The sequence below is a fragment of the Leptodactylus fuscus genome, chromosome 4 (assembly GCF_031893055.1).
Source record: "Leptodactylus fuscus isolate aLepFus1 chromosome 4, aLepFus1.hap2, whole genome shotgun sequence".
Taxonomy (NCBI): Eukaryota; Metazoa; Chordata; class Amphibia; order Anura; family Leptodactylidae; genus Leptodactylus; species Leptodactylus fuscus.
The window spans coordinates 175,417,313-175,705,670 of NC_134268.1; the positions used below are offsets into that span (position 1 = coordinate 175,417,313).

The 288,358-nt window shown below is 41.6% G+C and overlaps 8 protein-coding genes, 6 non-coding genes and 2 pseudogenes across 15 annotated transcripts in view; 11 read left to right on the top strand and 5 right to left on the bottom strand.

Annotated features, from left to right (window-relative positions):
* Positions 1–16,755: 16,755 nt before the first annotated feature.
* BTD (biotinidase) lies at positions 16,756–32,026 on the bottom strand. The gene is made up of 3 exons (XM_075269819.1): positions 31,808–32,026; positions 25,733–25,882; positions 16,756–17,951 (listed from the first exon to the last, which is right to left on the bottom strand). The coding sequence occupies exons 1-3, from the start codon at positions 32,024–32,026 to the stop codon at positions 16,779–16,781; spliced, it is 1,542 nt and encodes a 513-aa protein (XP_075125920.1). The 3' UTR covers positions 16,756–16,778.
* A 9,579-nt stretch (positions 32,027–41,605) lies between these two features.
* Positions 41,606–66,342, top strand: HACL1 (2-hydroxyacyl-CoA lyase 1). Its single transcript, XM_075271390.1, has 17 exons — positions 41,606–41,738; positions 42,951–43,055; positions 43,668–43,708; positions 43,956–44,036; positions 46,831–46,903; positions 47,419–47,496; positions 48,868–48,962; positions 50,120–50,232; positions 51,056–51,191; positions 51,487–51,592; positions 52,618–52,701; positions 55,507–55,608; positions 56,233–56,387; positions 57,870–58,028; positions 59,122–59,229; positions 60,620–60,806; positions 64,780–66,342. Exons 1-17 carry the CDS (start codon positions 41,679–41,681, stop codon positions 64,810–64,812), a joined length of 1,716 nt encoding a protein of 571 aa, XP_075127491.1. The 5' UTR covers positions 41,606–41,678; the 3' UTR covers positions 64,813–66,342.
* Positions 66,343–83,506: 17,164 nt separating this feature from the next.
* On the top strand, positions 83,507–173,089 carry COLQ (collagen like tail subunit of asymmetric acetylcholinesterase). Of its 2 annotated transcripts, XM_075271455.1 has the most exons (17): positions 83,507–83,782; positions 107,480–107,595; positions 114,453–114,554; positions 115,879–115,923; positions 118,973–118,999; positions 121,075–121,146; positions 121,702–121,764; positions 127,811–127,837; positions 133,801–133,845; positions 134,198–134,233; positions 136,825–136,905; positions 146,836–146,923; positions 147,570–147,688; positions 147,990–148,109; positions 148,694–148,799; positions 169,210–169,312; positions 171,304–173,089. In XM_075271455.1, exons 1-17 carry the CDS (start codon positions 83,677–83,679, stop codon positions 171,371–171,373), a joined length of 1,326 nt encoding a protein of 441 aa, XP_075127556.1. In that variant the 5' UTR covers positions 83,507–83,676; the 3' UTR covers positions 171,374–173,089. The 2 variants fall into 2 exon arrangements, with proteins under 2 accessions (XP_075127556.1, XP_075127557.1); XM_075271456.1 differs by lacking the exon at positions 127,811–127,837.
* On the top strand, positions 149,977–150,194 carry LOC142201671 (small nucleolar RNA U3). The gene has a single exon (XR_012715582.1). It is a non-coding gene; the product is annotated as a small nucleolar RNA U3 (small nucleolar RNA).
* On the top strand, positions 152,173–152,390 carry LOC142201673 (small nucleolar RNA U3). The gene has a single exon (XR_012715584.1). It is a non-coding gene; the product is annotated as a small nucleolar RNA U3 (small nucleolar RNA).
* On the top strand, positions 154,601–154,818 carry LOC142201670 (small nucleolar RNA U3). Its single transcript, XR_012715581.1, has one exon. It is a non-coding gene; the product is annotated as a small nucleolar RNA U3 (small nucleolar RNA).
* LOC142201675 (small nucleolar RNA U3) lies at positions 156,795–156,999 on the top strand (annotated as a pseudogene).
* LOC142201672 (small nucleolar RNA U3) lies at positions 163,083–163,300 on the top strand. Its single transcript, XR_012715583.1, has one exon. It is a non-coding gene; the product is annotated as a small nucleolar RNA U3 (small nucleolar RNA).
* On the top strand, positions 163,334–163,437 carry LOC142201663 (U2 spliceosomal RNA; annotated as a pseudogene).
* On the top strand, positions 164,302–164,522 carry LOC142201676 (small nucleolar RNA U3). Its single transcript, XR_012715586.1, has one exon. It is a non-coding gene; the product is annotated as a small nucleolar RNA U3 (small nucleolar RNA).
* On the bottom strand, positions 166,114–166,331 carry LOC142201674 (small nucleolar RNA U3). Its single transcript, XR_012715585.1, has one exon. It is a non-coding gene; the product is annotated as a small nucleolar RNA U3 (small nucleolar RNA).
* Positions 173,090–192,596: 19,507 nt separating the features above from the next.
* PLEKHA8 (pleckstrin homology domain containing A8) lies at positions 192,597–231,866 on the bottom strand. Its single transcript, XM_075271439.1, has 14 exons — positions 231,577–231,866; positions 226,114–226,230; positions 223,717–223,872; positions 213,290–213,414; positions 212,196–212,354; positions 210,184–210,224; positions 202,013–202,173; positions 200,317–200,521; positions 199,060–199,145; positions 198,002–198,060; positions 197,116–197,246; positions 196,507–196,577; positions 195,270–195,331; positions 192,597–193,543 (listed from the first exon to the last, which is right to left on the bottom strand). Exons 1-14 carry the CDS (start codon positions 231,722–231,724, stop codon positions 193,346–193,348), a joined length of 1,719 nt encoding a protein of 572 aa, XP_075127540.1. The 5' UTR covers positions 231,725–231,866; the 3' UTR covers positions 192,597–193,345.
* A 157-nt stretch (positions 231,867–232,023) lies between these two features.
* FKBP14 (FKBP prolyl isomerase 14) lies at positions 232,024–240,943 on the top strand. The gene is made up of 4 exons (XM_075271472.1): positions 232,024–232,315; positions 234,752–234,903; positions 237,939–238,066; positions 239,821–240,943. The coding sequence occupies exons 1-4, from the start codon at positions 232,128–232,130 to the stop codon at positions 239,977–239,979; spliced, it is 627 nt and encodes a 208-aa protein (XP_075127573.1). The 5' UTR covers positions 232,024–232,127; the 3' UTR covers positions 239,980–240,943.
* Positions 240,944–249,228: 8,285 nt separating this feature from the next.
* LOC142201172 (nondiscriminating glutamyl-tRNA synthetase EARS2, mitochondrial-like) lies at positions 249,229–252,119 on the bottom strand. Its single transcript, XM_075271999.1, has 5 exons — positions 252,109–252,119; positions 250,761–250,899; positions 250,267–250,397; positions 249,788–249,923; positions 249,229–249,303 (listed from the first exon to the last, which is right to left on the bottom strand). Exons 1-5 carry the CDS (start codon positions 252,117–252,119, stop codon positions 249,229–249,231), a joined length of 492 nt encoding a protein of 163 aa, XP_075128100.1.
* Positions 252,120–252,932: 813 nt separating this feature from the next.
* On the top strand, positions 252,933–276,829 carry SCRN1 (secernin 1). The gene is made up of 9 exons (XM_075271458.1): positions 252,933–253,033; positions 258,094–258,253; positions 262,645–262,826; positions 264,279–264,475; positions 266,050–266,241; positions 269,454–269,619; positions 271,952–272,114; positions 274,494–274,653; positions 275,888–276,829. The coding sequence occupies exons 2-8, from the start codon at positions 258,095–258,097 to the stop codon at positions 274,650–274,652; spliced, it is 1,218 nt and encodes a 405-aa protein (XP_075127559.1). The 5' UTR covers positions 252,933–253,033; position 258,094; the 3' UTR covers position 274,653; positions 275,888–276,829.
* A 2,029-nt stretch (positions 276,830–278,858) lies between these two features.
* WIPF3 (WAS/WASL interacting protein family member 3) overlaps positions 278,859–288,358 on the bottom strand; it is a 45,763-nt gene continuing 36,263 nt past the window's right edge. Inside the window, exons 5-8 of the mRNA XM_075271457.1 lie at positions 284,888–285,586; positions 283,469–283,588; positions 282,793–282,894; positions 278,859–282,125 (exon numbers count right to left, since the gene is read on the bottom strand). Of these exons, the coding sequence (XP_075127558.1) occupies positions 282,085–282,125; positions 282,793–282,894; positions 283,469–283,588; positions 284,888–285,586 (962 nt within the window). The 3' untranslated portion in view covers positions 278,859–282,084. The remainder of the gene's footprint in view (positions 282,126–282,792; positions 282,895–283,468; positions 283,589–284,887; positions 285,587–288,358) is intronic.

The following is a 288,358-nucleotide window of genomic DNA, read 5'->3' on the forward strand; positions in this document are numbered from 1 at the left end:
TGTCCATTGACCAAAGACTGTGATGTCATTTCCTGAGAAGTGGAAGTAGAGCTCATTATAATAGTCCTGGATAACCCCTTTAAGAACATGCTGCACCATTGGCTTATTTCGCTAAGGGAGAGACCTTTTGAAATTATCCATAGCGTGAAATAAATGTGGGGGAGCAGCCTTGTGCAAAATGAGTTACGTGTGTTCAATTTCACCATACCCTATACTTTTTGTTTTGTTTTTTTCCCCTCCTTCCCCCTTAAGGATTATCTACTTTTTTCCCCTTGAACATGTATGAGTATAGGGAGATTGAGAGGAAAAGCTGTCAGCCAAATGTTTGGCCATTTGCTATTGAAAGTGTACAGCAACCAGTGTGTGGCCACCTTTTAGCTTGCGCCAATGAAAAGGCAGTGTCAATTGCTTATTTGCCCCATCAGACTTCTATGTGTAAGCCAGCATTGATCACCAGTTCAGATTGTTTAGGGATACATTTTTTTTCAATATATAGTTGGATCTGGAATTTCAGTCAATTTTTTATTTTTTCCTTTTTTAATTGTCTTTAGCAATTCAGCAGGTTGTGATGTTTCTCGTGTCCTATGGAACTGGATGCATAATTGTGGGGTGGGGGGCTCTTACACTTCAACTACATGATTAGTACTTTATTTATTGTGTATTTATTTGTATTTCTACATGAAAATAAAATTAAAAAAATATTGAATTAAATTGTACAGATGCAAAGCAATTAGTTTTGCTGTTTAATTAAAAATTTAAAATTTAAATAATTTGAATTTGAAACCACATTATGGAAGATGTATTTACTGCCTTTATGAATAGCATTTAAGTTTTTCAGTTTGTTGCCCTTAAAATTTTTCCAGACCCAGTATATTAAAAAAAAGTCTGTTTTCGTGTTTTGTTTTACTTTTTTTTCTGTAATGTGAAACTGGAAAACTTTTAAACTGTAAATGAACTGCTGGTTTTATGAACAGAATGTGACAGTATTTTGAACTATCTGAAAATTTTGTGAAGGGTTTTTCTTTCTCTTCCTCCCCCCCCCCCCTTTTTTTTTTTTTTTTTTATCCCCTTAAGACAATATCGGCATGTACATAGAAATAGTGACTGCTTGGATACTGTATTTACCTGCACTCTTTAAGTACATTGAAATTCCTGTATATTTTATGGAGTATAATAAAATGTGAGTTATGTTTAATTAATGATTGATTTTCATGGTGATATATTTTAGATCGTTGTGATATCCTTCACCCCTGTAAACAATAATTATATTGCCTTACAAAGCTGCTAGGCACACCTGGCTTTCAACCTTCTTTCTTTCACTCCATGAGTGCCTGGGTTTATGGGATAATACGGAACAAGCTTTATAAATTTTAGATATTTATTAACCCCAGATGGTCGGTACTAGCCATAAACTTATACAGAAATACATATCAGTGGAAGACAAGCAAATACAGGCAAAAGCACAATGCAATATGTTAAATAAAAAGAATATAAAAGATGAAAACGAAACCATACCAAACCAGGTTTCTGAAGCCTGGCTAGGCTTCAGGGCGGCGCATGCTTAAGTCAGTCAAAAGAGCCTCAATTTCTTCACATGGCTTCTAGGGACAGAACACCCCCGTCTCTTCAGGTGGAATGATTTAACTCCCCCAGTCTCCTCCCTGAGTGATGTCATAATTGCTCACCAGATGATCGTAGCATCAGGCAAGTGGTATGATGGGGTTTGTGGTGAGATCCCAATCCCCTTTGGGTAATGAGTTCAGTGTCTGGACCTTTCCCCTGCTCACCACACTACTGAGTTTGGACTGGAACTGTACGTTTCCGGGTTTCACACTCGAGGACTTTTAATGATGCAATGGTGGTATTAGTTGCAAGTGGGGGGGGGGGGGGAGTATATAATGTCACAGTGACTGTAGGAGCTTTATTCTGTGTGGAGGCACATGGAAAAATGGATGAGAAGTCGTAGTCAATGTAAAAGTGGATGGAGCTAAACTTGCCACACATACTGTCTTTCTTTCTATCCTTTGAAACTTGGGAGGTATGCTAAAAGAGTTGTTCAGGACTTAGAAAACATGGCTTCTGTCTGGTCACATGGCAATGCCACATCTCCATCTCATTAAAATGAATGTGAACAATGAACATGTCAATTCCTGAGAAGGAGGAAGCAGCCATGTTTTGCGAAGTCCTGCACAACCCCTTAAAGAGATCCAATCATTGGAATCCCATTTTTTTTTCTCCCTAACATGTAGGAATAGCCTTAAGAAAAGCTATTCTTCGCCTACCTTTAGATGTCTTCTCCACGCTGCTGTTTGGTAGAAATCTGGTTTTGCTTCTGTATTCAAATGAGTTCTCTGGGGGCAGTCCCAAATGCTCAAACAGCACTGGGGGTGTCTCCAATGCTGCAAAAGACATTTCCAGCGACGCCTCTATCTTTGCCCGGAAGGCACCTCTCCGCGTCCTCTACCACCCTGAGTTTCAAACGTCTAGGCATGCATAGTCAGCTCTTCCATCGGGCCTCGAGCAGAGCCAACTGCACATGCCTGCGGCCATTTGCTTGTGGCCGCTTACACAAGAAATGTGTAAGCGGCCATGACGGAGGTGCATGTGTGCCCACCTCTTAGAAAGTGTTTTGTTTTTTTTGTTTTTTTTTTTTGTAGGTGTTCCTTATACTCTTTCCCCCCCCCCCCCCACCTTGGACACAAGAATAGGCGCACTGTATCGCAATAGATAATAAAAACCAACACTACCGCCATGTTTATTCCTGCTCTCTGTATGTACTTCATAGGCTAAATAGACTACTGAAGCTCGAACACCGAAGCAGCACAATAAACTGTCCTCAATAGCATCAAACACCACAGTATGGCACAAAATGCCTCCTCAGAAGAACAAAGCACAGTGCAACACAAAGTACCCCTCCAGAAGTGGCAAATACCACAGTGTACCACAAAGTACTATAGGTCCCCTGAAGCGGAAAAGGGCAGCTAAAATACCTCCTCAGCAGCACCAGACATACTACAAAGCCGCATAAAATGCCTCCCGCCAAGCTAATACTTCCTTCTAGTGCTCGTGGATTAATCTCCCCCTCCCCTTGACTGGTAGCGACATTTATCTCCTTCCCCCACTGGCAATGGATTACGTGTGTGCTGTTTTCTCTGTATGGTGGACACGCACTACAGGACTTGGCAGTCGTGTTCATGTGGAGGTGTTCGTCTGAAGGCTGACTTTCATGTTCTCAGATAGACACAGGCCAGATCATCTCTTTGCCAGCTACTATTTCAATAATCATGATATGTATGTGTCAATCCCACATTATTTTGATATATGCATCAGCTGTTAGTCAAATATCACAAGTTACACATTTATTTATTTAGTGCTATTGGCAGAAGACTTGACTTTGGAAAGATTTCCCTCCCTATGGCGTCTTGTTAACTCCATAATGAGTTTATCTATCATCTATTGGACAACTTTTATTTTATATTTTATTTTTTTAAGTATCTTTAGTTCTAGTTTAAGTGTCCTTTTTGGTACATATATTAGTTTCTTTTAAGCTGCTTCATTTAGGTGCATTTGTCCATGATATACAGCGGTCAGTATTTCCCAGACCAAACAATGAGCAGGGACTGCAAAGATCATAGCCATCTATGAAGACAGTATAAGACCACATGGGCCCGCTAGTTTCTGTATGTTTCCATTTTAACACTGGCAAACAAGTAAACTCTTTGTCAGCTCTAGAAATAGTAAACAGAATAGGAGCGAGGACAGGCCCCTGAGGTGCGCCATTGTTTTATAGTTTGGAACTTCAATGTAATATTTATCACACAATTAAAACTTTTTTAGCCCTTTATTTTAGGCTGTATATGGGGAAATCCTACAGAAGGCCGTGATATCCGCCACTGTACAGCTGTCCTTACACACTGGAGAATTGTTGGCACAATGTTCCTTCTGTATCCCTATCTGTATGTCATTTCTACTAAGGGAGGAAAATGGCCATCTGAGGCTGCTTGAGAAAACAATAAGACCTCTTGTACATGTCCAATCTTTTTGCAGGCCATTGGAGGGAAATTAGGTTGTCTGCAAAGACTGTTGTCCCCCCAAATTCCACTTATCCCTTATATAAACACACAAATCATTTTCTGATCACTGGAGGTCCCACATCCCCCTTTGAATTGAGTGGCGGTCATGCATGTCTGTGGTTGTGCCATTTTATTCTAAAACGGTCAACCATAGAGTACAGTATTTAGCTATCTTTAGCAGATATGCCTGATCGCTTATTTCCAATGGGACCTCTGTTCTCATGATGACTGGAGGTTCCAATGGTGGGATTTGATAGATGCTTATGTAGTTCACATAAAGTCCTACATAAGGAAACAAGTTCTGGACTGAGGACAACGTGACTCGGGTACCTATAATCAAAGGGTTTCAATATTATGGCTGCCACGAACCTGGGATGAAACAAATTGGGCCACGTTACCATCTATGCTGAAGACTCCTGTTGTTCAGCCCCTGACTATAAGGATGGCCACCCGGTTTCTATCAGAGTCTGGAATTTAACACAAACTGGTACAGCATGCTGCTCTATTCTCTCTGGACAGAACCTGCAACAAAGGCTCTTAGAAGACGTATTCATGGCATTCTGGTTTTCATGATAATTTATTTGGGGGGGAAAAACAGGATACCATAAAACATTTTAATATACTGTATTAAAATAAAGATATATGAGCAAAATTTGAATAGTGCAGTAGAGGCTAAAGACAAGTAGTCTGCTTTTAGCTTTGTGAAACTCATCCATAGGAGATCGAGATGGCACTAAACATAGGAAGTGGTCCTCGCACATGTCATGTGACCCCCTGGCATACTTACAGGAGGACGTCTTCCCACATTTCCAGTCTCATCCCTTTGGACCGCCATGACCACTTCTTCCAACTGTGGCTTGACTCTGTAAAGTTTCCAACACAGACATCTTGACTCCTCACTTCTCCACAGCAGCCCATGCAGCCTATATTATGCCCCACATTGGAATAATAGACTGTGGAGGATAATAGAGGGGGGAGGGGGGGTCACTGTGGGGCATAATATAGGTTGCAAGGGCCACAATTATTATTATACTCGGGGATCTGCTCACTGCTGTCCTCTGTGTCCTATAGTAGAAGGGGAAGTGAAGGGTGGCCATGAGCAGGCCCGGGGAGGTAGGTAAGTAGGCCACTACCTGCTGGAGTATCCTATTATAAAACAAAAAAAAGTATTTAACTTACCGACCTTGGCGCTGCTGCCGCCTCCTCACTTCCCTGGCAATAAGATGTCTGCATATATACGTCTACGTATATATGCAGTGTGTGTGTATATATATATATATATATATATAAATTTAACAAATGTTTTAACAGAAGAACGGGAAGAATGTGCAAATCTGTCTCCCAAGATGTAAACAGGGAGACAGTGCCTCTGTTATGTTGCCCTTCCAAAGAGACAGAAACGGTGCCGTCCGTAGCTGATAAATTGATTTGGTTATAACCTCGCATCATGCAGCAAAGGCTTCTGGGAAGTCGGGCATGTTGTTCAGGGTGCTTGCTATAGAGGGCAGCATAACAGAGGCACTGTCTCCCTGTTTACATCTTGGGAGACAGATTTGCATATTCTTCCCATGTTCCTTTGCAGTGGAGCAACTATGGCTGTATAAGTCTCCACACACCTGAGAAGGTGGTCTCTCCCTACAGATACACGTTATCCCCACAATCTTAACAGAAGAAAACACCTAGATGCCTACATAGCCATGTAGGGGATAAAGTATATAACAATCCCTGTCATGCGCACATTCTGTGTGTAGGGGGCTGGCAGAACGCCACAGACGCTGTCGACACGACCACCAAGACGCTCCCTTGGGGATCTTAGCTGAAGGTCGGTGAAGCGCTCGAAGGTCTCTGGTGTCGTGCCCTGGGGGTTGAGTGGCCCCCAGGGTGCCTTAAGTCACTGGGCGTGGGAAACCCACTGATTTAGGCACTATTGCGTGGCACTAGATTACACCATTTGAGCACCCCACTCCTTAATGCCTGGTTTACCAGCATTGGAGTAATTTTTATAGATCCGGCGGTAAACCGGGCTCTGATGGGCACTTTACCACTTGTTTAGTGTTTTTCTCACGTTTTTTATTTTCACTCTGTCACCTTTTTGTGTGTCGACGAAGGGATGCTGTACCCTTTTGGGACGCTTCCTGACGGTGTCTGGGGATGAGGCCTGTAATGGGTCTCTCCCCTCTGTCAGTTGACCTGTCCTGGGGAACCGGGGCAGGCGCAGACCTCTTTGCCTGAGCCAAGGAGTATCTCTGGTGGTGGCAGCCCGGAGAGAAACTTGGCGACTGGTAATCCTGAGTACCCCTGGTGGTGGCAGCCCGGGGGGAAAACGGATGTTGGTAGGGCCATCCTGCTCCGGCAGATGGCCCTTTCGGATACTCGACCCCACTCGGTCACCTTTTGGTCCTGGTGGGGAAGAGTTTGAGTCAGGAACCTCTCTCCCCTTTAGGGGAAGGGTGCGTTTTTTGGCGAGCATCCTGGGCACGTTTTTTTTAGTGTGGCACCCACACTTTTTTCGTGCACTTGGTGTTTTGATTGGCACAGACGGAGACCTTCGATTCTGTGTTTATTTCTTAATGCCTATACAACTTATGTTCAGCTGCATATGTTGTTTGTCTATCCTTGAAATTTTTTTTCTAATAATCAGCTTAAAACTCATGATTTTAGCAGAAAATATAGAAAACGCAGTCATTGTCTTTGCCTGTAAATTCCTATATAAAAACCACCAAGTACGCACATCTTATAGTGCTTCTAGAAGATGTCTCACTGTCCAGATGTTATATATTCTCTACAAATTAATAGCTATATACTTGACATGCTCTTACTTCTGCATGAAACACTTCACTCTGTATCACTGTTTTTCAGGGCAGAAATCCGGCCTTGCCAATGTCATTTCTTTATCGGTAATTACTGCATCCTGCATAAAATGACTAACAAAGCGGAGCGGATGGAGGAACGGAGAGTACAAGCCACTCAGGACCTTATCTTATTAAATTAATGACATTTTAAAGGCACTGCCATATTGTATACCCAGCAACAGCCTCAGAGCGTGCAGGTTTATACACAAGGTTTAACATTGTATTCACACTGGCCTGTAGTGGGGCAGTTTTACCTTTTTAAAGTAACAAGCCATTCTTAGAAATAAAAGGAATGTAAATTATGGTAAAGTATTGCAATATCTGGACCTGCCACAAGATAATGTTCATACTGCATCTATGGAATTTTTATAAAATCAGTTTCAACTACTTGTCAGTATTGTAAGTGGCCATTTTCATATGGCCAGCGGGCATGCACAGTCGGCTTTGCCCTAGGCCTAGAAGTTTGAAGCCAACCCCTGGAAGAAGATGCGTCAAGACTCCATTCCTGAAGAAGATGGACGCGGCGCTGGAGAGTTCTCTCAAAGCATTGGGGACGCCCCCAGTGCTGTTTGAGTGCTGGGGCCCGCCCCCCAGTGCTGCAAGAGAACTCATCTGCATACCAGTGAAAAACGGGATTTTAACCGAACGGCAGCCTGGAGAAGACATCTAAAGGTAGGAGATGAATAGCCTTAAGGCTATTCCTACGTGTCAACCAGAAAAAAATGTGTTTAAATGACAGGATCCCTTTAAAGGGAGTAACCAGAAATGTGGGCGATTAGAAAATGGCTTAGCTGGAAATGTGAGCGATTAGTCAGGGACGTCTCCGGTAAGAGAGAGGGGAGGGGGGGGGGCCTTTCTGTCGTCCGCCTCGGGCGGCAAAAAGGCTAGATTCACCACTGAGTATGCTTCTTGAACTTAAATGGGAAGATAAAATGGAGGAGGGGGCAGGGTCATCCTTCAGACCGATGCCTGTAATTGTGACAGACATCCAACCAAAAGGGGTGTTAGATTGTACATCCCCCACCAGACGTGCACCATCATGCCCCAGTCAATGTGACATCTCCAGCATTGGTCTGGGGTGGAGGGTTAGATCTCATGAAGGACAGAGGGGACTCTGTACCATCAAGAGAGGATTGTATACTTTGTTTCTTGTGCTTTGCAGGATATAGAGAATTTGTGGCTCGCCTGGAAGGCCAAAGACCATACGTCTGGCAGGAACGGGACACACAATTCCCTCTCCCAACTATCCATGTACACTGGTAGACAGTTAGCAGAATCCTCCATAAGCTTGCCATAGATGAGTGAGATGGTATGAGCTGGAGCACTGGGTGAGAGCCACAGGTGTTCATATATATATATATATATATATATATATATATATAAGCTGCATTTCTGATTTTTAAAATAAAAAAAAAGAATAATTTTTAAGAATAGTAAAAAAAAAAAAGGGCACACAGTAGAATCCTGAAGCTACAATGACATTAAAGGGTTATCCAGGTTGAACTGAAAATCTACTGGTGGCTGGAGGAGGTCTAAAATAGTTTTACTTTGTTCGGCTGTTCCCCATTACCTGACCTTCGTAGAGGTCAGTTGTTGACCACAGTGGTCACAGGCACCGCAGCATTTCCAGTCCCAGTCAGCGATCAGTGTGATGCACCATCAAAATGGAGGACCTGGATTAAGTCAGCAAACTTTATACTACTTCTTTTTAACATCTACTCCAAACAGCGGGTTTTCAATTGGTTGGTTTGGTCACATAGATACAATACAGATACAGAGTCCATTGGGGTCATTCTTGGTATCTGTCATTCATCCAGAAAAGAAAATATATAGTCACCAACACAAATGTGAACTAAAAATAAAAGTAATCACAGAACAGCCAATATAAGATAATATGAATTGCAATGCTCTTAACAAAAGAGGGTTTGCTGTAGATACAAATATTTCACAAATCTCTATTGTGAGAAAGCTCATCGCTGATGATTCATCCTGTACAAGTGGCCGTATATAATAGTATTAGTGTCACCATTATATATCTCAGGTGCTATTTCCTAAATGGAGGACATAAGAAGAGGATCATTAATGTAATCTCCTAGGTGCCATTGTGGACAGCGCAGGGATGTGCAGAGGTAAACAGGTTATATTTAGATCTCAGAGAACATCACTCTTGTATAATAATTGGTTTGTTTTCGGAGGCAAAAGAAAAAGTTGCAAATTCACCAACTATTAAAGCTTTAGCTTGGATCCCTTTTAATTTTATACTGAGGGATTGCATCAGAAACATGTTAGGATCACATCCTCCATCTTGTATTTTGTCAGCCATCTTGTAACCTTTTTCTTATATAAACTTTATAAGAATGTCTGTTTAGAGTCTAAGAGACCCCTTTAGGGGATAAGGTGTGTGGAATGTTAATGGATGGGTTATAAATCCTTATCTGTTTGTGGTAAGGGTCTCATCTTTGAAGGTGTGTGTAGAAACAGGTTCTATAACCTGTTGATCGTCAGCCCAAGACCGGAGTGGTCAGACCAGCATGTAATCATTATCTCTCTTGCTGTGATATATACATCTAGAATTAGTGTAAGATGTTGGTTTACACATAAATATTTTAGATTCTTCTTTATTTCATGAGAAAGGTTATCCCAGTTTGGAAAGTAATAATGAGATGCAGATTTCATTAGGCCTTATCCAATAGTCATGTGCCACACCTTATGTTATAGCTCTTCAACTAATCATGTCATTAGAATAGTCCAACCTGCTTTTGTCTGTATTGTATTTAAACTACCTTTTTGCACCATTAAAATCAGAACTCACTTGATACACTATCAGGTGTGTGTGTGTGTGTGTGTGTGTGTGTGTGTGTGTGTGTGTGTCTGTCTGTCTGTGTGTGTCTGTGTGTGTCTGTGTGTGTCTGTGTGTGTGTGTGTGTGTGTCTGTGTGTGTGTCTGTGTGTGTGTCTGTGTGTGTGTCTGTGTGTGTGTCTGTGTGTCTGTGTCTTCTCCAGGCCCAAAGGATGGGTGTAGCTCATCCAGGCCTGTTATTTAATTTGGAACTCTGCAATATACTCTTATTATGAGGACCCCTTGATGTCCCTAACAAACATTTCTCCAATATCATTTTATTAGTGGCAAAGATCCCTTTACATTGTGGTTACTCCAAACTTACAGGATGTGTGTCAGACCATCTATTACAGGGGCTTGTGTTTTGTGTTTTCACACTACCATCTTCCTGTGTCCAGAATACAATTTCCCATAATAAATATATACCTCATTCACTTTATCTGTTAGGCTGGTCTTACACGGCCGTAATGTAAGTCCCCAAATGGTCTGCAATTGAGGGTTTTCAATTGCGGACCATTTACAGACACATTATATTCAATGTGGCCTCTTACACCACCGGATATTTTATCTGTGGTGTGGCCGGGCCGCAACCGTGGTCTGCACTTTATAGCACAGGTCCGCAAAGGCCGTCAATTCACGCCAATGCACGGACTCGCCCATACAACTCTATGGGCGAGTGCGGCAGCTCACGGGCATCTGTGGTGTCTATGTTGATGATCAGCAACTTGCGAACCATAAAATCATTACGGTCGTCCAAGACCAGCCTCAGTGTTAGAGGAGTTAAAAAGTCCATATATTATATTAGTATACTATATTCTATTTTTCCATTATTGACTATATTACAATAATGTATACAATATACTGCAGCTCACGGGCTGCTCAGATGTAGGACCCTGCCAGTCAGTGGCGTAACTAGGAATGGCGGGGCCCCGTGGCGAACTTTTGACATGGGGCCCCCCCATCCCAACTGACGCCGAAGACCTCGACCGACCCCCTCCTCCGCACTCTATTACAGTCCTATGAAAAAGTTTGGGCACCCCTATTAATCTTAATCATTTTTAGTTCTAAATATTTTGGTATTTGCAACAGCCATTTCAGTTTGATATATCTAATAACTGATGGACACAGTAATATTTCAGGATTGAAATGAGGTTTATTGTACTAACAGAAAATGTGCAATATGCATTAAACCAAAATTTGACCGGTGCAAAAGTATGGGCACCTCAACAGAAAAGTGACATTAATATTTAGTAGATCCTCCTTTTGCAAAGATAACAGCCTCTAGTCGCTTCCTGTAGCTTTTAATCAGTTCCTGGATCCTGGATAAAGGTATTTTGGACAAACAATTCAAGTTCAGTTAAGTTAGATGGTCGCCGAGCATGGACAGCCCGCTTCAAATCATCCCACAGATGTTCAATGATATTTTGGTCTGGGGACTGGGATGGCCATTCCAGAACATTGTAATTGTTCCTCTGCATGAATGCCTGAGTTGATTTGGAGCAGTGTTTTGGATCATTGTCTTGCTGAAATATCCATCCCCGGCGTAACTTCAACTTCGTCACTGATTCTTGAACATTATTCTCAAGAATCTGCTGATACTGAGTGGAATCCATGCGACCCTCAACTTTAACAAGATTCCCGGTGCCGGCATTGGCTACATAGCCCCAAAGCATGATGGAACCTCCACCAAATTTTACAGTGGGTAGCAAGTGTTTTTCTTGGAATGCGGTTTCTTTTTGGACGCCATGCATAATGCCTTTTTTTATAACCAAACAACTCAATCTTTGTTTCCAAAATGAAGTTGGCTTCTCCAAATGTGCTTTTTCATACCTCAGGCAACTCTATTTGTGGCGTACGTGCAGAAACGGCTTCTTTCTCATCACTCTCCCTGACAGCTTCTCCTTGTGCAAAGTGCACTGTATAGTTGACCGATGCACAGTGACACCATCTGCAGCAAGATGATGCTGCAGCTCTTTGGAGGTGGTCTGTGGATTGTCCTTGACTGTTCTCACCATTCTTCTTCTCTGCCTTTCTGATATTTTTCTTGGCCTGCCACTTCTGGGCTTAACAAGAACTGTCCCTGTGCTCTTCCATTTCCTTACTATGTTCCTCACAGTGGAAACTGACAGGTTAAATCTCTGAGACGTTTTGTATCCTTCCCCTGAACAACTATGTTGAACAATCTTTGTTTTCAGATCATTTGAGAGCGGGCTGTCCATGTTCGGTGACCATCAAACTTAACTGAACTTGAATTGTTTTGTAGAAAGAAATGTTCCAAAATACCTTCATCCAGGATCCAGGAACTGATTAAAAGCTACAGGAAGCAACTAGAGGCTGTTATCTTTGCAAAAGGAGGATGTACTAAATATTAATGTCACTTTTCTGTTGAGGTGCCCATATTTTTGCACCGGTCAAATTTTGGTTTAATGCATATTGCGCATTTTCTGTTAGTACAATAAACCTCATTTCAATCCTGAAATATTACTGTGTCCATCAGTTATTAGATATATCAAACTGAAATGGCTGTTGCAAACACCAAAATATTTAGAACTAAAAATGATTAAGATTAATAGGGGTGCCCAAACTTTTTCATAGGACTGTATGTCCCTTACTTGCGCCTGCACACACTATTAACCCCAATAGTGTCCCCTGCACACACTATTAACCCCAATAGTGTCCCCTGCACACACTATTAACCCCAATAGTGTCCCCTGCACACACTATTAACCCCAACAGTGTCCCCTGCACACACTATTAACCCCAACAGTGTCCCCTGCACACACTATTAACCCCAACAGTGTCCCCTGCACACAGTATTAACCCCAACAGTGTCCCCTGCATACAGTATTAACCCCAATAGTGGCCCTTGCACACAGTATTAACCCCAATAGTGGCCCTTGCACACAGTATTAACCCCAATAGTGTCCCTTGCACACAGTATTAACCCCAATAGTGGCCCCTGCACACAGTATTAACCCCAATAGTGGCCCCTGCACACACTATTAACCCCAATAGTGGCCCCTGCACACACTATTAACCCCAATAGTGGCCCCTGCACACAGTATTATGTCCCTCTGTGGACACCCATAAACAATTATTATACTCTGGGGTCTTTTCAGACCCCAGAGTATAATAATCGGAGACCCGGGGAATAAAAACATTAAAAAAAACAAACCACTGTTGCTTCTTACCTGTTCCCCGGCTCCTGTGCTGTGCTGTCTTCCTGTGCTCGCGTCCTTCGTTAATGACATCGGACGTCACATGACCCGGGAAGCATGCTGGGTTCATGTGACGTCAGAGACGTCAGACAACAGTAGGACGGAGGCCTGGCAGGATCGCGGAGAGGTAAGTAACAGTGTTTGTTATGTTCCCTTACCTCTCCCGATCCGCCGATCATTATACTCAGGGGTCTGCAAAGACCCCCGAGTATAATGATAGCCTTTGTGGGGCCCGCGGTGTCACTTACCGATCCCGGCCCAGCCAGGATCGGAAGTGAATAGGGCCTGTAACTGCCTATTGAAAAAAAACGCAGCGGTAGCGGCTGTCACCGGGCCCCCTAATGGCCCGGGCCCTGTGGCAGCTGCTACTGCTGCTACCACGGTAGTTACGCCACTGCTGCCAGTGTCCGCTTTGGCACAAAGTACTTTAAAGCAGAAACTGCACTGTCAATGCCAGTCTTGTGTTACCAGTGCAGTCTCCATGACTAGAAGGACTTGTGATGACACTAGCCCTATATCAGTCCGAGTCTGCAGGCTGAATACTCAAATCTGGAGACAGAGGAGGCTGGATTCCAGAGAGTGGAAGTTCCTGTCCAATCTCCAATTGTGGGGGTGCTCCTGACATAACAGGAGGTGTGGCATTGGGGAATGATTTTCTGCAAGTTGAGAAGGTTTTATTTCCAGAGAATGTTACTGCCAATAGACTAGGGCAGACCTGGGCAAAGTAAGGCCCGCGGGCCATATCCGGCCCTCTGACTGATTCAGACCGGCCTGCATAGCTTGACTAGGGAGGCGTGTCTAAGGAGGCGTATGTTAGTGCCGGCAGGACAGTGCAAGAAGATGGAGACATGTGGTGTGTGTCATAAGGTACTGAGAGGGGAATGTGAGATGCAGGGGGGAGTGTGTGTGTGTGTGTGTGTGTGTGTGTGTGTGTGTGTGTGTGTGTGTGTGTGTGTGTGTGCGCGCGCACCTCAGTGGGCCCCTTTTTGGAGCAACCCATGCGCACTGTAGCAAAATGAATAACCGAAATTGGGTGTTTTGTTTTTGTTTGTTTTTTGCTGAGGAGGTCCTACTTGAGTGGTCTGTAATACAGACCATTCCATACAAGTAGATAGAACCTGTGCAGACATCAAAAAGTAAAGAGGGGGGGCCACATGCTGGCTCAGTGGTTAGCACTGCAGCCTTGCAGCGCTGGAGTCCTGCTGTTCAACTCCCGCCAAGGGCATAAAACCATCTGCAAGGAGTTTGTATGTTCTCCCCGTGTTTGCATGGATTTCCATCCCATATCCCAAAGACATACTGATAGGGAAAAATGTACATTGTGAGCTCTATGTGGGGCTCACAATCTACATAAAAAAATAAATAAAAAAAAAGTAAAAAAAATTGCGTGGGCTGCCACCCACCCCACCTCCCATGCGCTGCCTGAGGTGGGCGTCTCACCTCGCCTCATTAGAGGTGCGGCGCTGATTAGAATAAAAGTGTAAGAGTGAGCACCCAGCAGCCGAGTGGGCCCTTTCCGGAGCCTGGGGCCCCGGCACTTGCCGGGTATGCTGGGTGCTGACGCCAGCCCTGTGTGTGTGTTTGTCTCAGTAACCTAGGGGCAGAGATGGAAGGGGAATGTTATACTAGGGCAGAGATGGCGGATGGAGGGGGGGGATATGAAACTGGGGGCAAATGGAGAGGGAAGGACATGAAACGGGGAGAGATAGAGGGAAGACATAAAATAGGGCAGATGAAGGGGGATATGAAACTGAGGCAGAAATGGAGGGGGGACACGAAACTGGGGGTAGATGAAGGGGGCACTTAAACTGGGGGGACATTAAACCTTGGAGGTAGGTGGAGGGGGACCTGTCTGCCTCTAATTGATCCCAGTTTAATGTCACCCTCCAGCTACCCCTATGGTTTAATGTCTGCTTCCAGCTGCCCAATTTTAATGTCCCCCTCTAGTTGCCCCCAGTTTCAGAATGGTTGGATTCTGGTATTTAGCACTGCAGGGGAAGTATTTTGTGTTGCAATGTGGTATTTGTTCTTGTTACAGGTATTCTTACATGTTCTGTACTGTGGTACTTGGTTGCCATTGGTGTGTACAGCGTAGAGGTAATTTTTTGGGACTTGTGATATTTTGGGCCTAAGGCAACAAAGTTTGAGAAGCCCTGATATACAGTATATAGTGGTGGCCAAAAAAACCGCACCATTTCACAAAATGTAATGCTTGTAGTGAAAATTATTTCTTGACTTTTTTTCCATTTCTATCCTCTTCTCTCCTGGATGACGAGTATTTGGAATTTTGTACATGGCACGTGACTTTTTTCAGTCGATTTCGTACTAGGAGGTATACATAGCATCTGCAGGGACTCAATTTATACACATCACATACATTTGACGAAATCCACTGGTGGTGCTTTTTTTTGGGCCGTCACTGTACATCTATGGACAGTGTGTACGTAAGAAGAATGAAAACTATATTCCTGGGAAATTATGACCATAATTGTAATACTTCAGTTTTACAATATGTTTTACAATGCTTTTGCCCATTTACAGTATTTTGTATAGGTAGATATGTATCACAGTATACACCGTATATCTTTTTTCCATATTTCAGTTTTATCCTCTGAAATTACCTTAAAATGTTGTCTATCTACTGCATAGTGCTGGTCACTAACATTTCAACAAACGTTGCATAACTTAGTAGTGCAAATTATTAGACACTTTGTAATACACCCCATCATAGAAAAATACTTCTTTCTCCATCTATCAAGTTTTTTTTTTCTCTTCTCCCCACTCCTCCTGCCTAATTTTTCATTCACTCTAAAATCTATGCAGAAACCTTCTTGGTCTTCCAAGGCTGACTGGAGCTCACTAAGACATCATCATTACATGTGCTCATAGAAGTCTATAGAGAAGGGAGGAAAGGTCAGTTGAGAGAAAATGTAGAAACAAAGGCTTTAGGAGTAAATAGTAAGCTTTATAATTTACCCAAATGTTTTATTGAGACAAATACTGATAAATGAGAGAGGTTTAGGGAGAAGAATGTCCCATTTTCTCCTTGCGCTAAGATGCAACTGAGAATTCAGTGTTGTGAAAGAAGACCTTCCATGTCCTCTCAGCTTGATGGTTGAATTCAGCGCGCTTTCATCTTTGCCAGTATGCATGCCATTCATTTTGGCAATGTTATTCCTCCACTGTCAGAAAGGCTGGCCGTCATTGCCGGGCTGGGAGGAATCCCCCTCCCCTCTTTAATTCATAACTTTACTGCGAATTCTAATTGATTAAAAAGCTAGTGACAGATTTCCTATAAAAGTAAATAGGTAACAATCTATGCCATCAATTATACAATAACAATAATTATATAATATAATTAACCATGATTTATCAGGTTATTCTGACTTCACAGCCCTCAACCATACACCAGATTGATAAAGCAGCAATAGACACATTAATAGATCTGGCAACTCATGAGACCTGAGGTTTTATCAAAAGTTGAAATATGTGCAGGTTCTTGCTCAGTAGTCTGTTCTATGGCTGTATAAGCCTTCATACATGGTGTCCTATTAGTTTTTCTGCTGTTCATAGGCCCATTATGGCTGCAGCATTTCTCTCTGAGCAGGGGGCATGTACAATACTGAGCAGTCTACCTCCCTCCATACATTAACCCCTTATTTGTGCAGTTGAAGAAGATTACACTGCCTCTTTTCCATGGCTGACTCTAAAGCCTACCTGGACAAGTATTTGCAGCACTTTATGGATACGTATAGTAGTACATAAACCAAATTCAATTTCAGTTTTGTCATTTGAAGTTATGTTAAAATACTGTCCCTTTCATAGTATCTTCCATATAGTGCTGCGGTCACTAACCCCAGTTCCAGTCCAGTTTTATTCATATAACAATTCTGGTCCTTCCAGCCCCAATTATCAGGTAACTGTAAGGTGACTCCTGATGTTACGATCATAGGAAATATATATTTGGTACTAAAGCTCCCCCACAACTGGAAGGTCATGGTGCTGACTGCATCGGTCACCTCCTGACCACAGGTTTGTACATCCAGACCACCACATTTCACTAATGCACAAATCTGAAGAGAATATGTGCCATGTACTGTGTGAAGGCCATCAAATACCCCAAGGGCATAAAGCTCATCGGACACGTTGTGTTTCCTGTAAGTGAGGTAACAGCACATTGCACCAACACATACGTGGACTTTCCCATCATTGTCTTTTAGAGGAATGAACGTGAACTTGTCATACATCATTTTGGCATGAAATGAAGTTTCTTCTCTTGATTCCATGTAATGATTTGTCTTGTCCATCTTATCACAGATCTGTGCACTAGTGAAGTAGTGACCGTCTCCAAGACAGTCGCCGTACTCAAGTGAAGTCTTTTCATCATGTACTGGGCCCATTTCTTCTGATGGATTGACTGGAACCTTGGCTACGATGAGGTGACCTTCTTCAGTGTCCATATCATAATGGTAGGAGGAGTTTGAGGGACTGAATATCCCACTTCCAGTCATTCCCAGTTTTGTGTGGTGGATGTTTGCGGCCAAGATGTTTACATTGAACCTGGTAGCAAAAGCTCTCTGAATCTGAATAGAAGAAAGAAGGGGCAACTGATTCATCCAGGCCGTGGGATATAGGAGATGCTTGACCTGGTGCTTTTCTACGAGACTCACCACTGGTTCATGGAACAAAATATCAAAGCAAGTAAATAGCCCAAATCTGCCAAAGTTTGTATCAAAAACTCCATACTGGACATCCGGAGGGGTGTCAAAACCAAACTCAAAATACAGGTTTTGTTTTGCATAACTGGCAACCAGCGCACCCTTGTCACTGAATACAATGTCTGTATTAAACTGGTATGTTCCATCTGGTGGGCACTTGGGGTCCAGGGAGGCGCAAGGCCTCTTAGTTCCTAGATTTGCAACCACAAACATACCACTTTTTAATGCCATACAACTCAGCCTCTGGAGGACCTGTGGATGACAGGGAAGAGCTTTAAAGTTATCAAATATATGCTTCCAAAAGGTAACTATCATGACCGGAGGGTTACAGAGATGAAGTTATAGGTGTATGAAATTTGGGTATACTTTAGAACAAGTCCCATATATTTATTATATACATAAATATACAGACGTAGCAGCATTAATCCAAATGTCTGCAATTGATTAAACTGTTGTATCATGAGATCTTATCGCTGAAGACAACATAAACAATGAAAAGGCATTGAAAAATGTTTTACAATAACTCTTTATAGATTTGGTTTTTCATTTTCTGTGATAAGATATTGCACTGCAACAGTTTGGCCAGTTGCAGATCTTCAGTTATATGTAATGCTTTGGTCCAGTTTCCAGTTCCATGACACGCAGCACCCCAGGAACAGGAAGCAGACAGCGCCATTCTCTGGGTAGTGGCCATACCAAGCAAAACTGCAGGGACTCAGTTCAGCCACTACACATTACTTACTGAAATTAGAGGTCTCATGAGGGTGTCAATCTGATATAATATTGATGACCACAATCATTTTTTCCCAGAATACCCCTTTATGTTATGTCATCCTTCCTTGTAACTAGTCTCCTCTTGTTATCTGCCTGCTTATTCAAAGAACCCTGCCATCCTTCAAGTATAAAATAACTTTCCCTGTCATATCCCCTCTTGCCCTACATGTTTCGCCATTAAATATAGCTCTTCGGGGCTCCAGATATACGGGTTCCTTAAGGACAAATAGATGGAGCAGACAGCAGACGGCCACCGTCTAGAGTCATCCACCTGCTGTCTGTATTGGTGCCTGTGTGACCACAGCTATATTTAATGGCGAAACATGTAGGGCAAGAGGGGATATGACAGGGAAAGTTATTTTATACTTGAAGGATGGCAGGGTTCTTTGAATAAGCAGGCAGATAACAAGAGGAGACTGGTTACAATTGACTGGTGATATTTGACTCAAGTTCCTGCAGTGCAACTGTTAGTGAGGGAATATACTAACCCATGAATCAGATGGAGTGTGGTTACCTTATATCCTCGTCTGGGCATATTCAAAAGGGTTATTGATCCCCAGATCAGTTAGCACGATCCTAACCACCAGATTAGGTGCATAAATTAATTTGTGCCTTGAATATAGCAGGACACTTTTTAGATTAGCGCACAAGCAGAGGGATTAGATGGGTGTGAACAGATACTGAGTGTTTGCGCCCAAGTTTAGCTCACTAATCCCTGCAGGGGAGCAAGGTGTTAAAGACAAACAATGTGGGTTTGAAGGAGGAAATGTGGAAAGGATAAAATGAATGGACACATGATATGAACTCCTAAACCCATTAGCATTGGCCACCAAGCTGTTAACCCATTGAAAATTGTTAGAAGCAGGCGCTGCAATAGCGTATTTTTTAATATACTTAGTCTTTTAATCACAATAGGTTACGTACCTTTAATAAAATACGAGCACTTATTGTTCTTTATTTATTTATTTTGGCATGTCAGAAACCAGCCATGATTTCCATTTTGTGGACAGGTTATGAGGCAGGGACACTGCATGCATGAGAAGATAACCTGGCTACAATAAGGAAATCATGGCTGGGTTTCTGACAAGTGCCAGACTATTCCTGCATTCATGGACATATCCATTGGCAACCTATCAAGACAAAAGATTGTCATCACTAAGTAAAGTTAAAGAACTCTTGAGAACTCTGCAAAATGTTTATTTATATTTGCAGAATTGTTTGTATCTCTAGACAATTATATGTTAAAGTGAATGAACAAAAAGGAATCTAAGTCGAATCAATATTTGGTATGACCCCCCTTTAACATCAAAACATTAATTCTTCTAGTTAAAGGGGTTGTCCCATCACAAGGATCCTATCTATACTGCTTGTTAGGGGGAGTTCACACGGAGTTACGTGCCGCGTGATGTGGCACGTAGACGCCGCAGGACCCTTTGCGGGCCGTACACGCTCCCATTGATTTCAATGGGAGCGGGATCGTATGCGCCGCGCTAGTTTGCGGCCTTGAATAAATGCAATGGGAGCGTGTACGGCCCGTAAAGGGTCCCGCGGCGTCTACGTGCCACATCACATGGCACGTAACTCCGTGTGAACTCCCCCTTAATGTGGATGTAAGACTTTTCCTAAATACATTGCTTCAGCAAAACTGCTTTGTTTGTCCACTATCTTACTTTATTCAATTCATTGTTGACACAGCCCTTGACTTATCTGCTCAAAAGTCAAGTGATGTAGCTGCCTGCTGCCAGGGGAGAGGGAGCCTGTGTCTGTAGCTATTCCTGTGTAGGGGGGTAGTTTACACTTTGGGGGGGAAGGGGCCGCCAATACAGACCCCGCATCCTCTATTACAGACCGCCTCTCTATTACAGCGTATGCCAGGTCTGTATTGGCATTGTGAAGGCTGGGGAACTGACTGGTCTCACCATCTATTCGCTGTACGTCCGATGCCTAGCTGCATCGGGAGCGCGTACATTGGGCCAGCGGCATAGAAGCGACGTCATTTTGCCGCTGGCTTTACATATGTAACCCCGCCCACCAATGACGCAACAAAGCCGGAAGACAGAAGATTTTACAGCAGCGAAGACTGATAAGTATGCGACGTGGGAATACCCTTTTAAGGGATGTTCACAGTTTATTTATTATGCTTACTTATATAGTGCCATCATATTCTGCAGCGCTTTACAGACACAGGGGTTGCCGCGGTCCGCCCTTTGTGAGTCCGACGAAAATCCAAGCAAAACTGCTTAGGGACGGCTTGCTGGCGGACAGTTTAAAAACCCATTCATTTTGATGGATTTTTAAAGCAAAACGCTGATGTCTGTATGCAGCCTCTCCGCCGTGAAACTGTTTTTGTTTTGTTTTTTTGCATGGACACAAAGTCCTGCAAGTCCAACTTTGTGCCCCTGCAAGATAAAAAAAAATGGTTTCACAGCGGACATATGGACACTGGTGTTTGCTTTAAAAAGCAACTGAAATGAATTTATCTATTTTTAATCTCATTTTATTGAAAAGTTGATCATTAAAATTCTATACAAAGTACAATCATCTGCGGCAAAAAAAAAAAAAGTGTACTAAATTGGGATAAATTGCATAGGTTATCCTTGTACAGCAATGTCAAAAAGTTTTGCTAGGTTCCCACTAGCTTTCGGGATTCTGTCCTTTGGGGAGCTTAAAAAAGCTGTAACACGCAGAAATGCCATAGACCATAATGGGGTCAGCAGGGTTTCATCTGATTTTATACTGAAACTGGCGGAAAGAAAAAAATAAAGTCTTACTTGTAGGACTTTTCTTTCTGCCAATTTTAAGCAGAATGTATGGGGAAGTCTTATACTCAGATGTGAACCTAGCTTTAAACAGTGGAACGTCCCACTTACGGAGGGAGGGGAGTATGATTGAAACTCAGAATTGAATACACCAAGCAGTGATGCACAGAGAGTAAAGGGGAGGGGGGTTAGTGCCATCAGTTGTACTACAACGTGTCCAATAATTTAGGATAACCTCGGTTCATAAGAAACAACAATATTGTCATGTTTTGCCATTGGGTTATAGAAAGGGGTCGCCTGTCCATCCATTTCCCATCAATGACCTTACGTACAAGGATCATTGTAGAAGGATATAAGTATGGTACTGCCAACGCTCCTTGTCCAAGAGGCCCAATAAACAAGCTTTAGGGGTCTGTACTGTCACCACCAAGGAAGGAGAGCCATAATCTCCAACCAAAGAGTCTGGACAAAGCCACAAGACCACACTAAATATACAAAATCAACATCCGGAACTTGGCATTGATGACATTGAAGGAGGAATCCTTCCCATTTTAAATAGCCTGACTGGGGTGAGATAACATTGGTGCACAAGCTGGTTATTTGATGCTGGGGACACACATGTGACTCCAGGGGTCCATCCTACTTTCCTTAGTAAGGTAGGGGAGAAGACTTTTCCACTTATCCTCCAGCTGCAGGTGTGGATTTGCTAGGTTAGATTGGATAATGTGGGTGTATAAAAGTGACATCAGCCCCTTAGGACTCTGCATATGTAATATTTCAATTAAATGGTAGGAAGGGGTAACTCGGTGGCTCAGTGGTTAGCACTGCAGCCTTGCAACGCTGGAGTTCAGGGTTCAAACCTTGCCAGAGACAACATCTGCAAGGAGTGTGTATATACTCCCTGTGTTTGCATGGATTTCTTCCCATACTCAAAAGACACACTGATAGGATAAAATGTACATTGTGAGCTCACAAGCTACATAAAAAAATAAATAAATAAATAAATTAAAGGGTAGGATGAGATGGAGGGACTTGACCAGGCATTAATAGCATGAGGTAACTGCAGAGAACTGTATAAGCCTGTGTGGGGTATAAGGTGCGACTCCAGGATTTAGTCCAACTTCACAACATAAGATGTGCCATAGAGATCATTCCATGGTCCACCCAATATTGTGAGTCTGGTAATAATCTATATATTTACTAACATCTTTGTAATGTTCTGACATTGCCGCAATTCTCAGAACAAATGTGTATTACATTTATTAAAGGGGATTTCTCAGTAAATAGAAGTCTGCATTCTGTTCTTGGTAGTAATATGATACAGCATAAAACATAACACAATCTCAAGAATTATTAATTATGTAACACTGTAAGAATAAAGTTACAAATATGAATCACTTTGATATTTAGTGAAGCTCTTGATGCATGTAATAGTCTGCGACATGTTACTTACTTTTATCTGCATGTAGACAAATAAAACTTAAGAACGTAAGCGCAGCATCCAATTTAATACACTGTGCTCTAAAGTGTTCATTTGCTTTGAAGTCAGTAATGATATTAGACAAGCATGTCCTCACGAAAGCTTCAGAATTTTGTTTACAGCCTATACAATTTCAGCCTTTTATCTTGAGTGTTACATACCTGGAAAGAGAGGGCCATCTAATACTCATCATCGGATATGTGAACAATCAATGGCCCTGGAGTAGGGTCTGAGAACACTGATCAAGTATATTATGGAAGTGTATCTACCCTGATGTGAATACTAAATGTGCTGCATTTAAAGGGAATCTGTCAACAGGAAAAGCAGTAATGACAGTACCTTGTAGAGCGGCTTCTACACTTTCCAAAGATGCCTTTTTTATTCTGCATTGCAGCTCCATTTTCTTGAATAATTTGGTATTTTATTCTTATACAATTTAGCTGAAAAAAGACTTTAGAAGAAGGAAGGTGGGTGGTCGTATGTGGTAGATATGGAGAGCAGAAAAAGAAGCCTCAGCAGGAAAAGAAACACCCCTAAAGCCCTTTTCAGCTCAATTGCATAATAAAATGCTAAATTTCAGGAAAATGGAATTGCAAAGCAGAAGAAGACAGACGTTATTGGAAAGTGTAGAAGCCGTTTCCCACCTTCATATGCAGATTGTTTCTCTATTTTATACGTTTTTCTTCCCGGGTCCTATCCAGAAGTTTTCTGTTTGGGAGCCTTCACACGGAGTAAACCTGTGTGTATTTTTGCAAAATACACATGTAAAATTACACGTGTAAAAATAAGACTCCCATTGACTTCAATGACATTTTGCAGGCGTATTTTTACACGTGTAAAAAATATCATTGAAGTCAATGGGAGTCTTATATTTACACGTGTTTTTTGCAAAAATACACGCGCGTTTTCTCCTTGTGAAGGTTCCCTTTGTGTGGTTTGTTGCGTTTATATTTTGGTTATAAACAAATAAACAATTTATATTAAAAAATAAAGTGGAGAAGCCGCTTTAGAAGGAACTGTTATAGTCTGATACTAATTTTCCTGATGACAGACTCCCTTGATAATGGTGCTAAAAATATCAATCTGGCACAGTCCAACATTTTTTTTTATTTTTTTTTATGTGGTTTCTTGATCTGTTTTGGCTAACTATAAAGATGGCCACACACACCAAAGTATTCAAAGGTCAATGGGGTTCACAGCTGACAGACACTAAATTAGATATGTAATGTGATATTAACATAAAAATCCCCTTTAAGCAGTCACTAACTTTCATGTCAATCAATCATATAAGGGAAGGTAAGACATTGTAATATATCTTACATAATAACAATTTCTCCAGAGACGTCCATACAAAAAAAATAACAGACACCTAATGGACCCTGTTATAGTCAACTGAGTCCAAATCTGCTGTTGTCCCTCAAAAACAATCAGACCCGAAGAATGAATCCCCTGACGCAGATGTGAATTTCAGCCTTACTCTTAAATCTCTGCTGAACGGTCTTACTAGAGCTAGAGGAGCAGAATGTCACAGAGTGTCAGAATACAGCTCACAATAGAGGTCTACAGGGAATGGAGAGACACAGACAGAGGCTACTGAAGCTCAACCAAATCCTTTGCTCACATCTTTCTGCTTATTCTGAATGAGAGAGAAAGATGAGAAAAATCTCTTCAATGTCACATGTACTGTATATAGTAGAAATCAACGTCCCCCATGGGCACAGTAGACAAAATTGCAACTAAAGGGCGAGTTCACACTGAGTATACGCCAGCTTATTCTGAACGTAAAACACGTTCAGAATCAGCGGCGTATAAAGCAGTTCCCATTCATTTCTATGGGAGCCGGCATACGAGCGCTCCTCATAGAAATGAATGGGCTGCTTTTTTCACTACGAGTGCTCCCATTGAAGTGAATGGGAAGTGCTTGCGTGTACAGCTCAGCATGAGCAGAGCTAGCCGTACACGCGAGCACTTTCCATTCACTTCAATGGGAGTGCTCGTAGTGAAAAAAGCAGCCCATTCATTTCTATGGGGAGCGCTCGTATGCCGGCTCCCATAGAAATGAATGGGAACTGCTTTATACGCCGCTGATTCTGAATGTGTTTTACGTTCAGAATAAGCTGGCGTATACTCAGTGTGAACTCACCCAAACACCGATAAGTTCTGAATAGCCTTCGAGTCCCAGGTAGCAACAGCTGGAAACACAAAAAAGGATACTGCATCTCAAGTCTCGAAACAGTAAGTTGAAGGAAATCAATGGCGGCATTTCACTCTCTAAGGATATTTTGGTTAAACATTTCTGTGATAGATTTTCATTAAAAATGTTTAACCATATGCTTTTGACCTGTGCGACTGGCATGTATATACACTGCATAGCAAGCAGAATAAAACTGAATGTGTCCATAACCTTTAAGACAAAATTAGTACTGGCGCAACAGACTGGCTCAGTGGTTAGCACTGCAGCCTTGCAGCACTGGAGTCCTGGGTTCAAATCCTGACAAGAACAACATCTGCAAGGAGTTTGTATGTTCTCCCCATGTTTGCAAGAATTTCCTCCCATATTCCAAATACATACTGATAGGAAAAAAGAAATGTACCTTGTGAGCCCTATATGGGGATCACAATCTACATAAAAAAAGACAAAATTAGGACTGTTACTGTATATTCTTATTAGCCACGTAGGTCTGTTAGAATTATATGTGTATGGGCATCTTAAGGCAAGTCTTGCAATTTACAAGGATCCAGGGATTGACTTTATGAGAAATGATATATTACTGCTGGCACAATCCACCTAGTGGATACTTCAGGCAATTACACTGAAATATACCCCCCCCCCAAAAAAAAAAAAAAAAAAAAAAAATTAATAATAATAATAATAATAATAATAATAATAATAATAATAATATCTCACACTCTGTATGTTTGACAGATGATAAAAATAAGGTGGCCACCACTATAATAAAGTTATTGTGCCTGAACCATCACCAATACTGTATATTGTAAAATCACCAATGGATGCTCACCTCAGTATCCTGGAATCTATCCTGCTCTAAGCAAGGGTTCCATGGGAGCAAATCTGGGGGAGGAAGATAATCCAAGTATGGGTAAATGGAGGCTCTGCTGTAGTTAAAGCCATAGATTCCATCTTCAGGGAAGACAATCATTTCCACACCCTGAAATAGAAGACATCTTTATCAAATGCACCTCACTCTACAGATGTGCTAAAGAAAATTATAAGACTCCACCACAAAATCTTGAGGAAAGAATTGCAAATGTAGACAGTGCTCAGCCATTTGTTTAAGATGGGATTATCCTTCTCAGTCACCTGAAGGTGAATATAAGAAATTTTGGAATAGATCTTATTTAAGAAATAGGTTTTCTTATCCATTTACCAAGCAGAGTTGCTCTTTATATTTTAGTCTATGGAGAGGAGATGAGAATCTGAACTAAGGCAATGGTCCTAGAATTGGGAACCACAACTACTGGGCATTAAAGGAATATTCTGTGGATATGTGAGAAATGCTTAAAAGGGGTTGTCTGGCTCAATGTTGATTTTTCATACTGAGGACCTATCCATAAGACTGGTTATCAGTATGTGATCTGTGAGGGTTCAATAAATGGAACACACGCAGATCAGCTGCTCCAGCAGCAAGAAATAGAAGCGGTACATCAGCCCCATCCACAGAATAGCGGTGGTTCCAACTGATTATGAAGATAATCTTGTTTCCCTTAGTCCTAAAAGCGGCACAATATGGGGTATTTTCTGCCCCTGTGTGCTGGTAGGACAGGCGGAAAGTTTTAATTAGCCAATAAAGTACATGGCTTGCCCTATAAGAGGGCACAAGAACCTCCCCCTTGCGTGTTTATACAAAAGTAATACATAAAACATCAACAAATATGAAGCTGCATACAATTAAGTCTTGTGCCGCTGTTAGGACTAAGGGAAACAAGATTATCTTCATAATCACTTGTTCCCTGTCGTCCGTACCAGCGGCACAATATGGGGAGATAGCAAGTAATCCCCTTTAGGGCGGCATCACACTACAACCGAGTTCAACACAGTACGAGCAAAGGCCGTAGATTCTGAGACACGGTTCTTTAAACGATAGTGGGATATGAAGGTAGACTCAGAGAACCATGAAGCAGCGCGCAGATCTGGGTCCAAAGATAGCACCTTGCTTTCTGCACAGGAGGTGGAAACCGCCCTGGGCTTGAAGAGGGGCTGGAGGATATAGCCCTTGGGAGGCATAGGAGACCTTAATCGTCTCCCTGACCCATCGCGATATTGAAGACTGAGAGGCTTTGAGCCCCCTGTGCTTTCCCAGATAATTAATGAGGAGGTTCTCTGACCTCCTGAAAGAGCGGGTGCGACGCAGGTAAATCTGTAAGCACCTCACCAAGTCCAGTGTGTGGAATTTCTCCTCCTCAGGTGAGGAAGGAGAGGGGAAAAAAAAGCTGGAAGGGAAATCAACTGATTGATGTTCGCTGTAGATGGGACTTTGGGTCTAAACCCTGGTAGAAATCGGAGCTGCATGCTCACTGACCCTTTTGGCAGAAGTTATTTCCAAGAAAAAAAACGCTTTTTAAGTTAAACTGAAGCGGGATTTCCTCCAGAGGCTCAAATGGGTGTGCAAATAACGCAATAAGGACTGTACTTAGGTCCCATTGGTGGACAGGGGTAGTAACTACCGGTCTCAGCCTAGTTGCTCCTTTGATAAAAGTGCTCACTAAAGGATCCTGAGACAAACGCCTCCCCAGATAGGCAAAACAAAAAAAGAGAAGACACCAAGCAGACTTCTAGTGTAGATATTTGTGGAAACCAAAATGAAGGATATCCAAAATATATGGTAATAATAGTGACCCAAATGGCCTCTCACCTGATGTGGTTGTGGCCCGTTAACAACCACGTAAAGAAATTCTTTATTTGTATATAGATAGAGGGAGCAGCATGTCCAAAGAGCACCGATCAGGGAACAACCAGGAAAGAGAACGATACGAAGAAGGCAATAGACCGCGCTCGAGGTCACAGTAGAATTTATTGGTTAAAAAGTGCACCTTTTAACCAATAAATTCTACTGTGACCTCGAGCGCGGTCTATTGCCTTCTTCGTATCATTCCCCAGATAGGCGGACAGAGCGGCTACATGTACCTTCAATGTGGCTGCAGCCAGACCCCTGACTAGGCCGTCTTGAAGAAAATCCACGATCTCCCTAGTTGGGGGATCGGCACAGTCCACTTCGTGTTGAAGACACCAGGCGTTAAAGATGTTACCAATCCTTCGATAGCTGTTATTAGTAGACTCTGCTCTGGCACTTGCAAGGGTCTTCAAGATGGCTTGAGACAGTCCTCTATTCCTTAATAGTGACTGGTCAACCTCCAGGCTGAGGTTCCCAGATCCTGGCATCTCAGCTCTCCTTGGGTTACCACGTCTGGGAGAGTGGAAGCCTCCAATATATGCCTTGAATCATTTGTATGAGTTGGGCAAACCAAACCCTTTTTTGCCAGAACCGGATTATGGCAATTCCTGAGGCTTGGTCCTGTCTTATTTTTATCAATACCTTCAGTATGATAGGAATTGGAGGGAAGATGTAGAATAGCCTGAACCTCCATGGGATGGACAGGGCATCCACTGCCAAGGGATAGACCTCCTGATACAGAGAGCAGATGGTCCCTACCTTGGCGTTGAGTCAGGTTGCCATAAGATCGACCTCCGGGAGACCCCATCTCTGGACGATCTGTTGAAATACGTCTGGACTGAGAGACCATTCTCCTGATACGGTGATACCCCAAATCAACTGATCCGCTACTATGTTCAGGGAGCCCTTGATGTGAACAGCAGATAACTGGGTCAGATTTTTTTTCTGCCCAGAAGAATATAAGATTTGCCTCTCTGAGCAGGGCTGGAGATCTGGTGCCGTCTTGTTTGTTCAGATAGATTACAGTGGTCATGTTGTCTGAATGAACCTTCACTGCTTTGCCTCTGAGATCCTGAGAAAAGTGAAGAAGCGCCAGGTAGACTGCTCTGAGCTCTTTGATATTGGACGTTCCCAACTTCGGTCTCCTCCAACAACCTTGCACAGTCTTGTCTTTCAGATGGGCTCCCCATCCCAGATGGGATGCATCTGTTGTCAACAGGGTCCACACTGTCGAGACCGAGGACCTTCCGTCTTTTAGGTGTATCCACCATCTGAGGGAAAGACGGGTACTGGGAGAAAGGCAGATCTTCTTGTGCAATTCCAGTGGAGAGCCATTCCAGGTTCTCAACACTTCTGTCTGAAGGGGATGCAAATGCCCTAAAGCCCAAGGGACCTCCCTAGCCGAGGATGACTTCAGGCCGAAGACTCTCATGGCGGTGCAGATGGTAACTCACCGAGTTCGGGCAGCAGCCTCTATTCTCAACCTCCTTCGGCTGGAAAGGGAGATCTGCATCGATTCTGAATCCACAATGAAACCCAGGAATTTCTTCCGGGTAGCTGGCACGATCTCCGATTTCTCCCAATTGACTATCTAACCTAACTTCAGTAGGAAGTTGATAGCTATCTGGAGATGGTGTTGGAGTATTGCAGCAGACTGAGCTTTTATGATCCAGTCGTTCAAGTAGGGAACGATGAATAGGGCTTGGAGTCTGAGGGCGGCGGCAACCGGAGCGACCACCTTGATGAACACGCATGGGGCTGAAGAAATGCCGAACGGCAGTGCGGTGAATTGCTAATGCAAGTAGGCCGAAGCCTGCCCGGAGCCTGGAGAGTTAAGTCCGAAAAGACCCCCGAGTATAATGGTGCTTGTGGGGCCCGCGCCGACACTTACCGATCCCAGTCCCTGCCAGGATCGGTAAGTGTATAGGACCCGTTACCGGCTGGCATAACTCCAGCCAGTAACGGCCTATTAAAAAAAAAAAAAAAAAAAACGCAGCGGTAGCGGCTGTCGCCGGGCCCCTAATGTCCCGGGCCCTGTGGCAGCTGCCTCTGCTGCTATGGCGGTAGTTACACCACTGCCTGTGCATATTATTTGATCTGTATTCAGATTAGATATCTAGTAATGATAGTAAATAATGTCTCATTATAAATGCAATGTCTATATCTATTGAAATACTTATATGTCCTGTTCTTGAAAAAGTCAAAGCCCGCCAAGCGGCTTACTGAAGAATACATGAAGTGAGAAGAGGAGACAACAGGCAGTTCAAACTGATGAGGTCTCTTGGCGAGGCTTATCTTGTATTGACGTCCATCAGAGAATGATGGATAGGTTCTAATGGAAATACATATCAGCATCCCAACTGCTATACAGATAGCAGATCTTTCTAGACATAATGCAGATTAGCAAGATGTAAGCCTTATGGGCGTTGGAGACAGCTTCATTGAACTAAACTGGGAAAAATATATATATATACATACAACAGTGTACAGTAAAAATATAATATTAATCTTCTGTAGAATCCCTGTCCGCTTCAGAGCCCTGCCTGCCTTTACCCTTTTGTCTTCCATTGGACAACCCCTTTAAGAGTCAAGAATGGAAGGCATCTTATATTTCACACTGTTGGTTAGCCTGTACCAACCTAAATGGTTTTCTCACTCGAGGTCAAGATGATTCCAACACTCTTTGGGTCTCACCTCTGACTTTGCTACTCCAGTATCCTGTCTGTAAAGATTCGCCATCCATATACCTGCTGTCAACATCCAGGAGAGTACTTCAATTGATATCTGTAGGAAGTGTGGCACTATATGGTGTCTATGATGCATTAACTTTTTCATTTCAAATTTAGGTTATGATAATGGGAGGAATTTACTAACATGGTCACCGTAATATCCTGGGGCAAAATTGTCGAACGTTTGGCATAGCACAGTTTGTGCTTAAACAAAAAAAAACCCACACACTTTCCACTTTAGACCTGCTCACTAATATTTTTTTTAGAAAAGTGGGCAGAGCAAGGTTGGAAATCAAGGCCCAGGATGCCTTTCCCCACATATTTAATATCAGAAAAATATGCCTGTCCCTTACTGATAGACTTTAATTTTGGTGCACAGGACCTCCCATAGTACATCAGATTTATTAAGAAGGTAATACTTCAGGCATGTCCACTGCCAAACACTAACAATATTAATCCACAATGTACCAGTTGTAATAAATTCCCCCCCAATGTTTTTCCATTTCTGTACTTTGGCTAAAACATGTTGTATACTACTTGTGGCTGCGAGAAACTAAAATGTTAAAAATATTTCTTATCTAGATCAGATTGGCCTCCATTTCACGGCTTTTGATCATGACAAACATTTAACATTTTCCTTGGACTCGTAGCACGGCTTACAATATGCTTGCAAAAAGGAGCCAAGAAAATATTGTTGTAAATATTAAATTGTAGCCAACTATAAGCCAAGAGGGGAGAAGGTTTAGAAATCACTACATCAGACAGTGAAGTCATTAAAAGCGCAAGTGTCAACTGTTTTTTTTCTTTTATGTGTAGGGAAAGGGGTTTGAAAACTTGAGACTTTTTTCCAACAAAAAGTTGACAAAATTCCATAATAAAGAATATTATTAAATAGAAAAGAAATTAAGAGAATCAAACTATTTACTCTACACTTAAAGAAAACCTTTCATCCCCCATTCCAGTTCTTAGTATCATTTATTAGGTACCACTCCATTGATTCTCAAACAGCTGGAATTTTTTCTCTAGCCCCCACCATTCCTGAACAATCAATGGTGTTAGTTTTGGTACCTGATATGCTATTTAGTCTCTATACTGTCAGTAGGGTGGTGTCAGGCCGGAGCAGGTAAGGGGGTGATTCTGAGCTCTGATACTGGCTGCTTCTGGATGGAGCCCTGAGCTATGCTCACTTTGCTGCTCCTGCCTGAATCCACAGGGCCTAAACACCACATCAGGTATCAATACTACAAAAACAGATAGAAGAAGTGGCGTTTGGGGGAATGAGTAAAAGGTTCTCTTTAATAAAAAAAACAAAAAAAACATAAGTGACAGTTACACTCTTAAACCAAAAAGTTAACGTGCAAATAAAGTAAAGCCAGTGAACGGCAAGAGGACCTAGACAGCTCATAGGGCAACAGGTAGTATCATAGTACGTCTATTCCAACAAGTTACTCACCCTTTCAGCAGCAGCAATGATCTGCTCCTCATAAATATCTAGATTTTTGGACATAAAAGCCAAGGCAAACGTTCGATTGGACAGAGCTGTAGAGTTGGGGTTCAGTATAGCATGGTGCTCATATACAGCGGCAGTGTAGTAGTGTACTGCATGGGCAACCTGTCCTATGCAACAGCAGCAGAAAACATGAATTAGCAGTCCGATGCCCATCTTCGTCATACGCTGTAACAAGCAATAGCTAGAAAAATACAAATAACTAAAGTTAGTACAGAAATACGTAGTACAATTCCATTGTTTGTTTTTTAATCTATTGGTGGAGTATGGATGCCACGCTAGTCATGAACCTAATATGAAGAGATGCTAGTTTACCACCTCTATGAAGCACCAGATAGGGCATAGTACTTTTTTGGGGAACTGGGTGCAAATAGGTTCTTGCTATACAATTCCATAAACATACAGAAAACTAAATTGTAGCACTGCATCTAGAATAAAACGAACTGTACAATGGTGCCAAGTGTAATGTAGGTGCGCAGGGAATCTGTGTATCTCCATACAGCCTCCTGCACAACTCTTGTACTAGAGACATCGGGCTGTATTCACACCAATTGTAAATCTATTATTTTTCTTTCGCTAATATAAAAGCTCACTTGAAAATTGCTGGTAACTCAGGAGTGGGTTTAAATCTGTATGACGTCAAGAAACTTTCAGTCCGCTGGACAAGCTAGCACTTTCATGTAATTGCCCTTATAGAAATTTTGACTTGTTTTTGTAGTTTTCATTAACCACATAACCTGTAAAATGTCAGCCTGGTCTGAAGAAGTACAGCACTATTCTCAGTCCATAATTCACTTGTCTAGTGAACGTAGCCCAATTCAGTACAATTTGTTAGTCATTATGGATAACGTCTTCTTACTTCTTTTGCAGTACTACAAGAGGCAGCCGGTTTCCTTTTTCATCTTGCCTGGTAACTGGAAACTTTTTAGTCATTACTAGAGATGAGCGAACACTATTCGAAACAGCCATTTCGAATAGCACGCTCCCATAGAAATGAATGGATGTAGACGGCACGCGGGGGGGGGTTAAGCGGCCGGCCACCGGCAAAGTCTGTGTGCCGGCCGCTTCCATTCATTTCTATGGGAGCGTGCTATTCGAAACGGCTGTTTCGAATAGTGTTTGCTCATCTCTAGTTCATTACATGAGTTCATTGCCATGTGTGACACCATAATTTAGGAAGGTCAGTAACAAAAGAAGCAAAAACTGGAACCAGCAAACAAGGAGGAATCCAATAAAAATTAAAACTGACTAGCATTAGTTCCTATCAAATTTATATAAATCTCATGTATGTACAGAGAGATTCCCAGTGCGTACGACAGACACTGCAAAACAAAGTGTGAAAAAAAAATAAAAAAATTCACCTTTGCTTGAGGCTTCTGAATAGAAGATAGAGGTTAGAACATGAAGAAAGGTGAGAAATAGCCTCAGGCCTGGTTCACATCTGCGTTCGGCAAATCCGTTCGAAATAAGTGTTTGAAATCTTCAAAAAACTTATTTCGAACAGTCCAGATTAAAAGCCAGTGATTTCAATAGGTTTTAAAAATAATCCGCATGTTTTCCACTTTTTTGTTCGAAGAGAAAAGTAAAACTTGCAGGACTTTGTACAAAAAAAATAAGAATTCCAGACGGATAGCAACCAAGCCATTTTTTTTATTTATTTTTTTTTAAATTGAGGTCTATGGAAAACGGATTACAAATGGATAGCCATCAGTTTTCCCCCATTATGCAATCTGTTTTTCCCTCTGCGCATGCTCAGAATGGAGAAGGGGAAAAGAAAAAAAACAAAAGATTGGTCAAAAACAGAGAGTCAGCTTTTTTGAACGGACACGCATTGACTAATCCATCTAAAACAAAAAAAAACGATTCAGATATCCATGGTGTAACCATTTGGAAACCTTTTTGTATCAATACGTTTTTCTCTTAAAACGGTTTGCAAGCGGATGGATACCAGATGCAGATGAGAACCCGGTCATAGGGCAGCCATGTATTGTGGCTTCCAAAAAGCAGCTATTTGGATGGATGGGAGGGAGGTAACTAAGGGCGGGTTCACACATGCGCCTGTCTCCGCTTTAGGCAATCCTGCCGGTTTCCATCTTCTGTCCAGAGAAACTTGACAGGAGGACAGAAACCTAGCAGTCAGTTCTCAAACCCATTTACTTGAATGGGTTTGCAAAGTGACCGCCCGTGAGCGTTTTGTGCCTGTCCATGACAAAACTGGTTTGTTTTTTTTTAACTGGACACAACGTCGGAAGTGCAGGACTTTGTGTCCGATTAAAAAAAACCAAAACGGTTTAGCCGCGAATAGGTACAAAACGATCACAGGCAGTCACTTTGCAAACAAATTCAAGTGAATGGGTTTGAAAACGGTCTTCTGGGTTTCCATTCGCTGTCCAGTTTCTCGGGCAGGAGACAGAAACCCAGCAGGATTGCCTAAGTGGACATGGGCGCAGGTGTGAACCTGCCCTTAGCAATGTCCAATGTCATATCCCAATAACATTCCAGTTTTAGCTCTATTAGATTTGATATACCGTTGGGAACACATTGCTGTAATTCCTTCTACCATTGTCGGATTGCACAGCAACAATCTCCCTATGGTTAGACATCAGCAGCAGCAGGGTAAGGGTTAAAGTTATACATACACGTTTCCCCTAAATGAAAATGACTGAAATTATTCAATTATAATAGTACTTGTATGTTTTTTTAAAGACACATCTCTGAAGACCGCATCTGTGACGCAAGAATGAAGCACCTCTCCAAACGCAAGTGGCCTCTTAGAGTTTTGTCAAATGAGACATTTCAAAAAAGATCCCTGAGTTTTTTCTTTTTTTTTCCACCCCTTGTTACTCATTAAAAATAACCTGAAAGGGCTGTAATTGGCGCTCCATTAGTGGGTGAGCAGAGCAGGTCAACTGATCCCCGCACACAACCTCAGTGTGGGAAGCGGACTGTCATAAAGACATATAAATTGAGTCAGTGGAGCTGGCTGTCACTCTGCTGAGCGGATGACAAGGAGGCAGTGGTGGACACACAGGCACAGCTACTGCTGCTCCCACAAGGTAAGAGGGGCTCTGCACAAGGGATCTCTTTCTCCACATTCACATCATATACTGAATTTACATCTCTGAACATTTTCCATATTTTATCAGGATGAAAGAAACCCATGTTGTAGCAGCCTATATAATATCTCTACTTATTGCAAGCATAGCTGCTCAGTCCTCACAAGAAAGAGAATGGAAATCTTTGGGAAATCCATACAACAGGGATTTGGTAATAATGATCTTTTTACCTTTTGATTGGCTGTGATATATGCATGCTATTGTATACATGTATTGTAGAAATAATGACTTGTACAGAATGGAAAGACAGCAGCAATGTATTAGAGATCACTAGGCAGACAGCAAGATGTAGATCTGACAGTGTGAAGGCGATGGAAGAGTTAATACAATAATGGTTGGTGGAGTTTTATGCTATATATGGATTATTATATACGGTATAGTGTCCACAGCAGACTGTACTAGAAACTGGACCACAAGCATTGGTGTAGAGGAGGCAAAGGGAGGATATGTAATGTGTATATAATATAATGTAACACAAGATGTATTCTGCAGATAGAAGTCCCCCGGAATTAGATCAAAGGGATACCTACCCCCTATACTATTAGCAATAGCCCTATATATAACCTCACTGCTAATGGGACTTTGGGATTTACTTAAAGTTCTACAACTTTCTCATACAAGGTCTTTTAGACATTGTAGTTCACATCCATTTAAAACTTATATAAACTTGAAAAAGTAAAACCTCTCCAAGAAGATCATCCCCTTATTTAGACAAAATATCCATGACATTTTTTTTTTTAATTTTGTCATACATTATAAATCTTCTATATGCAATTATGGGTGGTCATCTCAAAGAGGTACTTCTCACAGCAAAGACATTATAATTAGAGCCTGTCCTCATACATCAGCAGCAATACCGGAAAAAAATAAAATATATACATATATATATATATATATATATATATATATAAAAATATTTTATTATAATTATTATTATTATTATTATTATTATTTTTAAATATATATTAAGTTATTATTCCATATGTAATTATTTATATAACTAGAGTAAAATATAGTTTTAGCAAGTTGCTTAAATGGTCTCCCAACTTTTCCACAAGCTTTGCACATCACAGCAAAATGCTTTTTTCCTCCTCACCCTCTCTTTTAAGCTAAAATTAATTCCTAAATCTCTGCTGAAAAAGATTAAATGCACTCAGAGGTACCAGATAAGAAGTCTATGGAGAGGGGAGGAGTGAGCTGGAACTGAGTGAGAAGCACAGACAGGTTCCTGCAGCTAAATAGTAAATTTCTATCTCACCCCAAGTACTTTATTCCCATCAAGGCTAATCAGTACTTCTATATGAATGTGCCATAGGACCCTGCTGATACTTTTGTATGCAGTGCATGAAAGACATTGTAGCAGTTGGTTTCCACCTACAAGCACAGTGAGAATTGAACATCACAATGACCTTGCAGAGGGGAACATTGCAAAAAAATGCAGGGTACAAGTCACATAATGGTCAGAATAGAGCAGGCAAGCTATGTGATTCAGAACTATGACACTGTCCACCTGTGATTGGAGCTCTGCATCATGCTCCCTTGCCTGTTCCTGCCTCACAATTGCCCACCTGACAGTAGAGTATCTACAGTGACTATACCACTATATTAAGCAATGCAAATTCTTACTTGTTTAAACAATACTTACCTTTTATAGTTTTTCAAGTTCTTGAAGTCTTATATCACTGGGAGAGGAGCGCACATGCTGCACCCTGGGAACAAGGACAAGATTGCAAGTGACTTAAACAATGGAGAGTCCAAGTACAGTAACCTGCTGCAATATATGGACAACAATGAAATTGTAGACCTCTAAGGCCACAGGCAAAATGTGCAGGGTGTCAAACACTTGCATCTGTCGGCAACTTGACATACAGGATCAGGCACCAGTTCTTTGTGCTTTGCTTTACTTTTTTGTCCAGAGTTCAGATCTAGAACTTTCTGTAAATATGGTTCTGTCATATTTTATGTTAATAGAAATCAGATTATTTTCATCTGCTGGAATAAAGCTTTGCTGTGGTTTCTAATCTTTTTGCACTGTATTTAATTGTAATATAGGCTATATGGAATACATTTGTGCTTGCCTCAAGGGGGTAGACACGAATTTTGGGACTCAGGGAGGAGGCTAGGGAAGATGAAACAAGACAAAATTCACCTATTCTTGTAGTTCTGATTTCTGGTACCCTTCCTGACAACCCCTTTAATACTAATTCAGTGATGATGTGTAAAAGATACAAATGCTACCATTATTATATGTCTAGTATACTTCTGTAATGATAAATAGTCCATAGTAACTTGGATATCAAAAGGATTCAGAGAGCATGCATTTAAAGCCCATCTCTGCGTAAAAGATAACTGGATTTAAAAGACACCAACCTGGAGAAATCTACAAAAAAACCTTTAGGCTAAGGCCCCACGGGCTGTATCCGCAGCACTGCGGTTCTTTCCGCAGCACTTTTAAGAGAAAGTTCACAGAGTTTTCTTCTGCGGACTTTCTCTTACCATTATATCTACAGAAAAGCCGCTAGCGTTTCCGTACATATAATTGACATGCTGCGATTTGCAAAGCGGCAACAGCTTTGCAAATCGCAGTGTGTCCGCGCTGCGATCTTTTCCGAAAAGTGGGGATGGGATTCGCATGAATCCCATCTACTTTGTCTGCACTGTACAACACAGCGTTTTTTCCCACAGCATCTCCACTGCGGGCAAATCGCAGCGTTTACATCCCGTGGGGCCCCGGCCTTAGGACCCACTGGGCGGAAACTCAGCATAAAAAAACCACAGAGAAAATGCTGAATTTTCTGTGGCGGAAATAAAACGAGCATGTACATGCATTTTTCATGGCATTTTTCAGTTTTGTGCTGCGGAAATTCATATGATCTTTCTGTTGAGTTTTTCATTGCGTTTTTGCTCGAGTTCCTCATGTGTAATAAAGGTAATTGAAAGGCTATGTTGAAAAGCCTAAGAAATCATGGTCCTCTACTATTTAGGCCGGGGCCCCACGGAAACGCCACGGGAAAAATCGCAGCGTTTTACAGTACTTGCAAAGTGAATAGAATTCATGCGAATCCCACGCCCACTTTGCAGAAAAAAACTGCAGCGCGGACACACTGCGATTTCCAAAACCATCATGGTTTCGAAAATCGCAGCATGTCAATTATATCTATGGAAACGCCGGCGGCTTTCCCATAGATATAATTGTAATGGAAAGTACGTGTAGGAAAACTCAGTGAACTTTCTGTTCAAAGTGCTGTGGGAAGAAACAGTGAGTTTTCGTCTGCAGATTTTGATGCTTTTCTGTGGCGTTTCTGCAGAGTTTCCGCAACACATTTATCATGCTGTGTTTTTGCTGTGGTTTTCACACTCTCCATAGAAATCTATGGAGGGAAAAACTCAGCATTTCTGCAACTATAATTGACATGCTGCGTTTTTCAAAAACGCAAACATTTTTGAAAAATACAGATTTTCGGCAGCGTTTTTTTCCCCACAGTGTGGGGCTAGGATTAGACAAAATTGCATTCACTATGCTAGTATTGTAAAACGCAGCTTTTTTCCCACTGTGTTTCCGCAATGCCCAAAAATGTTGCGTTTCCACCCAGAGGGCCTTAGCCTTAGAGTGCATGAAGTATGCATTAAAGGGGTACTCCAGGGTGTTACTACATTATTTTGTGGATAGGGGTTAACCAGTCATTGCTCAAATTCTCATTGATCATAAGAATGGTGGTCCTGCATGAATGGAGTGGTATGTTGAACATGTATACTATGGCTTTACAATCATCACTATGGCACTGCTGAAGGGAGCCCAATTTCCAGTCCTATCCTATAGGATTGAATGGTGCAGCAGTGTGCATGACCTGCTACTACATTCATACAGAGCACACAGGACTACTGTTAAAGTATTACCCTAAAACTCTGGACAGGTGATATCTGGGGTCTGACCACCGGGATCAGCCATATCTTTATTAAACGTACTTGTATAACATAGTCTGCAGTGCTTTACAGATACTGTCAACACTGTCCCAAGTAGTTAACCACTGTATTTGTAGAGATAGACCTGAATTTAAGACCATAAATCCTCTACAGAAGAACACTAGGAGAATATATTAAGACTGGCTTTTCGTAAGCCTCTATCTCCTAAAGTCCACGACTGACACAAGGTGCTCCTGAGTTATTAAGAGGCTCATATCAGAAACTCTGACATGAGTTATAAAAATCTTTTGAAGTTGAGGCATTAATAAAATTGCCTAGTGAGGCATGCAACGAGACATGTAGTACATCTCTGGAACAAGGAAAGGCCATGTGTCACAGATGATCCTCATTATCAGCCACAATACTGGTGTAGATGGGTTAATAACTTCCTACCGCAGATACTCTACAAAATGCAGGTTCTGAAGTGACTGAATGCCTGTGACATGTATTATCTATGGTGTCGATGAGTGGTGTAAATGGTGATCTTGGTTTCATAGGCTTGTGATCAGGGGGCAACTACCAAAAACTGGGCCCATAGGAAACTTTTGCCTTGAGATCCTCCCACTTCCACAGCATAGCTCCCTGTTTCCCATACAGTAAATCTCTCCCTTTGCTGTATAATGCTCCATTTACATACAGTATATTGTCCATCAGTGGTCTTTTCACCAAGTATAATGTTCCAGTGGCCCGTCCACACAGTATAATGTCCCATAGTAGCCTACTTACAATATAGTTTCCCACTGTGACTTTTTTGTTTTAAAATCAATTCTTTAACCCACAGTGACTTCTGATGAGACCCCAGGGTATACATGAGTCCCCCTTTGACAACAATAACAAAGGATTATGTCCCGCCCTTCCTATTTCCGGTCGAAGATCTCTTTCCGGTTTTCAGAGTTTGCCATGTCTAGCAGGGGTATAGGCATACTGTTTCATGGTTACGACGTGCCTGCTGCAGAACCTCATTTGCTGAATGCTATACAGTATATATATTCATTTGCCGAATGCTATATATATGTATAGCATTCGGCAAATGAACACTGATTCTGCAGCAGGCACGTCCTTGCTACGGGCAGGCAAGAGCTTTTCTCATTGGAATGAATAGTCCGAAGTTAGACTCCGCCTCCTCAGACGAGCCTCTGGCAGAACCAGCGTTGATTGGCCAAATCACTGGCCAATCAACGCTGGTCTATTCATTTCAATGAGAAAAAGTCAACTGGTAACAGCATACTTACCTGCTCGTAGCAAGGACGAGCCTGCTACACAATCAGCCTTCATTTGCCGAATGCTATACGCTGTATAGCATTCAGAAAATGAGGTTCTGCAGCAGGCTCGTCGTAACCCGAGGACCATACCCTGAAGTACATACCCAGCCCTGGTTAATTCACTAAGGAACCGGAAGTTTTCTTGCCGCCCTTCCATTGCGCATGCGTCAACCGGAAGTTCGCAGGGGGACTCATGTATACTAAAAGTTTTGTTTCAGACGTCTAGTGAAGACGTCTAGTGAGGTTCTCCCAACAAAACTCTTGCCGCGGCCCTACTTACTGATCCCCACTCTTGCTTCCCTTCAGCCCTCCAGGGGGCCACGTGCATCCTGTTGCTGTCAGTGAAATCCGGACACTGATCTCCTGGAGGGCTGAAGGGGAAATGTAGGCAGCCGTGGGCAGGAGCAGGGATTGGTAAGAAAATTCCAGTTACCTGCTGGAGTAATGTGTTAAAAAATAAAGAAAAGCAGCAGGACCCATGAGGTGTTACGGTGGTAGTTCCACCAGTGCTTGTGGTATGTTAGAACCATAGGCCCCCCTTATTTTGTAGGTGGCCTTTACCTATAGGATTAATCCAGCAGGTAACAGCTGATATTCACTTACCTATTCTCACCTCTGTCCGCTGCCCCCTTTCTTTCCGCCTCCAGGGGGCATTACACATTACATTCCTCCCCATGCTGAACAATGTCCAGATGGCATATCATGATGTTGTTCAGCAGCAAGTTGGAGCCTAAGTGGGGAGCAGTAATATGACCATATAACCAGGGGGCCACAGTAAAGAGGAGCGTATACTATAGTGGGTCTGGTAAAGGGCACCACATACCGCATGATGTGTGGGGGAGGGCACGTGGGGCTCAGGCATTTCTAGTTACACCCCTGCACTACAGGCACTTACATCTAGTACCATTCTGGTCTGCACCACTGAGGTCCCCTTTATGACCAGCCATTGGCTGCAGGTACATGCAGAATCCTAGGAAAGTTCTGGCATGGCATGGGAAGGGTTACCACTTATTATTTTATACCAGTGGGAAATGGGGCTTGTTAAACCCCATTTACCACTGAACACCAGGACTAAGGTAAAGCACTGGAGAAGATACATGTGACACACTTAACAGCTGCTGCAAAATCACAAGAACAGTCACCAAATCCGAACGATAGGGTATTAGAATCGCTTTACGATTCTGATCATGCCGATGACTGCTATACGTACCGCTCACCCCTGGCATCGATTCGCCCTGGACCTTGTACCGTCTACGCCCCCTGCTGGTCACTTGTGGGTAATTGGTTCTGATATAGACGGGGACAGTACGTTGCCTCTGATTGGTACAATAAGACATTGGCCCCGCCCTCAGTACTTTCGGTCCCGCTTTCCTACGATAGCCTCGCTAGGGGGCGTGGTGTGGGCGGAGCTGATGTGATGTGTGAGGAATTACTAGGAAGTGAGGCGGGCAGAGCAGGGTTCACCGAGCAGGAGACATGGCTACAGGGGAGCCCCTTACCGGGGCACAGATCATTGCAGAGGCTCTGGTGGCACAAGTAAGCTCCATTATATAGATATGTAGCAACACAAGATCACAGACTGAGGTGCAGCAGAATCTCAAGGAATCTATAACAATGCTAGAGGAAGTACTGTATAGTTATATGAGACAAATGTACACTGTGCATGCTGAGACTTGTAGTTCTTAAGCTACTTCAGTGCACTGGTTGCTCTGTTATGTCCTAGAAAACTAAAATTAGTACCCGCATCCATATGGTGACAGTCTGACCTGTCAGCTGGGCAGAATACATTCACCTTCCGCTGGATCAACCCTGTAAGGATTGTAGGGTTATAGGTTGAACTTGATGGACTAATGTTTTTATCCAACCTTATCAACTATGTAACTTGGCAGTAGATCCATTTTTTGGTCAGTTCTATAAGCGTCAGCAATCCCAGCTATGTGACAGATCACAGCAGATCCTCTCCGAACCGATTGGCTTCTAATGAGGTGTGTAAGGATCTCTTAGTGATCCGCAACTTCTCACAGCAGTAATAACCCAATGAATTACCGTCCCCGTAAGGCTCATTCACACTTGTATATTACGAATCCCTATTTCTTTATTTTTTTCAGTATGCGGAATGTTTAGGCAGTAAAAGTCAAAGGGTTGATTTTTTAACGTGCATTTCTATGTTTTTTTTTTTTTTATTGTTTCACGGTTTCTATTTCTGTAAACTTTGCAAAACTAAAAAACAAACAAAAAAAACCTGGAACAAACATGGATGAAACTAGACAACTCCTAAAAATACAGAACTGAATTAATAGAGTACAGAAATGGAACAAATTGAAAAAAAAATAAAAATCTGGCGTTCGTATTTGATCTGTATTGTCAAACACGTGTGTGAATAGGTCCTAACACTCGAGATGCGCTTGTCAATGTGTATCTGGTCATACCGTGAATGCTCTGGATTATGATTTATGGCAACGTGTCTTTTAAAGGTGAATCGCATATATTCCACGTTTGATGTGGTTTTCTCAGTGTGGCATAGGAGTCTAATATAAATGTACCCAATGCCTGGGGGACTGACACATTGTATTTTTTTATTCAGATAAGTTTCTGTTCGAGGGGTCCCCAAGCGTACTCTCCAAACGGAAACCCGAACGCAGAAGTGAACCAGGCCTTATTGTCATACAAGTCATTCCTCTTATTGTAAATTGCCTTGCTCTGTTTATGACCATCTTATTAATAGTTAATATTGTGCTTGTTTTTCAGAATGTAAAGTATATGTTCGGTATAGTTGGAATTCCTGTCATTGAAATTGCAGTTGCTGCTCAAGTCGCAGGGATCAAGTATGTGGGCATGAGAAATGAGCAAGCAGTAAGTACCGCCATGTAACACGAGCTTATGTTCTTCATGACATGATTTTCTCACTTTCTAATAGTATTTCATTTAATTAGTCCCCCCCACGCAGAGCTGTCCTGTACGCCCCTGCATAGTATGTAGGAAAGAGTGCTGCTCTGCAGGCAAAAAGGTGCAAGGGCTTCTACCCTATTGTGCAGATAATGATTGGGTATCCCAGAGATTAGACTCCCATGATCAAGAAGTGATCTCATATCCTAGCGATATGCTATAATGTCTTATGATGGGAATGTCCTTGTCATTACGAAGTCACCATTGTAAATTCAAATCTATGGTCCCTTCTAGTCCTTTTCTGTATCTTTATGTTTTAAATCTTATTGGAAAGTACCATGTAGATACATTGAGTATACCTTGTAGATGCATTGAGTATACCTTGTAGATGCATTGAATATACAGTACCTTGTAAATACATTGTATATACCTTGTAGATGCATTGAATATACCTTGTAGATACATTGAATATACCTTGTAGATGCATTGAGTATACCTTGTAGATACATTGACTATACCTTGTAGATACGTTCCTCTCTGCTTTGTAAATGCATTTACTGTATTTTTTCTATATTTTAGGCTTGCTATGCTGCCTCAGCTGTAGGATACCTCACAGGCAGGTTAGCACAACATTGGGAGAGGGGGTGAAACAGACAGCAGTATAATTCATTTACACTATACTAAGGCTATTTTATATTTACCTTGTATGTCTATCCATAACAACTTTCCATAGTACCTAAAAATAAAATAAAATTATAGTAACACTTTACAACTATCACACATTGTTATTTGGTTATTCTGCACATCCTTGTACTGGATACATACAGTATGTGCTTGTGTTAATACAAATGTATTTTACCCTTTCAGACCGGCTGTGTGCCTCGTAGTATCCGGGCCAGGACTTATTAATGCACTTAGTGGCATGGCAAATTCTAATATGAACTGCTGGTAAGAAATATATTGGGCACATTTACTATTGCGATTAGAGTTGGACCCTGGAGTAAATTGCCCCTAAATGTGTTACATTTTGGTGTATCTAGCTTGACATAAAAAATTCAGACTTACCAGACAAGAGCGCGTGACAGGAAAGGGGGCATGACATTAATGTGCCAAAATGTTTGCTTAAAATTTGGTCCAAAGTAAGCGAATGAATAGATTTCTCATCCACCATGAACCACTGTGATAAATCTGGAGCTGTTCATGCTGCCTGTCCAATTTTACACTAAGGCCACTTTTACACAACTGAATCCCGGCTAGAAAAAATGGTTTGTGTGTGGGCTAGACTCGGCCTGGCCTAAACTTGGTTGTGTGAATTGAAGTCAATGCATCATAGTCCGTTCTAATGCAGAGAGCTCCTGAATAACTGAAGGGCTACTGTACTGAGCTGAGAGCTTAATGTCAGTTCGGTACAGCGTTGTTTCGGTCATTAGGGAGCTCACTGTATCATAACTCGCTATAATGTAGTGAATTAAATTCACAGAACCAAGATCAGTTTTGGAAATCCAGCCCCACATGTACATCAATTACAGACCAGTTGGGGTTGACACCCAGGATCCCTGCTGATCAGCTGTTTGAAAGGGCCTCTGCGCTCGTGTGAGCATCAAGACCCCTCCACTGTTAACGTAGCTCATTGCTTGTTTCATAGTGGCTGTGCAATGTTAAGTACAACCACTATGAAAGTCCCATAGAAGTGAATAGGACGAGGCAGCAATTGCATTGCATGGCTGCTACAAATTAGACAGTGCACAATGTAAACAATGAAGAGTGCAGCATCCCCTACAAACAGCTGATCTGCGGGGATCCCTGGTGTAGACCCACTGATCTCTAAATGAGGTCCATGTGTGGGCTGTGTTTCCATTAATTAGAGATCAGTGGGGTTCGACACCAGAAATGCGCTGACCCTTCAAGCAGCTAACTTGTGGAGGTCCCTGGGGTTGGTCATAATTAAAAAAAAAAAAAAAAAAAGACCTGTACAATCCATTTTAATATTCTTCAGCTTTTTATTAGAACTCCTAGAACTGTAGCCCTGGTCTCAAGGTCTCCTGAGCCTACAGGCCTGCTTGTATTACACTGTACCCTGAACTTTTCCCCTTTCCCCTCTTCCTTTATTCTTTCTTTGTATCCATACAGCCTATTTTACCAGTACTGTGAAATTGATAAAAGACACACCAGGCCGAGCTTCACATTCTCTTTAAAGTTTATCTGCCTACAATTTTGCAAAAACCTGGCAGCATAAATTAAAGGGAATGTGTCACCAGGAATTGACCTATTTTTGGAAAATAGGAATGTTTGCTGATTTTTTTTGTTTTGTATTTTATTTTTATTTATTTTTTTACACTTTCCATTCTAGTAATTTTCACTCAAAGCCCACTAAGATTAAAAAAAGAATGACATTTACCAGTTCTGTATGGTTTTTCTATGTAGCAATTACTTCATTTACATTACAGACAGATTACAATTTGAGATGAGCGAGTAGTATTCAATCGAGTAGGTATTCGATCAAATTCTACGGTATTCGAAATACTCGTACCCAGTCGAATACGACAAGATAAACGCAGTAAAAATTCAATTCCCCTCCCACCTTCCTGGCGCTTTTTTTACACCAATAAATATGCAGGGGAAGTGGGACAGGAAGTAGGGCAACGTAGGCATTGGAAAAAAACGTATACAGTCATTGGCTGGCTAAATCAGGTGACCTCCTCACTATAAGAATAGTGGGTGTCAGTTTCGGTTCAGATGTGACTGGTCGAATTTTGGTTTCCCTGAAATGAGCATGTTTTTCCCATAGACTATAATGGGAGTCGATATTCGATCAAATAGTCGAATATTGAGGTCTACTTGAATCAAATTTCGAATATTCAAATATTTCACTACTTGCTCATCTCTAATTACAATAGAAGATAATACCTTTCTATATAACACCATTGACCCATTACTGACAATAGATGATGTCACAGCTTATCTACTCCTCCTCTCTTGCACAAAACTTGTAAGAAAACTGTCCCATAGAAGCTTGTCAAAGTGCTGAGCTCTAGCAAGATGGCAGCTCCCATAGTCATGCACAGAAGACAGATTTGACTATCTTGTTTTAATAAATAAAAGTTGCATTTTGTTGTTCTTGCCATCCAAAGTACAAAAACCCAGGAGAAAACCATTTGAAAACTCTGATGTCACTGGGTTCACACAAGCGCCCGGACTCCGTTTTCAGGTTTCCGTCTTCTGCATGCAAAACAAGGAAACCTGTAATGCCGAGTCCGGCTGTGAGTGCCGGTGAGCGTTTTATGCTCTCTGCCGCAAAACTAGTTTTTTTTAAACCGGACACAGAGTACTGCATGTCCGACTCTGTGTCTGGTTTAATAAAACCGGTTTCACGGCGGAGAGCATAAAATGCTCACCGGCGCTCACGGCTGGACATCTTTCAAACCCATTCATTTGAATGGGTATGAAAGAATCCTACAGGTTTCTGTCTTCTGCCTCTGTTTTGTGCAGTAAACGGAAACCTGCAGAACGGAGACCGCTGCAGATGTGAACGAGCCCTTACTCTGAGCAAAGTTTCCATTTCCTGTCGTGTAGAATGCTCAGCCTTGCTTTGGTTACATTATTTCAAGCATCTGCACAATTTGTTAAACCTATCCAGCAGCGCCCCCTACTGTCACTTTAGTGGAATTAAACCATGTCTATAAGAGTGCACTATGTAGACTCCAGAACGTAATTTGGAATTCTGATACTGTGTTTTTTTTAGGCCAGTCATTGTCTTGGGAGGTTCTTCTGATGCTAACCAGGAAACAATGGGTGCTTTCCAAGAATTCCCTCAGGTATTTGATATTCCTGCTTATTTTTTGGGTATTATAAGATTGACTAAGGGGTGCTTTATTCACGAGCCAGACAATTGCACGTTTCCAATTATTGCTCCTTATAAACAGGGCATTGATCAGCTGACAAGTGATCAAACCCTCATAAGCTAACATTTGACTGAGCGATGTCATTGACTGCTTGTTTACAACAGTCTATGTAAAGGTCTTTGTTAAGGAAAATCAGCATATATGACAGGTCCGTAAGGCTGAAGCAATGTACACATTTCAGAAAAAAACTGCTGCAGAAAAACTGTGTTTTCTTGTCAATTATACCTGCAGACGCACTGGCATATTCCCTATCCATTTAATAAGGGAAGAAAATCCAAAGAGAAAAACACATCAAAAAATAAAAAAACGGTTTTTCTGCAGTGTTTTTTTAGCTGTATTTCACAACGCGGGCCCTTAGCTTGAGATTGTGGTCTCACAACCAATGCGGTTTAGATAGTCATGTGAACTTCTTTATTACTTTTTTTTAGGTTGAAACCTGTAGACTGTATAGTAAATTTTCTGCTAGACCTAGCAGCTTGGAAGCCATTCCATCTGTGGTTGAAAAGGTACGTTTTTTTTTTTATTTGTTTTTTTTTTTAAGTGATGGTCTAGTCTAAGGGTTAAAAATGATACTTAAAGGGGTTGGCCACTTTCAGACCAATATTGACAAACAAATGGACAATAAAAAGATATACAATTTTCCAATATACTTTCTGTATCAATTCCTCACGGTTTTCTAGATTTCGGCTTGCTGTCATTCATTCTGTTACTTCTAGAGGATAAAACTCTGACCATGGTCATGTGATTTACGGTCCATGGTCATGTGATGAGCACTACACAAGTAGTATCTTGTCCCATGATAGTCTTGCAGTTATGACACTGCAGCCATAGCACAAAGGGCCCGTGCGCAGAAGCACATAGGAGTTCTTTCTATTATATTTCTGAGCTTAGGAGTCATGGGTATGTATTATCACACCAGAGCCATTGGAAGGGGAATGCAAGCAGATACTGAGCTAAAGAAATCCATGTTTGAAACTGCATCTTTTCACCTTTCCAAGTCTTTTTGCTAAGAGAAATAAGATACAGCCTTATGGCTATGAAAGCTATAAAGGGTTATGCCAGAAAGCATATTTAACCTCTATCTACAAGACAAAGGATAAATTGCTGACCAGTGGGCATCTGACTGCTGAGACCACCTGCGAAAAGGCAGTATTTTACCCCATTGTGAATGTAGCCGGGCTGAATACAGCTGTGATCCTACTGGACAGGACACATCCATGCTCCCATTTACTTCAGTGGGAGCTTTAGAGATGAGTGCTGTACTTCAGCTATCTCTGCTGTGCTCCCATTGAAGTGAATGGGAGTGGTGATATGCCCCATCCAGCAGAGTCGCATCTACATTCAGCCCCACTGCATTCACAATGGGAGAACACCCCTTGTTCTTAGGATCAGTAGGGGTCTCAAGGGTCAGATCCCCACCAATCAGTTATGTTATCTATCAAAGCCATTGCAACACATGGATGCCACCATCCTGGTTATGATTGCCAGACCCTGCAGTGTCAAAGGAAGGTGATCAAAATCTCCTAAGCCTGTTGTCCTAGACTATTTATTACACCCTGCCGCAAACCTGGTGTAATAGACCTGCGGCATATAAACAATATTTTTTTCTAATTACAACCCATTTAGATTTTATATTTCTGACTTCTCAGCACATTGTATGTAATATTACATGGTACCAATAGGAAGTACAATTTGTCCCACAGAAAATAAGCCCTCATTGAGCTAATAAATGGAAAAATATAAAGTTATGGCTTTTGGAAGACAGGGAGGGGTTAATATTTTCTTTATTTGCAGGTTGTTAGCTGAAAGGTTCTCCTGAGGAATAGTCCTTAGTATATCAGATGATCAGACAGTCATTCTGTATTGTTTTTCCCCAGGCTGTGAGAACTAGCATGTACGGCCGGCCTGGTGCTTGCTATATCGATATTCCCGGGGACTTTGTAAACAAAGTTACTTCTAGAAGTGCCGTGAGGTATGTCCGTAACTATATAAAAGGCTCAGTTTATTCTACATGGCCTTCATAAAGTCATTTCACAGACATATGTATTACTATAGATCGTACTGAAGAGCTCACTGGCATTAAAGGATGGATCATCTTCGGTGGCTCCCATTCCATCAAGACACCAGTGGAGCTGCCCCTTTACCCCCAAATGCTATTGTTCTGATTATGGAAACTACATTACCAAGTATTGACTGCAGCCATTTATACTGAGCTACTAACAGTCTTTGTAAGCAAAAGCAAAATAAGAATCTCTTGTAGAGACTATCATGGATTTTTTTCCTATGCCCTGTCTTATCTGGTTGGGGACTCACATGGACACAGCTATATGGAGAGAATGGGACGGGGATACCGCATAGTCATTATGCCACATTTTTGGCACAATATAGTCATGATGTTAGACGTCTTTCATAGTTTTACTCCATATGTGGAGGTTTTTAATAGATGTTATTAAAAGTTATGTTTTATCATATACTATTGATTTACAATACTGAGTTCTGTTGTTCCTGTAAGTACGGACTGTATTAGACCCCGGCTGATATAAGACTACAGTGCTGTACATTACTTCTGCCATCTGGCTAACACATCTTCTGTGCACTACTGATTCTTAGATAATTCTGTGATTCACTTACTTACGATTACCCTCTATCCACAAAATAGAGGTGTCAGGTTGTTGGGGGTCTTGACAGTTGGATCACCAGTAATCAGGATCATGGGTACACAAAAGTCACCCGGCATCTTCTATGTGACTGAAGCACTAGTGTGCTTGCCCAACTTGCACTCTATTCACTTCTGGGGAGCTTTCCGAACCACGATCTTTGATGCCCCATAGAAGTGAATGAAGCACCAGCTGGGTAAGAACACTGGCACCTCACTCACTTGGAGGATAAAGGAGACTTTCATACTGACAAAGCCCATTGAAGGCTAAGACCCCACATAGCAAAATGCAGCTAACATAAAACACACCGGAAAAAAAAATTGTGAAAATGTATTGCACTTTTTTGCATTGTTCTTCATTGTATTTTTCTCCCCTTATTAAATCTTCCCTATTGCTGCTAAATTCTAATAAAATAATTATATGGAAAATTACAGTAGCGGTCTAAACTTTTTTTTTTTTTTTTTTTTTCAAGGTTTCCAGAATGTTGTCTGCCACGTCCTATCAGCTTGGCTGCTTCATCCGAAGTACAGAAAGCTGTTGCCGTGTTGAAAAGTGCTCAGAACCCTTTGATAATAGTTGGGAAAGGTATGTGGCCAGTTGTGTCTTTTTGTCAGTTTTTCATAATCTGTTTCAGTGATCTTTCAATAATATGGTTCAATAAATAAATAGTAGTGTTGTAGAATTTGGTTATAATCCATAAGCTAGGGATCTAACCTTATTGTCTGTGAGCTTCCAATTCATAAATATCTCTTGGGGTTCTATGACATGTGAAGTCTTCTGAATCTGTCATTTTTTTATAGCAATCTATTATTTTATAATAACAGTCTCTACTATTTAACTGTAGCTTCAATCTAATGGGAATGGTGCCTTTAGGATGTCCTTCCAATCAAAAATACCATACCATATGATGCATTATGTCAGCCGATGGCTGGTCAGGTAATCGAGGGGGCGTACATCTCACCCAGACTGCTAAGGTGGGTGAGATAAGAAAACTCCATTATACATTCAATGTGTAGTGCCATGGGGAGAATACCCTGACTAGATAAAGAATTTTGGTTCCAATAACTTCAACATAACTTCCACATGCTGAGATGGTCAGCAAACAATGTGACTTTGGTGATGGTGGGGGTTAAGTGTGCACAAGGACATCTAGAGTCAAATACAGTGATCAGCATAGTAAAATTATGTTATAACCCTATATACTCTTTGTTATTCGATACTCTAATTATACTGCAAGGCTCAGTTCACATCTGTACTGGACTTTTCTTTATCCACCGGTTTCAGTTTTAAAACAATGGACACAAGATCTATCAATAAAAATATTTGTTCGTACTTGCTGATGTAAGATGACTAGTAATCCCTTAGATCCCTTGTGTATTTTTTTCTGATTTTAGTTCATATATTTTAGGTGCTGCATACTCGGGTGCAGAGATCAGCATTCGAAGATTGGTGGATGAATGTGGACTTCCTTTCTTGCCCACGCCAATGGGCAAAGGGGTTGTACCTGACAATCATCCACTTTGTGTTTCTGCGGCCAGGTCCAGGTATTTTTCTAGAATTTTATTTAATGTCTCCTTATCCCATACTACTTATTCATAAACCAGTGGTTTAATCCTTGTATACAGCCTTCACTCAGAGTAGAACTCAGTCCAGACCTGTTTTAAAACAATCTTTTCTTTTTGTTTCCACCAAAATTTAGAATGAATTTCAATACTGAAAGCAATGAATTGCTGGTGCAGGAGACACTGCATTACACTATATGCTATATACTGATATCCAACACTCCAGTTCTTTGGCCTTGCTCTTTTTATTACTGACATTTGTTTGTTCTTTCGCCAGTGCGTTGCTGAATGCTGATGTTATTCTGCTTTTGGGCGCCAGACTGAACTGGATTTTGCACTTTGGTCTTCCACCACGATTTCGACCAGATGTAAAGATTATTCAGGTCAAGAATAAAGTTGTTTTGGCTACAGAAATACATTTGAAACTGGAAGAGAGAATTTGAGCTGCAAAAAAATTGTGGACTGAGAGGTTGATCACCCATATAGATATGGCATTAGAACATATGAGATACAGCAATAAGGATAGTAGCAGTATTGTCAATTTACATTTTATCGTACTATGTTGTGCATTATCACCTTCAGCCCCAGCAGACTATGGACTTTGTGTCTGAGATATCACAAGACTGCTCAACTTAGATTTTTTTTTTATTGTTGTTTAAATAAATGGAACGCTTAAGAAGAAGGTGTATGAGGGGTCCGGCTGCTTAGACATACACTGACTACTAAAATTAAAGGGTTGCAGCACTCATCAGGGCATTGTGACTCTTTGGCTTCCATCAGTTTCTACTGGCTTCATGTGAGAGAGCTACAGATAGGTCATAGGCTGTACATTTATTTTGTCTGTCACTCTTGACCATAAATCTGCTAGAACAGTGGTTCTCAACTGTTATCCCCAGGGGCTTGTACTGCAGAGAGACGTCTCCCCTCACAATGGTAGTTCATTTCATGTTCTCAGAGAATTGGCAGTATTATATACCTCTAGAAAGCTGACAGTGCCATGAAATCAGCTTTGCCGGTATAAGCCCTGATGCCAGAGATATTAGTTTTGTCACCGATATCTATCCACTGTCAGAATGGCGGACCTTACAGCCTAGCGTCATCGCTATAAGGAAGGCCATCCCTGATGACCCTGAGCTGCATCTTGCTCTGTCACTGCCAGTGGTTTCGACTGATTTACTACAAGCCAATCTTAATACGTTGATGCAATTATCTTTTACATTATTTTGATTTATTTTACCATATTATTTTTCATTCAATTTTCTACATTTCACCAAAGTTGCACACTCCAAATATATTCAGGACCTCACAGAGTTAACCTACAGTCATTAACTTTTTATTTTAGAAAAGATTTCTGTAACTTATGTGCTTCTAGCTGAATTAAAAGCGTTATTGTTTCTATCTCTGACAGGTTGACATTTGTGCAGAAGAGCTTGGAAATAATGTTAAACCTGTAGCAAGTCTCCTGGGGGACGTTAATGCAGTGACTCAGCAGGTAATTGAGAAGACAGTGCAATGATGTCTCTCTAAATTGTCACTTATCGCAGCACCCTCTCTGCATACTGCAAACTTTTCCAGAGTGGAAACTTTGGAGTTTAATATAAAACATTTTTACAACTAATGTCCAAACACATTCTATATTCTGTTATGACTTGGATCTATATAGATATGTGTGCTGTAAAGAAGAAAGGAAAAAAAATTGTGGCAGGATCTTAATAACCTATTTACACTACTTTTCCGGCGTAGATTGGTATAAATGTGGCACATCTTTGGTGCACAACCCTTTCTTGCGCCCCACTCTTTAAGAAAGGCGGGCCAGGGTGAGGATTTACTGTAACTCACTTCAGGAATCTACATCAGTTCCTGATTAGTGTAGATTTCAATTTTGACACCTAGGAGGCAGGGACCTATAATAAGACTCTCAGAGGCTACTTTTGGGTAGTATACCGCTTGGTGAGAGATGATGGTGAGAGACAGTTTGATCAGTTGACAGACTTTGTAGGGAAAGCTAATGTGTCTCATGACACCATATGGAACCTGTACGCCCAACTGTGTATCTTCTTGTATCTGGATTGAGGCGGCCTTTCCTAGTACATTATTTATTTGTCAATGAGTATATACACTCACCGGCCACTTTATTAGGTACACCTGTCCAACTGCTCGTTAACACTTAATTTCTAATCAGCCAATCACATGGCGGCAACTCAGTGCATTTAGGCATGTAGACATGGTCAAGACAATCTCCTGCAGTTCAAACCGAGCATCAGTATGGGGAAGAAAGGTGATTTGAGTGCCTTTGAACGTGGCATGGTTGTTGGTGCCAGAAGGGCTGGTCTGAGTATTTCAGAAACTGCTGATCTACTGGGATTTTCACGCACAACCATTTCTAGGGTTTACAGAGAATGGTCCGAAAAAGAAAAAACATCCAGTGAGCGGCAGTTCTGTGGGCGGAAATGCGTTGTTGATGCCAGAGGTCAGAGGAGAATGGCCAGACTGGTTCGAGCTGATAGAAAGGCAACAGTGACTCAAATAGCCACCCGTTACAACCAAGGTAGCCAGAAGAGCATCTCTGAACGCACAGTACGTCGAACTTTGAGGCAGATGGGCTACAGCAGCAGAAGACCACACCAGGTGCCACTCCTTTCAGCTAAGAACAGGAAACTGAGGCTACAATTTGCACAAGCTCATCGAAATTGGACAATTGAAGATTGGAAAAACGTTGCCTGGTCTGATGAGTCTCGATTTCTGCTGCGACATTCGGATGGTAGGGTCAGAATTTGGCGTCAACAACATGAAAGCATGGATCCATCCTGCCTTGTATCAACGGTTCAGGCTGGTGGTGGTGGTGTCATGGTGTGGGGAATATTTTCTTGGCACTCTTTGGGCCCCTTGGTACCAATTGAGCATCGTTGCAATGCCAAAGCCTACCTGAGTATTGTTGCTGACCATGTCCATCCCTTTATGACCACAATGTACCCAACATCGGATGGCTACTTTCAGCAGGATAATGCGCCATGTCATAAAGCTGGAATCATCTCAGACTGGTTTCTTGAACATGACAATGAGTTCACTGTACTCCAATGGCCTCCACAGTCACCAGATCTCAATCCAATAGAGCATCTTTGGGATGTGGTGGAACGGGAGATTCGCATCATGGATGTGCAGCCGACAAATCTGCGGCAACTGTGTGATGCCATCATGTCAATATGGACCAAAATCTCTGAGGAATGCTTCCAGCACCTTGTTGAATCTATGCCACAAAGAATTGAGGCAGTTCTGAAGGCAAAAGGGGGTCCAACCCGTTACTAGCATGGTGTACCTAATAAAGTGGCCGGTGAGTGTAAGTTTATTGCATATGGTATTAAAAAGCCCAAGGAGAGACAAAAAGAGGCCTGCTTTTTCTTGCCCACACAGTGATTGACAGCCTTCTCCATACACCACCTGATACAGGAAAAGCTGTCGAACAGCCTGTGTGGGTGAAGTAAGTAAGACAGTCACTGTTTCTTGTTAGGATTTACACTACTTTTTGCTCAAAATCCTCTATCCGTGTTCCATATCCTGTTTTTCAAATATGTGCAAAATTATTATTTAAGGGATTCTATCATTGTGAAAATTTATTTTTAACTAGGCATATATTTGCATATCCTTTAGAAAGGCTATTCCAGACATACCTTCCAGCTGTTTTTTGAATTAGCCCACTTTTATTGATATGCTAATTAGCCAGCAAGGTGCATTCTGGAAGTTCACTGAGCACTGTCTGCTATGTGTACACAGGGTGAGGTGAGAGCAGGGTGGTTGAAGAGTCATCATCAGCAGCAGACTCCCTGCTCTCACCTCACCCTGTGTACACACAGCAGACAGTGCTCATTGAACTTTGAGAGTGCACCTTACTGGCTAATTAGCATATCAATAAAAAGGGTTAATTCAAAAGTGGCTGAGAGGATTAACAAATTAAAGAGATGTCTGGAATAGCCTTTCTAAAGACTATGCAAATATATGCTTTGTTAAAAATGAGTTTTCACAATGATAGAATCCCTTCAAAGCAATTAACCATGTAACCAATTGGTATGGAAAAGGCTGCTACATGGGAGTAATGTGACTATGGCAAGAAATTGGCTTGCTGTAACAGAAACCTCCTATAATGCTTTGTCTGCACTGGAGAGTAAGTAAGGTTAAGACCCTAGATAGTGCCCTTTTTGATGCTAAAAACATCAGGGTGATGTTTTTTAAGGTGATGTTATTTTTATTGTGCAAAATACCATATTTATCTTAAGTTAACATCTTTGCATTGTTCCTTAAGATTCTAGAGCAGCTTAACAAGAGTTCCTGGAAGTATCCAAAAAATACTGAATGGTGGAATAGTCTCAATAAGAAGATCAAGGCAAATGAAGAAAAATCAAAGGTGACCATCAATAACAAAAGTAATATGTATGGGTTGCTCCTCCCTATTCTTAGAATAGAAATGGCTGTGCGTAAGCTATAGTGGGGTTTCTAGGATTTTAAGATAATTGGCCATGAGTAAGAAATGGTATAAATTGATTCACACCCATTACCAACCCGTTAAATCCTCAGGCACTCCACTGCTGGTGCTCTGGTGTAACGTAACGTACGCCATTCACACGATTGTTGCAATTTCCAGCCTCAGCAGTCTTGTGCTGTATATACAGGAATCACAGCTTAACCCACTGATTGACTGCAATGGTCATATGAATGATGTATGTATGTCAGCCCTGTTGGGACCACTGGAGAGGCTGTGATGGAACAGCGGGGGATTTAATGGGTATAATTTTGTATTTTATAGTATTTCCTACTCATGAGCAATTTTATGAAAAACCCGGACAACCCCTTCAAGGGAGTCTACCACCTTGCTATCTGCATATTGGCTAAATAAAGCACCTAGTAGGCAACTGTGAGAGTTTTAGAAAACTACCTTCATGTTGCAGCTGTAAAGTATATTGCTTTGCCGAAAAAAATGTAAGTTTGTATAAAAAGATTTACATCAAACTAATGGTACAAATTTGCATAGGAAATGGCATCAGGGACATCGGTCCCAATGAACTATTATACCGTGTTTCGCCATGTGAAGGAGGCTTTGCCTGATGACTGTATCATTGTGAGTGAGGGGGCTAATACAATGGACATTGGCCGCACGGTGCTTCAGAACCTTCATCCACGTCACAGGTAAGTGTGTCCACCTTTTGACAACATGTTGTTTAACTCTTGATACTTTGTTGCTTTTGGGTCCATAACTTTATGTAGTTTCATTTCTTAAAGGTGATTTCTGGGCTAAAAGTATTGATGTCCTGTCCTAAGGATATGTCAACAATTCCAGATGGGTGGTGGTCCAACACCCCAAACCTGGTACTGCAGATCAGCTCTCATCCATTTGAATATGTCCAAAGCTGCTGTGACTGCATTCTCCCACTACATAGAGAAAAAAGCTACCTCTATATACCAACTGCTGAGAACAGTGAATTCTTGGGGTACTGAGTGTCAGAACCCCAAAGATATAACATTAGTGAGCTATATTTTAGCTAGGCCATCAGTATTTTTGACCCTGAAAAAACCCTTAATAAACTGAAGTGAAAAGTTCAGATTTTCTGCAAAGACTGCATAATATTCTGGCAGCCTGCATTGCCAGGAAGGGCAGGGAAGCACTGACAGACATAATATTCTGCAATACAGAAGTATTGCATTGTATTACTTATGCAATGAAAGGATCACATGATAAAAAAACCTTTTACATATTTAACACTGGATTCACACTTGCATTGGAATCTCCGTAAGAGACTCCATCGCTTAAAATCAGAAGAGAGAAATGTCCTGTAAGGGGGACTCTTATCTCCGCTGGTTTCAGAATCAGAAACTGGCAGATAGATATGAGCGAACACTGTTCGGATCAGCCGTTCCGAACAGCACACTCCCATAGAAATGAATGGAAGCACCTGGCACGTACACTTTGCCGGCGGCCGGTCGCCGTGCCAGGTGCTTCCATTCATTTCTATGGGAGCGTGCTGTTCGGAACGGCTGATCCGAACAGTGTTCGCTCATCTCTACTGGCAGACCCCTTTATAGTCTATAGGCTCTGCAGGTTTCCACGTGTAACCACTTTTTAAGCTAACCGAGTCTCTGTGTTTTGGGTCCCCATGCAGACCCAAAAGACGAAAAAAACCCTAGTGTGAATTAGCATAAAGAAAAAATACACATAATTAGTAAATAAAGGTGGCGTTTGTCCCACATGGTGAATACTGTAAAATAAAACTTAAAAAATGCCATAGTAGTTGTCCTGTCCTTAGAGGAGCACAAAAACTGGTATAACAAGTATTAAAAAGGTAAAAACAATAAAACCTTCAAATCAACGGAATTCCTGTTTTGTTTTTTATGCACTTTGCTTCCCCTCAAAATAATAAGTTCTCCAATACATTTATACATACCACAAAATGATGTCATCAAATAGATAGGCAATCCCTTAAAAACAATCGAGGGCATATTAATAGAGAAATGAAAAAGTTACGGCTTTGAGAGTGCAGAGATGAAAAAAATAACAGAAATTGTCCTTAAGGCCAAACTTAAGTCATGTCCTTAATGGGTTAATCAGCTCAGATTTTATTGTGCATTACTTTTATCGGTATAGCAAGTCTGTAAAGCTCTTTTATCCAACAGGTTAGATGCTGGCACTTTTGGCACAATGGGTGTCGGTCTGGGATTTGCCATAGCGGCTGCCATGGTTGTAAAATATGAGGCCCCAGAAAAGCGTGTTGTTTGTGTGGAGGGGGATAGTGCATTTGGCTTTTCGGGTATGGAGGTTGAAACGATCTGCAGGTAAGTTACATGCTATCACTATACTATGCAATATGTTACAAATATATACATTAGTTCTTGCTAATATGGAAAAAGAGTTTGTATGAAATATAAAACAATATGTATTAAATATATTAACTTAATAAGCAGTCATGAGGCCCCATAACATACAGAGTGGTGGGTATGGGGGTTGGGTTGGGATGTACTTCCTAACAGAAATCATTCATGCGGTGCACATTCTTAGTTATTTAGCCCTGACCTAATTAGCAGCTACAGGGGAGTCGAAGACAAACTGAGCATGTACGTCCTGAATGAAGATGGACTACAGGTCGTATACATTGGCAAACGTGCTCTAACAGTGGTAGGGAAAAGGGATTTCATTGGTGTTTTTCTAATGACATATACACTTCTGGTAATTGCTTTCAAAGGGTGACAGTGATATTTTGCAAAGCACTTTAATATGAAATATTATTATTGTTCTGGGAATACCCCTTAATGAACAACAAAAACAGCATAGCTTGCTGCGCTGTTTCCATATCTCCTATTTGCTGCTTTATATCAGTTACCGAAACAACGTAGAACAACCGCGTAACTCCTGACCAACTCAGGAAGCCAGAGACAGGGCTATTCACATCTCATCCACAATAGGCTGAAATGGCAATAACCCTTTAATAACTATCATTTAGTCCAACATATTGTAAATAATAGTGATACAAGGAATACTAGCAAAGTTTTTATTTTTCTGTCAGTAATCCTATGAAGGTGACAGAGTAGCAGACTATTCGTTTCTGTTAGGACTTTTAGAGAGAGAAGGGTCTTAGCCCAGGTTCATCCAATTGCCTTTGTTATTCATTGGTAAGAGGCAGTGCAGGACTTTGTTTTACTAAAGTCTAGTCACAGACACATGGGTGGGGTATGGGCCCAGGGGTCAAGGAAAAGTTATAGATGGATACAAGCCATGACAAAATCCTATAATTGTAACGTTCAGGTTTTTGCTGTGGCAACCCTCTATTTTGTATACAGTACTGCAAGAGAAAAATAGGTAAAGTTTCCTCATTTAAAATATGATGAATATACAGTATGATTTGTTGTTTTTTGTTTTGTTTTTTTTTAGATACAACCTTCCTATTGTAATAATTGTGGTTAATAACAATGGCATTTATAATGGGTTTAATGAAGAAGCTTGGGACAGCATGCTACAGGCCGGGGATCCCGCCTCTATGTGAGTAAGATTATCGGCATATATATTACAAACTATTAGCTGTGCACATGTTTCTGGCCTGTTATATATCAGCTTTATTGCAGTTTTTGATAGTCCAAGTAACATATGTAATATATATATATATATATATATATATATATATATATATATATACTGATTGTATAGTATATAAAAATGCATTTTTTTTTGCACAATCATGTATCTGTTTTTTTATTTATATTTGTCCATATAAGTAAGGGGTTGTCAAGGATATACAATTTTTGGCAAGGAGACTGGGGAAGGTGAAGAGAAAAACAAAATAAACATACCTGTTCCCTGTGCTCCAGCATCTCCCACCTTGTTCTTGTCCAGTGGCACCCCGGTGTTTCTTCTGGTGGAAGTTCTCACCTCACATGACCACTGAGGCCAATCAGAGGCCTAAAGAAAAGAACACCTGTGATGTATCGTGTCCTTTCCTTGGGCTGCTGGGGTCACTAATTGGCTTCAGCTGTCACGAACAGTGAGGACTTTTACCAGAACAGGACCCCAGGAGAAGGACCAGACCGTGGTGGCAGACACTGGATCATTGGGGACAGGTGAGTATGGTGTTTTGCTTTTTTTTGTTTTTTTACACATTCCCAGGCCTTCTCTGCCAAAAACTTTATTTACTGGACAACCCCTTTAAGATACAATTTCATCATCTAATTTTATTATTGTGGGGGTTTCGTGAACTCTATTGTAATGCACTTTACACTGCGTTCACACACGCAAAAATTACTTGAATAACTCAAAGGAAAAAAATGTTATCGCCCTCAAAACCGAATGTATGGAAAAAAAAGCAAAAAAAAATGTGTTTATTCTTAAACCTGGGAAAATAGCCCAGTACTAAAGTGGTTAAAGGAGTTTCCAGGATTAGGAAAACATGCCTGCTTTCTTCAATGAAAGTGACTTCAAACAAATGGGACTGAGTGGCGGCACGGTCATACGACCAACAGATGTGTAGCGGAAGTTGAACTCTTTCTGTAAGAAAGCAGCCATATTTTTGAATTCTGGATAACTCCTCTAATGTATATACAGAGTAAAATGTAAAGCATCTGTTGTCATTTGCTGATTTTTCCATTTCAGTCCATTATCTCTGATGTGAACAGAGCTGTACTAACAGAGGTGTAGCTATACTGCAAAGATAGCAGTTGCACTCCACATTGGCATCTGACGTGGTCCAATTCCTCCATTGCCTTTGAAGAGAAGGCTTCATCACAGATTTTGTATGGCTGCCCATGAGCTCCACATATCACCTCTGCTTACTGATAACGTATTTATATGTATTTAGTGTCACAAAACTGGATATATACTCTCCCAGTGCAACAACAGTGGTAAAAGTCTAACTTGTTCACATTTCAATGCTTTTTAGAGCACCTCCTGTTTCTTTGAAGCCAAATTCTCACTATGAACAAGTAATGATGGCCTTTGGTGGGAAAGGATACTTTGTGCGTACCCCTGAAGAACTGCAGCAAGCTCTGAATTCTAGTTTATCCAATAAAAACTTGCCATCTCTCATCAATGTCATGATAGATCCGCAGTCCGACCGGAAGACGCAGGTAACTTCTTGGAATTTTTCTTATAACTGGTCTGTTTGAGTCATTCGCTTCTGGTTGAATAGACATATGCCATAATGGCTGCAACCGTTTAGACTATTAAAGGGGTTTTCCTGTTTCAATAAATATTTTTCGGACTATAAGACACACTGGACTATAAGACGCACCTAGGTTTTAGAGGAGGAAAATAGGGGGAAAAAAATTTGAAGCAAAAAATGGTAAAATATTTAATATATGGGAGTTGTAGTTTTGCAACAGCTGCAAGGCCACATTGACAGGTGACCCTGCAGCTGTACGGGGACGCATAGAGTGTTTTTTTTTGCGGGGCCAGAAGTACTTTTTAGTTATACCATTTTGGGGAATATCTATTGCTTAGATCACCTTGTATTGAAAAAAAACCCGGTGGTTTATGACATATGATTTTCTACTTTTATATATATTCTAGGGACAGGAGGTGATTTAGAACTTTTATTTATTTCATATTTTTATTATATATTTTTAAAGCTTTTTTTTTTTTTTTTTTTTTTACTATTTTATTCCCCCCCGGGGGCTTGAACCTGCGGTCACAACTGTATTGCCGTCTATGGGACATTCTGTATATTAGTATTACGGCTGGTCATATAGCAGTGACAGGCCTGGGCTCCTGGCTGTCACCCGAACAGGTCGGCTCTTGCGATATCGCCGCGCAGGAGCCGGCCTGCAACTTCACAGGTATGGGGCCGGTGGGGACCGGCCCCAGGGGAGAAGGGGCCACCGATACTGACCCGGCATCCGCTGTACTAGAGAGGCGGATGCCGGCGAGGGATAGACGCTGGCACAGGTGCCGGGCCTGAGACATCGCTGCCCTGCCCTGCATGAAGCCAGCGGCGGGGGGACGGAGGAGCGGAATAGCATCACTCCTCCCGCTGCTGGCTTCATGCAGGGCAGAGGAGTGCAGCGATGTCTCAGGCCCCGGCGTCTATCCCTTGCCGGCATCCGCCTCTCTATTATGGCAGGTGCCAGGCGCCACATTCGGACTATAAGACGCACCCTTCTTTTCCCCCCCAAATTTTGGGGGAAAAAAGTGCGTCTTATAGTCCCGAAAAATACGGTACATTTTATTGTTTGTATAATGATAAGTTGTATAATCTTACTATATTCTTTCTGCATTAATCCCTCACAATTTTTTTTTAGATCTAAGCTTGTTATCATTCTTTACCTCCAGTGGATAAAAATCAGCCCATGGTCATGTGATGGACACAGGTACACGGGACATTACAAGACAGAGATCTGATTATTGTGCTGTGACTGTACCGAACTGCGCACCTGTGTATCAATCACATGATGATGGACCGTATAGCACATGACCATGGACTGATTTTTATTTTTTATTTTGTATGTAGATTGTGAGCCCCACATAGAGCTCACAATGTACATTTTTTCCCTATCAGTATGTCTTTGGAATATGGGATGGAAATTCATGCAAACACGGGGAGAACATACAAACTCCTTGCAGATGGTTTTATGCCTTTGGCAGGATTTGAACACCAGGACTCCAGCGCTGCAAGGCTGCAGTGCTAACCACTGAGCCACCGTGTGGCCCCAAGGACTGATTTTTGTACAATGGAAGCACAGAAAGCAGAGGTCTAGAAAACTGTTAGGTTTGGGAACTGAATGAGTACAGCAATAATGTACTTCAGGACTGGCAGGAACCAGTGGAGCACTGGTGCTAGGCACTGGAGACCTAATGATAGGAAAAGAAAAAGAAATAGCCTATCCTTTTTGTTATGACATATCTTGCTAGTACCCAATGTTCTTATAATCCAAGACCAACCCTTTAACTATTTTTGTCTGGACAGCCAATTTTTTCCAATTCTGACCTGAAGATATGTTACTTTTTTATTTTAAAGTAGCTTTACAGGATTTATTTTAAAAAAAAGTCAAAATAAAAAAATGCTAATTTGCGAAAACTATACTTATATTATGGTTAAATGCATCACATACTGTTATCCCCCTGTAAGCAATGATGTGACTTCCATAATGATGATGGTGTCTATATCAGGGGTCAGCAACCCCAGGCACACCTTATTTTCCTGGCATCGCAGCCTGAGTCCTCGCTGAACTGTAATGAGTGCAGGGGCCACTATGGGACAATACCGTGTGCAGGGGCCGCTATGGGAAATAATACTGTGTTTAGAGGCTGCTATAGCTGTGGGACATAATACCATGTGCAGGGGCTGCTATTGGATAGAATACCATGTGCAGAGGCCGCTATGAGACTTTATTCTGTATAACGTTGTGTTTTTGCACAGAAAACAGAATTTTTTTTTTCTGTGCAAAAATGCATCATGTGAAGGCAGCTTTACATCAAAGTAAAAGTTCCAGTGGAGGGGGGTGGAATGACAGGTCCCACTACCAATCCTACCTGTCATTCCAAAAAATCCAGCCCAGTACTGAGCATTTACCAAAATGCTCAGCAGACAAAAGTTGTCTGCTGAGAACAAACATTCCTGGAGTTTTCTCCTCTCACCCACCTGAGTAGTCTGGGTGAGATGTGCACCCCCTCCATTACCTAACCAGCCACCGGCTTACAGCGTATATAGCCTGACTGAATTGCTGTGTATCCCACTTAGCTTTGGGGGGTACAGCATTAAAAACTGGATTGAGCGTATCCCACTTAGCTTTGGGGGTACAGCATTAAAAACTGGTTTGAGTATACATGGACTGACTGAATTCCTCTATATCCCTGTTAGGTGTTTGGGGGGACACCCAGTGGAAAGCTGGGTTGAGCGTATATAGCCGGAATGAATTGCTCTATATCCCTGTTAGCTGTTTGGGCGGACACCCTGTGGAAAGCTGGGTTGAGCGTATATAGCTGGACCTAGTTGCTTTGTATCCCTGTTAGTTTTCGGGGGGGGGGACACCCCGTGTAAAGCTTGACTCCTCTCCCTGCAGTATATAGCTCTGAAAATAGCTGTTGTTGTTCTTCAGTTTTTCCCTGCCTACTAGAAGCTAATCCTCTCTAGCCCTCAGCAGCACATCTGTCCCTACGTCTACAAGCCGCAAAATGACACGAAGATGGCGGACGGTTTTCTTATAAATCTGAGGTCACATGTTTTCGGCAGCCAATGGGTTTTTCAATTTTTTTCAATGCCTCCGTTGTCGTAGTTCCTGTCCCACCTCCTCTGCAGTTATTGGTGCAAAAAGCGCGCCAGGGAAGGTGGGAGAGGATACGAATTTTTACTGCGTTTGCTGCGTGGTATTCGATTGGAATCAAATACCTCGATGGCCTGATATTCGATCAAATACCTATTCGATCGAACGGCGTTCACTCATGTCTATTTAGGGGTCGTCAGACGTATTTTTTTTTATTAAAATCAGATCGCTGAACAAAAGCCCCTGGTCTACAGTGATGTTTACCTCCATTCACACAACCATATGTTTTTTTTAAAACCACCATCACATGGCCACATTAAATTTACTACTTGTGTATGGGGGCTATTCAAATGTCTGATTTTTTTGATTATCAGTTTTCATGTACATCAAAAAAATAGGACAGGTCCTATTTATGTTTGTGTATTATGTCGGCGCACACAAATGAATGATGGATTGGTGAAAAGGAGCACCGCTTGGGTGCAAAGTGACTGTAAAAAAATGAACATTTTCTTGGTGATTTGCATAACGTTTGTGTGAATGTAGCATTATCTTGCAGCCACTCAATGGTTGCTGTGGTCCCCTGATATGTCATGACTGTGGATATCTTGTCAGTTTTAAGTCCAGATTTATAAATGTTTAAACTCAGGAAAATGTGTGAAGTTATAGTTGAATGTTATCCATAAGTATACAGAGGGTGATGACCGTTTATACGAAATATGTGGTGCTGGAACAGCAGCGGGCATTCCCATGCATAGGATTATAGTATATTTGTGTAAGCAGTTTGTGGTGATTTTATATACTTGACTATTGACCCTTTCCAATTTTTTTTTTTTCTCTGCAGGAATTTCCATGGCTGACCCGTTCCAATCTGTGATTGGACGCATATTCTGAAACTCATCATGTGACCATCGGTCTGAATCAGATTGGAGAGCAATGGCAATAATTCAAACTGAATATGTGAATACTGTATTACATTTCTGTAATGTTGTGTAGATTAAGGTTTAAGATTTTGTTTGATTTTGAAAGGGAGTACTTACTCTAAGATTTCCTTAAAGGGAGTCTGCTAACCTCCGCATCACCCCATAATACAGTACTTGGTGCATTTGCACTGTCATGATCCCCTACTTTCAAACCTTGTATACACATTGTGCGATCTAAGTGCTATGTCGGACGTCACGGTGAGAAGAGACACAGTGCTGTGAATGTACTGGACTTGGATTGGTTCTTACTTTGGTGGTGATTTGTAATAAGTGTTTTAATAATAGTTTAATTTCTAAACTAAAATGCATAATGTATAGTATATAATTTTAAAGCATGTATTAACTCAATACTTCAATTTGATATATTTACTTTATATAGACCAGACAGACACTATTAAAATTTTAGTCTAAAGTGAAATACAAGATGTTTCTTACACAGGTACAAAAAGTATAGCAATGAAACAGGTGAGCAACATGTATACTAAGTCTCTGCACTGCAGGCATAACTAAAAACATTAATAAACGTTGTAATACACTTTAATGTACAGCATCAAATGTATAGCACATGAACTTCATGGTGCTCTTTAAATCATAATAATAATAGTTATTAACACATTTTGGCTTCCTTCTTGCTGTCTCCTCTGCTTCTCTGTGTACAGGCTTGTGTGCAATGAGGAGAAACTACCTCGAGTATTAAAATAAAGAAGGATGCAGGATTTCACAGAAAGGAGACAGATTTTGTTAATAAAGTACATTACAAAATTTATTTATGACACGAATACTGCCAAAAAAATCAGAAGTTTAGTACTTTTTCAGTACAGGGTGTGGTACTGTTGTCCACTTCTTAGATGATGTCTTACAGGAGGTGGTCCTCAGGATCAGGCTACAGTTAGATTAACAAGAGAAAAGACTGATGTAAAAATAAGCAAAGGTTAAAAAAGTAGAAAAAAATAAACAAATTGTTAAACATGATAATAAAAATAAAAGGTATTTTCATTATTTCACACCCACATTAGGCAGCTGCAATCCTTGCAAGCTGATTTATACAGTTACTAGCTTCTGCCCACGACTTTGTCTGTGTGTTGTTGGCGTCGATGATCCGCCTATAGTCAGCAAACTTCTGCTGTCGATGGTTTACATGCTCTGGCATTTCGGCAGCTGTCAATCTGGCCTGCCGCGGAGATCATTCTTCGTGCTGTGCCTGTGATTGTTCCAGCATCTCAGCAGCTCCCTGGGATGTCATATGAGTGTGTATTTGGCGCCGATGATACCCTTCAGCTCCGCTTGAGAAGAACTCTGTGACTTCCGGATACTTTCATAGCTGTCGTTGTTTTAGAATTTTGCAACAAATCAGATTTTCTTTTTTCCAGGCATGTTTAAAAGTAACAAACTGACAATTTGGATTAAAGGTGTTTTCCAACCCAGTGTGTTAGCATGTTGCCTGTATCAGATCAGATAATATGCAAATACGTGTACAAAATGGACTGATGGTTAGCTGAGTGTTTACATAGAGAGATAACAGACCTGGCTTTATCAGAACCTGAGATAAGCTGTTGCCAAGAATAGTTTAGTATAGTATGTGAACATAAATTCATAACAGTCGTGAAGCCATGTCATTTACCGGGATAAAAAGTAGCCTATGTTTTAATTGAGGTTACAAACTATCTATGTGCCGAATTTCATTAAAATCCATTCAGCCTTTTTGCATGAAGAACAAACACACACACTTTCACATTTATAATATTAGTAGGATCAGAGTTCAAAGAGAGCTGTCTATCCAGTGAACTCCCCCTAGTGGTGGCTGCAAGAAGTCAGAATGTTGTCAGTTGAGTCTCTGTGGTTGTGATGGAAACAGGAAGTTTATAAGTCTCTACCAAAAATCAGACAGCACACAAACTCCATGCAGGACTCTGTGCTGACAATTTAGTTTCTGTAGTTTCTATATTAATTGTACACAATAGCTTTTAACTGACATAATCCAAACCAGATAATACTATTTTATATATCAGTAGGTGAAGTTGCAGGTGATAAAGGTCAAAGATCAATTCTACCCCCTCACACCGCTGTCATTAACAACATGGTATACACACTGTACAACAGAAAATTCCATATAACGTCTATGTAACCACGATGGAACTGATCCTCAAATTAAAGTAAAATGTTATTCATATTGCACAGTGCACAGACAAAAATGTATAACAGAAACAAACTAAGTTGCTGTTGCAGAAAGAGTTCATAAAATTGAATCAATAACTTATGTTACTCAAAATTGTGGCATTGGAAAAATACCACACCTCACACAAAAAAGAAAATGGACACGTCCTTAAAGTGGTTAACCTATTACAGACATTTACCCCCTACGCACAGTGATCCCCCTGCATCCTCCCTGTCAGTGAAGCGCCATTGCAATTGTGAGATCGATGCTTTGTTCACTTCTATGGGACTGTTGGAGATTGTAATATTGGGAGCCTCACAGCAGATAGGACCCAATAAGTTTTCCCACTGACAAAGACATGAACAGTATGATTTTAAGGGTAGATTAATTTTAACAGTGAAAGTTTTCTATGGGATTAAGGTCTGAAGACTGGCTAGGCCACTCCATGACCTTAATGTGCTTCTCTCCACCGGTTTCAGTATAAATAAGGCAGAAACCCAACAGAAATGGCAGACCCCATTATAGTCTATGGGGTCTGAGGTAACCACTGTTTTAGTGAACAGGCTCTCAATACGGCAGACCCAATTGACTGAGAGCTCAGCACAAGTATGAACCTAGCCTTAGTGTTTGAGCGACAACTATGATATGAATACGGTGAGCATATTTCCATTTTCTTTTCCTAAAGTATGTCATTAATACTGGTGTCCACTAGAGGGCAGAATAACCAAACTGTCTTTTAATTGATAGACTTTTCCTATTCATTTTATTTTAAAAACTATAGAAGGCAAATTTAGGTAAGACTTTGCTGCTGATTTTGAGATGGAATTTGCCTCAAAATCGGCACCAAATTCTGGTATGTGAGAATACTCTAACGCTTATGATACATGTTTCTTTAAACTAAAGAATTTTCTTAAAGTATACCTCTATTCAAGAGCCCAAAAGGATATATCAGTCTTTGTACTCATTGCACAAAATAAAGAATAAGATGCAAATTTAGCAAAGCAATAAATCGGCTCTAGAAAAAGGATATTGCTATGAAGAATGACACAAATGTACATAAGTAATTCTAGTGAATGAAGTAAAATGCTAAATAATGGTTGACCTATCTCTTTTCACATCAATAGTCCACCTCTAACTTAGGTCTATTTTGATTAAAGGAGTTGCACTAAATTTTGAAGTAGGGGATGATCCATGATCGGTGGGGGTCGAAAGCTAAGTCCCCAAACAATGCTGAGAATAGAGGTCTAGTATTCCCATCCAGATTGAGCAATAGGTCACTTATACTCCCTGTCACTCCATGTATTCTCTGGTAGCTCTGGAGATAGACGAATACAGAACTTATCTATTTCCAGTGCTCCCATCACTTCAAGATATCACTTTGAGATGGCATATCACTTTGTGATATCATATTGTGAAAGGCTGTTCCTCTCAAGAAACCTTATGATCTGCATGAAACCATGACCTACTCCAATTGCTCTCTGTGCAAAAATAGATGCTGAAGTTGATCACTTAGTTGAACAAGGTTCATTGTTTGCACGTCCTACAAATATCGTTCCTGATGATCAAATTGTGAAGTCCGAAACTGTGCTGGTTATAAATGTTCAAATCCTTACAGTATCTTTCATACCAGATGCCTGTTGTCAAATACTTAAAGGGATTCTACCATTAAAAAACTATTTTTTCTAGGTAACACGTCGGAATAGCCTTTAGAAAGGCTATTCGTCTCCTACCTTTGGAAGTGCTCTCCGCCGCGCCATTCGTTCGAAATACCGATTTGTACCAGTATGCTAATTAGTACTCTCGCAGCGATGGGGGCATCCCCCAGCGCAGGAGATGCGATGGGGTTGTCCCTATTGCTGCTTGAAAACCGACTGCAGCGCCGCCACTATGTTCTTCTGTATCCTCCCCTTCCTTCTTCAGCTTGATGTCGGACTCCTGCGCAGTACGCTCTGTTCGGCGAAGACTTTGAGGAACTTTACTGCACATGCGCGAAATTGCGGTGTCGGCACTATGGCCGCGGGCATGCGCAGTACGTTCGACAAAGTTCGCCGAACAGAGCGTACTGGGCAGGCGTCCGACATCAAGCTGAAGAAGGAAGGGGAGGATACAGAAGAACATAGAGGCGGCGCTGCAGTCGGTTCTCGAGCAGCAATGGGGACGCCCCCATCGCTGCGAGAGAACTAATTAGCATACCGGTACAAACCAGTATTTCGAACGAACGGCGCGGAGAGCACTTCCAAAGGTGGGAGACGAATAGCCTTTCTAAAGGCTATTCCGACGTGTTATCTAGAAAAAATTGTTTTTTAATGGTAGAATCCCTTTAATACCTAAGCCAAAGGAAAAAATGTTTGAGCAACACCAATGGCACCTGAGAAGTTTACACAGTCATTCAAATCAATGGGTGTTCAAATGGATCTGTTCTTGGCTAAGGCCCAACATATTGAAACCAAAAACATGGATGGATGTTTTTGAAAATGTAGCTTTTCCACTGCAGATTTTTTTCTGCAATGTGTGGATGGGATAAGCCAGAATCCTACTCACTTTGCAGGTACTGTAAAACGCAGAGTATTCAGAACGGGAGGCTTCAGCCTTACAAGAGTTTTATTGTTCAGATGTAAACACATTCTATTCTATTCTATTCTATTCTATTCTATTCTATTCACACCTATTCTACATTGGTCTTAAAGGGGCTCTATCATTGGCATTTTTATCTAAACATATCTTTTCATAGCCTTTGGAAAGGCTATTCCAGGCATAACTTTTATTTATTGATCGGCGCCGGCATTTTTGAAATATACCACTTTTATTGATATGCAAATTAAACAGCACGGCCTCCGCCTCAGTTTCCGGACCAAAAATCCCTGTGTGAACCCAGCCTTAGAGTGATCATTTTAAGCGATGGTCAAACACAGGTACCTAAAGTCATACAATGAAAGAGGGTCCGATCCTGGAGATGGTAAAGGATCTTGCTAGTTATGTATGTTAGCCTAAAACTGGTTAACTTACTTAAGAATAGGTGAGAAAATGTGCTTTTTATCAAATCACAAGTGATCCTATATCAAAAACTTTGTAGTGTGCTTGTCAATCATTGTGTAACTGGATTGACAGATGAAAATGAGCGCATAAGCAGATATAGCCATCCCCTGGTCCACTGAGAAGCTCATCTGTATAAGAATAAAATGCTAATTTCTCTAAAATGACAAATTGTTGGAAAATAATACAGGTATGTCTGGAAAGATTATACAGCGCCCTACACACTGCTGTTTTTACTTGTGAAGTGACTTGGGATCTGATTCTGTTAAATCATAAATGATGGATTTTTATGAAGGCAAAAATGCCATGGTCTAAATAATTCACTGACTTAGCACTTTAGAAACACTAACCTCAGGTCTTGCCAAAGAAACATCTCAAGGGTTCCATCTCTGGGCAAGAAAGGACAGTAATTCTTACAAGATGTTTCTCTTTCTGACTGTCCCAAGTCCCCCATGTATTGCATACATTTCTCTGTGGCAAAATTAGCTGTTTGCTAGGAGTAATGGAAGTCAGGCCCAGTTACGTGAATGGGATTTAACCTCTTAAGGACACAGCAATTTTTTTTTAAGTTTTTTTTTTTTCTCTCTATCTTTATATAGCTCTAACGTTTTTTATGTTTCATTCAACATAGCCACAGGAGAGCTTTAGGCAGGGCAAATTGTACTTCTTAATGACAGCCTCTAATATTCCATACTTGACATTTAGAAAAAATAGACTGGAATTGGGAAAAACCACAATTGCTGGATTTTTTTTTTTTTTTTTAATGGATTTTTGTTTTTTTGTGTGGTAGAAATGACAAATTGGGGTAGATTTATTAAGACTACGGTATAGTGCATCAGTCTTACTAAAGGCACAGGGAATGAGAGATTTATGAATAGGTACCAGCCTCTTCGTAAATCAGCCATATATCCTATATATTCCAGAATGGGAATTTGTGCTAGATTTCCATTATAAGTCACAGCAGAAATCTCACATCACACTGTGGAGAGTAAGATGTGTAATGAGCGTTGTAGCGCACATTTGGCACAAAAGGCAAAATGGACACCATGATGTTCCTCTACGACAGAAGGAAAGCATAAAATTCCCACACTATGTTTATGTTACAATCACAGAATACCGGATTTATATAGTCTTTGTTCTAATACCTTTCAAAAAAAAAATTTAAACCTAGAAGAAAATTTGGCATATTCTGAATAACTTTTTATATTTTCATCTACTCAACTATGTAAGAGAGGCAAGTAAAAACTGGTGATATGTAGTTTGGGATATCACTTCAGTATATTGTATCTTTACTGAGATTTAAATGTAATAAGCATATAGAAAATAAGCAACACAAACCGTATGTAACAAATATAGACACTGGGGGGTGAGGGCAGAACCCGGCTGATTGTATGTTGTGATTTATCATGATCACTGTACAGAGTAAATCCTACTAATTTTATAAATGTGAAAGTTTAGATGTTTGGATATTTGTGTTTGCTAGTCAATCACGCAAAAACGGCTGAACGGATTTGAATGACGTTTGGCACACAGATAGATTGTAACCTCGATTAACACAAAGGCTACTTTTTATCCCGGTAAATGACACGGCTTCATGACTGTTATGAATTTATGGTGTTATACTATATTACACTGCTCATGCAACAACCCGCAGACGAAGTCACGGGCAGAGGTTAGTACTTTTATATTTCAATACTTTGGGCATTTTCAGACATATCAATACCTAATGTTTCTTATTTTATTTCCAAAGACATACTGACAGGAAATTTAGATGGTGAGTCCAGTTTGGGACAGTGTTGATGATTTCTCTGTAAGGTGCTGTGGAATGTGATGGCGCTATACAAGTAAGCAAAATAATAATAATAAAAAATCTGAGGAAGAGAAGGCTTTTAAAAATTTTATATCTTAGCTTTAATTTATTTTTTGAAGTTTTTTTACTTTTCAAAATATTTATTTATCTATCTATCTACCTCTGGAGTTTTGAGTTTGTGATCCATTGATAACTCATACAATGTACTGCTATATGTCTGTTGCTATTATATGTTGCCTGTGGCACAAAAAAAAAACCCTCTGTCTGCGATTGGTAAGAGGCATTGCGTGCAAAACAGTTCTCTGCCAAGTCCACACAACTGTCTTATCATCAATCACCTGCCTGTAATTGACTGCAGTAATCTTGTTAGACATCTTCTTCTATATGTGCTAAGTATAATCCATGCAGTAAGGCTGTATTGTATCCAGCATATATCAGAATAAACTAGTATACAAGTGATGGCACATTAGATGTGCAAGTCATCAATGTATGATCACTGGGGGTCTGATTTCTGTGAACCCCACAAACCCAAAAAGCTAAGGGGCTACAGCAGGGGTAGGGAACGTACGGCTCTCCAGCTGTTGCAAAACTACAACTCCCAGCATGCATACTGGCTCTGCTGTTCTGGGAACTCCCATGGAAGTGAATGGAGCATGCTGGGAGTTGTAGTTTCACAGCAGCTGGAAAGCCAAAGGTTCCCTACCCCTGGGCTACAGTAATGATTAAGCTCTGTATCCCCTTAACAACCTCCTGCGGTACAATGCTGCTTCATGCAAGTAAATGGGCCTAGAATTATAGAGCTACCAGACAATAGTGCTAACCACTGATATTCCAAGTTCATAAAGGGAAGTCACCACTCCGCTCTATATAAGACAAGAGTCCATTATTGCCGAATAGATACATTCAAGAGAAAATCAACATGTCGCTGTGTTAGATCAAAAGGGTTCTATCTCCACACAACCTATTTTTTGGAAAATCGATCTTGAAGTTTTGAAAGTTATAATTGTTAAAGGGATCCTATCATTGGATACCCTTTTTTTCTCGATAACATGTCGGAATAGCCTTAAGAAAGGTTATTGGTCTCCTACCTTTAGATGTCTTCTCTGCGCCGCCATTCGATAGAAATCTGGGTTTTCTTCGGTACGCAAATGAGTTCTCTCGCAGCACTGGGGGCAGGCCCCAGCGCTCAAACAGCACTGGGGGCATCCCCAATGCTGCAAGAGATCTCTCCAGTGACGCCTCCATCTTCTTCAGGAGCCCGCCTCTCTGCGCATCTTCTTCCGTCCTGGGTTTTCAATTTTCTAGGCTACAGGCAGAGCCGACTGCGCATGCCCAGGCCACAATAAAATGGCTGCTTACATTGTAAGCTGTGTAAGCGGTAATTTTCTTGTGGCCCGGGCATGTGCAGTCGGCTCTGATCATGTCAAGCATTTATATGATGTTACAGAAATAATGAATCTCCCTACCAATCACATTGTACAAGTTCCATAAGACTGTATGTAGCTCAAAGTTTGTGTGAAGTTATATTGTCAATTTAATGACGAATAAATTGTGTATTGCTGACTATGCAATTCATAGTGTAATATTTCTCAATGCAGGTGACTTTGAAGTACCAGGAGCCTCAGTATGTTGTTAAGGCAAATATCCAAGAATTACAAATCTAAGGTGAATCAGGGTAACCTCATAAAGTCATGCACATATCGTTGTTTGGTTTGGACGCCTGCCAGATCATCTCTCAGCTAATACCATCAATTGTTTTTCAATGTCACAGGCTTGTTAAAAAGAAGAAGGGAATGTCGGCAACTCATATAGTAAAGGAATTCAAAGATACAAAAGCAATTTAGCTGTCAGGTGTCACCCTCAAAGGACTATCCTAAATCACACAGCACTGCTTAACCCTCTAAGGACTGGGCCTATTTTGACCTTTATTTTGGAGAAAGACTTAATTTTCTTCTTTTTCATTGTCACAATTTAAAAAGCTTTTTGGCGAGGATTTTGAAGAGGAAAAAAACCGCTTCAGGAATTAAGAAACTGCTAGCTGTTTTTCCGCTTCCCTTTTACTCCCGTTGGTTTTTTCAGGTGGAATCCTGAAGAAAGGTCATGTCGCTTCTTTTTTTCCGCTAGCAGAATACATAGGACTCTATTGTGAGGCAGTTTTTGGAGGTGGAATTTGATACGGATCCCATGTCAAAATCCTGACCAAAAAGTGTGATTTGACCCTTAATCTTTTTGTTGAGGGCTAAATTTTTAGGGGATTACTTGTATTTTTCACTTACACCATTTTAAAAGTACAGATAACAATGATTTTTAAAACATTTTCTGAGGCAGAGTAGAAATATACAGCAATTCTGCTATTTTTTTCCTCTATTAATTGTGCACCACTTATTTAATGGTAAAAACAATATATAAAAACTTATTTTGTGTGATAACATGAAGGCAATGCCAAATATGTTAAGGATGTTTTACTACATTTACAAAAAACACCCTTTTTTAAGAAAATTGTTTCAAAATCATTTGTTTTTGGATTGACATATTCTGAAAACCATAACATTATTTCATTTTTCCAACAATAGAGCTGTTTGAGGGCTCTTTATGTGGTATTATCTACAGTTTTAATTGGTTTTATCTTTAGATTCATAAGACTTTTTGTTCACTTTTTATTCCAGTTTCTATGGCATTTACTGTTTTTTTTTTTTTTTTTGTTTTTTTTTTTTGCTTTTTACAGATGTTTTCATTATTTTTTTCAAGCCCGTCTAGAGTATCATAACATTACAAAGTTGAATCACTAGCATAATATGCAACAATACATATGTACTGCAATGTATTATGTCTTCTGTGATCTCCAAAAGTGGTTTCTATTTTCTAACCTGATTCAGGTGACTTAGCGAGTCCTGACTACATTGTCACTGTACAAAGTCACCTGCAATACAAAGGTTGAAAACAGAGAGAGACTTATGGGATCCCAGGAGTTGTATCACCACTAAAAAAAACAAAAAAAACAAAAACAAAACAGACCATGTTCTTCTTTCAGAAAAAAAACACTGCAGAATTTCCACGTTTGCCCACTGAGAACCCAATATCAACACTTTCACCTTTATCTACTACTTAGTCACGTAAACAGAGGGTGTAAAAAATAAGTTAAATATTACATAAATTGAGCAATATGTTATAGTTTAGTATTTTAACAGTGACTAGAGCAACAATCTATAATACCCAATTTCTAATAACTAAACACCTTAATCCATCTATACTATCATGTAGTAGCATTTATGAAGTCTCCTGGTCTCCACCCATTGTTTGAGATATTCCAAGTTGAACTTCCTCCAGTTGACTAATCTCACTGGTATGTCAAGTTCCTCTTCTAAGTAGAGGATAACAGCTGAAGCTAATCCAGCTTCATTTTGGCATTTTCCAGGGCTGTACAGAAAGGGATGCATATTATGTTGTTATTTATAATGCTATACATTAATAGTGTTCTAACAACCCCAGGTGGAAAATCAATAGCTATCTATTTAACCCCACAAATATTAGTTGAGTAGGTTGTTACTCAATGTCATTTCTAATACTTGGTCAGAGTTTGATGAGAAATCACACTATGATGGATTTCATGCGCAGATTGTGGTTCTGTCACTTTAAATGTAAATATATTACATATATTGTAGTGTGGGAAGTGTATATTTTAATAGACTGATAGCTTTTTCAATTCAATTCCTTTATATACATGATATCTTTTCCTAATTGACATTTTATACTTTTTGAAAAGTCACAACTGAAACATTAGAGAGAAGAAAATTATCATCACTCATTAAACTAATGTCTCGAAAACAAAATATCTGCTTGTTTTTACGTTATCATTTAATCATTTTAACCCGAAAAGTCAATAACAAAGTAGTTAGGCCTTATACTATACAGAACATTAAAGGAGTTGTCATCAAGATTAGTCAGCACCTCTCATCGATCAGCTGCTTTAGCCACCAAATCTGCTGTATGTAGAGGTGGAAGCATTTGGCATGGCATTTGAGGGTTTACATACAGTACACAAAATATACAAAACAAATACTAACAGTGACCAACAGGCTCAGTGAGATGGAGGGCCCTGCCGCAAAGGCTTACAATCTATTAGGGAAGAGGGATAGAAACAGTAGGTGAGGGTATAGAGGAATGCAGTAAGAGATTCTTGTTGTGTAAACGTAGGGTCTAGGTGAAATCTAGGGAAATTGGTGAGATGAATATGAGGCCTACAACCTCCAACACTACTGTCACCAAAACACCAGCCGACCAGTCTCTACCCTCACCTACTTTGGAGAAAGAACGTCACACTTGGAGTGCTGGAAAATTTCAGATATTTTTATTCAAGCAGTGATGATTTCTCAATAACAAAAAATGAAATTTTTTCGGAATGCAGACACTCAACTTTTAACATGACTTCCGCAGTGCGAAATTTTATCCTTCCCTCAGTCAGGGGAGTAAAATCTGCACCAGAAACTGAAAAGGGGGCACACAAGGGGGACAAGTGAGGAGCCAAAGATGTCTGTGTTTCAAACTTTTCAGAGTCAAGTCACAGCTGCAAAAAGTGGGCATGGCGGTCCAAAGGGAAGAGATGGGAAATGTGGGAAGACGTCTCCTGTGAGTATTACTGCACAAAATATTACTACAATGTATTTATTGTAATGTTACCGCTAGCATCCCCAACCCCCCGCTGTATGAGGCAGATGATCAAAAGATTAACAACACACACACCCCCCCGCCCCAGACTCAATACCGGGAGGGGGCGTCTTTTGATAATCCGCCTAAGGCAGCAGAGAGACTAGGTTCACCACTGCATGGGGCTGTAACACACGCCCTTCTAAAAAGTGGAGGGGTAACGGCCCCAATATCTCTGGCATCGGTAGAGCTGACAGTGCATTAAATTCAGCGCACTGCCAGCTTTCTAGCAGTATATAATACTGCAGATCTGCAAGGATATGATATACCCTCTTTATCTTTGTTTGAGTTAAGATTGTAACTTTTCCACTTTATTGTAAAATTTTATAAAATGTATAAAAAATAAAACTGACACAATGATAGAAAACAGTTAATAACTGACAATTTTACCCATTTTTATTGTTAATTCTTTTCCCTGTCATGTGCATGTATCCCATTACTTTTGTCTATACGAGCGCTATTCTTGTACAGGGCTCTCTGTTGTTGCTGTCTGTCCTGCCATCAGTATTTCCTGACACTTTGCACCCATAAGGTTATTCATATGATTCTATATGAAGATGCATATTACTTACTGTAATAGGATCATCATCTACAAATGCTGAACAATGGAACCACAAGTCACCGTTTATACATGCACTTAAAAGCCCTTTGTTCTAAATGTGTCCACTTAATGAAGACTCATAAATAGTATTCCCAGTTGCTGGGTTTTGGTTTTGGAAACTCAACAGGCAAGCAGTGTACTTTTGTGTTTTACAATAATGTAGTGCAGTGTCATCTAGTTTATATTTAACTTCCCAGTCCTTAATTCTCAGGCAGTGGTATTTACAATTACACAAAAATAGATCATACTGACTCATATCTATTTCACTATAGACAACAAAACAACAGTGTGTCTATGATAAAAGACCCATTTTAGACACCCTGATGGATAAGAGAGCAATTCATGTAGGACAGTCTGGTATTGTATAGTCATAGACAGAAAGACAGACAGAAATTAGGGGATTACGGCATTAAGCTCCCCTCCACTTGAACTATTGACTGTACTAGTGACTGTACATGAGATCCAAGGTTTTTTGTTGCAAGCCATTAGAGAACTTGGGTAATAAATGGCTTCTCTGGCAACAGTGACCTCAACAGCGCTGACTTGCCTCCTTCTGAGTCCTGCACGTGCGCGCCTCACGTCATCCTACACATGGATACAATAGGCCGGCTTCATGCTGAAGAGACAAGACAGACAATGAAGATAAAACAAAACTGTATAATTCTGGCCTCCTCTGCTTCTGGGTGTAGGATGACATGAGACACGCATGCACCAGTCACGCATGCACAAGAGATGCATGCTCAGTACAGCTTAAAGGGAGTCTGTCACCAGGATGGAGCATTATAAAGCAGCAACAGTTAGATAGGTCAGACTCTGAATAAAATGGATATTTCTCCAATAAAATGTGTGCCTCTGTTGTCAACATATTCTTTTATTTCACAATATGCAGTTGAGCAATCTGGATCACAGAGGGTAGATCCATTGCTCCAAACTACTACACCCTACACTGTCTCACATACAGTCCAATCAGTGGCACAACTAGGAATGGCTGGGGCCCAAGACGAACATTTGACTTTTCAGACTCCAGAGTATAATGATCGGAGACCTGGGGAGGATACAAACATAACAAACAATGTTACTTACCTCTCCTGGGCTCTGGCATACTCCCACTGATTTCGGCCATCTTCAATGTTGGTACAGATGTCACGTGAGCCAGGCCTGCATCGCGATGCATAAAGACCCCAGAGTATAATGATAGCAGTGTTTGTGAGGTTGGTGGGCCTTGTGGCAGCCGCTACCACTGCTACCCCGGTAGTTACTCCACCGAGTCCAATGAAAGTGCTCACATAAATTGTCCTGATAAGGCCATTGTCGCGTTTATGACTAATTGACCAATAATCTCGGGTAACTGTCGTCATCCTAATTAATAAGGCTGAGGGCCGGCGGTCAAGAAATCACTCCACTCTGTGTTGGTATTCATTCTTTCCTCAGCTTAAAATGTATACTGACGCACTTTTTATTGAGAACACAGAGTTAAATAGTATCAGAGAAAGGAAGTGATACAACAACGTAAGTTTTCATATTCATTCCTGATTGGTATGGTACATCTCAATCAAATAGAAAAAGTTTATGCAGTGCCATATATAGCCAGCTGGTCCCGTTTCTGCATGTTGACCTTGGGGTGCTGTCTTGTGGCAGCAAGCCAAGTATTTGTTTTTCTTGCATCCATCTTGGATACAGGCGCCATCTTATGATGTAACATTATAGCAGTTTCAAGTATAAGCAACTATATCTAGCATTCAGCTTGTAAGGATAACAATGTTTTTTTCATACATTACATGATTATAACCTTCACAGTCCTAGCAGAATGACTCCTTTCACACAGCTATAGCATGAGATGTCACAATTCTAGCTGCCTGAGGGAGCTCACTGCACACATATTTATCCAGTACCCAAAGGAGCTAGAGACTGGTTTAGTAGCACATATACTACCCACTGCACATACAAGAAAATTTCTTACCCAGAAATCTAAAAGCAATTTTAGCAAAAATACATAATATGCTATATGACCTTTGTGGGGTAATATACCCTTTCTACTGCATGCATCTGGGTAAGGAGTGGACTTCTGATAAATCACAAGGAACGCCTGTTTGTCGCTGGACTTTCAGCAGTACTCCCACAGTTGTAAACTATTTTTCAGGCTCATGTCCTAGTTCTGTACACATGATCATGTGATGTACTGTGCAAAAATGTTAGGCAGGTGTGGAAAAAATTCTGCAAAGTAAGAATGCTTTTAAAAATAAAAGTGTTAGTTGTTTATTTCTGTCAAATAATAATAATAATAATAATAATAACTAATTAACAAAATGCATAGCAAATAAACAAGACAAATCTAAATCAAATCAAATAATTCAAGTATCATATATTTGGTGTGACCGCCGTTGGGCGGATGAGTCCTGGAAATGATGATTTGTCACCCACAGAGACGATAATTTATTCATCTAGCCATGCTCCTGTCCAAGCCAGATTCTGCTGCCGCCTCTAGGATGCACATTGCATCACAATGTTGAAGAACGACAGGATGTTACGTTACATCTTGGCATTTTCAGAGTCTTATACAGCACGTCCTGGTTGTGGCAGTGGAGGCCGACCTGGACAAGAGTAAGGATAGGTGAGTAAATCATCAGTCGCTAGTCATATACTTTGTGTGGGCAAAAACGAAGGTTATATAATGTGCGGGGTCAAAAAAGGGGTTCATATACTCTGTGGGAGTGAAGAAAAATAAAACAGGGCCATATACTGTGTGTGGGCAAAAAAGTGGGTCTCAAGCTGCGCGGGGTTAAAAGGGGGCCATATTATGTGTTGGGAGCTAGTAAGCCACATTACGTGACATCACTTTGTTCTGTCTTCGACCTGAAAGTCTCCAGTACTATATAGCAGGGGAGTGCTGTGAACCTTACAGCCAACAACAGCTAAAGTGGTCACTGCAGTCGCCCTGTGGGGGTCACCAATATCTATTTGGGGGACAAATAGGACAATATCTCCTATGAGGGTACAGTTACTTGTGGGAGGGGGGATATAATTAGGACACTGTTACCTATGTGTATTAACAATGTTAGCATCAGCCTTATTGTTGCCTTCAACGGACTATAAATGAATTAACCCCTGACTGGCAGAGCTACATTTATATAGTCACAGAATTACTAACATCTCTTTGAAGACAATGTGATGTGACAGGCTGATGTGAACCTTGGCGAGTTAGACATCTGATCTAGAAGGAAAAATATATCTTTGTACCGTATTAGCCAGTGGATATGAAATATAAAGATTGGGAGTCCACAGTAGTTGATACCTTTTTAATGACTAATAAAAATGATGACAGATTGCAAGCTTTCAAGACTATTAGGTCTCTTCATCAGGTATGGTATGAAACAATTTCTTAAAGAATACATATTTACACACAAAAAGGGGCACAGGAATCAAGTGTTTGGTGTGACAGGTGATAGAAAGCAGTATACACACTAATAAATAGATAAGTTAAAAAACAAATTATAAGTTTAAAGGATGGTTACTTAAGGTGCCACTTGAACTTTATTAAGATTAAGGCCCCACGTTACGGGCTGCAGCAAAAAAACGCTGCAGGAAAAACCACGGCAGAAACGAATCGTGGTTTTTCTTGAAGCGCTTTTCAATATTTCCTCTGCAGACTTTCTGCTTCCATTATACCTATAGGGAAACCGCCAGCATTTCCGTAGGTATAATTGACTGCTGTGATTTCCAAAACTGCAATGGTTTGGGAAATCACAGCATGTCCACTCCGCGTAGTTTTCCGCAATGCGTGGATGGAATTCGCTAAAATCCCATCCATTTTGCAGGAACTGTAAAACACAGCAGTTTTTCTGCAGTGTTTATACCACACCAAAACATTTACGTCATGTGAGGCCCAGCCTTAGGCTAAAGTATTGCGTTGCAGAAATGCAGCTGTTTTTGTTGCAGATTTTGTAGTGGATTTTTGAGCCAAAGCTAAGAATGGCTACAAAAAGAATCGAAAATATAAAGGAAGCTCTTATACTTCTATCTTATGTTCAATCTAGTTCTGGCTTTGGCTAAAAAAACTGTAAGAAAATCTGCAACAAAAAAAAAAGCTGTGTTTCCACAGCCAAACATGTCTATGTTGCAAACTTTTCAGAGATTGAAAGAAGTGGTCATGGAGATCCAGATGGAAAAGAAATGGAATGAAAATGTGAATGATTAGTCAGAGATATCACTGGTAAGTCACAAAATGCTACTGTCCTGAATTCACCTAAGGGTCCATTCACAGGGAGGAAAATGGTGAGGAATTTGGTGTGAAATTTCAGCGCTGAAAAAAAGCAGAAAAAGGAACCCATCGAAGTCAATGGGAGGCTTTTTTTTCAGCGCTGAAATTCCACACCAAATTCCTCACCATTTTCCTGTATGTAAATGGACCTTTAGGCCGGGGCCCCACGGGCCAAAAATGCCGCAATTTGCCTGCAGTGGAGACGCTGCGGGAAAAATCGCGGCGTTGTACAGTGCTGGCAAAGTAGATGGGATTCATGCGAATCCCATCCCCACTTTGCGGAAAAGATTGCAGCGCAGACACGCTGCGATTTGCAAAGCCGTTGCGGCTTTGCAAACCGCAGCATGTCAATTATATCTACGGAAACACCGGCGGCTTTCCCGTAGTTATAATGTTAAGAGAAAGTCCACAGAGGAAAACTCTGTGAACTTTCTCTTCAAAGCGCTGCGGAAAGAACCGCAATGCGATCACGCAGCGGTTCTTCCCGCAGCGCTTTATCACTGCGTTTACGGACCGTGGGGCCTAAGACTTAGGGTGCATTCACACGGAGTTTTGTGGCGCTGTTTTGTGCCACAATAACTCGTGTAAAGAATTAGCGCTACAAAAACAGAATCCCATTGAGTTCAATGGGTTCCGGTTTACGCGCGGTACACAATGAAATCAATGGGTAAAAAAGCCTCCAATTGATTTCAATGTGTACCGTGGGTAAAACGGAACCCATTGAACAATGGGATTCTGTTTTGCAGCGCTGATTCTTTACACGAGCTATTGTGGCAAAAACAGCGCCTCAAAACTCCATGTGAATGCACCCTTAATCGTCTGCAGAGACCTGTGTAAAGACGATATATACCACTCTACGGTCACCGTATACTGATAATATTGGTATACCTAAGTTGGGGACCCACTTGGATATGTTTGCCCCCCCGTGCTCAACCCCTAGCTACACCTCTGGAGGTAGGGAAAGGTCCTCTGTGCAGCACTTTTCTCTCCCAATTTCCAGCAGTTTCTGCAGTGAAGAACTTAGTCTTACAGCACTTGGCGATTCCTGACAGATCTTTGCCATACGGATATTGAGCAAAGATGTGAACATAGCCTAAGGGCTCGTTCACATCTGCGCCCGGGGTCTACGTTATGCAGGTTTCCGTTTCCTGCCCGAAACTGGGCAGGAGACGGAAACTTGCAGTCATTTTTCAAACCCATTCATTTGAATGGGTTTGAAAAGTGTCCGGCTGTGAGCGCCGATGAGCGTTTTGTGCTCTCTGCGGCGAAACCATTTTTTTTAACCAGACACAAAGTCGGACATTCAGTACTGTGTCCGGTTAAAAAAAAAACGGTTTCGCTGTTGGCAGAAGACGGAAACCGGGCGACGGTGTGAACCCAGGGTCACTCTGTCAACAATAAGATATATACGGTTGGACATGTTGGCATAAAGCATTAAAAAAAAAAATCTAAATTCTTTGGTCCATAAGCAAATGATTAAGGTTCCCAAAAGGTTATTTTGGAGTATTACATCAATCTCCTGTAGGTATCAGCTCTCTTATGTTACAGGTGGAGGAGAAGTAGATATACTAATATAATAAGACTAATAATATAATGGTGGTTCTCTCCCTATTTTAGTGACGATATCCGCTCAACCCCAGATCTACTTGAGCCCCTAGGGTGACACTGAGAACATGAGGGTCACCTTCCTGTCAGGCCCGTTTTTGGGGCAGGTAATAGTTATTCCTGTCAGGGTTTTGGCGGTGACGCAGACTCCGCAGTGATTCATGGCCGCTTCCTAGTTTGTATTACCTAGACGTGATACTCTGAGGTAAAAATACGTCTTGTGCATTTGCTGGTCGGAGGGGTCCCCTTTCTGAGCCATAATTCAATAGACAGCCGAGCTGTGTGAGTTAAATATATCCCTGCTGTGGGGTTGCCATTGAGAAATGTCCTCAGTGCGGACGGACAGACAGACAGACGGGAGGGTCACACTGACATACATGTACTTCACTGACAGCAGGGACTGAGCACTGCAGCAGACACTCACAGCAAGTGTCACTCACACACTCAAGGTGGCAGCCACAGGCGGCAGCACTCACACACACACCCACCCACTGGGTGGAGGCAGCAGGGCGCACACAGACACACTGGCACACACACTCACTCCTGCACACACATCCCCCTCAGCCTGGGCTCACCGGCTCTTCTTGCCAACATGCTTGTGCTCAGACTCATGGCAATGGGATTTTACCTCCAGCTCTTTTTCTGTTTCATCCTCTCGCAGACTTCCTTCAGTGACAGTGTCTTCCCAATTCCTGCAGGTAAGGAGCAGTTTTCTGTAATTCCTCTGCATGTGCCATCCTGGCTGCAGACCCCTCTGCATACCCATCATAGGGGCTGCATTAGCACTGGGACCCCCCATGGGCTGCAGGGCTCTCTGCATGCTTACACTACTTCTATTTTGGTCTGGGGTAGCCAGAGATTAGATATAGGAAAGACAATGATCTCTATTAATAACCTTATTACAAGACTCAATGCAAAGTGGCACAATAGACAGGGAAATATCACATCAGGCTTATTATAAGGAGACCCCAAACCCATTCATCCTAATAAACTATGCATGGGAATGTCTATCACAGGAGCCATACTTGTAATGCAGTATATAGTATATTCTATGGACTGGGATCTGCTATACAGCTGGTCATTTGTACTGGTTTACTCTCTGCAGAGATTATCATACTGGGATGGTTATGTAAGGATGAGAAAGCCTTATAGGCAAATGATCCTGTATTGTCTTTTATTGATCTGTAACTAATTTCATAGAAATGGTATTGATTGCAAAAAAATCATAAAAAAATAACCTAATATGTTGTATAATCATTTATATGTAAATACGAGAAAACAATGAAGTTCATCAGGCAGAATGGATTATATATTATGTTACAAACGGATTCTCCACTGCAGTGCAAGTCCATATGGGGTCGTATTCACACTGGGCAGGTTCATTACAGAAATTTCTGCAACTGAAATATTCTTCCCATTCACCTGAATGTGATTGCTTCTGCCGCATGCGCATTCATTTCTGCAAACCCACATTAACTTGAATGGAAAGTCACAGAAATGTATGTAAATCTGTCACGTATGAATGTACACTTCTGATTTAGCTGTTTTTTCTTAGGGTGCGTTATACATGGTGACTTTTCGGGAATGAGGATTGATCTGACCTGTTGAAGATTGGTTTTAACTCTCTTCATTATTATATGATTGGAGCATTAAGCTATAAAGACACCATAGGTGGAGATAGTAGCATTGCATTGAGAATAGAGTGCTATTGGAATGATGTTTTAGCTTTGACAGATTTGCAGTATTGACAGAAAGGGGGTTTCTTTACTTGAGCTGGTAAATGTGCCAAATTTAATAGATGTGTGCTGTTATATGCCATACTAATGTGCAAGAACATCTGCCATAAAGTGGTGTAAGGCAAGGAATTGTGTTTAAAATGACTTGGGAATTGTACATGTGTCATGCCATGGGTGCCATTTTTTCTAACTTTTAAACTTGTGAGTATATGACAGTATTCAAAAATTTGTCCCCCCTTGACACGATGGTGCTGGGAGGGTATATGATTGTCATTGTGATGGATATAGTTTATTTACAGTTGTATTACTTCTTTGTATTAAATTACATATCTGATATATATATATATATATATATATATATATATTTATTTATATTTTACTATATATTGATATATATATATTTATTTATTTATAATATAATTATTTTTTTAAGTCCACTGCATCAGCTTTTGACAGAATTTGAGAGCTCCACATGTAGATCATAGGAAACATTCTCCCCCTAATCTTACTATTGATGCAGCTACTGATGCAGTGTCTTGTCATTTTCATTATAGTGAGTGTAGACAGTAGCATAGGGGGTACTACTCCTTCGGATGTTATACTATTTCTAATTTTCTATTCTGTTCTCTTGGAATCCTAAATGGATAATGAGATTGTGAGTGAAGACACCAAGACTTGGATACAGCCTTGTGCTGGAGTCATATTCCTAGAAAGCAAAGATATTTTTGTGTTATATTCCATAATGAGACAATGCTATTTGTTTATGGTTTTATTAGGCTTTCTAGTCAGAGAAAGTATTGACTTTTTGTTATACTATGTATGGATTTGGTAATATTTCATTATTTTCATGTAACATCGTAGTTGCAGTGATGGTGTTGATGGTTATGATATCATTGAGCCTTTTGTGCAATGGATATTTTTCATTACCTGTGATTTATTCAGTACTGATTGAGAAAGTGCTACCAAGATTAAAATATATTACTGGTACTGCATTGGTATCCAGTGCCAAACAGCAGGGGCATTGGCTTTCAGCTTCCAGAACTAGGAAGAGGCTTCCTGAACCAAAGCTGGTTGTGAGTTGAATGTGCTGTTCCTTATTTTAGGTTGGATCTTTCCAACATTTTCTGTTGTGTGATCAGTAACAAGGAATTTAAGCAAAATGTGTCTATATTTAAACAAGGCTATACATATGCATACAGTATGGATGTCCATTCCCTAGTTTTCTATAGTAGAAATGCTGGAGTGAGGGCTTTATGGAGTGGGTGGAATTCCAGATGTCTGTTTTACTCTTCCTCCTAATGAGACAGAGTACCCCTTCTGTCCTGCGTCTAGACCCCTCACACAGCCAGCCAGTACCCTTCACTGGCAATGACTTCGAAGCAGCTGACTGCAGATGGATCCCTCTTCCTTTTGGAGGGGTTATTCTAACTTGGTTATTATACCCAGATTTTTTGAAAACCATGCATTGATCCAGCAGGAGCTGTCTTTCAAAAGTTGGTGCTTAAACTTGTTCCTCTTTGCCACCTAGGTACTGGTTCCCTACAGAATTTTGGCACATAGCGTCATAACTTTGACCTCTTGGATCTCAACCAGGCCCTTTTTTTCATACAAGATGTAAAAGTGTTTAAAACACTTGATAAATATGGCACACTTTTTGTGCAAATTCTCCATCTTTGTACAAACTGGCTTTCAATTATTTTCTCTAGTTTCTATGTCACCAAGCTCATCTTTCATCCTATGCTGTTGTCAGATTGGGCTGCACCTTATACAGTCACTTAATATACAGAGTCTTGCATCAATTCTGTAGAGAAATACTGACATTTTGAACTAGCTCCAAACATATATTTCCAAAAAGGGCCTAGGAGAATGATGACATAAAGTACAGAAATCCATTTCTGCACCAAGGGGAGGATATTTTGCAGAGTCTTATTGTAATTCTAATAGGAGATGACCCTGTTCTTTTTGCCCTGGCTCAACCCCTCTCTTGCAGCAGTGAAGAGTAGCAATGACCCCTCCTTATTGCACGTATGTCCTTGGCAACAACATTAAATAATCTGATCTTCAATATTGCAGGCTATTCACATTATGTCCTTGGTTTAATAGTGTAAGACTATTTGCAGATGTATTTTATTGGTAGTATTGAGTAAATGAGTATTCATAAATGTGCACCTATGAAAGGGTGACTGACACACATAGCATCGATGCACATATATGGAATTACAAAATAATATGGGGAAATTCAAGGAGATCAGCAAAGAAGTGAACCCAAACTACTAGTGGTCAGCTATGTGGTGCAGTGATACAACAGTAGAGAAATGGAAGGTGAGGGTGAAGGGAGGGAGGAGAAGCAAGGTGTGACGGGTATTCTAACACGAAAGCTGATAGGAGTAGTATACTTCAGTGATACAGCATACAGATTTACGAGGCCGTCGGTACGTTAAGCCAAGGAGTTCAGGTTTTTAGAAAAATGTCTTGTAAGAGCAACTCAGTAGCTCTTCAAACCTTGCAATGTGGTTTAACATCGTGATCAATTGTGCATATGATGGAATGCAGACATGTATTGTGCAGTTATAGGCACGATTATATGTTAGGTGATAACCAGGATATATTAGCAGAGCGTACAGTAGAGTGCTGCAGGGCATGAGTATACTTGTCCTGATGAGTAAAGTTTTCTCTAATGTTCAGCTCCGCTCTGTGCTGATAAAACTATTAAATCCAGAAGTGAATTATCTATAATCATAGTTCTATGGGTTGTTCACAAGCAGCTATCAGTGGCTTATCCTAAGAATACGTCATTAGTATCAGATCAGTAGAGGTCCAACACCGATCCACTGATATCTGCTCAGTGTAGGGAGCCAAAAGCCGGCAATTCAGTTGTGTTGTGGTCATGCCACATTTCCGCAACTCCGCTTCTATTCAGTTTAATAGGAGCTTTGCTGCATTGGCACAACACTATACAGTGTACAGAGTTGTCCGCTTCTAGTTTCATACATTGTACAGATATCAGCGGCGTGGGGCATTCTGGGTGTTGGACCCCTACTGATCTGATCTTGTTGAACTGTCCAAAGGATTGCTCATCAATATCTACTCATGGACAGCCCTTTTAAATGAAATATAAATAAATACTTACAATGCCACTGCTACAGTTTTGGCAGCTAAGGAGATTTTTCAGAGCTCGTACACTGCAGATCCTAATTTGTGGCAGCTGCAGAAGAAGGAGATAATTGGCATCTGCATGAGCGCTCATAGTCAAGATATTCTGTGTGTTGCTAAACAAGTATTTTATAATAATGATTAAAATCACTACAGAGTGGAAACAAACATGAGTAATAACATAAAGACATTGATAAATCTATGTTCACATCATGTTAGGAACCTACCTTTAGCACATATGCCAGGAAAATCTCCCACTGTATGCACCATATGTACAGTAGGGCTCCATACACACAACAGAGGTTAAAGGGGTTGTCCAACTCACTTGGGGGTCCAGCACTAGGACCCCACCGACCAGTTGTTTAAAGGGACCACAGTGCTCATATGAGTGCTGTGATTTTTTCACTGTTTACATTGCCCATTGTCTGTTTCATAGCACAACGGCCACTATAAAACACATGGTGTTTTTGAAGAGATAACTGCACTCCTGCAACCACTGTGGCTCTTTTAATCAGCTGATCAGCAGGGGTCCAAAAGTGAGGAAACCATCAGCACCAGGCTGAGTCACAGTTTCAGGGAGCTGCATTTGGCTCTCAGGTTTTCCAAGACGCCTCCTGCAGCAACTACTCTCTATGGTTTTCCCGCCACCAGAGCTGCCTTTGCACCAGTTTTCCCTATTCGCCTATGTCCGCCTGTTCTGTGCAGTGAGGATGTCATCTATGCTGTGCTAGGGCAAACTTTCATTGATCTCTTATTGATGACCTACTTTTTAGATCATCACTAAAAGTGAATTGGACAACCTTGTTGGTCTCCATTAAGTGGGTATCTGTCAGTATGCCTGTAAAATATACAGTAAAAAATAATAATGATATCATGAGTTACAATGGGAGCCTATCAGAAACATAGGCCTGTACATTGGGGTACACAGCACCCTTCTTTTGCAGATATATACGTTGACAGACCCTGTAGAGACATACCTACAACACAGGGCTCTTAGAGTGATGTAAACATAGCTTTTTTCAGATGTTTCTATAGGCAGCTCTATTTGGGATCTTAGAATATAATTCTATGTCAGTCTTCTCTGCGCCGGGCTGAAGAGATCCAATCAGATCGAAACAGCTGTCCTCGGCTGAGAGACTGTACTTGGTAAAATCCCACATCATTTCATTGCAGCAAAGGCCTCTGGGAAGGTCGAGCATGATGTTAAAGTGAGCGCCCTCTATTGGGCTGCATGACTGAGGCACCGTCTTCCTAATTACATCATGGAAGACAGATTTGCATATTCTTCCCATATTCATTATTTAGTCAATGTTTTTAGTTATCATCTGTGATAAGATATCATGCTGCAGCAGGGTAACCAATTGCAGAAATTTAGGTTAACTCTGTTACATCTGTAAATGTTTGGGCCTAAGCATCATCGAGGGAACACCCCGACTATTCCAATCTCCAGGTATGCTGTGAGGTGCCAAATTAAAGGTAAATGTGGTGAAGTATTGAGCGCTCGGGAGATATACAAAGACACAGGCACATGCAGTTCTGTTTCCAAAGTAGATCTCAGATTATTGCAAGCAAGGATAAAGATTATAAAGGAAAATAATGGCTTTATGCCAGCTTAAGCTTCACAATATACATCACAGAAGAATATGTATTATAATTGGTCAGAGAATAAAATGGGCGTTTACCTATGACGAGGACGTGTGCCCATGAGTTATCACATGAATATCCGTGTCAGCCATCTTGAACACTTGAAAACATGAGATCATTCTACTCATTATAGGCAGTAGACCCTGAGGATGTTTTGATATAACATTTCTAATGAGGCCTAGCTCTTCTCACCATGTCCTCCCAGAAATGGGGAGTGTAGAAACATTCTCAAGGACTCATAACAAGAGGTTCTGATGATAAACTGCACTCATCAACATTGTCAGAAAATCCTATCTCTACGTGAGAAGAAAGTTTATACAAGGGTTAAACATGGAGTATACGAAGCAAGATGGCTGAATGAACTGATGTCTGTTTTAGGGTCCATTCACACGGAGGAAAATGGTGAGGAATTTGGTGTGGAATTTTCCACGTGGAAAAAAAGCCTCCCATTGATTTCAATGAGTTCTGATAGCTTTTTTTTCCACTAGTGGAATGTTCCACTAGCGGAAAATTCTACTAGTGGAGAAAAAAGCTAGCAGAACCCATTGAATTCAATGGAAGGCTTTTTTCAGCATGGAAAGTTCCTCACCATTTTCCTCCGTGTGAGGAGGAACAGGTAGTTTTGGTGCCTGATATGCTAATTTGGGTTTCTACTGTAAGGTGGGTGGTCCCAGAATATTTGCTTCAGACCAAAACCGGCCACCTGACAGTACAGAGCCTAATTATCATATCAGGTAATAAAACTGCATTGATTGTTCAGGAACAGTAGGGGCTAGAGAGAATATTCCAGTTGCACCAGAACCAGTGGAGTGGAGCTTATTAAAAACCTTATCAAGCTTTGAACCTTTTTTTCCAACACTTTTGAAGTATAAGAAAAAAAAAAGGAAAAAATGGAGTCTCCTATGCACTTGTAAAAGCTATAGTAAGCTGCTACAGATAATATTTTGTTCCACATCATCTATGCTGTATTTAACACAATCGTATGTTACATACTTAAAACAAATTGTTTGACAGGGCATCTCCATTATTATCACCTACACACATCAGGTCTGACTGTTGGTTCGGCTGCATTCTGTGTGAATCGAAGCAGTGCAACATTCACTTCTATGGTACTGAGAGAGATATCCGAGTATATTGTCCCATAGAAGTAAATGGAGCCGTCTCTGCAACCAGCTGATCTGTGTGGGTTCTGGGTGCCAGACCCCCATTGACCACATATTGATGACCATTCCTAAGCATAGCTCATCAGTATAAAAGTCCTGGAAAACACCTTTATGACTGAGGCAACAAATTGTGGAAAATCTGTGTTTTTTTCGGTTGTAGTTTTTGACACAGTTTTTTTTTTAGCCAAACCACGGAGTGACTTTAAAAGAAACAGGAAATATAATCCAAGCACTTAATTTATCACTTCTTCTCAATCTACTACAGTCTAGGGATCAAAAAAACATAGCAACACCTGTGACAAAAAAGCAGCACATTGGTAATTACCTTTTGAATTTGCTGCCATTCAGTCTATTCTGCTCCGGGTCAGTGTTTGGTGCAGTGATTACACCGAAAGCACATGACCATTTCAGCTCATCACTGGCCTCAGCAATGAGGCCAAATATTGGCTCTAGCGATCACATGCCATCAACATGATGTAATAATGTCTTATTAAGGGTTCCTTCACTCATGGAAAATTTTGTTGCGGAAATTCTGTGAATGAAAATCAGTTCCATTTATCTGAATACTCAAGCTTTATGATGTCGGCGTGCCCCACATGACCATTGAGGCCCTATCACAGGCTTCAGCAGTCCCTTTGGGGCTTCTGATACCATTCAGTAAAAGGACAAGGACCCGACCCGAATTGTATCGAGGTTTAATATAGAGAACGCCAAAGATGGTGGCTTTTTCTTCAAAGTGGTCACAGTGGCTTTCACACAAACCTCTCACATACCTTAGGATTGCCCAATGATAAAGGGGGCACACTGATCAAGAGCATGGTGATAGTAGTTCCTTAGGGCACACCTCTTTGTGGATCTTCTGGCTGATGCTGGTTGGGGTGCCCTGAATGTGACTTGCTGTTAAAGATGCAGGAGACCTGTGGTGATTTAACAGACATTTCTCACTGCTCACTTTACATAAAGAAGTATTCCTATCTTCAGCATCATATTTAAACTTGTAGCTTAAAGGGGTTGTCCGGGATAATGATAAAACCCTACACTATCCCTTCGCCTACTTTCTAAATTACATAATTAATCAAAAATGTTTATTTACCCATATCCCTGGGGCAGTCGTGTAACCACCCCTGGGACATTTTCAGATTGGGATAATCCATTTCCAAAAACGTATTGTTACTACTATTCCCCCCCAATCCACTCCATCATACTTACCCACCTTCTTCCTGTCTAGGCTTCCTTCGCCTTCATTGACGTTGGCATGTGTATGCACAATAGAGCCAGAGTTTTGGCTTAGTTCTGAAACCAAATCTACGTCTCTATTGCTCAAGCTGGGTGCCTGCGCAATAGAGATGTATTAAAGACTATGAAAGACAAACAAACTGTGAGGACAGCTGAAGAAGATACATTAAACTGTGGAGTTAGCAGGAGGGGTTTATTAAACTGTGGGGGCAGCTGGAAAGGGACATTAATCTGTGGGAGCAATTTGAGGAAGGCATTAAATTGTGAGTGCAACTGGAGGGGGACACTAAACTGTGGGTGATCCGGGACAGCGACTTCATACTGTGGGGGCAATTGGTGGGGACACTATAATGTGGGGCATATCATGTTAGATAAACTGTGGGGGTGTTATAATGTGTTGGGGGCACAAATAGAAATGGATGGGCAGAGTCAAAATGGAAGTAGGTGGGGATACATTTGTCACAGCACACACAGTGTGTCGTACATTCTGTCTCTCCTTCTGTGCTTTGATATTTTTTCGAGGTATACACACTCTTTACCTCAGAGTATGCTACTCGCATGAGCTAAAATCCAAGTCAAGCACGAGATAAACTGAGATGGAAAGACCCCTTTAAGCAATCTTCTAGTCACTCAACATAGAGACACAGTTACTTAGAAATTCAGCATCCACTTAGGACTCTACAATACAGAGTGGCATCTGCTCCTCACTTCCTCCTCTAGTCCTTTATTCCTCTCCACCATGGCAAAATTAGGACAACTTTGGCTCCAAGTCCCCTTTCCTGGGTGTTAACTTGGTCCTTTCTTGTAGCCACTATTGTGGAAATAAAGTTGTTTTTTTAGCCTTTGAATAGCAATGGAAATATTCTCTTTAGAAGTAAGATTACTTTCTGCAAGCTTCTGGGGCCCAATGGTGTGGTACAGCATAGCTCAATGTCCCTGGTATTAACTGCCACTACCACTCCCATTTACAGTGATGATGCAACAGAAATCAAATGCTATTCTAATCCTCAAAAATCACAAAGTAGAAATTCACTTCGTATATTCAGTCCAAATATTTAGTAACATCTTACTACGTGAAGTGTTCATGTGGGACACTACACATATGAGGTGTTGAGGAATTGCCTGTTAAGCAATGGCCCAGTGGCTGCTGCTGAATCCAGGAAGGAAGAGAATGACAGAAAAAGTGAGTTCTAAACTTGACCCAGCCCCTGTCCCTACCTACTTGCCTCAATTACCCTAGGCGGTAGAGGTCAACTGGGTGACAGTCCCTTCTCTGGATAAGTGTTTACACAGAAGAGGACAAGACAAAACAACACAGAAGCAGAGTCAGCAAGCCGAGGTCATACCAGAGAGACAAACAATACCAAATTGCAATCCAAAAGAGTAGTAACAAGGAAAGCCAAAGGTCAGAACCCACCCTAGACTCGATTGGTAGATCGGCTGTCAATCACAAAGGTAAGGCTAACTATCAGAGGAGCAGAGGGAAAGCAAGGTGAAGGAGATGGTTGTGGTGGAAAATCAATTACAGAGGTGAGGGAATAGGACAGTGTTCAGACAATACAAGAACAACTTAGAGCAAGGAATCGTAGCCAGACAAGCCTCTTGCGATGTACAATGCAGCCAGAGGATGGTTCACAAGTTCGAACGGGTGCGGACGTAACATGAGGAAAGCGGGCATTTGCCTCCATCGTCCCCTCAACCCACTTCTGCAAAGCATTGCGGATGTATTTGCATAATGTTAAGTGTTTAACTTTCCTAGATATAACCAGCCTGCTAGTGAGTGTTTGCTCTTAAACTTGAACCCGCTTGTCAATGCATTTCATTTCCACCAGCTGTCCCTCTATAAAACAAGTAACACATTTGTGAAAGGAAAATACAGCAATCTTGTAAAGCATTAAGTTAATCACATCTAATAGTGAGTCCATTCTTGAGTGATGACTTGTTTTTCCATGAGTTACAAAAATACATTTGGATTATTTCCAATTATGCTTGAAAATGAGTGGCCTTAGAACACCTTTTATTTATGTCATCACATGTCTTTCCATGGCAACAGATGCAAACAAATACTGTATAGGTGTTACAGGGTCACAAGACAGTAACTAGGAAGGGCGGATAAACATCTCGCGGAGAAATACTCTCATGTATTCCAAATATTTCACTGCATGTGACCGAAGAGAAAGACGGCCAAGAGTTTGGGAAAGCTTCCGGTTGTATTGTGCAACATATTTTTAATTCACAAATATCCAAAAATATTCAGAAATCATTTGGACGATAATAGTATATAATAATATTACAATAATAATAATAATAATAATATATAATGTGTGATAAAGGAAGAATATTGTCAGTTATTGCAAGGAAAAAAACATTTTTACTGTTGTAACAGTTAAGAGAAGGGCAAAAGATAAATAAAGTAAAAAGTGTTGTCAAAATGGTGAAACTATTTTTCATAAAATATTGCTGGTTAGAAGGGATCTTTAATATGCAAGCTTCATTAAATCAGGAAAAAATAATCCAAAAATCTGAAAATAACAACCATGGAAACACAATTATTTTACATTAAATTTCTTATTTTGAGTGAAAGCAACACTGAAGAAGAAAATCTTTGTTCAAAGTAGTAGTAGGTAAATTTTACATCATTTATATAACTAATAAAAATGCATGCAAATATATACTGTACAATACTAATATCAAAAGTTTGAAAATAGAATATTATTTTAGCCTACGCCTGGCATGATTCTGTATGTATCTTGCTTTTTTAACTGTTATGTTGTCATCTATACTATGCTATTCTATGTTATCTAAAGAATAGTATACAAGAGTATAGAGAGTATACATTTTTATGGTAAGTCAGTGGCAGATGGCTATAGGGGTATGTAAGGGCAGATGCTTTTATATGTTTGCCAAAAATGTCACTTTCCAAACTATGACAAACAGACTCTTCATAATAGTGTGAGCTTAGCTATAGCTACAATAAGAAAGGTATGTATTTGATGAGTAGTTGTTTTTAAATATAAAGTTATTATTAACCCTTAAGTACTCTCATGGTGTCTATCATACACCACTATTATACACATAGCATTATAATAGACACCATAATAGTACTTAAGGGTTAATCATAGCAGAAACTACGATGATAGGTGAAGGGTAGACTAATGTGTGAGACATATGGTAATATAACTTGATGGCAATTTGCATTAAAAAAAATAATATATATATATATATATATATATGTATGTATAAGATTTTCTTAGTTTTTCTTTAATTGTAATTTTTTTGGAAGTTTTTATATTGTACAAAAGCAAGGTAATTGGAATGGAGGAACAGTAACAGAAAAATGAAAACAATACAGTGTAAATGCTACATCTAGCAGCAAGAAAGCTGAAAACCAGCTATTCCAACATGGACATACAGTACATGAATGACTAACAACACAAACTCAACACATAAAAAGTGGGGAAAGAGGAAGACGGGAAGGTGAAGATTGGGGTTAGAGACCTTGCATGATCCAGTAAGTGTACATTCACATGGAGGAAAATGGTGCTGAATTTGGTGTGGAATCCACGTCAGATTCAGTGCTGATAAAAAGCCTCCCATTGACTTCAATGGGTTCCTTTTTCTGCTAGCATATATTAGATGACATGTAGTATGTAAAGTACTCTCTGTACACGTATATTATACATACATACACACGTATAAAAACAAATTATTGGATTTAAAACGTACTTTATGCAAAACGTGCTAATGGTATGTGTATATTATACATATATATAGTCAAATAAATAGAAGGTATTGGATATTATGTAGTACATACAGTAAGTATATATAATATATAGAAATACTCATATAAGTCTATAAAGAACATGATCTGTAGAGTTCCTTAGTAAGATATTAAGTATAAATACCACTAAATTAAATATATAAACTGATTGTCCCATCAAGGTATTTGTTACGAAGGAGAAATTGTCCAAATATAGTGTGTGCTGGAATTATAATATACTTTCTTCATACAGAATATTCTGATCTGGTAATTTCTTTAATGGGTTTTTTACCCGAGGAAGTCTTCATAGAGCGGTTTCCTGACCTGCTGAAGGAAATACGATATTTGTCATAGCTTGTAGATCTTCACCTCAAAAAATAAAGAATTTTAGCTTTTTCAGTGTAAACAACCATTTAAGTCAAAGGCCCCACATTATAGAACAGTTACTTTTTTGTTGAAGAGTTTGAGGCGGTTTTTTTTTTTGAGACATAGCCAGGAGTGGAGCGAGGGGTACAAGCGGCTTTCTTTATATTTTACCTTTCTTTTGTAGCCAAAACAGTATCGCAAAATATATATATATAAAAAAGGAGGTTCTCCATAATGTGGGGCCTCAGCCTATCGGTAGTAATAATGAAGAGTTTTCCTACAAAAAAAACAATGTATTTCCTCATATTTTTTGGTGAAAAAAAACACAAGTCAGATATTTGGGGGAAGATAGTAGAAACGTGATAAACTTGTTAGAAACATTGGAATTTTGTAGTGTTTCTACTTATTCATGTTTTGGTTTTTTTTCCCAGAAGCTCAAAAAGTATGACAAGAATACCTGTGTGTGTGTGTGTAAAGCCTAATGGAAGTTTGATAGTTGTATATTTATTGTCCTATTTCTATCCATCTTTATGTGATGGGTCATAGGTGACAAGCTCATTTTGCCTGCCTAGTTCCATTCAGATTCTACCTATAGAACCAAGAAGGAAAATGCAGAGCTACATTTATATAAAATGTATGCAAAAATTACACTTCAGACTAGAACACTATAAATATATCATTCAATCCATTTAATCTGTACTAGTATTGTACATTTAAGCTTGTCAAGATTCCTGATTGAAGATGAGTCCGCAGCATTACTATGACCTACTTTTATCTTTTATCCACAAAACTTGTAGGAACTATTGGCTGTAATACTTGATGCTACATTATGTTATTAATTCCTATTCCATACATGGGATATACTAGTTATTTGCAAATAAAAATGATACAATTTATAGATTGTTTTTCAAGTTATTTTTTTTGTTGTAGTGAAGTTTTTCTAATTTATAAGAAACATTCAGCAAACACTGAATTGTACAGTAACACAATGAAAACACATAATAAGTAATTATATAGATATGTTACCTCCAGTCTGATGATATTATTCTATAATATTTACCACGAAGTGACCTCTTGGTTGAAAAATACGAGAATTGATGGTTTCCTTAAATAAAGCATCTTTTCACCGTCTTATTAGGATATGTATCCAGCCAGTGGAAAATCAGAAAATGCAGCCTTGTCGAATTAAGCTGTAGTTGAAATCTGTAACTTTATACACTCTCATGAAACACACTTACTGGTAAGCCAGCTAATATACTGCATGAAGTGACTTGTAATAATTCAGTTTTCAGTGTATAACATCATACCATACACCACTTAACGGGGGCATTTTGTGTCCCATGTAATTCTCTATGCCGGATAATTGAGAGAATGTGCTATTTTGCACTTTTTGCACATAGCAGCTGCTAACAAATGCTACTTAGTATTCAGAATATATTAAGAAGACATTCCATTTGTCATAGGGCATTTTGTAATATCGCCTAAATTATTATTTCCCATTAAGTCAAATGGTGTGAATTTCAAATAATGTGACATTTTGACACTTCACGCTAAAAATTTACATTTTCGTTTCTAAATGGTCCATTATTTATTAAGGAGGATCTCTGTCCTGGCATGTTTGATTTTGTATATACTTGCAATCCCCACAGGACACCAATTTTGGAAAATATTTTTATACTTAGAATTCTGCAGCGTACTGTTCCTCAGTTATTCCTCCTGGAAATGTTTGACTACATTGACAAACGGTGTGGCCATTTCCCTTTTTAATATGTTTTGTTCCTGCACAACTTAGTACTTTTAGCTGAAAATATACAGTACATAGTGTATGGTAATTGGATTGGAACGAGCTTGTCCTTAAGGTTGTGACCCCAAGTTGCAGATTTTTCTGCATTTTTTGAGACAAAGGCAAGAATGGCTACAAAGGGAATGAGAAGTATATAGGAAGCTCTTATACTTCTACTTTCTGCACAATCCACTCTTGGGCTAAAAAAAAAAAAAAACCTGCAAAATTTTCAACCACAAAAGCTGCATTTCTGTAACATGGGGCTTCAGTTTAAAGAAAAAATTCCCATAAACAACATTTATCATCTAACCTCAGGATAGGCAATAAATGTGTGATTAAACCTCACACGGCCAATGATAAACCTAAAGACACTCCATAATATAGCATTTATCGACAAAAATTTGCTGTTTTAACTGTTATAAGAATATACATGTTTATTTCTATCCTTAAAAATTCTTACACTTTTAAGTAAAAATTGACCCCACAAAATAGAAGAAAATAACCTCATACTGTTCCCCTTCACTTACTACTCTTTTATATGCCGGATTCATATAATACTACAGGTGCTGCCACCCATTATAATGACCCATATTCGGCAGCAGTTTTAGAATATGGAATTCTTATGACTTTGATATACATTGTTGTCACAGTTCACAGCACAATAGTGGGATAATGTTTGTGAATATAGTTTAAGCCCCTCATTCACACGACCGGTTCACACCATGAACTGCTAGGAGTCCCTGCCTCCCAACGACAATCTATGTGGGACTTCTGTAGACATGTGTAGTCTTATGCATGTCTGTGTTAAGTCAGTTAGAACAGAGATTTCAGAGTGAAAATCAGTTTAATAGGAAAGATTTTGGGGAGTATAACAGACTCATAAGAGTTAAAGTAATCATTTTTCTCTCATAAAATATATGTAAAAGTTTCTTATATTCACATGTACTAATAGCCCGGAGGGTAACTTGAGAGGGTGCAGAGAGTGCAATAGTATCCAGGCCCAGGATCCTTAGGGGGCCCATATGTACTGGCATAACCTGAACGGTTCACATTGGTCTCACCTGACACTGGGGGTCCATAAGTGCATTGTAAGTTTACTTCCACTGGCAAAAGGAGAAAAAAAAATTATCTTTTCATGCCAAAGGGAGCAAATGGCCAAAACAGAGTCAAGGATGGATTCTGTGAGGGGAGCACAGTACAAATGGGGAAATAATTGCTATAGGTGACTCAAGCAGGACTGTTGCACAAGAGCCCTTGAGCCTTTAGTTACGCCATTGCTAATAGCTTATGCAAGGTTTGTTGAAACCACCGTGAATATTTAACCTCTTCACGACCATTAAACATACATTTGGGGTGCACAAGTGGAATGCTCTGGAGTGTAGTCAGTATAATATTGTTTGGATGCCGGCTGTGTTATGCAGCTGACATCTTCCAGTAACAGTCAAAATTGGTTATCATCTCAATCACAGTTATTAACCCCTTAGATGCCACAGCCAATTGAAACTGCAGCACTTAGAGGATTGTATTTTGGCCATCTGGCCTTTCTCTTACTGATTGGTGACCCCGTCAAGTTTACGTGGGGAGCTGTTTGGTTGTCATAACAGATAGGAACCTATTGAAGGCTCGCAGGCCTGTTATTGCATTAGGCAACCTGTAACAGAACACCAGTAAAACCACAACATATTTCAATACAGAAGTACTGCAATATATTGCACAAGGAACCAATGATTACATGTTAAGCCCTCTAAGGCAATGCTTCTTACCTTTTTAAGCAAAGTATCCCCCTAGTTAGAAAATGTTCTAACTAAGTACCCCCAGAGTAGCAGTCTCTTATAAAAGTTAACCAAAAAAAGCTTTGTTTGGAGCCTTCATTAACAGTTATGTTATGGCCCCCTCAGTGCCCCACATGTAGTATAATGGTCCCTCAGTGCACCCACATGTAGTATAATGGTCCCTCAGTGCACCCACATGTAGTATAATGGTTCCTCAGTGCACCCACATGTAGTATAATTGTCCCTCAGTACACCCACATGTAGCATAATGGTCCAATCAGTGCACCCACACTGAGTGCTATGCCCCATCAGTATTCCCATACGTAGTTTAATATCCCGCACACTCAGTAGAATGGCGCCACAGCCATGCCCCCACATGTAAGATAATAGCCTTCTACAGCGCCCGCACATGTAGCATTCATTGCTTACCATGCTGATTCATGCCTCCTCTCTTTCTCTCTTTTTTTTTTTTTTTTTTTTTAATCCTGAAATCATGCCATCTTTTATCCATGTGCAAAAAAGTGAGGACATGCCACACTAAAAAAGTGCATAGCGGCGTGTTCCATTGCAAGCCCTCTCTTAAAAGAGAGGAAGGGGGATCAGAGAAGTGAAAAATAAACACAGTTTACCATAGCTCGCCTGTAACTACTATGAGGGCCTCCATCAGTGCTGCACTTTTAAAATAAAGATGGCTCATCCTTGCAGACTAATAAAAAATATCTAGGAGCCAGAAGATCTACAAAAGAATGCAATAGCTACAAAATAGATGAATTTTGAACAAATCTACACAATACAGATTTTTTTTTGCACAGAAATTGACCTGCCATGTAGATTTTAAAAGCCTCAGCATGTCAAGTTATGGATTGATTATGGATTTACTACAGAATTCCCCATTTTCCATTTGGAAAATCAAATCTGTACCCACAAATCTGTTCAGTCCACAAAGTCCAGATAAATTATCAATAATAATCACCTCTGCTTTTTTTTTTTTTTTTTAATGTAATTTTACGTCAAAAATTTTTTCTAATAGGAAAGTGACAAAAAAAAAACTAAATTAAAATTTGCAAGATTTGATGTGGATTTTTGGTTACACATTTTCCTGTGTTCTTCAGTATTTGTGGATATATTCTTGACGTGAAGTTACAGTTCATTCCACATTCTTCAAATACTGTGTCAGTTAGGGAGCCTTCACACGGTGTTTATGCTCCGCTCATTCTGAACGTAAACTCGTTCAGAGTGAGCGGCGTAAAAAACAGATCCTATTGACTTCAATGGATGCCGGCATATGCACGCTACCCATTGAAATCAATGGGAGGCTTTTTTACCTATTCCTTTCAATGTGATACGCGTGTAACAATGGGATCAGGTTTTTTCGCCATTCACTCTGAACGAGTTTACGTTCAGAATGAGCGGAGCGTAAACTCCGTGTGAAGGCTCCCTTAGGGTCAGTGCACACAGAGTTTTTTGGTGCTGATTTTGACGCTGAATCCGCCTCAAAATCAGCCTCCAAAATAAGAATCCCAATAGAACTCTATGCCTCAAAATCAGCGGCAAAAAAACTCTGTGTGCACTGACCCTAAGGTTATATTAGTGTTGTTAGTGCCTAGAAGCAGAAGACTTTCTAGTTGCAATAGAGATGGCCTAGATATGTGATATTATTCTTTGTGGGTTCTCAGAATTTTGGAGCATAAATACAAACAATTATTCCAATAGGATTTTATGTAGTATTACAGATCTTTTTGTGGATCTGTAGTATTGCACCTGTGGAATTCTATGGCCACAGTATCCATTTTTGTATGCCTCCACTTCATAAATGTACGGATTTTTTTGTGATGGGTTTTTATTGCTATATTTAGGAAGTACTTCCCCCTATAAACATTGCTACTACGGGGTAGTATAATACCATGTGGTATCTAAAATTTTTCTATATGGAAACCATAGGGACACCACGTGCTGACTGCAGGCTCTTTGCGCACTGCTTTTCTTTGTACATAGGAAGTGATACTATTTTTTTTTAAAAAACAGCTTTTTTAAGTTCTGTACTTCTGCTGAACTGTTTTATACCAAGAATACTTTCTGAATTCACTCACTCCAGTAAGGACATAGGGAAATTAATACAAACAGGATGTCCAAGGGAGTGTGGGAAAATAATGAATGGAAGCACTGAAGTAGTGTTGGTATTAAGTACGTAATGTGTATCACCCAGCTTGTTTATTATTAGTTTTGATCTGCTCCCAAGTAGGAAAGACACCTGTGATGTTATGTCAGCAGCCGCTCCTCAGAATGGTTCAGCCAGTCAATCAGTGTTCATATAAGCCAATGAGTCACTTGAATTGAAGACAAGCCTTCAGGACAGCTGGTGCAGGGTACATGAATGCGCCAGTGTTTAATGAGAAAGTCAGTGAAAGTATCAGGTCCTTACTGTAAACAAACAAAGACGAGAACAATTAATCCAGCATTGTAACTAAAAATGATTGAAAATAACGCAATTCTGAGATTCATTGACCAAATCCTGAAAACCCATTCACTAGAAATTCTAAATAATCTTAAAGGGGTTGTCCAGGATAAACGGAGAATTAACCCCTAAACTAAACTCCCTCCCCTACCTAAATTCTAATTTACTTCAATTTAAAAAAATCTAGAATTACCCATATCACTGGAGTGGTCAGAGGAGCCAAGAGTGAGGCTTGCAGAGTATAGTTGTGAGCATAGGTCAGGTAGAGGTCTAGAAAGTCAGTAGACAAGATATTGAGGACAGGAAAACAAGTCTAGTCAAAACCACAAGACTGGGTTCACAGGGTGCTTTTCTGTTGGGTTTTTATTGAAGGTTTGATGGTTTCTGCATGCTTTTTTAGTTACAGTAGTGACTAGCGTATTATAATATGAATTTCATTTTTAAATTGAAAACTTCTTTGTATTAAGTGGATACGTAACATAATGAAGTTAACATTAATAGGATAAGCATTGTACATAGCATTATGCTAGATGGATGTATTGACAGTTGGATAAAAAAAACATACTGGTTATTGATTTTCAGTCACAAAAGCCATTGCAATTGACTTCACATCAGATAGGAGGCATGTCCACCTTTTGACCCTTTGTTTGCATCTATTAATTTTGCAATGGAGGAAGTTTTCCAGACCTTTTAGTCTCTATCACCACTACCAGGAGAACATCTTCAATATATGTTGTACTCACTGGGGGGAATTTATCAAGACTAGTGATTGTTATGCCAGTCTTAATTGATGCCACAACAGATATACAACATGCCATAAAGAGTCTCAGGCCTCTTAGTAATTCTAATGCATGCAGGTTTATGATATAACTCATGCCAGTTTTCTCACTGTCAAAAAAAATAGATTATATCCTATTTATACCCATTTTCAAGGATCCCTCAATAGACTCAGATCTATGAGGGATCAAGGAACGGTGCAAGGAAAAAGTTCAGCGGCAGGCCAGCTTGAGAACTGATGAAACACCGATGCAGGCGGATGATCGACGCCAACAACATGCAGACGAAGTCACGGGCAGAAGCTAGTGTGTGAATAAACTCTACCATACATATAAGAGTTTGCCATCATTTACACTACAAAAGTGGATTAGAGGATGATGAATGTGGTGTAAGTGATAACTCGCCATGCCCACTTACTGAAAGTGACGATAGGTAGCGCAAAAACACAAATTGTGATTATTTTGGGCGCAAGCAGTGTTAAATTGTTGCAAATCTTTGACTGGCATAAACAATATAGGGAATTGCCCCAATGTCTTTTTACCTTTTGTCTTTTGTATACTATAAAACTCTTATTTATGTAGCCAATGCAATAATGACTAAGAAAAAATAAAGATACATGCCATAGAAAAGCAGCTTAAATTGGGGTCAGTTGCCATAGGAGACCCCAGCACTTTTTCCACTAGCTTTCTTACATTACCTAATGGCTCTTAAAGGGGTTGTCCCATCACAAGGATCTTATCTATATTGCTTGTTAATGTGGATATAAGACTTTTCCTAGATAAGTGGACAGCAAAACTGCTTTGTTTGTCCACTATCTTGCTTTATTCAATTCATTGTTGACACAGCCCTTGACTTATCTGCTCAAAAGTCAAGTGATGTATGTGCCTGCTGTCAGGGGGGAGGGAGGAGGGGCTAAGTGCAGGGAGTGAGCCTGTGTATCTAGCTATTCCTGTGTCTACACCACGTGACCTAGGTCCTGCACTCAGATAGGGGAGAGGAGCTGCTTTAATTTCTGAACGTCTTCTGTTCTCCCAGTTATCAGGTTAGCTAATTCAATTGTGTTCATTATGACAGAGACAGGCAGTCTCTGTATGTAACACAGAATGGAGTTGTGTACTTCATGGTCCAATATTGTGCATATAGTGTTGTTTAAGGACCTGTGATGACATCACAGGCCCTTCAGCCGCTCTATAGGATCACGCTATGCGGTGGGCGGAGCTACATGCTAATTTGGGGGCAGAGCTAAACGGCAGCTTGCATGTGAAACCCCGCCCACCAAATGATGCAAGAAACCAGGAAGAAAGAAGATTTTACAGCAGTGAAGACTGGTGAGTATGCGACGTGGGAATACCCCTTCAAGTGTCTAGACGCTAGAACAGACTGTAAGCTGAAGCAACCAGGGAAACTATGTTGGAGAAATTCCTTGCATACCAACTAAAATTTGATGCATAAAAATATAATACGGACTTGTGACACGAGTTCAGGTATTGATGACTGAAAGACATTTGAACTTCTCTGACTATACATGGCTGCATTCTGCTTCCAAGATAAGCACTAAACAGTGTCTAGTTCTGGCACTGCAGTAGGTAACCATCATGAAACATATCTAGGCATATGGGGGTTTCTTCGTGGGGTGTCTCATAACTGTTTGAATGGAAACAGTTCCCACTACATCCCCTGCACCAATCGAAATCACCAGGGCTGTCCCTTTCCCCGGCCGTGTTTGCTCTGGCAATGGAACCATTAGCTGAAGCACTTCAGTTTCATGAGGATATTAAGGATTTTGAGGCAGGGTCTCACTCATATAAACGTAGCTTATTAACGGATAATATCCTCTTAATGACCATTAATCCACAGGTTAGCATGCCTAATTAGTTTAATTTACTTGGCTCCTTTAAACGAATCTCAGATTTTAATGTAAACACTGATAAGTCCGAGGCATTGTTTATTAACACCCCAGTAGCTGACCAGGATCAGATTGTACTGGATTGCGGCTTTCAGAAATGTGATCATTATCTGACATATTTTGGAGTTAATTTGACCCATCATAGATCCTCCCTATTCTGATGGAACTATGCCCCTCTGCTCCAGAGACTATCACTATAACCATTCCCTTTAGATATTTCATTTTCTTAGGGGCCTCCCTCTACATTCCTCTTGCTTTAGCTCCACTGTTCAAAGGAAACTGCATGGATGATCCATTTGGTAGGGGTACTATTTTTCTTTTATATGCTATCTTTTAACACTCCCCATCCCTGATGTTAAATTTAGGGCTTTACAGAATTGGGAAACTGATTTAGGGTATACTCTGTCCTTGGCTAGATGGGATCATTGTTGTAACACTGTATCATGGGGACAGCCATCACGTTTTACTAAATGAGGCATCTCTAAAATTGCTCCACAGAGTCTACCCACATGTGTCAGAGGCTTTTGAGGCTGCAATGACTTAGATAATATGTAGCATATATGGAGGACTTACCCTCTAGTGCATGCCTTTTGGCATAGATATTCTTCTATTAGTGAATAGGCCCAATGGAGACAAGAACAAGGTTTTTTGCCTAGTACAATATATTTCCATCGCTACCCTCATTCATATTGCATCGCAATGGCGAACTCCCAGCGTATCACGCTCAGCAGTGGTACATAGGATTCATCTTATTCTGTTACAGTGGGTACGGAAAGTATTCAGACCCCTATAAATTTTTCACTTTTTGTTTCATTGCAGCCATTTGCTAAAATCAGAAAAGTTCATTTTATTTCTCATTAATATACACTCCGCTCCATCTTGACAGATAAAACCCAGAAATGTAGATATTTTTGCAAACTTATTAAAAAAGAAAAACTGAAATATCACATACAGTAAGTATTCAGACCCTTTGCTCAGTATTAAGTATTCTCACCCTTTTGAGCTAGTACAGCCATGAGTATTCTTGTAAATGATGCAACATGTTTTTCACATCTGGATTTGGGAATCCTCTGCCATTCTTCCTTGCAGATCCTCTCCAGTTGGATGTTGAACATTGGTAGACAGCCATTTTCAGGTCTCTCCAGAGATGCTCAATTGGGTTTAGGTCAGGGCTTTGGCTGGCCAGTCAAGAATGGTCACAGTGTTGTTCCGAAGCTACTCCTTTGTTATTTTAGCTGTGCTTATGGTCAACGTCTTGTTGGAAGGTGAACCTTTGGCCCAGTCTGAGGTCAAGAGCACTCAGGAAGAGGTTTTCTTCCAGGATATCTCTGTAGTTGGCCGCATTCATCTTTCCTTCAATTGTAACCGGTTGTCCTGTCCCTGCAGCTGAAAAACATCCCCATACCATGATGCAGCCACCACCATATTTTTCTGTTGGGATTGTATTGGGCAGGTGATCAGCAGTGCCTGGTTTTCTCCACACATACCACTTAGAATTAGAACCCCAAAAAGTTCAATCTACGTCTCAATAGACCACAGAATCTTATTTCTCAAAGTCTGAAAGTCCTTCATGTGCTTTTTGGCAAACTCTATGTGGGCTCACATATGTCTTGCACTGAGGAGAGGCTTCCTTCTGGCCACTCTGCCACTGGTGAAGAACTGTAGTGATATTTGACTTTGTGGAACTTTCTCCCATCTTCCTATTGCATCGTTGGAGTTCAGCCACAGTGATCTTTGGATTCTTCTTTACCTCCCTCACTAAGGCTCTTCTCTCACAGTTGCTCAGTTTGGCTGGATGGTCAGGTCTAGGAAGAGCTGTGGTCATCCCAAACTTCTTCCATTTAAGGATTATGGAGGCCACTGTGCTCTTAGGAACCTTGAGTGCTGCAGAAATTCTTTTGTAACCTTGGCCAGATCTGTGCCTTGCCACAGTTGTGTCCCTGAGATCCTTGGGCAGTTCTTTTGACCTCATGATTCTCATTTGCTGTGACATGCACTGTGAGCTGTGAGGTCTTACTGTATATAGAAAGGTGTGTGGACACCATGCCGAAAACACAAAGACCCCATTATAGTCTATGGGGTCTGTGTGCTGTCATCGCTCACCGCTTGTCAATGCGTTCGGTATTCCATTCAGGGGGTCCTCAAGCAGACTTTCCGAACGGAATACTGATGCAAATGTGAACCACCCCTAAGCCACACTAGTGACGCACAACACGTTCATGAGTGTGGTATCTGACATGTGTACTACAATTGTGCCTCAGTTTCAGCTGGTGCATTTTAATTAGTAAATCTGCCCTAAAGTGCTTAGCTTTAGTTTTTCTGTTACTTTTCTATTAGATTTGTGCTACTAGAAGATTTGTATTGTTTGGAAGTAAATCTGTGTTCTTTCATTTAAAATTAGAAAGTCACCTTTAAATGTATACGCCATATATACTTTAATTGGTAGAATTTATTGCTTAAATTATCTTTGCATCATGTTTATGTCCTACATTTCTGAAAGCTCTGCTCAAAACATAGAGAATAATTGCATAAGGAGGTAGAATAAATTCTATGTCCCAAAGTATTGGAAAAGTTTATTTGCATATTTAATTTAGCGAAATGCAAAAACAATTTTTGTGACTCATTTTCAAATTTCTTTTGACAGCTTTTACTTCTTTAGACCAGAAGAAGCGAACTAGCAATGGAGCATGTTGTCTCTTAACGCCTCCACCTCCACCAATTTTCCCTCCACCGCCTTTCTTCAGAGAACGCAGAAGCACAGTAAGTACCTAGACTAGTAGGGATTAGAGATGAGCGAACACTAAAATGTTCGAGGTTCGAAATTCGATTCGAACAGCCGCTCACTGTTTGAGTGTTCGAATGGGTTTCGAACCCCATTATAGTCTATGGGGAACATAAACTCGTTAAGGGGGAAACCCAAATTCGTGTCTGGAGGGTCACCAAGTCCACTATGACACCCCAGGAAATGATACCAACACCCTGGAATGACACTGGGACAGCAGGGGAAGCATGTCTGGGGGCATAAAAGTCACTTTATTTCATGGAAATCCCTGTCAGTTTGCGATTTTCGCAAGCTAACTTTTCCCCATAGAAATGCATTGGCCAGTGCTGATTGGCCAGAGTACGGAACTCGACCAATCAGCGCTGGCTCTGCTGGAGGAGGCGGAGTCTAAGATAGCTCCACACCAGTCTCCATTCAGGTCCGACCTTAGACTCCGCCTCCTCCGGCAGAGCCAGCGCTGATTGGCCGAAGGCTGGCCAATGCATTCCTATGCGAATGCAGACTTAGCAGTGCTGAGTCAGTTTTGCTCAACTACACATCTGATGCACACTCGGCACTGCTACATCAGATGTAGCAATCTGATGTAGCAGAGCCGAGGGTGCACTAGAACCCCTGTGCAAACTCAGTTCACGCTAATAGAATGCATTGGCCAGCGCTGATTGGCCAATGCATTCTATTAGCCCGATGAAGTAGAGCTGAATGTGTGTGCTAAGCACACACATTCAGCACTGCTTCATCAAGCCAATACAATGCATTAGCCAGTGCTGATTGGCCAGAGTACGGAATTCGGCCAATCAGCGCTGGCTCTGCTGGAGGAGGCGGAGTCTAAGATCGCTCCACACCAGTCTCCATTCAGGTCCGACCTTAGACTCCGCCTCCTCCGGCAGAGCCAGCGCTGATTGGCCGAAGGCTGGCCAATGCATTCCTATGCGAATGCAGACTTAGCAGTGCTGAGTCAGTTTTGCTCAACTACACATCTGATGCACACTCGGCACTGCTACATCAGATGTAGCAATCTGATGTAGCAGAGCCGAGGGTGCACTAGAACCCCTGTGCAAACTCAGTTCACGCTAATAGAATGCATTGGCCAGCGCTGATTGGCCAATGCATTCTATTAGCCCGATGAAGTAGAGCTGAATGTGTGTGCTAAGCACACACATTCAGCACTGCTTCATCAAGCCAATACAATGCATTAGCCAGTGCTGATTGGCCAGAGTACGGAATTCGGCCAATCAGCGCTGGCCAATGCATTCTATTAGCCCGATGAAGTAGAGCTGAATGTGTGTGCTAAGCACACACATTCAGCACTGCTTCATCAAGCCAATACAATGCATTAGCCAGTGCTGATTGGCCAGAGTACGGAATTCGGCCAATCAGCGCTGGCTCTGCCGGAGGAGGCGGAGTCTAAGGTCGGACCTGAATGGAGACTGGTGTGGAGCGATCTTAGACTCCGCCTCCTCCAGCAGAGCCAGCGCTGATTGGTCGAGTTCCGTACTCTGGCCAATCAGCGCTGGCCAATGCATTCTATTAGCCCGATGAAGTAGAGCTGAATGTGTGTGCTTAGCACACACATTCAGCTCTACTTCATCAGGCTAATAGAATACATTGGCCAATCAGCGCTGGCCAATGCATTCTATTAGCTTGATGAAGCAGAGTGTGCACAAGGGTTCAAGCGCACCCTCGGCTCTGATGTAGCAGAGCTGAGGGTGCACAAGGGTTCAAGTGCACCCTCGGCTCTCCTACATCAGAGCCGAGGGTGCGCTTGAACCCTTGTGCAGCCTCGGCTCTGCTACATCAGAGCCGAGGGTGCGCTTGAACCCTTGTGCACACTCTGCTTCATCAAGCTAATAGAATGCATTGGCCAGCACTGATTGGCCAGAGTACGGAATTCGGCCAATCAGCGCTGGCCAATGCATCCCTATGGGAAAAAGTTTATCTCACAAAAATCACAATTACACACCCGATAGAGCCCCAAAAAGTTATTTTTAATAACATTCCCCCCTAAATAAAGGTTATCCCTAGCTATCCCTGCCTGTACAGCTATCCCTGTCTCATAGTCACAAAGTTCACATTCTCATATGACCCGGATTTGAAATCCACTATTCGTCTAAAATGGAGGTCACCTGATTTCGGCAGCCAATGACTTTTTCCAATTTTTTTCAATGCCCCCAGTGTCGTAGTTCCTGTCCCACCTCCCCTGCGCTGTTATTGGTGCAAAAAAGGCGCCAGGGAAGGTGGGAGGGGAATCGAATTTTGGCGCACTTTACCACGTGGTGTTCGATTCGATTCGAACATGGCGAACACCCTGATATCCGATCGAACATGTGTTCGATAGAACACTGTTCGCTCATCTCTAGTAGGGATCAATCCAGGACGTTATAGTGGGCCTCAAATTAGACGAACTACGATTTCAGGATTTTTTATTTTTTTTTAATGTCTAGGGGGATTTTGTTTACTTCTATTAAAAAGCTGTCACTAAAGTCTTTCCTTAGCAGTGCTTTATGTGAGCATAGCATGTGTAGAGTGTACTATACATAATAATTATGGCTTTAGTTACATATGGAGGCATACTTTGTACTACTCAGCAAGTGCTAAGAACAGAAAAATAAATATTAAATTACTTGTAAAAATCATATTATAATAAAGCTGCCAAGATGCAATCTCAATTTAGGGATATTTTAGCAGATTTTATGGAATATTTCATTCACACCACATCTGATTCACCTGAATGGTGTGAGCTTTTGACAAGAAGCTGGTTTACATAGCCTGAAGGATATATAACAGCAAGACACCCTTCTCACTTTTAAAGAGGCATAAGTTCACTCTAACTTGAACAGACTTGTTCAGATATTCACAGCACCGCCATGCTGTTGGTGCCAAATTCTCAGCTCCTAGACCCTCTCCTTATATCCCTTAATAGTAGTATTCAAAACAGGTCCTTCGGGGCATAGTCTTAGCTGTATACATTTAGTGCAGTAGCGTAACTACCACGGTAGCAGTGGTAGCAGCTGCCACAGGGACTGACACCTTAGGGGGCCCGGGCCCCCTCACTAGTTAATATGCCAAAAAATAAATAAAGAATAAATCTTACTTTTTGAGGCCCGAGGCCACCTGAGATGTCGGGTTCCGGGCGGTGGAGGGTCTCAATGTGTGTCCTGACAGTGGGGGAGGGGCGGAGACATCATCAAGGAAGAAGATAGAGGGGGGGGGGATGGAGTGAGCAGAGCTGAGTGAGTGCAGACTGGTGAGGTTAACCCATGTGTGCAGGACAGGCTGTCAGCACAAAGTACTGTGCTGGCAGTTTCCTGCTGCCTGGGGATGAAGGGGTTATTACAGTACATAATACTGTGTTACTGTGTAACCTACAATTAACCTACAATTGACAGTGGTGCACTACAGATATGTTATACGTTTCAGAACTGTTTTAGCCATGTTGTCTATGTAACACTGTTAATGTGAGGTATGTCTTCGTGATTCCCCAATAAAAAGAGGTAAAACAAATAATTTGATATATAGTACACATGAAAGACTCTAATTACAGATTCTCCTTAGCAATGCTCTATTAGAGTTTTCCTAAGGAGAAACTTTGCAGTCATTATTCAATAAAATACCCCAAGTTCTTCAATTAAATACATAAAAAAATGTTTAAAAGTAATATATACTGTGTATATGTGTTTATTTACCATATATTTTCTTTTTACACATTATGTTTGGACCCAGCAGTCATTGAAAAAATAAAACTTTTTTTTCTGATATTGAGGAAACATATGGTGAAATATGCATATGTTAAAAACTTAGATGTATATTATGTATATACAGTGCTCACACTTCATATCTTTTTAGAAAGGATGCCACAATGTGCAGAGACAGGGGACCGCTCTTGATTTGACTGCTCTTATTGATATTGGATTTAGGCAGTGACTGTATGCACAACACTTCATCCATTTCTTGCCAACATAGAAATACAAACCTTGTTCTGAAAATCTTAGTTTTGATAATGTCTTGGGCTAGGGTGACATCTGCACTGGTGGCAATTTGGAGACTCCATTGCAGGTACCTTTGAACAAATGCTGCGAGGCCGACTTTTTGGTCTGGTGGTTTCAGTGTAAAATAATGGACACCAAGTGGATCCAATTATAGTCAATAGGGTCCGCTGGGCTCCATTGGTAACCACTGTTTTAGCAGTCCATGGGTCTGTTGTGGTGGGCCATCACAGATGTGACTATCACTACGACAATTCCTATATAATTTTTTTCTTTTTCTTTCTTCTTCTCTTTAGTAGCCATGCTACAGTAACTATGCAGATATGCTTTATTATGCTGCATTGTTATTGTTCTCCTTTGGGAGAGATGGTTTTGGGGGGGTTTTGTTATCTTTCTTGGCCCTTGCTGTTTGGGGCTCACTTTTGTGTTCCTGTATTGTGTGCTTAATTATTTTGATTGTTATAAATAATGAGTTTAGAAAAAAAAAAAAAAAAAGAATCCATAGCACATACCGGTATACAGTATATATTAATTATGTTGAATAATACCAAGTAATACAACAACTGAGGAAAGGGTTACAATGTATCAGTGAAGAAAAGAATCAATTACCATACACCGATTAGTGATTTCTGGAATCTGCAATTCTTCTTCTTGTAGGTTTTCTATTCTGCCCTTGAAAACCATTACTCATGCAAAACCTGCCACTGAAAGCTAAGTCCAATCTAGCTAATAGAACCTGGTGAATTTCATTAGCTGTATGTTCAGCCTTTACTGTTCATTATACAGGCTACACTTCCAGAAGGACGTTCCAGAAAAATGAAACCTCTCTCCAGGATTTACTGGGTTGTACTTTTAGCTTCACTGCTCACCAGCACAGTATATTATTCTTAGCAATTATTAACATGACAAAACATATATCATCCATATGTCAGATCACATGTCAGTGTCAATCACAAGATGCTGTACAAAGTATGTTCAGGTTTGAAACATCACGATGTGGAACTAAAAATAAATCACATTTTTGGTCATTGGAATATTAAAGCCTAGTTTTTGACATCTACATAGACAGCGATTTGTTATATTAAAGCTACCAAATCAGAAATAATATACTGTAAACTGTATGCCATATATACATTAGGAACACATTTAAGGACTTCAGAGCTTATTGGGGGATTTGATTAAGACTGACATATCTTACACCAGTCTTAATAAATTCCCCTGCCAGTGTGAGATGTGCCTCAATTATTAAGAGGCTCCGGGCTACTAGTAATTCTGAGTTATTCCTGTGTACCAGAATTGAAATCAAGTCAAGGACTGGTATAGATTTCCCATATAACTCACTGCTCATGGTTCCCTCTTTCTTTTATTATGGCTTGGCTATATTCCCAGATTATGATGTCAGCATATATCTATAGGGTTAAAAGGTGGCACTGTAGCAAATTCTCTTTCTCTACCAAGGAGGACTGATTTACATATTCCTTTCCTGGTATTACTGCATTTTTCTGACTTTGGTCTCTTCGATTTTGAGTAAAGAAGTGAGCGGGGCACAGACACCAACAATGTGACACACATTTGGCACAAAAAGCGCCAAAGATACACCACCTTTGCGCCGCCCGTCTATGTCAGAAAACTGAAGTTGATGGGTTAATAAATTCCCCCCCCCCCCATTGTCTTACAAAACTTTATTTTTAAAAGGTTATTCTCATCTCAATAAATCACTAAATATCTGCTCCCCGTTGTGATCCCTATGGGTGGAACTTGCAGGAACAGCACAGCAGTGCTGCTTTGCGCTATTCCATTCGAGAGAGTGGGAGTTATGGAAACAGAGTAGTACAGCTGAGCTACCCTTTTTCCATAGCTTCACAGTTGGAAACAATGTAGATAGATGTTCTATACTTCTTCCATAGCTTGCATTCTCCTCTATGGGAGTTACGGATATAGGGTGCAGCAGTAGTGCTACTCAGCCATTTCTGTACGTCTAGCCCTAGGGACTGGGACTTGGAAGCAGATAGTTCCATCCCAACAGCGATATGCTGAGATGAGAATAACCATTTCATTCAGACCGAAGAAGAAAACAAAGCCGAAAACTTTGGGGACGATACTAAGCAAAGGCTATGCTCACATCACAGATGTGTGAAAACTCGTGGACAAAAAAGCATGCAATACTGCGCTATGTTGTCTGGTAAAATTTTGGACACCATCATGGGCACCCGTCACATCCCATTAAACAAATAGAAAAAAACAATGGCGATGTGAATGTAGAACACCAGAATTCTGGTCCATTTTGTAGAAGAAACAGACAGACATGCCTTGCGCCATATTTATGCTTTAGACACTTTTTTCATTTCGCTAGACAGGAGACATTGCTTGAAGAAAAGGAGTTGTGACTTACTGGCAAAGGCATAGTTTAAAATAAAAACAACATTTATCAACATTTTGGTGCAAAGTAAGTCAATAAACTTATACAAAAATGCCTAATATGTCGATCAAGATGCACCAAAGTCATCATCCAGCGTGAGCCACTGTGATAAATTTGGCTATTTCTTACACTGTGTGGTCTATACTAAATTTACATTGTCTATATATTACACAGGTTTAGTAAACCTGTCCAATCGTCTTTGGTAGATACAAAGGCATTTAGTTATCAGCCCATTTCACGATACAATATGCACCTACAACTATCAAACAAATCTCTTAACGTTTAATTCCATTTACACAAAACTGTTTCAGTCATTTTAAGTCATTAACCAGGAATATGTGACATGTTCACTTCTTCAAAAAGGATTTGTGATTTTTATGATAATCATATTTTTTTAATCCTTTTATTTTGTTTCCTTGTTTTTTTTTTGTAGATATATGACCTGGATTATCCAAACTCACCTCAGGAATTAAATCCAACAATACCTATATGTATACCAGGCCCACCTGGGGCAGAAGGACCTCCAGGACCTCAGGTTCGTGTAAAGCAACTCAGTGTCTCTTAAAGGGTCCTTGTCATCTCAGCCAGTAGTTTCATTTTTTCTTACCTTAGGGTTTTCTTATCTCAAGATTTTCTCATCTCTGAGATGAAAATATCTCTTTAAGATTAGTAACAACTAATACACAAAATCATTATTAGAGATATTGGAAGTAGAGGCTCTTGGGCCCCATTGCATAATAGTTACCATCAGTAATACCAATGTCTTCTTATGTTGTAGAAAGGCCATTGGGTCCCCTAAGACTCCAGGGAACTGTATTGATTGCTAGATTTGCCCCCCTGGCTCTACACTCCTAATTGTAAGGTTTTATTTTTGTACACAATAATACATTTTTTTAGATATAAAACTTTAGATCAACATTTCTAAAAATACCATGTGTGCAAATTTAATGCAGAGATAAAATCACTGCAACCAGGAGTCTCAGATGCTTCATAGCATTATAAAAATGACAGTATTCCTTTATGTCATTAAGCCTGCCATATGTTTTTGATAGCTGTAAGCAAACTCTTGTTTAGCCAACAGTCATTGAGAACAAATCCCCTGTAAATATGCAGACTTGGTTTGGCTGAGCATACATGTGTTTGTAGTGAGGAAAGGCAAATAAGCCCTTGTCAGACATCACTGTGTCTCATCTCATTTGAACTCAATTCTACCTCTTCCCAACTGAAAAAAAGATTTTCCGATTCTGAAATTTTCCTTTAAAGTCTGGCCACTTTTAGTCTTGGTATATTTCATATTCCATTTATATTATATCCTGATCATTTGTTGAGCTTTCAATTGTTCTCATAAAGTTTACCTGTCCATGGTGCTGAATTTCTTAATATCTCCTGGCTGCATACTTTTAAAGACAAAACACTTCAGACGTTTTAAACCAAGTTATTATAGTAAAGTTTTCTGGGACTTATATATCGATGGCCTATCTGTAGGAGAAGTCAGCAATATGTGATCGGCGGGAGTATGTCCCATACAAACCTATTTTTTAAGAATTTTAAGGATTATTTTTTTTTACATTTTCAATGTCACTATATACTGACCACTAAGCCTAATTATAGATTGACACTCGCCACTTCTATTGTGTTTTTAAAGTGTAACAAAAAAGGAAGTTAGGCAAGATGACATCCCCAATAACCATGTTCAGAAAATAAAAAAAAATCTACACTAAAATCAGGTTAAAAAAAGGTGATACATATCTAGCTTTAACAAGAAAAAAAAAAAGGCAATAGTTACTTTTATAGATTCCACTACATATACTGTACTATAAGACAATACATATGACAATTATTTCTTGTTTCATCACCAGGGGCCTCCAGGTTTTCCAGGGACAGCTGGACCAAAAGGAGAAAAAGTAGGTTTCTGCATGCCTTCATTTTGGCAGCTCTTTACAGCTCGATTGAATTATTTAGCGGTTTTATTTATTGATGCATTGTGACCTCTTTAATCCAAGTGCCAGACTGCAGTCCGATAAGCATGGTTAAATTCAATTCACTGCGGTCATATACTGCAGACAATTTTATTTTTTTTTTCCAAAATCTCAATTAAAACTTCCTTTATGTAGTTAAAGGTGTTTCCAGGCTTTGGTAAGCTTTTGATACTGGTGATGATCTATCTATAGGAGCAGAGCTGCAGAACTCTGCCACTGTGGAGCTATTTACTATTAGATATTACGGACACTTAACAAGGGTCAAATCCATATAACTAGCAATGTACACTAGAGTAAGACTTGTATGTGACTTGGTCATATCCTTAGTAGATGATTTCTCTTCAGCGTGGCTCAGCACCATCTGTCGTATTTGAGAGTGCATGCTAGAAATGTTTGGGGACCTGTGTTATGTACTGTGTGTAATGCAGATATTTTACAAGGTTGCAGCCTCCTTGAACTTACAGCAGGGGTGTAAACAGCCCCAGAAGTGCTGCTAAGTTGCAAAATAGCTATGTTATATGTGCTACCTAAAATGACGTCTTTGCTTCATGAGGAACCACATTTTTTATTATGATAGTTAGAACAGGATGCTAAGAGTCAAGATTATTTCATGCTTACTTAAGAGAACCTTTCACTACCTTCACCATTTCCAACACTTTGCATAAGTGTTACTCCATTGAGAAGGGCAGTTGAATTATTTTCTCTAGCCCCTACTTTTCCTCAGCAATCAATGTTTTTAATTTTAGCACCCAATATGCTAATGATGCTATCTATTGCCAGGTGGGTGGTCCCAGACTACAGGAGACAGACAAGGACCTCCCACCTGAAAGTAAGAGCTTAATTAGCATTTTGGGCACTGAAACTAATAGCAGTGATTGCTTAGGAAAAAATAGATAGCCGGTGATTAAAGGGATTCTACCATTAAACTACTTTTTTTTTCTAATTACCACGTCGGAATAGCCTTAAGAAAGGCTATTTGTCTCCTACCTTTAGACGTGGTCTCCGCTGCGCCGTTCCATAGAAATACCAGTTTTAACCGGTATGCAAATGAGCTCTCCACAGCAATGAGGGCGGGCCCCAGCGCTGAAAGGCCGATGAGCGCATCCCCATTGCTGCCCGAGAGCTCTTTCCTTCTTCTGCATCAACTCCGCCTCTTCTGGCTTCTCTTTGCTCTTGTAGTTCTATACAGGAGAATAGAGAGGCCACCCCAAAATGGCCGCCGGACGGCTCCTGTATTGAACTGCAAGAGCGGCTACCCAAAAATGGCCGCCAGCTACCCAAAAATAGCCGCTCTTGCAGTTCAATACAGGAGCTGGCCGGCGGCCATTTTGGGGTGGCCTCTCTATGCTCCTGTATAGAACTACAAGAGCAAGAGAAGCCAGAAGAGGCGGAGTTGCTGCAGAACAAGGAGGCGGCTCAGGAAAGAGCTCTGGACAGCAATGGGGACGCGTTCATCGGTGTTTCAGCGCTGGGGCCCGCCCTCATTGCTGCGGAGAGCTCATTTGCATACCGGTTAAAACCGGTATTTCTACGGAACGGTGCGGCGGACGTGCGGTGCACGTCTAAAGGTAGGAGACAAATAGCCTTTCTTAAGGCTATTCCGATGTGTTCATTAGAAAAAAAAAGGTAGTTTAATGGTAGAATCCCTTTAAAGGTTGCAAAGATGATGGATGTGGTGAAGGGTCCCCTTTAAACACCTGCACAAGGTATGGACCAAAACGTCTCATCTCCCATTAAAGGTGGTGCGCACACAGTTTCTGAGCATTTTGCTAGTAACACCTTGTACCAGTTTATACCTTGGGTAGCTTTCTCATCATATACTTTTGATGGGAGACTTCAACACATTTCTCTGCCATAAAGTGGCATATTGTACTTCACCCATTGAATCCAATTGCAATAAAAGATATATTTTGCCGTACACATTTTCTATGGTGACCTTCGGTAAGAAAGCTTCCTCTTTAGACTGTTATAATAAATAAAGCCGTACCGATACGTTTCATGAACACATCTTGAGCTTTTCCTGGTCTGCACAAACCCTCATATGTAATCATAGCCAGAAGCTAAATTGTTGCTTAATTTATAGAGAATTTACCCTCCATACTGAATTATCGGTGTATTTGTTAAAAGAAAATGAGTCCTACGTTTTTATAACAATGCATTCTAAGACCTACAAGTATATCTTCTATATTTGTCCATTGAGAAACTTCAAAGTATTATTTTTTTGGTTTCTTTCTTTTGCATGATGCTTTGTAATTTTTATTGGCAGCTTTTTAGTGCGCATAACATTTAGGCCCCACAGTGCGGAAACGCAGCTTTTTTTTGTTGCAGATTTTGCTGCAGTTTTTTGAGCCAAAGCCAGGAGTGGATTGAGCAGAAGGGAGAAGTACCGGTATGAGACTTTCCTATATATTTCCCATTCTTTTTGGATCCATACTTGGCTTTGGTTTAAAAAAACACGCAACAAAATCTGCAACCAAACAACCGCAATGTGGGGCCTCAGCCTTATTGTTTGACTTTGAAGGGATAAACTTATCTAAGGGTGCGTTCACACTACGTAACGCCAGCGTGTATCACAGCTGACAGAAAACGGAAACCTGACAGACCGTGTCCGGCCGTGAGCACTGGGGAGCGTTTTGTGCTCTCCGCGGCAAAACCGTTTTTTTTTACCCGGACACTAAGTCCTGCATGTCTGACTTTGTGTCTGGTTAAAACGGCTCACGGCCAGACACTTTCCAAACCCATTCAGATGAATGGGTTTGAAAAATGACTGCAGGTTTCCGTCTCCTGCCCAGTTTCGGGCAGGAAACGGAAACCTGCATAACGGAGGCCGGGGAGCAGGTGTGAACCCGCTCTAAGACTAACAACTTTCCGTTAGTGAGTACAGAAATACATTTAAGTATTTATTTCCCACTGATGGTATTTTTAAATACATTTTATCTATTTTCATTCATATTAATGTTTCTCTGTTTTACAGGGTGAAATTGGAAGACCGGGAAGAAAGGTAAACTTTAACTTTCTGTTCTGTTTTGGTTCTCATTTACATAAAGTGCAATTGTTTATGGAGTTTAGATTAGAAGCAGAGATGCAGCTTGGAACTCCTGGGCCGCAGTCCAAAATCTGTAATCGGGGTCCAGGGCCAGGTAGCGACTGCTACTACTGTACTCCCTGAATCTACACCAGAGATCAGAGGCCTAAGTTATAGAGAAGGTTAAGGGCCATTCACACGGAGGAAATTGGTGAGAAATTTGGTGTGGAATTTCAGCGCTAAGAAAAAAAAAGCCTCCTATTGACTTCAATGGGTTCCTTTTTCTACTAGTGGAAAAATGAACTCACTGAAGTCAATGGGAGGCTTTTTTTTCAGCGCTGAAATTCCACACCAAATTCCTCACCATTTTCCTCCGTGTGAATGGATCCTTACTTATATCATGCCTTTTTTTCACTATCATAACAGGGGAGATTTATCATGACAGAGAATTTCTAAAGTCAGTTTTTCTGGAATCTGAATTGTATGATGTTGCTTTACATTTAGTAGACTTTGCACAATGTTTGATACATTTACTGCAAAAGTAGAAAGAGTGGTGTAAAAATACAAAGAAGCCCTTAACATTACAAAACGCTGTTTTGCATCTTTTACAATGCAAGAATTCTAGAGTGCATGGATCGGTAAAATTCCCCCATTGTGTCATGAGATTCCCCCATCCCCCGGCTATGCTGCAGGTACAGGTAGCCTATTTATTGTGCATTGAGGCTGTAGACTCTTATGGAGGTTGGGAAGGGCAGCAAGTAACAGGAATGACAGGTGAAGATAGGAATGTGTAAAAATGATATTGTAGATAACAGATCTTACCAATGCAGGTGATATATTGTCTCCTGGGACTCATCCATTGTTTTTAAAGAACATTAAAATGTGCTATTTGTTTATCAATAAGCCATCTTGTTTGTGCTGTTATGTCTTTATCAATAACTCCATTTCTACTTAGTACACTTAGTAGTCTGGGATGTGCTGGCAGTCAGATGAGAGTATCATAAAAATACTTTGTACAGGCTCGGCAAGTCTGGAGTTTGGATGCTCACATAGTAGATACCATACTGGCAAGCTACAAATATCTTAGGTCCTCACATGGTCTGCAACATCATATACATCCTCTCTCTGTCGGAAGTGCTCCGATTTAGAAGCAGAAGAAGAAAGTGTTATTTATAAACCGGACTGTAACTACTTTAACAGAATAGGATAACGCTATGTGATCTCTCCTGACCCTCCTCTAGGAAAAATCTAAAGACATGACAGCGTTAACTCAGATATCATTGGTATACAGTGAAAACTTTCCGTGTCATGTGTTGCTTGGCTTTAATGTGTTTATTAAAACAGACATGATAATCTTTAGTTTATTATAGTGATAGTGTACAATGTTAATTAAAAAAAAACAGCATACACGACATGAAGCCTACAGAGTTTTCTTTCATTTATTCTTTGTATATGAAACAGTCGAAGTGTAACCATTGGGGGGGGGGGGGGGTTGCAGCTCCTTGCATTTGCTTTCTTTTACAGTATATTTATACAATCAATACTATGTACAATGAGCACAGCACAGCATCAGCACATTGTACAATTAATACAGTTAATGCAATCAATACTGTGTACAATTAATGCAATCAATACAGTGTAAAATGAATACAATAAATACAGTGTACTTTTGCATCTACCTTCACATCAATAATCACTTGCTGGCAGTGTGGGGAACCTATTATCTGACCACTCAAGAGCGACATAAAGTCACAAACAGAAACTTTCTGCATTACTCCAACTTCAAAGAAACCTCAATGTTTCCTTATGACAAACATTGCAAAAAATCTGAGTAGGGCTTTTTTGACCGTAAAGCCACGATTTTTCATAAAACCTGCCCTATAGTCCTAGCCTTATTTTCCTAAGGAGAGGTGGCATCAAAAAGTTTTGAGATAACTTAAAGTAGAAATACCTATACACTTATGTAGATGTTATAAAATAAATAGATAATATACTTTACTTGGTTGAACACTGTACATTTATATGTGTATGGGGTTTTTTTTAATTTTCAGGGTAAGACTGGTTCTCCTGGTGTACCTGGTATGCCAGGCCCTATAGGACCATCAGGACCAATGGGACAAAAGGTTTGTGTTCTACAGATACAAAATGCATTGAATACAATAAGCGAAGTTATGTGTTGCTAAAATGCAATTTTATGATTTTTTTATGCCCTCCAAGGCGCCATGCATTGTTGTGTTAGCAGACTTTATTATGTCATCACATTATAGTTGTTATTTAAAGTGAATAAAGTTATAGAAGACAAAATTATAGACTGTGAATTGGAGGTTTTATTTTGTTTTGTTGTCCTATTATGTCTGTTTTATAAAACTTCAGCATTTGTTGATACGGGATATCTTATGAATAGGTAATAAATGTATGATTGCTGTATGTCCATCTGCTGGGCCCCCCTCTGATCATGACAATGTGATCGGTGACCACCACTCCATTCACTTCTATAAGAGCTGTACTCAGCTAGTTCTGTCAATCCAATAAAAGTGAATGGACCGGGACCAATACTCTTAAAGCTTCCAAATTGAATAGAGATCATATGTAGATCAAGGACATAAGATTAGGTGCCATTAATAAAATCATTGGATCAAACATAGTACTTCAATAATTTATAATCATTTGGTCTCCAGGGTGAAAAGGGGGACTCTGCATCACTGGCAGTACCAGGATCAAGAGGACCAATGGGCCCCAAGGTTTGTAAAATTAGCAATGTCTAAAATGATGTGTTCTTTCATTTTTAACTGTTTTCAACCTGTTTCTGGAATAAAGAAGCAATCTTATATATTATCACAAGATACCAAAGATAGCAAACACTGTAAGGCCAGAGCCCCATGCGGCATAAATGCCACACGTTGCAGAAAAATAAGCGTTGCAGAAATGCTGCAAATTACAAAATTATTACAGTTTTGGAAATTGTAGCATGTCAATTGTATCTACGGAAAGGCCAGCGGTTTCCCTATAGGTATAACTGAAGCAGAAAGTCCATAGAGGAAACCTCTGCGGGCTGTCTGTGAAAAGGGCAGCGGGAAAAACCACAGCAAAGGTGGTGTGATACACGCGTATCACATTGAAACCAATAGGCAAAAAAGCAGCCCATTCATTTCAATGGGGAGAGCATGTATGCTGGCTCCCATTGAAATGAATGGGATCTGCTTTGTACGCGCTGATTCTGAACGTGTTTTAACGTTCAGAATCAGTCAGCGTATACTCAGCGTGAATGCACCCTAACAAGGCATAAGGGTTTTCCCCACAGCACTTTGAACAGAAAGTTCGTGGAGGTTTCCTTTATGGACTTTCTGCTTCAGTTATACCTATAGGGAAACCGCCGGCCTTTCCGTGGGTATAATTGACATGCTGCACGTATTTTAGCGCACTGTGGGGTTGGAATTTACTAGAATCCCATCCACTACTCAGTGACTGTATAACTAGCAATACATATCTCTTATCCACAGGATAAGTTTCTGATTACTTGGGGTCCAGCCATTGGCACCACAGTGATCAAAAGAACAGAATGTCCCCAAGTTCCCTGTGTGAATGGAGCTGTAGTTCTTATGCCTGGCCACTGACTCCATTCACTTCTGTAGGACTGACAGAGAAAGCAGAGCATAAGACTCTGTCAGTCCTATACAAGTAAATGGAGCAGTGACCACAAGTGCACACCACTGCTCCATTTACACTGGGGACTTGGTCTTGCCTTGTGGATAGAGTATAAGTGTTGCTAATGGGTAAACCGCTTTAACAGCTTTATCTTGGTATACATATGTGTGAATGAGAATATTAACAGTTTTTGTAAGCTGCACTTTATGTCCATAAGGGTTACTTAATGAGCTAATAATGGAAGGTTGTCCTGCTTGGACCCAATCCACACCACCCACTATCAGCTGTTACTGAGGAGAAACAGCCAGCTGTTCAGAAATGAAACCTTACATGAACGGACCCTCCCTTACTACATTCATATATCCTAAAGTAGAGAACCTCTGTAAATGTTAACTAGGTTGGTCTGTCTCTGTAATAGTAGATTACGGAAAATGAAAAATTGCTGTGATTTTATTGAAGGCATTGGGTGTTTTTTTTATCATCTGCCCCTGCTTTGGCCATACTTTTCACAGGTGCGCTTTTTAGACTATTTTTACTGTGGAGATTATTTTTGATGTCGGCATACCTCCTTGTTATTTTATTTTAAATTTGGTTTTTATTGAATTTTTTGAGAGCATAAAAAGGAAGCAGAACTGTACAACATACAAAAATAAAACATAAAATAAAACAAGAAGGCATATGTAAAATACAGAAAAATTACAGATAATCTGGGTCGGGAACGCACAGTCCGGTCATAAAAGTCGGCAAAAATGCTCCAGATAAACAAGAGCTATAGCCATCAGCAGAAGAGTCCAATCCGCAAGGTTTAACCCTAGGGGATAGACGCTTGAGAGAAAAAACAAAGAAATCAGCAGTAGGATACAAGGGATGGGGGAAACAGCGACAATAATAGGGGGTAGATAACATAGAACAAAAAACAAACTACCTTGGTAATGCAAAGTACAACAATACATAGCTCACTTCAATGTTACATCGTGCCCGAAACTGAGATAGATATAAGGCTAGGGGAATATGTCAAGCCCTTCACCTACCAGGAGCTAGTGTCTATCAGGAAGAGCAGAGTAGGGGGAGCAGAAGCTGTGGGAACTTCTCCCCTTCTCCATTAGGGGGAGCCAGAGAGCCCATTTAGAGCGAAATTTGGAAAAGGGGTGATTTTTGGTGGCTAGCATCCTTTCCAGGGTATATGCTAAACTAACATGGTGGACCAGCTCATTCATTGTCAAACAAGGAGCAGCCCGCCATTGACGGGCAATCATGGATCTAGCTGCCAAGATAATCTGACCCAGGACAGTATGTGAACCAGTTGGGAATGTACCAGAATCCAGGAAACAAAGCGCAAGGCTTGGTGATGGCGAAATATTGAGGCCAACCACAGAGGACATGAATTGAAAAACAGCCACCCAGAAGGCCTGGACTGGGGGGCATTCTCACCACATATGGAACACACCTCCTTGTTAAATGTTGTGTACATGTTAGTTTAGAGGCGCCTTTTTTAGGCATGTGAACTTTGCCCCTTTTTAGGCAAAAAGGTTAAAAAAAAGCACAATTGCCCCTTTCTAATGCATTCTAACCTGATGGGCTATTTTACGTTGACCATTTACTGGAGTGCATTTGTGCATTTTTTTACCTTTTTAAAAGTCATAAATACAGTGTGAAAAGGATCTTCATTTAGACCACGCCCCCTTTCCCCTCTAAAACACAAAAGTGCCAAGAGCAGCATTACAGCGTGAAAAAAAGGCAGAAATGCTTCATAAATGAAGCATAGCACAGAAATAGACCTCAAAAGGTGCATTGTATGCCAAAAAGGCGCAAGTAGCTTTATAAATGAGCCTCACTGATTCTAAATTTTTTCCCCTGAGGCCTGGGCCCCATGGGTCGGAAACGCTACGATTTGCCTGCGACGTAAACGCCGTAGGAAAAATTGCGGCGTTTTACAGTAATTGCAGAGTGGATGGGATTCATGCAAATACCATGCCCACTGTGCAGTAAAAACTGCAGCACAAACGGTGCGGTTTTGGAAATCGCACCACGTCAATTATATCTATGGAAACGCTGGCGGCTTCCCTGTAGTTATAATTGTAACAGAAAGTCCGTGGAGGAAAACTCTGTGAACTTTCTGTTTAAAGTGCTGCGTGAAGAACCACGATGCGTTCCTGCCGCATTTTTTCCTGCAGATTGTCCCGTGGGGCATTGCTTAAAGGGGTAGTCTCACAAACATATTCAGATTTGGAGATAATTTTAATTTTAATTATTTTTGCAGATATAAATCATTGAAAAATTTGCTGAGTTTTAAAGATTTTCTTCAATCATCTTAGTGGTGGCATCTGTTGTCTTGAGCAGTTGCCAATGGATATGATTATGAATGTAGGAACTTTCTATGGTCTGGCACTTGTCAGAAATCCAGCCATGATTTTCTTATAGTCGCAAGGTTATTAGGCATGGACAGTGTATGCAAGAGAAGATAACCCTGATACAACAAGGATATCATCCTGGCTTTCAGTGCATTCATGGTTGTATTCATTGGCAACCAATTGGGACCTAAAAAATCTTCAAAAGTCTGCCAAACTTGTAATTATTTAAAAATGTTATTAAAATATTATTAAAAAATGTTTAACTTTTAATTACCTACAATTTTAAACATGGTTAAGTTTGTGGGAAACCCCTTTAGGCCTGGGCCCCACATAGTGTATACACTACGATTTGGCAAAAACCGCAACGTTTCACAGTACCTGCAATGTGGATTATTCTGGCTAATCCCATCCACACATTGCAGAAAAATATCTGCAGCGGACATGCTTCAATTTCAAAAACCGTTGTGTTATTGTAAATCGTAGCATGTCTATTACAAATTATACCGTCGTGTAGGTATAATAGAAATAGCAAGGTTTCCTCTGTGGACTTTCTGTAAAAAAACACGATGCATTTCCACGATGGTCTTTTCCGCAGCGCTTTATGCCTTTTATTTGGGGCCTTAGACTCATGCCTGAGGCCCCAAGTTCATTTTTTGTTGAAGATTTTGCTGTGTGTTTTTTGAGCCAAAGCCAGGAGTGGTTTGAGCAGAAGGGAGAAGGGCTTCCTATATATTTCCCATTCCTTCTGTAGCCACTACAAGGTTTAGTACAAAAAACACAGCAAAATCTGCAACAAAAAAAGCAGCATTTCCGCCTGAAGTAGAATTAATGTAATAGTATTAGTTGACAACAAAAAGATGTTCTAGGATCTGAAAACCTTTGGTAAATTTTAGGATGGAGTACACGTACAGACACTGATTCTCTAGTTATAAATTACAGGCTGCTGGTCTATGTATTTAATTATTCATGGGTTTAGTTTTACTCTAAGATCATTTCCAAACGTTGCCGTATAATGTGTAATACAGTAACAATAAAATGTCTCCCTCTGTGTTTGGACTAACTAAGGTGACATCTTATTTTCTGCTTTATTAATAACATTTTTCCCTGTATTTAGAAACATTAAGTTATGTAACTTGTGTTGCTGATTTATTAGGACAGATATGATCACATAAACCTGTCTGCAGAATATTCAACTCTTCATTCATACCCCAACTACAAAGCATTTGCCATTAAGTCTTTGCATTCCAGCCATAAATCATTTGTATCATTAATGCAAAACATGGCATAAATGTAAGGTAATACATGCAGTCACCAATTACAATATAGGCTTTTTTTCCATGTTTATAATATCCTTGCGATTGAATTCTCTTTATATTCTTTGGAACAGAAGGTAATAGGATTTAAACAATTGGAGTAGTCAGATATATTTATAATTTAGTTTAGTTTAGTTTTTTTTAGTTTTTTTTTGTCACCACCACAATAAAGCCAATACTAATCACTTTTTCTAGTATTTCTGCATGGCAAAAAAAAAACAACAAAAACATGCCAAACCTTTACCTTGCATCAAAGAAGTTATATTTGATCATGTGTAGCCAGCTTGAAGTGGACCTGTAATTTATGGTGTTCTAAAAGCATGAGTGATGACTAGAAGCTGAACATGGTGATGTATTAGTTTATATGTTTTGAGGCATGAATTTTGAGTAAAAAATCATGTACTGTATATTGATGGGACTCCTAGAATAGACAATGAGAGTCCTAATGACTCCACCCACACACAGTGAATGACAGCTTTATCTGCACAAACACAATGACACAGGGAAAGCTTGGCAGGTTAAGGCTGAGTTCACACAGGGTATTTTGGTCAGGATTTTGAGGCTCCCGGAAAAAAGAATCGACAAACTCATTCTTCAGGCGGATTCACCTTGCAACATCCGCCCGAAGACACTGCCTCCTCCCGACTAGGCCTATTCATATGGGTGTAATCCGGAGCGGAGTGCCGCGACTTGATGCATGCAGTCGCGGCTACTCGTTTTTTGTACCGTAATCTGGAGGCAGCCTCTGGTCAAATTCTGGTCCTAAGGCCCGGCTCACATATGTGTTCAGGTCTTTCCATTCCTCTCTCCATATGAAAAATGAAGAGAGAAAAGTCCTGCAAGCAGCACTTTTCTCTCCACATTTTTTGTGTGCAAATCCGAACGGAAACTATATGAACCCCATTACAGTCTATAGAGTCTGCGGGTTTCCTAAGGTAACCACTTTTTTATGCGGATTAGGTTTCCAAACCCCAAGCGGACTCCCGGATGGAAACCCATGAGCAGATGTGAACCAGGCCTAAGCAAGACTCACTGTCTGTTCTAGGACTCTTGTCAGTATTTACTGCTTGTTACTCAAAAATTTCAGTTCCCTACCTATATAACACAGAGATCAGCTTCTCCCCCCTCCCCTATTATACAGTGCCCTTAAATATTAATGTAATAAGAAATGTATTTACTTTAGCTGTAACTTTACTGTACCGGGTAACTTATAGTTGCAAAATTACTTCTAACAAAGTTTGTCTTCCGTAAATTCTAAACACCTTTCCAGTTACTATGGGAAATATTTAAAAAAAATCACCATAAAATCAACAAAAATGCAAGCTTTGTTTTCTATGTGCTAAACTATTGTGTGATAGAGTGCCAGCTGTAGTCTATAACTGAGTCGGTAATACTACTTTACCCATTGTTTAGCTACAGCATGTTTGATATTTTGTTTCTGTTGCACATTTAGATAATATGTCTGCCATTTCTTTAAGGGTTTTCCTGGCATGAAAGGAGAAAAGGTCAGTGGTTGTGCCCAAATACTAACCAGAGACTGTGCTTATGATCAGAGAAAGGAATTCTCTACGTTGCAGTTGTCCAGGATTCTTTCTCAAATATCTCCTGTTATTCCACCTTCCATTGCTATTTGATCTTCTATTGGTTGTGTATCCTGACAAACTGTGACTAAGAGAGTAACTACACTGCTTTTCTAAAGCAAATACAATGTAGAGGTAGAGGACAAATTGATAATGGGGTAACATCTGTTATGAATAGGGTTGAGCGATTGTGGGGATCGGGGGGATCGAGGTCGGAGGTTAAGTTCCCACAATGCTTGGCTACTGGCCAATCATTGTGGGAACAGCTAACATGACGCCTGAAACTCAGGCACCATGTTAGCTGTGGGCAGAAAGCTCATTGGTTGTCGGCAGCATCATCACACCCCTCTATATAAGGGTGGTGATGATGCAGACGCCACCATTTTGCTGCACATACTAGCTAGGGAGAGGAGCTCAGTGGTAGCTAGGGTCAGTGTAGGCAGGTGTTTAGCTGTGCTAGTGAGGGTGTTATAGTGCTCAGACTGTATATACCTTTCACAAAAGGCATCCGTTTATTCCTGACAACCAGTGGCTGTCTATAATCCAATAGGCAGTCCTGTCCTCAGATATATATATATATATATATATATATATATATATATATATATATATATATATATACAGTCCTATGAAAAAGTTTGGGCACCCCTATTAATCTTAATCATTTTTCGTTCTAAATATTTTGGTGTTTGCAGCAGCCATTTCCGTTTGATATATCTAATAACTGATGGACACAGTAATATTTCAGGATTGAAATGAGGTTTATTGTACTAACAGAAAATGTGCAATATGCATTAAACCAAAATTTGACTGGTGCAAAAGTATGGGCACCCTTATCATTTTATTGATTTGAATACTCCTAACTACTTTTTACTGACTTACTGAAGCACAAAATTGGTTTTGTAACCTCACTGAGCTTTGAATTTCATAGCCAGGTGTATCCAATCATGAGAAAAGGTATTTAAGGTGGCCAATTGCAAGTTGTTCTCCTATTTGAATCTCCTCTGAAGAGTGGCATCATGGGCTACTCAAAACAACTCTCAAATGATCTGAAAACAAAGATTGTCCAACATAGTTGTTCAGGGGAAGGATACAAAAAGTTGTCTCAGAGATGTAACCTGTCAGTTTCCACTGTGAGGAACATAGTAAGGAAATGGAAGACCACAGGGACAGTTCTTGTTAAGTCCAGAAGTGGCAGGCCAAGAAAAATATCAGAAAGGCAGAGAAGAAGAATGGTGAGAACAGTCAAGGACAATCCACAGACCACCTCCAAAGAGCTGCAGCATCATCTTGCTGCAGATGGTGTCACTGTGCATCGGTCAAAAATACAGCGCACTTTGCACAAGGAGAAGCTGTATGGGAGAGTGATGAGAAAGAAGCCGTTTCTGCAAGCACACCACAAACAGAGTCGCCTGAGGTATGCAGAAGCACATTTGGACAAGCCAGCTTCATTTTGGAAGAAGTTCCTGTGGACTGATGAAACAAAGATTGAGTTGTTTGGTCATACAAAAAGGCATTATGCATGGCGTCCAAAAAAAACAGCATTACAAGAAAAACACATGCTACCCACTGTAAAATTTGGTGGAGGTTCCATCATGCTTTGGGGCTGTGTGGCCAATGCCGGCACCGGGAATCTTGTTAAAGTTGAGGGTCGCATGGATTCCACTCAGTATCAGCAGATTCTTCAGAATAATGTTCAAGAATCAGTGACGAAGTTGAAGTTACCCCGGGGATGGATATTTCAGCAAGACAATGATCCAAAACACCGCTCCAAATCGACTCAGGAATTCATGCAGAGGAACAATTACAATGTTCTGGAATGGCCATCCCAGTCCCCAGACCTGAATATCATTGAACATCTGTGGGATGATTTGAAGCGGGCTGTCCATGCTCGGCGACCATCTAACTTAACTGAACTTGAATTGTTTTGTAAAGAGGAATGGTCCAAAATCCCTTCATCCAGGATCCAGGAACTGATTAAAAGCTACAGGAGGCGACTAGAGGCTGTTATCTTTGCAAAAGGAGGATCTACTAAATATTAATGTCACTTTTCTGTTGAGGTGCCCATACTTTTGCACCGGTCAAATTTTGGTTTAATGCATATTGCACATTTTCTGTTAGTACAATAAACCTCATTTCAATCCTGAAATATTACTGTGTCCATCAGTTATTAGATATATCAAACTGAAATGGCTGTTGCAAACACCAAAATATTTAGAACTAAAAATGATTAAGATTAATAGGGGTGCCCAAACTTTTTCATAGGACTGTATATATATATATATACACCTTATCCAACTAGGTATATGTTCACTCCTGACAACCAGTGGCTGTCTATAATCCAATCGGTAGTCCTGTCCTCAGAGAGACATATACTGTACATACCTTAGCCAACAAGGTATACATCCATTCCTGACAACCAGTGCCTGTTATAATCCAATCGGCAGTCCTGTCCTCTGAGATATACATACCTGTGCCAAAAAAGTACACCATTTTTTAAAAAAAAAAACATGCCACCAAAAACTAAAAAAGTAAAAGGACCCAACAGTCGTGCTCTGGCCAGTTCTCAACCACCTGCCATGAAAGGAAAAAAACAGATGTCAGCATTGCGTGTGTGTGGCGAATCCGGTATTCTGAATGCTGATAAGCCAGTCCACAGACAACTAATTACTTCATATATTGAAGCATCTCCTTCTGAAAGGACTTCCTTCTCATATTCCACTGAATGAAGCTTTGGGTCATCTGCTGTGCCAAATGTTCAATGGGGATCCAGTTCACCTCCTTCTAAATTAACCTGTCCAACAAATTTGGAAGAAGCTGAGGAATCTGCTGCATTATTTGATCATTCAATGTCCAAGTTCACAGACATACTGCTGTCATCTGACGATGATGAAACACAAATTCCAGATGCGGCTGCCTTCACCATCATCCAGGCCAGTCCATGCCATAGTGTGGAAGATTGTTCAGAAGAGCCAGTGGATGATGACTATGTTGACAAAACTTGGTCTCCCCGTGAAGAGGATCAGGGAACTACTTCTGATGATGAGGTTCAAGTTCGTTTGCCAGTGCCACCAAAATGTCCTCCAATTAATGCACAAATCCCAGTTATAACACGCACACCAGTAAACGCTACTCTCGCCGATATTGTGCGACCTAAAGCGCCTAAACGTGCTATCCTGAAAAAGAAAGGCTCCAAACAAACTGTGTGGTTATATTTCACCAAAGATGAAAATGACCCAACGAGGGTGATATGCAAGACTTGCAAGCAGTCACTTAGCCGAGGAAAGGACACTAGGCACCTCAATATAAATGCTATGCCTAGGCATTTGAAATCTGTACACCCATCACTTTTTAAAATATTTAATCAACAAGAAAGTGAAGAGAGGGATGTGCCTGTGAACGTTGGCCCACCACGAGCTTTGGCTACTTCTTCAACCTACTTGTCCAATGCCAATGCCACGTACACACCAACTTCATGTGCGCCAGGCTGGACAACAGTCAAGCAATTTGTATAAAAGAATTACAGGAACCATTGGCCAAAGAGCCACGTCTGAAGTTCACATGCCAATTGCTCCAACATGTTCCTTTCTTTCTGGCTCTAATATTCAGCCCACCCTCCAACAAGTATGGGAAGGGAAAAAACCTATCCAGCCACACATGAGCGTGCTAAGCTGCTTACCTCCAGTATTTCAAAACTACTGGCCTTGGAAATGGTCCCTTTCTGTTTTGTGGAATCAAAGGCTTTTCGACCCTGGACGCCCCTGTCACCTCGGCACATGGCGGGAAACAGTGAGGCCGGGCTGGGATACGCTACGCCGGGCTCGCATGTTGGGCTAGAGGGGGGGTGGGAAAGGGGGCCAAGGGTAGGGTGGGGGGGGTTTGGAAGGGGGCCTCGAGGTAGGGGGCCACAAGGTGTGGGCCCCGAGGCTACATGGGCGCACTGGTGTGGGAAAAGGCCCACAGCGGCCACACGGCAAGCAAGAAAGGGGCCCGGGCCCACCATGCAAATAGGTCGCGCAATAACTCGTGGGTACTGCTAATTAGATATAAATGGAATTTGCTGCTTAGTACCCTATTATTTAGGAATTCACATATCCTGTTAGGAATCACAAAACCTAGAATTTATGTATTATTGGATCAAGTATTTTTTTTTCATTGCAGTCAAACTATGTAGTTTAGCAGTAGTGTGCAATGGCCGATCAGTGGCTATAGTTAAGCAGTGTGCCATCCCTCACAGTTGTTGCAGAGTAGCCTGAAATCCATGTGCATGCAGTATACACGGCTTTGGCTGCAGATTTTTCCCTTTGCATAGCAACTGATGAAATGAGTATCAAATATAGAAATAATAGAAGACTGTAATCTGCTGTATATGGCCTAAGGCATAAAAATGACTGGGCGCGTAAGATTTAGAAATATGAAATCTCCAATTCTTACAGGTGTTTTCCAGAATCACAATATCACTATTTTGTCCTCTACTTCTACATTGTAGGCATGAGATGAATTCTTTCTTGACAATCTTGTGACATAATTTTACCTGGTTTTACAGTGGTGAATAAATACGTAAAATATTGTGAATTATGACATGGAATTATGTTTGCTGTACTTTAAATTAGCCAAGTATTAAACAAAGACATTAAAGTGGTTTTTACATGGGAAACAAAATATATTCTTTAAACATAAGTGCCATGACATAAATTGTTAGTCACCTTCCAAGAGCCCTACCCCAGTTCCACCACTGCATGTCTCTACTACCCTTCACTTCCTGAAATGCCCAATGGCTGGCAAAGTGACCCACCTCGCCCAGTGATTGCCTGAATCGGCAACATCAAGCATTTCCTAGGTGTTGAACAGCAGTGGAGAGCAGTGGAGCCACAGACAGTGTGGGAACTGGAATGGAGGGGGATCAGACATAAGCAAGTTATGTTTGAGTCCCCCTGCTACAATCTGTTAAGTATATTGTCCCCTTAATACGCCTTTAAAGACTATAATGGGGTCCATTTACTTGCCGCAAGATCTCCGCAGGGAACATACAGATAGGAAAGTACTTCACAATCTACTTTCCTGTCCGTATGACTCGTGCAGAGATCTCACAGCAAGTACACGGACCCCATTTTAGTCTATGGGGTCCGTGTGCTTTCACTGCACACCGCTTGCAAATGCGTTTGGTAGTCTATTGGGGGGATCTCCATGCGGACTCCCCGAACGGATTACCAAACGCAGATGTGAACCACACTTGTCCACATGCAATAAAATATTTTCTCTCCAGTGGATCATGTTATCAACGATGAACATTTTTAGGGAGAGGAGGCAGAAGGGGTACCAAAAAGTAATTGTGTATTGTCCAGAGTATACAGATACAGACATTGGGCAGCAAACAGAATAATTATAGGAAAGGCTATTTATTCCTCTAATATCATCATTGTGTATAATATTCTATTTACTTACATACAACTAAATAAACTCATGGTTTTATGCAAGCGAAAGTCTCATTCCAATATTGTCAGGTTGTTTTGTAAGTAAAATGCACTCTGTCTATCTTCCTCAGCAGTCTAATTGGCAAAATTAGTTATATCTATATTATAATTCCAATGTTCAGTATAAAGAATTAACCCACTTTTTTATGAACATACCATGACATCATTACACATTTTTCATGTCTATAAACATAAATTTTCCATGTCCATATATTTTTACATGTTTACATTACATTACAGTCATAGAATATTCTGCTGCTATAGGTTTGATATATAGCACATGTTACATACAACACTGTTAATGTAATAATTGATTTGGCATGACTATCATTTGCCCTATGTTTGTAGGCAGATTAAATTATAGTGTATGTCTTCTATAATATGTAATATCTTTTCTAATATCTTTCCATCCAGGGTGTAAAAGGAGACACTGGAGAAATAGGTCCCAAAGGTGATCAGGTAGGACACTTTATTGTATCAGTACGATAAGAAGTACTCAATGAACTGGATGTAAAATGCCATCACTATCTTTGTTCACCTTCTCCTGGCACATATCAGGTGATGACTGTAAAAATATATGTCCATTGGGGTTGATACCGGGCTGTTCCCATACCATGTGATTATCCGCGCTGAAACCTGAGCCATATTATCTAGCGATGTGGAAAATAATATAGTGGGAAATTACATCCTGTGTCAGAGTTCAGCAGTGGGGCAACACTAAACTAAGCCAGGGAGAACGGAAATAGAAGAGGCATTTGGAGCATGCTTCACCAAAGAGGTTGTCCTTATAGTTTGTGTTTATCCTTTCCAGGGCTTTATGGGTCTTCCAGGAATGCTTGGCCAAAAAGTAAGTGCTTCCATTCTTAACTATTAATAAGTACTTTACAAGTCATGAAAAATAATCGGTATATTTTCAGTGTGCCATTTTGTACTACATGGCAACTTTGGCCACAAAAAAACATTGTGGGACCCAGAAATGCAATGTTGCTTTGGCTTCATTCAATGTTTTGAAAGTGTGCACTTTGCAAGTCACAAGTTGGCATGACTGCAACATAATGGTATCAAGAAATCCAAGCCAAACGGATTTTTTGCAGTTGCAATGCTATGGTATTTGGCTATGTCATGTGTGTTGTAGCCCAGTCCTGAATCTGCCTCAGCAATAGTTATTTTGTTATCTGATGTGATCAGTTCTGCAGTCAGAGCAATACACTGCTATAAGGCTAAGGCCCCACGTTGCAGAAACACAGCTTTTTTGTGTTGCAGATTTTGCTGCATTTTTTTTTTTCCAAAGTCAGGAGTGGATTGAACAGAAGGTAGAAGTATAAGATTGTTATTGTGAAGCAAGAAACTGGACGGCACAGCTATATATAATGTAACAACCTTATAATTCGGGTCATTCCTCTTTTCCTCTGTTAATTCCCTTCACTGGCTAAGTCCGCCAGTTGCATACAACCCCTATTATTTAGCATACGGTTTATCAAAGAAAAAATAGAAAAAAGTTGGGGTGGGCACTCACCATTCGAAAGTCGGTAGATGACACTTCTCGTTGGTAAAAACAAAGTCCTTTATTAAGTGCGGATAAAAATAAGTATCCCTGTATAATTATTTTTATCCGCACTTAATAAAGGACTTTGTTTTTACCAACGAGAAGTGTCATCTACCGACTTTCGAATGGTGAGTGCCCACCCCAACTTTTTTCTATTTTTTCTTTGTAGAAGTATAAGAGCTTCCTTTGTATTTTCCAGTCCTATTGTGGCCATTCTTGGCTTTGACTCAAAAACCGCAGCAAATTCTGTAACAAAAAAAGCTGCGTTTCTGCAACATGGGGCCTCGGACTTAAAGAGTAACTTAACTTTCAAACAACCTTTGATCTTCTGGCAGCATTTGTGACTTTAATATATGTTGATATTTTGACTCCTTTTTGTGAAATTCTGCACTGAAATTGACTTGGTTTCCCTGTTTATTGCAGCTACAAATTGTACACATCTTGTAAGGGGCGGCCCAGGTCACATATAGTGAAGGAAAATTGAGGCTGAGGAGCAGTGCAAACAGTTATATCTTGGATATTTTATAACATAGAATAGTGACAATGAGATTTTCATCTTTCATATGGGTTTGCATCTCAACTTTTACTATTTCCAGAGATATCAGCAGTTGAGACTGAGAGCAGCTGCATATAAACATGCCAGTCCTCACTGTGTTTTTAACTGGTGATGTCTCTGGAATACAGATAGAACTACAGTCTTGGTTCATATGAAATCTTAGAATTGTTTATATGACAACAGAATTACTGTTCCACAACATAAGTTGCTCTAAAGTTGCTGTTATCTTTGGTGCCTGATATACTATTTAGGGCAGTGTCAAACAGGATCAGACAAGGGATGTGATTCTGAGCTCTGACACTGGCTGCCAATGAATCACACCCCCTGCTTGACACCGCCCTTCTGACAGTACAGAGCTTATATAGCACATTAGGCACCAAAACTAACTGTGCTTGTTGCTTGGGAATGGTGGGGCTAGAGAAAAAGTGCAAACATTGGGGGAATCAGTGGATCAGCCCCTATTAACAAATGCCAAAAACTTGAATTGGTGGAGGTGGTGAAAGGTCCTCTTTAAGTCAACAATGATCTCCTGTTGTGGTTTATCCTGAATACATTATAACCACAGGAAGAGATGTAAATAATAATATGCTTGGTAGCTCTTCAGGGATTCCATACCTCATTTACTGTCTCATGTTACCTTCACTTACCCTTTGCTTTATGAACTTATGTCACCTCACAGCCTGTGCTCCATGCACTTTTGACAGTGAGGAAGCTGCAATGCATTTGCATTATCCGCATTACAGTTCTTAATAACCAGCTAAATATAGCTTTACTTACTGGCAGCGGCTATGTTATCTGTGATAATCATATAATTTCTAAATAAGGATCCCACTAACGAAATATGTTTTGTTTCTCTAACTTGAGAATGAACCCACCAAGGGAAAATGAAGTAATGACCATAATTGAGTCTAGAAGTAGAAATTAAATTGCATTCACGTTGGCTTTGGAAAACAGAATTGGAAAGATAATTTATTTTTAAGGTGTATTCACTTCAACTTGCCCGGGCAGCAAATGAACAGAAATAGATGCATGTGCTGAAATCTGACATATTCACTGAACGTCATTTCTTACATTCTAAGATAAAACATACTGTAGTTATCTTCTGTTTCATTCTGGCTCAAGCTACTGTAAAATAAAACTCCAAAATCCATTGGTAACATTCATTTTGCATAGTTTATATAGTGTTCTGCCATGTTTCAGACTATAGGTTTGTATACAAAGAATGTGACATTCTGTGCAGCATTACCCAGTAAAAATAATGTATACTCTGTAATACACATTTTTCTTTTCTTGGTGCCTATGGCTAATCACTGATTCTTTTTCTATAACAATAAAGGGAGAAATGGGCCCAAAAGGAGAACCAGGAGTCCCAGGAAATAGAGGACCTACTGGTAGACCTGGAAAGCGGGGCAAACAGGTATTGACTAACTATAATTATTGGGATTATTGTAATACATTGTAAAATGTTCTCTTATGTACTTTTTAACTCCAAGAACTCAAGACTGAGGCGACAACTACAAATATCTTTTTTCATCTATGAGCCACACCAGTGATTTTTTTTCTAGTCATTACATTGATAGAAAGACCATCCCCTCAATGGTAATAGTGGTCTCTTCACAGTGTCTTTCTTTATTGTGCTTTTCACCTTCTTCAATAAGTCACATGATCGCAGTGTGTCCTGTTTTGTGTCTAGAATTGGTTTATAGTCCCCTTTGTCTCTCCTGCCTGTAGACACTATTGAGAACTACCATGTGACCTATTGCCCTACCTCTTCTGTTAAAATACCCCCTGTGCCTCTCACATAATCTGCTCCCTATAGTCTCCCTCTGTCACTGTCACCATGACCACATTACCTTCCCCAGTGTTATCAGAAGCAGTTGGTGCAGGATAGTCGATTTCAACATTAGCATTGCAGTGTCTTGAAGAAACAGGTACTAGACATGGTGACAGGGGCAAGACATGGGTAACAGCATTAGCAATTAGCATATTGGTATAAGCTGAACATGTGTTGTATAGCAGCAATTCCTTTTGACCCCAGCCTCAGTATATATGCACGCTTTAGTTTGCTTTTGTGTGCACGCTTCTCATTGCAGAGAAGAGTATAAGCTTCTGTCAGACATCTGTAGCCATAGCTTGTTTTTCCAGAGAACAAAAGGATTGGGCATGTTGAATTTTAACTGCCCAATCCGTCTCCTGCCTATCATCTGCCATTGGGTGAAAGTTGGGCGGCCATTATATGGTCTGCTATTTGGTTACATTTGTTTAACATTAAATTAATGTTTACAATCAACTTAGGGTCTATTCTGAATGTCAAGCAAGGAGGGGTGGAGGACTGAAGTGCGGAGACCAAGTTATAGAATACTCAGTGTTCTAAATCCATCATGAGACATGTTAGGATCAAAGAAGAGGAACATATTGAATGGGCAATTAGAAATGCTATTTTTCTGCATTTTCTACATTTATCGTCCTTTGAAATGCTTGTGTATTTCCATTACTTAGTGGCTGGAGTATCAAAGCTTCTAGTCCTAGTCTAGTAGTAAATAATAGTACTAGATAATCAGTATGCCTGGAAAAATAATGATAAATTTAGAGATTATTGTAAAATTATTTTTTCAAAACATATACTCACCTGATAAATCCCTTGGCGAACTCCACTCCAGTGGTCTCTGTTGATCTTACGGACTTGCCATACATACACATGTGACTGTTGCAGCCAATTGTTGCCCTCGGCAGTCTCTTTCATCACCGCAGTGCAAGTCAACAAGACCAGCAAGGACCACTGAAATAGTGGCATAGGACTGGTGGGGGATTGAGTATGAATTTTACAAAATTCCCTGACTTTGGTTGACTGGACAACCATTTTAAGGAAGCATGAGTAAAAATCAAAAAATTTCGAAACGATATATAATGGGTGGCACACTCACTTTACATGAATGACTTGGTACATGTTTTTTAATACTGCTTTGGAACAACATACTGGAAGGGCTGACCTACTGTATTATGTTACTAAGTCAATGTTTACCGGTGGTTAACTCCCTGGAGTGTAATATGATTTATTGGATCCATTAAAAAAATAAGCATGAACTCTGAAACCTTCTGTTCCGATGATCCTCCCTAGTAAGAAGATATTATAACGGTTCTGATGTCAAGTGATTTACACGCACATTTATGGCTTGTGCTGGTTCAGCACAAGGAACACGATGACATCATGCAGTTCTTAGTTATATGGAGTAAAGGTTACCTTTTCTATTTTAATTTTACTAAAGAGACGTTAAATAAACAGGAATTAATAGGAGAAGTGATGTTACATTAATCTACTTGTTGGAAGAAAAATTATTCTATAAATTATCCCGGCAGAGAACTGCAGATTGCTTGTGCTTTCTATTTTGCTTTATGGCAGGATGTCAAGTGAAGGACTTTGACCACTACATTGATCCTCCAATATTAATTGTTCTGGGAAGACTATTGTCATTTTCAACAAACTTTGCATAAATGAATAGCACAGATGATTTTAAGAATATACAATACATCTTATCACAATGAAATGCCACTTCCTTCTCCTATCAGGCTGTTTCCTTGCTTCCCATCCCTCTGACTTCCACTGTGCAAATTTATGCTGTATCTGCCTTGAGATGGCAGTAATCCACATGACTGTGATAACTCCTGTCTATAGAAGTATATGGAGAGGAGACAGAGGAGGAGGAGTGAGCAAGAATCGAAGGTCTCCGAATGCTAACAGAAGAAAGACACCAGATAGGTGCTTTCTATCACAACCAAAGGACTGTACGTATGAGTGAGAGAAACAGATTCTCTTCTACTTACTGTGTGCAGTGCATGTCAGTCCGTCGCCACCCCTGGCTCCAAGAGGAATACAAACTGTAGATACAGCACGCAGAGGAGAAAACCGATAAATAATGTGGAATAATGTTACTCCTCATGTAGATACACTCTGCAGCTTATTCTGAAAAGTGAAATGAAACAAAAGGTATGCTTTAAAAACATTGTAACATGAGAACCTAACTCTGGAGATTTAGTGATTGGTTCCAAAGTCTCAAAATGTCAGCTCAAAATAAAAAAAAAAATAAAGATTAAAGAAAAATTATCCAATAAATAATAAAGATGATGCAACTGAGCTGCAAAAGGCCACATAGGGCAGCTGGTCTGTGGAGTTCCTGGGTGTCAGACTGATCAGACATTGAGGTCATTAATGTTCAACTTCTGGAAAACACCTTTAATAATAATCATAGGCTTGCATATCAGAACTAAGGCATAAAGGTCAACCCAGACTAACCGCCTATGTTTGTGTGTTTGTTTAAGCCACCTACAAGTCTGGTTCTGTGGCTATACTTGTTGTCATGCCCAAGAAAGGTACGAAAAGAAAAAAATACCACAGGCCACCACATATGGAAGCATTAATTGTGACTAAAATTTATCTTCATCACTACCTTACACTACCATGGCAATTTAGGATAACTCCTTCACTACCTTGGTCATCCACCACCATGGTTGACAACTATAAGCCACTATAAACAAACCAATCTACACTGGTAGCCCAGGAAACCTGAAAGATTTGCTGTAGAATGTTATGGCCACTTGCTTCTCCTCTACCCATTGCACTGTCTCCCAATAAGTATTTGGACACCTGTGGTAGAATAGAAAAACAACATTTATTTCTATTCAATAGTTGATAGACCCCAGCAGATGCTTCCTTATTGATGGTATTGATCGACACAATACTCCCGGATACCTGGTGAAACTCCTGGTGTATGTGCGCCATCGGTTGGGTGCGGTTTCTTTGGCCAGCACTCGTCGGTCTCTATCTCCCAGTTTCGGGGGTCTGCCGACTCAGGGCACATTCCGACAATCACCATTCACCTTCCACTTCGTAATCACATAGGCCACTGTCGATTTCTGTGGTACCCCACAATTACTCCTTTCTCAAAACTGGACAATTCTGCACTTTGTGGCATCTTACATGTGACTAATGCCAATGCTGTTTCCTATTTACTGTTACGGTTCTGTGTGTTTGTATAAAAAATAATGTTTTTATTCACTACTACAGAACCGCTGGACTGCAGGGCACTGCAGGGAGGTCCACAGACCCAGATGGGCGGCCGTGTGCCAGTACCAGGCAGCAGTGTGTCTGAACAGGGAGTAATGGAAATTCACCAGTTCACTTCACTGGATGAATGCGTCAGGGCTGCAGCAGTGTGAACGGGCTGCGGCAAGGTTGTACCAGTTAATTTCACTGGGCAACCATGTTACACCATGGAGATTTACTCCAGTTATCCTCACTGGGTAAAAAGCTTTTTACAGCTTCAGTATTTAACAGACTGCAGTCAAGTTTCACACCAGTTCACTGCACTGGGGAAATAGTTTTGTGCAGCTTCAGGTGGACCGGCTGCAACAAGACTGCCAGGGGTTAACGTCACCCCTGTCAGCAACACAAAAAGCTCCGCACAGCTTGGAGCTATACCACACACCGACAGTGACAGAAAGCCTAGCTAAAGAGACCAAGCCTGCCGCCAGTCCACCGGCTGGTACAGAGTCCACTGCACCGAGCCGTAGTGTGGAGCTGCCAGTACCTTCAGGACTTATAGGTCTTGCTAACAGTACTAGCTGACAGCTAAGATAACCCCACACAGCGGCCTAGCCTAGCTACTGGAAGCAGCCTGGAGCTCCTGTCATACCCTCCTGTTTTACGTGGTTTTTTAGATAAAGTGTGAGCACCGGGCGGGCGTCGCCTCACACCTTATAAAGGAAAGTCCCCGCCCATCAGGGCGGTGGCCATGACCTCTTCGGTCATGCTCAGTAGGGCCACGATGGGACTTAGTTTCTGAGCGACTTTGAAATGCCTGAGCATGCTCAGTAGGGCAAGATCTGGACTTATACTCCAGTCGTCTCACCGTTCGACGTCGAGGGCGAGAGTTGGGTTGGCCCGCAGGTGGCGCTGTGCGCCTGAAGGCAAACCTGCGGGAACCCATCCTAACATTTAGCAGTGGAAGGCGTGACATACATCATGACCGCAGATATCTTCATTTGCATGGCTGTCCAAATACTTATTGGTAGACAGTGTATAACACTTGGTCTTTCTGGCCAGATCAAATTTTCGAACTCTCTTCTGACTGCTGAAGTTGAAGGGAATCATTTATATGGGTGTCCCTGCACAATGGGACGGAAATGGTATAATGCATGTCACATGCAGCTCACCTTTTCTTGTTTGGATGTTACAGATTTTAATACTTCCACTGTCTTACACTTTTGTATAAATGTATTGTTAGGCTTTTTTTTTTTTTTAAGTAGAAATGTATGTTTAAATGTCCTAAATGTAATAGTGCGTGCAGTGTACATTACTGCTGAAGATTAATGAACATGTTGATGGGACATCTGTTATGCTTGTCCTCTTCTAGTGTACACATTAGTTTTCAGTGTGCATGTCCTGCATACATCTCTATATAAATATCCCTCCTGAAACAACATCTAAATTAAGAAGGTGTTACTTCCCCATCCTTTTACAGAGCCTCTTCAGAAACCCCCACCCCCATACTTTCTTCTGCTAAATGATGAGTGACATCCTACTTGATGGATAATTCAGTCTTTTTTGCATTAAACTATTAAAGATTCTTATGCATCAAGATCCTTATTTACTCCGCTGTGTTTTCTTGCAGTCAGTAATGTAGAGATAGTTTTTACTTAAGAGTAATATCAGCATAACCTAGATGACACATGGCTGGACGTGGATGGAATACTAACAAGACATGAACCCTCTTGCAAGACAATCAGTGGACAGAGAGAAGGACACTCCTTGGTTCATTCCCATTACATTCATTCCATGGACAGCTATAGAACTATCTTTGCATTATTTTCCAAGATGATATATTTCACCATATAGTTTGATAACTTTTCTGAAGTTTTCTCTACTCTTGGCATTTCTTGTAGAAATGCTGTAGCAACTTCTCTCTCTGGTTAGGGTTGTTGTAGATTTGACAGAGACAAGGAATACTGAACTGATCTCAAGCTATACGAAGATTTCCATTGCAATTGCTACAGCTAGAATCGGTAAAACCAGTTATTAAGGGGGCAGATACTTTTTTACATGAGTAACAGAGTTGCATTACTTTTCCCACCATTTTTGAAAGATGCGGTAACTTTACATATGTATTTTCAAAGCATTCACTGTCTGTAATGGAAAACCTGCATTATCTAAGCCGTGGCTGAAACTCTACCCGGCTCATTCCTTAGAGTTCAGAATCTTGTTGATGACAAACTTTAATTACCCCATAAGTGAAGGACGGAGTGGAGCAAAATGTTATCCTATCAGCAGAGATTAGTGACGTACAATTTTCTAATGACCACTTAATATCCCCTCTTTATTTCACTATTATGAGACGTAAAGACCTCCTTCAGTGGCACCGTTACTAACATTACAATTTCTAGTTAAAATGTGGACACTATATTTAACCATTCAGTAATAATTTGGAGATTTCACTGTCCGATGCTCTGTTTTATTGAATATTTGATATACTGTATATTATAATGGAATCTAATCTAGCATATGACATAGTTATTGATGTACCACTGCTTTATTCAAGGAATTAAGTTACAGTATTGCTGTAGGTGATAAAACCTGATTGTATATCTTATTGCATCAACAATCAATTGGTTACCACTGTCTAAAAAGTACAGATTATTTCTGTAGTTTGTTTGTTGAACTATTGACATCTCGGCACATTTTGACACTTTTGTGTTCTACATACACTTTATCTCTGGTCTCTGACTTTTTGTTAATTTTAGTTTACTCAGTTTAGTTCTGTATCTTCTCAGGCATAAGGATGTCTTTTGTGTTTTATATCATGGAGTGATAACTAGATGTAATTGCTAATCATTTTCTAATATATGAGCCATTGTTCCTTTAAATTATGGCAAATTGTACTCGGCCTGCACCCATCCAGAACAGACAGGCAAGCAGGGAAGTTTTGCTTGTGGTGGTTGTGCTTAGTCATACAGAAGTATAAAGTCAGAACTTACACAGCAAGAGAAATAATGAGCATTGCACCTACCATATATAGTCCATATCTTTTATTCTCAATGTGTCTGTATCCAAACTTGAGTTATAGGAAGGTAACTCCTCCTACATTCCTAGATCACAATGGCCATTTCACATTATATGTATTGTTTCATCATTACGTAGATGAAACCTCATGTGAAATGGCTGCTGTGCTGCATCTTGGAGAAAGAACTGTGCTACAACCCCACAGCTACTCATATTTGGGTATAGACATCACCATGTTTGACCATAGGGATCTTACTGCGGAATGATTTGTAAAGTGGTATGGAATATATAGAAATAAAATAATATTAATAATAGTAATAATAATAATGATAAATAATAGAGATGAGCGAACAGTGAAATATTCGAGATTCGATATTCTTTTTGAATAGCCCCTCAATATTTGACTATTTGAACAAATATCGAACCCCATTATAGTCTATGGGGAAAAATGCTTAGTTTCAGGGGAAGGCACTATTCGACTCAGGAGAGTCACCAAGTCCACTATGACACCCCAGGAAATGATGCCAACACCCTGGAATGCAACTGGGACAGCAGAGGAAGCATGTCTGGGGGCATCTAACATGACAAAAGTAGAAAAATGTAGTGGTTAATTTTGGCTTACCACGTTTTGCTCAGAAGTAGTTTGGGGTGCGGGACCAAACTTTTGGACTTGAAAAGCACAAATACATCATCAAAAATGAAGGCGAAAGGTCGCTACTCCACGAATCTTCTACGTATTTAACTTTATTGAATCTTAATTAAAATAATAGTAGATATACAAGTGATGAAAAAGTAGGAAAAAACATACAAAAAGTGCTATTTAAAAAGATAGCTGACGCGTTTCTGGGCCATCCTGCCCCTTAGTCATAGCTCTGAATAAAGGTCAGGATGGCCCAGAAACGCGTCAGCTATCTTTTTAACTAGCACTTTTTGTATGTTTTTTCCTACTTTTTCATCAGTTGTATGGCATCTAACATGCCCAAGTACCTGTATTACGCCACTATCTCGTCGGGTTCCCTGTCAGCTTGCGATATGCAGGAGCTGACTGAGTGTGCACTGAACTCTGCTACACCCGAGATGTAGCAGTGCTGAGTATGCGCTGAGCTCTGCTACGCCAGAAACTTTTTTTCTTATATTACATTCAGCTAAAAGACCAGAAATCATTGCAGTTGTTGTCCAGTTCCTGCAAATAATTGCTATTGTTTAATTGATGAAAGTAATAGAATTTTCCAAAGGACTTTCTAGATCTCTGCTTGTTGTCATTCATTGTTTGTTTTTAGTAAATAAAAATCAGTCCTTGGTTATATGATGGACACCCAGGAGCACGCAGAGCTGTGGAGTCAGTAGCCCAAGCCTCCAACTCCAGCGCCTCTATTGTTCCATGGCTGACTCTGACTCCTGCTCTGCGAGTGGAAAAAGGAACCCATTGAAGTCAATGGGAGGCTTTTTTTCCGCACGGATTCGACGTCAAAATCCGCGCCTAAAATCTGTGTGCATTGACCCTAACAGTCATGGTCAGTCAGAAGCAGTAAAGATCCTCTTATTCAGCTAAAAGCCAGTAGTTGAATTCCTATGAATGTATACTGTGCATTTAACAAACTATACATCTAGTTATTTGTATAATATAATTAAAAATAATTCTTCTATTTTTAAGCTGAATTCAGAATTGGTAACTTTTTCTGACTCCACATCCTGGGTGTATATCTCCTTAGAAGACAGACATCTGATTATTGTGCTGTGACTGTAACGAATATCTTAGGGTGCATGCACACTACGTAACGCCGGGCGTGTATGAGAGCCGTACACACCGGCATTACAGCAGGGCTGCCGAACACTTCCCATTCACTTCAATGGGAGCGCTCGTAAACACCGCTGTTACGAGCGCTCCCATTGAAGTGAATGGGAAGTGTTCGGCAGTCTGCCGTAATGCCGGCGTGTACGGCTCTCATACACGCCCGGCGTTACGTAGTGTGCATGCACCCTTAGATAGGAAAATGCATATTAGCACAGACTGTAATGTTATCCTGTATTCTTGCCTTTATTTACACCCATGTGTTGTGTACGATTAAAGACATTATGGCTATTTTTAGGAGTATCTGAACCTTTTAGCTAATAGTGTCCGTAACAATCCATACTGAGTATTTAACACTAATAACATGGTGATGTTCAATACAAGGATGTGCCATGTAGACTTTTCAGCCTGACCTACAGCTCAGTGGTTCACCATTCATCATAAATGTGCTCCAATGTACTTACAGGCAATGCTTATTTTCTCTCCTTTCTCCTTTATATGAGAACAGAATGCAAATGACAACCTGCTGCTACACAGATCAGTAGTGTCAAAGGAAATGGGTAAAAGGCTAAGGCCCCAGAGTTTTCCTCCGTGGACTTTCTGTTTCAATTATATCTACGGGAAAGCCGCCGGTGTTTCCGTAGATATAATTGACATGCTGCAAATTTCAAAATTGTGACTGTTGATGCGCTGCGATTTTTTTTCGCAAAGTGCAAGTACTGTAAAAGTGCAAGTACTGTAAAACGCCACGATTTTTCCTGCGGCGTTTCCGGCACGGGCAAATTGCAGCGTTTCTGGCCCGTGGAGCCCCAGCCTTACACAGTCAATGCAGCTTTTCTAGTTGCGGTATACTGCAGCCCCAGCAAACAATTGACTGACAGTGCTGCCAGGAATCAGACCCCTGCTAATCTGCTATTGATGAGCTATCCTGAGGGTAGATCTCCTATAGTATACTGCTGGACAACCCCTTTAATATTATATTCTTTATTACTGTTCAGTGATACAAGAAATAGAAACAGGGATATAGGATTAGGATAATTTAATACAAGTTTCAGAAGTGGTTTATCTTTAAGGCTAAGACCCTACGTAGTGAGCTGCAGCAAAAAAGAGCTGCAAGAAAAAATGTTGCAGCAATGCAACATGTTTTTTCCCGCAACACTTTTCACAAAAATTCCACAAAAGTTTCCTCTACGGACTTCTTGCTTCCATTGTCCCTAAGGAGAAACTGACAGTGTTTCCATAGATATAATTGACATTCTGCGACGGTTTTGTAAATCACAGCGTTTCCACTGCGTGTATTTTTCTGCAATGTGTGGATTGGATTCGCTAGAATCCCATTCACTTTGCAGTGACTGAAAAACTCTGCGGCCCAGGCCTTAAAACCTTATACTATATATACACTCTGTATTATGATATTTTTTTTATGTTTCAAATATAGTGTTTAATGAATAGCTTTGATAATTATATATATAATAATAATTGTCTTTTTTTTTTGTTTTAAGGGAGATAAGGGAATGACGGGTGCCATGGGAGTTATGGGCCCACCTGGAAGACCAGGATCTACTGGTCCACCCGGGCCACCAGGACCAGGTTAAACTGATTTATATAATACCACATAAATTGCGCTACCACATTAAATAATATATTACAATTAATATCATCATTGCTATTTTTTTATTTTTTATTTTAAATGTAGATTGTGAGCCCCACATAGGGCTCACAATGTACATTTTTCCCTATCAGTATGTCTTTGGAATATGGGATGGAGATCCATGCAAACACGGGGAGAACATACAAGCTCCTTGCAGATGGTTTTCTGCCCTTGGCGGGATTTGAACACCAGGACTCCAGCGTTGCAAGGCTGCAGTGCTAATCACTGAGCCACCGTGTGGCCCCCTGCTATTTTCATTCTATACATCAGAGATGAATCACAAGACAATCAGTAATGACAAACAAAACCAAAATAAAATATAGAATATTTTTACAATATAATGTAAAGGAAAACCATGTAATTCATAATTCTTCCCACATAGTAGATAAGAAAAAAAAGAAAAATGGCAGCCTTACAAACATACCATATCATAATTATTTCTACTCATAACAAATATAGTGCAGTGAAATACACACAGATCGGATGTGTTGTCTGTGATTTATATAATGTTCACGTTTTTTAGATGATAAATTAATGATAACTTAATATTTTGCAAATCATTCTAAATATTTTTCTCTTTACTAGGGCAACTTGTTCTTGGACCAAAAGGAGAGCGAGGAGTTCCTGGACCCCCAGGGAGATGCCATTGTAAACATCCTCAGTCTGTTATTGAAGAATCCTTCAATGGCTATAACTATGCCAAGGTAATACGACATTGAGTTGTGCAGTAAGGATCATGCATGCTGTAAATGTACAAAGACATGTCATACTGTACATGCCAATGACAATGTGCAGGAATTGTGTTCGTACAACAGAGAAAAGCACCCTGCATTGCAGAATAACACTATGTCCATATTCAGTCCATTCAGATAACTACAGTGCTGTATATAGATATCACTATGGCTTGTCCATTGCTTCCCTTACTTCTGCCTCTTTCCCCAAATTAGATAATATCAACAGCAAAATTATTTTGGTGTTTTTTAATTGTTTCTCTGTGTTCCCCAGATTTTTCTGGTTAACAGTCAGGAGGAGCTAGACAGGTTGGATATTGAGAATGCATTAGCATTTCGTAAGGACCGAAGATCCCTTTATTTTAGAGATACAAATGGTTGGTTCCCTATACAGGTAAGAGACTAATATTTCGGGCTATTGTAATCCTATACCTATGATATTTTCACTGCTGAAGTTATCACCACTGTTATAAGACCCTCAGAGGTGAGAAGTAGTGAGGGGTAACTGTAAAAGATGGAGAAGGAAAGAAAAGCTAAACGCATAGAAAAATGAGAGGCGGAGCAGGAATGCAGAATGGCAAGAGGCCAGGGGACCCGGGCAAAGACATGGAGGCAGAGCAATGATTGTGATAACCATAACCTTTTCACCACACTGCTAAAGGGGGGTTATTGGGTGGGGTAGCGGAATTTTTGTCCCATTCTGAGTTATGTTATATAGTCCTATGTTTGTTTCTCACACCCCTGAAATACTAGTGGGAGTGGGAATCATATAAAAAAAAATTTTAGTATTGCTTTGCAAAAAATGCACAATACAATGCACATACAAAAAATGCACTTTATTCCTAAATTAAGGATTTTTTTAGATGATGATTTAATGTTTGTTATGTTGTGTTACACAGAAGTACACAGTATAAAAATCATAGTAGATGGCAAAGTGAAATTATGCAGTCTTTGTGATGTACCTGCAATGTATTTCAGTCAACATCCACCCTATCTGATGCCAGTGGCACTTGTGGTGATGGTATAGTCCAACCAGGAGAGGAATGTGATGATGGCAATAGAATTGTCACTGACACCTGTATAGGTAAGTGCATTCAGTATATTGGGGTTGGATATATTTGGACTCTCCTATAGAAATGCGTCGGGTTCTTTTTTTATCTAGGTGTAGCAGTGCTGTTGATCCATCTGTCTGGTTTGCTCTCCTGGATGCTCAGCCCATCGTATTGGCATTAGGCCAATAAGCTTTGGGCTGTTTCCCTCTGCAGTTTTTGAGCCAGCCAGCTGAAAGGAATTTTTTGAGGCAAAAGAATTTTCAAAAAATCTCTGTTACTGCTATTAATAAGCTAATAAGAGCACTTAAATACCTTAACGGTGTTTTGAGTGATTTCTGGATTTCTCTGCAAGCTCCTGGCATCTTCTACGTTTGTTTACATTGTTATTTTCCTTCACTGTTTTCCTACAACTCCCATGATGCCTTAGGCCAATCGGAGCTAACTCACACCTTCTCCCTCTCTCACTCCCTCCCCCTCTTTCTCACTCACATGAGCGCCCCAACGATCTAAGTAAATATAGATTTTTACACTAATTACACTAATTACAAGTAATTTAGAAAAAATAATTATTTAGATATATTACAAGGTTTCTTACATTCATCTGTGTTATTCATTTATGAAAAGTTGTTTCATAACTGGGAATCTCCTTACTATAACCCCATTATCCTCAGTAAAGTGTATTTGGTTCATTAAAAATATTAGTGTTTGAACTTAGATCTGAACTAGTACAGACACTTATCATTCAGATACAAACTGCAAAATAAAGAGAATAGAAAAGTGTACAATACAAGAAAAAATTATTCAAAAGAAAAGCTATGGAAGGTGTGATTCATGGTGAAGGCGGTGAATTGAAGGTAATTAACCCTTCACAACAACAAAGGAGAGGGTGTAGCATATTCCACCTCCAGGGCTCAGATCTCACTGAGCATGTGCAAGAAGGCGGAGCTACAGAGCTAAGCCAGTTCTCCACTAGCTGCTTGACTCTGCATATGCTAATTAGGATAAGAAAACAGCCGAATTCTGGGTAACAACTTTTTTCAATTCTTGTCCAAGTATTAAAGCTTGTATTTCCAGTGCTTGCAGAGCTGTAAGCAGTCACAATGTATCCATACTCACAGGATTCTCTATGTATCATACTGTGGGAATGTCTCCCTAATGTTACACACAGGCTCCTATGACCGGGGCAGGCAGTGCAGCATGTAGAGGGTTAAGACTATACTTTCAGGGATCATTTCTATAGTTCTTAACTGCGGAAATGTGCTCGAAAGTGACCAAACTCTCCAACCACGAGGAGGAGCTGTAGTGATCTCTTCTGAGCGGGAAGTGAGCTCTCAGTTCTGCTTCACTGCAGGTGCTGATTGCTATTGATGATCGTTCTCCTTCTCTATTGTAGAGAGGGTGGAGGGAGAGATCACAGACTGAGTGGTTGGATCTAGTTCTCTGGTGAAAAAACAAATAAGAACTGGTTTTGATCACTTTTTATCAGTGTGGTTCAGCCTATTTCACCTTTCTGTGTGTTTTTGCTTATTTGTATACACACGTTTACATACACGTCATATTTGTTGGTGTATATGTTCACTACATCTACATTTATTCATGCACTTTTTCACCATTTTATATTTTTCACACACACACATTTCTTATTTTGGTATAATTGTTTGGCTAAGCATTACTTTCTGGTCACCCCCTGGGGCAACAGGGCAGCAGCACTGGAGCAGCTGGGGATTTAACAGCAAAGTAATTGTTTGGATTTTTTGGGGGGAGAGGGGGTTAATAGTATTTTTTATTCATAAGCTAATTTCTTAAAATCCAAGACACCCACGTTAATGTTAATAGACTGATAAAGTCTGTTGAGCAAAGTGATTATTGCCAAAATAAAGCTCTTAAAACAACTTTGTTATTATATCAACCTCGCCCGACCCATGAATAACCATCTGTATGATATCAGTGTCACCAAGGATATTATATACATATGACTTTTGCGAAAGGCACTATCCCTACATTTGTTTACATTGGTATTTTCCTTCATTGTTTTCCTACAACTACTATGATGCCTTAGACCACTCAAAGCTAACTCACACCTTCTCCCTCCCTCCCTCCCCCCCCTTTATCACTCACATGAGTGCCCCAACGACCTAAGTAAATATAGATTTTAACACTAATTACAAGTAATTTAGAAGCTTAGATTAAAAAGATCAGTTTATCCCAGACAACCCCTTTAATGCTTTATCTGGGATGGAGGGGCTGCACTGCTCCCTATTGTAAATCTGGATAGGGAGGCTTTGTTTTCTGACCCTAACTAGTGGGGGAGTAAGCTTTCTATTAGCTACTCCATTTTTAACCATTTATATAGGGCAGGACATTGTACAGAGTTGTTGTCTCTTTTTTATAATTTGGTTTAATTAAACGTTAGGTTTTAGATATATTTTTTGGCTTCTTTAATTCTCTCAGTGAACTCTGCTTAATAAGTAGCCATCCTATTCTTGAATAGTGAACTACTTTTCACGTAGAAATCAATGTTGGGGGTGAAGAGGCTGCTTGAAGAAAAAAAAAACAACTGCATCTGCTAAGCTCTGTTACACTATTTTAAGGCTCTGCCACTGCAGAGAATGAGGGAATAAATCAGTGAACAAGCTGGCAGCAGCCTCCTCCTCACCCTCCCCTCTCCATAGACTTCTGAGGTATGAGTATGACTAAGTATGGAGGTGGATTCTATAATGTAGGGAAGGGAAGGAGGAAGAGAGCAGCCTAATAAGTGGAGAAAGAAAAAAGAATTCTCTATTAAGATATATTACAAGGTTTCTTACATTCATCTGTGTTATTCATTTATGAAAAGTTGTTTCATAACTGGGAATCTCCTTACTATAACCCCATTATCCTCAGTAAAGTGTATTTGGTTCATTAAAAATATTAGTGTTTGAACTTAGATCTGAACTAGTACAGACACTTATCATTCAGATACAAACTGCAAAAGTAAAGAGAATAGAAAAGATTCATTTAAAAGAAAAGCTATGGAAAGTGTGATTCATGGTCAGGGTGGTAAATTGAAGGTAATTAATCCTTCACAACAACAAAGGGGAGGGTGTAGCATATTCCACCTCCAGGGCTCAGATCACACTGAGCATGTGTAAGGGGGCGGAGCTACAGAGCTAAGTCAGTTCTCCACTAGCTGCTTGACTTTGCATATGCTAATTAGGATAAGAAAACAGCTGAATTCTGGGTAACAACTTTTTTCAATTCTTGTCCAAGTATTAAAGCTTGTATTTCCAGTGCTTGCAGAGCTGTAAGCAGTCACAATGTATCCATACTCACAGGATTCTCTATGTATCATACTGTGGGAATGTCTCCCTAATGTTACACACAGGCGCCTATGACCGGGGCAGTCAGTGCAGCATGTAGAGGGTTAAGACTATACTTTCAGGGATCATTTCTATAGTTCTTAACTGCGGAAATGTGCTCGAAAGTGACCAAACTCTCCAACCACGAGGAGGAGCTGTAGTGATCTCTCCTGAGCGGGAAGTGAGCTCTCAGTTCTGCTTCATTGCAGGTGCTGATTGCTATTGATGATTGTTCTCCTTCTCTATTGTAGAGAGGGTGGAGGGAGAGATCACAGACTGAGTGGTTGGATCTAGTTCTCTGGTGAAAAAACAGATAAGAACTGGTTTTAATCACTTTTTATCAGTGTGGTTTAGTCTATTTCACCTTTCTGTGTATTTTTGTATACACATGTTTATATACACGTCATTTTTTGGTCACATATATATTTACTACTTTATAGTGTGTATTTATTTAATTTAATAACATTTATTCATGCACTTTTTCACTGTTTTATATTTTTCACACACATTTCTCATTTTGGTATAATTGTTTGGCTAAGCATTACTTTCTGGTCACCCCCAGGGGCAACAGGGCAGCAGCACTGGGGCAGCTGGGGATTTAACAGCAAAGTAATTGTTTGGGTTTTTTTGGGGGGGAGAGGGGGTTAATGCTATTTTTTGTTCATAAGCTATTTTCTTAAAATCCAAGACACCCACGTTAATGTTAATAGACTGATAAAGCCTGTTGAGCAAAGTGATTATTGCCAAAATAAAGCTCTTAAAACAACTTTGTGATTATATCAACCTCAAACGACCCATGAATAACCAGTTGTATATCAGTGTCACCAAGGATATTATATACCGTATTTTTCGGACTATAAGACGCACTTTTTTTCCCTAAATCTGGGGGGAAAATGAGGGTGCGTCTTATAGTCCAAATGTGGTGGAGATCGCCATGTTCCTGCCGCTGCTGGCTTCCTTCAGCGACAGGAGCGTGGCAATGCTGCAGGCCCCGAAACCTGTGCCGGCGTCTAAATCCCCCTTCCCGGCATCTGCCGTTCGATTGCCAGGATGCTGGGTCTGTAAGAATAATAGCTGATTTCTGACACATTGCGTAGCACTAGATTTACACCTTTGTAGCACCCCACTCCTTATGGTTTACCAGCGCAGGAGAATTTTTATAGATCTGGCGGTAAATCGGGCCTTGAATGACACTTTACCACTTAAATAGATGTTTTCTCACTTTTTGTTTCACTCTGTCACCTTTTTGTGTGTCGACGAAGGAATGTTTTACCCTTTTGGGACGCTCCCGACGGTTGTTTGAAGGTGAGGCCTGTAATGGGCTTCCCTCCTGTCTTTTTGGTGACCTGCCCTGGGTCGACTGGGGCGGGTGCTGGTCTGTGATCTGAGTCCAGGAGTATCCCAGGTGGTGGCAGCCCAGGGAGAAACTGGACGACTGATCAGTCCCTAGTACCCTAGGTGGTGGCAGCCCAAGGGGAAAAGGATGTGTTGGACTTTTTGCTTCGGCAGTTTGTCCGTTGGTGCTCAACTCCACTCGGTACCTTTTGGTCCTTGTGGTGGCGAGTTAGTCGGGAACCCCCTTCCCTTTTGGGATAGGGTACGTTTTTGGCAAGCATCCTGGGCATGTTTTTTTTTTAGTGGCACTCCCAATTTTTTCGTGCACTGGGTGTGAAGTTGGCACAGTTTAGAGGCCTAAAAAAAAACAAACTTGCGCTGCTGTTCTTGGAACTCCCATGGAAGTGAATGGAGCTTGTTGAGAGTTGTAATTTCACAGCAGCTGGAGAGCCGAAGGTTCCCTACCCCTGCTATAAAGGGAAGGGAAGAAGGAAGAGAGCAGCCTAATAAGTGGAGAAAGAAAAAAGAATTCTCTATTAAGATATATTACAAGGTTTCTTACATTCATCTGCGTTATTCATTTATGAAAAGTTGTTTCATAACTGGGAATCTCCTTACTATAACCCCATTATCCTCAGTAAAGTGTATTTGGTTCATTAAAAATATTAGTGTTTGAACTTAGATCTAAACTAGTACAGACACTTATCATTCAGATACAAACTGCAAAAGTAAAGAGAATAGAAAAGATTCATTCAAAAGAAAAGCTATGGAAAGTGTGATTCATGGTCAGGGTGGTAAATTGAAGGTAATTAATCCTTCACAACAACAAAGGGGAGGGTGTAGCATATTCCACCTCCAGGGCTCAGATCACACTGAGCATGTGTAAGGGGGCGGAGCTACAGAGCTAAGTCAGTTCTCCACTAGCTGCTTGACTTTGCATATGCTAATTAGGATAAGAAAACAGCTGAATTCTGGGTAACAACTTTTTTCAATTCTTGTCCAAGTATTAAAGCTTGTATTTCCAGTGCTTGCAGAGCTGTAAGCAGTCACAATGTATCCATACTCACAGGATTCTCTATGTATCATACTGTGGGAATGTCTCCCTAATGTTACACACAGGCGCCTATGACCGGGGCAGTCAGTGCAGCATGTAGAGGGTTAAGACTATACTTTCAGGGATCATTTCTATAGTTCTTAACTGCGGAAATGTGCTCGAAAGTGACCAAACTCTCCAACCACGAGGAGGAGCTGTAGTGATCTCTCCTGAGCGGGAAGTGAGCTCTCAGTTCTGCTTCATTGCAGGTGCTGGTTGCTATTGATGATCGTTCCCCTTCTCTATTGTAGAGAGGGTGGAGGGAGAGATCACAGACTGAGTGGTTGGATCTAGTTCTCTGGTGAAAAAACAAATAAGAACTGGTTTTGATCACTTTTTATCAGTGTGGTTCAGCCTATTTCACCTTTCTGTGTGTTTTTGCTTATTTGTATACACACGTTTACATACACGTCATATTTTTTGGTGTATATGTTCACTACATCTACATTTATTCATGCACTTTTTCACCATTTTATATTTTTCACACACACACATTTCTTATTTTGGTATAATTGTTTGGCTAAGCATTATTTTCCGGTCACCCCCTGGGGCAACAGGGCAGCAGCACTGGAGCAGCTGGGGATTTAACAGCAAAGTAATTGTTTGTTTGTTTTTTGAGGGAGAGGGGGTTAATAGTATTTTTATTCATAAGCTAATTTCTTAAAATCCAAGACACCCACGTTAATGTTAATAGACTGATAAAGTCTGTTGAGCAAAGTGATTATTGCCAAAATAAAGCTCTTAAAACAACTTTGTTATTATATCAACCTCGCCCGACCCATGAATAACCATCTGTATGATATCAGTGTCACCAAGGATATTATATACATATGACTTTTGCGAAAGGCACTATCCCTACATTTGTTTACATTGGTATTTTCCTTCATTGTTTTCCTTCAACTACTATGATGCCTTAGACCACTCAAAGCTAACTCACACCTTCTCCCTCCCTCCCCCCCCTTTATCACTCACATTAGTGCCCCAACGACCTAAGTAAATATAGATTTTAACACTAATTACAAGTAATTTAGAAGCTTAGATTAAAAAGATCAGTTTATCCCGGACAACCCCTTTAATGCTTTATCTGGGATGGAGGGGCTGCACTGCTCCCTATTGTAAATCTGGATAGGGAGGCTTTGTTTTCTGACCCCTAACTAGTGGGGGAGTAAGCTTTCTATTAGCTACTCCATTTTTAACCATTTATATAGGGCAGGACATTGTACAGAGTTGTTGTCTCTTTTTTATAATTTGGTTTAATTAAACGTTAGGTTTTAGATATATTTTTTGGCTTCTTTAATTCTCTCAGTGAACTCTGCTTAATAAGTAGCCATCCTATTCTTGAATAGTGAACTACTTTTCACGTAGAAATCAATGTTGGGGGTGAAGAGGCTGCTTGAAGAAAAAAAAAAACAACTGCATCTGCTAAGCTCTGTTACACTATTTTAAGGCTCTGCCACTGCAGAGAATGAGGGAATAAATCAGTGAACAAGCTGGCAGCAGCCTCCTCCTCACCCTCCCCTCTCCATAGACTTCTGAGGTATGAGTATGACTAAGTATGGAGGTGGATTCTATAATGTAGGGAAGGGAAGGAGGAAGAGAGCAGCCTAATAAGTGGAGAAAGAAAAAAGAATTCTCTATTAAGATATATTACAAGGTTTCTTACATTCATCTGTGTTATTCATTTATGAAAAGTTGTTTCATAACTGGGAATCTCCTTACTATAACCCCATTATCCTCAGTAAAGTGTATTTGGTTAATTAAAAATATTAGTGTTTGAACTTAGATCTGAACTAGTACAGACACTTATCATTCAGATACAAACTGCAAAAGTAAAGAGAATAGAAAAGATTCATTTAAAAGAAAAGCTATGGAAAGTGTGATTCATGGTCAGGGTGGTAAATTGAAGGTAATTAATCCTTCACAACAACAAAGGGGAGGGTGTAGCATATTCCACCTCCAGGGCTCAGATCACACTGAGCATGTGTAAGGGGGCGGAGCTACAGAGCTAAGTCAGTTCTCCACTAGCTGCTTGACTTTGCATATGCTAATTAGGATAAGAAAACAGCTGAATTCTGGGTAACAACTTTTTTCAATTCTTGTCCAAGTATTAAAGCTTGTATTTCCAGTGCTTGCACAGCTGTAGGCAGTCACAATGTATCCATACTCACAGGATTCTCTATGTATCATACTGTGGGAATGCCTCCCTAATGTTACACACAGGCGCCTATGACCGGGGCAGTCAGTGCAGCATGTAGAGGGTTAAGACTATACTTTCAGGGATCATTACTATAGTTCTTAACTGTGGAAATGTGCTCGAAAGTGACCAAACTCTCCAACCACGAGGAGGAGCTGTAGTGATCTCCCCTGAGCGGGAAGTGAGCTCTCAGTTCTGCTTCATTGCTATTGATGATCGTTCTCCTTCTCTATTGTAGAGAGGGTGGAGGGAGAGATCACAGACTGAGTGGTTGGATCTAGTTCTCCAGTGAAAAAACAGATAAGAACTTTTGTTGATCACTTTTTATAAACGCAGTGTTGGACTAGGGTGTCTAGGGCCCACCATTAGGACCCCTGCAGACCAGCGTTACCGAGACAGGCCGACTAAAGTTAAAAATATGTCGGGAGTCATGCTGCTCACCCACCACACGATGTGCACCACTATAGTACCTGAACCCACTGCCACACACTGTATGGAATGTGAGCAGTATGGCTCCTAGAAATGTTAGGGCCCGTTCTCAGGGGCACAGAAGGGGCAGATTATGGCGCGTAATCCACGTCATAATCCACTCCCTCACAATGGTGGTCTATGTGGACCGCCAGGCTTCTTTTTTCCGTGAGCGGGTGTGTGTGTGTGTGCCAAAACCCGCTATACCGCCCCCCGCTATCCCTTACCATTACCTGTAGCCACGCTGTCCTGGAAGAGCTGATCTGCAGACGTCCTGGCTGTTATATCATCGGAGGCCACCTCAGGTTCCAATCCAAAAACCGGGGAGTCACAACTGAAAGCCGGTGCACTGCATCGGTATCCAGCCACGCTCTCTGCTCCGGATTAGGGCCAAATGAATGGTCCTAGTCCGGAGGAAGGAGTGTCTTCAGGCCGAATCGCGAGGCACAAGCCAGCTCCCAGAAAAAGCTCCTGAGTGGCTCCCATTGATTTCAATGGGAGCCGTCTTTTTGGTCAGGATTTTGAGGCAAATATGACCTCAAAATCCTGATCAAAAAACTCTGTGTGAACTTACTCTTAGGGTAAGTTCACACAGGGTTTTTTGGACCGGAACCAAAATATGGGTAGCTGCAACTGGATGCTGGTGCTCCAGATTAGGCCCAAATGAATGGGCCTAGTCGGGAGGCAGTGTCTTCAGGCGGATGTCGCGAGGTGAATCTGCCTGAAAGAATGAGCATTTGGCTTCTTTTTTCAGCTCCCGGAAAAAAAGAACTCACCGGCTCCCATTGATTTTAATGGGAGCCGTCTATTTGGTCAGGATTTTGAGGAGGATGCGGCCTCAAAATCCTGACCAAAAAAACCCGTGTGAACTTACCCTTAAAGATTTGTCCAGGAGCAAACCATGTGCTGGGCGGGAGGTGGAAAATAAAAAAATAAAATAAAATGCACATTCACCTGTCCCCGTTGCTCCTTTGCCTGCCGCCAGTATCCATTCAGTCTCGTGCTGGTGCCTTCTTCCTGAGAGTCCTGCACCTCATGTGATTGCTGAGACCAATTAGGTACAGGATTTCCAGAAATAAGGCCATGAGACTGAACAGACACAGGTGGGGACAATGGGGTGCTGGAACAAAAGCTCAATGAAAAACACTGTGGAAAAAATACATTGTGATTCAACGCAATTTTTTTCCACGGTGTTTTTTAGCTGCGTCTCGCTGTTGGATAAGGCCTAACACAGCGGCCCGCAGCAAAAAAACGCTGCAGGAAAATCCCCGGCGGCAACGCATCAGTTTTTCCCCCAGCGCTTTTTGCAGAAATTCCGCAGAGCTTTCCTCTGAGGACTTTCTGTTTCCTTTATATCTACAGGGATACTATAGGTGATTCTGTAGGTATAAGTGACATGATGCGATTTCCAAAATCGCAACAGTTTTGGAAATTGCAGTGTGTCCACTGTGTGTATTTTTCTGCAATGTGTGGATGGGACTGCACACACTATATACCTACACACTGAGAGATATACTCACACATATATATAATAACATATATACATTTATATAAATTCATATACCTTATATAAGTTAAATATATACTTATATGAATGTATGAATACTATATATACTCACATATACATACATACACTCACACATACAGGTATTGTATACATACCTGTATACAATCATACAGTACTCACACAGTATACAAGTCACATACTTTAACCCTTAAGTACTATTATGGTGTCTATCATAATTATATGTGTATGGTAGTGGTGTATGATAGACACCATGATAGTACTTAAGGGTTAAACAAATATAAACATATACATATTAATTATTACATTTACAAAAAAAAAAAAAAAAAAAAAGAATATACCGTATATACTCGAGTATAATGAAGGCTCCCAGGCCTGTCATCACTATATTACTATTGCGGCTGGTCTATGACCAGCCGTAATAGTAATGTAGAGAATCTCCCATAGACGGCAGTACACTTGTATTGCCGTCTATGAGACTTGCAATCAAATGATTGCAGGTTCAAGTCCCCCGGGGAGCTAAAAGAATAGTAAAAAAAAATAAATGTTTTTTTAAAATATAATAAAAAATAAAATGAATAAAAGTTCTAAACCACTCCTTTCCCTAGAATACATATAAGGGCAGGTTCACAACACCCGATCTCAGTTATGCAGGTTTCCATTTTCTGTCCGCAGAAGACGGAAACCAACATTCAGTGTCTGTCGGTGAGCGTCTTCTGCTATCCATGGCGAAACTTTTTTTTTTTTTTTTTACTGGACACAAAGTCCTGCATGTCTGACTAAAAAAAAAAAAAGGTTTCGCTGCAGAGAGCTAAGGATGCTCACCAGCGGACACTTTTCAAACCCATGGATGGGTTTGAAAACTGCCTGCCGGTTTCAGTCTCCTGCCCAGGGAGATCGGGCACTGATGTGAACCTGCCCTCAAAGTAGAAAATAACTGTGAAACACATACACATTAGGTATCCCTGTGTCTACTGAATATAGGGTATCTGTAGTGCTTCTATTCCGTCGGGAGGGGGTTAATAGGAGCACTGCAGATCCCCTATATTCAGCCAGGCTGAATTCCAAGTGGGGGAAGAAAAAACCCCAGTCCTCAAGCTCAGGGAAGGGGCAGACAGACAACCAAAACACCCCCTCCCCTTCCGCAGCACTTACTGCACCCAAGATCTCCGGCCATTTTAATTTTTGAAATTTTCCAGTAACTGCTGCATTTCCCCTCTAGGCTTATACTAGTCAATAAGTTTTCCCAGTTTTTTGTGGTAAAATTAGGGGGGTCGGCTTATACTCGGGTCGGCTTATACTCGAGTATATACGGTACTCACATTTGTGAAGAAGGAAGTGGAGCATGGCTGTAGACTGCTCCTGTCCCCACACTGTACCATGTAAGGGATAAGCGATGACTCACTGCTGGGGGGGGAGGGGGCGGAGGGGAAGTCCGGGCTGCACAGAGAGTTGGATTATAGCGATAGGGGAAGCTGCAGCTGCTGCACAGGGTGTCCTCAGTCCTCCCGATGTATACTTTCCCTGTATTAATAGGGAAAGTATAACACTGGCAGGAGGCCTCTGTGTAAGTGTCAGGGCCCTGGGAAACTGCTGGCAGCCAGCCATCTTTAATCATTCAAGTGCTGCCAGCAGCCTGGGGCCCCAAGGTTACAGATCCGGCTCCGGACCACTATCAGTCCTCAGTTTGTCAATGCAAATGCATTGGCCAGGGGCCCGAACCAGTGCCTGACATCCCGATCGGGCCCCTGGTCAATGCATCTGCATTGAGAAAACGAGGACTGATAGTCAAGGCTCGGGGCACACCGGGGGATTCACCGGTTCCCAGCGGGCCAGTCCAACCCTGTATCAGCGTGGTTCAGCCTATTTCACCTTTCTGTGTATTTTTGTTTATTTGTATACACGTTTATATACACGTCATTTTTTGGTCACATATATGTTTACTACTTTATAGTGTGTATTTATTTAATAACATCTACATTTATTCATGCACTTTTTCACCATTTTATATTTTTCACACACACACATTTCTTATTTTGGTATAATTGTTTGGCTAAGCATTACTTTCCGGACACCCCCAGGGGCAACAGGGCAGCAGCACTGGGGCAGCTGGGGATTTAACAGCAAAGTAATTGTTTGGATTTTTTTGGGGGAGAGGGGGTTAATAGTATTTTTTATTCATAAGCTAATTTCTTAAAATCCAAGACACCCACGTTAATGTTAATAGACTGATAAAGTCTGTTGAGCAAAGTGATTATTGCCAAAATAAAGCTCTTAAAACAACTTTGTTATTATATCAACCTCGCCCGACCCATGAATAACCATCTGTATGATATCAGTGTCACCAAGGATATTATATACATATGACTTTTGCGAAAGGCACTATCCCTACATTTGTTTACATTGGTATTTTCCTTCATTGTTTTCCTACAACTACTATGATGCCTTAGACCACTCAAAGCTAACTCACACCTTCTCCCTCCCTCCCTCCCCCCCCCCTTTATCACTCACATGAGTGCCCCAACGACCTAAGTAAATATAGATTTTAACACTAATTACAAGTAATTTAGAAGCTTAGATTAAAAAGATCAGTTTATCCCGGAAAACCCCTTTAATGCTTTATCTGGGATGGAGGGGCTGCACTGCTGCCTATTGTAAATCTGGATAGCGAGGCTTTGTTTTCTGACCCCTAACTAGTGGGGGAGTAAGCCTTCTATTAGCTACTCCATTTTTAACCATTTATATAGGGCAGGGGTGCTCACACTTTTTCAGCATGTGAGCTACTTTATAAACTGACCAAGGCAAATGATCTACTACCCACTTATTGTGGCCGTGCGGCGTCATGTCTGTGGCGGGGCTGGGCATGTGGGTAGGGTCTGGCGGAGCGTGAGAGCAGGAGACAGTGGCGTTCTGTGGCCGCCCAGGGATCCGCGGTGTCTGCTTGTTCACAGCGCAGGCTGAGAGTTATCTCTGGACACTGGCAGGCTGGGGCTGCGGCAGCCCCGCCTGCCAGTGTCCGGAGATGACTCTCAGCCTGCACTGTGAACAAGCAGCACCCCGGCTCCCTCCATCCCTAAGAGCGGGAAGCGCGTCATCCCCCGGAGCTGCTGCTGCCCGGCCTTCAAGTGTCCGGAGTGCTTGTTCACAGAGCATGCTGAGAATCGACTCTCAGCCTGTACTGTGAACAAGCAGACATCGGGGATCCCTGGCTGCATCCTGCAATCGACCCATACGTCCTTTGCGATCGACCGGTAGATCGCGAACGACGTATTGGGCACCCCTGATATAGGGCAAGACATTGTATAGAGTTGTTGTCGCTTTATTATAATTTGGTTTAATTAAACGTTAGGTTTTAGATATATTTTTGGCTTCTTAAATTCTGTCAGTGAACTCTGCTTAATAAGTAGCCATCCTATTGATGAATCGTGAACTACTTTTCATGTGAAATCTATGGAGGGGGTGAAGAGGCTGCTTGAAGAAAAACACAAACAACTGCATCTGCTAAGCTCTGTTACATTATTTTATGGCTCCGCAACTGCAGAGAATGAGGGAATAAATCAATGAACAAGCTGGCAGCAGCCTCCTCCTCACCCTCCCCTCTCCATAGACTTCTGAGTATGAGTATGACTGAGTATGGAGGTGGATTCTATAATGTAGGGAAGGGAAGGAGGAAGAGAGCAGCCTAATAAGTGGAGAAAGAAAAAATAATTCTTTATTAAGATATATTACAAGGTTTCTTACATTCATCTGTGTTATTCATTTATGAAAAGTTGTTTCATAACTGGGAATCTCCTTACTATAACCCCATTATCCTCAGTAACGTGTATTTGGTTCATTAAAAATATTAGTGTTTGAACTTAGATCTGAACTAGTACAGACACTTATCATTCAGATACAAACTGCAAAAGTAAAGAGAATAGAAAAGTGTACAATACAAGAAAAGATTCATTCAAAAGAAAAGCTATGGAAGGTGTGATTCATGGTGAAGGCGGTGAATTGAAGGTAATTAACCCTTCACAACAACAAAGGGGAGGGTTTAGCATATTCCACCTCCAGGGCTCAGATCTCACTGAGCATGTGTAAGGGGGCGGAGCTGCAGAGCTAAGTCAGTTCTCCACTAGCTGCTTGACTTTGCATATGCTAATTAGGATAAGAAAACAATTGAATTCTGGGTAACAACTTTTTTCAATTCTTGTCTAAGTACTGTATTAAAGCTTGTATTTCCAGTGCTTGTACAGCTGTAAGCAGTCACAATGTATCCATACTCACAGGATTCTCTATGTATCATACTGTGAGAATGTCTCCCTAATGTTACACACAGGCTCTTATGACCGGGGCAGGCAGTGCAGCATGTAGAGGGTTAAGACTATACTTTCAGGGATCATTTCTATAGTTCTTAACTGTGGAAATGTGCTCGAAAGTGACCAAACTCTCCAACCACGAGGAGGAGCTGTAGTGATCTCTTCTGAGCGGGAAGTGAGCTCTCAGTTCTGCTTCACTGCAGGTGCTGATTGCTATTGATGATCGTTCTCCTTCTCTATTGTAGAGAGGGTGGAGGGAGAGATCACAGACTGAGTGGTTGGATCTAGTTCTCTGGTGAAAAAACAGATAAGAACTCTTCTCGGCCTTTTGGCTAAGATCAAGTGTAGTATCTGTTCTTATCAGAAGCAGAAAGTATGTGAAACCGCCGGAGGTGCTGGACTAGGGCCCACCGGTTGGGAGTAGACCGAAATCTGTGGAAGATGAGAACGTGAGAACCACTTTAGGCATGTTGCTGGGGGATGCAGCTAGTAGTCGGATCCGCAGGTGGTAAGGCCACCGTAGGGAACCGACAAAGACTGCTGACGCTGGCAACATGACCACTTATCACCGGTGTCATGGATCTTGGCTGGAGGTCTCTGGTGTCGTGCCCTGGGGGTTGAGTGGCCCCCAGGGTGCCTTAAGTCACTGGGCGTGGGAAACCCACTGATTTAGGCACTATTGCTATGGCACTGGATTACACCATTTGAGCACCCCACTCCTTAATGCCTGGTTTACCAGCATTGGAGTAATTTTTATAGATCCGGCGGTAAACCGGGCTCTGAACGGGCACTTTACCACTTATTAAGTGTTTTTCTCACATTTTTTATTTTCACTCTGTCACCTTTTTTGTGTGTCGACGAAGGGATGCTGTACCCTTTTGGGACGCTTCCTGACGGTTGTCCGGGGATGAGGCCTGTAATGGGTCTCTCCCCTCTTTCAGCTGACCTGTCCTGGGGAACCAGGGCAGGCGCAGACTTCTTGCCTGAGCCAAGGAGTATCTCTGGTGGTGGCAGCCCGGAGAGAAACTTGGCGACTGGTAATCCTGAGTACCCTTGGTGGTGGCAGCCCGAGGGGAAAACGGATGTGTTGGTAGGGGCCATCCTGCTCCGGCAGATGGCCCTTTCGGATACTCAACCCCACTCGGTCACCTTTTGGTCCTTGTGGGGAAGAGTTTGAGTCAGGAACCTCTCTCCCCTTTAGGGGAAGGGTATGTTTTTGGCAAGCATCCTGGGCACGTTTTTTTTAGTGTGGCACCCACACTTTTTTCGTGCACTTGGTGTTTTTTGATTTGGCACAGACGGAGACCTTCGATAAAAAAAAAAAAAAAAATGTGCTCGAAAGTGACCAAACTCTCCACCCACGAGGAGGAGCTGTAGTGATCTCTCCTGAGCGGGAAGTGAGCTCTCAGTTCTGCTTCATTGCAGGTGCTGGTTGCTATTGATGATCGTTCCCCTTCTCTATTGTAGAGAGGGTGGAGGGAGAGATCACAGACTGAGTGGTTGGATCTAGTTCTCTGGTGAAAAAACAGATAAGAACTTTAGTTTATCAGTTTTTAGCAGCATAGTGTTGGGACTGGGGTGTCTAGGGCCCACCATCAGAACCCCTGGAGACCAGCATTACCAAGAAGATTTTCCTGCAGCGCATGTTTGCTGCGGGACGCAGCTAAAAAACAGTGGTAAAAAATTGCGTTGGGTCACAATGTATTTTTTCCAGTGTTTTTCATTGAGCTTTTGTCCCAGCACCCCATTGTCCCCACCTGTGTCTGTTCAGTCTCATGGCCTTATTTCTGGAAATCCTGTACCTAATTGGTCTCAGCAATCACATGAGGTGCAGGACTCTCAGCAAGGAGGCACCAGCACGAGACTGAATGGATACTGGCGGCAGGCAAAGGAGCAACGGGGACAGGTGAATGTGCTTTTTGTTTATTTATTTTTTTTATTTTCCACCTCCCGCCCAGCACATGGGTTGCTCCTGGACAAATCTTTAAGGGTAAGTTCACACGGGGTTTTTTGGTCAGGATTTTGAGGCCATATTTGCCTCAAAATCCTGACCAAAAAGACGGCTCCCATTGAAATCAATGGGAGCCGCTCAGGAGCTTTTACTGGGAGTTGGCTTGTGCCTCGCGATTCTGCCTGAAGACACACCCTCCTCCGGACTAGGCCCATTCATTTGCTGGGAGCCCTGCATTCATTTGGGCCTAATCCGGAGCAGATAGTGTGGCTGGATACCAGTTCAGTGCACCGGCTTTCAGTCGTGACTCCCCGGTTTTTGGATTGGAACCTGAGGTGGCCTCCGCCTCAGGTTCTGATCCAAAAAACCCAGTGTGAACTTACCCTCAAGGATTTATCCATCTTTCTAATATTGATGGCCTGTCCTTAGGATAGGCCATCAATATTACATCTGTGATGCTACAACAGCCAGGACGTCTGCAGATCAGCTCTTCCAGGACAGCGTGGCTACAGGTAATGGTAAGGGCTAGTTCACACGGGGGGTGGTATAGCGGGTTTTGGCACTGAGAGTGACGCGGTGAGCCGTGTCACTCTTGGGTCAAAACCCGCCTGCCACAACTGTCGCGGCTCCCCCCCCCCCCGGAATCGGCTCAAATGAATGGGCCAACTCTGGAGGTTGCTGCCACCCGGCGGACGCCGTGGCTCACTGAGCCGTGGAATCCACCTGAAGAAAGGGCAGCCTGCTTCTTTTTTCAGTGAACGGCACCATGCCACTCACGGAAAAAAGAAGCCTGGCGGTCTACATAGACAACCATTGTGAGGGAGCGGATTATGACGTGGATTACGCGCTATAATCCGCCCCCTCTGTTCCCCTGAGAACGGGCCCTAACATTTCTAGGAGCCACGCTGCTCACATTCCATACAGTGTGTAGCAGTGGGTTCAGGTACTGTAGTGGTGCACATCGTGTGGTGGGTGAGCAGCATGGCTCCCGACATGTTTTTAACTTTCGTCGGCATGTCTTGGTAACGCTGGTCTGCAGGGGTTCTGATGGTGGGCCCTAGACACTCCAGACTGACACTGCGCTGATAAAAAGTGATTAACAAAAGTTTTTATCTGTTTTTTCACCAGAGAACTAGATCCAACCACTCAGTCTGTGATCTCTCCCTCCACCCTCTCTACAATAGAGAAGGAGAACGATCATCAATAGCAATCAGCACCTGCAATGAAGCAGAACTGAGAGCTCACTTCCCGCTCAGGAGAGATCACTACAGCTCCTCCTCGTGGTTGGAGAGTTTGGTCACTTTCGAGCACATTTCCACAGTTAAGAACTATAGTAATGATCCCTGAAAGTATAGTCTTAACCCTCTACATGCTGCACTGACTGCCCCGGTCATAGGCGCCTGTGTGTAACATTAGGGAGACATTCCCACAGTATGATACATAGAGAATCCTGTGAGTATGGATACATTGTGACTGCCTACAGCTGTGCAAGCACTGGAAATACAAGCTTTAATACTTGGACAAGAGTTGAAAAAAGTTGTTACTCAGTTATTCAACTGTTTTCTTATCCTAATTAGCATATGCAAAGTCAAGCAGCTAGTGGAGAACTGACTTAGCTCTGTAGCTCCGCCCCCTTACACATGCTCAGTGTGATCTGAGCCCTGGAGGTGGAATATGCTAGACCCTCCCCTTTGTTGTTGTGAAGGGTTAATTACCTTCAATTCACCGCCTTCACCATGAATCACACCTTCCATAGCTTTTCTTTTGAATGAATCTTTTCTATTCTCTTTACTTTTGCAGTTTGTATCTGAATGATAAGTGTCTGTACTAGTTCAGATCTAAGTTCAAACACTAATATTTTTAACGAACCAAATACACTTTACTGAGGATAATGGGGTTATAGTAAGGAGATTCCCAGTTATGAAACAACTTTTCATAAATGAATCACACAGATGAATGTAAGAAACCTTGTAATATATCTTAATAGAGAATTCTTTTTTCTTTCTCCACTTATTAGGCTGCTCTCTTCCTTCTTCCCTTCCCTACATTATAGAATCCACCTCCATACTCAGTCATACTCAAACTCATAAGCAGTTGCGGATCCAGGCTTTGCGGGGCTCTGGGCAATTGACTTTGGCGGGGCCCTACTTACCAGGGGAACAGGGGGTCTGGGGTCCTACCCAGGATTTTTTGAAAAATTAGCCCTAAAAATGCGTTTTTGAGGCGTTTTTTTAACTAGTTCCTGTGTCTGCACCACATGTGACTTAGCTTCCTGCTCTCAGATAGAGGAGGGGGAAATGAGTGAGGTAGGTGAAGGCTGGGGGACTGGTCTCACCATCTATTTATAGAGCCAGCGGCATAGAAGCGACGTTATCTCGCCGCTGGCTTTGCATATGAAACCCCGCCCACCAATTGACGCAAGAAAACCAGGAAGAAATACGAGTTTACAACAGCGAAGACTGGTGAGTAAGGGACATAGGAATACCCCTTTAAGGGCTTCGCGCTTCTAACCGACCGACCTGACCTGCATTTTGTTAGGTCCGTGCCACTGGGTGCCCAGCTCGCCCAGCCCTGGATCCGTCCCTGCTCATAAGTCTATGGAGAGGGGGGGGGGGGTGAGGGGCTGCCAGCACTGGAGCAGCTGGGGATTTAACAGCAAAGTAATTGTTTGGGTTTTTTGGGGGGAGAGGGGGGTTTAATGCTATTTTTTGTTCATAAGCTATTTTCTTAAAATCCAAGACACCCACGTTAATGTTAATAGACTGATAAAGCCTGTTGAGCAAAGTGATTATTGCCAAAATAAAGCTCTTAAAACAACTTTGTTATAATATCAACCTCGCCCGACCCATGAATAACCAGCTGTATGATATCAGTGTCACCAAGGATATTATATACATATGACATTTGCGAAAGGCACTATCCCTCCACATGATATATTACTACAGTAACATGTAACACTGTCACTGCCAGTATTTCTCAGCAGAAGGATGTAGACACTGCAGAGAGTCTCGTTCACAATGTTCTCGCTTTCTGAACTATATTCAGCCGCCCTTGATTCTTCTTCATACAGAACAAATTACTCAATGGCTTCAAGTTTGTCTGGAAAGATGGCTAAAATTAGATTCACCAACAGTCTATGGGATAACATCAGAAAGGAAGGGGGCAGCAATCCTCCAAAATAAACCTTCTTTATTTAGATCCACACTATAAAAGCACAGGAGTATCTCCATTGTGGATTTTCTCAGATTATCTCTTATAGTTTATTTTGTCCAGAAGGGGTGGGGGGTTGCTGAATGGCTCAGAAGGGGTTAAATAAAGAAACAAAGCTATATTCATTTCACAGATTTTCTTCTGATCAAGTTCTGATCCTTACCTGGTGGAAAAGTACATTCAGCCCTCCCGGCTGCGCCATTGACCTCCACAGCCAGTCAATAAGTGGTAACTTGAGGAGGCATTTCCTATGTGTTGAGATGGGAGAGTAGAGACCAGCAGGGATGGGAGTAGCTAGATAGGTATTGCTTAGGCATTGGTTAGGTAAGTTTTACTTCGGTTTTTTTTCTAACCCACTCTGAGCCGCTTAGCAAAAAAAATAAATAAAAAATCTCCTTCCGGACAACCTATTTATATATGTATATTTTTTAAATTCTGGATCCTTTCTTCTTCTCCCCCCCTGAAAACAGCGTGGTGTTTGTACCATGTATCTTCTATTTGGGATCTCCTTCCTTCTCTTATGAATTTACCTGGTAGTCATGAACTGAATAAGGGCTGTCGTTTTCTTTGTAGCAATCTATAAGCAGTCACTTATTCTACATTCTCTCATTTAGTTGACATCAATGGCGGCATCACGTTTCCTGTTTACATGGGGACCTGCGTTGCCATTAAACAATGAATTGGATCAAATGTCAGACAAGGATTTGCCTATTTGCCCACTTTACATGAAGCAATAACTGGGACTGAACATTCCTATGAATGTTTGTTTGGGCTTTCATCTCATAGTGTAAAAGACCACTGGCCAAAGGACGATAATTGTGTTTGCTGATAAGTGGTGCTACCAGGAAGTGCCGCCATACTGATGTGAATAGCTTCTTAGAAACCAATAATACGATCGTATCACGACACTTGCTATTAGTCAGCTTTACAAAACTAGCTGCTATGATGACACCTAGTAAATTATGTCTATGTCAAAGCTTGTCTAGTTCAGTTCACAAGTAGTGATCGTGTGATTTTTTTCCCCTAGAATGCAAGCGTGCCTACTGTGGAGATGGCTATCGGCAAGAAGGGGTGGAGGAATGTGATGGCAAAGACTTTGGCTATCAGTCATGCAGGACATATCTTCCAGGGTACGTGGTATCAAACATACGAAGAATACATCTTTCTCTTGTATGGCTAAACTGATGCTCACTTCCTAAACAGTTGGATAAGCTGATAATGATTCTTCATAAGATGATTGCTAATTCCTTTTCTATTCTGTTGCTGTGTCTACCATTTTCTATTCTGATGCTGTTGCGCAGTGGACACAGCCATTAGCATCCTCTGTGGCCTACACCCTCTGTGCGTACACCCTGTCAGAGGCAGCCATTGAGATTATAGCAGAGCAAGACACAAGAATAGCAAAATATGTCACAAAACTGCTGCAGACAGTTCACACATTACAAAAGTACAGCAATTTTTATAAAAGCGCGGTATACAGGTCACTCCTGTTGCAGAAGGAGAAGTGTAGCATTCAGGCAAATCAGACAAGCACAGACATTGTACAGTATAAGCACATCAGACAGGCCCTGCAATGTGCAAAAATAGCATTATTAGTATGAATCAATATGATAAGTGTAATCCAACTCATCATTGTGTTCTTGCTGCTCAACCAACTTCACCTGCAGTAACTCTACCATTAGGCCCCATAGGACGATCCACAGCGCTAAAGTGCTACGGGAAAAACCAAGGCGTGAACACATCGCGATTTTTCCTGCAGCGCTTTGAACAGAAAGTTCACAGAGTTTTCCTCCGCGGACTTTCTGTTACCATTATATGTACGGGAAAGCTGCCAGTGTTTCCGTAGATATAATTGACATGCTGTGATTTTCAAAATTGTGACTGTTGACGCGCTGCAATTCTTTTTTGCAAAGTGGGCATGGGATTTGCATGAATCCCATCAACTTTGTAGATACTGTATAATGCTGCAATTTTTCCCGCGGTGTTTCCGCCGCGGGCAAATAATGGCGTTTCCAGCCCATGGGGCCCCGGCCTTAGGTCTGTAGTTGACTGATATCTCTTTGTTCCATCAGCCTTATGCTTCGCGCATATGACCAAGTGCATGTGCCAGGTCTGTGGTTAAACGTCATGAGCAGCACATGCATGATATCCACATGCCTTCAGAGAACCATTCATTTACTACAGTGAGCCTTGGCTGCAAAATGGACAGGAATAGAAACTGATGTGATATTGCCCTGGGCTCATGGATCCAAGATAATTCATGGGCGTGTGTATAAGGCCATAGAATATATTCGGTCAGTATCCTAGCTGTAAAAACCGAGGCTACCATACTGGTAATGACTAACATGATGCATAGTTTGTTACTTATGTACTTACATAGGAATTCAAACACTGACCTTTTTAACAAGTTAGAGGATCTTTTCTGCTTCCCACTGACCATGGCTGGCAGCCATTTATGAAGGAGTCTGAATCAGAGAAGGAATCAGAGTCTACTTATGGAAAAATAGGGAAGTCGGAGTCGATGGTTTGGCAATGTCAAAGCCATGTTGAAAGAGCAGCATACATTTGACATAAAGTACACCGTATACATCGGCATACCTTATTGTCTTTTACTGTGTAGCAAGTTGTGGTTTGCTGTGCTTTCCTGTACAGAAGAAGAAATATTTACCCCGCAATATACAATTCAGTGGGAGTCAGTAGTCAACATAATGTAATTATATGGTTATACAGTGGCAAATGTTAGACTCTTCCATTGCTGGTATACTCCCTGAGGCCCGGTTCACATCTGGGTTCAAGGCCATTTTGTTCCCCTCTCCGCATGAAAAGTGCGAAGAGAAACGCGCTGCAAGCAGCACTTTTCTCTCTGCATTTTTCATGCGGAAACCACATGGACCCCATTATAGTCTGTGGGGTCCATGGGTTTCCTAAGCTAATCGTTTTTTTTTTATGCAGACTAGGTTTTCATTTGGGGGGTCTCCAAGTGGACTCCTCGAATGGAAAACCATGCACAGATGTGGCAATACCAGTCATCCACAACCCAGAAGGCAGCATAGACACCAGACAACGCAACAACACATGCTGGTCCGCTGATGGTCTTTCTTTTCTTTCTCCTTTCCTATAGATCTTATGGACAACTGCGATGCACAACTTATTGCTATATTGACTCTACACAGTGTCGATATTTCAGATGAGATAAAAGTAGAAAGGATAGAATGATTCACGATGTCCCACAAACATCAGGTGCTATCGTACAAGAAATTCAACAGGAATGAGCAAAATGCTAAACTAAAAGTCTGAGTGAAAGAATGATCCGCTGCTGATGGCTTGTCACGAATTGTTACAATTATGTCTGACTGGAAGAAACTGGACCACTGCATCCTGTCTTAATAGACCACGCCAAACAATACCTGCCAGCATAACGTACAGGACAGACTGCTGGGACAGCAAAATTCACTCATCGGGAATATTCTATGACAACGTTACCTCGACTTAGCACTGTTATATGTGGAAATCAGACTTTTTTATTTAGTTTTTTTTCTGCCAACTGTAATTGTGAAAAACAAACATACTCCCACTTGTGTTGTTTTTAAAGAACACTAACCTCTTAATAATAACCATTATAATAATGTGAAAATGGAACGTACTGTATAAACTTTGTCAATTAGAATTGTAGGAAAGGAAACACAATGGGGCTCCATGTCTATGGTGCACATAGACAGGAGATGAGAAGATGAGGAATGGGATTACTGGGATGGAAGGCTGCATGGGGCCGAGAATCAGGGCCTTGCCGTTTCATGTAGTCAAGTTGGACAAAAAGTTGTAGACCAAAGACTCAGAGTTTTGTGATGCAGAACCTGTGCTGATGTTAGCGGCTTCTTAACCCATATAATAGGATTAGAAGCAAAAGAGGAAGCAGCAGTAATGGATAACATGGCGGGAAATAAGACATGTTAAACGCTAGCGATGAATCTAAAATATTTAGGTGAATGAAATATTTTATAACTAATTATATGTATATAAGTATTAGTACCTAGCAAATTATTCTAACCATCCCTCCCTGCTGCTTAACAACGATTGCATAGATGTGACACTATAAACCAGACAATTGCTTTCATTACATTTAGAAAACAAGGTCTGCATTCATTACGAAAATAGCGCCACTCTTGTCCATGGGTTGCATCTGGTATTGCAGCCCAATTCACTTCAGTGGAGGCAAGCAGCAATTCTAGTGACAGCCTACAGACAAGAGGGGCACTGTTTCTGTAAAAAAAAAAAAAAGCAGACCCTTTTTTAAAATTTTGGGCTTTGATTTTTTTTGTTTGTTTGTTTCTTCCATTTCATATGTATGTTGTTGCTCCGGACATTCAGATTTATTTTTTTTTACATACAACTTTTACCAGTGTATCAGTCACATGTTCTGCAGTGTCCTAGTGTCGTCATAGTTTTGTATAATGTCAGACAGTCTTGGTTCCGTGTCTGTTTGGCAGGTTCCAAATATCCCTGTATTGTGCATATGCTGTGTAATTGCTATTGGTGTACATGCTGCCTGTTTATTTATTCAGTATTACAAGGTTTGACTTGACTGAAGAGCTCGAAGACTGTTATACAAAAGCCTTTCAGACAATGTTCTCATCCCTGCCTGGTCTTACCACATATGGATCAGTTTGCAGAATCTGGGGTTGTAAAATGTGTAATAGCAGGTGAAGAATCGACATGCATGTCTTTACTGACTTGATGACCGCATCGAAACAGCAAAATCAAAACGTAATAAAATGCAAAGAAGATGCATTAATAGGTGTAAGTGTTTGTACGCAGTTATGTCATTGTATCAACTGGAATCTTCTTTACCTGCATGTCCTGGGCCTTGGAACTCCTCGATAAAATAAAACAAGCTGCTGTCTGCTGAATCAGTCTGATTTATGTCTAATATATGTACCATGCTATATTACATGTATGGCCGCTATCTACATTGTAATTTTCTACATTGTACATTCATATTGAACATATTAAAAATATGAAGGATCACATACGGAAGTAAGTAGTAAACAAAAAAGTGTAAGGCCTCGTTCACATCTGCGTTGGTAATCCGTTCGGGGGAGTCCACATGGAGACCCCCTGAACAGACTACCGAACGCATTTGCAAGCGGTGTGCAGCGAAAGCAACACCGATCCCCGTAGACTATAATGGGGTCCGTGTGCTTGCCGTGAGATCTCTGCAGGGAACATGCAAACAGGAAAGTACTTCACAATCTACTTTACTGTCTGCATGACTCGTGCGGAGATCTCGCGGCAAGCACATGGACTCCCCGAACGGATTACCAAATGCAGATGTGACCCAAGGTTAAATCAAATGAAATAAGTTTTATATTTAAGACTTTTCATAGCCTTTGTTATGGTTGAGATGCAAGGGAAATTTATAGCAGAAGCTGGCTGATAACACCGAGTAGGATAACAAACAATATAAAACCAGTACAGCACTGCAAGATACATACAGGCCCCCAATGCCTTCAGCAGGACCAGCTGCAAGAGAAATAAACCACTGACTATAACCAAACCAGAACCCACAATTAACTTACAGGGCTGATCAGAAAAAGGAGAATAAATATCCAGACAAGGGGTCAAAAACAGGAGAAGATGTCAGAGGTAGAATCAGGTGACAAAATCCAATAGAAAGCCAAGGGTCATGTCCGAACATTATGTCAATGGCTACATCAAAAGGGAAACTAATAAACAGATAACAAGTTAAGGGTCAGATAAGCAATCCAATACACAGGATCAGGTTTAGAGCCAAACTAGAGAACTAAATAATCAGGTACCTGGGTCAGGGTGGGAGGGTCTTATATATGCCTCCTCAGCTGCTAAGTGGACAAGCCCAGTGATCTCACACTGCAGAAGCTTCTCATGGTAAGCTTAAAGGTATAGCAGCTTTGCACACACTTGACATTCTCTCAGTCAGCTTCATAAGGTAGTCACCTGGAATGGTTTTCCAACAGTCTTGAAGGAGTTCCCAGAGCTGAATACCACTTGGCTATTTTTTCTTCACTCTGTGGTCATTTTTTTTCTTCAAATGTAGATTGTGAGCCCCATATATGGATCACAATGTACATTTTTTTCCTATCAGTATGTCTTTGGAATATGGGAGGAAATCCACGCAAACACGGGGAAAACATGTAAACTCCTTGCAGATGTTGTTCCTGGCGAGCTTCGAACCGGACTCCAGTGATGCAAGGCTGCAGTGCTTAAGCACTGAGCCACTGTGTTGCCCCTACTCTGTGGCCATTTTAACAACAAATTAACTCTTGATAAAGCATACCTATTAATTGAAAACCATTCCAGATGACTACCTCATGAAGTTGATTGAGATAATGCCAAGAATTTGCAAAGCTTTCATCAAAGCAAAAAGGGGGCTACTTTGAAAAACCTAAAATGTAAAACATATTCTGAATGCTTAACTAAAATGAAGGGCGCTTTATTGGAGACCAAGAATATTCATAATAGGACCCTTTCATATAAGTGAAAATTCCTTAACTCCATACAGCAGTTAGTGGGTTGCAGGTCAGTGGCAGTCCTCAGAAGTGTTTGGGTCCCTTATTTGTCTTATTTGTCTGTAAGCCTAACACAAGCATTATCTTCTTGTCATTCTTGAAAAAAGGTGATGCAGCATACAGAACATTACTATGTCACTGCCAACCCAAGCTATGGTATTTTAACAACAAATTAACTCTTGATAAAGCATACCTATTAATTGAAAACCATTCCAGATGACTACCTCATGAAGTTGATTGAGAGAATGCCAAGAATACTGAGCCTTAAACATAATGACATTTTTATCTATGTATATCCAGAAGTCAGTTTTCTTTCTATATACATATAGGAGTTGAAGCTCCATTTTCTGATACAGAGTTCCAAATCTCTTGTAGTTAAATGTTAAAATTTACAGTTTGTTGTCACCACCCTAGACTGAGTCTTATAATGGATTGGTCTTAAAAGGGGTATTTCCATTTTACACATTTACTAGATATTTACTACTAAAGACATTGAAGTATATAGTAGCTCTGTTCTGATAATGTACCAAGTTTTCATCTGAGGTATACATGTACTATCCTTCTTTAGTAGTAATTGTTATATAATAACATGTTATATAATATATTTGTTGGATAAGCAAACTCCACATTGAATTGCCAAAAAAAAAGGAAACGTATAATTTTATACAATGCATTACAGTGTTCAGGTTTTCTGGGTAACCTGGTATGATGTGACATATACTGTATGTCACCTCCAACCAACACCCAATGCATCTCACAGCACCAGAAAACATGCAGAACACTATATACCTAGGGGGAAATTACTGTTTAGATCAAAGTCATGAATTGCTAGACAATTGCTTGTCCTTCTTTGGTTGTCTTATTATGTATAATTGGATTTTATTAAAGTTTTTCAAATAGAACAAAGGAAAAAACAAAGAAGGGAGGGAGAACAAGAATAAAGCACAAAAACAGATGGCGCAATGGCACGCAAGCCGCACCTGTCAACAAGAGGACAAAGGTACAACCTTGTCTAACACAATATAAGGGTGCATGCACACTACGTAACGCCGGGCGTGTATGAGAGCCGTACACGCCGGCATTACGGCAGACTGCCGAACACTTCCCATTCACTTCAATGGGAGCGCTCGTAACAGCGGCGTTTACGAGCGCTCCCATTGAAGTGAATGGGAAGTGTTCGGCAGCCCTGCTGTAACGCCGGCGTGTACGGCTCTCATACACGCCCGGCGTTACGTAGTGTGCATGCACCCTAACATAGCATAGTGGTTAGGGAAATGGGGGTCCGAAAGTATAGATTTGTAGAAAAAACATCAAAAGGGGAATAGGGGGACGAACCAGCATACAGGAAAAACGGTTGTCTTATTAAAGATAGTCAGCTTATATGAGATATAATGGAAGTAAGAATCAGCTATAAAAAAAGTCAGGTCACATCTACTGTCACACAGATTTCCACCAGGGTAAATGATTCTGAGGGCCTATACTCCCATCTATACAGAAAAATGTTTGATCACAATCTCAGTTATTATCACTGTATTTGCCTACATATCAACAATCAGGTATAATAGGAGAATTGTGAATAATCTCATGAGATCCAGATCCTCACTGCAAGCGACTGCCTTCAAAATCTCCTCCAAGTTGGAGGGCAATTTGGATCCTTATTGACAATTTGCTGAACATTTCAAGGTTTGTTGGAGTTTTTTACTGTGTAATTCCCTGAGACCACCAAAGATGTTCTTTTATTCTGGTGGGTCAGTCCAATACTTCCACAGCTCACATTCATAGTATGGGAGCCTTGCAGTGACACACAGAAGGCCACCATAGTTGTTGATACATGAACATTTAGAGGCATAATAAGCCATGAATCTCTCAGCCAGTGAAATACAGAGAGCAGTGCTAAAAAAAATAGCACTTGACAGGAGACTATGGGTATGTTCAAACGGAAGAATTTGGCACTAAATTTGAGGCGGAATCTGCCTAACAATAAGCTCCAAATTCTGCCTGAAAGCAGACTCCACTCATTTCAAATGAAATCAGATGCTGATTTTTCCGCAAACTAATTTTTCTTATAGCGGATTTTATCAGCTAGTGTTAAAATAAGCGTTAAGCCAGGTTCAGACAGGGTTTTTTGGGCCGGATTTTGCACTGCACCGGCATCCAGTTGAAGCTAGACATTTCTTGGACTGGATTTCTGAGGCAGCCACCGCCTCAAAATCCAGTCCAAAATCTCCCGTCTGAACCCGGCTTTATGCTCGATGTTCAGGCAGATTCCGCCTGATAACTCCCATTGAAGTGAATAGGAGGCAAAAACAACTGCCTGAGAGCTGTGGATTTTGAGAAGGAAATTAGTCAAGCAGAAAAATCAGCTTCAAATTCCTGAAGCTGACTTTTCAGCTAGGAAAATTTCCATCATATGAACAACCCCTTATGAGTTTCATAAGGCGTTTCTTCCCAATATGGGGAGGCTAGTACTATAAATGGATGATTATGTAGATAATCTGTTTTCCCTTAGTCCCAACAACGGCAAAATACGGGGTATTTTCTGCCCCTGTGTGCTGGTAGGACAGGCGGAATTTTTAATTAGCCAAATAAATTACACATGGCTGGCGCCTATAAAAGGGCACCGAGACCCTCCCCCGTATGTTAGTACAAGAGTATAATATACAGACAATTTTATATACAAATATACATATTTGTTAAAAAAGTTGTTTGTTTTTTTGGTTTTTTTCACAATAGTCACTGTAAAAATAGGGCAGGAAGCCTTGTGCCGCTGTTGGGACTAAGGGAAAAAAGATTATCTACATATTCATCCATTCCCTGTCGTCCCACCAGCGGCACAATACGGGGAGATTTCAAGTAATCCCCTAGGGTGGGTTTTGTCGTTCAACCAAGCCTGAAGGCGGAGGCTTCTGCAGAACGGCTACATAATCTGTAGTGTTTGGTGAAAGTGGAGTCTGAGGACCATGCAGCAGTGGCGCAGATTTGCTCTAGAGGCAAAGCCCGCTTCTCGTCCCATGAAGTCGCCACCGATCTCGTAGAATGTGCTCTCAGGAAGGCAGGTGGAGGCAGACCCTGAGCTGAAAGGGCAGTTTTAATAGCCTCCTTCACCCACCTGGATATGGTGGGTTTAAACGCCTTGAGGCCCCTCAATCTTCCTACAAAGTTGATGAGGAGGTTTTCTGCTTTCCTGAAGGGGTGAGTGTGCTGTATCTGATTTCATCTGCTGAAGACGGAGATGGGTGGAATACCGGTAACGTAACCAACTGCTCCATGTTGGTAATAGAAGGTACCTTAGCCCTAAATCCAGGGAGGTACCTGAGCTGGACTCTATCCTCGAAGAAGATGGTGTAAGGTTCTTCAGGAGAGAATGCCTGCAACTCACCTACCCTCTTGGCCGATGTTATGGACAGGAGGAAAGCTGTTTTAAAGGTGAGGAACTTCAGCTCTGTGTCTGTCAGGACTGTACTGAGGTCCCATTTGTGGACGGGAGCAGTGACTGCTGGTCTCGACCTCCCAGCACCCTTTAAAAAGGTGCTTATTAGAGAGTATTGAGATAGACGCCTCTCCAGATAGGCGGACAAAGCGGCTATGTGTACCTTCAGGGTGGCAACAAAGAGCCCTTTGTCTAGCCCATCCTGAAGGAAGTCCAGGATCGCCTCGACTGGGGGATCCAAGGAGTCCACCTCACATTCCCGGCACCAGGAATTAAATATATTACTGATCCTGTGGTAATTTTTGTTAGTTGATTCCGCCTGGGCACATGTAAGCATCTTCAGGACGGCTCTTGAGAATCCACTATTCCTTAATAGGGACTGGTCAACCTCCAGGCTGTCAGGATGAATCTCCTCAGATCCTGGTAGGCCAGCTCTCCTTGAGTTACCTGGTCTGGGAGAGGGGGAAGCCTCCAGTAAACGTCTTGACTCATCCTCATGAGCTGGGCAAACCAAGTCCTTTTCGGCCAGAATGGGATTATGGCGATTCCTGAGACTTGGTCCTGTCTTATCTTCATCAATACCCTGGGTATGATGGGAACTAGAGGGAAAATGTATACCAGCCTGAACCTCCATGGGATGGATAGGGCATCCACTGCCAAGGGATTATCTTCCTGGTACAGAGAGCAGAAGGTTTCCACCTTTGCGCTGAGTCGGGTTGCCATAAGATCAACCTCTGGGAGACCCCATCTTTGGACAATCTGTTGAAACATGTCTGGATGTAGGGACCATTCTCAGCATACGGTAATACCCCGACTCAACTGATCCGCTACTATGTTCAGGGAGCCCTTGATGTGAACAGCGGATAGATGGGACAGGTTTTTCTCTGTCCAAGTGAAGATTAAGCTCGTGGTTCTCAAGAGGGGTGGAGACCTGGTGACCCCTTGCTTGTTGATGCATATCACCGTGGTCATATTGTCCAACTGGACTTTTACCGCCCTCTCCTTGAGGAGAGGGGCGAAGTGATATAAGGCAAGGTACACTGCTTGAAGATCCTTCAGATTGGAGGTTCCTTCTTCTGGTCGTTTCTAACGTCCCTGTATGGTCTTGTTGTACAAATGGGCTCCCCCTCCCCACTGGGATGCATCTGTAGTCAGCAGGATCCATTCTGTTGGAACCGTGGACCTTCCGTCTTTCAGGTGTATCCACCATCTGAGGGAAAGATGGGTACTGGGAGAAAGGCAGATCTTCTTTTGCAATCCCCATGGAGACCTGTTCCAGGCGCTCAACACTTCCATCTGGAGGGGACTCAAATGCCATAAAGCCCAAGGGACCGCCCTGGCCAAGGATGACATCAGGCCAAGAACTCTCATGGCGGTCCAGATGGTAACGCGCCGAGTTTTGAGGAGGAAATGGGAGGCAGACTCTATTTTCAATCTCCTTGGGCTGGTGAGAGAGATCTGCATGTTCTGGGAATCCAGAATGAAACCGAGGGAACTTCCTCTGGGAAGCTGGCACTATTTCGGATTTCTCCCAGTTGATCAGCCATCCTAACTCTTGAAGGAAGGCTATGGCGATCTGAAGATGATGTTGAAGAAATGAAATAGACTGAGCTTTTATGAGCCAGTCGTCCAAATAAGGAACCACGAATAGGCCTCTTAGTCTCAGTGCAGCGGTGACGGGGGCGACCACCTTGGTGAAGATGTAGGGAGCTGAAGAAATGCCAAAGGGAAGGGCGGTGAACTGAAAGTGCTCTCTGTGGCCAGACATTTGGATGGCGATCCTTAGAGTTGCTTTGTTTTATCTGTAAGTAGTCTCTGCTGCCAGTCTCCTCCTCTGATCCCACCGCATTGGAAAGGGCCCTTATTCAATCTGGCACCCCTACGTGTGTCGTTTCCTTCCTGTATATTGTCCTCCTGAGTGACGCTACGTCAGGAGTGCTCCCATATACTGCGACCTGGACTAGGGACCTGCAGACCTCAATCTGCCCCGCTGACTGATCTAGAATTTTCTCGTTTGTTCACAACTTACCCTTACCGTGCAATGTACAGGAGAAAAACTAAAATCCTGACCTGGTGGTACCACTGTCCAGGCCTCCTACATAAAATATACTCTAATGTGTCCAATCAGTGTTGGCTCTGTGGTGCAGAAAGGAGCTTCCTTCTTCATATTTGGTGGGAGTACATGGGGATCCAACCGTTCTGGACTTCTGTTTTCAATCTTTACCTTAAAGTCAGTGATCGTGCCCTTGTGCCCTCCCCCCAGTTGGCACTCCTTTCTCTTATACCGGGTAAATACAAAGCAGTTAAGGGTGACCTCCTGCGACACTTTCTTGTGGCTGCCAGGGTTGTTAACCCTAGGCACTAGTGCAATGCTATCACACGCTCATCGCAGGAGTGGCTCCAGAAATTCCTCCACATACGACGTATGGAGATGGATGCTAATAGCGGCAGAGTTTGCCGACTCTTCCAAGTTTGATGCACTCTGGAGGCCGTGAGTGATGTTTCAGGAGTCGACTGATTTTGTTAGCTCCTTCTCCTGAGCCCCTGATAATCTGAAATGTGTCTCTGTTCTTTCACCCCAGTCTGATGCCACTCCCTCCTCTCCCTCTGTCTCTTCTCTTTGTTGTCTGACCTGTCTTTATGTCTTTCTACTCTGGTTCTACCTGTGTTTGCTCCAATGGGACCAACGATCCCCAAGAAGTCCACATTTCAGGCTCCTGCCCCTTCTATCTTTTAGTTGTTGTGCTATTGTGGGAGCCTGAACTGCACCTTTCTGACTTTGTTTTTTTGTTTGTTTGGGCCTGTGGCCCTGGTTTGTTTTGTCAAATGGTGTTATACAGCTTTCTGATTAGTATTTTGTTATATTCCTTGTTTCTGTTTGATGCTTTAGACTTGAAAATCCTTAATAAAAGTAGATTAAATCTAAATGAGGCTTTACCGAGCTTTCAATGATACAAAAAACTTTGTACTGAGAGGTAAAGGTCTCTGCATTTGGTACTTTTTAACAATTAATGTTCACAATTTATATTGCACAGGATCTGTTTTATAGTGACCATACAATGTTATTACAGCCTGTACTAATATCACATGTATGCTATAAAACAGATGCTGTGTGATGTGAATATTGAAGGGACCCCATACAGTACAATCTGCCCCACAGTGACCCACAGACAGTACAATGCGTTCCACAGTGTCCCCCAGATAGTATATGTTTCACAGTGGCCTCCACACAGCATTATATGCCCAGCTACCCCACACAGTATTATATGCTCCACAATGGTCCTCCGTGCAATATTAAACACTCCATGGTGGCCTCCACACAGTATTATATGCTCCACAGTAGGCCCCACACACAGTATTATATGTTCCAGAGTAGGCCCTCTATTATATGCTCCACTGTAGGCCCCCAACACAGTATTATATATTATATTATATATTATAACTTCACTGTGGCCCACAATGCAGTATTATATGATTCACAGTAGACCCACACAATATTATATGATCCACAGTAGGCCCCCACACAGTATTATATTCTCTAAGGTAGGCATCCACACAGTATTATATACTCCACAGTGGCCCTCATACAGTATTATATACTCCACAGCATTTGCACATACAGCTGAAAGCAATGATCGCTCACTAATGGGGAATCCAGTACTGGGAATGGGGAATCCAGTCTATAGATATGCCCTATAGATGTTATACAAGGGATCCCCCACTTTTGGATGCCACTCCACAAGGCAGAGAAGAGAAATAGTGAAAAATCATGTAGTATATAGCGTCCCTTCATTTCAGTCTTCGTTTAATGCTAATATTTGCAGTGTTCTATGCCAATAACCCCTCAGTGCTGTGATTAATTTAGGATATTTAATCAGTTTATTGCACAATATCTGGTGCCAATGTGATGTTTCCAAAAATGCAACTCACTAAAGCAAACCTATAAAGATGCAGAGTCAGCATGAATTTCATATACAGATATATAACTCATGTGCCAGGCAGAGCTGTGAAAGCTGGAGGTCAATGTCACTAACTGGTGAGGGGCAGTAAGGAGCTGTATACTATGTGTGTGTGTGTGTGTGTGTGTGTGTGTGTGTGTGTGTGTGTGTGTGTGTGTGTGTGTGTGTGTGTGTGTGTATGTGTATGTGTATGTGTGTATGTGTGTAGTAAGGAGTGTTATGCTACATGGTGGTCACTAAAGTATATTATATTTTGTGGAAGAACTAACATGGCATTATACTGTGGGGAGGGTACTATGTTGCATTATAGTTTTGGTGGTATTAAAGTGGCATCAGGCTCAGACAGTTATCCCTCAGTGGGTCCTGTGCCTTTAGGGAGGGCCAGTGTTAGGAGGGGAGCATGCTGAGCAACTCCTTAGGACCCCCTGTCCCCAAAGGGACTCCTGGTCAGCACTAGACACATCGATAATGGAAAGGGGCCCGATGTCATGTGCTGCAAAGCCCCTTTCCAATAAAAGTCTGACCAGGGGAGACAATCTGTAAAAATAAACATATTTACTCACCTTTGCCAGGGCTCTGGCAGTCCGGCATCATCTTCTGGTCTTTAGCTGACATCACGCATTCCGGACGTGACCGCTGAGGCCCAATCACAGAACATATGTTGTCAGTTGGAGACCTGAAGAAGAAGCAGGCAGAGACAGCGGAGCAATGCGAAGATCCCCAGAAAAGGTAAGGCAGGGTGAGTATAACTGTTTGCTATTTTCCCTCACTTCCCCGGGGCCTCTGATTATTATACTATGGGGTCTTGGAGCATTATAATGGGGGGCACTGTCGAGCACTATATTTGAGGGGCCCTGTGGGGAGCATATTATACTGTGTGTGGGCCACTGTGGGGAACATATTATATTGTAGGCGGCCAGTGTGGAGCATTATACTGGGAGAGGCCTCTCAGGAGCATATTATAATGTGTGGGGCCACTGTGGAGCATAATACTTGGGGGCACACTGGTGAAAGCATATTATACTGGGGGGGGCAGTGTGGAGGGCATATTATACTGGGGGGCTCAGGGGAGCATAATATATTATGTGAGGCTACTGTGGAGCATTATTCTGGGGGCCTCTGGGGAGTATATTAAATTGTGCGGGGCCACAATGGGGCATTGTACTGTGTGGAGCCATTGTGCAGCTTTTTACTGGGGGGACAGTGTGGAGAACCTATTATACTGAGAGATTTATTCTTCTGCACTGTGGGGAGCAAATTATACTGTGTGGGGCCACTGTGGAGCATATTATATAGGGTGTGGAGCTTCTCAGGAGTATATTATACTGTGTGTGGGTCACTGTGGAGAATTTTGCTATGGGGAGCATATTATACTATGTGAGGCCACTGTGAGAAACACATCATACTTTGTTGGGGCCACTCTGGAGCATTATACTGTGATGGGGCCAGGCTCAGGGGAGCATATACTATGTGATGCCACTGTTGAGCATTATACTGGGAGCCCTTCAGTCACCGCACTCCGCGGCACTCCGCTCTGGATTAGGCCCAAATGAATGGGCCTATTCGGGGGGGAGTGTCTTCAGGCGGACATCCGAGGCTGGACCGGCAGCAGCATCCGCCTGAAGAATAAGCATGTCGCTTCTTTTTTTCCGGGAGCCGGAACAGACCACTCGCGGAAAAAAGAAATTACCGGCTCCCATTGATTTCAATGGGAGTTGTTTTCTCTGGTCAAAATCCTGACCAAAAAACTCCATGTGAACTCAGCCTAATAGTGCTGCAGATCAGCTGGCCAGCGGGCAAACACTTACCCTGTGTAATGCGGGATGTGCCGCCATAAATCATGCAGCAGAATGAGGGAGGAACAATCCCAGTATGGATCACACTTCTACCTATTGAAATTCAACTTCATGATCCTTATCAAAGGCTAGATTCATACCTGTGTCTGTTCTATGTTCGGGGTTTCTGTCTCCAAATCCACTTAAAAAATGCTGAGAGAGCAAGCAGGACCTTTTTCTCTGCATTTTTCAGGCGGAGACCGGGCAGAAATCTGATGGACCCCATTATAGTCTATGGGATCCACGGGTTTTCACGCATAACCACTTTTTAGGTAGATTAGGTTTCCGTTCTTTAGGTCCCCAAGTGGACCTGTAGAATGTAAAACCAGGCGCAGGCGTGACCCTAGCATTATCCAGCATAAACGCTTGAGGAAGAATTGGGAGGACCAATACACATGGCCAATTCCATAGAAATCAGCAGGTTCATTTATTTAACAATCATCAATTATGCCTCAGCTTTATATCTTAGATCCATGTTGGTTGCACTTACAGCTGCTAAAGTTGGTGCAAACCAAGTTTTTGCTCAAGGAGATAATATAACGTACGGGTTACTTGGATAACGTTAAAGCTCCTGCGCTTTTTGTAACACTTTGGGGCCAACATCAAGGACTCTCATAAAATTATAGCAGTATTGCAAAATCCAATGTGAACGCTACATTATGATCCCACTAGCTACTGTCCAGCACATTAACCCTCGCTGGCCGTTGATGAGGTTTCTCAGGCTGCTCAATACGTCTATGAGAAATGAAAGCAGTGACAGCACTTCCCTGGAGTCATTATATAAAGTGATTGTGCCGTTCCCAGAGATCCATTCAATTAGGCTTATGACTCTGAGTTATGGTATATTGACTTATCTGCTATTTGGCGGTTTTATGGCACTACTGGTGGTGCAAGATAATTAAAGGAAGCGCAAGCCTCAGAGATAGTAGAAAAACCAACAAAATCGGTCCCAAAATACCAACCTGGTAATATAGCAGCGAGCAGTAAAAACCATAGGCAGTGCTTGAGCTCTACTGACATTATGCAGGTGATATATGGACATTGCAGTCAGTGGATATATCCTCCAAGGAATAATTCTTGTCTTTTCATTTGTGTATTGATGGCTGGCAGAAGGCCAGAGACTAGTAGGACAAAGCGAGAGCAAGTTTGCTGCATTGTCATTACATCTGCAGTTCCTGGGATCCAGAGAGTGATCAGCAGCCAATATGCAGAGAAAAACAACCTGTCCAAATGATGTTAGAGGAAAGCGCTCTTACATTAAACTAATTAGGCATCCGAACTCCTCAATGTGCCCAGCAACAAGACTACATTAACTCCTTTATTGCTGGCAGGCCTGGTTTTATACAAACTGGGGCCCTGGGAAAAAATTAAAAGCAGGGCCCCAAATGCTGATATACGAACGATGGCAACATATTTCCAGTGGCAGCCCATTAATAACACCCCCTTTCTGCCTCCAAAACAGTAACAACCACCCCCTTATGCCCACACACAATTCAAATAACCACCTAATAGATTTGTGCACCCCCTCATCAGTTATTATAGCATATATATATATATATATATATATATATATATATATATATATATATATGTATATAATGTCCCCCCATTATTATAGGTCTATTATAAATAGTTCTTCCTTTATAAATAATAGCCCCCCTTATATTTAACAGTCTCCCCCTTATAAAAATCCAACTTACATATAATAGTTCCTCTCCTATAGTAGCCCCCTTATATATAATGCCCCCCCCCCACCCTTATAATAGCCCCTTTACATTTAATAGCCCCCCCCAGTGCTGGGAGCACCATAGAGGAGTTCAATGAAACTCATTGGACTCATCACTAGCTATGTATTCACCAAACCACTGGTCCACAAGGATGTGTGGGGGTTTTAGTTGCCCAAATGGACCTCACATTCCCTTTAAACTTCAGAGGAGTGTAGTTGAGAATCGAAGTGTTCTCAGGGCATAGTGATAAGTAGAGTGCTTTTACCTTTTCTTTTAGTGATCTGTGAGGGAGTCCATCCAAACAACCACCGACCAAAACATCTGCTTATTAAAATGATAGCTACTTTTTAACTGGCTTTCTATGAAATTGGCTATAGTGAGTGTCTGAAACACAAAAGTTTGTTTTTTTAAGCACCATTGAGGACCGGGACTGACGTGAGTAATGATTCCTGTACAGCACTGCAAATTATATGGGTCCATATATATGAATAAATAGGGCGGCTGCTGTAAGGGTCCATTCACACAGAGGAAAATGGTGAGGAATTTTTCCACGCTGAAAAAAAAAGCCTCCTATTGATTTCAATGGGTTCTGCTAGCTTTTTTTCCTGCTAGCAGAAAAAAAAGCTAGCAGCACCCATTGAAGGTATCGATGTAGGTCGGTGAGGCCTGGCATGAAGTCGGCGTTCCAAAACATCCCAAAGGTGTTCTATAGGATTCAAGTCAGGACTCTGTACAGGCCAGTCCATTACAGAGATGTTATTGTTGTGTAACCACTCCGCCACAGGCCGTGCAGTATGAACAGGCGCTCGATCATGTTGAAAGATGCAATCGCCATCCCCGAATTGCTCTTCAACAGTGGGAAGCAAGAAGGTGTTTAAAACATCAATGTAGGCCTGTGTTGTGATAGTGCCACGCAAAACAAAAAGGAGTACAAGCCCTCTCCATGAAAAACACAACCACACCATAACACCACCGCCTCCGAATTTTACTGTTTGCCCTACACACGCTGGCAGATGATGTTCACCGGGCATTCGCCATACCCACACCCTGCCATCGGATCGCCACATTGTGTACCGTGATTCGTCCCTCCACACAACGTTTTTCCACTGTTCAATCGTCCAATGTTTATGCTCCTTACACCAAGCGAGGCGTCGTTTGGCATTGACCTGCGTGATGTGTGGCACCCAATCACCTGACCACATTCGAAGTCCGTGAGTTCTGCGGAGCGCCCCATTCTGTTCTCTCACGATGTCTAATGTCTACTGAGGTCGCTGATATGGAGTACCTGGCAGTAGGTGGCAGCACAATGCACCTAATAGGAAAAACGTATGTTTTTGGGGGTGTCTGGATACTTTTGATCACATAGTATACAATGCTTGCAAGGATATGCTCACATCTGCATTGGAGGCCGTCTGTTTGACATATGCAGCACTATTTTACCTTAGCAATAGCTGGTGTTGGCGCCAGTGGTGTCCATAGTGTGACATATCAAGTACTGATTCGTTTAGAAACCAAGAAGCAGGTGTGAACAGAGTCTTGCACTGCCATACAGATGTTTTCACCTTTTACTTTTCCCTGCCCTGTAGTGGTGTGAGGCAATAACCTTGTAACAACCGTCTGCGGATGGGACCACTTCCTTTTTGTAGGAGATACTCTGTCTTAGCTATTATTCCCAGTTCACACTATTAGGTTTTTTGAAAACCAGGCATTGATCTATAGGGAACTACTGTCCAAAAGGTGGTGCTAGAGCAAGTTCCTATTTTCCCCCAAGGAGGTTTTATTTGCATATTCCTTGCCCACTATTCATACTATAGGCTAAGGCCCCACATAGCCTGTCACAGCAAAACAGTGCTGCAGGATAAACCATGGTGGCAGTGTGCATACATTTTGCAGAGGTTTCCTTTGAGGACGTTCTGCTTTCATTACACTTATAGGGAAACTGCTGCCGTTTCCATAGGTATAATTGACATGCTGCGATTTCACAGCGTGTCTGCTGCAGATATCTTTCTGTAAAGTGAGGATGGAAATATAATGATTTTTACTCTCTACAAATACTGATCCACATAAAACATGTCCGCAATGCAACGCTATGCCATCCGCAAACATGGACAAAAATAGGACCAGCTCCATAATTTGCGGATAATTTGTATGGCACGAACATTGATCAGTAAAAACTAAGGATGAAATGAATGAGTCCTTACACTATCCTCAATTGCAGACAATATATTGGCAACAATTACAGCTGTGTGCATGGTGCCTTAGGTTGTAGGAGCTGTACAAGTAGATGGCAGTATAGCATCTCCATGGCGGCACTTGGGCTATACTTTAGCACTAGATACCCACATGGTGGAGCGTTACCATGTGATCATATGGGTCCCATACACATCTATTGTACAATGATACTTTGACAGATGTGACAATCACTGACAGCACTAACCATACCTGTGAAATCAGAGTTGGGTTGTAGCAGAAGCCGCACATAAATCTTGCTTTATAATCTGGAAACATAACACAACTGCTTTACTTTATTACATTTCCTATGTGCTATTTTAAGTACTTACTTACAAATCCCTTTCCACTGGGGAAGTTCAGGGATTGCATTCACTAATGTTTTTCTAACCTGCCATCTGGTTCATCACCTAGAAGGAAGCTCCCTCTGCTGGACACAAGGAGTAGGGCAAAGACCAATGTAGTATCTGATTTGTAGGCTGTCATTCAGACGGTCCATATGTTGGATGTAACTATTAGATTTATGCTATAAATTCAGTTTATTACCACTCTGTGGGCCCAGTGAACTGTGAGAATGTAAACTGTTAAACACAGGTAAGGTGAGTACAACAGATAACAAAGTATATGACAACCACTACAACACCCAGGGCTGGTAACAGCAGAACCCTACAGATTAAAAGGTAGACCAGCAGTTGTGCAGTCATATATCACTTTGCCTGACCCATCCTTATTAAGAAAGAGGAATAAAATAAGAAATAGTGAAACTGACTTTTTAACATCTTGGCAGAAGAAAATGTTGATGGTAACTTTATTATTTTAGGTTTAATTGTTCCGAAAATTCTATAGGGTTTGTGTTGGAATGGAGTATTTTACTATTGTGATCATGGGTATAACTACCAGGGTAGCAGCTGCTATGGGCCCAACAACTAACACTGGGTTCACACCAGCGTCCGATCTCCATTTCCAGGTTTCTGTCTTCTGCCGACAGAAGACGGAAACCTGGCAGACCATGACCGGCCGTGAGCACCGGTGAGTGATTTGTGCTCTCTCCCTCCCCCCCCGACCGACACCGAAGACCTCGACCAACCTCCTCCTACGCATTCCTGCGTGCTCTATTATGCCCCATAGAGGCCCCTGCACACAGTATTATCCCCCATAGTGGCCCCTGCACACAGCATTATGCCCCTTAGTGGCCCCTGCACACAGCATTATGTCCCTTAGGGTCCATTCACACAGAGTAACGCCAGGCGTTTTTTGTGTGTATTTTGTGTGTATTTTTACAGCTGTAAAAAGCAGTCTCCATTGAGTTCTATAGTAAAATACGCCTGTATTTTTACGTCCGTAATTTTACGGATGTAAAATTACGGACGTAAAAAAACGCCAGCATTTTACTATAGAACTCAATGGAGACTGCTTTTTACAGCTGTAAAAATACACACAAAAAACGCCTGGCGTTACTCCGTGTGAATGGACCCTTAGTGGCCCCTGCACACAGTATTATCCCCCATAGTGGCCCCTGCACACAGCATTATGCCCCTTAATGGCCCCTGCACACAGCATTATGTCCCTTAGTGGCCCCTGCACACAGCATTATGTCCCTTAGTGGCCCCTGCACACAGCATTATCCCCCATAGTGGCCCCTGCACACAGCATTATGCCCCTTAGTGGCCCCTGCACACAGCATTATGTCCCTTAGTGGCCCCTGCACACAGTATTATGCCCCATAGTGGCCCCTGCACACAGTATTATGTCCCTTAGTGGCCCCTGCACACAGTATTATGTCCCTTAGTGGCCCCTGCACACAGTATTATGCCCCATAGTAGCCCCAGTACACAGCATTATGTCCCACTGTGGACACCCATAAACAATTATTATACTCTGTGCTCTTTTCAGACCCCAGAGTATAATAATTGGAGACCCAGGGGGATAAAAACATTAAAAAAACTCAGTTACTCACCTATCTCCTGTCTCCTACGCTGTCGGCCTCCGAAGTAACTGATCTTCAATGACGTCAGACGTCACATGACCCGGGACGCAGGCCGGGGACATGAGACGTCAGACGACTAGGCCGAAGTCTGCACGGATCGTGGAGAGGTAAGTAACAGTGTTTTTTATGTTTCTTACCTCTCCGGGTCCGCCAATCATTATACTCGGGGGTCCGAAAAGACCCCCCCCCCCGAGTATAATGATAGCAGCGGTAGCGGCTGTCACCGGGCTCCTAACGTACCGGGCCCTGTGGCAGCTGCCTCTGCTGCTATGGCGGTAGTTACGCCACTGGTTATACAATTATACCATAGATAGATCCATTTGTACTGGTTCTACAAGGAACTGAATTGTTATAAGAAATGTGATAGAGAACGCGTTGTGTGTTTCATTTCGGGTTCAGGGTAGCCAAGTAAGTACACATGTGGACAAAATTGTTGTTCCCCTCATTTAATGAAAGAAAAACCCACAATGGTTCCAGAAATAACTTGAATCTGACAAAAGTAATAATAAATAAAAATTCGATGAAAATGAATAAATGAAAGTCAGACATTGGTTTTCGCTTCAACAGAATTAAAAAAAAAACAAAAAAAACAAAAACTGATGAATTAGGCCTGGACAGAAATGATGGTTCCCTTAACTTAATATTTGTTGCACAACCTTTGAAGCAATCGCTGCAATCACACGATTCCTGTAACTGTGAATGAGACTTCTGCACCTCTCAGCAGGTATTTTGGCCCACTCCTCATGAGCAAACTGCTCCAGTTGTCTCGGGTTTGAAGGGGGCCTTTTCCAGACGACATGTTTCAGCTCCTTCCAAAGATGCTCAATAGGATTTAGGTCAGGGACCATAGAAGGCCACTTCAGAATAGCCCAATGTTTTCCTCTTAGCCATTCTCGGGTGTTTTTAGCTGTGTGTTTTGGGTCATTATCCTGTTGCAAGACCCATGGCCTGCGACTGAGACCAAGCTTTCTGACACCGGGCAGCACATTTCTCTCTAGAATCCCATGATAGTCTTAGGGCCCTTTCACACGGCGTAAGCGCACTGCTCATTTAGACATGTATACACGTGTCCGAGCGCGGCGCTTCAAAACATTGATTTCAATGGGAAGCGAGTGTATATCGGCATATACGCGCGCTTCCCACTGAAACATGGCGCCGCGCTCGGACAAGTGAATACGTGTCTAAATGAACGGCGCACTTACGCCGTGTGAAGGGGCCCTTCAGGTTTCATTGTACCCTGCACAGATTCAAGACACCCTGTGACAGATGCAGCCCCGGAACATAACAGAGCCTCCACCATGTTTCACAGTAGGGACAGTGTTCTTTTCAAGATATGCTTCATTTCTCCATTTGTGAACATAGACCTGATGTGCCTTACCAAAAAAATTAGATTTTTGTCTGATCTGTCCATCGGACATTCTCCCAGAAGCTTCTTGGCTTGTCAACATGTCGTTTGGCTATTATTACTTTTGTCAGGTTTAAGTTATTTCTGTGACCATTGTAGGCTTTTCTATTATTAAACGAGGGTTACCAACAATTTTGTCCACGTGTGTAAGATTACACATGGAGTACAGCAGATGGAAACAATATAAGAGTAATTTATTCAGAAAAGAATAGAGATTACGTTAATGGAAACACATAATGAGAACTATAAAACAACAAAAGAAGTAATTGATCTTTGGTCTCTATGAGAAAGCAGCGACGGGTATGAATTTCACCTTAAATTATTCCAACTAATTTAGCATCTGTTCCCCTGGTGTTAATATTATCAGCTCGTCTGTAGTCTTCCTAGAGTAGACATACCGTACATAGTTTCCTATAGGTCATAGTTTTCCACTTGGTTTTGCTCAACAGCTGGTACCCGGACTCCTTCCTGCAACTGAGAAGTGGTTCATCGTCTGGCTGCGGCCTGCGCCGTCTTCTCAGCAGCACACTTACAATCCCTCTACGGTAACCCGATAGTGGCCCTACCAGTATAAGTATACAACACCCTGCTAAACTTAAGATACCGTCTCTCCCAGGTATCATATGGCAGCTGAATTTCCTGAAAGAGCATGTTGTTTAAGCAGAGGTAAAAATAAGGTAGTTTATTCATATGTATTCAGAGAACACAATGCCCTATGTCACAGATGCTGAGCCCAACCTGAAGATTTATTTTTTTCTCCAGGAAATTGACCTGGATATTCTGCATTTAGGCCGAATTCACAAACCCATCAATGTCAATGCAGTTTTCAGAAATCTACACGTAGCTGCAGAAACAACCCCATTCACAAGTATGGAACAGATGTTCAGCCACAGAAAATTCGGCAACAAATCTGCCATGTGTGAACACACTGCTTGCATGATATGGCATGACTCCTAACCTTAAGATAATATTCATACCTATCAGGACAGACATTGCCTATATGGACAATAAAATAATGAGGACAGTGGTGTTGGGGGCAGATTCAGGACTGCTGGGACCACTTGCTATTAATCTAAGCAGCAGTGTAGGTAGTTGGGGGGGCAGAGGGAGCAGCTGCCCCGGGTCCACTAACTCTGTGGGGCCCACCCTGGGGCCGCCATTAATGCTTTACTTTTATCTATATCGGTGTCTGCAGATCGTCTCACTTGGACAGGTTTGCCCCACTGTGCTCAAACTCTAGCTCTGAGCCTATGTGAAGAGCCGCAGCAGATAGCAGCTCCAGATATGGCAGACTTGGTCTCTTTCAGTGCCTGCCATGCACCATACTTTCCCTGTGGCGCACAGTAGGAGAGTCGAGGTCCATGTTGCCAGACCTGCAGGTTGGACTTCAGTATAAAACATAGTTGTAATGTTAAGACAACCTACTTAAATGACTACTAGGTGCGAACCTTAAAAATCGCCCTAATCAGAGAAAAGAATACAGAAAATACAGCAGATGTGATAGGAATTTAAAATTCTATTTTCCCATTTATTAAATACCCTTCATAAAGCAAAGACCTATAGTCCAAGCTATAGCCAACAAAGCTGGAGACAAAGTGTCCTGAGAGATTACATAGAAGAACATAGGCGTTCTGTCCCATGATGTTGAGGCAAGCTTCCACCAGAGGTAGGTGAACTGGCAGGTGGTAGAGGATCATGGGCGCAGGCTCTCCGGATGAGCTGCGGTTGGTAAAGGGTCTATGGCGACAGTCTGTGATCTGTTACACAATCATCTTTATGTACTTAAAAAAAGTCATTACAAAAAAAGCTGCATCTTGTTGATTACAATTAGATCCATAAATAAAAATAGTTAAAGATTACAATGAAGAGATCCTGAAGCACAATAATCCTTTTTGGATGCATTTTGGGCACCTCCGAGATCAGACGATCCTGGATACAAAACTTGATTGTGACTCCTGGAGGTGACGTCTATTCACACATTGATATAGTACGCCCAGGAAGGAGACGTTACATGTGAAATCCCTGAACTGGAGCAGGCGTGACCGGTCATACAACTTCATCCGATTCTAGGCCATGCTCTTCATACAAAGTGTCCAAAATATTTAGCTGCTTCTCCATAGCTGGCAGGTAAATGCCAAGATCCCTCATCATAGCGTCGTAGAAAAATTCATCGGACTCATCTCCTTCCTTTACAGTCAGAGCAGCCACAAATCCCTCATAAGATGGGGCAGCTCTTAAGGCCAGCTGTAAGAAATGTGCAGAATATTAGTACATAAGATTACACCTTGCTCAGAAAGATTTTGCAGTAGTGTATTTGAAATCGCAGTTTTTTTTTTCTGCAATGTGTGGATGGGATTAGCCAAAATCCTACCCACCTAGGGCTGAAGCCCTAGGTTTGAATCCCACCAGGAACAACATATGCAAGGAGTTTGTATGTTCTCCTCGTGTTTGCGTGGATTTCCTCCCATTCTACAAAGACATAATAGTAGATTAAAAGAAATGTACATTGTGATCCCTATATGGGGTTCACAATCTACAATAAAAAAAAATCCTATCCACTTTGCAGGTACTGTAAAATGCAGCGTTTTTGCTGCAGCCATTTTCACAATGTGTGGCCCCAACCTCAGTCCCTATGTTGCAAAAAAGTTTTTTTTTCTGTTGCAGATTTTGCCACGGTTTTATGGGCCAAAGCCAGGAATGGATTGAACAGAAGGAAAAAATATAAGAGCTTCTTGACATTGGCCCAAAAAAGCAGCAAAACATGCAACAAAAAAACCCTGCTTTTCCACAATGTGATGCCGCATGAAGCAAAAGAGTTAAAAAAAAAAAAAAAAAAAAAAAAAAAAAAGTAGAGAAAAAACATAGCTTTTTTACCACAGCATTTGTTTCTACCACTATTTAATATATTGGGATAATGCTTACGATTCTGCAGCTAAAGTTAACATGTGAAAAACTGCATTGTCAAATATTGAGTGGACAAAATTAACAAAAATCTCATTCACTTTGTTAGTCCAGTAAGATATAGATTTATTTTCTGCTGCGTCTACGCGGCCAGAAATGCTGTGTTTCAGCAATGTGGGGATTGGTGCCCATAGTGCAAAAAGCAGCTGAAATTGGCTGTGGTTTATCCCACATTTTACTTCTGTGGCTGGATTACTTTTTAACCTTTGCATTGCCAGACACTTTGTGCTTCATGTTATTTTTATCAATGTATTGGATTTTCTTAAATCTCATCCACTACACTGGTCCTGTATATCACATGCCTGCCGGTTAGCCAGCGGCCTGCACCACATCTGGCCCCAGCCTAAGAAAAATGGATCCTTTTGCAATAGCACAGATTTCTGATATTGTATCACAAGAGGAAAAAAAATGTGGACAGGAATACACACTATAGAAAAGGGCCACACTTTTGAGGCGAAAATGGATGCATTTCAAGAGCTAAAAATATGTTATGAAAGTAGAAAATTATAAAAAATAACAATGTACATCTGTTTGAGAAAAGATGCCCAAAAATGATTGTGTTTCAGAAGAAAATCCTTACAGAAAAAAAACTATATAAAACAAAAAACAGTTCTAGACTGCCACCTATAGGCTGTATGCAGTACACCATATTCTCTCGGAAATAATTAACTGGTAATAATAATAATAATAAATTTTATTTATATAGCACCAACATATTCCAGTGTGATGAAGTAGAAGGCCGATTTTCACACTACGCTTTTATTTCAGTGTTTGGTTTCCATCCAGCAAAAAGAAAAAACATAAAATACTAACAAATACGAATGGCGCACTTCAGACCGTGCAGAGTATAATGGGGTAGCTTCAGGTTTCTATCATGGTGGACATCATTCTACCTGACAAACCAGAATACTAGGTTATTCCATTCGGTTTTACATTTTTGGGGTTACAGAGCCTCGACGCAGAAGTGAACCTAGACGGACCAGTATTAACATCCAGATATTACACTTACCGCAAACACACCTCTGACCACCCAGCCATGATACTGACGTAAGGTTTTACCATAAGCATTACCTGAAAAGAGAGTGGCCATAAGTTACATATTATATATTACAGCCTGTGTTGCAGATTCCACCATTTTTTATTAAAAGCGCCGTTTTTCTAACAAGACACCACAACAAGATCCATTGTGCGACAGCCCAGCAATGGGTTCTGTAAATGTGAACATTGCCTAAGTTGTTAGTGCTGCTGTCGGCTTGATAAAGACTACACAAGCATGTATGTAGGGATATATCCAGAACTAGATAACCAGCGGCCTTCTAGTCCCATCCATAAAGATAAAGGAACTTCACTACCCTATGATATTTTTCATTGCCATTGCATTTTTCTATGCTGGTCATATAAACTAAAGTAGCCATGTCATCACTTTCCTGATACACCTGCATGCTCAGCTCAGTACTGCATTAGAGAGGGAAGAAAACCTGGCAGACAGGTTGGTTTATATTTCTGAGCACAAGAATTAGGAGGGTGAAATCCAGCTGAATACTGAAGACTTTGCCTCGGATACAGCGTGGATACATGAAGTTTCTGTAAGAAACAGGAGCCAGAGCTCGGGCTGGACATGTCAAGAAGATCTAATAGTAACAAGGCCTCAGGCAACTCCAAAACTGTTCCCTCAGCAACGAAGACAGATTTTAAGTCTTAACTAAAAAGGTTTTATGGTAGGACTTGATCATCACTTACTGTTCAGCGGTGAATAGTCCATTGTAAAGAAAAAAAAATACAATATATATATATATATATATATATATATATATATATATATATATATATATATATATATATACATACACACACACATATAGTAGTGCACATATGTAACCACCACTTCATTCATCTCTAAGGGCAGGGGTGTAACTTGAGGGGGTGCACAGGGTGCAGTCGCAACCGGGTCCAGGAGCCTTAGGGGGGCCCATAAGCACTGGCATCACTATTTAGATCTCAGTGATGGAAGCTATGACCTGTCCCATAAGTCAAGGGAACCCACAGGTTACACTCCCCACCACGCTCATTCTTTTATCTATTTTCTCATTTGTAGGAGCGTATCTATAGGGGATGCACAAGTAGCAGTCGCCAATGGCCCCAAACCCTGGGGGACCCATGTTCCCATGATCAGTGAGGATCTCAATAATTAGACACTTCTGACATAAATAAGAATTAGCACTGAATATGCCACGTCACACACTTACTTAATGCTGCCTGAATGTTATTTTCACCACTTTTCACTTCTGCGAGAAATTGAAACAGGAACTTCAGGCCCCTGCAGTAAGAAAGAAGAAAATTAGGATTGTCTGCTGGACTTGTGGTTCATCCACGGCTCTGAACACCAGTACTGAGATGTTCATTAATATGGTGATAGCTTTACTACTGGAATATATGGTCATTCTATACTACCATTGTTACACTAGGGTCTTTTTCAAGGCACTTTTTTTCCCCATTTTTATGAGAATAAGATGAATGTTTCCACTATGATCTTGGATCAGTCTTGGATTGACCACATACTGGTCAGTCATAAACGCATTCAGTCGCAAGATAACCCTCCCAAACCCTTTATACACATACAAGACCAGCACCCCTGAGTCCTCAATGGGGCGAGCAGAATAAGCCGCTGCCAGACACACAAGAAAATGGCCAACCTGACAAGGTCAGCAAACTCAGTTGGCATTCATTGTGTGTGAGTGTTCTAAGAGATACTTACTTTACATAAGTGACTGATACAATAATAAAGTGATAAGACAATACTGCTATAATTATGTGCATATTCATACAGTCCCACAACCTCTGGTATATCTGATCACCTTTTCAGCCACAGGAGGGCTTCAGTCGCAGAATTCCGCACTTGAGCCAGGTTATTGCTAACTTCATGCAGTACGATCTTCTGAAGGGTTGTCAGTTCTTCCTTATTGGTAATGTATTTCTGATTTATTTTCTGAAAAGTAAAATAACAATTGTTTAGTCCTGGGGACCTAAATGTAGGTGAACACTGGCATATCTAATGTCCATTCAGAGGTGTAAAACAGAAATGATAACAAAGGCTACAAATGCCAAAATGTGTCCTGGATGATGTAAGAAAGGCAAATGCTCTAATACAGGGGTAGCGAACCTTCGGCTCTCCAGCTGCTGTGGATCTACAACTCCCAACATGCTCCATTCACTTCCATGGGAGTTTCAAGTACAGCAGAGCAAGTATACATGCTGGGAGTTGTAGTTTTGTAACAGCTGGAGAGCTGTATGTTCCCTACCCCTGATCTAATACATGAACCCAACGGCAATCATTTGATTTGTTGTGGACGTGTATTCACTTTGACGTACCTACATGCACTGGAGACAACAGTGCTGGTTTCAAAGGGGATAAGGAGAGTAGTCTGTGGGCAGTGCGTGGTAAGCACACGGAGCCCATTATAGTCTATGGGGTCCATGCACTTTGTCAGCACTTCGCTTGCAATTGCATTCTGTCCGGGGGGGTGTCCATGCGGACTCCTTCCGGAAGAAATACAAGCGCTAGTGTGAATCAACCCTAAGGTAGAACACCAGTATAAATAAAAATCATAAAATTCACAAAACAACCAGGACTAGAATAATAAACCATCAAAGAATGATCCATGGGGTCCGACCAAAGGCAGCCAATATGAAAGGAGTAGCAGAAATACAAAACTGAATTCAGAAAATTTATTCTTAACTCACCTTTATGTTTCCAACAAAATCCATTTTTACAGGTGCAAATACAGTTGATCCGAGCTTGTCTATAGAGAGAGACAAACAATGTTACCAAGTCTTTATCCTAATACTTTTAGCAGTATTACTCCCAACTCTGAGCAACATTCAATTCAATATATTATGTAAAAAAATGTAAAGGCAGTCTACTATGACCCCACTGAATATTCTACTGTCACCACCGTGTCACAGCACATTATAGTAATAGACAAAATGGCTTCTGCTGTATAAGTCAATTCTGTATATTCATAGAAAAAGAACTTTGACGTGTATTACAAATGAGGTAGCTGGTCCCCTCAGATTCCTGTCATCTTCTACATGTACAGAAGGCTGTGGGAGTTGATCTTTCCACTGCTATGATATCAGCCATGCTACTTGAGCAGAAAGAACAGTGCTCCTGTTGCAGAAGGCCCGCCCCCAGTGCACTAACTGATTTGCATAAAATGCTAATTTTTTTTATCACTGTAATATAACGCGGTGGTTGCAGTTGAATATGCCTGGGGGATGTGGTAGACTCCCTTTAAGAGTCTGTCAGTTAGTGAGAGGTCAGTACTTCATATACCAACCAACATGGGGCACTACACATCACAGTGCGACCAGAACCAGGCTTCTTAGTTGTGTTCATGCCAATATTAAGGAGCCATCTCCCTCCTGGGCGGTGGCTTCCTATAAGATCTTATAGAGAGCCACCGCCCAGGTACAAAATCTTATACCTGGGAGCTCACTTAATAAAATTGTAATTTGGCTGCACCCCGCAGTATTTTAATATTCCCTTGGTTGATGTTATTTTGAAACATTATCTGACAAGTCACTGAGACATTTAGGAAGATGAAATTAGAGAGGGGGTTCACACTTTTCCACTTTCACCAATTTGACAAAAGTATTTTTTTTCTACATATTTCTTTCCATGCTAGACAATACAGAAATATGCAATGGCGAAAGAACCTCAAGTACAGCTATATACAGCAGTCCTAAAAGATACGCACGTATCAATATAGTATGCATGAATCTACATTATGGGCACATACCTAAAACTGGGACTATTGCATAGCAGGAGTCCAGGAAATATTCTGTGGGTATACCATTCTCATCTTCATAAACAAGATCACTGAATCTGAAAGGAAACAGACAAATGTACCGCCATCACATGTGGATCAGATACTCAGTAACTCACAGTTAAAGGGATACTATCATTCAAACGCCTTTTTTTCTCAGTAACACATCGGAATAGCTTTAAGAAAGTCTATTCTTCGCCTACCTTTCGTTGTCTTCTCCGCGCCGCCGTTCGCTTGAAATCCCGTTTTTTTGTCGGTATGCAAATGAGTTCTCCTGCAGCACTGGTGGCGGGCCCCAGCGCTCAAACAGCCATAGTTCTATGGCCATAGAACTACAGGAGCGTACTGCGCATGCTCGCGTAAGCAGCCACAAAAAAATGGCTGTCCGCATGAGAAGTCGGCTCTGCCCGAGGCCCGCTGGTAGAGCCGACTTGCGCATGCACTGAATTTTGCCCCCCCCCCCCCCGCCTGAAGAAAACGTGTAAAGAGGCCGTTGCTGACGAAGATGGAGGCGGTGCTGGAGACAGTTCTCTTGCAGCATTGGGGACGCCCCCAGTGCTGTTTGAGTACTGGGGCCCGCCCCCAGTGCTGCAAGAGAACTCATTTGCATACCGACAAAAAGCGGGATTTCAAGCGAACGGTGGCGTGGAGAAGACAACGAAAGGTAGGAGATGAATAGCCTTTCTTAAGGCTATTCCGAAGTGTTACTGAGAAAACAAGGCGTTTGAATGGTAGGAACCCTTTAAGTCCTAGTCCAGCCTGGAAGCAATACTATGTTACCACAGTGGAATTTGAGGAACTCTGTGTCTTAGTGCGTTGAAAAAAAAACATGTTCGTCACTGTCTCCCACTGAAAATAATGGTTGACAGATTCAAGGCAGTATATGGAAGGATTTGAAAGAGAAGAACCCACTGAAATTATGCAATGTGAACAAACTCCAAGTTTGTATGGCGAGTGAGCAGCAGAACTCACTGTATGTAAATCTAGGGGCTGGGGTATATATAGTTTATACTGTATTGAATAGTGTAGTTAAATACACTTTCCTATACAGAGACCTCTAAGAAGGCACATTTATTTACATGGAGGCTTATGGGCTAGATGTCTTTATACAGCGGCACACCATGGAAACTTATGTCAGGGTTATAGATCAGGAAAACCTTCCATAAAATACTGTACAAAAAAACCCCTACAAATCGTGGCTAGAAATGCTACCTTATGGCGTCTTCTTACCTGTGACTCATTGTGCTGAAAAACGTCTGGGGCAGAATTCTACTATTGCCTCCTCCTTCATCCACATTACCTCCTCCTTCATCTTGCTGCAAGGTGCCATCCCCTGCGTGTAAATCTACATACGTGTCATTCACATTGTTTTCTAAGTGACAGTCACCTAGGTCCTCTGTAGTTGGTGGATTTATGGCTGGATCACTTTCAGTTCCTACAGGAAAAAAAATGCAATCAATCACATCAAAGTATTATGACTCCTAGATACAGTAAATGTCCTTAAAGTAAAAGTGTACCTTTGAAAGCCATTTAGTTGCCTGGAGCCACCAATAGGGGGAGCACAGCAACTTACTATATGACTCTGCGATGGGAAGCAGGGGACCTGGGACTCTAAAGGTGCATTCACACGGAGGAATATGGCAAGGAATTTGCTGTGGAATTTCAGCCCTGAAAAAAGCCTCCCATTGACTTCAATGGGTTACACACCAATTTCTTCACCATTTTCCTCCATGTGAATGGACCTTAACTGAAAAATAGAGCTCAGCTAAAGGATTAAAGGGGAAAGTGAGCCTGCGGACTGAAGGTAACTGCACCTTGATGAGTATAAGTGCAACAGCAAAAAAAACTTTTTTTTTTTTTTTTTTTGGCAGTGACAAGTTCATATATACACAAGTTCAGCCATATATATATATATATATATATATATATATATATATATATATATATATATATAGGCTACTGTCTGTGGTGGCCTCCATGCGGGAGAATAAATCCCACCCCATGTATGAGACCTTGATGGGACTTGGCAGCACTGTAAGTGACCGTCTGCTTCACCCCAAGTGTGAGAAGGAGCGCTATTGCAGGTCCTTCCTTCCAACCGCGACCAGGCTGTATAATCTACATTAGACCAAGCGAAGATCACTCCGCACAGAGAACTAATGATTATGACGATGACCATGAAGTCTTCCTTCTTTCTCTTCCGTTTTTCCTTAGCTGCTATGGACTCTCTATATCTTATATCTATATCTTCTCTTCACAGCATATGTGTGCCTACGTCTGTATTATATTACTGTGTATTATCCTGTACCTGTATTACTATGCTGCTGTAACATACTGAAATTTCCCCAATGTGGGACTATTAAAGGATTATCTTATCATATATATATATATATATATATATATATATATATATATTTTATATATACTGTATATTGTACTAGCTGAATGACATACATTAGTTGCTGCTGTCTAGACCACAGCGGGTAGCATACATCCAGGAACATTATCATTTTTCTATCAATGGCATCCTCAGTGATATCTAGCCAGTATTGGCAGACAAATGTCTCTGATTTGAGGTTACCCATTTATTGATCTTGCAATATATGTATAGTTCCTGGTGTAATAGGTTGTCATTCACAGTGGAATATGATTGATACTAAGTACATAGGTTAGAGTGGAGAAGGGAGGGGGACACAGAGAGTGAGAGCAGGAAGAGGAATCATGGGAAATGTAGTTTGTCCACAGATTCACTGCATGTAGATAACAGTGATACAAGGAGCAGAAAGTACAATCCAGACAAGCACAGGCTGCACATGGGGACAGGGGGTATTTAGCACTGCTGTGGATACATTTTCAGATCATTTTAAAAGCTGGATAACCCATTTAATAAGTTAATCGATACAGTTCATGAGGTCTGTTTCTTTACCTTCTAGGTGTTCGGATTTGTCATTTTCCTGGGAAGATACAGGGAGAGTCTCAGAAATTTCCATACCAAGAACACGAATATTTTCAATTATGGAATGATCGTGAGGATTGGTCTCCTCTTTTACAGAGCTGTTCTCTACATTATTATTCATCTCCATTTTCCTAAAGGATTATATTAGAAAATGTATTGTTAGATTATTAACAGACATAAAATAACAGATAGATAGATAGATAGATAGATAGATAGATAGATAGATAGATAGATAGATGTGTACACACACAGTGAAATCTTTCCAGAAGATCACTCCTTTGAGTAGTTCCCATCCTCTTAAACACTAGGTGGAGATACCTTTGAACCCCCCCCCCCCACACACACATTGGACTTCCATACAGTGTGATACTAATATGGACACAGCTCTGTGCCGCATCACTGGACTGCAAGTAAGGAAGAAGAGACTTCTAAGGAATATTAAGGGAGAAAAATGACCAGCATCACACCGCAGCAGCGAGTCCATGTCATGATCAAGTAAGTCTGCCAGTTAGGTGCCCAGTATATAAATCCCAATGTTGCCAGGACAACCTTGGAAAGTGGGTCACAAAAAAGGGATGGGTTTTACATATACCCCAGACCAAAATGGGCATTCTTGGGGCGTTCCCAGGTGGGCTTTACAGTTCAGAGTTTTAGCCCAAGAAGAGTCAGCAAGTATGGTCAAGGTTAAAAATTTGGAGGGGGGGGGGGGGATGGAAGTCATGTTGAGGTCTAGTAATGAGAGACGGAGCAGGCTGAGGACCACTATTTAAAGGGATACTGTACTGGAAATTAGAACAGTTAATGTATAAAGTTTGTGAGAATTGAGACAGCCCTCTATGCACACCCTGTATCAACTGTACTGGAAGGATGGACGTGTCACATACTCCTATATCAGCCACCTTTAACCTAGAGTAGAAAAACTATTACTCTTTGCATGCCCTGACAGCTAGAGTCACCCGATGGAGACTTCAGCTTTACATGAGGTTGGGGATTTATTGATAGTCCGTATTCTGCATAGATTGCGGCTGGACCCTGACACTACACTCTTGAGAGCTGACTGCCTGGAGTCTTGCTGATTTCTATTAAGCTATATATGCACCGTCACACTAGTACCTTCAATGAAAGGCTGACCGACAACCTGGTTGTCGATCAGTGATTTTGGGTTCTTATTTTGGTTTCCCTGCATTACTGGAAACTGCATCGGAGGGCAGCCGGTTCACACTATACCACAGATTTATCATATACCATGACATGGGAGATTAATGAAGACTGGCGTATCCAATGCCAACCTTCCTGTCTCATGTGATGGCCGAGAGTGTGCGTTTTTTATGACAGGGTACATCCTCTGCCTTCAGTGCAATATAAGCCAGCTCAAAGCAAATGCAGATTTCCAACATTATTCACACCAATTTTCAGGTGTAAATGATAAGAAATCTGGCAGGATTTTTGGCTCCACTCTCAGTATGCCCCTTTTAGTTGTGGAAAGGTACGTGGGTGGCTCAAAAACCATCAGCAGCAACAATACTTAAAAAGATACAAACCTTGGGAAATCTGGCACAGAATAATAATGAATATCCCCTGTAGAGTGTGAACTAGAGCCTCTCATTCATACGGTATATATTTCTCAACCACACCTAACCTCTTGTCTTCCTCACAATACTGTATGTTTGCTACAATGTATTAGTGTAGGCAAGAGCTATCTGCCTATGGTGACATGCACATGATTGTGTGCATGTTGCTGGTCTGTGATTGAACGGCACGCGGCCCCATTATTTGAGGTCAGTGAATTTGGATTGCAAAACGGATAGAAATAGGAACTGTCCAGAGTTTTGATCACGAGGCCGTGAAAATACATGGTCCTATGTATGGGGCCATAGAAATGAATGGGTCAGTGTACCATCCATGAAAAACACAGCTATCACACTAAGGGTGCCAAGCTAGCCGTACACGAGTGCTTCCCATTCACTTCAATGGGAGCGCTCAGAGAGAAAAAAGCAGTCCATTCATTTCAATGGGGAGCGCTTGTATGCCAGCTCCCATTGAAATGAATGGGATCTGCTTTTATACACGCTGATTCTGAACGTGTTTTAACGTTCAGAATCAGGCAGCGTATCCGTAGTGTGAATGCACCCTAACTAGGCCTCATTAACATGACCGTTTGCACAAATAAGTTTTGCTTCAGTATGTATAGCTTAAGGAATTGTCTACACTGATACACTGTAAAAAACCGTGAGCGTTACAAGCAATGTCTAATATAATGGCCTGATTTTACTTAAAGATTATGTGCATCTTCTCAGACTTCTTTTTCATACTTTATTTGCATATCAAATTTAAAAAAAAATGAAGCAATTTTGCAATAGGTTTTAAAGGGGTTTTCTGGGATGTTGATATTGATGACTTATTTTTCATGAACTTTCACCAGAGGGCAGCATTACTGGCTGAGCTGGCTTGGATTTTCACCAATTAGAAATGACCACCACCCAGAAGCAAACAGAACCACCCATGAGGTAATAGCCATTATGAGCTGTCAGCTGGCCTGGCTCTCCACCAATCAGAAAAGGGCACTGCACAGAGAACTAGAACCACCCATGAGGTAATCGCCATTATGAGCTCTCGGTTGGTTTGGTTCTCCACCAATCAGAAAAGGGCTCCGCCCAGATTTCCACCAATCAAAGAGCAGCTCTGGGTATAAATAGTAGCCACCTCCACCTATTCCCCTTATTCTTGGTTATTGTCTTGTACGGTAGCCATTCTGTTCCTTGTGAACATATCTCATAGAGAACGCAGGAGAATGAGCAAGACAAACAGGACATTCAGAGATGGCTTGAAGTTTCCAGTTAGCCATAATTCCCTTTCCTCAGAAAGTGATGAATACGGCCAACATTTCAGTGCTAATGCTCCAGTATTCCTGGATGCAGTGATGGAGTATTTGACTAAGGAGATCTTGTTCTTGGCAGGGTATGAAGCCCGGGCTTGGAGGAGTCACCATATCATACCCCATCACTTACAGCTGGCATTGTATCAGGTTGTAGATCTGAATAAACTCTTTAAAAATGTCACTACGCCCCGGGCTCCAATCCGGGATGTATACCAGTCTTTCATCCAGGTATCAGTGGTTTTCTGACTTTTTAAACGCCACTTGCGACTAAAATAATTGCCTAGCCCTAGCTGAAAACTATGTCAGCTATGAGCTTTTGTAGATTTCTGCAGAGGTGCACACCTTGTGGAAGATGCACCATTGTCTCATCACAAATCTGGCAAATCCTCTGCCGTTGCAGGGTCCATTAACACTAACATATAATACACTGGTCTTGATGAATCTGCCCCCTATGGCATTTTGCCACAGATTATAGTTTGTCTTCTATGCTGAAATGTGCGTCAAAAATGGCCACATAACAGTCCATGTAAGCAGTAGAAAGAAAGACAAGGATCTAGGGCTACCAGTAATGCAAAATATTTGCAAAGAGGGATGCCCCCTATTAGGAAAGATATAAAGCATAACTTTTAATAAATATAATTTTAAAATGCTAATAGGTGCGACAGGGCAGTGTATTATGATTTAAATGATGAACGGGTGTTGCTGTCACCTGCAACCACACTGCTTCACTTTGTTGATAATAGTAAACCTCAGTTGTGAAATGGTTACAAATACTCCAGGATCTAAAATTGGTATTAGCAATCGATGTCCCACATATATTGCTACATCAAATAAGGTATGTATATACCAAATATATAAACTGATCCCTAGACCATTGGTACAGGAGGTATACCTCTAATGGTATTGAGGTTATACCAAGTGGAACCAGCGTTCTAAAACAACAAACAATATACAACAGACTCTGAGTCTGTACAGTGTGTTATATGCAAGTGTCCACACGTCTAATGCCCCATTTGGCTCGACAGAGGCAGCTGGAGCTGTGACAAGGAATAGATAGAAAGTGCCCAAATGCTATTGCATTCAATCTACATCTAGTGTCTCGAATGCCTCAATAACTGCTGCATTCAATGCAATTAGTGTCTCTACGCGTTTCTTTACTGAAAGTAATTTATCAGGAGACTTGAGAATAATCCTGCCTATGGTGAATAAGCTAAGGTTAACTACACCCTAATAGATAGATATAACAGGTGTGCGGTCAAAACCGCAGTTGGCAGGACCCAGATGGTAGGTCCCGCTACTTCATAGAGGCCAACACTGCGTTTAGTAAGCCTCGCTCCTAAATAGTCTCAGAGCGGAGGATAAGCCCGCCCCCCTACAGAGGATTGCCCAATCGGGTGAGGTCAACAATTCTGACGTATCACCATGTCATCAGGAGGGCGTATCAAGGGCGGTGAAAGAAAATTATCATGAGATAAGTATACTGTACAGAGTAGTTTGCCACAAAGTATTCCCAGTCACAAATGCGGAAAGTCACTGGGCATCGATCAGCAGGATACATATTTTGGGGATCGCTGCACGTCACCACATTACATCTTATGTTTCCTCCAAACAGCCGCAGTGTGAATTACGGGCAAGGAAGATTAACCCGTGCGTGTAGGGATAAGATGATCTTACATAAGCACGTACCACAAATGGCTGGTATTAATAGTAAAGAATGCATTGATGACTGCAACTAACTTGTTCATTTAATTCACCCTGCAATTGGGTTATGTAAATTTAAACCCACACGGATACAATTTTATGACGCAACATGACAGGTACAGTGCGCCTACCACACGTGCATGGAAACATTTGGAATATGGCAAAAGAATCCTACATCCAGGATGGTGGGGCAATAATACCTGTACTACTAGACAGACTATGTTCTGTGTCCACTCCGTTTGTGATGGCTAGAACACCACAGTGGGACTTAGATAAAAGGTAAAAAAGAGATGCCATCATTGAGACCTGTGGGCTTAACCGAAGAGAATTGGAATATCCAATGTGCCTCACGGCATAGAATCTGTTCATCCCAATAACCTCCTCAAACATGTTTGGAAACCCTTTCAATGACCTGGAATTTAAGAGCGAAGGGATCTCCCCATGACAGTCCCAGATGTGCTTTGAGACTGGGGTGTTGACTCGTTTGACAACATCACCCACATGGTCGAGTACCCTTCTTCTCAACTGCCTTTGGGTTTTCCCTACATAGTTTTGCAGGCACGGGCAGGTAATCACATATACAACTCCCTCCGTTTTACAATTGGAGAAGTCCTTGATGTGAAAGACATGGCCCGTTACACATGCCCGTATCTGGGTTCCTCGTTGTATATAGGCATAAGCCCGACATGAGCCACATCTAAACATGCCAGCTGTGTGGATTTTTCCCAGCCAGGTATCATCTCTACACATAGGTAAGAGGTGACTATGTGTGATTTTGTCAGCTAGATTTCTACCCCTATGAAAGGCGATAGAAGGGTGCTCCAGAATAACATCCCGTATGTCGGAGTCCTGTTTAAGGATACTCCAGTGTGTTCTTATTACGTTGGTAACTTTACTAGAGTAGTTGTCAAAAGGTCTGATCATACGGATCAATTGTTGACTATTATTTCTAGTTCTTGGAACCAACAAGGTGTCCCTTGGTGTCCATCTTGCTGATTCCCTGGCTGAATCCAACAGTGCTTGAGGATACCCACGGGCCACAAACCATTCAAGTAGTGCCCTACTTTGAGGGTCAAAGTCGTCCATATTAGAGCAATTCCTCCGTAAACGGAAGAACTGCCCTTTTGGGATTCCTCGCTTTAGAGAAAACGGGTGGTGACTACCCCATTCCATTAAAGCGTCGGTGGCCGTGGGTTTTCTAAACAAGGTAGATGAAAATGTGCCATCAGAGTTGAGGGTAATCTGGATGTCCAGGAATGATACAGTATTCAGGTGGAAATGAGATGTAAAATGTAAATTCAACCCATTAATATTGAGGGCAATCACGAACTGGTTGAAGTCGTCAGCTGTGCCAGACCATACTATGATAATATCGTCAATGAACACGAGTCATAGCACTATGTGCCAGGCCAAGGATTCAGCATGCTGGCCAAATACAACAACCTCCTCCCAGTGTCCCAAATAAAGATTGGTAAAAGTGGGTGCGGCGGGTACCCCATTGCGATGCCCCACCGCTGATCACCAGCTCACTGTGATTGCCAAACTGTCTCTCCGGATCCCCAAGAAACCCCAAACCGTGGGGTATGGAGCTGTAGAGCGCCTCTACATCCAAGGTCACAAGGGCCACCCCAGATGGAACCTGGATGCCCTCCAGATGCCGGAGAACATCCATCGTGTCCCTGACATATGAGGGGAGAGCCAACACGAAGGGTCGCAACACTAGATCTAAATAGTTGCTGACACCTTCAGTGACTCCCCCATGCCAGAGACAATAGGGAGGCCCTTGAGGGGATGGTAGCCCTTATGGAGCTTGGGTAGGGCATAAAATGTGGGGACCCGGGGAAAGCTTGGATGCATATACTGATACTCCTGGTTCGAAATAAGACCCTGTGATTTGCCCTGGTCCAGGATTTGCAGGAGAGCCTCGGCATATTGAGGGGTGGGGTCTGTAGGGAGGATGTCATAGTTTGATCGATCCTCAAGTATTTTTTCGCACATTAGTCTGTACCTATCGCGGTCCATAATTACAATATAGCCGCCCTTGTCCGCTGCCTTAATTATGATGGATTCATCGGGCTCTAACGACTTAAGGGCGGCACGTTGGCTATTAATCAGATTTTTCCATTTAGGAACCGCATTGAGGGCCAGTTTAGATAGACTCTCTAGGACAACCTTTTCGAAGACGTCAATACACTTAGAATCACACGGCGGTGGATTCTTATGGTTTTTGGGGCGTACACTGGTCACCTGTAGGGTTTCATTATACCCCTGTCCTTCGAGATATAAACTCTCTAATGTCCTAATCCCCTCCAAATCTTCCACCTCCACTCCAAGTTCACGAGCTCTCCTACTTTCTACCGTGGACATGAACTTAGACCAGTGCAATTTACGTGTAAAAAGAGCGAGGTCTTTGACCCACTCAAAATGTTTGAATGTGCTAGTTGGCACAAATGACAGCCCTTTACTTAAAACAGATTATTCACACTCAGTTAGGGGGCGTTGTGACAAGTTACTCCCCTGTGAAGTATATATATATATATATATATATATATATATATATATAGATAGAGAGAGCTGAAGAGTGCCTATATATATATATATATATATATATATATATATATATATATATATATATATATATATTTTTTTTTTTTTTCAAAATAACCCCTATTTCCCTAGATCTCAAAAATAGATAAATAAAAATAAACATATTTGCATCCCCCATGTTGGGGTACAGGAATGAGAGAAGAGAGCCATGCTAGAAACCAGGAACGAGAGGGGTAGCCATGCTGCGGTCCAGGTGGGGAAATCACGCTGAAGACCAATATTTAAACAGATATCTTGAGAGTAGAACCATGATAATACTAACCACTATTTAAAAGGGACACCGTGCTGGGGACCAGTAATGATGGGGGAAGCCATGCTAGCAGCGAGGAATGAGAGGAAAGCCATTCTGAGAACCAAAAACGATGGGGTTATCTTGGACTAGAAAATGTACACTTCACCAGGGGAGTAAGAAAGGTTATATGTGGGATGTAGTGACTAGTGTCCAGTACCAGGACCATTTTATTAGTCCCAATCTAGTTTATTAGTCTCTGATCATCGGTACTGAGGCAGTGGAAGAGCCATCCAAACTGTAGCGGTGAGTGTAGTTCCTACAGTGCTGCCTCATTGAGGTCTATGCCTCCGTACTGGTAATCTAATATTGATGGCCATTAATCTCATAACCCAAGTTATCAGTTTAATTAGTGAGAATCTGCAATATTTCCTAAAGGGGTTGTCCCGGAATTATAACTCCTCACTGCTGGAGGTGTTACTTATGCAACCATCTATGCATCATTGGAGCATGTTCACACACGTACCCTTCCCCTCCACTTAAAGGTCTATATGACAGTGAATGGATGAATGAGAGAAAGGCATAGAGACAACCACAGCTATCCAAAAGTAATATCAATAGTTATACTTCATCTCACATCAAGATTATTTGATGAATCCAAATAGTGAGAAACAGAATGCCAAAAATATGCAAACTAATAAATCAATTTTTTTTATACATCCTTACCTTTGTGCGGTTATCTGACTGGACAAGGTAGATCGGCGTCCCTAAAATAACATATATAATAAAGATAAGAGGAGAACTGATATCTGGACAATCACATCTGGTTGATATGTCAGCAGTAGAACTATCTAGATCCAATTTACATGGCAATAGTCAGGAGGGGGGTTGGGTTCTTTTGTTTTTTTGTATTTTTTTTTTTTACTATAAAGGGGAGTTAAATGTACAAAAAAAAAAATTAAAATAGAACTAAATAATTCTAATTAATTTGTCAAAATTTTTAAGTAAACTTGAGTCCACTTATCAAGCCTCTTGTGTCCATTTTCTTCCAACTCTGCCCCTTTTATAAAACTTATGCTGTATGTACAATATTTTTCAAGTGTTTCCGCCTATATTGAAGGCTTTTACACAAGGATTATCAGTTTACTATTTTGTTGGGGAAAGCGGGCATTGTTTATTAATAGTAATATTTTACAAAGCATTATGATGTGTGCGTGTCCCTCTTTTTAACCCCTCCCCCCAAAAAAACTACATACAAAAAAGGGCCAACTGCACTACAGTACATATGCAGTATAAAAACAAAAATTTAGATATTGGGCACCAGTAGAATCACAATTTCCTTGAAGTCAAGATTTATTAGGACAGGTTCACACGGGGGGCGGTATAGCAGGTTTTGGCACTCTCGGGTGAAAACCCGCCTGCTACGACTATTGTGGCTCGCCCCCCCCCCCCGAAGTCGGCTCAAATGAATGGGCCGACGCCAGAGGTTGCAGCCGCCAGGCGGACGCTGCGGCGCACCTAGTTGTGGAATGCGCCTGAAGAAAGGGCAGCCTTTTTTAGGAAATTAAACACAAGGAAATAGACCTCAGAAAAAGGCGCACAGAGAAAAAATTCCTGCCATGTTTTTGCTTCGTAAAAACAGAGCTAAACAAAAAAATTCAAAAGTGGGACTCTGGGTGTAAATGGAGAACACAATTTCAAAAGGCTCCAAATCAGTACATGAGGAGTAAAGGAACATATTTACTAAGTTACTCAACTTTTTAGACCGAGACCACACCAAAGGCAGAATTACCGCCATAGAAGCCTTAGTGGCTGCTATCGGTCCAGTGACTTTAGTGGGCATAAACCCCACTGCTTATATATATTATATATATATTTGTCAGCAGATAAGGGCTGCTATTCACTGCCTGCTCCTGCCTACATATCCTCCGCTCCCTTGATCTTGTGACTAGATAACCAAAACTATTGAAGAGGGCAGGAGGAGCACCAAATAGGGTTCCATTAACTTACATGAACCTTAAAACATTCATCCGCCTGATCAGAGAACTGTATCCACTCCAGGTTTCTTAAAGGGATTTTCTAGGCCATGTTCTTTAGGATAGGTCACCAATTAAAGATCGGCTGACTCCTGAGGCCCTCACAGACCAGCTTTTGGAAGTGTCTGCAGAGCATGAGTGAGCAATGTAGCCCCTTCATTACTTACCAAGCACAGCGCCATCCATCTCCACATCTGAGGCTGTGCTTGGTATTGCAGCTCAGCCCATTCACTTGGGACTGAGGTGCGATCAGATCATGTGACTAATGAACATGACATCACATGGCCTGAAAAGCAGAAGCAGCTTAAACCATTTGACCCACGGGGACTGTGGGCGATAGACACCCACGGATCTTCAACTGATAATTGCTGAGGATACATTAAAAAGTCCAGTAAAACCCCTTTAAGCTATTAAAGGTTCTTCCTACTAGGTGACTTTATTAGGGCTTATGGATGTCACCTGGTAAGAGGCTTCCCTACTCTAGAGATTATAGGGTTTTCTGTTGGGGATGTGACAAGAAAGGGTTTCTAATTTCTGTTCCATTTGTCCCTTATCAAGTACCGAGACATGCCATACAATGACCAACTATAGCAATGTACTCAATTCCAAGTTTGTGACCTTGACTGTGCAGGAGTTTTTTAGAACACACTCATACGAGGTTATCTATACAGGGTATGACTAAGGCAGGCGTGTTACCAGTACCTTGTTCGTCCTAAGGGCAGGGAGATGCGGAGATCCTGGGGGGGTGGCGTACACGAGGCGAGATGTGAAGGTGTTATTTGCAATCTGCATACATTCTTCCAGGGTTTTCAAGAAAGTATTACAAGTCGACTTAAGAAGAGCTCCCATATCAAGTTCATCCTATTACCACAGGAAAAAAAAACATGCAAAACATGGCTATATATATATCATGTAAAACAGGGATTCAAGCAACGTATAAACTACTAAGTGTAAGCAATAACCATGTTAGAAGACACAGGGACATTGATAATTGATATATCATTCAAGCTGCTGCAGAACCTCTTCAACAATGTTCAGCTTAGGGGGCGTTCACACTACCGTCAGTGTCCAACAGGTAGTGTCCGCTCGTAGTGTCCGTTCAAAATCTCGCACGGACAGTAGGAGCGGACACTAGCTGTCATTCATTTAAATGACATGTAGGTTTTTTCTGTCTGCTTGAAAAGTCGGACATCTTTACATGCGGACAGTGAAGGACAGGCACGAAGTGCAAAAGAACGCACCCGATCGCCATTTAAATGAATGAAAAGTGTCACGGACACAGCTAGTGTCCGCTCCTAATGTCCGTGCGAGATTTTGAGCGGACACTAGGAGCGGACACTACCTGTCGGACACTGACGGTAGTGTGAACGCTCCCTTACAGTCCAATGGAGAAATTAGGGAAGGTTTAATGTTAGATCATCTTCATACATACAGGTCTTCAGCAGCTTTTGTTATTTTTTAAGCAGATTTGGATGCCAGAAATCTGATGTGAAATTTTAGAAAGGACAAATACTACTTTTTTAAATCCCTTCTAGGTTTTAAAACCTAAAAAAAACCTGATCAAAATCTAAAATGTGAACACACCCTTAGTTACATACTAGAATGGAACCAGGTAATCTCTTTATGCACACTCTATTGACAGTATGAGGTTTATGAGATTTTGTTCATAGCTGCAGTTACTTATTAACAGCACATTCACCACTGAGATTTCCTGAATGTAACTACAAGGACAGGCAGCGCCACTCCAACTACTCATGGTTGGGCAAATAATACAAGTCTGGTTGAGCTGTCCATACCGGAGATTCAGATGAACCGATAATAGAGGTGTCTTTCGTTTTATTCACTTGCTGGACCAAGATATCACAATACAGCCTTAATTCGGACATCTTTGTTTTAAGAGCTTCTGTCCCGTCACTAAATTCTGTAGAACAAAGAGAACACAACTTGATGAATACATAAAGGAATAGAACAATATTCTGAATATACAACTAATAAAACAAAACGTCATAACAGAACGCTGAAAATATATTGATCTAGATCAACTTTTTGGGCACCCCTGCTCTAGTACATCGGCAGCAAAGTTATAGAGTAAATTAATATCTAACCGCAGGACAAGCCCTTATACCTCATAAAAATACTCTAAGTGTAAAACAATTATCGTATGACACAGTGACGGAGGCGGTAAGCATATAAAGCATCTAAATATAGATTTGTAGTACCGTATATTGTTCCTGAAATATCCATCTGACTCAGACTATTTTATAAATGGCTGGCAGCTATAATGAGGCAGAAGCCGTGAAAAAAACTAGTGACCGACTTCCTATGAAAGCAAATGTGTAACAGACTATGCCTCAAATTATCAATAACTGTGTAATAAATAATATAATGTAATATAATATATAATGAATAGTCATTTTATTTTGAAGCCACAGTCAGAGATGGAAACTTTTTTCAAACTCCAACTTGGATTTCTTTTGTGGAATATAAGATGGCAGGGACTTCCATATATTTTTATCCCTTTAAAATACTGACCAGACAATTATTATTATTTTTTTATTTTAATGTAGATTGTGAGCCCCCATATAAGGCCCACAATGTACATTTTTTCCTATCAGTATGTCTTTGTAGAATGGGAGGAAATCCACACAAACACAAGGAGAACATACAAACCCCTTGCAGATGTTGTCCTTGGCAGGATTCGAACCCAGGACTCCAGCGCTGCAAGGCTGCAGTGCTAACCACTGAGCCACCGTGTTGCCCCCTCTGACCAGAAAATTTTTTAGTGTGCAGATGGGTCACAACATACTAATAGAGATGTATATATACAGTATGTTGGGGATTTAATGCCGTTCGGGGATTCTGCCCCTCATTCTGCTTGAAAAATGCGGAAAGTCCCACAAGCAGGACTTCTCTATCTGCATTTTTTGGGCAGAAACCCGGCAGACCTCTTTATAGTCTATGGGGTTTGTGGGTTTCCACTTTTTAAGCAGGTTGGGTTTCCATTTTTCAGGTCCCCAAGCAGACCCAAAGAATGAAAACCAGAGCGCATGTGTGAACATTATAGAGCAGACTGATATAGTTTTGTAGGAAAAGGTGCAATATAAATGTTATACTGTATATTATTGCTCTTTCTTTGCTTAGAAGCAGTCGCAAAGTTATTGGGGTCCTCTTTTGGGACCTTGAGCTTGTTTGGAGGTTCTAGCAGGGGAGCGCAGCTACTCGTATACCCTTGACCGAAGAACGGTGCTTCATCTACCGGGGACAGCCATCCTCTTCGACCAAGCGTGCAGCTTTGCTAAATCTTTTCCCTTAAAACCATATCAGTCTGCTTTGCTCCGCCTGCTCTATAACATGGTGCTGGCAGATTACTCTGCATTTTAATGGTTCCCTAGTTAATAGTCTTGGTACCTGAGAACCCAAATTAGACTGATCTTCTAGATGGGTCTTAAAGTTAAGTATACACAGTACAAACAATCTGCCACAGAAAATCTGGTCAAGATAAAGGGATGAGCTTCTTAAAGAGGGATTTTGGAGAGGTTTCATTGTATCTTAAAAAATAAGAAGGAACACATTTCGGCCAGGCTTGAGAGACATCTGCCCTCAATGTGCGGAAGTCTTGTGGGACATTATACTTCTTTTATGGACAAGCCCTGTTGCAAGAGGTTTTTGGGAACTTATATACCATTTCACTGCCGTAAGAAATAAGTTTGGGATATACCACACGCACCACATTTCAGATCTATTTGATAATTTTTTCACCATTGAACTAATGTAGTGAAAACAGATTATTCCAAGAAAACCAGAGACACCACAAGAGAACATAACCTAGTAGACGTTCAGTTACTGCAGAATAATATCCGGCCTGAATCTCGGGATCTGAGGAGGTGGCAGGTCACCAATTTAGAGATTTAATCTTCTGATTAAAATGTGTAATCTGCAGTTTACCAGATGTGACATCAGACGTGTACAAGCGTCAGCCAGGCAGGAATCCTAAGCCTCTCCAGTGTTGTGTCCAACACAAGAGCAAATGTATATGTCACAATAGTCACTATTGTATAGGTAATGAAATCTAGTGGTAAAATCTACCAGCGCCCAACTACATGGAAAGACTGTCAATGTGTGAACACTGACCAGCAATAGTGTCCCATCTGGTCTAACAAATCAGGGCTCCAGGCTTGTAGCTAGATTAGATTTCAGTATGTATATGATAAAAGTTGTCAACTTTGGTGCAAGCAATGGCTGTGTGCCAAAACGTCCAACTTTTAGGCTGAGGCCTCATGTTGTGGAAATGCAGTTTTTTTTGTTGCAGATTTTAAAGCCAAAGCCAAAAATGGCTATAATAGTAACGGGAAATATATAGGTATGAAGGTTGTAAATATATAAATCACAAAAACATTGTTATCCTTAAAACTAAATGCAGTATAACTATGTATGTTTCAAACTGAATATATTACGTGACAAGATGATGCCAGCAATATCTGGATATAGCTATATTATGCATTTTTGTGCCCTCCTGGCATCTTGTAATCTATGGTCTTTGGAGGCAGTATTCCTCCCCCAACTGACTTGAGCAATCTCCATTTGGTTGGAGACAATGGGCATCTCTAGGTGGAAAAACCAGTTAGGCTGTTGTGGAGCATGAACAGATAACATTCAATTAACCCAAAGCCCTCACACATCTAGTGGCTAGGAGTGGATGGAGGTCGGAGCTAAATCAAAGCTGTATACTAGGCTATATGTATATACTGTAATGAAAGCATGAGATTGTGAAGATTGAGGCTGCAAAGACACTCCTGTGTGTTATGGGCTTTTGACAGTGTACCAGACATCATGACAAGATGGCCTCTATACTGTGTTCAGGTGTAGGCCTAAACATGTGGACACAAGGAGATTATACAGGGTTTCCCATGAGAGCATGGGAGGACCTGGCACACCCACAGGAACTACATCACAGAATCACATGACAAGAAGTCACTCCCACAGGAAATGACATCGGATAAGCCACACGGCAAGGAGCTACATCACTTCCTGGAGGTAGTGCCCTGGAGCTGATGTCACAGGAGGCGGATACCTCGACCAACCAATCAGAGCTTGCTGTTTGTTTACTTCCTGTATGTGGCTATAAAAACCTTGATGCATAATAAAGCTCTCTCTCTCTGTAGACTGGTCAGACTAAGAAAGAGATTCTTATACCAACTTTCCTTGTGTGGTGTGGGATTTCATTGAGAGCACTTAGTCTCTGAATTTGGCCAGCAATAGTCACTCACAGGTTAGCTGCTGAACAGGGGACCACAAAATGGCCCTGTTTCTGACATAGGAAGGTGTTCTACTTCTTCCTTCTGCTCAATCCACTTCTGGCTTTGGCTCAAAAAAAGGCAACAAAATCTGCAACAACAACAACAAAAAAGCTGCGTTTCCACAACGTGGGGCCTCAGCCTCTGGTGCACAAACCACCTGTGCACCTCTTAATCATTTTGGTCAGGCGCTGCCACCAGGGAATAGATTAAAACTGGCATATAAAACAAGGGGAAGAAGTAAACGCTAATACCCTTTATATTTAGCCATTACAAAATAATAAATTGTGTTTTTCATTATATTCTACAATAATTGGATTTACATGATTAATTAGATACATTGTTTGTTTATATTAGGTTTAATATTTAGTTCATAGGAATTCAATCTAGATTTTTAATGAATTCTAGGATCTTTACTGCCTCAAACTGATCATGGCTGTCAGCCATTCACAAAGGAGTCAGAGTAGGGGTCTGGAAAAATACTATAAGAGTTGCTGGTTTGGCCTACTGACTCCACGGCCCTGCTAATGATATATCAGTAATATCAATTACTATGACTAGAGGACAAATACTATTCATGTCAGAACACCTTAAATTCTATCAATGTGATGGCCTCAAAAGAGCATCATATACTGCAAAAGTTGCAGTTCAGATGTGAAAACTGCACAAGTTGAAAACATTGTGAAAGTGAAAAAAAAAAGAAAAATTGCATTTTTTTTGCCATGTTATTGACTTCTACAAAATCTTGCCTATTACGCCGGGACCCTGTGCGGCAAATCCCATCCATAAATTGCTTAAAAATACCTGCATCGGTGATGCTGCGTTTTCAAAGTGTCGTCAGTTTCCATATAGGTATAACTGAAGCAAAAAGCCTGCCAAGGAAAACTCTGCAGACTGTGAAAAGCAATGCAAGAAAAACCGCAATGTGTCTCCATTTTTTTTAATTTTTTTTTTTAAATGGTGATGACCTGTCCGCAGGGGCCAGATCATCTCACTGGGTGTCAGACCTCCAGATGACCTACTGTATACTGAGAATGAGTAGATTATCAATATAGAAAGGGGGGACTCCTGGGGGCTGGAGAACCCCTTTGAATGGGATATCTGGCCAATTTTAATTGTTGAAAACAGTCAGAGAGAATAATGTAAAATAATAAAGCAAGTGCTACTCACTTCACAGATCAGCCAGCACTCCCATTTTAATGTTATAGGAGTTCCCTGCCAGTCTCCACTTCCGGACCAGCACAGTAAAAGCCTCCTAACTAGTCACCGATTAACTGAATTTATATGTGCAATATTCAGACACCATTGGTTTTATTATTTTATGCTATGTTCATAAGCCAAACAACCTGTGCAAAAGATGGCATGAGGCCTAAACCTTGGCAGGTGCACATCGGCTTTCTATCAATTAAGGGATATCTATTGCTTCGGTTGAGTCCTTGCTAAAGGCAAAACTGGTTTTACACACCCAGTATGCTACATGAAACTCCTGAGAACTTATATCAGATGTGAAGAAGCAGCCAGGTAGAACAAAGATTTCATATGCACTTCTATGGAAGTATCTGAGCATGTTATAACATTCACAGTAAAATACAGATGCCCAATATGTACGCTACTTGCTGAAGTGCTACGGAGGGGTTAATTGAAAAATGACAAGGCCTATCTGATAATGACAAGTAGTTATAATTCGGAAAGCCTTCTTCATGTCAAGCACAGCATCTGCGAGCAGCATATTACATGGAGGGCACCAACAGGTCCAGCATGTAAAACTCAACATACAGTACCCTCAGCGTACATGTACTCTTATTCATGTGCCACCACTGTCCTGGCACCCCCATAATGTCAAGAGGCACAATGACGTTCGTATTGTAGGACAGTAGCCAGTCAGTGCCAGCAGTGGAGTCCGCCATCCATTCTGACGTTCACCATCGCTGTCACGTCTTTGTATTTTGTGATATACAGAAGACACAATGCAGGACAACGTCACTAAGAGAAGGAGATCATTAAATTTGTGTGTCAATAAAGCAGGCCAAGTATGGTTTTGGTCCCAAATGTGGACCTTCCTCACACACAAATTGCTATACTTGTCACATATGCTGTGTTGAAAGTGCTAGATCTTTGTAAAATGACATCTTTCCATGGCAGCGTATTAGGAGACAAGTATGGCAATCTGTGTCTGAGGAAGGTCAACATTTGGGACCAAAAGGATACATAGATGCTACTTCATTACCCTACTCATTGCAATTGTTACAGAATTCATTTTTATTTGTATTGCAATGGTTAGACCCTATTTAGGAGATGGAAAACCTTTTAAATGGTCTTGTTTTCTGTGTTACCATATACTGGTAATCCTCATACTTCTGAATTAGTTTTACATTGTGTTTTCTGGGTGTTACCAGCGTGGGGTGTCCATACACAGTCTAAACCTGTGCCATGGCACAACCATCCCCCTTATTATGTAGTCGCCGTGTGACTTAGCCTAGGGCCATATGACGACTGTGATCTTGTGACATGAACATCACAACATTGCAGTGTAGCATTGGGTTCAATAATTGTGGTTGAGTGGAAATAAATTAGATAATGTGACAGCGGACTGACTATTCCCACAAAATCCAAACTTTTTGGATTTTAGGTCACAGGTTGCATGCAACTTTTCCATCATGTGCAACTGTGACTTGTGAAATAGAAGTCATGAAAATATACAAAAGCAACTCTAAAACAGTCATAATACGGGACAAATTTTAGGTTGTGCAACTTGTCAAAGATTTTATTTTGCTCTTCCAAAGCCCCTGTGCAGTCCTAGCTTTATTCATAAATATCTATTATGCCATGTTCACACCTGTGTTGGTATCTCTGTTCTTTTGGTCTGGAAAAACCATCCATCAAATGATAGCCAGCAACTGACCTGAAGAGATCCTATTGCCTAGAACAGGGTCCCCAGACACTAAAGCCAGTCTTGTAGGATTTTTCCATCTGGGATTTCTGCTGGACACTGCACTAGAGGCTCAGTGCCATTCATTAAAGGGGTTGTCCCATCACAAGTATCCTATCTATACTGCTTGTTAATGTGAATGTAAGACTTTTCCTAAATACATTGCTTCAGCAAAACTGCTTTGTTTGCCCGCTATATTACTTTATTTTTTTATTTTTTTTTATTTTTTTACACATCCCTTGACTTATCTGGTCATAAGTCAAGTGATGTATCTGCTGCTCTGAGGGGGGAGGGAGGAGGGGCAAAGTGCACGGGAGCGAGCCCGGAGGGGGGGGTCGTTTACCCTTTGGGGGGAAGGGGCCGCCAATACAGACCCGGCATCCGCTGTAATAGAGAGGCGGATACCGGGGAGGGTTAGACACCAGCACAGATGCCTGCAACATCGCTATGCTCCTGCCCTGCATGAAGCGATGTTGCAGGCATCTATGCATCTGTGCCGGCATCTGTGCCGGCGTCTACACTCCCCGGCATCCGCCTCTCTATTACAGCGGATGCCGGGTCTGTATTCACATGTGCAAAGCCAAGGGGCGAAATGCCGCTGGCCCTGCGTGCACGCTCATAGACCAGTCTAGCCTTCACAATGCGAATACAGACCCGGCATCCGCTGTAATAGAGAGAGGCGGATGCCGGGTCTGTATTCGCATTGTGAAGGCTAGACTGGTCTATGAGCGTGCACACAGGGCCAGCGGCATCTCGCCACTGGCTTTGCATATGTAACCCCGCCCACCAATGACGCAACAAAGCCGGAAGAAAGAAGAATTTACAGCAACGAAGACTGGCGAGTATGCGACGTGGGAATACCCCTTTAAGATAGGTCATTGTGAAATAGTTACAGGTCCTCTATAAAGGGAACCTGTCACATGAAGATTGTAGTCCACTCTGTAGTCAGCAGGGTATAGAGTAGAAGGAGCTGAGCGGACTGATATACACGGTAGATTTGGCCACAAAGGTCCTACTAATATTATAAATGTGAAAGTTTGAGTATTTGTGTGTTTGGATGTTCGTTCCTCAATCACACAAAAACGGCTTAATGGATTTGAATGAAATTTGGCGCATAGATAGATTGTAACCTCAATTAAAACATAGGCTACTTTTTATCCTGGTAAATGACATGGCTTCATGACTGTTATGAATTTATGTTTACATACTATATTACACTGCTCTTGGCTGCAGCTTATCTCAGAGAGATAACAGACCTGGTTTTATCAGAAGCTATGTAAACACACGCTAACCCTCAGTGGATTCTGTACATTCATTTGCATATTATCTGATCGGCTCCAGGCAGTGCTGACACACTGATTGGGAAAACACCTTTAATCCAAATTGGTAGTTTGCTACTTTTAAACATGCTTGGAAAAAGAAACTCTAATTTGTTGCAAAATTCTAAAACAACAACAGCTATGAATGTAGCCAAAAGTCACAGAGTTCTCCTCAAGCAGAGCTGACGGGGATCATCGGCACCAAAAACACACTCATTATATGGTGTCCCAGCGAGCTGCTGAGATGCCAGAACAATCACGGCACAGCGCAAGGAACAAGTTCAGCGGCAGGCCAGCTTAACAGCTGCCGAAACGCCGAAGCAGGCGGATTATCAATGCCAACAACACGCTCATTATATGGCTTCCCAGCGAGCTGCTGAGATTCCAGAATAATCACAGGCACGGCGTGAGGAACAATTTCAGCAGCAGGACAGCTTAAGAGCTGCCAAAACGCCAGAGCAGGCAGATCATCACGCCAACAATACGCTCATTATATGGCGTACCAGCAAGCTACTGAGATGCCGGAACAATCACAGGCACGGCATGAGGGACAAGTTCAGCAGCAGGACAGCTTAAGAACCGCTGAAACGTCGGAGCAGGCAAACCATCGAAGGCAGCAATTTGCTGAATATAGGCGGATCATCAATGCCAACAACACCCAGACAAAGTCGCGGGCAGAGACCCACACACAAACAACATACAAAATAAACGAGTGCAAAACTGGGCAATTCTTATAGGGCCACTATACAAACAAAAAATTAAATATACCTGTGCGAAGCCGAGTCCTCCTGCTAGTTTTATATAACCTATCAGTTATATATTGACATCTGTGCTCTATGTTTTCATCTTTCTAGTCCGGGAGGCGGTCCTATCAGTGATAGACAACCCCTCCTCCATAACTATAGATATATAGAGAGAGAGAGGGCTGTCAATCACTGATGCTACCGCCTCCTGGACAACTCAACATAGAAACAGCAGATATTTCAGTGAATAAATGAGATTGTACCAAATGTTTTGACAAAAAAAAAAACCCACCTAGATATCAATCTGCTCGGCTTATTCTATTCTATACCATGGTGCCTATAGATTGGACTGCATTTTATTTGGACCCTTCAAGCTAACGCTGGGCGTTCAGAAAATGTTCTCATGCAAAGATTGTCAGCTTTCCCAGAACTAGTTGTCATACACTGAGTGATATCCAATGATGCTGAATACTTGATAATGCCAGATTACTAAGACGCTTTCATGTTTGGTTAGAAAAAACAAAACACACACAATGATCTCTCTAGTTATGTAATACAAGATTAATATTTTCTGTAGTGCTTGCCAACGCCTAGTCATCCACTATCTAAAACGTATTTACCAAAGACTCTTAGGCTTAGTTCACACGTAAATAACGGGTGGCTTATTTTGGCACCGGAAAAAAATGCTTCTTACTTAGGAAGCGTTTTTTTGATCTTGGCACGCTTTTTGTGGAGCGTTTTTTTGTAAAAAGTGCTTTCAGGCAGTTTTCCCATCCTTTAAGAGAATGGGCCGCAAAAAACGCATCACGTGTTTTTGTAAAAAAAAAAAAAAAAAAGCGACATGGTTTTTTGCAAAAAAACGCGCGGTAAAAAACGCTTCCCATTCACTTCTATTGCTTTCGGAAAACGCCTGAAGAAAGGTCATGCTGCTTCTTTTTCTATGCTCGCTGATTTTTCTAGCAGTCTACATAGACTAACATTGTATGGAGGAGGATTATGATGTGGATTCCGCTATCAAAATCCTCCTCCATGTCCCCATGTGAACTAGCCCTTATTCTACATAAAAGAGCTTTCAAGATGACAAAGGAAATGTACACGGCAGTCACATAACCTCCATTCCTCTGTCAGTAACATTACAATAAAGATTTTATAACTAGATAGAAAAAAAAAAAAAAAAACCCAGGCAGCAATAAAAGTCTATTCACCTTCTACTCACTACACCTTGACTAATGCACCTGGAAAGTGGCCAAAAACGTGCTTCAATTTAGCCCATTGTTGGTGAATTCTAGTACATATCAGCCCCTGCTATCCTAGAGGGTAGGACTCCAGGTGGGCCCGGGGCAGGGGCTCCCGAGTACATCAGATTTACTACAGGTCGTCCTAGAAAACTGGCGTGAGATAGGGCTAGGCGATTATGACCCAAATTAAAATCACCATTATTCAAAATTTTACCTTGATCACGATTAATGATTTTAGGATACGCTCCTTTCTACGTGCCACGCCCTGTATTTATATGCCACTGCGTTTTGGTTATTCACATATCAGCAATCCTCATGGTATAGCGTACAGTTAATGACATGTCCTTTAGCCAATGGTAGTGTGAGACAGGATGACGTGGAAGTAAAACAACTAATGTCAGTAAGGTCACTGTCCTGATGTTTCAGTTATTATTTAACCTGAATTGCACAGCCCTCATGTGAGTTACATCACAAATCTACGACAGTTCCTGACTGTCATAGATCTGCGATCAGATGCACCTATATGGCCAGGAATTACTAATACACCAGATCCTCTTAGTAATTCTGGTAAGTCGAGCGCCTGTTGGGGAATCAATTAAAACTGGCATAAGAATTGCCAGTCTTAATAGATTCCACCCCCTGTGTGTTGGTAGTCTCAGACACTTTCAGTACTACCTTAATATATTACAGGAAGCCTTACCTTTCTCTTTCTTTGTTCTGATGTCTGTTATACAGGCTTTTGCTGAGCCCAATGCCACGAGCCACTGTTGGCGCTCTGCTGCTGTCCTGGCCTTTAGGTAGAAGTACTGCTCCCCTGGAATGGCTAAATCCATCCGAGTGTTATCGGTGGCATGTACTGTCAATGCAGAAATGTATATATGAATATTATTAGTAAATATATGATACTTGCATACTAAAACAATGTAAAGGGCATTGTGCTCATCTTTACTAAATTCAGATCATGTTACTGAAAACCGCCATCTATTTTCCCAAATCCTCCTAAACGTGAAAACCAAAACAACATACCGCCGAACATTTAGAACAAGAAAAATGCGTGCATTTGCACATGTAACAAAGACAAAAAATACAAAAAACATATTGCATGTAACATTTTACAGGGTGTGAGAAGGTGAAAGGCAAAGTGCTGGAGTCCCGCTATATCAGCCCAGATTTCTCTGTGACTATGTGTGGTCCAGTGCAGGTCTGGAATAGGCCTCAGCTCTAGGTGTGGGTCATAGGCTCGGTACAGGGCCATAAAAGGCTGCAGAGCCTGCACTTCAGGGCAGATCCAGGGAGTGAGAAGAAGTGCCTGGATCTGTCCTGTAGAGCTGAGTTTTTGTGAGACCAGACTGGGACTTGTGCTTTGTTTGATCGTGTTAGCAATACTTTGTATTAGTTAGAGCTCGGACAAGCAGGAGTTTTGTTTTGCCTTAAGTTAAGGCTGTATTTTATTTTGCTTATTTTTGGTACCTGATGTGAAGGTTTATTTATTTTGCTGTTTTTACTAAATAAAACAGTTTGCACCAGATTTTGTGTCCTTGTCTCTGACTGGTTGAGTCTGCACCATTGCTGCTACCGATCCACCTTCCCCGCAAGGGCCAAACAGGTGGTATAGCATCCCCTTTGTTTCAATGAGGTCATGGTGCTGTTTGCTGCACAGCAGGTGGCTGTATAGCTGTGGCCCTTGTATACTCAGGATTAGAGGGGACTCAAGATGTCAGACCTCCACCAATAGACATATCCTAGCTATATGACATTAATTTCAGACTTGGTAGATTCTAAGGATCCTCTTTACACTTGAGCATAAGGTGCAGTTAGTAAGGGTTATGGACAATGGAAAGAGGCATGTAAGATTGAACTGGGCCATTTTCGGCCATATACTTTTCTATAGACTCCCATAGCTACCCCTGATGTGTGCAATGTCCTTTGTTGCATTAATTTTTGCATCATTCCTTCGCTGTGACATTACTGATTTATCCTGTTCTTTGAAATCATGTGTGCATTATATTTCCATGTTTAATGTCCATGTACTATGACATCACAGTGTTTATTATCCCTCCTATGTTTCATCGGTGTCCATCGTTACTTTACAGTGACATTACCATTTACTATTCTTGCACCTTGATATTGGTTTCCCTGTACTGTGATATTATGCTGTTCATTGTCGCTGTACTGTGACATCACTGTTTGCTAACTTTGTACTGTCTTATCACTGTGTGCATTATTCCTGTACTGTAACATCATGGTTTATTGTGCATTATCTCTTTGCATTAGGAAAACCAAAATTACAAGAAGCCTCATGGATAAATGAAATAAAAGGAAATGACTTCATTCTTGTCTAATAAGTGAAACCCCACTTGTCTTCATGTTATGTTTTTGAACGGTTACAATAAATCCTTATACCAGCTCCTGGGGAACATTAGCCATAGACTCCAATTAAACCAGGTCTCTAGAGACAGACATGTTTTTATCTAACAAAAATGTTTGGATGAAAACAAGTTCAAGCTCAAAGCTCTAGAAGAAAGTCATGGCAATAGTCGTATGGTTATCATCCATCAGCAATAAAGCGGCTGATCTACAAACAGCTTTTGCAGAGGTGAGCCGCAGCCAGCCAGGAATTTTTTGGGCAGCAGCCATTGTATTACATAGCGGCTATTCAGATGAATGTACAGAGCAGCTCTCTGTTCTGGATCATAGAGTGGGGTCCCAAGTGGAGGACCCCTTTCCAAGATGTCCGTGTACCCTAAAAGGACATACGGAAAGAAGTTGTCCTCATAAAACGCTACTATGAGGAAATCCAACAAGACTGAATTCACAATACTTAACACTGGATTTTTAGGGGTTTTCTTCATGAAGACAAAAATTGTATCCAGTAGACAAAAACTGCATATACTTTCTATTAGGGTAGGTAGGAGAGTCCTCTGCTTAGAATCACCCTTTATATACCACAATGAGAACGGCTTTGTAACAGTGGTTCCTGCCCTGGTGGACTCTTGGTACATGGATGGCCACTCATTTCCATGTTGGCATATAATACTACATTTTCAAGTTAGCAAGATCAGCAATTTTACAGCACTGTTCATTTCCAGATACATACCTTGAATTTCACAGACAGCCATCTGGATGCTTCCCTTACAACCTTTCCAGGCATCTTCCCTCGAGTCGTAATAGGAGAGAATTCCTCCACAAAGAAGAAACCATCTTGGCTGCCACCCTAGAGGAAATCATAAGAAACATTGCATTACAATTTTTTAACCAAACTATTACTGTTACATGATAATGCACATTATTTTAGTAGAAGGGGAGTCTGTAAGTGCAATGGCCAAATATAGGGGTACAATACTCTCCTTCCCTACTGCTCTATGTAGAGATGACATTTGTAGTGTATTTTGTAAAAACTTGAAAAACAAAACAAAAAACAACCCATCATAAATTGCATAAAAGGTAAAATAATTAAACCCAAGCTTCCTATTACAATACCCTGCTTAAAGCTATTCTGCACAAGGAAGTGCTATTGCCAAGAGCAACAAGGCTCGGCTATACCTATCGCTATACCAAATTTGTCTAGATCTATAGTTGTTGGGTCCTGCATAAAGATTCTCTGCCCCCCACACAATTGAGATCCACTTCTCAGAGGACAAGAATATATATATATATATATATATATATATATATATATATATATATATATTACTAATATCATTGTTATTATTATTATTATAAGACACTTCACCTAAAGTGCACGTATATATTACTAATATCATTGTTATTACTATTTATTATTATTAATTATTATTATTATTATTATTATTATTATTATTATTATTATAACAATGATATTAGTAATATATACGTGGACTTTAGGTGAAGTGTCTTATTATTATTATTATTATTATTATAATTAATAATAAGAAGACACTTCACCTAAAGTGCACGTCACTGTAGGACACGTCAGAATTTCTGCAATAATTCTGCTACACTTAAAGATTCAGTTCATACATGTTTTGACAGCATTCAGATGAACTCCCCCCACGCCCCACACAGCTGTGCTGGATCAGCTCTATGGCGTCGCTTCCAACGCCCATACTATACACAGCAAGACTTCAATGGAAGTCGATTTACAGTATAGACTGTTGCTGGCTCCAGGCAGTGCATAGTATTGTCTTTGGAAGTGTAAGCTGATCTGGGGGTGATATGGCAGCTGGTATGTACAGCTTATCTGTGCAGTGGCTGCCTGAAAGCTCCCACCAAGCAGATATTATGGCCTCTCCTAAGGAAGGTCATTACAAAAAAAATTAAATCCTGAACAGCTCCTTTAACAAAAAGTCTTTTCACACTGCTGAAGGTTTGCTACAATTGTATTCAGTCTAACTTGGACTCAAGAAGAATACATTTTACCAACGCTGATTCATTGCAGTCAATTATTAGGACAGTAAAGAGGTTTTGGGTATGTGTTGGTTTGGAAGCTACGGATATAATGTCAGAAATTCATTAGCAGCAAGCAGAGGTATTAAAAACAAACTAAAAATTGAAGTATAGTAAAAAATTGCAGAATGCTTATATTATACAATGATAAAGCTGTAGTCATATAACTGCCCTTTAATACCACAAGGTTATCCAGCTTAACATAAGGAACGGTCAAGTACAAGCGTCACAATGATCACACTGCTAAGGCTGCCCAGGGTGTAGGACATGACAGACCCACCATAAATAAATATTACTACAGGGCTGAATAGAGAGGGAGCCAAATGTGGACGGCTTCATCTTAGAAACATGTTACCAGTGTGAGATAACCAGCCGTGAATGTTGTCCTTATATTATATTCCATCCATAGCAAGTCAGTCACATGTGATAAATCTATATATGATGCCTGCAGCTGAACATACTAAACCACAGTGAAACTATATCAATAACACATAAACCAATAATCCAGATAAGACTGACGGCTCAGAGTCTCCGCTTTCATATGCTACCAATCTTACAGCTCTAGCTGTAATAGAAACCGAGAAATCATAGTTATAAACACAGCCGGGAAGCGAATTTCAGATGCCACATATACTCTCAGTATTCAAATGACACCAGAAGTGCTTTTCTAGATGTTATAGAATCGGGGGACACAATTATTTGGCAATGATCGGGGACACAACTATTTCCACCTCGCTTGGCAATGATAATATTTGTATATAATAACAAAAGGCAGGTGAGGTATCCAATACAACAAATCATATAACCATACTATTAACCCATCTTTTTACAGCAAAACAGAAAATACCCCCACAAGCAGTGGCGTAACTAGGAATGGCGGGGCCCCGTGGCGAACTTTTGACATGGGCCCCCCCCCCCATCCCAACTGACGCCGAAGACCTCGACCGACCCCCTCCTCCGCACTCTATTATGTCCCTTACTGGCCCCTGCACACAGTATTAACCCCAACAGTGTCCCCTGCACACAGTATTAACCCCAATAGTGTCCCCTGCACACAGTATTAACCCCAATAGTGTCCCCTGCACACAGTATTAACCCCAATAGTGGCCCCTGCACACAGTATTATCCCCAATAGTGGCCCCTGCACACAGTATTATCCCCAATAGTGGCCCCTGCACACAGTATTAACCCCAATAGTGTCCCCTGCACACAGTATTAACCCCAGCCGGGATCGGCAAGTGAATAGGGCCCGTAACTGCCTATTTAAAAAAAACCGCAGCGGTAGCGGCTGTCACCGGGCCCCCTAATGGCCCGGGCCCTGTGGCAGCTGCTACCACGGTAGTTACGCCACTGCCCACAAGTACAACATATTTACCATGGGCTGGTAGAAAGTCTAATGATAAACCAGCACACATTACCAGTATCATCCACAATCGCCTGAAATGAGAATGATGCCCATCTACTGTAGTCTGTACTGTGAGAAGGCTGAAGAGTCAAACAGATCTTGGGACAGTAGGTTCTCTTAAGAGTTGCTTTTTCTGCAATTGTCCTCTCCCTTTTCATGTTTCGTCTGCCTCACTGATGGGTCATGGGATGGGTTTTTGCAGCCATTCCCAGCTGGTGATGCTGGCCTTGTCTTTTTTAAGGTAGGTCTTGACAGTGTTCTTGATGCGGATTCCTCTAGTCATCGCATGTTTGTTGGCCTTGGCTCAGCTGAGAGTATTGCACTTTACTGGGAAGAGTTGGTCATCCCGATTCAGTGGTCTCTGCACCGTAATAATTAATTTATGGTTGTAATACTGGTTGTCTATGCCAAAATTAGTGTGGCGATCCTTCCAGATGATAGAAAGGTCTCATAGCTATACAAGAGGCTTGAGAAATGATCTTGATTGAACCGAAACATCGCTCATGAATTAAAGAGACTTATTTTTGCATTTTTTTTTTTGCTAAACTTGGGAATGCTGCCTGAATTTTCTTTGAATTATACAAGTGGAGATACATACATCCTTATAGGCCATTAGTTAGTTTCCTTCTTGAGGTCATTGTTTGCTAGACATGATGGTACAGTTTTATGAAGGACATGCCGCCATAGCTTATATGGTATGGAACATCGTCTTCAATAGTTGTCTTTTAGCACAGTTGACTACCAAAGGATGGACTATGGTCAACAACCTTCTGCATCTCTCAGCAATTATTACTTCTGTAGGCTCGTTCCTCTGAAAAGTGATATCTTTCCTACATTCTTGGAAGCACTTGGCTGACAGCTGACTCATGAGTTTGTGTCAAAGAATAGAAGAGAAATAAAGGCCTTGCCTTAAGATCTTAGTAATAATTACCTGAAGAAACAAAGAAGTCATGGAAACAGGGACACCAGTGACAGCAGCACCACCTGTTATTGAGGTAACAAGCAGCCAAAAGTGTCGGCAGGTTATTATAACAAGTAAGGCGATTCACATGTCAAAAGCAACAACCGTGAAAAATTTTATACTTCACGTCTTATACTTTTCTGCTGCACTGCGTTATATACCTAAGTTATTAGAAGTTATTCAAAAACATGGAACAACTATGCTGGAAACGCTAATACTTGTAACAGATAATATTTCATTGTTATTGAAACCTAATGACAATACAAATCTCCAGTGCACTCCGTCAGCATACACAATACCTTGTGTCCTATATATTACTTACCTAAATTCTAAGCCTGAGCAATTATGACCTAACTTAATATTATGATTAATTGAATGTTTTACCTTGATTTTGATTAATGAATGATTATTGTAGGACATTCCCTTTCTACAGGTCACTGAATTTATAAAAATATTTTAAAAATACAAGAATCAGTACTCATACTGATCGAAAAAATCCAAGAAAAAAATTCCAGCATGCCACCAATTATCTAAAATATAACTTTTACTTCAATGTATTATAAAGATGGATATTAATTGGTGGCATGCTGGAATTTTTTTCTTGGATTTTTTCAATTTTCATACTCCTTTACGGTCGGGGGTTTCCGTGCAGCCACATTGGTCTCAAACTGTGAATTCAGGACAAATAGAACGATTTTTTGTTTTGGCACTCATACTGATCCTGACACTGCCTTCCCAATGGATCCCGATCCCACACTGCTACCTACTTCCTGGCCCGTCTTGAGACCCAGGGAATGACTGATCAACCAATAAATGGCCACCGCAGTGTAACACTTATGCGAGTGCTTGGATGAGTGGTACATTCTGCGTGTCAAGACGGCCCACAAAAGTCTCAAGCAGGAAGGGTCCTGGAAAGTGTCAGAATGCCAGTAGTGGGAATCGGTAAGGAAAGAATGGCTTTTTATTTTCTTCAAACCCATTCTTTTCTAAAAAAAGAAAAAGAAAAAAGGACAATCCCTTTAACACATGAAAACTTGCAAGGAAGATATAAAGAGTCTCTAAAATAAGAATGAGCCATCTTAAGGGCTTATGCCAAGGGAGAGTGATGTGACATTGTTGCTGAATGCCAGGGTACTTGTCTGCTAGTGACTAGTCATATGGGCCACAGAGTCATAGCGCTATTCTTCCCTAGAAGCATGGCCTCACAAAATACCTACTGATAGCAGTGATGTGTGCACAAGCCTTTACAACGTAGTATACTTCAGATAGCCACGATGGAGAACCAGAATTTCAATGACTTGCTCCAGAACTTTTACAGAAGACACACCTAGTTGTACCATTACACCTGCTGGATATGTATGACTCTTGAAGTCTCTTCCCTACAAACATCAATGTGAATTGTTCCATATTTATATTGATCTATACATATTTATGTCACAGGCAGGTGACGGTATTGTGCCTGTCGGCTGTACAGTGGTAACACTGAGTGGTACAATAGATTTAAGGCAAACTAGAGCGATGTCCAAACTTATTACATGCTCATGGGCCCTGATATAAGGATTCCCCAGATAGTACAGTGTGTGCCATCTATAGCACCAGTGTCATGTTATGTGGTCCAGGGGCCCCACCAGGATTTAGGACCCCCCGCCCCAGAAATACATTCCTGATTGCTTGGGTTGAATAGAAGAACAGTCACTATGATCTGGCAGACACATCTGTAGTCCAGCACACAGCAGCAGCCTCCATGCCCTGTCCTGTCCGGCACTTACCGCTCAAGTAATTCGTCCACTTGTATAAGATCCCTTCCATGTTGCTGGGGGACAAATCCGCTTCACATGGCCCGGACTCCGGCATGTCTCCCCTGAGGTAACGTGCCAGCTTCCTAGCACTACTTGGCTCCACTCCAGCGCTGGTCATAGGGCAGACAGTGACAGGCGGCTCAGCGCATTTCCGTTGTGAATAGCAACAAGCAGCGCCAGTTGCAGCGCACACTACGCGGTACAGGCGTCACAGCCCGCCCCTCTACGTCTCCATCAGCAGAGCACAAACAATCCCCTTGTCCCATTGTCACCACCCAGCAGTCGCTTCCTGGAAGTGCTCTTAGCCAATCACAGATCACAGCCTGATCAGCTGACTAACACTATTGACCAGTAAGGTACGCCCTCTATAAACACGCCCACCTTCTCAGCCAATACGGAGAACGCTGTATAGTTAAATGTCCCTAAAGCAATAGAAAGTTATAGAAGGGCCGTGCCACGTCTGCTGGCGCCGAGGGGAGCGCGGTGCTATGTGCTGGAGGAGCCGCTGACACAGGAGCACCATGAGGCTGCTGCTACTACTGGCTGCGCTGCTGGCCTGTGCCGGCGCCGCGCTCATCAGAGACCCCGAGGTGCAGATCCAAGTCCTGGAGAAACCTTTCCTGTGCAAGAGGAAGACCAAGAATGGTGACATGCTGCTCGTGCACTCCGAGGGCTTCCTAGAAAGTAACGGGACCAAGTTCTATTCCACGTGAGTACTCTCAGCAGCTGCTTTATTGTCCCCTGCACTGGCTGGGATTGCTGCAGGGGCATCAGCGCTAGACTTCACTGCTCGTTTACACGTCAACCAAAGTAAACCAATATGTGGCGGAGTTTATCTGAACTGTTGCAATGGGCTAAGATCCTGGACAACATCTTATTAAAGGAATCCTATCATTAAAATGACACTTTTCTTTCGATCGCACGTAGGAATAACTTTAAGAAAGGCTATTCTTCTCCTGCCTTTAGATTTCTTCTCCACGCCGCCATTTGGTAGAAATCCAGGTTTTCCTTGGTATGCAAATGAGTTCTCTTGCAGTACTGGTCGCGTCCCCAATGCTGCGAGAGAAATCTCCAGTGGCGTCTCCATCTTCTTCTGGAACGGCCTCTCGCGTCTTCTTCCGGTGCTGGCTTCAAACTTCTAGGCATGCGCAGTTGGCTCAGCCGTCAGGCCTCGGTCAGAGCTGACTCCACATGCCCACTTGGTGTAAGTGGCCATTTTCTTGTGGCTGCTTACACAGTAAGCTGTGGTAATCAGCCACAAGAAAATGGTCATGTGCATGATGGCAGAGCCGACTGCTCATGCGTAAAAGTTTCACCCCAGCGCCAGAAGAAGACCAGTAAAGAGGCTGTTCCAGAAGAAGACAGAGGCGGCGCAGGAGAGTTCTCTCGCAGCATTGGGGATGCACCCAGTGCTGTTTGAGCTCTGAGGACCGCCCCCAGTGCTGTGAGAGAACTAATTTGCATACCGACGAAAACCCTGATTTCTACCAAACGGCGGCGCAAAAAACTGCAAGCAGAAAACAAAAGCTAGCGGTCTCCATAGACCATCATTGTATGGAGGCAGATTTTAAGGTGAAATCCACCATCAAAATCTGCCTCATTGCCCCCCGTGTGAACCATCCCTAAGACCACTATGCCCACTGCAGTCACCAAATGTAGAAGCCTCATTCTGCTGCCAGTGTACCTTAGAGTTTTTTTTTAAAGGGGTTGTCTGGCCCCAAGATGTGGTGTGTGTGTATATGTTGTTTTTTTTTTTTTCTTTCTCCTCCCTCTTTACATGATGACATTCACATTATTTGCTATTAGTATATTTGTGGGGTCCCACACAGTGGCAGCAGCCCTGTCTTCTGTTTTGTGGGGACTCCATTCAATGCCACACCTATTACGTGAATAGGAGAGACGCTGCTAGAACAGCTCACCTATGTGGGGTCCTGTGTCAGACCACCACAAGTCATTCTACTGACCTATCCTGTGGGTGGATGGCTCATAAGTTTGATAAATCTATTTAAGACTGGGCAACAACTGTAACAAGTTTCTAGTATGATCTGTAGCATCAATCACAAATGTATCCGTGTTAACAACACATCAAGCTGTAACAAGCCACTGTCATTTTTCACTTCTAGCCATAAAGTCTCCTACATGTCATTGATCTGTAAGTGGCTTATTTATCATTCTGACTTGCAGAACATAGGAGTTCTGTGTGCAAAAAAAAAAAAAATGTGGAGCTGCCTGTCTCTGGACAAATTTCCTCCACATTCTAAAAACCTACATGCCTGACTGAGCAGTGCTGAAAAACGGTAGAGAAAAATGCTGTAGAAAAAAACTCAATTTTTTTTTTCTGCAGCATTTTTAACTGTGGTATGCCATGTGGGGTTGTAGCCTAAAAGCTTTATATTTTTCACTTTGACATGGTTAAATTCACTACGCCACTAACTAGCACTTCAAGTGTGTGTGTGTGTGTGTGTGTGTGTGTGTGTGTGTAAATCCCATCACTCAGAAAACAGAATTTTGAGAGTAACTTATGGCTCTTTTCAACCGCCCTTCCAAATTCTGACTGTATAAGCCATGGTAGAAAGACTTGTTTTCCTGCCAGTTGGCTTCAAATAATGGGGCAGTAGCCTTAGGGTGCATTCACATGGAGTATATACTCACTGATTCTGAACGTGTAAGGGCCCCATTCACATGGAGTTTACGCTCCGTGTATTCTGTCCATTTTACACATGCAAAAATACACATGTACAATGTAGTTAGCCATTGAGTTCAATGGCATGTTCGTATAATGCGCCTCTTTTTGCCGGCTCCCATAGAAAGCAATGGGATCTGTTTCAACGCCACTGATTCGGAACGAGTTACACGTTCAGAATCAGTGAGCGTATACTCCATGTGAATGCACCCTAACACCGTGGGTTCTGTGGAAGATCAAGCAGGACTCGGTTTCAGTACCCTAAAAAAGGGCCTGGTACAGCCTCCCATTAAAAACAGTGGGTGGTAGATTCTGATCAAATAGGATTCTGTCTCCAAAATAGCTGCAAACTGCTACATGGAAATGGGCCTCTAACTCCAAAATAACTTGTGATCACTGATTTATAACAATTTAGCTCTCCACTGTATAAGGTGAAGTTATTCTTGCTTCTGTCACTTACAGATATGTGGAGAACAATGGTCAGCCTGTGTGGTTTACGCTGGGTATCAAAGAAGTTATTAAAGGTTGGGACAGAGGCTTGAAAGATATGTGTGTCGGCGAGAAACGGAAGCTAACCATCCCCCCTGCTCTGGCATATGGTAAAGAAGGAAAAGGTAACGCTGTTCTAGTGCTAAAATTAATTAAATATATATATTTTATTATTATTATTTTCATCAAAAATATTAGAAACAAATGAAGTATACTTGCCTTTCAACTTGAGTAATTCACAATGCCTGAAATGGGCCTTCCACCATCTAGATGGCTCGCTGTAAATCGGTAAAGTGGATGGGCCCATACACTTATTTTGAAGGGGAATTAGGAGGTCGTGTGACTGCTTACATTTGCTTTTTACTATAGTGTTACAGTGGATTGTCAAGAGAAATTTGTTTAGAAAAGCGTCAGGTTCGGTTAATAACCATTACTCCTCTCGCCAATTCACTTTTCTTATGATTAGTGGGTCCAGACTAGTCTTTACTTTGTTTTCTGTTCCATTATGCAGGAAATGCCTTATTAGCCAATTGTGGGGTTGAGTGGGCATTTTCAAGTATTTCTGCTTATAGACTCCACCACGTGTTGTGGACTGGGTAAGCGTTGAGACTACATCAGCAGAGGATTGGTGAAGCGAGTAACGCTTACTGACTTGTAACTGACAGCTCTGGCTCCATCTCCAGCAATGCCGTTGAAGTGAATGGTAGTATGGATTCGTTGCAATCTGCATGGGCATGTCTACATTCAGCTTGGCAGGGATAAGATTTATGTCACACCTGTGAGAACCCAAAACCTCAGCAATAGCTATAGATAAAGGATAATGCCATAAAAATATTTATCCTTTAAGGGTAGACTTTCAAGGATGTGTATCCCCAAAGGAAGAGAAGTCTATAAATCTGAGATGAGTGAACTGTGAATTCAGCTTTTAACAGTAACCTTGTATTCTGTAACTTGGGTAGAGTACAGTGGGGCAGACTTACAATTTTTATTTTTTGGGGCAAATGTGCATTAGTATGTGCTGTGCACCACGCTTGTGACACTTTTTGTGTTTTGTTAAAGGGGTGTGACTTAAAGGGGTTCTCCTGGCATCCTCTTCATTTGTTTACATAGGTAGCTTCCTGCTGTCTTAGCCTACAACTACCATGATTCCCCTCCCTGTTTCCCTAGCTAGCCTGTGGACTACTAGCCCTACCTAACTCAACTAATGTGTACTATGAAATGGTATTTGTGGGTGGGTATTCTCTTTGCAACATGGTGGTGGTGATTTGGCCAGACCTCACAGGACTCTTGGGGTTACAACGGTAGAAGGTAGCCCCTTGTTATCATTCTATACTCACTTGCCACTTACTTTGTATGTTCACTGCTTTCTACCACAATGTAGATTATATTCACACAAATTTAGCTATAGTATTTGTAGAGTAAAAAATAATCAGTACAACTGTTCACCATACCTACCATATGTACACTACTTCTTCACTAACCTCTTCTGTTTGTGTTGTACTTGGTCCAAAGTGTGTTCTGGTCTTTCATGAATGTGCTCCTTTGGAAAGCACCTCTACGTCCTCACAGATCTCATGCATGTGGATCCCCACCCTCTTATCAATGCACTTGCTATAACCGGTAAGCTTGTTTCACTGCACGAATTGCCTCAAAGGTTCTACTTAAAGGTACGCTATGGTGGCAGATCTTGAATGTACTTCCATGGCTACCTTGCATAGCTTTTAAAAAGTCTCGTTAAATTGTATGTTGTGGGGTCCCCCCCCAACCTTGAGTACTCTATATGTAAAGTTTGAGCTGTCTCTCACTCTGCATGGTAACACTTCTAGGGGATGTTCACGGTACCATTATGATCGTCTGTTGCTCTTATCTATCATAGGATGAGAGCAATGGACATTAACAGTATTAGAGTGATGGACACAGTCAGAGCCTCCTCTCTCTGTCAGTTCCTCCTTGAGGGTTGGCTCATTCTGCACTGGTCACTTAATCAGGATCTTTCACCACCTCCATCACTTCAAGTTTTTAGCATCTATTAATAGGCGCCGCTTCAATGATTCCAGCTCCAATTGGAGGCAGGCAGTGTCAGAGCTTGGATTCGCACCCCTTGCCTTCTGTTTGATATAACCCTTCTGACAGTTTTAGCGCTTCATATTCTATTTACAGTCTCTACTAGCACCTATTAAATGTAATATAAAGAGTTGGAAGTGGTGAAAGGGTCCTCTTTAATGTTCGTTGTATGACACGATCAACGGACATTAAATAATGGTAGTGTGAACCCACCTGTACAATAACATGACCTAAGCTACAGTATATCTCACATCGATATATGGCATGGATTGGAAGTATGCTATAACCATACAAGCTTTTTCTAACATCTGCCTGCTTCTTCATATATCTGGGTCCTGGCAGATTTAGCCATGTACTTGTTGCTTGGCTAGAGCAGGCCTCAGGATAAAGCTACAGTCATATTTTTATATATTAAGGCCTCAATAGTATTTCAACAACTTTCACTTATATATCGAGTGGAACTCTAGTAAAAGTGTTTATTCCCTGACCTGTTAGAAATATGCAAATTGAAATGTCTGCTAGTTTTCTTAAGTGTCTGTTTTCAAGTTATCAACTCTTCCTTGTGGTCCTCAGATGTCATGTGCCCAGCACTCTGACTTTCACAACGTCTTGCATGTGGACAGGAAGTCCATTCCCATAAGTCTTGATGTGAACACCCTAGAAAAGAACAGCGAAACTGAATCATGTCCATACACAAGGTGCTGATAGCTGGAGAGTCTTAATGTTGGTCACATGACACAGCTGAGGACCAGAAGGAAGTGGACAACTCTCTCAATTGCAGCTGCTAGAAGATTTCTAATAAACCAAAGAAAAGTATTTCTTTAAATCTCTAAAACTAGAAATGTTTTGTATTGCTTTTACCTTTGACTGGTAAGTTGAAAATCCAGGGTCGCAGGAACCTATATACGAAGTGTTTGCACTTATAATAACTGCTACCCCCCCCTTCCCAAAGTATCCAGATTGGTGAAAAAGGGATAAGTAAATCCTTGGAAGGAACACTTCCAGTGAGGGCAGGTACATCACTCTAATATTTCTGAGCACCCTCATGATTGTGCAGCCTCTAAACTGTGTCTACTCTTAATGGTTTTTGTTTTAGGAAAAATTCCACCAGAGAGTACTCTAATCTTTAATATTAGCCTTATGGAGATCCGAAATGGTCCAAGGTCCCATGAGTCTTTCCAAGAAATGGATCTGAATGATGACTGGAAACTGTCTAAAGAAGAGGTAAAGTTAAAGGGTCCAAATACTGGCTCCTGTGCCTTTTTGTGTGTTATGGAAAAGTGAACTATGAAGGATACAGATGAGTTTGAACTTTTAATAACTAAATTCAAGGAACTGCTATGAAACTTTAAAGTGTACCTCCAATTATATACAACTTTTCATAAGTTTTGCAATAGAGCTTAAAAAAGAAAAAATTCTCCCCTTCCAGGCCATTACTTTCTTCATATTGGTCTATGAAGAGAGGAGTGAGACTCTATTTTGCTGTTTCTTTGCTCTCCTATTCTTAAGCTACTTTAAGACTGCTAGGTTATAGATAAGAGGATTCTAGTGCACAGAATGAGGAAAAAAAAAATCTAGCTGTAAGGAAATTCTCCCTCCCTTCTCCATAGTGTTCTGTGTGAGCATAAGTAAGGTAAGGAATATAATGGAATCAAGCAGTCATCAAGAGCAGGAGAACAGCTAAGAGTAGAAGGAAACATATCCTTAAGAGGGGTGACACAAGAGGTACTCGGGGGCGGCATTGCTTGAACAGTGGTTAGACAATTCTATAATAGAGGTCACTGTAGGCCCACACTAGCGTTTTGTCTCTGTACAAGACTGTCCCACATTCTGCACAACTGTTTTTTTTTTTAAGCAGCTGTTTTAGGTCCACCCTAAGGCCCCTTAACACGGAGGATACGCAGGCTGATTCTGATCAGCGGCGTTTAAAACAGATCCCATTGCTTTCTATGGGAGCCAGCATATGTGCACTCCCCATAGAAATGAATGGAAAAAAGCAGCCCATTCATTTCTATGTGGAGCGCACGTATGCCGGATCCCATAGAAAGCAATGGAATCTGTTTTAAACGCCGCTGATTCGGAACGTTTAAACGTTCAGAATCAGCCAGCGTATCCTCCGTGTGAAGGGGCCCTAATGCTAGTGTCAACTTAGCGTAAGTTGATTGTCTTAACAGTGATCCCCAAGTTACAATGGACTCAGGATACAGTGGTCTTTCCTGGGTTATTGCACTAATTGACTAATTAGTAGTGCCCATCTACAGTATAGGGCAGTACTACATGTTCTGTACTCTTACATGTGCCTGGATGATCTGCTTCTTTGGACACCAGGTGAGAGAAGCTTCAAGATATATTTTTGAAAAAGCGTCTGTCAGCATCACATAAAGTAACGAAGTAACTTCCAGCAGCTCTTACTGACTTGTGTTTAAGAATTTGCTATATCGATTATTAAATTAGTATTCTTTTTGAAGTCTTTGGAACCAATTACTAGTTTTCCATAGTTATGGTTTGAGCTAGAGGTGTAACATAAAGCTCCTGGGCCCCAATGGCTAATCAGTACCAAGCCCCCTTTATAATGTATGTATTGGTCTACTCTCTTCATATTGAGGAGAGAGGTACCCTATGCCTCCTTATGCACAACCTCAATTTGCTTTCCTGGTTCCAACCTACAATGGCTGTTTTTCAGCGGTAAGACTTCTCCATTTGGAGGGCAAGCTTCACCAACATGGCAAGAGATGCTGCCAAATAGTTGACAATTTATAAGGCGCACCAGTGGATCAAGAATTATGGCAATGCTCCAACTAACCATATTCATTTCCTGAATTGAACAAGTGTTATAGACTGGAGTCATTTTGTCTTATAGCAATGATATTATGGCCTAATTGTGTGAAAAATGTGCAAGAATACACTTATACTACATTTTATTCTACAAAAAATAATTTTTTTTTTTTATTTTTTTTTTCCCCCCTCCGAATATTCAGGTAAGGGCTTACCTTAAGGCAGAGTTTGGGAAACACGGTAACTCTGTGGATGATAGTCATCATGATGTCCTGGTTGAGGGAATATTCGACAAAGAAGATGAAGATAAAGATGGCTATATTTCTGCCAGAGAATTTACCTATCTGCATGATGAGCTTTGACATGCACCTAGTAGGTTTTGCTACAAATGCAAGCCCAACAGTCATACATTAGATGGTCATCTGCCAGTCTGCAAATTTGGACTTCATTAATCTTATGTGTATGTCCTGCATTATTGTAGAGAGAGTAAGCTAGAACTGTCTGCATTCTGTTCTATAACTGTTTGGCAAGTACTTGGCAGAACAGCGATGACTGCGACATTTCTAAATGTGCTGGATAAATCTGATTTGGCATACTTTCAGAAAACTGTATTAGCATTCCATAAGCACCAATGGACATCTGGATCGTCCTATAAGAAGACTAAATTCCCTCTTCCATGCTAGTCTGGTAACCATATTGGTTTCTTGTAAGAGAAATGGCTCCAACAAAAGTATTCAGTTCTTTGAATAAGGACCATGTTATTAGCATCTCTTCCCTATACTGCATAGCCCACATTGGGCACTTCAGAATACGTTTCTGGGAGAAAGGAAAACTCAATTTTTATACTGTATGAATTCGGGGAATCTTATGCAATAGCAATGTGCTTATTCTTTCACTAAATGTAATGTTAAAAAGGAATCTCACCACCACTTTTTCTGCCATGTGTCTGAGCATAAGGAAGTGACCAGACTGCTGGTCTCGGTGCTGTCTATAAAGTTGTGTGGTGTGTACTTTAGTTCTTGGCTGCATGGCACTGAGGATAGCATCCATTATATTCATGATTTGCCAGATTCCTCTTCCTTCCCTCTTCTTTAGTCTGAATATCCTGTCCCATGAATATCACAAATGTCTCCTCCAGTGTGATGCAACGAATAGTATTTTTTTATATAAAGTTCTTCAATGGCATGGAGCTGAATTCAGTGTCTGCGTCTTTATGCTGCCCCAGAGGTGGTGCCAGATTTTCTTTAAAGAAGCATAATGTATGTCCCGGCTGTCACTTTGTAGTAAATGTTTTTATGTTTGCATTAAATAAAGGTATAAAGCCATCATATCTGTACTGGTTTTAACTTAAACCCTTAACCTACAAACTAGAGACTTAACTAAAGGAGTGAATTTAGCACAAGGGAGAAGTATTAGGGTAAAGCCATTCCTGCCTCTTTACCCCAGGTAACCTCTGTTTCACAGATCTCCAGAAATTGCTTTCCCCTTCAGAAGTCTAGCTGGAAGCTCATGAGCCCAATGCAAAATCTGTAATGGGGCACCTTTCCCCTGTGCCATTTATAAAATTGTTAAATTTTGTGTTATGGGTCCCCCTCAAGGTCTGGATCCCAGGAGCAATTGCTATAACTGTAGCCTGTAAAGTTACATCCCTGCTCCATTCCTTCTGAAAAACGATAATAATAAAGAATACTATTGCCTTGATGTGAGAAGACGTATCATTTCATTACCTGGAACGCACCAAAGAATGAAGGAAATCCTGCAGCTTGTTTAAGTTGCAGGGTAGATAAGGATAGCAGGCCGATTAGGGACACATTAGGAAGGTGGGTTCGTCAAGCCATTATACTAGCCCAGGGGTAGGGAACCTTGACTCTCAAGTTGCTGTGAAACTACAACTCCCAACATCCTCCATTGGAGTTCCAAGAACAGCAGAGCAAGTATGCATGCTGGGAGTTGTAGTTTTGTAACAGCTGGAGTGCTGTACGTTACCTACCACTGTACTAGCTCGTAAAGTTGGAGGCAGGCTATTCCCCTTCACTCTGACCATCAAGCCGTTTCACCAGAGCAATGGCCACCAAGGATGAGAAATGTAAGGCAGGTGTATGCACATCCGCTTTTACCTTCTGGCACTATTGGTTGGCCTTGGGGATGTATGATATATCTTTAGTGCAAAGGAACATGGGAAGAATATGCAAATCTGTCTCCCAAGATGTAAACCGGGAGACAGTGCCTCTGTTATGCTGCCCTCTATGGGAAGCACCCTGAACATCATGCCCGACTTTCCCAGAAGTCTTCTCTCTAGGCTCCGGACGCCGATGAGTTGAAATCAGGACATGCCAACCGGGACCATGGGACAGGACACCGAATCCGCGGAATCCGGGACAGTTGGGAGGTATGCATCCAGTGAAGAGGCGGCAGCATTCACCTGAAAACTGAGGCCTCATCAACCAGCTGGTCTGAGTGGGTCCTGAGTGTCAATCAATTTTGGAGTGCTGCCTCTTTTTTACTTTGCTACAATGATCATTTTGCCACTGACTGAAAGTTTACACCCATTGTGCATATTTACATAGTGCTGCTCTCTTTTTGTACTAGATATATATATATATATATATATATATATATATATATATATAGACACAAAAGAAAAGAAACAAAAACTTGCAGTGCTCCCAAAAATCGAATGACCCTTAGATAGATAGATAATGACATAGATAGATAATGGGATAGATGATAGATAATGACATAGATAGATAGATGATACCGAATGTCGTCTTTCACATTCTTCATTGTCCAAGATTCTGTACCAAGATGTGCAATATCTGCAATAGGAGCTGCAAACCCAAGACGTACTCAGCTGCCTGATCTACACGGCATAGACACAGAGGAAAGCATAAGGTTCCATGGTAGCATGACATCAACACTGGCTCCTGTGTGTACAGGGACATAGGGAATGTGACATAAGCACATGAGTGCGGGTAATGCAATGTACAATGTGATTGGTACATGGTGTCTTGTGCCCGCACCAAGTGATCATCCTGTGTGCCCATAGTTGTCTTTACCTGTTGCAGGTCGGAGCACAGTAACAGAACTATGCAGTATTGTCATACCACCAATACCAGGAAGAGCTACATGAGTATACCACTGCCCAGGAACAGCTTGGCCGACAAGACGCACCTGCCCACCTGTGGCTGCCAACTGTCAGCTGCAGACATGAGGATGCTGCAGAAAAGTCAAGTCAATTTTATATGCGGCAATGCATGCCTTTTCCCTATAGATTTAATACAGAAGTAAAACAGCAAAGATGCAATGTAAAACACTGCAGAAAATGCAAAGTTCCCACAGTGTTTTTTAGCTGTATCGTGCAACGTGAGGCCTTAGCCTAAATGAGCTTTACCATCATAGCAAGTTATAAGTTGCAGATCAGAGGAGATCGGTCAGGAGAGCAGGGAGAAAATAGCCAAAGTACAGCACTCGGCTATCTATGTCACTTCCATTGAAATTAATGGAGCGGTACGTGCTGCCCGGGCTACAACGCCATTCACAAGGGTCAAAAATTCCTATTCTCCTGATAAGTGGGGGACCCACAGTGATCTGCAAGTTACCCCCCCAGTCCACAGGATAGAGAATATCCTTCCAAGATGGGGAAACTCCTTTAAGCGATTTGCACCTTTATCATCGTAGCGCTTTTAGGGTGCATTCACACTACGGAACGCCAGCGTGTATCAGAGCCGTACACGCCGGCGTTACAGCAGGGCTGCCGGACACTTCCCATTCATTTCTATGGGAGCCGGCATGCGAGCGCTCCCCATAGAAATGAATGGAAAAAAGCAGTCCATTCATTTCTATGGGGAGCGCTCGCATGCCGGCTCCCATAGAAATGAATGGGAAGTGTCCGGCAGCCCTGCTGTAACGCCGGCGTGTACAGCTCTGATACACGCTGGCGTTCCGTAGTGTGAATGCACCCTAAGGCACAAATCTTGTGCCTATTAATTTCTCAGTTTATCCTTATATAGTTTGGGGCCGTGGGGTGGATTTATTAAGGTTGGCATTGTAGCTGTGTAGATTTCAGGGATCATCTACAACATAAATAGACCCTAAATGTAGCAGCCGCGGTGGCCCACGCCACACCCTCTTACAGTACAGTGGCAACAGTGGCGCACACAGGGAAAGTGGCTAACAGATTTGTGCAATATTGTGCAACTTTTTTATGCCTTGTGAGCTTGAATACTGATGTACAGGACAAGATACATTTTCCATGCATGTTTTTTTTCTGATACAAAATTCCAAACCCACTGCATAATCCTAAAACATTGCAGGAAAAAAATAGGAAACTTAGACATTTCTGTCAAATCCACTTCTGGCTGTGGCTCAAGAGAAGAGCAGCCATCTTATTACACCCACAGTTGGCCAAAGCACTAGAATATTTGCCCAATTTCATAGTAGCAACAATCATACCAAATGGTGCGGTGTTTATGGCGGTACGTGCGGCGCAGATTTCACCCCATGTAAATGGTGAAATCCGTGGTGACGCCTGCAACATAAACTGAAATGGGGCAGAATGAAAAGTATCAGTCAGGATACACTGCAGATATAGGAGAGCATTATACCTATAGGGGGAGGAACCCTATATATATATATATATATATATATATATATATATATATATATAGTATATATATATATATATATATATATATATATGAAATGGTTAATCCCTCTCTATCCCGGATACACTAAATCTAGAGTAAAGCTCATTGTAAGAGGGGACAGAATTTTCACCTGTTCATTTTCTGCACCCTTAGTGCCAGAGTGCCCCCTTAAGATTAGAGTACCCCTAAAGAAGATTACAGTGCCCCTAAAGAACATTAGAGTGTCCCCATAAAGAAGAGTAGAGTGCCCCAATAACCATTGTCAGAGCCCTTTTTGATTATGTTTTTTTTATAGACCCCCAGGAACATGTATTACACATATATTCTTTCTATACATATTAGTAGTAACACTTTATATAATTATGGGCACGGCCGGCCCTCATATAGCGGTCACTTCTTCCCCATCTACTAATAATACAGCACTAGAAGTTGCCATAAAGGTCTCTCCCAATCCTCAGGACACTGAACTGTCCCGCATGATGCCAACCTCACAGTGTATGTGGCAGTGCAGGGCAATGGAGCACTGTCAGGCAGAGCTACCTGAAGGGGTCTCACGGCCATGACATCATGTCACCTGCACACAGCCAACTGACATTCAGTTCTTAACTGTTGACGGCAGAGAGAAGAAGCGATTCTACAGATTTCTACAGATTTTTTTTTTTTGCCTCTTGGATATTATTGGACTGAGTGAGATGACCAGAATGGCGTCCACTGGAAGAGGAGACCACGGAGAGGAGAAGAAGAGAGAAGAGAAGAGGAAGAGGAGAGCGACAATGGATTAAAGGAGAAGACCAAGAAGAGAAGATTCCAGGATAAAGGATTGGAGGACCAAGAGCCGACCCCTGGAAGCAGCCAAGACGCTACAACATCAGGCCCCTACCCCGGCCTTACCATCAGCCGCTTCATCCTCCACAAGATCTTGGGTAGGGGCAGCTTTGGCAAAGTAAGTTTTATAACTTCTTATTCATTTTGACCACCACTTTTTTTCCTGTTGTCAACATTGCAGACTGGATAGATATTAATTGTAGTCTAGGTCTATCGGGTGACTGTTAGAACACCCAGAGACTTTCCTGCCCCCATGACCACTGTTGTAGGCCCCATATCTCATCTGTTCTGTGTATCACCATAATTAGGTTTAGTGTTAATATAAAGGGGTACTCTGACTCATGGAGCATCTCAGGATCAGAGCTGTAGGGGGCGGACTGTTTATTTCCACGTCCTGGTCTATGCTATACAATACATACATTGATCCAATGTGAATATGCTTCTGTGTAGAAAATGGATCCGTTTTTTTTACTATTGATCTCTATGTAAACGGACGATCATCTGTTGGCATCCATTAAACGGATCAGAAAAACAGAAATAAAAAAGACGTGATCCAAATGGAGCCGAATGCTGATCCCAAACCAATCCACCCAAAAAACCATCTTGCGCCTATTCTGTCTATTCCCACATGGTAATAGTAGAGTCCCCCTTTATGGCCTTTCAACACAATCCCAGAACTGACACTACATGATGCCTATAGCTCAGCTTGGTTGGATGGTCCTGGGCGCTTGCAGTCTGGCCAGTCCCTCCGTCCTTCCCTGTTCCTTAGGTCACAGGACATTCAGAGCCTCTTTTCCTTTTAGATGTTATAACCATTTTCTATTTGTCTCCTTCAGGTTTTCCTGGCATCAGTCCCTGGCCGACAAACCTTCATGGCCATCAAGACCATCAACAAAGGAAGGGACGATATGGAGACCATCCTGAGAGAGCAGAGGATACTTGCCGCAGCCAGAGACTGTCCCTTCATTTGCCACCTGTATGCCGCACAACATTCTGAGCAGCGGGCGTATTTCATCACCGAGTATCTGTCTGGCAGCAGCCTGGCATCTTTGGGGCAGAGAACCTCATGTTGGATGCAGAAGGCCACACCCGTATCATCGATCTGGGGCTGGCCCAAGATGGAGTCACTGCCTCCACCAAAATCTGTGGCGTGACGGGCACCTTCCACTATATGGCCCCAGAGGTGCATTTCAAGAAAGGATATGGTATATATATATACATTAGCTTAGTAGAGAAGAAATTGGAAAATATGTAGTTTTAATATAGTCGTATAAAAAAAAAAAAGTTATACGGTAGGTTATAACTCACACATGCACACACATATAGAATATATATATATATATATATATATATATATATATATATATATATACACATGTATACTCTATCTTAGTATAGAGCAAATAGGATAATATATAGTTTTAATACTATAGTACAATAGAAAAAAAAAAAAAAGATGTAGGTTATAGTTCACACATAGGAAAAAATAGTATAGTATATCTATATACACATACAGGTATACAGTAGTGACATATAACATTCATATAATAATAAAATGTAACCCCGCCCCATCTATAAATAAGATTAGTATTAGACATGGTATAATATAATAGGAATATACCATAGTAATGTAATATAATAAGACCCCTCCCCATCTATAAATAAGATTAGTATTATACACATACATATAGACATAGTATAATATAATAAGAATATATTAATATAATATGACCCACCCCCATCTATAAATAAGATTAGTATTATACACATACATATAGATGTAATATAATAGGAATATATTAATATAATATGATCCCGCCCCCGTCTATAAATAAGAATTTCCCTTTTCCCTCCTCCATCTTTGTCCTTGTCTTTATTCTCATTGAATGTCCTTGTAGTAAATGTTGTGCAGGCCTCGATGTCCTTTCCCCAGCACTCAGGATCTTTAAAGGTCTCCAATCTCACTTAAGTCAATTTACCTATAGATGTTTATAGGTGGTGTGAACAGAGTCCTAAAGGGGTTCTCAGCTCTTTACCATCCCTTCCTGTAACCTGTGGTCGGACCTGACTGCAGGCGTTCAACTTTCCCTACAGCGCCTCTACAGGTAATGAAGTATAACACACTTCTCACTAACATCACTGGGTTGTCCATGGACGTGTTGGGTCTTCTGTTAATCCCATTCTGGCTAATAGTTGGTGGTACTGACTGGAGGACACCCCTCTATTACCTCAGAATTCCCTTTGGCAGTATTTTATATGGGTTTTCTAAGGCCTGGTTCACATCTGTGTTCGGTATTGCGTTCGGGGAGTTCGCTTGAGTACCCCTCAAACGGAATACCAAACGCAGATGCGAACCGGGCCTAAGACAGGCAGCAACTTTATTGGTAATATCGTAAACAGTGAGGATTTGTTACAGTGTATCAGTGCAGGACTACAGACTAGACTTAGTGGGATACACTGGATGATGGTGGGTGGTGTAATGCTGCCCCCTGTAGTCAGGGCCCTTATCTCAATCATGTGTTTCATATCAGATCCCCAGAGGGTAACATTTATAAAGAAGGAAAAGACATTAAAACCAAGAAATCCAATAGGAACCGCGTATTCCATCATTTCCTACTGTATCTGAATCTGAGAAAGCAGAATGACAACCAATATGGCCGCCACATTGACTGCCACAGGGGTTGTCACCCAAATTCTACAAACAGTGGAATTCTACAAACAGAGAATGAAGATGACAGCTATCTAATGTGTATGGCCACCTTAGGTTGTGTTCATATACAGCAATTTGGTGCTGATTTTGAGGCCGTCACCCTGTGTGAACATGCCCTTAGGGTTCAGCTCCAAACAAATGCCCTTCACACCCCCCATGTAAAGAAAGAGGATATTTTATAAGAACTTTTATTTAAATTTTTACAACAGCCAAGTAATAAGGAGTCCCCTATGTACGCCCTGCCCCGGGCACTGCTGTTGTGATGATGGGGAAGTCCCCGCTTTCCAGGTTCTATAACAATACAGTACATCTCATTTGGGGGCGTGGATCCACAATTCAGCTGGGCAGAGCTTTCTGTAGACGTATACCGTATTTTTTGGACTATAAGACGCACCCAGGTTTTAGAGGAGAAAATTAGGGAAAAAAAATTTTCAGGCAAAAAATTGTAAAATATTTAATGTATGGGAGTTGTAGTTTTGGAACAGCTGCAAGGCCACATTGACAGGTGACCCTGCAGCTGTACGGGGATGTATAGGGCATTTTTTCGTGGGGCCAGGTGTACTTTTTAGTTATACCATTTTGGGAAATATTTATTGCTTAGATCACCTTTTATTTAAATCAGAGGCAAAACGGTGAGAAAAACCCGGCGGTTTAGCACTTTTGATCTTGACGTTCACTGTACATAAAAATATTAGTAGACCAGGCATTTTCAGACACAGGGATACCTAATGTATATGTTTCACAGTAATGTTATACTTTTATATGTATTCTAGGGAAAGGAGGTGAACTTTTATTTATTTTATTTTTTATTATATTTTTTTTAAGTGTTTTTTTTGTTTTTTTTTTTACTATTTTATTATCCCCCGCCTAGGGGGCTTGAACCTGCAATCATTTGAGATGATTGGGAGATGGGAGATTCTCTACATTACTATCGCGGAGTGTCATAGACCAGCCGTGATAGTAATATATATCTATGACATGCCTGGGAGCCTTCATTAGGCTCCCGGCTGTCATCGGAACAGGTCGGCTCCTGCGGCCTCGCCATGCAGGAGCCGGCCTGCATCACTAAAGGTATGGGGCCGGTGGGGATCGGCCCCGGGGCTAACTTTAAACTGCTGGGACCTGCGGAGGAGGAGTGGATTTGCAGCATGGCCGCGCTACTGCCACCGCTGGTTTTCTTCAGTGGCAGGAGCGTGGCAATCTGCAGGCCCCGGCAGCTAAGACAGTCCCCGGCATCTGCTGTAATAGACCGGCGGATGCCGGGGAGTGTTTTAGCTGCCGGGGCCTGCAGTATTGTCACGCTCCTGCCACTGCAGAAAACCAGCGGTGGCAGTAGCGCGGCCATGCTGTAAATCCGCTCCTCCCCCCACATTCGGACTATAAGACGCACCCTCATTTTCCTCCAAAATTTGGGGGGAAAAAAGTGCGTCTTATAGTCCGAAAAATACGATAATTGCCTCCTTGGGTCCTAGTGACAGCATCATTTCAGCCACACTGGGTCCGTTCTAGAGAGGAAGAAGGAAGCTTCTATTATTCATCATAATAGGAGTCATATTGGTTTTTGGGCTAAAATATTGATGACCTATCTTGAGAATAGGTCATCAATATCAGATCAGTCGGGGTCTGCAACCACAACTGTTCTCAGCAGCTGATAAACAGAGAATGGATCAGGAAGCAGACAGCTCCGTTCTCTATGTAGTAGCCAGACCAGGTACTGCAGATAAGATCTCATTCACTTTAATGGAAGCTAAGCTGCAGTGACTCAATTCAGCCACAAGGCAGAGAACAACGCTATCTGCTTTCTGTTCCATTCTCTGTAGATCAGATGCTGAGAACAGTGGGGGTGTCGGACTACCACTGATCCAATACAGATGACCTATGTCTAGGACAGTAAAAATCAGTCATCTATGATACTTCCTATGATAGTGTTTTCACGTGCTTGGCCCATAGAATAGCGACTACCTTGTACTGTAATGGGTTTTACTGTACCTCGAGTCTGCTGAGCAGCAGACGGAGAAGTTTCATGGATGTGCTGTATTTGGTGGCTTTCAGCTGCTGTAGATGGCTCTTCAGCTCCATACTTAACACTTCCAGGCCGGTGATACTGTGGCTGTTCTGCAGAATCCTGAAAACAATAAGTTCCAATTTCTTCATCACTGACGTGAAGATGACCTGTACTCTAATAATTCAGGCCTCGTCACAGTATAGGCAGCAATTTTATCCATGCAGCAGTATCATATTATATGTAATTTAGCATGAGAAGGACGTACCTGACTGACTGTTAGGAACGCCCTTCTGACTGTAAAGAGCTACGGTACCGACACCGATAGCGCTTTACCCAGGGCACAGATTGGGAAAGCCGACAGTGTGCTGAATTCAGCGCACTACGGCTTTCCAGCAGTATATAGAACTGCCTGTTCCCAAATTGGTGAAAGGTCCTCTTTAAGGACACGTAGAGTAATACCCACTGCACAACAAGGCTTCCAATCTCAGTGGCTTCACTTGATAGGCGATGAAGATCTTCCTGCTGCACTGAGAGGCGGATCCACAGATATGAGTAATTTGGAGACACATGATCCGTCAGCAGGTTCAGGTGTCCCTGGAACATAAGAAGGCAGGAATGTTAGCTTAGGACAATATAGATGAGTGATGAGAGACATATGGAGAGATTGCCCGCAGCTAGGACCCCTACTCATTACTCAAACTGTAATGGTGATGCAAACTTAGCACTGATCGATCTGTTTTATTACCGATCCTCCCATTCACCCTTGTAAAAGAACCCGAAGGGCATAAAGTCACCAGGAAGAAAGTCAAAATATGCACAATGTAACTTTACCTCCATAATTCCACATTTCATTACAGTGCACAGTATCAGACATTCCAGACTATCAGATAACGGACTAAAGGAACTTCTCTGTAATTTAGCCAAATAAAAACAGGACTGGCTGTCCTCATACTGAACCTTCCTCAGCACTAGTATCTTCTCAATGTGCTCTTTATCAAATGTCAGATCCTTGTACTTTTCCTGCAGCAGTGTCTGTAGCTCTGCCACCAACTGTGCGCGGGTGTCAGCACCCTCAATCCACCGGGTGTAGTGAACCCTGCAAGGAAATGGAGGGGTTACGTAGTGTAGGGATACCATAGAGTTCATGGGGTCGGCAACCTTCAGCACTACAGCTGTTGTGGAACTAAAATTCCCGGCATGCCCAGTTGCTCCGCTCGTATTAGAGCTCCCACACAAGTGACTGGGACATGCTGGGAGTTGTAGTTTTACAGTAGTGCTGACATTTGATGATCCATGAATAGTGAATATTCGGAGTACATGTCAAAAACTTTAGCTGTTGAATTCGGGAAGCCTATCCATATCCAGGAGAGCAGAAAGGGTGCTGATGCTCTGCAGGTTGTACTGCTGTATGAGTTCAGGGATTGTGCGACCGATCTGGTTTCCTATATAAGAATATTTAATACAAAATTTTTTTACAGTGCAATAAAAATTTGGCAGTTTAAGGGTAAATTCACATAAAACAGATTTGTTGCAGATCTGAAAAGATTTCCATTCATCATGGAAGCAAGCATAGAATTCTGCTGTGTGTGAGCGCCCACTAAATGGGTTGTACATACCTCCCAACTTTTGAACAACAGAAAGAGGGACAACATGTGCTGCAAATTTAGCTCAGCCCACTTTATGTTGACTCCGCCCACTCTCATTCATTTTCCAGGTGCCCTCACACAGTATAATTCTCCTACAGTCACCCGTACATTATATGCCCCCACATTATAATGTTCCCTTCCAACTGCCCCACTGTATTAAGTCCCTCTCCTGGTGCCCCTGTTTAAACATGAAACTGGAGCAGCTGGAGGGGACATTAGCAATGGGGGTAGTTGGAGGGGGACAATAAATTAATGGCAGATGAAGTGGGACATTAAACGGGGGCAACTAGAGGGGAGCATTAAACTCGGGCAGCTAGAAGTATACATTAAACCGTAGGTGTAGCTGGAGGGGGACATTACACTGGGGGCAACTAGAGGCAGACAGGATCCACTCCAGCTACTCCCAAGGTTTAATGCCCCCTCCAGTTGTCCCCAGTTTAAGTGCCCCCTTCATGTTCACTCCTTCATCTCTGCCCCCGGTTTAATCTCCCTCTCTCCATTTCTCCCTCAGTTTCATATCCCCTTTCATCTGCCCCCAGTTTCATGTCCCCCCTCCATCTCTGCCCCCAGTATAATGACAAACACACACACACACACACAAAGACACACACTCTCTCTCTCCATCCTGCATCTCACATTCCCCCATCCCTTCTCAGTACCTTACACGCATCTCTTCATTGCCCGGGCACTGACACGCCAACCTAGTTATGTGACCGTGTGATGTCACACAAGGTCCTTGAACCATAGTGAAGTGTTCCTCCGATCACCAGAGCCTTTTATCTGTTATAAGAGCAGGTGGTGATCGGAGGAACGATTGTTCAGTAAAACATTAAAGGGACATAGCGGGACATGTAGGGGTCTGTACGGGACCGTGGGACAGGGGTATGAAAGTGGGACATGTGATGTACTGGACGTCATTGGAGATGGCCGACAGCACTGAGGACTGCAGTGGAGCCAGGGAAGTGACAGTGGTTTTTATGTTTGTATCCCCCCGGGTCTCTGATTATTATACTCTGGGGTCTGAAAAGGGGCCATATCGAAAGTTTGCCACGGGGCCCTGCTATTCCTAGTTACGCCACTGACTCAAACAACGTAGAGACTAACGCTAATGTGAGCTTGGCCTAACACACTGTGTCCTTGTCTGCCAAAGCTTTATATGTAGAACAGTTTATTTCCCACTTGCTTGCTGTATTTTGTTTCCAAGGAGGTTTTTTTTTTTTTTTTTTATTGCACATGAAAACAATATGACTGGTTTTTTCCTATAAACTTCTCTATACGGAATCTATAGGGAATCTTCTCTATAGATGTCTCAAAGAAAAATGGTCCTAGTCACAAAAAAACAAAACAAAGCAAAAGCTAAAGAGAGGCCTAAAATATCGCCGGCGATTGTGTGTGTGTGTGTGTGGCCCGATGCGTGTCTGCACCTCACTGTGCCGGGGCCAGTACTAGAGGCAGTGCAGTACACGCCATGGCCGCCAGTGCTCCGTATATGACTGGCTCCGGGGCCGGGGCGGTGCTTGCTGCTCACTAGCGGAGTCTCTCGCCCTCCGTGTCAGACTATCTCGGTGTTCGGCCTGGAAGGAGGTGAGTACCGGCTATTATAGAGGCGGTAATGGGAACACGACCGTGTGCGGGGCCGTATGGGGAGGGCTGTAGGTAGCCGGGAGTGATGTCTGGCTGTGCGGCAGGTGCAGTGTCCGCTCTCCGCAGTAGGTGCCGGCTGACAGATGCTCAGCTCTCCGGGCTGATACCGCGCACTGTATGGACATGTATAGGATGTGGCTGTGCTGGAGAGTCCCGGCTGTGCTGCACGTCCTCCGTGTGTCCTCTGTATATAGCTCACCTACACATCCTGTATATATCACCGGAGCCCAATAATCCCAGAAATCCAATAATCTGCACTAAAAATAGCCCTCAAACCAGAGCACAGATTATAGGCACATCGCCGGATTATGTCCTCTGATAAAATGCAGATTTTACAGCAATTGTTTTAAGAAATGGATCCGAGAAATTATTATTTTTGGATTGTCTGTGAAAATTGTGAGTAAAAAACACCAAAAAATCCTGCAGTTGGAGCATGGCCTCATACACACCGCCAGATCTTTTTGTCGCTATGCATTTTTTTTTTTTTTTTTTAAGTGATAGCCCACTGACCCTTTCATTCCTATAACCCCATACATACATCCATGATTTCCCGGGGGCCGCAAAACTCAGCGCAGGTCTCATTCCTGTCAGTTTTGTGGTCTAGGGACTTTGGACATACATGGATGGCATCCATTACTTGTGATTACGAACATAAAGCAGGGTTCACACTAGCGTCGGTATCCGATGCTAATGTCTGCGCAAAATCTTGCATCGGACACTAGCTGTGTCCGTTACATTTTTCATTATTTTAAATGGGATATCATGCAGTGTCCTGTATTGTCCTTAAGTGTCTGTTCACAAAGATGTCCGATTTTTCAAGCGGACAGCTAAATTCTACATGTAGCGCAAGATTTTGCGCGGACATTAGCATTAGACACTAGCTGTCGGATACCGACGCTAGTGTGCACGCCCCCTTACATATGATCATGTGTATGTAGCCTAAATGTGATTTATAACCCATTTCTGACTAGGATACATGCTTTATGGTGCTCATTCCTTGGTAAAGTAGATTGCAGGGAAAAACGTAGCATAAAAAAAAATGTATAAAATAATTGTGATCCCCAGAAAAAAGAAAATACCAATAACCCATAAAGGCTATAGTAAAGCTGCATGGCATGTGCTATATCACTGCTTCCTGACCAATCCTTGGAATAGGTCATTGATATTTGTAGCCCATAAAACTCCTTTTGGCTGAGGCCCCACATTGCAGAAACGCTTCAGGAATAGATTGAGCAGAATGTAGATGTATAAGAACTTCCTATATATTTCCTATTCCTTTTGTAGCCATTATTGGCTTTGGCTCAAGGAACTGCAAACGCTGCGTTTTCACAAAGTGGGGCCTCAGCCTTAAGCTCACAGTCCGCCTGGCCTGATCAGTGGAGAATAAAGCATTTTTATGAGATATATTCTTATATTTATGCTATTAAGATATGCAGATTTTATTGAGAACTTCGTGACCAAGTAAATTATTTCATGTGAAAATCATATTTTTCCTATTGGAGGTCAATGGGAGAAAACGCAGTATAACATTGCCAAGATTATGCCTTTCTGCAGGAGAGCCTCAGGACAGCATAATGTGTGTCTTCTGTACAGTATGTAGCTGGGAATTTATCATATCCTGTTCTCATAAGGAACATCGGCCCGTTCTTTTATTTTAATAGCTGTAAAAGACTGATGGAAAACATGATAAAACCTACGTAATAGATACCATCTAAATATAAATATGTTATGAGGATATAATAGATATCATATATGTATCGCTACCTTATAAGAGTGACATCAAAATTCTAAAACTTTGTGCATGAGCGCAATTATCCCCAATATCCCCGTTCGTCCAATTTTTAGTCTCAGGACTCCAAGAAACTCAGCTGTGTGGTGGGCTTGGTTGTTCCACTAAGAACACTTATCCCCTTTCCACAGGATTGGGGAAAAGTGCCAGATCAGGCTAAGGAGTCTGCGATCAGGAGAACAAGGGACCAAAAGTCCCCCCATGCCTCTTCACTGTGAATGGAGCATCAGTACTTGATCAGAGTCCTTTCACTGCTAAGGGGCTGCCGGGACCACAGTTTGCGGGTCATGCAAGCAAAATGGCACTTCATTCACAGAGAGGAGGCATGGGGGGCCTGGAGTTTGGACCCCCAGTGATCTGTCACTTAACACCTATCTTGTGGATAAATGTCCCCAGCAAGCAGTGCATCATGTACCTAAGAATGACTGGGGGAGGGGGGATATTGTGGTCTCTGAGTATCTTCAGTCCATGACTATAAAAGAGGAGTCAAAACATGTGAGTCTAAAATTCCTTGTGCATGTGGAGTTGTAGGAAGTCCCTACATATAGCACTGTATTACAGAGCTATTCTGCTCTAGGAACATCGCTCCAAATACAGAATCCAATAGAGCATGGAAAATATTTTTTGGGGTTGAATTTATACAGGATCTGGCAAGAAAAAAAACCAAACCTGTGTCCCTGTGTGTGAAATTTGAGAGAGTGGTACAGAGTGCAGACGACTGTGGGTGCGCTCAGCATCTATTCGCATCCTCCTTTGGATCTCTCCATTCCCTCTGCTGCACACAGGCTTATTGTTAGACTCACAGACAGCGCTGTGTTTCCTGTGCTCCCTCCATCTGCCCTTTCTATGAATACTTTATACAGTGACATTTGCTGCTTTTGGTTACTTTATGAGTATGAGAATCCCAGCTGCTGTTTGCACTATATCCGTACTGATCTTTGCTTATTCTTCTGCTGGGATGTGCTAGAATTATTTAGTGACTCTGACCGTTTAATAATTCTGATGCATCTCCAGAGGTCCCGTACATTACAAATTAAATGTATTTACCTAATGTATCTGCTGGGCTGAGGAATCCCTGTTTTGGTTCACTTTGATCCTTACTAGAGATGAGCGAACACTAAAATGTTCGAGGTTCGAAATTCGATTCGAACAGCCGCTCACTGTTTGAGTGTTCGAATGGGTTTCGAACCCCATTATAGTCTATGGGGAACATAAACTCGTTAAGGGGGAAACCCAAATTCGTGTCTGGAGGGTCACCAAGTCCACTATGACACCCCAGGAAATGATACCAACACCCTGGAATGACACTGGGACAGCAGGGGAAGCATGTCTGGGGGCATAAAAGTCACTTTATTTCATGGAAATCCCTGTCAGTTTGCGATTTTCGCAAGCTAACTTTTCCCCATAGAAATGCATTGGCCAGTGCTGATTGGCCAGAGTACGGAACTCGACCAATCAGCGCTGGCTCTGCTGGAGGAGGCGGAGTCTAAGATCGCTCCACATCAGTCTCCATTCAGGTCCGACCTTAGACTCCGCCTCCTCCCGCAGAGCCAGCGCTGATTGGCCGAAGGCTAGCCTATGCATTCCTATGCGAATGCAGAGACTTAGCAGTGCTGAGTCAGTTTTGCTCAACTACACATCTGATGCACACTCGGCACTGCTACATCAGATGTAGCAATCTGATGTAGCAGAGCCGAGGGTGCACTAGAACCCCTGTGCAATCTCAGTTCACGCTAATAGAATGCATTGGCCAGCGCTGATTGGCCAATGCATTCTATTAGCCCGATGAAGTAGAGCTGAATGTGTGTGCTAAGCACACACATTCAGCACTGCTTCATCACGCCAATACAATGCATTAGCCAGTGCTGATTGGCCAGAGTACGGAATTCGGCCAATCAGCGCTGGCTCTGCTGGAGGAGGCGGAGTCTAAGGTCGGACCTGAATGGAGACTGGTGTGGAGCGATCTTAGACTCCGCCTCCTCCAGCAGAGCCAGCGCTGATTGGCCGAATTCCGTACTCTGGCCAATTAGCGCTGGCCAATGCATTCTATTAGCCCGATGAAGTAGAGCTGAATGTGTGTGCTTAGCACACACATTCAGCTCTACTTCATCAGGCTAATAGAATGCATTGGCCAATCAGCGCTGGCCAATGCATTCTATTAGCTTGATGAAGCAGAGTGTGCACAAGGGTTCAAGCGCACCCTCGGCTCTGATGTAGCAGAGCCGAGGGTGCACAAGGGTTCAAGTGCACCCTCGGCTCTCCTACATCAGAGCCGAGGGTGCGCTTGAACCCTTGTGCAGCCTCGGCTCTGCTACATCAGAGCCGAGGGTGCGCTTGAACCCTTGTGCACACTCTGCTTCATCAAGCTAATAGAGTGCATTGGCCAGCGCTGATTGGCCAGAGTACGGAATTCGGCCAATCAGCGCTGGCCAATGCATCCCTATGGGAAAAAGTTTATCTCACAAAAATCATAATTACACACCCGATAGAGCCCCAAAAAGTTATTTTTAATAACATTCCCCCCTAAATAAAGGTTATCCCTAGCTATCCCTGCCTGTACAGCTATCCCTGTCTCATAGTCACAAAGTTCACATTCTCATATGACCCGGATTTGAAATCCACTATTCGTCTAAAATGGAGGTCACCTGATTTCGGCAGCCAATGACTTTTTCCAATTTTTTTCAATGCCCCCGGTGTCGTAGTTCCTGTCCCACCTCCCCTGCGCTGTTATTGGTGCAAAAAAGGCGCCAGGGAAGGTGGGAGGGGAATCGAATTTTGGCGCACTTTACCACGCGGTGTTCGATTCGATTCGAACATGGCGAACACCCTGATATCCGATCGAACATGTGTTCGATAGAACACTGTTCGCTCATCTCTAATCCTTACCCTGCTGTTCCTATTGTTGCAAAAGAAAGGCAAGGGTGATAGAAAATGCCAAACAGTTTGCAAATTTTGGTTGACAAATACCATGTGCAAAAGTTTCAACTTTTCTATTAAAAGCCAAAAAGTCATAATTTTAGTGCTAAAATGGTGGGAGATAAAAATTGTGCATGCCTACTATGCTAGAAAGATCGCATACAGTAGTACATTGGCCTTGAAGTTTACACATTCTTACTTTTAGCCAGTACTCGTACCTTTACTCCATCATCTGTATTTGTTCTGTAATCATTCAATATCTACTCCTGCTTTTTCTTGTTTGCTGTTACCATAGAATGACTGGTGCACCTCCCAGCTACTGTTTTGTTGCCCTCCCACCCCGAACCACAAAAGGTCATATCTTGTTTGGGAAGAACTCAGCACGTCAGAGAGATGAAGTTCAAGAGGTGCTATATGTACCATCCAGAAGTCATGAGGCTGGAAGCAAAGTTCAGGTAAGGTTACATAGTTAGTATGATTGAAAAAAGAGATGTCCATCAAGTTCCACCACGGGATGGGAAAGGGGCTGACAGTCTACCTCGTATACATTCCCATAACCATCAATGCTATTTTGCGCTAAAAAGGCATCTAATCCAAAGTGCTATGACCAGCTCCTGGGTAGGCTATTCCACAGATTCACAGCCCTTACAGTGAAGAAGCCTTGTCACATCTGGAGATTAAACCTTTTTTTTTTTTTTTTTTTTTTCTAGACAGAGGGGGTTCCCCCTTGTCTTTTTAGGGGATTTTATATATTTCTTGTGTGGACCATTTATATACTTATACAGGTTTATCATATGTCCCCTTAAGCGCCTCTTCTCCAAACTAAACAGATGTAACTCCTTTAATCATAATCTCCATGGCCCAGTTTTGTTTTGTTATTTTAAATGTAGATTGTGAGCCCCATATAGAGCTCACAATGCACATTTTTCCCTATCAGTATGTCGTTTTGGAATATGGGATGGAAATCCATGCAAACACAGGGAGAATATACAAACTCCTCGCAGATGGTTTTTGCCCTTGGTGGGATTTGAACACCAGGACCCAGCACTGCAAGGCTGCAGTGCTAACCACTGAGCTACCGTGTGGCCCCTCATGGCCCAGTTTTGTGACCCTCCATTGAACCTTTTCCAACTCTATGACATCTTTCCTATGAACTGGTGCTCAGAACTGAACTTCATAATCCAGATGGGGCCGCACCAATGACTTATAAAGTGGTTATATTACATCTCTATACTGTGAGTCCATCCTCCTATTAATACATGACAATATACTGCTGGCCTAAGGGCTAGTTCACACAGGGCTAGCCACTGTATCCATTGACAACCAATTAGAATAAAAAGACTTTACCACTAACGCTAGGTTCACACCTGCATTCTGGTCTCCGTTCTGTGGTTTCCGTCTTTTGCATACAAGAAGACGGAAACCATAGACCGGGTCCGGCCGTGAGCGCCTGTGAGCGTTTTATGCTCTCCGATGCGAAACTGTTTTTTTTAATCCGGACACAGAGTACTGCATGTTCGACTCTGTGTCCGGATTAAAAAAAAAGGTTTCGCGGCGGAGAGCATAAAACGCTCACCACCGCTCACGGCCGGACAGCTTTCTCATCAAATGAATGGGTGAGAAAGACAGGTTTCCGTCTCCTGCTCTGTTTTGTGCAGGAAACGGAAACCTGCAGAACGGAGATCGGGCGCAGATGTGAACGAGCCCTAAGATGGTTAGAGAAAATTTATATCTGCAACATTTTTATTAATTTTTATTTGCAAGAATGTTTAACTTTTAATTGTCAAAAAATGTAAATATAGTTAAGTTCATGGGAAACCCCTTTAATAGTGAGGGTATCTTTGCAGGAAGGATCCTTTGATAATAGGGATTTGTATACCAAATATAAGTATAGAGACATATACAGTACCTTCACTTACAATGTTGAGAGGTTTGTGACAAGTGAGTAGAGATGAGCGAACACTAAAATGTTCGAGGTTCGAAATTCGATTCGAACAGCCGCTCACTGTTCGAGTGTTCGAATGGGTTTCGAACCCCATTATAGTCTATGGGGAACATAAACTCGTTAAGGGGGAAACCCAAATTCGTGTCTGGAGGGTCACCAAGTCCACTATGACACCCCAGGAAATGATACCAACACCCTGGAATGACACTGGGACAGCAGGGGAAGCATGTCTGGGGGCATAAAAGTCACTTTATTTCATGGAAATCCCTGTCAGTTTGCGATTTTCGCAAGCTAACTTTTCCCCATAGAAATGCATTGGCCAGTGCTGATTGGCCAGAGTACGGAACTCGACCAATCAGCGCTGGCTCTGCTGGAGGAGGCGGAGTCTAAGATCGCTCCACACCAGTCTCCATTCAGGTCCGACCTTAGACTCCGCCTCCTCCAGCAGAGCCAGCGCTGATTGGCCGAATTCCGTACTCTGGCCAATCAGCACTGGCTAATGCATTGTATTGGCGTGATGAAGCAGTGCTGAATGAGTGTGCTTAGCACACACATTCAGCTCTACTTCATCAGGCTAATAGAATGCATTGGCCAATCAGCGCTGGCCAATGCATTCTATTAGCTTGATGAAGCAGAGTGTGCACAAGGGTTCAAGCGCACCCTCGGCTCTGATGTAGCAGAGCCGAGGGTGCACAAGGGTTCAAGTGCACCCTCGGCTCTCCTACATCAGAGCCGAGGGTGCGCTTGAACCCTTGTGCACACTCTGCTTCATCAAGCTAATAGAGTGCATTGGCCAGCGCTGATTGGCCAGAGTACGGAATTCGGCCAATCAGCGCTGGCCAATGCATCCCTATGGGAAAAAGTTTATCTCACAAAAATCATAATTACACACCCGATAGAGCCCCAAAAAGTTATTTTTAATAACATTCCCCCCTAAATAAAGGTTATCCCTAGCTATCCCTGCCTGTACAGCTATCCCTGTCTCATAGTCACAAAGTTCACATTCTCATATGACCCGGATTTGAAATCCACTATTCGTCTAAAATGGAGGTCACCTGATTTCGGCAGCCAATGACTTTTTCCAATTTTTTTCAATGCCCCCGGTGTCGTAGTTCCTGTCCCACCTCCCCTGCGCTGTTATTGGTGCAAAAAAGGCGCCAGGGAAGGTGGGAGGGGAATCGAATTTTGGCGCACTTTACCACGCGGTGTTCGATTCGAACATGGCGAACACCCTGATATCCGATCGAACATGTGTTCGATAGAACACTGTTCGCTCATCTCTACAAGTGAGTCTTTAGACTTACATTTTTGTTAGACCAACAACGAAAAAAATGTCATGTCCAGATGAGATAGATATGTTGCAGATTTTTGGCACAGGAAAAATGTCATTATTTCTTCAGAAAATCTGAAGTAATAAAAACCATACCAAATTGTGTTGACTTGTGTGCTCTAGATTTCATTGCACAATAGCTTTGGGATTGATGTAAATTTTACTAGGTGCACTGCTATTCAGTGGTGGAAAATCCTGGGTGAATGTCCTGTGTATACTTTTAAATATACCATATATACTCGAGTATAAGCCGAGTTTTTCATTACAGTTTTCGTGCTGAAAAAGCTCCCCTCGGCTTTTACTCGAGTGAAGCAAGAAAAGGAAAAACTTTTTTTTTTTTTTTTTTTGGGGGGGGGGGGGGGAGAGGGTCTATGACCAGCCGCAATAGTAATGTATAGAATCTCCCATAAAATAATGAAGAAAAAAAAAAAGCTTTAAAGAAATAAAAAAATTAAATAAAAGTTCTATATCACTCTTCCCTAGAATACAAATAAGAGTAGAAAATTACTGTGAAACACAAACGCATTAGGTATCCTGTGTCTGAAAGTGCCTGGTCTACTGAATATAGGGTATCTACAGTGCTCCTGTTCTGTCGGGAAGGGGTTAATCCGAACAGCACGCTTCCATAGAAATGAATGGAAGCACCTGTGATGCTGACTTTGCCGGCGGCTGGCCGGCGTCATAGGTGCTTCCATTCATTTCTATGGGAGCGTGCTGTTCGGATCGGCTGATCCGAACAGTGTTCGCTCATCTCTAGTTAATAGGAGCACTGTAGATACCCTATATTCAGCCAGACTGAATTCCACGTGGGGGAAAAATAAACCTAGTCCTCAAGTTCAAGGAAGGAGCAGACAGAGAACCCAAAAACTCCGACTATTTTAATTTTTGAAATTTTCCAGTAGCTGCTGCACCCCCCCCCCTCAGCTTATACTCGAGTCAATAAGTTTTCCCAATTTTTTTGTGGTAAGATTAGGGGCCTCGGCTTATATTCGGGTCGACTTATACTCGAGTATATACAGTAGTCTACATAAAGAAGATGCATGGTAAGCAGGGGTTCACTTTTACATAGGTTTACTTATTGCTTAAATCCCTTTGATGAACAAAAAAAAGGCAAATAAAACATCACGTTTCCTATAAAAGAGAATATAAACCCCAGATTGAGCACGTGCGCCATCTGTTTGCATTACTTTTTTGTTTTCTTCCATTAATTCCTTGGTGGGTACTATATTCAATTTCAGTGTTGCCTTGTAAGAAAAGGTATAGTAGTAACAATATTGCATTTGTTTTAGCCTATATATTAGTCATTTGTTTGCAAAACAATAGGAGCACAAAAGCAATATATTGTATTCTCTATACCCCATGAGAAATGCTCGCTGTATACAGTATATTGTAGATGAAAGTATTTTGAATGAAAGTATAACGAAACATATTTATAGATATCCTGTTAGGGAATCCATAGGTAACATGATTTATACAAACCCTCTCTACAATGGGATAAACCGATCATCAAATGTGATCAAAGTAGACCTTGTTAGCTTACGAATGATTGACATACTTATATGTTCCTCCAGTGTACATACCTTGCCATTGACCAAGCTGCCAAGACTCATTCCGTGATACTTAGTAAACCAGCCTGGATGTGGGGCGCTGAGATGGGAGCCAATGACTATGGAGTATGCATCGGTAATGTGGATGTCATTACAAAGCAAGCGGCTGATGATGCCTCCTTATTACTAGGGGCAGATCTTGTCAGGTGAGGGGTTTGCTCAGAAATTTGTTAGTGAAAAAGCAGGGATATCATATGATTAGGCAGGACATGGGCTTGCTTCTGCTTCTCAGAGAGAAAGCTCTTTATGGGCAGCAGCATTTATAACCGTACATGGTAGACGTTCTGATACTGACTCCAAGCAGTAAGGAAAAATTATTTGGGTAACTGCCGTACCACTCCATGCTGCTCTCCTCTTTACCATGGACAGAGATAACAATTGTTCAGGATGGAGCAGCACGGAGTGATGAAATGTTTATACCCTATTTTCCCCTCATTGTATAGAGTTTGTATCAAGATGTCTACCCTTTACTATTATAAATGCTGCTGATCATGTGGGCTTTCTCTCTGAGATGGATAAAGATAACCTGTGTTCCATCTAAATGAAATCCATGCTTCTTACACTAGGGATACAACAGAAGCTGTACTGTGTTCTAATGACATTGTGTAACTAGAAGAGCCTCACTAGATTGAAATATGGGAAGAATATGCAAATCTGACTTCCATGATGTAATTAGGAAGCCAGTGCCTCAAGAATGCACACCAATAGAGGGCGCTCACTGAGAATGTGCAAGACTATCTTCCATGATGTAATTCGGAAGACAGAGTCTCAGGCAAGCAAACCAATAGAGGGCGCTCCCTTTAACATCATGCCGACCTTCTCAGAGGCCTTTGTTTGCAATGATGTTGGGATTATACCAGGTACAGTCTCTCAGCCAAGGACAGCTGTTTCGATGTGTTGCATCTCATCAGCTTGGCGCAGAGAGGACTAACCTGGCAGAGGTGAGAGGCTTAGACAGGGTTGGGGGGATATCGTCACTCCATCATGGAAGTCAGATTTGCATATTCTTCCCATGTTCCTTTGCACAGTGGAGCGCTCATGGCTTAATAAGACTCCACACACCTAAATGGTGGTTCTCTCCCTATAGAGTGAAATACAAACACTTATACATTTTGAACACCAGGTGGCGGTATTGCAAGCAGATAATAGCAATGTTTCTGAAAGGAAATCTCTTCTAAATAACAATACTTTACTTCCAATAAATCTACTTTAATGTGTTGGAGGTAAGCGTTATTGTAAATATGCCAGTTTTCTGATGAGATCGTACTGCATGTTTGTGAGGTTCGCAGGCCCACAGCGTCACTTACTGATCCATAGTGGCTGCCGCCGGGCCCCCTAATATCCCGGGCTCTGTGCTCGCTGCTACCCCGGTAGTTACGGCCCTGATCCAGCATAATATTCTCCAGTAGCCTGCTCATTGTTAGGTGATGTAGCTTATACTACTCCGGACTTTCCTTTAGTATCTCAGTCTTAGTAAATCACGCTTTAAGGCTTTACATTTCATGGACTGTGAATAATATGAATGTGGACAATTGAATTGCTATATAACCTTTTACATTATTAGAGCCTGCCATTTACATTGGTTTTTCAATTTCTAGGCTTGGTCTTGAACGGGGAACAAGTGCCAAAGAAGCTCTTGATGTAATCACCTCTTTATTAGAGGAGCATGGGCAAGGAGGGAGCATTTTCCAAGCAGGCGGTCAGGGTTTTCACAGTGCCTTCCTGATAGTAGACAGAGCAGAGGCATGGATCCTGGAGACAGTAGGCAAATTCTGGGCAGCTGAAAAAATCTCAGGTTAGTTCTGTCCAGGCCAATAGATCTTATTGTGCAGGTTGTTGTAATGCTACACTGACTTACTAACAGCCTGTGTTAAGGGGGTTTACACTACTGTTGTTTGTCACCATTGTTGGCATCCGTCAGAGTATGTTAACAATGGACACAAATGGATCCGTCAAAAACTTGCTAAGTATCTCATTCATTGTAATTGAAAAACATAAATAAAAATTTTCTTTTAAATCTCATTTAAATGGGATTCTTAATGTTGTTCGTTTGCATTCACATTTGCCAAATCCATCATAAGTCTGTTATTTTGGTTATTTTTGACGCTGGCATTCTACTCTCTGTCGTTCGGGTGCACATGGGGACCGAAAGACTAAGAGCCCATCTGCTAAAAAAGCAGGTACCCGCAGACCCCATAGACTATAATGGGGTCCACAGGTATCTGTCGGTTTTTGTCAGTTTTATACAGTATAAAACTGGCGGAACAGGACTTTTCTCCCCACCGATTTTAAACTAAATCTGTGGGGAGAAAACGCAGATGTGAACCTAGCCTGACCCAAATCGGATGAGGTGCAAAACTTTTGGCTCTGTTAAAAGTAACAGACTTATGAAGGATGTTGCGTGTCCCTTATTTTTTTGGTCTTTGAATGACGGATGATAACAGTTGGTCACCCTACATACTGTCCATTATTTTGGTCTGCTGTTTTCTGGGCATGCTCACAAAGCAGAACAAAAAACCCCAAAAATCAGACTGTATCACAACAAATATTAATGGATATTATCAGATGAATTTTTGTCACTTTTTATTACACTGCGGTTGTGGCTGCTGTGACATGCTGTGTGTATAGAGGTGACCACTGAGGCCTGTAATTGGCTGCGGTGGTCCTCTCTTTCAGAGCTTGGGTCCACTGCTAGAAACAGAGGCCTGGGGAGAGGTGAGTGCTGGTTTGTTATATTCCCAATAACAGCTCTATTATAAAAAAAAAAATATGACCTGGGCAAGAACGTTAAAGGGATTTTATCATTCAAACTCATTTTTTTTCTGACTAACACATCGGAATAGCCTTAAGAAAGGCTATTCTGTTACTTTTCGATGTCTTCTCCACACCGCCGTTCGCTTGAAATCCCGTTTTTTGTCGGTATGCAAATGAGTTCTTTTGCGGCACTGGGGGCGTCCCCAATGCTGCGAGAGAACTCTCTCCAGCGCCGCCTCCATCTTCTTTAGCAATGGCCTCTTCTTTCGTCTTCTTCCGGTGCGTGGGGGGTCAAAATTCAACACTTGCACAAGTCTGCTCTGCCAGAGCCGACTTCACATGCGGGCGGCCATTTTTTTGTGGCCGCTTATGTGAGCAGGCACAGTGCGCTCCTGTAGTTCTATGGAGTACAGAAAATAAAGGTAAGAGATGAATAGCCTTTAGAAAGGCTATTCCTATGTACTTTTATTTTAATAACGTTTTTTATAATGATAGAATCCCTTCAAGTCATGAAGAGCTGCAGTATACACTGCATACTATGTACAGTATACCTTCAAGCATGTTAAAGGTAAACTGCTTTCATTGTAATTTCTTCCTTCATTTCTGCCCCTCTAGATGGTGTAAGATATATCTGCAATCATTTATCATTGAAGACACATATAGATCTGGAGCACCCGGAGCTTCAGAACCATGCACAAGGCCAGGGTTGGTGGAATGGAGACGAAGAGTTTAACTTTTCAGAAGTATTTTCAGAACATGAAGATGGAGACGACTGTCTGGGGAAAAAGGCGGAGGAAAATCAGGAAGGTAAGTAGTCTTCATATGTTGTGTATTTGTAATGGGGTTTATACCTTATGAGCCATGTAAAAATCAAATCTGTATGCATCTCTGGACAAATCTGAGTATTTATTTCTCTTGCTTATATAGTGCCAATGTATTCTACAGCACTTTAAAGACAATATCCACTGTTAGGATTTTAAAATGTATATTCCCTATAAGTATGCATTTGCAGTGTGGGAGGAAAGCCATGAAAACACAAGGAGATCATACAAATACATGGTCAAAGTGGAATCCTGGACCCTCGCACTGAAAGGCAATGGACAAAATTCTGTCTAACAGTATTATGAGGCTGGTTTGTGCGAAAATTGCCACTTTTTAAGTTTTGCTTGCCACTTTCTTCAAAGGGGAACATAGCAGGAGCAAGGCCATTGGCCCTGTCAGATTTACCATTATTGAGGCCAGCAGAAAAAGGAACCCATTGAAGTCAATGGGAGGCTTATTTTTCAGCGCTGAAATTCCACATCAAATTCCTCACCATTTTCCTCCGTGTGAATGGACCCTTTAGTTGTATGGACTATGGAGGGTGTGCACTGCATCATAAACTAAGTGCACATTTCAGTAGGGTAGGGATTACCAACACTAGCTTGGAAAGTGCCAGTCTTGATAAATCACCCCCTATATGTTTATAACTGATTATTGTGTTGATCTACTCCCTTTAAGCCTGAGGCCTCATTTTGCGGAAACGCAGCTTTTTTTTGTTGCAGGTTTTGCTGAGGTTTTTTGAGCTAAAGCCAAGAGTGAATTGAGCAGAAGGGAAAAGTATACGAGCTTCCTATATAGTTCCCATTCTTTTTATAGCCATTTTTGGCTTTGGCTCAGAAAACTGCAACAAAAAAAGCCGAGTTTCCGCAACATGGGGCCTTAGCCTAAAACAAAAATGGTAACAAATCTGTTATCATGAAAATACAATCTAATCTGCATGTAGTATGTTATAGAGCAGGAGGAACTGAATGGAATGATATATAGTTTTGTAGGAAGAAATTCAGTATTAATGGTCATTTATTCATTTATATCTTTCCATTTGCATCACCCTAAGCATAGAAAACATCAAAAGTATGAATGAGTTCACATCAGCTCAAATTCAATCTGTTTTCCCAGTTCTGCCATAAGGTCAGAACAGCAGACTGAAAAACCAATATAATTAGGGCTGCATACAGAGCACAGTCTCTATGTATCCATCATTATTTACTGTAATGTAAAAAAAAACAAGATGGAAGCTTCTTCTGCCTTGTTACTTGTCTTACAGAAGACTAACTCCTGCATGAACCATTTTATCTTCTGTCTAAAACGATAACAATCAAGACACAAGAAAGCTCGTCTTGTTTTTACATTACATTACATTGAATGATGACAGATGCAGAAAAACTGGGCTCTGTCTGCATCCGGAATTATATACATTTTTAGTCTGTTGCTCGGATCCTTTAACTTATCAGAGCAACAGAATAAATTATGTTGATATGAACTAAGGGGGTGTTCACACTACCATCGGTGTCCGACAGCTAGTGTCCGCTCCTAGTGTCCATTCAAAATCTTGCGCGGACATTAGCAGTGGACACTAGCTGTGTCCGTGACATTTTGTATTGATTTAAATGGAGATGCAGTGCGTTCTTTTACAGTCAGTGCCTGTCCTTAACTGTCCGTTCCCAAAGATGTCCGACTTTTCAAGCGGACAGCAAAAACCTACATGTCGGCAAAATCGCTTTGTTTATTCTACATGGGGCCCTGGCCTTATACTGTTTTTCCTATTAAAAACTAAAAAAACAACAAAAAATCTAAATAACAGCCTGCGTAGCTCCTGCTCTATAACATGCTGCCTGCAAATTAGACTGCATTTTCATGCTGACAAGTTTCCTTGAAATTGAAGGAAAATACTAAGTGATGAACTGTGGGGATTTTTTAGTTTGTTTTCTGCGTTTAGTGTTTTTTGGGTAGGTAATTTTATTTTATTTTTTTATCAGATGTGTCTTGTATCTTGTTTCTTGTATACAGCTCAGGGCTCGTTCACATCAGCGTTCATCTGTCCTTATTGCAGGTTTCTGTTTCCTGCATAAAACAGATGCAGGAGACTGAAGCCTGCAGGAGACTTTCTCACTCATTCATTTGAATGGGTGAGAAAGCTGTCCGGCCGTGAGCGGCAGTGAGCGTTTTGCGCTCTCCGCCAAAACCGGGTTTTATAATCCGGACACAGAGTCGGACATGCAGTACTCTGTGTCCGGATTAAAAAATCCGGTTTCGCGGCGCAGAGCCTAAAACGCTCACCGCCGCTCACGGCCGGACCCGGACTATGGTTTCCGTCTTCTGCCATGCAGAAGACGGAAACCATAGAACGGAGACATGAACGCAGGTGTGAACCTAGCGTCAGGATGGGTTAACACCTGTGCCCGATCTCCGCTTTGTGGGTTTCCGTCTACTGCTGACAGGAGACGGAAACCCAGCATTCAGTGTCTGCCTGTGAGCGTCTTCTGATCTCTGTGGTGAAACCAGTTTTTTTTTTTTTTTTTTTAACCGGACACAAAGTCCTGCATGTCTGACTTTGTGTCTGGTAAAAAAAAACAAAACCTGTTTCGCCGTGGAGAGCAGAAGACGCTCACATGCGGACATTTGCAAACCCATTCAAATGAATGAAAACTGACTGCTGGTTTCCGTCTCCTGTCCAGTTACTTGAGCAGAAGACGGAAACCTGAAAGCGGAGATCGGGCACAGGTGTGAACCCGTTCTTAGACTAAATAAACTGTTCAAGGTTCTTCAGATAACTTTAGGCTATATTCACACGACCATATCCATTTAGCAGCCAAAACCAGCCATCAAAAACAGGTATTTGGTTCTCTCTCAGATGATTCTGATGACTCTGTGGATGTCAAAATGGACATAAATAGGACATGTCCTATTTATTGATAGTCTTCTAAAGAAAACTACAAAAAAAAAAACATGGGACCCTTGAAAACCTTAGAGTACTTTTAAAATAACTGGTTAATGGTTGTGCCATTGAATACATCTCTACATGGATTAAAGCTTTTGTGCAGGATGCAAATTCCAAGTGTACCTTCACCGGTAGCCTTCTGTTTTTCATATTTGGGTCCTGATTCGGTGCAGGCTTTTAATATTGACCAAATCTGCAGAAAAATGAGAATGTTTTAGTAGCCATAAACCTTGATGTCTTTATCCGTCTCTGCCATCAGAACTGATGACCGTGGAATCAATGATAAATATTCTTCGTAATAAAAGTAGCGGGATTTGTGTGGACACGGACACCTTCCTAACTGCGGCGAGTGCAGTATCTGTCTTACCTAAGGATGACAAATGGCCCTGCATTCACTTTCTCACAGGCACTCCAGATCCATCAAGGTAAGTCATGTTTCCTATCTACTATAGTGCTATAGTCACGTATGACATCCATATTACACATCATTATTGGTATCAGCTGCATGGGAGACAAAGAAACATAAAGCATAAAGACTGACTCTGTATGGTGCGAGATGCAGACATTTAAGTCCAGCTTTATATTTTTGTATTTATTCATAACTGTTGTGTGTTATGTTTTAGTTCAGACACTGCAGATTGAACGCTGCAAATCTGCAGCAAATGACAGTACAGTAGATGCGGGAGGGGAGATCAAAAGCAACCTAAATTTTTTCTGATTCACAACACGCTTATTATTTAGCAAAACATGTATAGAGTCGAAATTCGTCAAGAAATTTTTGGGTTTTGCTGCAGAATTCCTGTGGATTTCATGTTTTCTCGCATATTTCACTGGGGAACACAGCATCTTGGGTATAGACCTGACCACTAGGAGGCGCAAGGTGCTGTCTCCCCCAATGAAACAAGGAGAAAAGGATTTTACAGTTAGTTCAAAAAATCCCTTTTTTGGTACCTCTGTGTTTGGAAGATGCTAATTGTAAAACGAATATTAGTTGCTGTGACTTTTCACCCTGCAATACTAGTCATATTTGTATTCCAAGTAAGCAAAATGACAGATGGTGTTTGTATGGATACCACGTGTCAATATAGGACTCAGTAGAGCCTGAAATATATGACTGTATGTACATTTCTGTATAAGGGATCTAAAACATAACACTCACTCTACACAGAACTTAGGCTAAGGTCCCAGCAAAAAAAACACAGCGGGAAAGATCGCGGTGGAAACAAAATCACAATTTTCACAGAGAGTTTCCGCCAGACTTTCTGCTTCTATTACACCTATACGGAAAACAACAGCATTTCTGTAGGTATAATTGACATTTGCCATTTACAAAAATCATTTTTTTAAATCGTAGCCTGTCCGCTGTGTATATTTTTCTGCAATGTGTGAATGAGATTAGCCACTATACAATGACTGTAAAATACTGCAGAGATTTCACTGTGACCAAATCGCGGCATTACGCTACGTGGGGTCCCAGCCTCAAAGGGGTTTTCTGACACCAAATGCATTTTTGATAAAACTAGTATTAGTATAAACTCCCCCAATATCCGTCAGAATGGAAACCTACCGTATATACTCGAGTATAAGCCGAATTTTTCAGCCCAGTTTTTGTGCTGAAAAAGCCCCCCTCGGCTTATACTCGAGTCAGCAAAAAAAAAAAAAAAAAATTTTTTTTTTTTTTTTTAGGAGGGGGGGGGGGGGGGGGGTCTATGACCAGCCACAATATCAATGTATAGAATCTCCCATAAAATAGTGCAAAAAAAAAGTTCTAAATCCCTCCTTTCCCTAGAATACATATAAAAGTAGAGAATTACTGTGAAACACATACACATTAGGTATCCCTGTGTCTGACAGTGCCCGGACTACTGAATATAGGGTATCTGCAGTGCTCCTGTTCCATTGGGAAGGGGTTAATAGGAGCACTGCAGATACCCTATATTCAACCAGACTGAATTCCAAGTGGGGGAAGAAAAAACCCAGTCCTCAAGCTCAGGGAAGGGGCAGACAGACAACCAAAACACCCCCTCCCCTTCCCCAGCACCCAGCAACTACTGCACCCAAAAACTCCGACCATTTTAATTTTGAAATTTTCCAGCAGCTGCTGCATTCCCCCCCCCCCCCCCCCTCGGCTTATACTCGAGTCAATACGTTTTCCCAGTTTTTTTGTGGTAAAATTAGGGGCCTCGGCTTATATTCGCTTCGGCTTATACTCGAGTATATACGGTAATCTGTTTAAAAAATGTAATTGCCTCCAGAAACCCTTGGAGAGCATAGAATATAATGGGGTCTGCCTGGTTTTAGCTTGAAAAGGGCAAAAAATGCACAGAGAAGTTGTGAAACCAGGCTCTGTGTCTGCCATATAATGCTTGGGGTCTATTCACACCCTAAGCATTTTGATGAGCATTTTGGTGCTGAAAATACATGTGGAAAAAAAAGCCTCCCATGGACTTCAATGGATTCCTTTTAACACTAGCGGAAAAATCAACCCATTGAAGTCAATGGGAGGCTTTTTTTTCATCGTTGAATCTGACGCGGATTCCACACCAAATTCAGCACCATATTCCTCTGTGTGAATGCACTCTTATACTCCAGTGCCCATATAACACAGCTATGTAGCACTAAAGTACGGTATATTTCCAAAAAGGTCCCAAGCTGATGCCAAGACATAACTTTATACAACAGCTTGGGTGGTGGAGGGCATAGGACAGCGGACACTTTTATTCATCTTATAATTTGCTTGTTTTTTTTATTTTTAAGGTCTGTATTTAAACCCTTTATTTTTGTGGACAATGTAAAAGACGTTCCAATGGTGCAGTCGTCTTGTGTAGGAGATAATATCTGTGATCATGATCATTCCCAATGGAAGCATGAGCTCTATGAGGCCCATCAATGTGCGATATCACTAATGGATAAAGATAAGGTGAGTCACATACTTAGATCCATCTTGTAGTAGGTTTTTAAAAGAGAAAAAATAATCTTCTGGCCTAAGTTTTTCTGAAGCAGATCCGTCATCTTAATGTAATGCCCTATATAAGAAACAGCATATTACTGCTTCAGGTTCCTACCGTACTACGGGTAATGCTGCGCTGTTTGGCTGCTAGGAGTCCTGACACTGGACATACTTCATTCATTGTCTGGTGTGATCCTCGGGAAAGCAATGACCTTCCCCTAATTAGTAAATGATCTATCCATCTAAAGTATGTGTCTGTGGTTGTGCATATGTATAAAATATATACATAGGCAGCCAAAATTGTGGAAAACATTTTAAAAACATTTTTGTGGCACTAGGAGTATGGACATGTAGCTGTAATATGATGCTTATGGGCCTGAGGACAAAACTTAGGACAGGCCCTATACCTGTCCATTTTTGCAGCCCAGGCTCCCTGACAGCAGTCCAGGCCCTGCGAGAGATTACAGTCCCAGCACTTTCTTTGCAGTGAATGGAGTGATAGTCACGCAACTCCATTCACAAAAATGGGAGATTTCCATTCCCCTGTTCTGATCTGTGGGGACCTGCCGTTTGGACGTTGAGGTCACGTGAACCACATTCTCTTTCATTTTTTTGAAACTTTTTAAATAGTAGTGGTAGAAGCGTCTAATATGTGTGACAGAATTGTTCTATGGAAGAATATTGGTGCAAAGCCCTTGATAAATCTGTACTCGTGATGCCTGATGCTATTTCTGTCATATAGGTTTATAAATAATCCAATATCAGGCAGTATGTGCCTGAGTCGTCTTAACCCTGTGTCACTGAATCTCCATCAGGCTGCTTCGTGTTACCCGGACAAGATGTAAAGCTATAGCCAACCTATTTATAATTTACGGTACTTCCTGCAGCTTATATTGCACCAACATGTTCCGTAGCAATGTGCAAAGATTGGTATCACACACATCAATCCCTGACACAGTCTAATTTCCTAATCTAAGACCCACACACTAAGGCTATTATCACTGGCATGTTTTTGGAATGTGAGGGGAAGCTGTAGTACTAGAGAGTAGCCAAACTCTGTTGTAGGGGTTTCCCTTTAAGATTTGCACTTCAGACCACAGCCCTGCAGGATAACAGTGCTAGCTAAAGTGCTGCAAAGCCATATCTGCACCTCCGTGCATTGGGATGGATTGACCGCAAATGTTTGCAGCCTCTCACATTAGATGTATGTTGGCCAAATCCACCAATTTTGACATTGTGTAGTTGACCATTTAATTTCCACTCTCCCCCCCATGGCAGAAATGTGGGTGATAAGGATCATGAAATTGTCCTTCTCCTGCCTGATCCTTTTGATCTAGTGGAGATAATTTGCTGTGAGAGGTGTCAGACATCAGCTCTGTCCTTGTTCAGGACACATGCCAAACATACATCTGTTTAGAGTAGTGGACAGTGGCGTAACTAGGAATGACGGGGCCCCAAGACGAACAGTTCAAATTGGGAGCCCCCTGAACCCCCAACCCCACTTACAAACTGCATTCCTGCACACCGTATTATGCCTCATAGTCAGAAAAAACAAAAAATGGAAGTCGGCACTCCAATTGGTATCCAGAATTAAAATATACTTTTAATGTCCATGATTAAAATAAATTGACAAAAACAGAAGACCAGTGCAAAAAACTTGAAAAATATGAAAACAACACTTACAGCATGATAAAAAAATAGACGTGCTCAAAGCATAGATGAATCGGCGTTAGTTGCCTACGCGTTTCAGGGCATTAGCCCCTTACTCATGGCAGAATGCCTCATAGTGGTCCCTGCACACAGTATTATACCCCATAGTGGCCCCTGCACTTAGTATTATCCCCCATAGTGGCCCCTGAACACATTATTATGCCCCATAGTGGCCCCTGAACACAGTATTATAGTGGACCACCCATGAATAATTATTATACTCTGGGGTCTTTTCAGAAGGAGAAGCTCCGGTGGCCATGAGCAGGAGTGAGAATTGGTTGGTAAATAGGGCCCGTTACCTGCTGGGGTTACTCCAGCAGATAATGGCCTATTAAAAAAAATAATAGTAAAATCAGGGGCCCACCGCTACTACCCAGTATATCTGTTGATGACTGTCTAGTATTTATGAACAGCTTTAGACCTGTATCTGTGGCTCTACCGCATATTGCTCAGTTTTGAGTTTCCTGATAACTGTGGCTTCATATGGATATGATCTGCATTTCCCTTCCTTAGGTAGGTGTAATGTGTAATGCAGTTACCTTCAGTCAATATTTGAGACACAAGTCTCCAAAAAAGTATGTGACTACTGAAGTTTTACTTTAACAAAATGAATCTTATTCTTTTTACTGCGTCCTGTAGGAGGAAGGAGATCAACTTCATAACACAATGTTAGGTCTGGAGAAACAAGGCTTGGATGCCATGGAAGATTTACTCAGTAGTCCAAATGCACTAGACCCTTCTGAAGTAGCGGACCTTTTCTACGACTGTGTGGATACAGAAATAAAATTCTACAAGTGAGGTACAATTTTTCTTTTTATGATTGCAACATGCAAAATATTCTACAAGTCCCTTAGGAGCCCTAGTGATAAGGAATGGATCATCTGGTTGAAGTTATGCAGTAGTGTTTCCTGGGTGCCACATCTACTTTTGCAGGCCATGTGATGTTACATTCATCAGTCACATGGCCTGATCGGAGCTCAGTCCTATTCAAGCAAATGGGCTGAACTTTCCTGTGTGGACTTTCTGCTTCTATTATACCTATATGGAAAATGCCAGTGTTTCCATAGGTATTATTGACATGCTGCAATTTGCAAAAATGCAACATTTCTGCTGTGGATTTTTTCCTGCAATGTGTGAATGGGATTAGCTAGAATCCCATCCGCTTTGTAGGTAATGTAAAATGCAGCGTTTTTGCCGCAGCCAAAACACTGTGCTTTTGCAATGTGGGGCCCCAGCTTAAAGCCTCAGGTTACTATATCTATAAAGAAGAGCATATACCGTGTTTCCCCGAAAGTAGGACATCCCCGAAAGTAAGGCATGCGGGAGCGCGGGGGGTTCTGTTGAATTGCCTAATATAAGGCAGCCCCTGAAAATAAGGCATGCCCAAAAAACGTTGCAGCCGACTGAACACTGTGCAATGTGCTTGATGTGCACAGGAAATCCAGCTGCTGCCTCTGCTGTTCTGTCCACTGTCCCTGCTGCTGTAGGATGAGGAGGCAGAGGCAGCAGCCGCCGGCATACAGAAGAGGCAGCAGCCGGCTTCCTGTGCACACGGAGCACAGAGTACAGCATCTAGCCGGCTGCTGTGTCAGTGAAGTGAGGATCGCTAAGCCCCACCCACAAAAGGCCCGTTAAGCCCCGCCCCCAAAGGCTTGCTAAGTCCCGCCCACCACTGCCGGGATAAACAGCAGCACCAGTGCTACTATGAAGATGGGAAAGGTAAGTTGACACCTTCCCGCCCCACTACCTACGCTCCGCTAAGGAAGTGCCGGCATGACTGCCGGTTGTCATAAAACATCCCCCGAAAATAAGACAGGTCCTATATTTAGGACGGCAATTTAATATAAGACACTGTCTTATTTTCTAGGAAACACGATAGCAATAAGACAGTAGCGCTGCTTCATGGTGGCCGGGTGCAAGCTTCTATGGGCTTCTAATGTACTGTCCTGGTAAATACACAAAGTATGATGAAGATTAGATTTAGTTGATCAAGGTCTCTAACCTTTAATTTCTTGCTAATTTATGTCTCTTAGATAACATGGAAACAATACTTCTCCCGGGAAATAAGAGCATGCGGCTGTCAAGTCTTTTCCATGTGGCAGCGTGGCCGATTTTGCTGTGCCCTGTTTAGCTCTGTGTCTCGCAGTGATGTTGTGTGTACGTACAGGGAACAGATTCAGCCTCAAATACTCTGCATGTAGATTAACAGAACTCACCATGTTCTAACATACTTTGGACCACATCTGAAGATTATAGCTGTTTAGGGTACTGTATTGTGAACATTTACATTGAGGATATTCTAAAACAGAGGAATGACTTAATAGAGTATTGCTAGATATTGATAGAGTATTAGTACTAAACGGAGAGTTTGGAATGAAATTAGATTGTGCAGCCACCTGCAAATTTTTATTGAAATTAATTTAAGTATACACGTCTGAGTGTGTGGAGTATTTTGTACAAAACTAACCAAATATTTGAGAAAATGGACCCTTGGTTATCTCCCCTCTTACTCTCCCTGATGTAGAAAAGGTCTATGTTTCTTATCTCCACTGCTCCCAGTTTCTACCCTCTTACACGGTCTCTGGATTGATTGTGTTTCACATGCTGGGGAGCAGACAATGCGGTATCAGTGAGCAACAGCATGGCAGAGCAGGAAGTTATAACAGCACTGCCTTACCAAGTGTGAAGGGGCATGCAGATAGCTAAATAGAGATAATGTCTGTGAGAGAGGAGAGGAATCATGGGAAGTGTAGTCCTGTACATTGGTATCCCTACTCACAGCAACTACTGGCAGCATGGAAACAAAGATGCAACATAGAGCTGGTAACCACTTCTGATATAAACATTTATATTCATACATATCTACTTTTTTATACTCTTTCCATATTTTTATGAGCTTAGAAAACCATCTTAGCGGGGTTCTCTTCACTGTTTGTAACAATAGGGGCAGCAAATGTTCTGCAATAACTAAAAAAAAAACCACCCTTGGTCCCTTGCTGATCCGTTATCAGGCTGCCAGCGGTGATTTGCTGTTACAGTATGCTTGTGACTGCTGCATCAAATATGCTGCCTCAGTATTTACTCATTGGTATCGTGGACCCAGAATTATTTTTTTTATGTTTTTTCAAAAAACAGAATATGTCCTATTTTTGGACACTTTAACAGATCACTGAATAGACTCCAGCCTAGGAAGGCTCCTTGAAAACTCGTGCAGCATGGATGCAAATTGGTCATGAAATATTGCCGTTTTTTTTTTACGGCCACTTTGCATCACAGTGGTGTGAATAAGACCATAATTGAAAGATTGCAGAGGTGAGTACCTTTTTTTTTTTTTTTGTTAGTTTGGACATTTGCAGTTTTTTTTTTTTTACATAATACACAAACAAGTGAATAGCTCTAGAAGTAATCTGGGTCAATCTGTACTAGAGGAGAAGACGACGTTTTATTAAGAATTCTTCTGCCACCGGAAAGTGCAGCCTGAAGACGGCCATGAGAATTTCTATAGGCAGTGGACAACCATTTGGAGGATAGGGACTGTTTATAATTGATCATTTCCGATAAATCGCACGCAACTTTAAAGTCCCACCTACTTTTCCTAAAACATTCAGGCTAAGACCCCACGCTGCAGAAACACAGCATTTTTTGTTGCAGATTTTGCTGTGGTTTTTTGAGTCAGGAGTGGATTTAACAGAAGGGAAATTTCTAAGTGTTTCCTTTTATATTTTCTATTCCTTTTCAAGTAACTCCTGACTTTGGCTCAAAAAACTGCAGCAAAATCTGCAAAAAACACTGCATTTCCGCAGCTCGGGGCTTTAGCCTCAGGGTTGAAATTGCTGCAAGACTGGCCCAAACACCCTTTTTGGACTTCAATTCATAGTTTTAGATTTTGCTATATGTACTTACAACTGGAAAAACTGTATCAATATTACATGTAGCACAAGAAGTCATACTGCGAATTGACTGCAACTTCCCAGAGGAAAATTTGCAAGCTTAGCACCACAAAGGTACACAAGATTATTAGATGTTTATTGTATGATTCATGTTAGAGTATAAAATGGGTCAAGTCATAGAACTTCTAAAATGACAGTAAAATGAAATATTTTAATCAAATATTTTTTGTGCGTTAGACTTTTTTTTTTTCCCCTCCTGTGGATTAGACTATTGGTGATTTAATGAAGCTTTATTTACACCTCCAAAGTCATAGCCACTGCTACTACATGTGTTCCTTACATGGGGGCTCCGGTATTTCATAGATCAGTACTGGGCACTCATTTTGATTTGGAAATACCAAAGTCACTTTTAGTCTAATGGGACAAATCATGTGACTACAGAGACAATTGGAGGATAATCTGGAAGTGTCTACAATAGTATCCGGTCTGTAATCTCAATTTGTAAGTAATCTGATTTGCAATGTATAGGAATACATTGGGTCTTATTCACATGACAATAAAAAACAGTTGTTCATTGGCCAGTTTAGCCCAGGGACCCCCATAGCGTAAACGCCATGATTTTTCCTGCTGCGTTTTACAGTCCCTGCAAAGTGGATGAGATTCTGGCTAATCTAATTCACACATTGCAGAAAATAATCTGTAGCAGAAATGGAAATTGCAGGATTTCAATTATATCTAAGGTATAATGGAAGCAGAAAGCCTGCAGAGGAAAATGCTGTGAATTTTCTGTGATGCTAAGGTCCCATGAGACGTCCCGCAGCAAAAAAAAAAAGTGCTGTGAGAAAAATTGCGGCGCTTTAAACAGAAAGTTTGTGGATTTTTCCTCTGCGGATTTTCTGTTACAATTATACCTATGGGGAAACTGCCAGTGTTTCCGTAGATATAATTGACATGCTGCGATTTCCAAAACCGCGACAGTTTTTACTGCAAAGTGAACATGGCATTTGCTAGAATCCCATCCACTTTACCCGTACTGTAAAACACCGCGATTTTTCCTGTCAGATAAAATGAATAAGTTGGTTGAGCCAAAAACCAAAATGCCAAAGTTTGGGCTCATAATGGATGCAATCCAACCCATCTCTCCATTTTTCACAGCCAAGAGATGGACATGATAGTATGAATAGAGCCTAAATAGTTTTGGCCATAATCTTGTCAAGTTCATCCTCTGCAAGTGAGTGATAGAGTACATGAAAGGAGCCTGTCCTATTATAAACAATACACCAAACTCTTATAATTTATTGAGCACAATTATACTTACATAACGGATTGATCAAAATGGAAGTTGAGCTACAGTATATAGAAAACAATTTACAAAAACATACAGAATGTTAGTGTCAATTTTGTAGAGGCAATTTCAGTATTTATAGGTAAACTTTATGAACGTGTCCGTTTTTATTCATCATCTAACAAAACAAATCACACCAAATTTGTAAAAATGCAAATTTTACTTTTTAACGAACATGTTTCAATGATACAAGCTCCTGTCAAAAAGCAAATGGGGAGTAAAAAGGGAAACAAAAACTTGCAGTGCCTACAGTGGTATCCTCCTACTCATCAATACTCAAGTATGTGCCGCAGAATCTATCCCATTCTCACCGCCCCTCCCAAACTAATTCTACGACATCTAAACCAGTAAGCTTCAGAGGGGAGTTTAGATTGCACCAAGGACCCCCCCCCCCCTCATCCAAATAGAGGAGGTTAACACCTCTCTGATTTAGTAGTTTCAGGACCATCTTGCTTTCTTGTCATATCTTTGCTTAGTATCTCCAATGGTAATTTCACACACAACTTTATTTAAAAAAAACTAAATCAAAACAACTGTTTGTCAGTTTTCCGTGCCAAAGCCAGAAGAGGAACGGGAAATCTAGTAGAATATTTTACTTTTCTCCTTCCTTCCTCCCCCCCTCCCCTCAAAAAAAAAGGGTGTGTGAAGCTACCCTAAGGCCAGGAACAAAGGTTACATACTTGTAATGGGTGAGCCGTTGTTAAATCATCAGCAACTAATGCACTTGCCGAGTACAGAAGCAAGGTAGTGGATAGGATGCAAACATATCCATACACTGCAGAAATAAAGCCGCAGTGTAAAGTATCCTCTGCAGGTTTTAAATACACAACTATTGCTGCGTGTTCGCCCATGATTGTCAATTTTTGCAATAGAGAGGTTGAAAGTCAGGGCCAGCAGAACCGAAATTGCAGCTGAACGTCATGGCAAAAACTATTAACTGTTTTTTTTGCTGCGAGCAGGTCTGTTGCAGGTGTATATCCCAGAGGGGACCCTACAGCTAGCCTTAGCCTGAAGTTAAGGCCCCACATAGTGGGCTGCAGCAAACAAAAAAGTGATGTGGGAAAAACTGCGGCGGCAACGTTTCCTCTGTAGATTTTCTGCTTCCACACCTGCAGGGAAATCGCTAGCGTTTCCTTAAGGGCCCGTGCACACGATGTAATGCGGTGCTGATTCTGACTCATAAACTTGTGTCAGAATCAGCTCTTGAAAACAATCCCATTGACTTCAATCGGTTCTGTCTTATGGCCCCCTACACATTGAAATCAATGGGAGGCTTTTTAACCCATTGATTTCAATGTGTATGGGTCCATTCACACGGAGTAACGTGCCGCGTGACCTGGCACGTATACGGTGTGTGAGACTTTGAGCGCCGTATACGCTCCCATTGATTTCAATGGGAGCCTGGATCGTATACGCCGCGTTATTTTGCGGCCGGATTTTGTGTGAATGGACCCTTACGCACGTTAAACAGAACCCATTGAAGTCAATGGGATTCTGTTTTGAAGCACTGACTCTGACACGAGTTTACGTGTCAGAATCAGTGCCGCATTACATTGTGTGCAGGGGCCCTAATTGACATGCTGCAATTTCCAAAACCGCAACCGTTTAATAAAAAAATCACAGTATGTCTGCTGTATTTTTCCGCAAGGTGTGGACGGGAATTTGCTAGAAACAAAATCAAATCCCCGATCTTTATAAAAAAAAAAAAAAAAAGTTCTGCGCTTAAAAGTATTGTGTTTTGCATTTTTCATCTCACTTTTGCAAAGTCTTCCTTTGTGGACTTTCTGCCCTTATTACAGCATTTGCAGGCATTTTTGAAGACTCAGTTTTTCCACTGAGTATTTTTTTTTCTGCATTGTATGAAAGGGATTAGCCAGAATCCCATCCACTTCCAGGTACTGTAAAATGCAGCGTTTTTGCAACGTGGGTTTTGAGCCTTAGGCTGAGGCCCAACATTGCAAAAAAGCTGCTTTTTTATTGCAGAATTCACTGTATTTTTTTTTTTTAAAACCCAAGAGTAGCTTCAACAGGAATGGGAAATCTATAGGAAGGTCTTACACTTCTCTTTTCTATTCACTCCTGGCTACATACTGGCAATTGCAGTAATCCTGCCCAATTCCTCAACAGATTGATGTCACGGTTAGATCTGCAACATTTAGAGATTACAGCAATGGGATATCACATACAAGGAAATCCAGGTCATCAAATAGTGGTCTTTACTACTATCAGATAAATCTGATCATAGACACAAATCTGCAGTAATAAATAAACAGATCCATTATATTTGTGAGGGAAAATCCACACAAAGTCAAGAACAACTTACAGATTCCATGCACATGGTGCCGTGGTTAATGCTACTATATAAAAATGTCAGCTCCTTTAATATAATTTGGGATAATCTGCAGAAAAAGCCACAGCCCATGTACAGATGTGACAGTTTCTAGATAATAAATGCAGACTCTTTTTTTCAGCCATTTTAAGGCATACATTTCCTATACTGTATATATCTGTAAATTATTTACCTATAGATATAATACAGGAAGGTTGCTGAACTGGTGGCTATGATATTACAGGATATTCCATTTCTATAGTGCAATAACATAATCATACATAGAATGCAAAGTGTTGAATAAAACATGAAGGCACGGGACTCAGCGCTATCCCTCGCTGAACAGATAAAGCTTTGGAAAAGGCAACATTCAGGATAGTGGACATAAATACAGCATCACAGTAGTGTCGTGGATGTGCTATTCATCCATACAGGTGAATACATTTTAGTCCAGTCTATACAGATTTCTTGATCAAGCTTGTAAAATACAGTGATAAATATTTTTTACTCTGAGCTATTTGACAATTCTTGCTCAGGAAATCTTCTATATTGGGTTGTATAGCTGTACAGTCACATACTGGTCAGATCACCAAATCTATTCAATGATACCAAAGAGGCTTAGTTCAGAAGTTCTCCTTTTGTGCTTCGGTTGTAATGAAGATTTCCTCATCGCATCTGAGGCCTCTGGGGTGGCGGGCCGGAGGGGGCTAATAGGGTATAAAAGGAAATAGATCATTTTATAAACCATATGAAATTAGAAAACATGGCTTCTTTCATCCACAAACAGCACTACCTAAAGAAGTTAAGCTACAATATAGACATAGGATAGAGGACAAATTGTGATAATTCGGGGTGTGATCTCGAAGACCCCTCCAAGCCTTTTCTAATAAAGCCATGGTAAAGACCTGGTGGACACAGACGCACCCCTCATTCCATTCTCTTCAACAGGATCGCTTGACATGAGTGCTGTACTTCAGCTATCTCTGGCACTCCCAGTGAAGTGAATGAGATTTGGGATGATTCTGCAATCACAACAGCAGTACAACACCTCCCATACTCAGGACTGGAGGGGATTTCAGCAGTCAGACCCCCAGCGATCAGCAACTTATCCACTAATCCTATGAATTTTCGTTACATTACCCCTTCAAGTAAATGGTGCTGAAGTGCAACACCACATACATTACATGGACAAGCATTGTGCTGTTGTTTTTTTTTGTTTTTTTTTTGGGGGGGGGGTTGCAGTACACCTTGGTTATTTGGTACGTTATATTGCAGCCTAATGGTTTTCTCACAGTTCTCTAGTGCTGTAGGAGTAATAAACTGCCCTACAAATAAGTGACGAGACAAGAAGAATATATCCAGTGAAGAACATACCAGCATGGCATTTACTGGGGTAGATCCTTTCAAATGGTTCAAATACTTCTGGTGGTGGCAAGTCCTCAACTGAATGAAAGATGAATTTAGATTCAAAGTCGTCTGTAAGAAAGATAACAAAGAGTCAGAAACCGTGTGAGCCAAACCTCTACATTAAGGATGATAAAACATTACTGAGGTCCTTTCATTGAGGTACCCAACATAGAACTGATGTTTATATGAGTCTGGTCACTTTAAAATGACCGTACCAGACACAGATACACTATCATGGGCAGCATTATATTGGGCACTATGGTAAATGGCCCTTTCTTTGTGCTGACCAGTGGGAGAATCTGGGGTGAGACCTCCAACAATCACACATAGAGGTCTACCCTAAGAGTCCAAGGGTCATCCAGATAAAAGTTATCACCTATCCACGGGAGTGCTGGGATAAGTAACGATCCCCAGGACAAGGTACCCCAGTTTCCTGTTCTTAGTGATGGCTGAGCTTGCACTTGGCTTTTTAGCTCACGTCAGGAAGCATGCTCTATTCCTCCTAGCTGTAATTTTGCGGTTTGGGGGGCTAGGGTTTCCATGCATTAGCAGTGGTGGGTGACCCAACTGTGGGACATACATTGATATCATCTGATAATTGCTTTGAAATGGAATATGCCTATAAATATGAAGTCGACATTACCTAAGGGGTGCATATTCCCAGGACTAGAAGGACGATATCCCTGCTGTCTACTGGAAAGCTCTGTAGCTGGTGATCGTGCAGGTGGGGGTGGAGGAGGAGCCAATCGGCCACCGCTGTTTGCTGATAAAAAAAAAATGGAAAAGTTAAACTTTTTAAATAAAGTCTTCTACATTCATTTTATGATATAACGTATAACTTATTTAAATGAAATAATTTTCATCACTAGGATGCTCTAATGCCTAGGTCATACAGCAGGAGGTATACACCATCTCTCTATAGCAGTGATGGCGAACATTTTAGAGACCAAATGCCCAAACTGCAACACAAAACCCACTAAATTATCACAAAGTGCCAACACGGCAATTTAAACTTAACACTGTGTGGATCCACAATTACGGACCCGCAAACTACAGTCGTGTGAATGGGGCTTTGCAATGGTAAAGGTCTCTGCATTTGGTACTTTTGAACAATTGATGTTCACTATTTACATCACACAGGATCTGTTTTATAGTGACCTTGTAATGTTATTACAGCCTGTACTAATATCATGTCTGCTATAAAACAGATACTGTGTGATATAAATAGTCAGGGGACCTCAGACAATACAATCTGCCCCACAGTGGCCCCCAGACAGTACAATGCACTCTACAGTGGACCCAAGACAGAATTACATGCTCCACAGTGGCCCCCACACAGTATGATATGCTCCACCATAGGCCCCCTCACACAGTATTGTATGCGCCACAGTAGGCCCCCACATAGTATTCTATGTGCCACAGTAGGCCCCCCCAAACAGTATTATATGCTCCACAGTAGGCCCCCACAGTATTATGTACGCCTCAGTAGCCCCCCCCCCCCACAAAGTATTATACACTCCACAGTAGGCACCCACACAGTATTATCTGCTACTTACCTTGTATGCATCATCCTTATTCTGACTGCAGGCACTGATGACTTACGTCATCTCGCTTACATCGGTGCAGAGGTCACACTCTGCAGTCAGTGTAGGCCTCGGTCTCACGCACTCGCAGCCTACACTGACAGCTTTCAGCCGTTTGTGCATTTGCACATACATCTGAAACTAGTGGTCACTCACTAAAGGGGAATTCTGTACCAGATTTCAGGGCGAGCGTTCAGGGCGACGGCGCGTGCCAACAGAGAGGGCTCTGTGTGTTCTCTCTGTCACTTGTGCCACATGTTCGCCATCAGGGCTCTATAGGGTCGTTATACTGCCACCATGCTGTAGATGCAGCACAGTATGATCATAGCTCCTCAGGTGACACGCATCATTTATAAACACCCAGGGATTTGTAAAGGGCATGACAATTCTAGCGGATATAGTACATGAACCAGTTCTTACATATTTTTGTCTCAAACTTTTGTAAAAAAACAAAAAAACACTCAAAAATGAAATCTTACCAGGAAGTTTGTGGGGCCTTCCATGTCCAGGTACAGGTGGAACAGCAGGCCTTCCAAAAGGCGCCTTTAGTGGTCGAGGTGGAGGATTACTGTGTTCACTGATAAAGGTAGGTGGGGGTGGCATTGGCTCAGATAATCTTTGTCTGGTAGACACTGACAGTGGAAGAGGAGGAGGTGGTGGAGGTGGAGGAAGATCCCTGATATCAGGTGGTGGTGGGTAGTCTTCCACTGAGTGCATAGGAGGAGGAGGTGGAAGTCCTGGATGATCTCTTACATCAGGCCTTGAAGGGGAAGGACTTCTCCTACCAGGATAGCCTGGTGGTAGTGTAGGTGGAGGAAGCGAAGGAAGTGGTGGTGGAGTAGATGGGAAAAAATTCGAAGGAGGTCTTGGCAGTTTTACCTTGTCTTGAGAATTTATTGATGACGGTGGAGCATTTGATCCTGCTGTTGGTTTTGCAGATCTCTCTTTATAAGGAGGGGGAGCTGGAGAAGCTGGCATCAGTTGAGGTTTGCTGCTAGATGGTGGTATTGGAGGAGGCACTGGGGGTGACTGGCCGAGGATAGTTGGTCGTGGTGGAGGAGCTCTAGCTGCCACTGTGTGTGGAATAGGCCTTGAGAAATCAGTTTTAGTGGGTCCCTGATCTGTTTGTTTGGGAACACTTCCTTTTGCTGCGGGAAGCTGGGGGGGATTTTTGTTTCCTGTAATGATAAATTCACAAAAGTAAGAGTTGTTGAACCAGTTTCAGATCTTCTACACAAACAGAACGCTACTAAAGTCTATGGTATTTCTATTAACAGATAATAAAGTGTATTGGGAGCTTAGATGACAGATACACAGTAAAAGTGCCATAGCTATTAAACAGGATCTGTCATCATTTCCACCAACCCTTTTCATCCTTCTTTATGTGTTGATCTCTTGATTCCCGGACCAGATGTAATTTTATCTCTACCACCCCCAACTGTTCCTGAACAGTTAGTGCAGTTAGTTTTGGTTCTCAATATGCAAATTAGACTCTCTACTATCAAGTGGGTGGTCTTAGGCAGGATCCGACTAGGGCACTGTGTTTGTGTAGCCACGTCCCTCTTCTGTCAAACCTGCTGTCCTGTCTGCAAACAATGGGATTTGGCTTCAAAAAGCTTACAAAATGATACATTAATAAGTGTTGTGTCTTTGTAATTCTCCTTATCTGTAGTGGTGCGTCATGCTAAATATGTATGTGACTTTTCGTTATGTAGCAACAATGCTTCTTTTATAATAAAACTGCGAGTTTCCCAGAGTTAGGTCATGTCTATGGACAAAATCCACAGACTGGTCAAAAGGCAACCTGCAGAACATAGCACACAATCGTAAAGTATCTATCTATATGAAATAAGAAACAAAATAATAATAATAATTAATAAAACAGTAAAAAAAACTGAGCAATAAGGATTTTTATATAACTTTAACAATGACCTGATGATCTGCCTTAATAAGTATCTGTATTCTCCAAAAGAATACAATTCCAGGTCCACTTTTCTTAGCGCTCCATGAAGTTCCTCTATTATTCCTCCTGGAAATGTATTAATACATTGACTACTGGGTGCTTCCCTTCTCATTATATTGACTAATGGGTGTTTCCTTAGATAATTCCTACATGATCTGCAATATATAATTCAATCTATCTAAAATATCTAAAATCTATAAATATAGATACACATATATATCTACAAACACATTTCTTTATTAATCATAGATTTAAAATATCACTAAACTATTCATAAATATGGAGATAGAAAAGCCACATATTGTAAGCTGCTGTTACGGAGACATATAAAGGAAGCTCTTAGATGTTTCCCTTCTCTTAAATCCATAAACTCATAACTTTGGATAAAAAAAAAAACGCTGCAAAATCTGCAACATAAGAAGCTGCGTTTCTGCAATGTGGGGCCTTAGCCTTAAAGGGGCTCTATCAGCAAAATTATGCTGTATGAGCCCCACTTATGTGTGAATAGCATTTAAAAAGGCCATTCAGGCACCGCTAATCTTACTTTAACCCCCCCACCATTTTAAAATAAAACTCTAAAAACATATATGTAAATCATACCTTAGCGTGCACACTGGGCGGTGATTCATGATCCAACATCATCTCCTAGCACACCTTCCTCTTCTTTCTTCTTCTTTCGGCGAAGCCCTCCGGTCCTGGCTCTTACCCGGCTTCATTGCCGTCTTCTTCCGGCGGTTCAAATCTGATTGGTAGAAATCCGGCATGTGCGCAGTAGCGTTCCCTCCGGAGCTACTGTGCACGCTCCGGCACCATTTTTCTCAATGGCAGTGTGCACGCGCTGGATTTGATCCAATTGGATTTGAACCGCCAGAAGATGACAACGATGAAGCCGGGGAAGAGCCAGGACCGGAGGACGTCACCAAAAGAAGAAGAAAGAAGAGGAAGGCGTGCCAGAAGATGACGTTGGATAGTGAATCACCACCCAGCGTGCACGCTAAGGTATGATTTACATATATGTTTTTATAGTTTTATTTTAAAACAGTGGTGGTGGTGGTGGGGGTTAAAATAGGATTAGCGGTGCCTGAATAGGCTTTTTATAGGCCATTCACGCATATGTGGGGCTCATACAGCATCATTTTGCTGATGGAGCCCCTTTAATGTCACTTGTGCAATGATGCTGAACAGACCTAATATCGCCTTATTATATTTGGATTCTCTGTCTCCATATTTCTGAATGGATTTTGAGATATTTTAAATGTATGACTTATAAAGATGTATATGATTTTCTATATAACCTGTTCTGTGTATACTTTGGGGTTTCTGGCTTGCACATTTAGATACTTTGTTAAAGGGGCTCTATCAGCAAAATCATGCTGCTAGAGCCCCACATATGCGTGAATAGCCTTTAAAATAATAACCTAAAAAAGAATGTGCTCTACTTACCGAACGTGCACCCTCGGCGGGCATTCAGGGTGTGTCTTCATCTTCATCCCTGCCTCTTCTTCCTCCGATGTTCTCCGGTCCCGTCTTCCTCCAGTGCTCGCAAACGGACAGCGATAGCCTGGGCGCATGCGCAGTAGCCGTAGTAGAAGCCGCATGCTACTGCGCATGCGCCCAGGCCGTTTTTTAATATCAGTGTCCGCGAGCGAGCGCTGGAAGAAGACGGGACCCGAGGACATCGGAGGAAGAAGAGGCGGGGATGAAGATGAAGACACACCCTGAATGCCCGCCCAGCGTGCACGATCCGTAAGTAGAGCACATTCTTTTTTTAGGTTATTTTTTTAAAACGGGGGGTAGTTTAATATAACATTTACGGTGCCTGAATAGCCTTTTTAAAGGCTATTCACGCATATGTGGGGCTCTATCAGCATGATTTTGCTGATAGAGCTTCTTTAAAGCCAATTAACTATAAATGTGTGAAAGACTATGCAGCCGCAAAATAGTAGGACATTTTTTAATGAAGATTATTCAGAAAGATGCCTTAGAA

Excerpts from the sequence above, each read along its gene's own strand:
- BTD (XM_075269819.1), bottom strand. The coding sequence starts at position 32,026 with ATGACGAAGATGGGCATCGGACTGCTAATTCATGTTTTCTGCTGCTGT. Across the intron at positions 25,883-31,807 it reads TCATTGCTGCTGCTGAAAGG|GGTGTGGAAATGATTGTCTT; the intron begins GTGAGTAACTTG and ends CTTCTATTTCAG. Across the intron at positions 17,952-25,732 it reads ATAGATTCCAGGATACTGAG|GTCCTCCAGAGGCTGAGTTG; the intron begins GTGAGCATCCAT and ends TGTCATCCACAG.
- COLQ (XM_075271455.1), top strand. The coding sequence starts at position 83,677 with ATGCTTGTGCTCAGACTCATGGCAATGGGATTTTACCTCCAGCTCTTT. Across the intron at positions 121,765-127,810 it reads GAGGACCAATGGGCCCCAAG|GGTTTTCCTGGCATGAAAGG; the intron begins GTTTGTAAAATT and ends CATTTCTTTAAG. Across the intron at positions 127,838-133,800 it reads CTGGCATGAAAGGAGAAAAG|GGTGTAAAAGGAGACACTGG; the intron begins GTCAGTGGTTGT and ends CTTTCCATCCAG.
- HACL1 (XM_075271390.1), top strand. The coding sequence starts at position 41,679 with ATGGCTACAGGGGAGCCCCTTACCGGGGCACAGATCATTGCAGAGGCT. Across the intron at positions 51,192-51,486 it reads GTTTCTGCGGCCAGGTCCAG|TGCGTTGCTGAATGCTGATG; the intron begins GTATTTTTCTAG and ends TTCTTTCGCCAG. Across the intron at positions 60,807-64,779 it reads AGTCCGACCGGAAGACGCAG|GAATTTCCATGGCTGACCCG; the intron begins GTAACTTCTTGG and ends TTTTCTCTGCAG.
- LOC142201172 (XM_075271999.1), bottom strand. Across the intron at positions 249,924-250,266 it reads ATTGGAAGCCTTGTTGTGCA|GATTCTGCAGAACAGCCACA; the intron begins GTGGGTATTACT and ends TATTGTTTTCAG. Across the intron at positions 249,304-249,787 it reads TGCTGCTCAGCAGACTCGAG|AACGGACCCAGTGTGGCTGA; the intron begins GTACAGTAAAAC and ends CTTCCTCTCTAG.
- PLEKHA8 (XM_075271439.1), bottom strand. The coding sequence starts at position 231,724 with ATGACCAGCGCTGGAGTGGAGCCAAGTAGTGCTAGGAAGCTGGCACGT. Across the intron at positions 226,231-231,576 it reads GTGGACGAATTACTTGAGCG|GGTGGCAGCCAAGATGGTTT; the intron begins GTAAGTGCCGGA and ends GATTTCCTCTAG. Across the intron at positions 213,415-223,716 it reads CAGAACAAAGAAAGAGAAAG|AATTTAGTGACGGGACAGAA; the intron begins GTAAGGCTTCCT and ends TTTGTTCTACAG.
- FKBP14 (XM_075271472.1), top strand. The coding sequence starts at position 232,128 with ATGAGGCTGCTGCTACTACTGGCTGCGCTGCTGGCCTGTGCCGGCGCC. Across the intron at positions 232,316-234,751 it reads GGGACCAAGTTCTATTCCAC|ATATGTGGAGAACAATGGTC; the intron begins GTGAGTACTCTC and ends TGTCACTTACAG. Across the intron at positions 238,067-239,820 it reads GGAAACTGTCTAAAGAAGAG|GTAAGGGCTTACCTTAAGGC; the intron begins GTAAAGTTAAAG and ends CCGAATATTCAG.
- SCRN1 (XM_075271458.1), top strand. The coding sequence starts at position 258,095 with ATGACTGGTGCACCTCCCAGCTACTGTTTTGTTGCCCTCCCACCCCGA. Across the intron at positions 262,827-264,278 it reads CTAGGGGCAGATCTTGTCAG|GCTTGGTCTTGAACGGGGAA; the intron begins GTGAGGGGTTTG and ends TTCAATTTCTAG. Across the intron at positions 264,476-266,049 it reads GGCAGCTGAAAAAATCTCAG|ATGGTGTAAGATATATCTGC; the intron begins GTTAGTTCTGTC and ends CTGCCCCTCTAG.